Here is a 243,793-nt window from a genome sequence, read left to right on the forward strand (position 1 = left end):
CCCTAAAAAGCCAGTCTAGGAGGGCTGCCTGGAGGAGATGTGAGGGCATCACCCAGAGACCTGGGGGTAGTGGCTCCTCAAAGCTGAAAATTTGCATTCCCAGCATCTTATTACTAGAATTTGATCCTGATCGGACACACGCACAAAGGTGAGTGTTACAAGTCAGTTCATCACGCTTTTATTTCCGGGGGAGAAAAAAATCGACAACAGATGAAATTGTTAAATTAATTCTTGCATGTCCAGATGATGGAATATTAAACTGTCATTAAAATTATGTGATATAAACAACAAGGATTAATCATATAGCACAGGGAACTATATTCAGTATCTTGTAATAAACTATAATGGAAGAGAATCAGAAACAATGATATAGATATATACATAGATATGTATTGCAGAGTCACTTCGCTGTACACCTGAAACTATCACAATATTGTACATCAACCATACTTCAATAAAAAATTATGTGATATAAATATATGTACAGACAGGAAAAAATACTCAAAATACTTGTTATTGAGAAAAGCAGTTTATAAAATAGTGTCAATCTCTCTCTATATATACATATCTAGAAAAATAATCTGCCTTATTCCAAAATCTTACTAGTGGTTTTCTCTGAGTGGTAGGATTAAAGAGTGTTTGATTTTGAAAACAAATTTTTGTTTTGTGCTTCTCTGTATTTTCTAATTCTAAAAGATACTGTAAAAAGATGTTTTGTGTAACTAAAGTAGTGTGTGTATGTTTGTGTGTGTGTGTGATAACTGCCTGCTGCTTAGGCTGGGTTCCCCCCACAGGAGAAGTTTCTCCAGTTCTCAAGGGTAGGCAGGGACAGCTGTTCAAGCATCAGAAAACATGAACAGTGAGCATAGACAGGCAATGTGTCTGAGCCCAGTAATAATAGCAGCAACTTGCTTAGCACTTCACACAGTGCTTCCACACGCACGATCTTATTTGAATGCTACCACAGCCCTCTCAGGACACATCCTTCACCTTTTACAGGTGAGGAGCCAGGCTCCAGCCGCTGAGAGCACCTCCTCAAGTGGGGGAGCTAGGATTGAATCCAGGGTCTCAGATCTCCAGTCACCACATCCCACTGCCTCCCCATGCATGTCCACTTCAGCATCTGCATTTGTTCCTCCACCTGTCCGCCTCCTTCTCTGACTGTGAGTTTCTCTGGTGCACTTAAGAGTGTTATTCAAGTCTCTGTTCCCAGGACTTAATACATGGTAGGCATCAGTACATGCTATGGAATGAACAAATGAATGAACAAACAAACATTCAAACCTGGAGCCCTGGTGAAGTAAGTCTTAGTAGTTCCCAAACCAGTTCTTTGTAGCCTGTGTCTCTTTATACTTGCTGTTCCGTATTTATTTCCTTTTTGTTCTTTAATACTTGCAAAGCCTTTTGGAAAATGGCTGACAGGGAGTGTGTGGGAACAGCTCTTCATCTGGATCTGAACCAAAGCTTTAAAAAGGCTCCCACTACCCACTACGCAACAGTAACTGGAGGCAGCCACCCTAGAGGCCAAGGGCACAGAGGAGAAGCCCTGGGTGAGCTCTCCTCCCTGCCTGGGGGGAGGGTTTCTATCCAGGACCAGTGCTTGGAAGGGATGGGGCTCCTCTCTTTGAGTACAGACCCTTCCAGACCCCAGACCCAGAGTGGTGGACGTTCCTTCGTTGGAGAGAGGGCTGTGGTTACAGAGGCTGGGCCAATCAGGGAAGGCATCCTGGAGGAGAGACCTGGGAGGCTGGTTTAGTAAGGGGAGAGGCCAGGGCAGAGGGGAGAAAAGCAGGGAACATGCCTGAGCAGTTGGGCGCTGGATGATTTAAGTACAACCAGATGTGCTGGGAATCTCCTGTCAGGCCCAGCCCCAGTGAGGGCAGTGTGGGGGTGGGGGAGATCTCTGGGCCACTTGGATTTCCAGTTCCCCATTCTGCCCTGGATCTGTAAGCTTTAAGGAAGGGAGAAGCCAGTGGAGTTCCAGAGGAGCTGGCATGTGAGAGAGTGAGCCAGGCAGGCTTGGGTGGAGTCTTATGCCTTTGGATAGGGTATAGGAAGGGAAGGGTTCTTCCAGGAAGCAGGATATTTATTGGGCTCAATCCCTGGAACCTAGAAAAAAGGATTAGGAGAGCCCTGGGGTAGGAGTTACCAACTCTGCTGGGAGTAGGGGATAGCTAGGGAAACTTTACAGAAGAGGACATATATAAGTTGGGGTTCTGCAGGATGAATAGGAGTTGCCCAAGCAGAATAGGTGAAATGATACTCCAAGGAGGAAGACTGTGGTTTTAAAATGGTGTGGGTGCTTAGCGAGAGGTTCTGTGGGGGTATATCTTAGGGGTAACGTGGTGGGATGACAGTTCAGTTTGGGGTGCTGGCCCAAAGGCCAGGATGGGGGTGGGATGGGTACGCTATTGCTCACAGACCAAATGGCAAAGCCAGAGGAGGTATGAGGATTTTGGAAGTGGGTCCCTGGGTCCCGGGCCTCTGGAGGAAAGGAGGGGACTGATAGCCAGCGCCAGCTCCTCCCCCAAGTCTTAAGTGGTCTGGCACAGAGCTGTGTCTGCTCAGAGGAAAGGGTGCTTTTTCTTATTCTCATGGAAGCTCTTAAGAGCCCTTGGCTAGCTGTGAGGTGGGGATTGGACCCAGACACAGACTGTAGCTCACTAGGAAGGCAAAGTTGGTATAAGCACACAAAGAGTAAGTGAGGGCATGAGCAGGGTTGGGGAGGCACTGGGAACTGGGCCTTGAAGTCTGAACAGCCAGAAAGAGAAGGGTTACGGCTCCACTTGTAGGGGAGTAGCCTGAGCCTAGGGTGAGTGGGGGGTGTGGTAGCTAGCGGGTGTGGTATGCTCTGGGCACACACCCTAGTCCCCCAGCCTGGACACATTTCCTTCCTTTCTTGCTTCTTAGTGACTCCTGAGTGGCCGATCCAGAGGACTACAAAGAGAGGTCTCTCCGCCCTGCCCTTTCCTCTTCCTCTCTTCCATTTCTTTCTCCCTTCCTCCCCCTACCCCCATCCTTCCCCAGGCTCTTTTCTTTCCTTCCTTCTCACCCCACCTGCTCCTCCCTCCCTCTCTGGCTTCTGCATCTTCCCTAACTTTCTTCTTTCTCCCTTCAAAACCCTTCATGCTGATTCTCCCTGGGCCAGCAGGGGTTGTTTTCCTTGATGTTTTCAGAAAGGCCTTGCAAGTCTCTGGGCCAGGAAGATCACATAGACACACCTCTGCACACATACCCATGTCCCACACCCACACGCACATGTGCACCCACACGCACACGTGCACAGGCACTCGGCAGCACGCCCAAGCATAGTATCTGCCTCCTCCTTGGATGTCACATGAGCAAAAGAGCTGCGAAAGAATGGAGGGCTCTCTGCAGAGGCCAAGCAGAGCATTACCGTCAACACTACCACTATCATTATCCAATCCATCGCCAGGCACTTGACCTACCCAGGGATGATCACAAGACCAGCCAGAACTCTGTCCTCAGCAGGGGGCTCTTAGGGCACAGATCCCTCGACCTCGACTGGGGACAGTCAGGAGTCCTCAGAGAACAGACCCTCCCCCAAGGCCCCGCCCAGGAGGGCAGACATGATGAAGGGCCATTTGCCAGGATTGAGTATTTGTCAGCCCAGGAGGCTGGATGATGTATTAACAGGACTTTAATGAGCTTGGGGAGGAGGAGCCACACTTCACTGCCTGAGCCTGGTGCGCAGAGGAGTGACCAGATCAACCTCACCCCCATCTACTAACATAAGTCAACCTATGCCTGTTTGCCCGTCAGAAACAATTCAGCGCCTCCAAGTTGCAGCCCTTTCCCCCGTCAAATCTGGTAAAGGCCTCTCGGTATGCTATCTTACTGGGAAGGCCTTCCTGAGGTCTAACCTCATTTTTCATACCAGCTCTGGAGGAATGGGGGAGGGGTGTATGTGAAGGAGAACCCCATCCCTGCTCCAGGGGAGCACCTTATCAACTCCTTCCTCCACCCTCACTCCTGTCATCCACCCCACCCTGGAGCCTGGAGGAGCATGGCCTCCACTGCCCTAGCAATGCCAGGCTTGGCCTCCCGGTACCAGTGCTGCTGGCACAGCTCATGTGGACATTCCCCTTATGTCAGGGAACATTCCTGCCCCTGACCCTTGGGGACCCTGACAGATAGGGTGGAAAGAGTACAGTCGATTCTAGATCCAACTTTGCTGTGTGACCCCAAGCATGTCTCTTCTCTCTGGTCCTCAGATACCCCATCAGTAAAGAAATTCTCAACAAATTCCTTCTCCCTCTGTTGTCTCGGGATTGTCCCTTCAACTTGGGGTTCAGTTTTCCTACAGCAGCTATGGCTCCATTTCTTCTGCCTTTCCGATTTTGAAGCCAGAGTTTTCAAATGCCCCACCATTCTGACCCTGTGCCAAGGTGTGGTCCTAGGGATGTAGAATAGAGAGGAAGAGAGAGTTCTGGGGTCCGAGAAGATCCTGATTTTGATGAATTCCAGAAACTGCCTGGGTTCTAGTCTTGCTTTCTTCTGTGGGTTGGGAAAAATATAGGAGCCTCCTGGTTTCCCTTAAGGGTACTTAACTCTGGGAGATCAAAACCCAGAGCTACCAGAGAGGGCTGGTGAGACCCCAGAGGAACCACCACTAGCAGAAGGGAAGGGGAGAGTTTAGAATTCTACAAAACACTGAGGACAGAGCACTACCGGGCAGCTGACCTTGTCCAGCTAGTGCTCAGTCAGAGAGGGTGAGCAGCGCCGGAAAGAAACAAAAACATCTCAGAAGACACGACCCGCAGCACTGCCCTTGCACAGTGCCTGTGGGAGCACAGGCGATCTTGGGACCCTAGGTGCTCAGCATCTCCTAAAGGAGGAAATGTATCTGGAATTTCCAACCTAAGCTTGGATCTCTCTCCTAGAACCTCCTGGGGCAAAGTGGGTTCTGCGGGCTGCTCGGTCTGCAGGTTTCCTTTCCTGTCTGGATCGCTGCTGAAGCCTGGAGTCACTGTGTCTGCCAGAATTCTATCCTTGGAGCTGCTGCCCCGGGAGAAGGATGTGCCAGTGGGACGCTAGGTGTTGCCGGCACAGAGTGGACGCTCGCAATGTTTGAATGAATGCACTCATCAATGAACGCCTTTGGACAACTCTTAAGCAGATCACAGGTGCGGGATTCATCCTGCTTGGCTCAGTGTGGTTGCCGTCTTCTGGGGAAAGCCCTCCAGTGAAGCTCACAGTTTAGACATCACATCCCACCCTCCATTGCCCACCTCCTGGGCTCTCGGTCTTCCCCCCGAACCCACCCCACTTGGAGTCCGCGCAGAGCAGTGGACTTGCTGAGCTGCGTGTATGCCACCCACTCTGTGCATCCGGGCTGGCAAAGCCAACAGTTCACCTGGGGCAGGTGGGAGGGTGGGAATGAAAGACTGAGTCCACCAGGCTTTGGCCGAGAGGCCGAGGCAGTCCAGGCAGTGGGGGTCGAAGGCAGCTAGCGGACGGGGCGGGCCGGGCCTGCTGTTTTCCCCTTTGCCCTTCGACCCAGGAAGCCGCTCACACCCGGCGGACACGCTCGGCCGCCCTACTGCTCAGTCCCGGCCTCCCCCTTCGGGGACCGCTCCCCACCCGGCCCGGCCTCCACCCCCACCCCAACTTCCCGCTCCAGCGGCCCAGGAGAGGCGGGGGCGGGCCTGAGAGTGGCGCAAGGACACTCCACACCAAGGGTCATTTGCTCTTTTTTCCCCCTCTGTGGCTAATTTATTTTAGAGCTAGGGGAGGAGAGGGGCGGGGCCAGGCCGGCTGGTGGAGGGGAGGGGCCCGGCGAGCTTAGGGGAGATGGGGGCGGGGCGGGGGCGAGGAGGGGAGGGCGGGGAAGTGGCCGGGGGTGGAGAGGGCCGGGGAAGGGGCGGGAGTTGGGGGAAGGGAGGGGCACTAGGGGAGGGGAGGAGCAGGGAAAGGGGAGGGGAGCAAAGGCCTGCGAGGGAGGGCGCTGGGGGCGGGCGAGGGGAGGAGGGGGTGGGGGTGGGGGTCCTGCCTGCGGGGGGAGCCGGGGCGGCCCCTTGTCCGGCCACCCCCACTGCCCAGTCCTGCTCCCGCCCGCGGCGGCCGCAGCAGCCGCAGCAGTAGCGGCTCCAGGATGGTGAGCGCCGCTGCCCCCCAGCCCCGGCCTGTCGCCCCCGGCCCGCGCCCCGGCCCCGGGGCCGGACGCCCCCTCAGGCCGCGCACACTCACCTAGGACCCGGCCGGGATGCCGAGGTACGAGGCCGCGGGCCTGGCGGGGGCAGGCACGGGAGCGCGCGGGCGGGCCGAGGTCAGGGGGTGGTGACCGTTCGGTCGGGGTGTCCGGAGCTTTGTCCGCGGGCGCGGGGCAGTGCGAGGGCCGGAGAGGGCGGGGGCTGCGGGTCGCGGGGTTCGACGAGGCGGGGGTCGAAGGGCAAGGCCAGCGAGAGACCCGGGCGGGTGCGTGGGATCTGAGGGTCACTTCCCGGGGGGAGGGGGCGGGCAGGGAAGGGGCACTCCTCTAAGCCGCCGACGGGCACCCTCTTCGCTGCCCCCTTTGGTGCGGAGGCTGCAGCAGTAGCGAGCGGCAGGCTCTGGGGGGAGCCTGCGGGATTGGGGGGTGGGGACCCAGAATTTGCGGGTTCGGGTCCCAGAAGGATCCAGTGTCCGGAGCCCGAAGGCCGGCCCGAGGCCCCTCCCACTCCGTCAGGTCTTTGTCCAGCGGCCCCTGTGTGTGAGGGAGGGGGGTGGGGACTGGGTTCCAGGCCCGGAGATTCCCCAGCATCGTGACGGGGCAGTGACAGGAGACTGAGGCCACTTGGGGCCCTGCGTCTCTCACGCCCACCCGCTGCCTTTCTTCTCTTCTGGCCCGGGAGAGCAAAGCCCCCATCTCCGAGTCAGGGAAGCCGCACTTACCTTTACCCCTGGGCTACAGGCTGCTAGGGAGACCCTCTAAGCTCCCGGCTCTCTCTCTAGAGCCCTTTAAACTTCCCCACTCCGAGAGCCCTCTCTTGATCTAAACAGAGATTCCCTTACTAAGGACCCCGCTCTGTAGAGGGTCCTCCGCTAGGGTTGGGCACACAGTAGGTGCGCAGGAAATGTAGGCCTCCTCCTCGGGCCCCTCCCGTCCCGGTGGCCTCTTGGGCGGAGAAGGCCTGGGAAGGGGTCTGCGCGGGGGCGAGTGTAAGCGGCCTGGAGCCTGCGCCCAGCGGCAGCCAGGAGCCCGGAGCGGAGGGGTGGGTGGGCTGTTAAAGGGACGGTCACTAAATCAGGATTAGGCCGTGGGGCTGTCAGGCTGCCAGGCCCTGTCTCCATGGATACCTAATTTGGAGGAGAATAGAGGACGGAAGAATGTTTGCGTTGTCGTCCGCCAGGGCTGCAGAGGCTAAGCGGACTCCAGCCCTCGGTTTGGCAGCAAGGAATGGGGAGCCAGTTCGAACCCCACTCTGGGCTGCGGCGGGGCGGGAGAACTTTTCGGTCTGGGGGCCCAGAGCCTTCCCTGAGGAGTTGCTGGAGTGGGCCAGGTGGTGCGGTGGTCCAGTGAACTCTGACCGTGCACAGGGAGCCCCAGACCCTCCCCGAGTCCAACCTGAACCCCGGTGCATCCTCCTGGGAACGGCCGGGCTGGGGTTCCTCAGAGCCCCCCTCCCGGAGCTCCTAGCCGGGCGCAAACACCGTCCTCCGCTGCTCCGTAGGCGGGGAGGACTGACGCGCTGGGCGGCTCGAGGTTGAGCGCGGCGGCACCTAGGCGCGCGCGGGTACCCGGCGGCTGCCCGAGCCGCGGGGCAGGGGGCGGGGCGGACTTCCTGGGGTGGGCGAGAAAGGGGCGGGGCTTGCCTGCCGGCCTCGCTCCGCCGGGTGACAGGCCTCGTAAATCCCCCTCTCCCATGTTTAACGCCATTTCATTTATTTCCACTCGATTCCTTGGGAGTCCGCAGCAACCACGGCTGTAAGGAGCGACCCTTGTGCCCTCCCAGTAATGTCTTCTTGAGGAAAGTTATCTTGGGCCAAAGGGAATTAGCTCTGCGGGGACAGTGGAGTGGCTCCTGGGGGAGGCCCAGTGACCTCCACTTTTCAGGGGGACCCCCATCTCCTCAGGGGATGAGGAGGTCTGAGAGACACATGGATGAGTTTGGTCTCCGAGGGCCTGCGGGGTGTAGGCCCTTTTCTGGCCATGGTGTAAGGGTGGGGTGGGCTGAGAATGAGGTGAGTGGACAAGTCCAGTGCTCCGCCTGGAACGGGGCAGGAGAGGGCCCCGATCCGAGTGTGGTGTTCTCAGAGCCTTGCTCTCGGTCATCCATGGCCGCAGCTTTTTATGGAGCAAAAATCCCCTCCCCTCCCCTGCCTGGGCTGCCGCTTTATTGCAGAGACCTCAGACTCTCCACGCAATTTCACGCCTCTCTGCCTTTGCTCTTGCTGTTCCCTCAGCCAAATGCCTTCCCATTGTCCCTGTCTCTCCACAGCCTCCTCATTCTTCAAGGCCCGACTCGGATGCCACACTTCCCCCATGTAGCCTCCCCCAGAGCCCCCAGCTCTAGGCACTCACTCCTCCCTGAATGTTCTCCTAGCCCTGCACCTGTGCCTCCCTTCAGCCTCGGAGGCTGTGTTGGCACTAGGCTTTGCCTCCAGGAGGCCAGGGGTGGGGCGTATACTTCCCTGCACCCCATCCCCACTGGGCTTGGCACTTTGTAGGTGCTCCATAAATATTTGTTGGTTGAATAAAAGGGTTTTCGCCAGGGCAGCCTGCAAACCATGGCCTTCCAGGCAAATAGCTCTGTGCTCCTGGGTGGGTGGAGGTCCCTGGGTGGGTCTCTTCCTCCTCCTCCTGGCTAACCCTCCCCCACCCCCACCCCCCCCCCCCCAAGTCCGGGAGGACTTTGCCCCTTGCTTTCCCCACAGACCAGCATTCTTTCTCTGCCATTATCATCCTGTTAAACAGAGAGGCCAGTCAGGATCCATATGGATCACATTAACAATTGCTTATTATCTGGGCCAGAACTGCCCCCACTCTCCACCCCCGGCTCCTACTGCTGCAGTTGCTGGACCCTTAGGAACCCAGCTTCCCCCTCCCCCGCCATTGGTCAGCCAGGGATTGCAGGGGACAAGCTGATCTCCCTTACCCTCCCTGTGCATTCTATTTAATTTACTTCTTCTTGACTTGGCTGGCTCCTCTACCCGATTTAATGAAAACTAGTTTCCCCATGGGAGCATGGCTCAGTGAAGTTCCAGGGTTGCTGAGGAGAGGGGTGGACCTGAGTTCAGATACACCTGTGGTCCAGAACACCAAGAGCTTCTGCTTTCCAGTGAACAGAGGCTGTGGGCTGCGGTAGGCCCCACAGGACTGACCATGGGGTATGCTGGTGTGTTCTGCCATCTCGCCCTGGGCTGGCCCTGCTCCCTTTTGGGAGCTGGCAGGCTAGCAAGGAAGATGAAGGCAGGAGAGACCCTGCCAGACTGTGTGGGTCCCCACCTTGTGTTTCAGTCGAAGAATCAAGAAATTCAAGAGTGGCTGCTGAGTTAGCCTTGAAGGAGGAGTGGAGTTTCTGTTTAAATGCATATAGCCCAAGAAGGAATGGAAGGGATCTTCAAGATTACCAGGCCCCACCCCAACCAGGCCTGGGTTCACAACTTTTTTTGATTTACAGACCCCCTCAGAAGGACCAACAAAAGCCATCCCCAGAAAAATCCACTTTTATCAATTGACACCAGACTTTGCATTCTGCTTTAAAGGCTCTTGGACCCCCTGAGCCCCTTGGGGTCTGTGCCTCAAGAACCCCTTGCCCTAGTCCAGACACCCCTGAAGGGCTGAGAGCAGAGTGAGGCCTAGAGCCCAGCATTCTTGCCCTTCACTCTGTGCTTTCTCCATGGCAGGAGGACAGGGTGAGCCAAGAGACCAGGGGTATCGGATAGAACTGTTGGGCCCACCTTTGAGTGGAAAAGGTTCACCCTGCCTGGGTCAGGCTATGGGCCAGTCATCTCATCTCTGAGTGTGTCACCTGGAGTGAGGAGGTCCAGGGGTTATTTTGTTTCAGAACCCACTCATCCCAAGGATGAGTGACAGGAGAGTCTAGCTCTTCTCTGAGCATTCTCTTAAGTGTCTTGATGAATCATAGCTAACACATAGAACTTATGTGTATATCTCTTATTCTATATCTCATCTGTGAATTGCAACTAATTATGGCACCCTCCTCATAAGCATTTTTGTGACAGTTAAATGAGGCAGGAGCTATGGGCCCGTGAGGGTCTGGTCAGAAATGCAGTGCTCAGGGTTATACAGATCTTCCTTGACTTATGATAGGGTTATGTCCTGATAAATGCATCGTAAGTTGAAAATATTTTTAGGTCAAAAACACATTTAATACACCTAACCTACTGAACAGGCTTCCCTGGTAGCTCAGATGGTAAAGAATCCACCTGCAACATGGGAGACCTGGATTCAGTCCCTGGGTTTGGAAGATCCCTTGGAGGAGGGCATGACAACCCTCCTTGCCTGGAGAATCCCATGGACAGAGGAGCTTAGTGGGCTACAGTCCATGATGTCTCGAAGAGTTGGACACGACTGAGCGACAGCACAGCACAGCACAGCACAACCTACTGAACATCATGGCTTAGCCTCGCCTACCTTACAGGTGATCAGGAATACTTACGTTAGCCTAAAGTTGGGCAAAATCATCTAACACAAAACGTATTTTATTATAGTGTTCAGTATCTCATGTTAGTTATTGAAGACTGTACTGAAAGCGAAAAACAGAATGGCTTAATGGGTGCAAAATGGTTGTGAGTGTATCACTTGTTTACACTTGAGATGGCATGAATGACTGGGAGCTGCACCTCATTGCCATTGTCTGGCATCACAGGAGAGGATCCTACTGTGTATTACTAATCTGGGAAAATATCAACATCCACAATTCAAAGTATAGTTTCTACTGGATGAATATCACAGCATTGTAAAGTCAAAAAGTTTTAAGTCAAACCATCATGGGTTGGGACTGTCTTTGATTACTACTGATGTTGACATTTTCCTGCTTGAGCCAGTCAAGAAGGGACTGCAATGGAGCCACCCAGGTGCCTTGCTCTCTTTTCCTTTAGTACTGAGGAGGCATGGGCAGTCAGCCTTTGCAGTTCACCTTGGGGACTGGTGGTGGGGTGGACAGTTCTCAGTGAATGGGCGCATTAGTCAGTGGCTTCAATCCAGCCTCCATAGGCTCCATCCCCAATTTCTGATGATCATTCTTGCCTCCCACCCAAGAACCCAACCCCTGGGCTGCAGTGATCCTGCCAGTCGTGTCCAACTCTTTGCGACCCCATGGGCTGCGGCACGCCAGGCTTCCCCGTCCATCACTGGCTCCCAGAGCTTGCTCAAACTCATGTCCATCAAGTCAGTGATGCCATCCAACTATCTCATCCTCTGTCGTCCCCTTCTCCTCCTGCCTTCAGTCTTTGCCAGCATCAGGGTCTTTCCCAATGAGTCAGTTCTTCGGGTGACCAGAGTATTGAAGTTTGAGCTTCAGCATCAGTCCTTCCAGTGAATATTCAGGACTGATTTCCCTTAGGATTGACTGGTTTGATCTCCTTGCTGTCCAAAGGACTCTCAAGAGTCTTCTCCAACAGCACAGTTCAAAAGCATCAATTCTTCGGTGCTCAGCCTTCTTTATGGCCCAAGTCTCACATTCATACGTGGCTATTGGCAAAACTATAGCTTTGACCAAACCCTGCCACTAAACAGGTCTAATTGCCTGGACAAGTCACATACTCTGTGTCTCAACATCTTCATTTGCAGAAGGGGAATAAGAACACTGGTGAGTGAGTTTGTAGGTAATAGAGGCCTTGGTTTCACATAGTGTGCTCTTTGCCTCTGAAGTACATGCTTACCTCTGGTGACCTTTTCAGTGACTCGGAACCCATGCAGGGAACCTCCTCCCAGCGTAGGAGGAAGGAGAAAGAGAGGACATGTATGTGAAAGTTCTGGCCCAGGGCAGGGCTTGCCCTGGCCATCTTTGAAGTTCTCTCCAAAGCTGAGTCCAGGCAGTAGGGGGCTCAGGAGTGGGTGAGAGGAGAAGCAGCTTGGCTGCTACCTCTGGAGTCCCTTCAGCTCCCCTCGCTGTCTGGGAGACCCAGGCCACCTGACCCCAGCCCGGTGCTGGGATTAATCAATCGCAGATGGAGGGGAAGATATGACAAAGAGACTACATTTTACTCTAACAAACCTGTGTCAAACACCTGCTGGGTCCTGGCACTGTGCCAGGTCCTGGGTGTGTATCAGCCAGGCTCCCAAGGGTGCCCAGCCAGGGCCAGGATTCCTGGGCCCCTGAGACTCCACACACACTCGCAGTGCACCTGAGTGGGGCTATCATGCCTCAAATCTCCCAGAGCTCTCCTCCGCTTCCTGTGTGGCCTGGGAGGAGCAGAGCACGTCTGCAGGCAGCCCTGACCCTGTTCGCTTTGCTGCAGGCCTCTGCATGAAGCCCGGCCACACTCACCATACACTCTGCAGGGCCCTGAGCCAGGCCTGAATACTTTATCCGGGTAGCCATTCATCCAAGACTTCTCTGGTGGCTCAGACGGTAAAGAATCTGCCTGCAATGTGGGAGACTCATGTTTGATCCCTGGGTCAGGAAGATCCCCTGGAGAAGGGAATGCTAACCCACTCCAGTATTCTTGCCTGGAGAATTCCACGGACAGAGGAGCCTGGTGGGCTACGGTCGGTCTATGGGGTTGCAAAGAGTTGGACACGACTGAGTGACTGTCACTCACTCACTCAGTCTTTCATCCAGTGAGCTCTATTTTTAACGTGATCCCACTTTCAAGGAGGTTACAAGACAGTCAGGGACCAGTGGACAGGCCAAAGGACAGGCTGAGCTTTGAGAGCCATGCTCCTGGTTTTCCCCGCATAGAAGGGAGCGTGGTTGAGCTGGGAGCGGCGGATGGGCTGAGGGGAGACTTGGGCAAGAGACCAGTTCCTTCACGGCAGGGCCTTGCATCATCAGCAGACTCCCAGAGAGACTTCTTTTCTCCAGGGGGGCCTTTCATAGGTGACAGAGGTACTAATTTAGTGAGAATTAAAATGGCAACCCATTCCAGTGTTCTTGCCTGGAGAATCCCAGGGATGGTGGAGGCTGGTGGGCTGCCGTCTATGGGGTTGCACAGACTCGGATACAACTGAAGTGACTTAGCAGCAGCAGCAGCAAGAAACTGGGAGAGTCCACCTGCTGCTGGCTGGCCTACTGGGCTCTTGGATGCTTGAGAGTCTGAGGTGTTTGTTGTTCTTTCAGGCCAGCAGGGGAAAGAAACTAGTGAGATTTGGGTTATACTGAAAAATGACACCTCCCCACCTCATCATGTTCTTCCACACCAACCCGGTCTGCCCAAAGGTTTCTGTCAGGGCAGAGGGGCTCCAGGGAACTCTGGCCATCAGGGGTATCACCCCTCCCATCCATCTCCTCAGAGGGACAATAGCCACTGGTGGCCAATGACACTCATCCCTCTAGGAAGGGGCTCCTTCTCGAAGTGGACTTTGTCTTATATGTGATGGCCGTCCTCCCATCTCTGTCTTCCACACTGTAGCCTTCTTCAGGCCAGAGTCTCGGGGCCTGAACCCCTTGTTGGGAGAGTAGAAACTGTCTTATAGGGGTAGGGTGGCCAGGAGTTCAGTTTTTGGACTTCCTAGGTTTGCAGTGTCTATTAGACATGTAAGTGGGGATGACCCAGAAAAACTGCAAAGGAGCCCATCAACCTGCCCGGAAGTGCCCCTCCCAATAGACAATCTCTCATGTTGAATGCCTCTACTGATGGTGAGCTCATCACTTTTAGAGAATCCACATGTTATCAGACAGCTAACATTAAGCCCCAAATCTTTCATGGCAAATTCAACTCATTTGAGGATGGTGGGAAGGGGGACAGGAGGGGAGGGGCTGCACAGAGCTGCCACCCAGAGGTGGCTTAGGTATTCAGAAATATTTGATCCCCAGAAGTCTCTCTCCCTCCAAGTAAACACTCCCCATTCCCTAGTCATGGTCTGCTGCAGCTCGCTGCCTACTTCTCTGATCCCTCTCCTTAGGGCTGTAACCAGGGTCTGGGGTTTCAGACCTGCAGGGACTTATTGGTGCCAAAGTAAAGTATGGATAAAGTGTGGGTTTGTGGCTGAATCTGGGGGGGCGATCAAGGGAAGAGGGGCTAAAGAGGGGCAGGGGAGGCTGATGAGGGTGGTGGGAATCAACATACTGTTTCCATAGCTGTTAGATGAGAATAACATCGGCTGCTCAAGTGAGAGGCAGAGCAGCCTCTGCAGATAGACTGCCCTGGAGAGTGGCACCAAGTCCTAGCTTGGTGACCTCGACAAATTAACTGTGCCTCAGTTTCCTCCTCTGGGAATTGTTGTGAGGATTACAGCAGCTAATGTGCTTCCAGCAGTGCTTGGCTCTTGTCTTGGGATCTCAAACGCACAGACAGGAGTTGCCGTGGTTGTCTGGTCTTTGCCTAGCACCATTCCCCCCACCCCAACTCTTCTTTCTCTCTCTGTTCCTGTGGCCCTGCAGGTGTCGGGGCCACCCCCTTGAGGACAGCCCTGCCCACTCACACCCAGGTAGACCGGCCAGGCTGCATAGCTGGAGTTACTCAGCTTGGCTCCCCCAGGGCTGGGAAGGGAGAAGGAGCAGGCAGAGGCAGCCACTGGGGAATCCAGGGTGGGCTGCCTGGGCCTGCCCCCTTACCACTGCTGGCCAGGCGGTGGGGGCATCTGCTCTCACCGACCCCTATGCAGGAGTGGGGAGGCTATATATGGGGCCCCCAAAGGTGGGGTCACCCAGACTTTAAACTTAAGCTTTTTGGAGGTCACGTGCCACCCAAACTGACTCAAGTCAACTTTGGATCCTAAACCAGGCTGTGGGGAGGAGGTGGGGTTTGACAGGGGGGCCTTTGTCTGCTGGGCTGAGACCCGTGGTCCACGATCCTTGAGAAGTTCATAAATGGAGCTGTATTCTAATGTTATTAGTTCCCTTTGTAGTTCCATGTTTTTAAAATTTCTACCCCCTACAGCTTTATTATGGTATAGTAGACAAAGTAGTCCCATGTATCATTTTTTAAAAATTGAGGTGTAATCGACATAGATCACTGTATTAGTTTCAAGTATACAGCATAATGATATGATGTGTGTGTATATGAAGAAATGGTCACCACAGTAAGTCTAGCTAACATATGTCACCATACGTAGTTAAACCTTTTTTTCTCTGTGTATTTTTATCTTATGCATTGACAAGTAATTTTGAGAATAGGCCATGGGTTTACTAGGCTGCACAAGGGGCCTATGACTGAAAACGTCAAGAGGCCTGCCTAGGGACAAGAAAAGTATGGCTCAGGATGAAGTTGGGTCTGGCACGGAGGGCTCTCAAGAGGGACCTAAAGGGGCATGTGGCTTATCTAGGCAGTTTCTAAGTAGCACAAAGGGCAGAAGAGACAGCAGGGCCTTTGGGCTCCCCTCTTTATTGGCAGAGGAGGAGCAGGTGAGAGGTGCCCCAGGACACAGGGCAGCAGGGCCAGGGGTGAGGCTAGGACATCCAGGGAAGCTCTGGTCTGGGACTCAGTCCCCCGCCCCCACAGTCACACCGAGAGTGGGGAGCCAAGGGGCCTCACACCGCAGGGCTGTAGCCGCGCCCCCGGGGAGGGGCCCAGCTGGGAGGCTGCACTTCTCTCCAAGGGGTCCCTTGTTCCACTCCTTTTGCTGCCAGAGGTCCTCCCCAACCCCGCCTTTTCCAGGTGGAAGTACTTGGCCAGCCCCCTTGGGATCCAAGTCCGAGGAGCGCCTGCTGTGTCGCCCCCATCCCTGGCCCTCTTCCAGGTGGTCTTGGAAGCACAACTCTTCTTCCATTGCCTTCACACCGGCCTGGGTCATGCTGGGACATGCTGGGTCCTCTGTTTCACAGTGGAGGAAACAGAGGTTTAGACCCCTACCCTCCATCTCAGAGGCTGACCCACTCCCCCCATCATCTGAGCCCTGAAGGAGGTGAGACTGTGACTTACAGATGGACTCCTGGGCTCAGAGACCTCCCCTAGTCCCAGGTCAGTCCAGATACCTGAATAACTCAAGTCACTAGTGAGACCAGGATGCATTTGAGGGTCCCTGGAAGCAGCCAGTGACGGTGAGAAAAGGAGAAGGAAGGGAAGGAGTGTGTTCTGCTGTCCAGGGGGCTTGTACCATAATCCCCTCCTAGCAGTCTGTTGGGGGTACTCAATGACATCATGAAGACCAAGACCATGGCCCAGGATGCAATGACCTCTGGAAGAGAACAGCCTGACCCTCCAGCCCTGGAAAACACATACATAGGGTGGGCCCTCCTTCCCTTTCTGTCCTGCCCCAGGGCCCAGGAGTTGAAGTCCACCTTAACCTGCTCCGGAGCATCTCAAGTAGTGAGAAGGGCATGTGGTGGGGTGGACTGTGCTGTCCTTAAAGCAGTTAACAGCCCCAAAGATTCGCTTTCTTTGGCCTCCATGAAAACTCTATTTGCTCAATACGGTGCCTCACACAGACCTGGGAAGAAGCCCATCGGCTTTGCTGACCTTCACTGAGGGGCGAGCAACTGATACCCTGGAACCTCCCAGAGCTGTAGGTGGTTTAAAAGAGGGTGCCTATTAACCAGAACGATTTTCTGTTGCTGAAGTTTCAGGCAGCCTAAGTGAAGCAAACAAAATTGAGGCAGGTAGAGACACTCTGGGTTTTCTTTAGAGGAAGGGTCAAGGGTGATAACTGGGCCAGTTCTCCCTACCTGGTGTCTCCAGGGAGATGAACTGGGGACAGGAAACCAGTGTCCCCTGCCCCATGTTTCTGGATATCTCCCAGCCCGGGGAAGGGGTGAGATTATGTGGCTGGAAGGAAAGGGCTCTGAGCATCTCCCGGCAGCTCCAGCCGTCAGGAGGGTAAGAGAAAACATGATGGAGGCACTGTCGCAAAGAAAGGGGCGGGCAGCAGAGTAGAGCTGGAAAAGTGATCAGCAGCTCTGTGATGAGGCTGAAATCAGCCCCAGTGGCCCCGGGGCTGCTCAGGAGAGAAAAAGAGCTGTCATTCATGGAGGGCAGACCTGAGGAGCTCCCCCAAAGGCAGCCAGATCCCAGGGAGTACAGGGTGGTCCCCAAGCCCTGGGGACAGATGCCCTTCATTGGAGCTGGGAGTAGGACTCAGTCTGCTACTCAGATAAAGCACTGGCTGCCCCCGTGTCTCTGGTCCTGCACCCCAGGACCTTCTGCAGGAGTGAGGCAAGCCTGGGAGCCATGCCCAACCTTCTAGGGGAGTAGATGGGCTGTTTGATCAGTGAGTGTGTAAATTGGGATTTTATGGATCGCTTATTCACTGCTGGAGCTGGGGCCCCCAAATTCCTCTGTGCCCCAGAATGCTTAATTTAGTCCTGAGCTTTCCCCTGGGAGAGGACGGAGGACAGCTCCCCACAGGCCCCATCCCCTCCTGCTGTGTCTCCTCCCAAGGCCCCAGGCTTTGTCATTGCAGGTTGAGCGGTTCAAATGTGCTAATACACTCCCTGGGGGTCACTGGACAGTGGGACTTACCCTTCAGTGCCGTGATTGGCCAGAGAGACCATGGGAGGGAGGTTCATGGCAGCAGCTGGGAATGTGTGTATGTGTGTGTGTGTGTGTGTGTGTGTGCACTCACACATGCTTGCTGTGCGCCTGTTTGAGGGGAGGGGTTTGAGGGGTGTCCATCCTGCTCAGACCACTGGGCAAAGACAAAGGATCTTCATCTAACCTGCAACAAGGATTAAGTCCAGAACAAGCCACATGCCTACCTGGTCAAGCTGGTTAGGGAGCCCACCTGTCTGTCTTTACATCCTCTTATTACATCTTGACGTGGTGGGACTTACTCAGTGTGCACTGAGTGGGTGGATGGATGAGTGACCACAAGATGGACTGCGTTTTTAACGGGTTGTGTGTGCTCAAATAATTAGCATCTACAGATTCCTAAATCTCCCCCTAGGATTCCTAAGTATCCCCCCTTCCCCTCACTGCTGACACAAGCCGGGCCTGAAGGACTGACCAGGCCTTGGGGGACACAGCTGTGACCCCCCGACTCTGTTGCCACTGGAGAGTGCTTTCCCTGTGGTCAGGTTTTCCCCTGCCGGCCCCCATCTGTCCATGGCATTTGATGAGGATGAGGATGGTGGGGGAGGGGGATGGGTGTCTAGCCGCTGATGGGGGAGGGAAGGAGGCACAGCCCGAAGGGCCAGATGACAGACTGCCCTGTCCTTCCGTCCTCTCCTCCTCCTCAGCCCGCCCCTCCTCTCCCGGTGGCAGGCGGGACAGGCTGGGCTGGCAAGGAGTGCTTGGTCTGGTCAGTTGTCTGCCCTTCCTCCCTGGCTCCTGGGGAGGCTGGAGTCCTGAGCAACAGAGTCCCAAGTCCTAGGGATGTCTTACCTGGAGACCCTAAGAAATGAGACTCCATTCAAGTTCAAGAGAAGCCCGCGGAGGCTCCAGCTATCGCGGGAAGCACCCCAGCTGCAGAACCGATCCTGGCTGGGATGAAAGCAGTGCTGTCCCGAGGAACTTTCTGGACGCTCGTGGGTACCACCACCCCATGTGACTAGTGAGTGCTTGGGGTGTGGTGAGCACTATTGAAGAACTGAATTTTTAATTGCATTTCATTTTAATAATATATTTTGATTTTTAAATAATAGCAAGAATAAATGATTTCATTTAATTAATATATTTTAATGAATTTACATTTAAATAGTTCCCCATGGCTAACGGCTGTGATGTGGACTGCACAGGATTAGAGGCTGTGTTCAGAGATGGAAGCCAGGCTCCTGGGTGCAGAGCCCTTCCTGCCTGTGTGGACCTTAGGCAGGGTTCTTCCCAGTGTGCAGTGCCCTCTCCCCAGTCTGTCAGAGATCTCAACCCCAGGGCGGATCATGTGCTCCTGTGGGTAGCTGAATGACCCTTAGGAGGTCCTGGCCAATGAGAGGGCCCAGTACCCAGGGACAGACCAACAGCCCAGAAATAGAAAGGAGTGGCTTCTAGAGCTCTAGACTTTGAGGCATCTTAGAACTTCCTTGGGGGTGTCAGTCCTAGAAGGCTTCCTGGAAGAGGGAGTGGGGAGCAGGCTGGGGGTTGTGCCTCAGAGCCTAGCCATGTGTTTGGTGCCCAGACACCTTGGCCAAGGCTGGGAGAGGAGGGGGCTGGCAGCATGGACTGAGAGTCCCAGCTTCCCTGCTTACTAGTTGTTGTGACCTTGGAGAATCACTCCCCCTTCTCTGAGCCTTCATTTTGTCTTCTGTAAAATGGGGAGAATGCGCCTATCTAGCAGGGAAGCTGTGAGGATAAAACTGAATGGCAGTTATTAAAAATTCTTTGCAAACACTAAAAGGCTGGTAGAGAGGGAAGGTTTACCCTCAAGGGTGCTGGGCCCCTGGCCTGGCCTCTCAAGATCACAACAGATGGTCATAGCTTGTCTGTGGCCCTGACCGCGGACACAGGCAGGGATTTCTGCACTCTCCCCTCCCCCCAGCGCATGTGCACACACACAACCCAGATGGGGGCCACTTGGCTGGCCTCCTGCTGTTTGGCATTTGACATATGAGGAGTCCAGGGCCAGAGCACACCCCCCCCACCCCAGCCAGCCCCATCCCAGAGAGGAGCCAGACTGGCGGGGAGGCCTTACTACCTCAAGGAAGCAGGATCCCAAGGGCCCTGATCTCTTTACCATGTGTCCGGTGGCCTTTGATGGGAATTCCATTGCCCCTTTTGTCCCCTCTCAGAGGCCTGGCTGGGGAAAGAGAGAAGGAGGATTTTTTTGGGGGGGGAAAAAGCCAGGTGGGGTCCCTGGGGGCTGGGCTGAGTGCCCTTCAGCTCCAGTCAGATCAGGGCTGGGTATTTTCTCTGGTTTTCACAGACACAAATTCCCGTCTGCTCCTGAATAAGTTCCCTGGCTTTGCCTCTTGCCACTCTGAATAGCTGGTGTGAGCTCAAATTTAGTCACCTGGATTTTTTTTCTTTATTTGGACACAGAGGTACTTTTAAGCCTCTTTGGTCATTTATCCATCCATCCATTCATTTATCCATCCATCCATCCATCTACCCATCCATCCATCTATTTATCCAGGCATCCATTCATTCATTTATCTAGGCATTTATCCATCCAGGCATCCGTTCATCCACTATACAGAGTCTATTAAGAACTTACTGTGTGCTTGGCACTGACCTAGGTTCTTGGGAAATGAAGTGAACAAAGCCAAGTACCTGCTTTCATGCAACTTTCCAGTGGGTAAAAGACGATAAAGCAACAAGTAGGTCAGATTATGATGAGTACTACAGAGAACATCAAGTTGGGGGGTCTGGGTCTGCTGTGATGACAGCTAAGCAGAGCCCTGGAGTGAGGGAGGGTGAGTCGTGTGGAGATCTGGGGAAATAGTATCGGAGAGCACCAAGCGCAGCAAGGCCAGGGCCTCTGAGTGGGAGCAAAGCCAGTGTGGAGGGAGCAGTGAGGAAGCCACTGTTTGGAGGGGAGGCCCCAGGGACAGTGGCAGGAGGGGAGGACTGGAGGTGAAGAGAAGAGGTTGGGAAGGATGAGGTTGGCCACTGGAAGGACTCTGACTTTTATTCTCTGTGACGTAGGAGACTCTGGAAGTTTCCAGGTGGAAGAATGACATGCTCAGACATGTTTTCAAAGGTCCTGTGGCTGCGTGTTGAGACTGGAGAGTGGGGGACAAGGGTGGGCGTGGGAGGGGAGATGGCAGACTGCTGCCATCCTCTGGGTGAGAGGTAGTTGTGGTTTGGAGAGATTTGGAAGCCAGGGCCAGTCTGATCTGCTGGTCTGAGGTGTGAAAGAGAGGGGTTAGAGACAGCCCCACAGTTTCTGACCTGAGCACTTAGAAACGATGAGGCTGCCATTTCCTGAGATGGGGAAGACTTGGGGTGAGGGAGTGAGAAACTCAGAAGTTTGATTGGGACATATCAGTTGTGCCCATTTAAGTGGGAGGGTCAGAGAGAAGTTTGACTATGCCAGTAGGGTGTGTGTGAGGGAAAACTAGGCTGGAGCCAGTGGTCAAGGCCATGAGCCTGGATGGGGTCTCCAAGAAATTAATGTGGAGAGAAGGATCCAAGACAACCCTGGGCTCAGCAAGGCTCAAAAGGGAGGGGGTGAAAGGAGGGCATGAAAGAAATAAAGGAGGAGAGGGGGTGGGGCACCCAGTGAAGAAGCTTCAGGAAGGAAGGGTGATCAGCTAAGTCCAGTGCCGCTGAGCTGAGGACTGGCCGTCAGACTGTCAGATTTAACAACACGCACGCAGGAAGCTGGAGTGCTGGGTATGAAAACTGGTTGGAAGGGGTTCAAGTAAGAATGGGAAGGGAGGAATCAGAAATTGTAGTATAGGTATCTTTTAAATTGTTTTTTATTTTGGTAGAAAGCAAGCAGAGAGCAATAGGATGTAGTTGGAAGAGGATCAAGAGATTCTTTTGAGCTCCCTTGACCCCGAGATGGGAGAAGGAGCGGCCTGTTTGTGGGCTGAAGAGGGTGAGCGGTAGAGGGGGAGATTGATCACGCAGAAGAGGGGAGACTGGAGGGAACCCAGTCCAAGCTTTGAAAAGGGATGGGATCCAGGAGCAAGAGGAAGAACAATCTCTGTTCTTGTTGCCAGGAGGGACTTTCTCTGGCTCCCCCAAAAGGCAAGGGGTCAGTTAGGACTGGAGTGGCCAAGGAGGATGCATGAAAGAGGAAGGGACTGCCGTAGGCCCTGAAAGATGGAAAAGTGATGGTTGGCAGAGGGAGGCTTTCCAGTGGGTGGCCTTGGGTAAGCAAGGCAATGTAGGCCAGAATGAGCAAGCAGGGCTGTTTTCCAGGTTTCTTTTGGCTCCAACCATTGCGACCTCCTGGCATGCATCCCCTTCCTCATCTCCCTAGGCCGTCCTGTCTCCCTTTCCCAGCTTCAAGTTCTCCACCATTCTCCAGCCAAGAAGCAAATTTAGGGACTGGGAAGAGAGTGTTCAAATCTGCTGACTGGACTCCCGCTCCCCTGGGATCTGCTCCTCAACTGATATCCTTGCCTTCCCACAGCCTGTGGGGGTAGAAACCAATGGCCAGAAGGAGGAGGCCCTCTTTCTGAGCTTGGGCAAGTGGGACCAAACCCTGGGACTCAGTTTTATATTTTCTTGGGTGGGGTGTTGGGCTTCCCTGGTGGCTCGGCCTACAGTGTGGGAGACCTGGGTTTGATGCCTGGGTTGGGAAGATCCCCTGGAGGACGGCATGGCTACCCACTCCAGTGTTCTTGGCCTGGAGAATCCCATGGACAAAGGACCCTGGGGGGCTACAGTCCATGCGGTTACAAAGAGTTGGACACGACTGAGCGACAGCACAGTGGGTGGGGTGTTTGCGGCAAGCGATGACAGGGACGTGCTGGCACTCCCTGCTCAGCCCAGCGGCCGAGGACACACCCCAGTGCTCTCTGCCTGCAGAGACCCATTTTAGGTGCTGCTGATCCCCCGCCACCACCAAAAATAGGCTCCACTGCTTCCAGAATTGATTCTTTTCTTTCTTGCTCTTTAGACTTTTCCCTCTCTTTCTTTTTAAGGTTTTTTTTTTGTTTTTTGTTTTTTTTTTTTGGTATGTGAACTGCTTTTAAAGTCTTTACTGAATTTGTTACAGTATTGTTTCTGTTTTATGTTTTGGTTTTTTGACCCTGGGGCATGTGGGATCTTAGTTCCCCAAAAGGGATGGAACGCACACCCGCTGCATTGAAAGCGGAGTCTTAACTACTGGGAAATCCCTCCCCTTCTTTCTTTCTCTTCCTTCCCTTCTTTCCTTCTTCCTTTTCCTTTCTCTTCATCCATCTTTCTTTCCTTCTTCCTTTTCTTTTCTCTTCCTTTCTATGGACATGATCATGCTCACCTTATCTTCCCTGTTAGATGATAGAATCACGAGGAAGGGTCACAGTCCGATCCATTTTGCCCCTCTGACAGCTGCTGCTCAGTGGCCAGCACTCTGAGGGTATTAATATGTGGAGGTGTTTTCTGGCTGGATGCGAGCAAGACAGTGAACCTGCAGAAAACGGGCTCCAGCCCCTGGGCCGCAGAGTTCTGTAGCTGCCTTTCAGGCCTCCTTTGGTTCATCCCCTAAGCACTTCTTAAGCCCTACCTTGTGTCCAAGGCAGGGTGCTGGGGGCCCAGCTGTGCTGAGGCTGCACTCTGACCAGACTTGGGGAACAGCTTCCTGAGGTGGGCACAAGAGCCAAGGCAGGCAACCTGTCCTGTCCTCCAGAGTCCCCTGTGTGTCCTCCCTGTCCTCTCCTCTTGCAGTAACGGGGTTGGCACAAGGTGGGTCAGGGCCCAGTGGATGGGGAAACAGTCCCTTTCAAGCTCTGCCGGCAGCTAGAGAACCATTGCACCCCCCCACCCCCCCAACCACCACCTCCCAGGGCACCAGTTGTGAGCAGGAGACAAAAAGCCAGGACAAAAGGCCTGTGGGAGCCGTGGCGAGTAGATTAATGAGATTTCCATACGAGGCCCAACAATAGGATTCTCCACTCCAGCCCCTTTGTCCCAGGCTGAGGTAATGGAGCCCGAGGAGCTGGCCCAGGAAGGCGACATCCACACAGGCCCTTGTCCTCACACGCCTGGAGCCCCAGCACAGCTGCCCCTCCTTCCGGCCCTGCCCCCAGCCCCGTGGCTGAGGGAACTCTGAACCGAAGAGAAGGGGTGTTACAGGTCTTCTGAGGGAGCTGGAGGGGTGTATTGGCGTCCCTTCCATCTCAGCCTGTATAAAAGTTCCTGGCGAGAGAAAGTTTGCTGTCTACCATCTATACGGTCTCACTTGACAGCTGAAGAAAAGTGAGGCTTGGCGAGGTTAGGTGTCTTGCCAGTGGTCACACAGGGGCCGCTCAGGGTATCTGCTGCCTCTTGAGGCCACAGTGGGGGCGGAGGAGCGTTTGAGGCCTGTGTGAGGGAGAAACACACTCCTCCTGCAGGTGCCCCTTTCTCTTACACACCTCTACCTTGGTGCTCCCCTTCTGACACCAGATGTGAGGGTTTTCCACACACCAGCCCGTTCTGGGACAGCAGCAGGGTGTCCCACACATTTAACTCAGTCCTGACACAACTGGCCTTGTGGTAGCGGCAGATCCCAAGGGGTAAGGGGGGCCCCACAAAACTGCCCCCTTCAGGCGCCAGTCACACATCCAGACTGTTACCTGTGCTTCTGACTGATGGGCATAAATCAGAGGTTCCTATGACCCTCTTCTCGGATTGATGAATTTGCTAGAATGGCTCACAGATCTCATGAAACCAGTTTACTTACTAGATTATCAGCTTAAGTCAGAAGCAGCCAGATGGAAGAGATGTACAGGGCAGGCATGTGGGAAGATGCCCAGAGCCTCTATGCCCTCTCCCAGCGGCCACCCAACCACTCCTCCCCAGAAGTTCTCCCAACCCCATCTAGTGACTAAACCATTGGCCACTGGTGATTGAGCTCAACCTCCAGCCCCTCTCCTTTTCCCAGGAGGTGGGGGGTAGTGTGTCTGTATTGGGGGCTGAAGGGTCCAACCCTCTAATCATGGCTAGTTCCTCTTGCCATCAGCCTTCATCCTTAGGTTTCCTAGGAGCTTTCCAAAAACCCTCATTAATATAAACTCAAGTGTGGTTGAAGGGGGCTTTTATAAATAACAAGACACTCATTTCATTTTTATTGCTCTGAAGCTATTTCAGGAACTGAGGACAAGAGACCAAATATTATTATGAAGGATGCTCCTGTCACGCTTATGCTTAGGAAATTCCAAGGGTTTGGAGAGCTGTGAGCCAGGAGGAGTGGATGAAGACTAAATATATATTTCTTTTCAAAAAGTATTTATTTTTGGCTCTGCTGGGTCTTTACTGTTGCATGGGCTGTTCTCTAGTCCAGTGAGCAGGGGCCGCCTTCCAGCTGCAATGCACAGGCCTCTCACTGTGGAGGCTTCTCTTGTTGCAGAGCACAGGCCCTAGAGCTTGCAGGCTTCAGTTGCTGCAGCACGCAAGCTCAGTAGTTGTGGCTCGAGGGTTCCAGAGCACAGGCCCAATAGTTGCGACAAGCAGGCCTTGGTGCTCTGCGGCATGTGGGACCCCCCGGATCAGGGACTGAACCCGTGTCAATCCCTGACTGGCAGGTGGATTCTTTACCACTGAGCCACCAGGGAAACCCTAAATATGTATTTCTTATTGTAAATCACACTACCACAACCTGTGTCAGGCCTGATGCAGTGTCCTTGGCCTGGTCCACAGGGATGGGAGAGGCCCATGAGGGCTGAGATCAGTGCACTGAGTGCCTTGGCCATTTGTAAAGGCCCAGACACTCCCTCTTTGATCCTGGAAGACTTCTTGCAAATGAGGGGAGGGTTTATAGAATTCTTTCCTCCTCTTTCATCCAGCAATCGTTTCTGTTACTATTTATTGGTCACCTATGTCTGGGGAGGCCTTACAAATAGCTGTGAAAAGAAGAGAAGCGAAAAGCAAAGGAGAAAAGGAAAGATATAAGCATCTGAATGCAGAGTTCCAAAGAATAGCAAGAAGAGATAAGAAAGCCTTCCTCAGTGATCAATGGAAAGAAGTAGAGGAAAATAACAGAATGGGAAAGACTAGAGATCTCTTCAAGAAAATTAGAGATACCAAGGAAACATTTCATGCAAAGATGGGCTCGATAAAGGACAGAAACGGTATGGACCTAACAGAAGCAGAAGATATTAAGAAGAGGTGGCAAGAATACACAGAAGAATGTACAAAAAAGATCTTCATGACGCAGATAATCACGATGGTGTGATCACTCACCTAGAGCCAGACATTCTAGAATGTGAAGTGGGCCTTAGAAAGCATCACTATGAGCAAAGCTAGTGGAGGTGATGGAATTCTAGTTGAGCTATTTCAAATCCTGAAAGATGATGCTGTGAAAGTGCTGCACTCAATATGCCAGCAAATCTGGAAAACTCAGCAGTGGCCACAGGACTGGAAAAGGTCAGTTTTCATTCTAATCCCAAAGAAAGGCAATGCCAAAGAAGGCTCAAACTACCGCACAAGTGCACTCATCTCACACACTAGTAAAGTAATGCTCAAAATTCTCCAAGCCAGGCTTCAGCAATACGTGAACCGTGAACTTCCAGATGTTCAAACTGGTTTTAGAAAAGGCAGAGGAACCAGAGTTCAAATTGCCAACATCCACTGGATCATGGAAAAAGCAAGAGAGTTCCAGAAAAACATCTATTTCTGCTTTATTGATATGCCAAAGCCTTTGACTGTGTAGATCACAATAAACTGTGGAAAATTCTGAAAGAGATGGGAATACCAGACCACCTGACCTGCCTTTTGAGAAACCTGTATGCAGGTCAGGAAGCAACAGTTAGAACTGGACATGGAACAACAGACTGGTTCCAAATAGGAAAAGGAGTACGTCAAGGCTGTATATTGTCACCCTGCTTATTTAACTTATATGCAGAGTACATGAGAAACGCTGAGCTGGAAGGAGCACAAGCTGGAATCAAGATTGCCGGGAGAAATATCAATAACCTCAGATATGCAGATGACACCACCCTTATGGCAGAAAGTGAAGAGGAACTAAAAAGCCTCTTGATGAAAGTGAAAGAGGAGAGTGAAAAAGTTGGCTTAAAGCTCAACATTCAGAAAAGGAAGATCATGGCATTCGGTCCCATCACTTCATGGGAAATAGATGGGTAAAGAGTGGAAACAGTGTCAGACTTTATTTTTTTGGGCCCCAAAATCACTGCAGATGGTGACTGCAGCCATGAAATTAAAAGACGCTTACTCCTTGGACCAGCCTAGATAGCATATTGAAAAGCAGAGACATTACTTTGCCAACAAAGGTCTGTCTAGTCAAGGCTATGGTTTTTCCTGTGGTCATGTATGGATGTGAGAGTTAGACTGTGAAGAAGGCTGAGCACCGAAGAATTGATGCTTTTGAACTGTGGTGTTGGAGAAGACTCTTGAGAGTCCCTTGGACTGCAAGGAGATCCAACCAGTCCATTCTGAAGGAGATCAGCCCTGGGATTTCTTTGGAGGCAATGATGCTGAAGCTGAAACTCCAGTACTTTGGCCACCTCATGCGACGAGTTGACTCCTTGGAAAAGACTCTGATGCTGGGAGGGACTGGGGGCAGGAGAAGGGGACGACAGACAATGAGATGGCTGGATGGCATCACTGACTTGATGGACGTGAGTTTGAGTGAACTCTGGGAGTTTGTGATGGACAGGGAGGCCTGGCGTGCTGCGATTCATGGGGTTGCAAAGTTAGACACGACTGAGTGACTGAACTGAACTGATGAGTTAGGACTGGACTCTGTGTGGAGTCGCGCAGAGTTTCAGCCTTCAAGGGTCCACAGACAAAAAGTTGAAGTGACATTTTCTCCACAGAGCCCCAGCCACCCCCAGTGAAGGCAGAAGACTCAAATAAGGAACTGTCTGCACAGCCTAGGGGTGTGGATGCTCATCAGATGACGAGTGTGCTGGCAAAGGACAGCTCTCCTTGGGCTGCTTTGCAGTGAGAGGATGCACATTCTCCTGCCTGTGGGGGCACTGGTGACTGGGGCTCCCCCAGGAGAAGATTACAGGTTTGAAGTGTAAACATGCAGCTGTTTGAGGTGTAGCCACATTTCCGGGCAAACACAGAAATGTTTCCATAGGGCCAAGGTAATGGGCCTTGGAGGCTGGGCCGTGTCACGGCCTCAGGCTCTTCTTTGGCTGTGAGTACCAAGGACTGGACCAGGGAGCCAGTGCAACCAAGAAGTATGGGCCTGGGGTCTGTACTTACACTGCTGGGGTCTGAATCCTGCTCCCCTTGGTACAAGCCGGGTGACCTTAGGATGTATCAATCTCTCTGTACCTCAGTCGCTTCACCTGCCAAATGGGGATTGAGACAATAGTATTTCTCATGAGGCTCTTATGAGGGCTATGCCAGATAGTGCATAAAGCAGAGTGGGGGCTGGCTCTCCCCCAGTGGGGAAGCAGCATAAGGACCAGTCTGTATATTAGAGCTGGAAGGAACCTCCATCACAGAGCATTCTCCACATTCCCCCAACCTCAAGGGTAAGTGACTTGTTCAGATTCACTCAGCAAGGTTGGGCCACTGCTCAGGTTTCTAACTGTAATATTTATCATACTACTTTGTACCTGACTCAGGATTCTGTATTTATTTGGCCACGTCAGATCTGGGCTCTCCAGCTGTGGTGGTTGGGCTCAGTAGTTGCACTGTGTGGGCTTAGTTGCCCCAAGGGATGTGGGATCTTAGTTCCCTGACCAGGGATCGAACCCTTGTCCCCTGCATTGCTAGGCAGATTCTTTAATCACTGGCCCATCAGAGAAATCCATATTTATCTTTTTAAATCCTCATAGTCACTGTGCAGGGCAAATGTTATGCTGTTTTTTAACAGATGGAGAAATTGAGCTTCAGTGACATCCGGCAGTCGGCCCAGCCTAACACTGTAAGGGTCAGAGCCTCATTTCAAATCCAGTTCTCTGATTTGAAACCCACATTTTCCCTCAAGTCCCTGGGGCGTGTCTTAATGTCTAGCTCAGCTGATACAGGGACTGGAGTATGCCCTATGAACCTGGGGAGGAGGTTGGGTGCCTCTTCAGGGAAGATCCCTCCTGCTCCCGTGGGAAGCAGACAACAGAAAGGCCCCCGCATCTCTGTGAGGAGAGGGCTGTAATTGGCCTGAGGGCTGGGACAGGGAGACAGCATGCTCTGGCTGCTCTCACTGCAGATAGTATCATGCAGGTAGATGGTGATGCTTCAGGGAAGAATGGAGGAGGAGGACAAGAGAGATGGGCTGGTAGTCAGTGGAGGGCTTAGGGTCAAGGAAGTTTTTTTGAAGCTGGGAAAAAATTAAGCTTGCTGTGGGGGCAGAGCCAGGGCATGGTAGTGGGCAAGGACAGTTAATTAATGGAGCAAGGTCCCAGCCTAGGCTGGAGAGGTTGAGCTGAGCTTGAGAGACCTCTCAGGCCTCCTAGTCTCTAAAATGGATGCAGATATAGATAAATGTGAAAACAGAAGGCCCGAGGTGATGGAGACGTGCCCCCAGCTACAATGGAAGGGAACTGCCTGGGAGCAGGCCTGTGTCTGAGCAGATTGAGGGTAGAGATCAAGTGGGTAGGATGAGCTGCAGGGGCTGGGAAACCTCAGAACGGGCTGAGTGCAGAGCAGATGAGATAGACCGGTGTGGAACTGGCAGGACAGGTTTAGAGGGCCAGAGGTAGTGGGTTTCTGGAGTCCACAAGGGCTGAGGTGGGAGAGATTCAGTGTAGACCACGGTCTGGAGAGTGCAGACCTGAGTGAAGACCACTGCCAGCCAGGGCAGGAGCTGGTGAGAGGGGCTGGGAAGATACCCCATGATGCCAGTGAGGAGGAGCAGCAGATCTGGCAGGTGGTGAAGGAAATGCATGTGAACAAGCCCAGACCCAGAATCTTCTTTGCTGTGTCTGTGTCTGTCCTGGGAGGGACCACCTTTCCTTCCAGCATGCCCAGTTAACAAGTTCAGGGAGAGTGCTCTCTCTTTTCTCTATGTTAAGGAGCCAAAGCATACATAATAATGAACAAAACAACAACAACATAAAACAGGTTTTGGGCCCATGTCGTAGCACAATCTGTACAATTCTGATGTCACCACATATGACCCTGCAACAGGAACCACTTGAAATTTCTGATGTCCCAGGAAATTATCTCCTTTGACATCAGGTAAAGCCTCCATTCTTTGGAGGCCCCTCAGCAGGAGCTGCGCACATGCCTTCCTAACACCTCCCCCTCAGTTCTGCTGTCTCTGCTCGCTCTCTTGCCACTGGTGGCCAGGAGCACCTCTCAGATGGAGGTGAAACAACTCTTAAGAATTCCCCTTTTGGGACATCCCTGGTGGTCCAGTGGTTAAGACTGGGCGCTTCCAATGCAAGGGATGTGGGCTGGATCCCTGATTGGGGAACTAAGATCCCACATGCTGTGCAGTGCAGCCAAAACAAAAAACCTCTTTTAAAGCTCTACTATCTATGGCTCACGCCTTCCCTAGGGCGTGGGGATGAGGGTAAACGGTTTTATTTTCAAAGATTGACGTCAGGTCAGTCGTAAGAGGTGGTGCAGTCAAGCTACTACAAGTAAGGGCAATTGCCTGAGAAGCAATCTGATAATTTTCAAACTCTTCTTGTACCACCGCCCCCACATATACCCACTGCCAGGGTTCTGGTGACCCAGCAGTTCTTGGTACTCCCCCGAGGCTTGCAGTGTATGGTTATATAGGTTATGCCCTGCACATAAGTCCTACTTCTCAAGGGGCACAGGTATCATCATAGACACAGATTTGTTTTGACTATCACAGTTTCTCAGAAGGTGGCAGTAAGGCATCTTGAGGTGGGGAAGAGGACATATGAGCTATTCTAGCCCTAGCTTCCTCAATGCACTGTGCTCCGAGTCTTTGAATTGCTGGAATCCTCTAGCCTGTCAGGTCAACTTGGCCTCTCACCCTTTAAGTTCCAGTAAAGACACCTCTCCCTGGCGAGGCCATCTCGACTAGGCACAATACGTCCCCCCGAGCCCTAGAACTCTGGACACACACCTCTGGTTTTCCACCTCATAAAGGATGTCATCTCTTCTGGCTGAAACATCATATTCACTTTTCAATCTGCTCTCATGCCTAGCACAGCTTTTAGTATGTGCTCAGTAAAATTCTGTTGAAGCAAGAATATTGACCTGTAAGCTTATCAAAATCTTAGGACTGAGAAATAATCGTTAGCAAAAACTGTCTGGAATGTCATGTGCCCATTTAGTCTTTGAGCTGTTATTCTCAGATCAAGCAAACGAATTGGAGCCATACAGCTGGAGAGTGCCATTCCCCAAGCCTTGAATACCTTTTACCAGTTTGGCCCATGCCTGGACTGGTGCTGAGGGACAGTGTATGAAATAAATACTTCTGCAGTATTTATATCATGACCACCTAAGAGGCCATTTCCTGAGGTCCATGAAAAAAAGTTCTATGATCTCTATGCCAGGAATATTTTGCTTGTTTTGAGTATGATAGTGTGTTTTACTTTGCAGAATTATTTGGTTCCTGGGAAGTGCAGATAAACTTGTGACCAACTTTGTTTTGTAATATTCACTTTTATTTATTTGGCTGTGCTGGGTCTTAGTTGTGACACACAGGATCTTCATTGCCACAAATGGGATCTTTTGTTGAAGCATGCGATCTCTTAGGTGGGATATGTGAGACTTAGTTCCCTGACCAGGGACTGAACTCGGACCCCCTGCATTGCGAGTCTTAGCCACTGTACCAGTAGGGAAATCCCATTTCTACAATGGGCACTAACTTTGTCCCATCTTCTCCAGAAGACATTTATGTTTATTCGAAACAACCTTTTTGTATTGTGCTGAAACATTCTGGGAACGAGGCAGGTGGCAGCACCTGCTCTGGGTATGCAACCATCACGAGCAGAGTTGGGTCTGGAACCCAGGTGCTCTGACTCCATCAGGTAGATACAAGAAACCACGTGGAAAGGAAGTGATGCTTCTGGGTCAGCCTCTGGGGTTTCCCAGGGACAGTGAGACTCTGCCACAGACACCATCCTTCACTACAGTAGGTCTGAGAGGACCGTGTGTCCTCGAGTGCATGGCTGGAGGCACCTGGACAAAACAATAGTCATTGCCTAGGTGAGGTTGCTGCTGCTAAGTCGCTTCAGTCGAGTCGGACTCTGTGCGACCCCATAGACGGCAGCCCACCGGCTCCCCCATCCCTGGGATTCTCCAGGCAAGTACACTGGAATGGGTTGCCATTTCCTTCTCCACTAGGTGAGGTTAGGACCCAAAAAACCATCATTTTCAGATGCATCTTGGTTCTGAGGAAAGTATTTTCAGACAACTTTAATTGTGGGACAAGACAAATACGGTGATTTTGGTGCCTGAAGATGGCCCGGGTAGGGTGGAAAGCTGTGGGTGGATGCGGGAAAACCAGCCTGTCCCAAGCTATGGTTTAAGAAGGTCCGCCTGCGGCTGGCAGTCGGTGGGTCCTTAGAGGCTCTTCAGGATCTCACTAGCCGCTTCTCTTGCCTGCAGCTCTGTCGAAGATGCACTGGACACCGGAACACGCCCAGCCCCTCAACCAGTGGCCAGAGCAGCACCTGGACGTCTCCTCCACCACCCCGTCGCCGGCCCACAAGTTGGAGTTGCCCCCTGGGGGTCGCCAGCGCTGCCACTATGCTTGGGCACACGACGACATCTCTGCCCTCACTGCCTCCAACCTCCTCAAGCGCTACGCCGAGAAGTACTCGGGGGTCCTGGACTCGCCCTACGAGCGCCCCACCCTGGGCGGCTACGGCGACGCCGCCTTCCTCAACGGCGCCAAGGGGGACCCCGAACCCTGGCCGGGACCAGAGACTCCTTACCCCTTGGCCTCGCTCCACGAGGGCCTCCCGGGAACCAAGTCGGGCGGTGGGGGCGGCTCCGGGGGTCTCGGCGGTTCCCCGGTTTTAGCCGGAAACCTGCCTGAACCCCTCTACGCCGGCAACGCGTGCGGGGGCCCGTCGGCGGCGCCGGAGTACGCGGCGGGCTACGGAGCAGGGTACCTGGCGCCGGGTTACTGCGCGCAGACAGGCGCCGCGCTGCCCCCGCCGCCCCCGGCCGCGCTCCTGCAGCCCCCGCCCCCGCCGGGCTACGGCCCCTCTGGGTCTCTGTACAACTACCCCGCAGGGGGCTACGCCGCGCAGCCGGGTTACGGGGCCCTCCCGCCGCCGCCCGCTCCGCCCCCGGCCCCCTACCTGACCTCCGGTCTGGCGGCGCCCACGCCTCTGCCCACGCCCGCCCCACCCCGGCCGTCACCCGCCTCCTACGGTTTCCAGGGGGTAGCGGAGGCCGGGGTGTCGCTGAAGCGCAAGGCTACAGACGAGGGAGCCGAAGGCCGCTACCGCAAGTACGCCTTCGAGCCCGCCAAAGCCCCGGCGGCCGACGGCACCTCCTACCCCGCCGCGGACAACGGCGAGTGTCGGGGCAATGGGTTCCGGGTGAAGCCGCCAGGAGCGGCGGAGGAGGCGTCAGGCAAGTACGCTGGCGGCGTCCCTCTCAAAGTCCTGGGCTCCCCCGTCTACGGCCCGCAGCTTGAGCCCTTTGAGAAGTTTTCAGAGCGGGCCCCGGCGCCGGCTCCCCGCGGGGGCTTCGCGGTGCCGTCAGGAGAGCCTCCTAAAGGTGTGGACCAGGGAGCTCTGGAGCTGGCGACCAGCAAGATGGTGGACTGCGGACCGCCGGTGCAGTGGGCGGACGTGGCGGGCCAGGGCGCGCTCAAGGCGGCGCTGGAGGAGGAGCTGGTGTGGCCATTGCTGAGGCCTCCCACCTACCCCGGCAGCCCGCGTCCGCCGCGGACCGTGCTGCTCTTCGGACCGCGGGGCGCTGGCAAAGCGCTGCTGGGCCGCTGCCTAGCGACGCAACTGGGCGCCACACTACTGCGCCTGCGCGGAGGTACGCTGGTCGCGCCGGGCGCTGCCGAAGGCGCGCGCCTCCTTCAGGCCGCCTTCGCGGCTGCGCGCTGCCGCCCGCCCGCGGTACTCCTTATCAGCGAGCTGGACGCGCTGCTGTCAGTCCGGGACGACGGCACGGCCGCCGCAGGCGCGCTGCAGGCGCCGCTCCTAGCCTGTCTGGACGGCGGCTGCGGTGCGGGAGCCGACGGCGTGCTGGTCGTGGGCACCACTTCGCGGCCCGCGGCTCTGGACGAGGCAACCCGCCGGCGCTTCGCTCTCCGCTTCTACGTGACGCTGCCCGACGGCCCGGCCCGCGGGCAGATCCTGCAGCGGGCGCTGGCCCAGCAGGGCTGCGCGCTGAGCGAGCGGGAGCTGGCCGCCTTGGTGCAGGGCACCCAGGGCTTCTCTGGGGGCGAGCTGGGGCAGCTGTGCCAGCAGGCGGCGGCCGGGGCAGGCCTGCCGGGTTTGCAGCGCCCCATCTCCTATAAGGACATGGAGGCAGCGCTGGCCAAGGTGGGCCCTAGGGCCTCACCCAAGGACCTGGACTCGTTCGTGGAGTGGGACAAAATGTACGGTTTCGGACACTGATGGCGCACCAGGAGGCCCAGGGAGCTGCCGCCCACTCCCGGCCCCTCTGTTTGTGAAGGGTCTTCTTTAACCCCACCGGGCTGGGGCGTGCCGGAGTGAGGGGTGTGGGGTGGGGGAGTGGAGGGGGCTGCCGGTGGTTTTTTTTTTTTTTCCCGTGGGAAGGAAAATGCTTGTGCTAGGCAGAGAGATGCCATATGCGCTGTGTACTCAGGTTTTTTCCTATTTATTGTGGACGGGAAGCTCGCCATCTCTGCCCCGCGGAAGACTGGCCCCGGGGCCTAAGGAACTCCTGCTCTCTCGCCACAATCCTTTTGTCTCCTCGCTGTCTGAATGGCTCCCTCTCCTTTCCCCTCGTCTCCCTTTCTCTGCTTCTGGTAGTTTTCTTTCTCCGTCGCTTTGTCACTAACCATACACCCTTCTCGCTCCCCGCCCTGTCTCTCCATCACCTTCAGTGCTTCCGTTTCTATCCCTTGCTCTCTAGCCTCTCTGTGTCTTGGTCCCTCTCCCTGCCTTCTGTATCTCACATTCAAAGACTGCAGTGTCCCTTTGCGGAAGATCCGGAGGTTAAGGGGCTGAGGAGGAGGGGGTTCCCTTCACCCCTTATCCCTCATCCAGCTGAAACCTTCGGTCTGTGGGAGTCAAGCAAAAAAGAAAAACACCCAAAGAAGGGGGTTTTGTTGTTGTTTTTGAGGAGGAAAATTCCAGAAATGTAGCTTGTTTAATATTTTAGGCCTCTTATTTTTGTAAGATGTGTAGAATTTGCTGTTTTTCTTTTGACGACTCAGGAAGAAACTGACCTCAGAAAGAATGTTAGATTTTGGCTGCTTTCCTGTGTGTGTTCCCCCCACCCCCAGCCCTTCAACCCCTTCAGCCCTAGGGAAGCAGATTCTCAGAAGACTCAGAAAGTGAGACCTGAGGGGAAGGGGAGAGGAAGACCGAGAGGCCACACTCCAACCCCTGCGCTTCTTGGGACAGAAGCAGAATGTATTGCAGGGGCCTCCTCCTCAGGGCCAAGGTTGTAGGCAGAGGTGATGAGGACTGAGTTGTGGCATTTGGAAGGAGGCAGGTCTTGCTCCCTTCCTGCTGCTCTTCTTGTAGGCCCCACCCCTCAGCTGAGTGGGGTGTTTTGTGTGCGGGGTTGGTTACCCAGAGTTGGGATGCCCTTGCCCACCGCCTGCCCCAGACCTAGCAGGTAGGCTGAGAGGGCCCAAATGGGAAGGTGAGCCGGGTGGAAATTCCCCAGAGAGGTCATCCCACCTGGTCCCTGTCTAGGCAGAGGTCTCCTGTAACTTATGCTAAGAAGATTTCCTCCAGAGGGAAGGTAGTCTGGCCATAGGTCTGATTGGGCACAGAGTTCACTGCAGACTCAGCCTCCATGGTCTGCTGGGAGGCTCTGAGGAGGGGTGAGTGAGTGTGTGTCCATTGCAGGAGAAGGTTCTTAGGGGACTCTTACCTCTCCTGTTCTCTTAGGGTCCTAGGTCTAGAACTCCAGGGGCTATGAGAGGGTGAAGGAGATGGGCAGCTGTGTTCCCCTGAATAAACATTGGACTTTTATTCTCAGTCCCACCCAAACTCTCCACCAGAGGCCCAGGCTTAGGCACCCTTCCTTGTGAGAACTTTATTCTTTTCCCACCAGCTTTCCTGTGATGGGGCTTTGGGGTATTTTGCCCCCCCCCAACTCTGTTGAGCCCATTTAACAACTCTGACCTTTGGTCCAGAGGTGGGGGAACAAGCCACCACCCCACTTCTCTCTCCCACTACCCTAGCCTCCCTTGTTTCTCACCACCTTGACAGCTCCTCCAGTGTCTCCCACCTCCCACTCCCAGCTGGAAGGAAGTCCAAGGGGATGTTTCAGGTGCCAAGGTGCTGAGGGTCTGTGCTGGCCTAGGAGTGCTAACAGGAAAGTGGCTCTGTTTTCTCTTCTCCCTCCCCGCCTTGGTCCCTGACCTTCCTTCTGCTCCTTGGAGCTGGCTGGCTGAAGGGCTACGGTGCCTCAAAAGCAGTGGGTGCAGGGTCTTGGCTGTGAAAAGCCCATGGGGGGAGCAGCGAGTGAGCAGGTTCTCTCAGGTGTGTGTATGTATAAGGGGGGTGGGTGGGTGGAGGGCACTGGGGAGGGGGTTTGGGATCTCAGCCATCCCTTCAAGAGGTAGACAGCTCTTGGGGTTGGGGGGGGAGCTCACTGACTGAGGCCCACGGCCCCCACTGCCTCCTCTACTGGCCTTGGGGAGCTTTGCACAGGGAGACAGCCCCCAGTCTACTAGCACTACCTCATGGCACTGGGGCGAGTGGGAGAAGGGCAGGTCCAGCTCTGGCAATGTGGGGGGGGCATACCAAAGAATCCAGGGGCAGGGATGGGGGGAGGGCAGGCTGGCTCTCTTCTTCCTTTACCCACGTTGGGGTTGGGGTCCTCCCCTCCAGCTGTAACCATTTCTACCTCATGTTGATGCGTGTTGTACATGGATGTATTTATCTCCTGTTTGATGACGCTCTGCAGTTCGGTCTGTCTACCTCAGAAGAGACTGTATTTTAAAAGAAAGTATGACACAGTATTAAAGCGATGACACGTGGTTTCCAGAGGATTTCTTGGGGGCAGCAGGATGTGGGGAGCCCTCTGGGAAATGCTTGAGCTTCCAGGTCTGCTGGTGCCACAGATGTGGCTCTGTGGGTGTGTTGGTTTCTTCAGCAAAACATGACCATTCCTGTTACTGTGAGTGCCTACCACACAAGTGAGGCCACCGGGGGAAAAACCTCTTGATCGGGAAGGTCTGCCTGCAATTCTGAGCTCCTAGAGGCTCAGTGTTGGGGCTGACTTAACAGCCTCTGAAGCATGAGTGATGAAGAAGGGCTTATGTGTTTGCTAAGTGAGTGAGTGAGTGGGTGAATGAATAGATGAGTGCTGAAGAGGAAGTTTCACTTAGAAGCTGGCCAGCAGCCCTTGGCCAGAGCTAGGATCATATTCGTACTCCATCCTTGGATGGAGGGAAAGGGGACAGAGGGCAGCTTGGGGACACAGTGTGATCTAGTCTTTCAGGTCACGGGATCCTTCGTCCACCACCATCTGCCAATCCCCAGACTCTGACAAGTCACAAAAAACTGGCGAGGAACATCTTGTTAAAAAGGCTGTATGGAAATGCCCATGTGAGGTTTGGACCCACAACTTCTGAGGACTTGAATGTGCTCAGCAAAATGATCAAAAATGCAGAAGGGACAGGGAAGCAGGCCCCCTGGCTTCCACTGGCCCAGGCTTAGAGCCTATCCAGGGCTTTCAGGAGCCAAAGCCTGCCCATGGCCAGATTGTATGAAGCAGTTTCCGCTTGGAGAGAAACAACTGGTGTTCCTGTGTGTGAGGGCTCCAGCGCAATGAACTACGGGTCAGCGAACCCAACCCTCTCGGCCCTTGGAGGTCCAGACCCCCCTCGCCCTCTAGGTGGTTTATTGCACACCTACTCTGTGTAGACAGCACTCAGGATACAGAAGTGGTTAAGTACAGCCTCAGTTCTGGAGAGCCCACATTACCGGATGGGAAAAGCTCAACAATGGATCATTTGAAAATACAGCTGGATAAAGCTGCTCGAGGAGGGACCTTATCAAAATTTTTATATTCTCACATCTGGCACAGTGTTTGGTGCACATAGAAGACACTGAATAAATGTTGACTAAATCCTCGAATTCATTTCCAGGAAGTGTCCTGATGGAGGATGCACAGGTTATTTCGAGAATGCCCAGAAAAGACCCTAACTCGTGGTGGTGGTGGTACTGGCGCTGGGTCAGAACAACTTCCTGGACGGGTTTGGGTGGGTTCAGCTTGACAAAGCTATGGAAGCTGGCAACTGTACCATACCTGTGACTATAGTTACAAGAGCATAAAGTGAGGGCAAGAGTGAGGGGAAGGGAGGGGAACAATGGGACCACAAGGCTGCACCAGGAGGCTCTTCCATGCCCCTGAAGAGCTGAGGCTCCTCCATGAAGCCTGTGGGGGGTGGGTGGGGAGGGGGGTTAGTCCCTGGTGGACAAGGACTGATTTGCAAGTGAAGAGTTCACACACCAACAAATCTTTACCTGAGCACCTGTTATGCACTAGTTGCTACAGGGACAACAGGTAGCCCTTACAGTCAGATGGGGCCGCTTCCCAGGCACAGCGGTAAAGAGTCCACCTGCCAATGCAGGGGACGCAAGACAGGTGGGTTCGATTTGTGGGTCAGGACAATCCTGTGGAGGAGGAAATGTCAAGCCACTCCAGTATTTCCTGGAGGATCCCATGGACAGAGAAGTCTGGTGGGCTACAGTCCACGGGGTCACAAGGAGTTGGACATGACTCAGCACACACACAGTCAAATGGGGGAGACAGTATGAAGGCAGAGCTGTAGGGTGCTGTGGGAGCAGATGGGGGTGCCTAGAGAAGACACAGGGCCAAGGGTGTGGGTGGGAGGCAGGGAGGGCATCCCAGAGAGGACTTGTCAGCTGAGCAGTGACTAAGGCAGAGCGGAGAGTGCAGTCCAAGATCTAAAGAAGCACCTGAGCTGAGCTTGCTTGGGGAAAGGAAGCGAGTTCAGTCCCTGTGTGTGGAAGCGGAGTGGGGACTTGAGGATCACTTACTGTATCCAAACAGAGCATGAGGGTTTGGATGCACTGCGGGAGGACAGGAAAGGGCAGAGTCTCTACATACTTAGTAGGTAATAAGGCTTCCCATGTTGGCTAGCGGTAAAGAACCCGCCGGTCAAAGTAGATGTAAGAGACTTGGGTTCGACCCCTGGGTTTTGAAGATGTCCTGGAGGAGGGCAGGACAACCACTCCAGTACTTTTGCTTGGAGAATCCCATGGACAGAGAAGCCTGGTGGGTAACAGTCCATGGAGTTGCAAAGAGTCAGACACCACTGAAGCAACAGCATGCAGGTAATGAGAAAATTTGGGAATTGATTGGATATAGGAAATAAGAGTAAGGGGTCTAAGGCTTCTGGTGGAGGGTGAGGGGCGGTAAATGGGATACAAGAGATGTTGGAGACCTACTAAGTTTGACAGAAATGGGCCAGCCAGGAGGCCTCCAGCGGGCATTTCAATATAAGGGGCCGGGATCCTAGCCTCCAGTCCCCCTACCGATCCCTGGGTATTGAAAACTCACTTCAGCCCCCGGGGTTTTGTGAGATCTTCCCCTCGAAACTCCTGTTTCTGGGTGTTAGGAGATCTTCCTTCTACAAGTTGTGTTGGAGGACCCCTTTCTCATCCCTGGATGTTCCCCCCGCCCCTAGTCCCTGGATGTGGGAACCTCGTTCCTCCCACCCATCCGTGGATGTTGGCGCCCCCCCCCCCCCCCCCCCCGCGGGCATTCGGAGCTCCTCCCCCCACAGTCGCTGGATCGCAGTCACCGCCCGACGATGGCGGTACGGGCTCCGGCGGGGGCCCTGGCGCTGGCGCTCTGGGTCTGGGCTTTGGCTCCGGCGGGGGCAGTGGACGCCATGGGCCCTAACGCGGCCGTCCGCCTGGCCCAGCTGCTAACCCCGGAGGAGTGCGGCCACTTCCAATCGCTGCTGAAGGCGCCGGAGCCGGACGTCGAGGCTGAGCTGGCCAGGCTTTCGGAGGACCAGCTGGCGCAGCCCGAGCCTGTGCCCACGTCGGCGATGCCAGGCCGACGGCGGCGGAGGCGCGAGGCAGCGGGGAAGCCGGCGGCCGAGCCTGCCGACATGTCCGACGGCTGCCGGGAGGGGCTGGCGGCCTGGCTGGCTGCCGAGGCCCCGTCCTTGTCGTGGGACCGCGTGGCCCGGGCCTTGCGGCGCAGCGGCCGCCCAGACGTGGCCCGGGAGCTGGGCAAGAACCTCCACCAGCAGGCAACACTACAACTGCGCAAGTTCGGGCAGCGCTACATACCCACCGCCGACGCCCCCGCTGCCCCCGTCCCGGCCCCGGCCCTGCGTTCCCGCCGCTCCTCGGTCCCCGAGCCCAACTGGGACGAGCTGGAGCTGATCGTGGAGAGACTGCCCCAGGGGCCGTATCAGCGGAGCCCCGCGGGCTGGGCCGGGCCGCTGGCTCTGGGCTTCCTCACCGGCTTCGGGGGGGCGCTGGGCGCCGGGGCGCTGCTCATCCTACTCATTCCGTGGATCACCGGCGGCGATGGCGACTGGGTGCGGCTGGGCAGCCCCCGGCCGCCCAGCCCGCCCCTGCTTCGGTCCGCCAGGGCTCCTGGCTGTGGGGAAGCGGAGCCACTCTTGACTGCAGAGCCGCTGGCGTCCCCGGCGGCCTGGGCTGCAGGCGGGCCCCATACTTCCTTGCCTCTGTGACTCCAGCTGTGAAATGGGAGCACAGACCTGGTGGCGTGCCGCTTTTGACATATAAAAGTTACAAAACACGTAAAGGTGGGAACGATCAGTTTATCTGTTGGTTGGAAATGACTGCATAGCCAGTGGGGCTGCCAGTGGAAGAGGAGGGGCTCAGGTGCCAGTCTGCCGGCTAGGGTAGGGGAGGCAGGCCCTCCCAATTCGCGTCAGCTTTAGTTCCTTCATCTTGCACTTACTCTTCCGCTAAGAGCTACCATTTATTGAGCACTGTGTGCCAGGCCCTAGGCTAAGCAGTTACATAATTTGTTACCCTCTTTAGAAACCCAAGAAGGAAGGTGTTATCTACATTACACATAAGGAAACTGGTCACAACTATTAAGTGGCATAGTCAGGTGTTTGAATGCAGAGCTGCTTTGAACCAAAAGTTTGAGCTCAGAGGGAAGGATCTGTGAGCAGCAATGGAGCTGGGGCAAAAGGACACAACGAGATGCAGAGCTTGTTTACTCTGAGGCCCTGCTGGAGCTGCGCCCACTTCCAGGGGTTGCTGTGCCCACTTCCAGGGGTTGCTGTCTCCAAGCTGCTTTCTCCACTCAGGCAAGGCCTCCTGAACCTTCCCTGGAGTCCCAAACTCTCCCTACCCACCTGAGTGGGTGGGGCACTGCCAGCCCCACTGAGGGAGCTGAGCCTGGGTGAGCCCCCACACCAACTTCACTCAGACTGTGGTCCCACCACGGAGAAGGACAGCAGATGCCTTGGGGTCCTGCTGGGTGGGCACCCCTGGGCCAAGGGGCTCCGGTGTGCGAGTAATGACAGAATGACAGGCCAGTCCAAGAGGAGAGTTGAAAACAAGATTGACGTAACCCTTTATTGCAAATTCTAAAGTAAAAAGATGTACAGTACAAAGTAAAATTGAAATTTCAGACTATAAACTTCCAATCCACTTATACATTCTCATTTCTCAAGCACTTCTGCCATTTCCGCATAAACGGAACAGGGAACAAGTCGAGTGGGTGAGGGAAGGAGATACAGCAAGGGTAAAAGAATTGTGTCTAGAACAATCACAAACCCCAGAAGCAAGTGAAAGGAAAGACATTTTCTCGACCTGCTGTCCTGGTGATGAGAAGCGGGGGTGGTTGGAGCAGTGCAGTTTAAAATGGCTCTCAGAATAGCAGCATTTATGGTACCATTTCATCTTCTGGAAGTCCAAATAAATACTTTGCCCTTCCCTAGTGCCTTTGCCTCTGTATCTCAAAAAACACTTTACAAAACATTTAGTTAAAGCCTCACAACACCCCTGTGAGGTAGGTCAGTATTATTATCCCCATTTTACAGACGGGGAAACTGAGGCACAGAGAGGTTAAGTGACTTGCCCAAGGCCACACAGCGAGTCAGTGGTTGAGCTAGGGATGGAACACAGGAGTTCTGTCCCTTCTCTGGAACCACTGGACCGCGCTCCCCTTTACCTATATACATTCTTCACACACACACACACCACACGTGCACACCCGCCCACCCCACCCCACTTAGCCTCTATGTACAGCAAACAGCAGTGGGGGGCAGGGGCAGGGGGTGCCTCAGGAGCGTTTTGACAGGAAATCTCGGTGCTCTTGGAAGGGGAATCCAAGAAAGCACAATGCTGAGCCACAGCCCAGATGGCAAAACTTGGGCCCCTCCCCACCCAGACTCCCTCTTCTCTCCTGATGTCCCCCCTGGCTGGCTAGCTGCAGCCAATTCTTTAGGGGGTGGGGGTACCTGAAAATGAACGAAGCTTTTTGCAAAACTTTGGGCAACATCTGAGAAAAGAAAGAGGCATCATTACAGAAGATGCCCAGGACTCAGTCACTAAGTCACAACCGTGGCCATCTAACCTCCACAGCAGGCCTGGAGGCTGGGGGCCAAGAGGGGAGGATGGGGACTGACCTACCAGCCATCTCTCTCCAGAGCGGAGCTCCTGGAGCAGACTAGAGTGGGCACTTCAAAATCCTCCTGAGTGTTCCTGGACTGGGAGACGTGGCCTAGAGAGGGGTGTCCCCAAAGCGGGGCGGGGTGGTGCCAATGAGACCAGCCGAGTCTGCTGGTTTGTGGGTGGGGGAGATGGAGGGCAGGGCCCAGCAGTAGCTAGCAGAGTGGAGGCTGTTGGGCATTGTGCTCGCCCGAGCTATGGGGCGTTGGAATGGTCTTCTTAAAATACTGGTGAAAAAGGCAGGAGTAAGGCCAGTCCAGCTGGGTTGGCTGGCATCATCTCTGGGGGCTCTGCCGGGGGTGAGGAACAGGTATCAATGGGCCTGGAAGCAGCGGCCCAGCAGGGGGAGGAAAGCCACACGCAGTGGGTGAGTGGGGACCTGGGGAGATCAGGACTTTGCTTTTCTCTCCAATCTTGGCTTTTTAGCCAGAACTTTGCAAGAAATCCCCATTTCTCTCCCTTTCGTTCCCCTCCTTTCCCCAAATGTGCTAAAGTCCCACTTCCCAGGTATAAAAAATATTGGGAGAGTCAAGCAACAAACGCACACCAAGACAGGCTTCCCTTGTACAGTAAAAAGGGTCATTTTTATTTTGTTTCCTTTTGGCTTATAGAAGTGATGTACTTTTCATCACGTCTTGGTTAGAGCAGTGCTGGCCTCCATGCATTCACTTACACTAGTCTTTACTATTGGTCTTTTACAAGCTTACGTTGGTTGCAGCAAAAAATGAGAGAACTCTGGGCATCGCTGTTCCAGGGGCTTTGACTGGGAGTTTCTGTTAATCTCTCCTCAGTCAACTTCTGATGCCAAGAGTGGCTCATTCAGAGGGGTGGGTCCAAGGCAGCTGACTTGGGAAGTGTCTCCTGCTCTCGCCCTCGGCTTTAAATGACGGAGTCTCCTCATCCTAAGCAACGAGGAGGTTAAAGAAAAGAAGAGGGGAAAGTGTTTTTCACACACAAACCAGCAACCATGTCAGCTGCTGCTCGGTGGCTTTGGCTCTGCGTTTTAAATTAACAGCATCACACATGTCTTTTTGCTTTTTGTCCTTTTTTTAAAGGTGGATTCTGGAGTATAAATACTGCACCAAGGACCTGGCTACAAAAAATAAATATTTATATCATATTTATATATCTATATATATATATGTGCAGTGATACTGTGGCTGCTGCTGCTTTTTGATTGGCTTTGTTAATATTTGGCAAAGCGTTGCCACTTATCCACTGGGTGAAGACGTGCGAGAACGCCTTCATGACTCTTTCAGTTCAATGCCTGTTAACTGCGGGTGTAAACTGCTGGTGATGGTGTCACTTACTACCAAAGAAGTGTGGAGCAGGGCGGGTGAGTGCGAGAGTGCGTGAACGAGTGGGTGGGTGGAGGGCCATCAGGTGGGGAGAAAGAAGGTGGGAAAAGTTTTTAGAAACCAACAACAAAAAAAGTGAAACTTCAAATACAGTGGAGGTGGCTTCTTCCCTATGAAGCTGGCTGATGGGTGTCAGATACCAAGGCCTGTGTGTGTCACTGAGGAGACAGCCTGCTGGGTGGGGAGAGCAGGGCCTGGGGGAGGAAAAAAGGTCAGAGCTCAAAAAATCTCATTAATATGCTCTAGTAGCTTAATGACATCACTAGCACGAGCACTTGGAGGACGGAGCGGGATCTTATAGCTCTGTGGCCCATCTCAAGACCTAAGAACAAGAACAATTATGAAGTTTAGCCAAATCTTGCATAGAAGTGGTTAGAATTTATTGCACATTGGAACAAAAATATATATATTTTTTTGTTGTTTTGGAAAAGACCATTAGCAATAAAAAATTTTTTGTCTGTCTGTCTGGTTTGGGGATGTACATTGGCTGACAGCATCTAAATTCTAAGAAGAAAGAAAAGTATAAAAAATAAAAATAAACATGACAATGGCATAAGCCAGAAGCCATTTCCTATTTAATAAGTTAATACTTTGTATTTACAAAAAGGCATGCCAATAAAATAAAATGATATATTACAGTATTTATAATTCTCTTAAAAAGAATAACCACACGTCAGCTTCTGTTTTGTGCTGTTTACAATGTAGCCTGTACATGTTACTATACATTCATCCTAGCAGTTAGCAGGGTCACTGAAGAGAATGCCTTCCCAACCTGGAATCGGGTGTAGTACAAAAAGTTCTACGGATGACGTCGCAGAAGCAGGCTTCTGAGAACTGGACAGAGTTTCTAACGGTCCAGCAAGATAGGAAGCTCTGCTTACTGACTGGCTGTGGTTTGTTCTATGCAAAACTAGTCAGGTGGACTGTGAAATTACATCCAAAGTGCTCCTACTGCAAGGCCGATTGGTGTGTCTGACTATGGGTTGTTTTTTCCCCTCTACCGTATGGTTCAGGAAGAATTCATTTTGATTTGGTTTGCATGCTGAAGTCTCTCCTCATTCTTTGAATCGACTTCCTGACACATTCACCTGCAGCATCTTAGCTCTGAAATCTAGTCATCGGATGAGAAACCCCTGGACTAAGAACTCTCTTCCTGGAAGTGGGAGATAGAACAGAAGCTATGACGCTCCCCGCCAAAGCCACCCTCCAATGACAATGTGCAGGTCGCTAAGCAGATGGCGAAACTGGCTGAAAGGGAATGTGCTGGGGAAGCTGGAAGTTCTTAAGGATTCATATTAAATCGCTTTCTCATGAGAACCAGTGCAATAAAGAAATCAAGTGGGCTGGGTTCAGAGGCGGCTCCATCTCTCCTGAGGTCCCACCAGTGATCATCGATTCTAATAAGAAATGAAAGACACCACAGCCATAGCTCAGCGCTGCTGCCCTCACTCACCTCTGTGGGTAAAGGAAGCCCTGCATGGTGCAAGAATGTGATGCGGGCAAGAGGAACTGTGCAGCAACTGAGCTTGTGACAACCACTCCATAGAAGAGAGAGGCCCGTTCGGAATATCTAAACCCCCTCCATGTGGACCCCAGCCCGGAGAAAGCCACAATGCAGAGGACATGATATGGATGAAGTGAGCACCCCTTTACCCCCAACGAAAGGTTGTTTTAAGTTCCCCAAATGACCTTCTAGAGATAACATGCTACTCTGAATAGCACTTTTATCTCTACCCCCCAAAAGTGTCAGTTCTCCAGTATGAAGGCTAAACAATCATAAATATTGCAAGATATAAATGAAAAAAATTTTTTTGATTTTTGTTTTTAGCCCTAAGATTTGGTTTTACAGTGACATTAATACAAGCCATTCGAGATCAAAGTTTCCCCACGTATGGGACACAGAGCAGCATTAAAGAGTTCATCTTTCAAAATGTGCAACAATGGCTGTATGTTAGAGATGTCTGTTAAACATATACACACAACGGATCCATCTGCTTGTTGGACTGGGTTTGTTTTTTTTTGTTGTTGTTGGTGGTGGTGGTCAATTGGTTGGTTATGTTTCCCTACCCAGAAGGTGTATGAAAGACTTCTAAGAATTCAGAAAGAATTACAGCGGGCATGGAATGCTTACCATTTTTTCTCCAAATACAGTGAACGGTGCAGGGCTGGGTCCTGTCCAAAGGCTGACCCAGTGCAGGGGACAGGGTTAGTAGTGTCCTGTGGTGTATGGTTCTCATGCATGACTCCTGATCACGGCATGCCATCATGCAAATCATTTCTACGCATTGAACAAACACAATGTTTGGAATCGGCCTGAGCAAGTCCTCCTCAGCCTGAAGAAACCTGATTGTTTTCCCCCACCCATCTCCAAACCACGTGAAGCCCATGTGGAGAAGATGCGGCATTATGTCAAAGAAACTGACAAGTAAATGACATGGGCTAAATGTGAGTGTGTGTGTTTTTCCTTTTTGCTGCTTAGCTTAACTAATGTAAGAATGCAAATAGAGTTTGCATGAACAAACAAACTTTTAAAGTGATGCTTTCTGCTTCTGAGAATCAACAAAATAAAAAACAAACAAAAAAAATCCATCTGGCTGCAACGGAAATACACTGGTCCCGGCAGCCTGACCTCTGTTTTATGTATCCTGTTAGTTTTGTCCTAAGTTGCATTGACTGATGTGGAACATGCAGTAACCACCTGCCCAAGCATTAGAAAATCTGTGAGTCCAGGGAGCAGGGTCCTTTGCCCTTGGCAGGTCACTGCTCAAGATGCAACCGTGGTACGTGGTAAGCAGACTACGTTTGGTATAGATCTTCGGGATAAAGTGTCTCCACAGCTGTTCTGCATTGATAATATTCAGAAGTTTGTAAACAATCTTTCACTTGCAAGTTTTAAGTCTGTACAATGTTGAATTTTTGCTTTCCTCTAACACTTGGATTCTCTGACCTCTTTTTGTCTTTTGGCTCTTTCCCTTCGTCCTTCCTCCGCCCGTTGCTGTTTCTCCTTCTCGGGTTTAGTCACACTGTCATAGGAGGGGAGGGAGGCTGTGGATGGGGTGCTCTCTTTTTTCTCCCGGTGTGTGCCTCCATTCTCCAGCTTATTGGAAGTTGTCTTTTTGCAGATGAAGCCCCGCCTGGCTAAATGTCCCCGGTAGGCACGCTGCAGGACCACTGCTGATACCTCTTCCTGCTTGCGCCGCAGTGTGGTCGTGATTGGCTCATAAGACACTTTGGAAGGATTGGACGCCACGAACCTCTCCTCCATCTGTTGCCGAAGGATGTCCAACTCCCCACTATCTCCCAGGACCCGCTTGGTGAAGGCAAAAAGGATGTCCAAGCAGTGGATGCGATCCCCGCTGACCATTGGCAGATCCATGGCGATGAGCTCAATGGTGTTGGGCTTGGGCACGCGGAGGGGATGCTCCAGGGCATCTGCAAAGTCTGCCAGCTTACAGTACTCGATGAACTGGGTAGCATCGGGGTCGAACTTCTCCCAGATCTCATAGAAGGTCTCAAAGTCGTCCTCGCTCAGAGGGTCTGCGCTTTCCTCTGTGGCTACGCTGAAGTTTTCCAAGATGATGGCAATGTACATGTTCACCACAATCAGGAAGGAGATGATGATGTAGCTCACAAAGAAGAAGATGCCCACTGAAGGGTTCCCGCAGTCTCCTTTAAAGCCACTCCCTGGGTGTTCCTTATCCAAATTGCAGTCAGGGGGGCGGTTTAGGATGGGCAGCAGGAGGCCGTCCCAACCAGCCGACGTGGTGATCTGAAAGAGGCAGATCATGCTGTTGCCGAAGGTCTCAAAGTTGAACATGTCATCAATGCCAGCCTCGTGCTTCACGTATGCAAAATTAGACATCCCAAAGATGGAGAAGATGAACATGACCAAGAAGAGCAGAAGGCCGATGTTGAACAGAGCAGGCAAGGACATCATTAAGGCAAAGAGCAGGGTACGAATTCCCTTTGCGCCTTTGATCAGACGCAGGATGCGCCCAATACGGGCCAATCGGATGACTCGGAACAGGGTTGGGGAGACAAAGTATTTCTCAATGATATCAGCCAGGAACATTCCTAAGAAGTGGAACGGGAGATATGTTACTGAGATTGGAAATGCCCTTTCTCTTTACTTATGTCATCTGGCACTATGGAACCCTTAACTTCAAAGGACTTTATAGAGTGAGTGCCTTACTAGTCAATCTGAACTCTCATAATAAAAAAAATTTTCTCAAAAGAAAATCACATGTTTCAAACATATAGAAAAGCAGAGAAAACAACAGCACCCAGAGACCACATCTGCTTCCACTCATCACCTCCAGAAGCACCCACTATCCTGTAGATGGCATGCATCATCTCAGTGTCTTCATAATTTTGCTATGTATGAAAAATATAGGTAGCAGCCTACAAGGTTTAAGGAATTATACTGTATCTATCTTTCTAGATCTCTAATTTCCCTTAAATTTTTTTTTCTTCTAGATCTCTAATTTGCTTTTGAAACCTAATATTATGTTTCTGAGATTGATCTTTGGTATTAAATTTGGGTTTTGTTTTTTTTTTTTCAGATTTGTCTGTGCATAACTTCCTGAGATGTTATGGATTCTTCTCCAAAATGCTGTCAAATTGCCACATTCACAAACAGTGAATGAGAAGTCCTGGCTCCACCCTGTGGTTGCAAAATCTTAGTCTGCTAAGGTCACCAATTCTCAGGGCATTTTCTTCCTGGCTCTAGAAAGACATTTTTGGTTTCTCATGGCCCCATGTCCCTATCCCACCAAACTAGCCTGCAAACTAAAGGGACTTCTCAGGAGTGGTTTTTAACACACAGCTTCTAGATTTTGTGTTTAAAGTCATAAATCAGAAACCAGTATCAGCAGATAAAAATGTCAAGGCATTAATAGGATATGAAAGTAGGGGGCAAAACACACATATCAAAGGGCCTGTTTCTGTTCGCATTCCTCCAGGGGCCCACCTCCACCAGACCACTTGCCTTTAAAACTACAGAGCGAAAATGGGAGGGTCACGGAAGGAAGAGGCAATGAAACGGCTGGGAAGTGACAAAGAAGGGCGGCAGTGACACCACGTGCTCTTCCTCCAGTGTCCTCTCCTGTTTTAGAGCCCCCCATGGGATAGTGTGAGCTTCATTTAAAGAAAGAAATATCCCCCAATCCTGGGGACTCATAAACATGGGGGCAGGGAACTGCAGAAGACTTAGTTGAAGGTTTTATGCTAGGAAAGAGTCTTAACTCTCAGAAGGGACAAGGCGCTGGAAGTGCACACTAGGCAGACAACATGCTGGGGTCTTGTCTGGAGCTAGAATCTCGGGAGGCATTTGAACTTTCAAGAAAATCTACTTCAGCTGGGACCCAAGAGGACTTTCTCAGCTCTCCTCTGTTTACCTCTCAATTAAGTCATAACCAGCGTAATGCAGGTGATGTCTGTGTTCCATATATGATGGAGAGGAGGCTTCAGAGAGAAGACGATGCCTGAGTAAGGTTTTGTAGGACCAATGTTTTATTGTGCCAGAGAAAAGTGGGGAGAGATAGGCAGGCAGCTATCGAGGCAGTGGAGTCAACTTTTAAGAGGTTCTCTAGGAGGTGCCTACAAGACCCAGTGCTGGGCTTCCCTGGTGGATCAGACGGTAAAGAGTCTGCCTGCAACACAGGAGACCTGGTTCAATCCCTGGGTCGGGAAGATCCCCTGGAGAACGGGATGGCTACCCACTCCAGTATTCCTGCCTGGAGAATCCCATGGACAGAGGAGCCTGGTAGGCTACAATGGGTCGCAAAGGGTCGGACACAATTGAGTGACTAAAACTTTCATTTTTCACTTTCTAGGAGGTGCCAGGGTAAGTTTTACCCCAACGCCTCTTAATTTAAAAAGATTTTTTCCTACACTTTTGTTTCTGAACAAATTAATGATATTAAAAAAAAATCCCAAGCATCAAGAGAAATACTTCTTCCTACTTCTTTTCAAGTACCATCTGAAAATAGGGGGCATGGTTTGATCTGTGGGTTTTCCATCCCACTCAGTGATGGGCGGGCAGAAAAAGTTCAAGAACAGTGGTCAAGGGCAGCATCATCCAAAGTGTGTTTGGTGGGAGGTTTCGGGTGTGGAGCTGAGGCCAGGGCCGGGCTTGCTTGCTCATCAGCTGCGTGTCTCAGTAACTGCTCTGTGCCTTGGCTCCTTAGGATATTTACAGGGCTGTTTGATGACTGCATGAATTAAAACATGTAAAGCGCTTAGAATGATGACTGGCACAGAGTATATTCCATTGAAGTCTGAGAAACATTATTATTACTTGAAAACAGGGTGTTGTGATTGGATAAAGGTGGGATGGCATTTTAAACAGAATTATTTACCCCAAGACTTCCAAGCGCCTCCTGTGGGCTAATGTGCCCTGTGACCCTCTGAAGGGAAATGCAAAGTACAGTGTTGCCCAAAGTAGTTTCATTATGGGATTCTTTCCTTGAGGAGAAATATGTGAGATTACGCAACACATTTTTGGACATGGTGGTCTGGAGGACAGGACTAGACAGCGGGAGGACAGTTGCCTTCTGGTGGCCAAAGTCACCACCTCAGCTCTGGGACCGGTTCCCTGTCTCGGGCACTCTGGCTTGAGTCAAACCCACCTGGGACCAAGGCAGTGTGGCATCATTCGAGAAGCCTGTGAGGAAGGCAGGGAAATTTTGAGGAGGGTGGTCAATAGGACAGCATTTCCACTGCCTGCCAGGACACCAGCCCTTCCAGGCCCTTTGTTGGTTAAAACAAATGCCACAAAGTCACTGCTAAAAACCAACTTGAATTCTGTCTCTGCCACCTCTGAGTTGAGTGACTCTGGACATCTTCACAGCGAAGATAATAAAATACCTTGATTCCTGGGCTGTCATAATGAGATAACACAAGTGAAGAAACTCTCCAACTACTCAGCACCATAAAATTATAGTAAATGAGTGTTGGCAACAGCCGAAGTGTTGACACAGCCACCATCACCAGAATTCTCATTAACATCCAATGTAACAATCTCTTACCAGGGCTTTTTTCACGTTACACTGCTACTGATAGATTTTAAAATACAATTTTTTTTTCCCTGTTAGAATGTAAACTCTTTGAAAGCAAGAACCAAATCCAATCTTTTCCCCCTCTTCAACCACAGAATTTGGAATCCAAGACTACCGTGAACACTCACAGACACTCGCTGACCCATGTCAGCGATGTGGGCAGCCCCACAAGATGACTGAGGGCACCATGGGGGTAACCCTGCGGGCCCCTCGGCCGCATGTCATCCGCTGCACTCCCAGGAATCCCATCCTCAGGGTCCGCCGGGTCCCCTCCCCTGCCCCTCCTGCCCCACTCACCCACAATGGAGAGGATGACCACCACGAAGTCGAAGATGTTCCAGCCAATGGTGAAGTAGTAGTGCCGCAAGGCAAACATTTTGAGCACACACTCACAGGTGAAGAAGATGACGAAGACCAGGTTGATCCAGTAGAGGATGTTCTCCATCTGCTTGCTCTGAGTATCTGTCTCCACCATCATCGTCACCATGTTAAGGCAAATGAGCATCATGATAACAATGTCGAAGGCTTGTTGAGTGACAAAATCAAAGACGATCCCTTGGATTTTGTTCTGGGTGGGGAGGGAGGAAAGACAGAAAAGGCTTCTTGAAAACCTTCCCCAGCAGACTGTGGGAGCTGCCTCCCTGTGAATCCAAGTTCTCTCTGCAACCGAGAAAGGTTGCAGTGCTGGCCGGCAGCAGGAAGTGGACAAAGACTACCGTCAACGTCCCCTCATCAAGAGCTCTTTGAAATCACCACTCTTTTCTTTATGCCATCACATGCTTCCGTGTGCCTTCCTGCGTCTCCAGCTGTCCCTTTTTGGTCTCATTGCCGGCCATTTCTGCTCTCCCTTCACCTCTTCTTCCTTCCCTGGAGAGCTCACGTGCCATCTTTTCCTACTGCTCACACATTACCTCTACATTTAGTTTCCCAAGCGTTTTCTCGTCCAGCTTGTAGCTTTCCTCCGAACTCCTGGGCTGTTTGCTTGGCACTGCATAAGCATCTTGAGCTCAACAAGTCCTTTCTCCCACCATCCCCCAACCTGCTCCTTTCTCACTGCGATTATTCATCCAGTATCTAAGCCAGAAATCTAAGGGTCATTCTTGCTCTTCCCTTTCCCTCATCCCTCATTCAACGCACTGCAGGCCCTGTTGGTTCTTCCTTGAATTCATCCACTTCATTCCACTCCTGTCGCCCTGCTCTAGCCTAAGCCACCAGTCTTCCCTCTGGACCTCCAGAAGGGCCTCCTGATTGGTCTTCCCGCTTATTCTCTTGCCCTTATCCAACACAGTCTCCACGCAGTGGCAAGTGTCGATTACTTAAAAACAGAAATGGATCACATCACTCTCCTACTTAAAACCTCTCACCGCTTTCCCATCAGGCTTGCAACAAAATTCCTCTGGTTAACCTGGTTTAAAAGCGCCTACCACAGTCTGGTCTTGCTCACCTCACACCCCCCACCTCTAGTTCATCACCACCTGGCCACACTAATATTTCCCACTTTTAAGGCCTCATTTGCTTTTCCAGGATCTCGTTCCCTGGCATTCTGACTCCTTTTCATCTGCTCAAATAGACCCAACTCTGTTGGAAGAGATCCTCCACGCCAGGCTTCCATTATTTTCTATCATGGTCCTTCAGTGCATTTTTTTTTTTCTCACAACATTCCACATTTTATAATTACTGTTGGTTACTTATTTATTATCTGTAGCCCCACTATACTGTAAGCTCCATGATGGTGGTGCCTAAATTTTATCACTTTTTGCATAGTGCTTGGTACACAGTAGGAGATCTGTAACTCTTTGTGGAATAACTATTAACACTTCCTACCACACTGAGCATTTCCGTTAGTGGGGGAGAAAACACACGCAGGCTCCCATGTACAAAGTACTGAACAGAGCTTTAGAAATGTCAGCCCTCTTCCATTCCCTTTGGCCACACTTCTATCACACTGTGGAAACTAACATCAAAGAAATAATAGAAAACGTTCTCTTTCTTAAGAGCTCCCTGATTTTTTGGGGTACCTAGGCACTTAAGCATATGCTTCTTCTTAGGATTACTTAACTTGGTGGTTTTCAAACTGTTCTGCAGTGAGGAAGGGCTTTCCTCGCCCTCAGAAATTGGGGAGAGGAGGTCGCCAGGAATAGGGTATGTGGGGCTAAGTCAGGAAAAGGCTCTCAGACACCCATTCTTGTTTTTTGCTCTTCTCAGAAGACTGGCCCAAAACTGGGACTCCCCTTCTTGACTCAAACAAAATAGCCCCACTTTTATTTTTACAAATTAGGTTGTCAGGTACGCTTTTAAGAGTTCTGCTGTAGGTTTTTAAATTTTTATTTTAAATAAAAAGTTACTTTAAATAAAAGTTACAGAAGATGGAACTTTGAGCCTGGCTTTTGGGGGTCACATCCCACCTAGCAGGGTGTACGGCTTCAGGAACATAGCATCTCCTACTTTGAAGCAAGAGGACAATCCCCAACACAAGGGCCATGCAGAATCCCTGTCCCCAAGTCTGTTTTACAAAAGGCTCCATTCAAGGGAGGAAATCAGGCCATCTGACTTCCCTAGTTTCACCTTCTCCTGCTCTCACAAATTATTTTCACTTTCAGGCACATCCCTGCAAAGACTTACTTGTTAAGGAGAGCATGGAGAAAATAATGACCAAATCCTATCTTGTACTTATAGGAAAGAGATCAGCTTTCACTGCACATTCTGCTGTTAATTTTTAGGTGGTCTCTTAAAACAAACATCTCTCTACCAAGGCAAGAGCCAATGTGGTCAACATGTCGATTCTCTGTTGCCACCCAAGGAAGGCTCCGAGAAAAGGCTGGGTGCAAATGCAAAGATCACCCCATACCATAACCCATCCTCCCTTCTTCCTCAGATCTTTTCGTTTTTGGCCACTCCACATGACAGGGTCTTAGTTTCCTGACCAGGGACTGAACCCGTGCCCTTGAAGGTGAAAGCACAGAGTCCTAACTACTGGACCGCCAGGAAATTCCCTTCCTTAGATCTTGTGGATGGACAGCGAGGGGCGGACTGGAGGGCACAGGCCGCCCCTCATTTGCCCCCTCCTTTCTCTGCAGTAACTCCGCTGTGTCTTTCTTCATATGGAGTCTCACCTGCCCTGGGCCGGTACAGTGAACTCACCAGAGGGCGGGGGATGGGCTTCTGTGGTTTCTTTGAGCCCAGCTTTTTCATGGCATTGTAGTACTTCTTCTGTTCTTCGGTCATGAAGATGTCCTGACCTCCAAAGTAAAGGAGGGAAAAAGAGGATGCGCAATTACAACTGGCTCTTACATGCTGTAGGTGCAGCCCTGGGAACCCGGAAGGCCTTACGCCCTTCACTGTAAACCAGGGGTCACCCTCTTAAGCCAGAGGTCAGTTTAGCTAACGGCTGTCCCAGAGTGAGGAAGACCTGACAACTATTCTAACTCAAAAATATACCTGTCTTTGTTTTCAGGTTGGGATTTCTGAGACCTGCTAGGAGATGGGAAGGAAGGAAGGAAGAGAATAGACTGACAGACCCTCAGGGAAGGGTAAATTTGAGAGCTATGATTCTAAACGCATCTTCATAAATTTTGGGGGGCCTGCTTCCTAATACAATTCTTAAAAAAGACATTTTAAAATGAAAGGAAAAAAAATAAATAAATAAAATGAAAGGATTTTCAAGTTCTAGCTAGTGGCCCATTTCTGACAATATTAAAAATTTAGAAATCTTGGTGGGAGCAATTTGAGAAGTTCCTTGGAGTCTGTTGGGACAGACTTGATTTAGAAAATGAATGACAAGAGTAATCTTTTCAATTTGCTTTAGAAAAAGTAACCATCTGGGACAAGTGAGGAAGGAGCTTTCCAAGGTTGATCTCTCAAATCCCAAAGTGCTGGTGGTCCAGGGAGGAACAAAGATAATGCCAAAACGAGACAGTTTCTACTTCTAACTTAAGCTGTTCATCTGCTGCTTTCCTTCTCAGCTGTTGCTAGACCCTCTGGGACCCAACCTCCCTCTGGTGGGAGGTCAAACCCAGTAAAGAGCCTCAAGAACTGCTAGTAAATTTGGTACCAGTAAATTGCTGGTTTGGTCTAATAAGTGTGGAAAACCTCACACTGCAAAATCCAGCAGAAGACAACGAGCTGGCTGGGCCTACGGTACTGTGAGGCTGTGCCACAGTGATGTCGTGATGTGGATTCTAAAGAAAGAGAGGCCTTTTTCTCCAGACAGAGGGACAGAAGTGCCTCTCGTCTGGGTTGACCTCTGGCCACTGGCAATGCGGGGAGGAGACCTATCTTTTTCTTTTGTTGATTGAAGTTATCAATGATGACACCAATGAACAGGTTCAGGGTGAAGAAGGAGCCGAAGATGATGAAGATGACAAAGTAGATGTACATGTAGATGTTGTCCTCATACTTAGGCTGCTCATCAGGCTGTCAAAGGACAGGAGAGAAAAGAGAGTCAGCTCCTAGCTTGGGGGATTAGATAGATTTTGACACGCCAAGGCCATCAGCTACATCAACCACTTGAGCCGCTGAGCAAGCTGGGTGGCAGCCCTAGATTCTGTCTGCTTTTCCACACTGGCAGGTCCTGCCCTGAGAAGGTGTTATTCCTGCCAGGACATAGGTGGAAAATATGCAAACTGGGAGGGGAAGGAGAAGGGAGGGCTGTCTGCTCGGAGCCACACTTAGTTCAAATCAGCACTGAAGAGGAGACAGCTCCATGAGGGTCAGGTGAAAGCCAACAGCCTAACCATCTGGAGCCACTGGAAGACAGTGATTGATAACTCACTGAGAGGGGGAAAGTGATCTATAATCAATAAGACAAGCAGTAACTGTTCTAACCCTTTCTCTCTCTCTTGACTGAGCTTCACCATGCCATGAGCTTTCTAATCATTTAAGAAGGCTGTGATCTCACCAGGTATATCCTTACCTTTCGGGAATCTACGGCTGCATACATGATGTCCATCCAGCCTTTGAAGGTTGCCTGGCAAACAGAGTCAGTCATTAGACTGTGCCTGTTAGCGGGTGGGTGGGTGGGAGTCTAGGTAGGGTCGAAAAGGCAGGCTTAGGTTCTGTGAGAACACAAGTTGGGGAGTTTGGGTGCAGCCTCAAGTGGACGCAGAAATTTTCTGTTTGTTAATACAGATCCCATGGGAGCTTTGTCTAAGTCCCTGAGTATAACATCAAAGTCTGGCAAAGGAACATGTTGACAATGGTAGTTGAGTCAACACTTTTACAAAAGGTCTTCAGAATGAGTCTAAGAAGGCTGCCTAAAGCAAGGGCAAACTCCTATTTATGACTGGCAGGGATCTACTGATGTTACTTAGAACTTACCCCTCTTTTATGAAGGGGTCATTTTTAAAAACCGTGTTAAACAAGTAATGGGGGTTTGAAAAATTCATAGTTTCACTAAGAAAAAACCTCAATTAGAACTTTTCCCTCTTCAGTAACACACATTTACCCTACTCTAGTGGCAATACCGGCTTTATCCTAGGCAGCCCCTACTCAATTCTCCCATTGTGCCTAACCTGATTTTGGAAACTAATATGGGTAACCAATTTAACAGCCTCCATGTTTACCATTTAAGTAACTCAACCAGATTCTAAGTTTTCTCAGGGCCTGGGCAGTTCTTTATTCATCTGATGGCCCTGGTAATGCCCAAGCACAGTGCCTAGCATATGGTGGGGACTCAATACAACATTTGGCCAGCTAATGGGCACTGGTTTCTTGAAGCTGCTCCAATTCTGGTTCAATCTGTGGGTCCAATTTTTTGAACCGGGACAGAACAACTAAAGAGCTGTGGAATGGGATAAACCCCTGCTCATCCCATTAACTCCGCCTCCTTCTAGCTAATAGTTAAGAGTTTACTACACTCAAGGCTGAGTTGAGTGCTTCACCTGCACTATCACATTTAATCCTCCCAGAAACTATATGATGTAAAAATAGTTGTAATAGTAACAAAGAAACGTAAGAGCAAACACTATTAATTAAGCACATGCCTGCTGTGTGCCAGGCATTGTTAGGGAATGTTAATAAATCACCATGAATCCTCTTAACTACCATGCAAGGTATTACTATTCAAATTTAAGAGATGAAGAAAAAGACTCAGGGAGGTTGAGTAATTTGTCCAAGGTTACATATCCAATAAATGTCAGAGTGTGGCTCAAACCTACATCTGATTTCAAAGCCCAGGAGTTTTCATTGCATCATACTATCCTGTCAAACACTCCAGAAAATTGGCCAGAGAGAGAAAACTAGACATGATGAAATGCTTCATTTCTTGCTGTGATACATGGAGACCCTTCTCTGCAGTTGAGATGACATAGTGGCAGCATCATAGCACCACCATATTGTCATATTCTTCAGTTAACTCTGGCATAGCAGTTAATGTGGGATTGTTCTGCTCCATCAAAATTGCCCTTTTTTTCTTTTTGGTCTGTGACTTACCTATTTCAACTACATACTTCTGTCCTGGAGAAAGAAGGTGATCTCTCTGCAACCTTACTGTGTTGCAGAAATCCTTATTTGCTAAGCGGAACTCAACTTCTGAGCACAATGACAGATTCCCTTGACTGAGGTCTTAGAGACCTCACAGTACTCAGGAGAGGTGTCTCCCTGGATCTGCTTTGGGAAATGACAGTGACCCCTTACTTAAGAGCAACCCTGATTCTGGACACAGGGTTGAAAAAGAACGAAAGGAGATTTCTGCTAGCTGTCCAATTCTCACAGGACTGAAAACAATCTTACCACTTGAAGAAGCGCCAGATATCCTGCCCCAACATTGTCAAAGTTGATCTTCACGTTCTTCCATCTGATTTCTGTGTTGTTCCCCTCCATGAGCTTTTCGCACTCTGTTTTATTGTTGACATCTTCAATTTCAAATCGGATCTCAGAAGACTCATTAAAGCAATAGTGGTACTTTCCCGCAAACAGGTTAACTCCCATGATGCTGAAAATCAGCCAGAAGATGAGACACACCAGCAGCACATTCATGATGGAGGGGATGGCGCCCACCAAGGCATTCACCACCACCTGCGTTGGAAGGGGGAGGTCGCTGAGTGTCGGCAAGAAGTACAGGCACGCGCACTCTTTTGATTTCCAGGGGGGGAATGACACTGTATGGCTTGTTATGACTATCGAAACATTATGTTCCCTTTGGAATTAGGGTAATCAGACAGATCCATAAACAGGACCAAAATTTTGTATTTCTCTGAAATATACTTTGGGGAATTCTAAAAATTACTTCTTTAGGGAACACAAATTCCACTGCCCAAGTTGACCTAGGTCTTTCTCCTAGGCACCAATCTGGGACTGAAAAAATCATTTCATTGTCTAGTCTTCCTTCTTACCAACTCATGAAATATGGCCCTCACAGGACAATCTGAGTGATTTCAAGCTCGCCAGCTGCCTTTCCACAGACATTCCCCCTCTGCAAATCAAGGTGAGATTGCTCAAAACCACAGAGAACTACCCTGAAGGGTTAGCAGTGAATCACTTGACAGTACATAAAGTCTCTTTTATGACTATGCAAGGCCAGTTATCTTACTTCAGGCAAGAGCTGAGCATGCATCATTTTGCAGGCTCAAGAAAAAAAAAAAAAAAAAGCTATATTCCCTCTACCAAACAGTATAAAACAAAATCTGAACAGTTGTGTTTTTCACGCAAGGTTCATTATTCTTCTTCAGTCTTTTTATCTTTCTGACTTTGCAGGCTTCTCAGTCTGAGTCAGCCCCTGCTTGGCTAATGCTGATATCTCTCTGGTCAATCCCGGGTTTGACTTGACTCTTCACAATGTACTACTGGAAAAAGGGTTTTTTGGAGAGTTTTGGGTTAGATCATCGCTCTTGAAACCCTCCAAACTGGCTTATTGTTAAAAACCACTGACTACAGTAGACTCAGGAATGAAAAAAAAAGGAAAAGAAGTCCCATTAGGAATCTAAGTTTCTGGGTTGTTTTTAACTTTGCGTCATAACTTAGATGAGAAGAGCTAGGCAGTACTTCTACTGTTGTAGCAGTTTTCACTAGAGGAGTTCAAAGTGCTTACAAAAATAGCATTTCAGGTAGCGGGACAGAAAACAATGCTGGCGATCATTCCTGCCCTGATTCTTACTTGCTGTTGTCTTAAGCAGGACTGCTAAGGCCCAGAAAGGTGACCCTGAAATGGGAAGCATGTTTTTCTTTTCTAGCATCCTTGGAGGATAAGTGGAGTTAAAATAGAGATCCTGTATATAAACAAACTCTTCTCATGTTTTGTTAGAAGAAGGTGACAAGTATCACCACACTCCTGCACCCGTTTTTCGGTGTAGGGAAGAAGATAGGGTCCGCTGCCAACCAGCACAGGACCAAAGGGCTTAAAGGGCTGTGCTGTACAAGGAACACCAGGGGGCAGCTCTGGGCTCTAGTTTGAGCCTGAGCGGGATCCGATTTTCCTCATCTCTGTTGCGCCTTAGATTGTAATGCCACTCATTGGCACATGTGGCTGAGAAGAGCTGTCTCTTCTGTCCTCTATCAGAAAGGCAATGATACTCTGCTAAGGAGTCACTCTCCCTTAAATTAAAATATTAGTTTTGTGCTTCTCCAATTCATGTTAAGAAGGCCTTTAGACTGAGAGGCAGTTATTTCTTAATTCTTAGACCAAGAAATCTCTTTTAGATCTAACAGTTTTGTCCTTAGAATAAAATAATTATACTTGCATTCTTCATCACTTTGAACAAGGAGAGCCAGGATATCTGAAGTCTGGAAACTCCCCAAGGTTATTTTTGAGAATGATACTCATATTTGCTTATGTTACCAAATTTGTCAGGTGATCAGACTTGAATTTAACCTCTTTCTATAGCTGTTCACCCTTTGATGGGAGCACTATGAGGCAATGAAATGTGCAAAAGAACAGGCAAAAGGAGGATGACCTACAAATGAAATAATTATTTCTCAAAAGTAAGAGAGTAGGTTATGTAAAGTTTCAAAAGCTCCAGTCTGTGTGACAGCATTTTGCAGCAGAGCTTGGATGAGAGATAATGACCTTCTATTAGACCATCACAGGTCTGCAATATGGAAGTTGGTCCCCAAAGATCTGAAACCTAGAAATCTTGCTTTTTATATCAAGTCAGAATATACCTCCTCCAGGAACTCTTCTGGCTACCTTAACCCAGTCTAACCTGTCCTGCATGGTGTCTGTGTCTTACAGTCAAGTATGGGGTAATATTTACAGCAGGGAAGAATAATCAGCTACTTTCACTGTTATACTCACAGATCTGCACATAGGAATCAATACACAAAAGTATTTACTGGGTGTTCTGTGATACACAGGACATAGAAATCCCATAAAGTCCAATGTGTACTTAAAGATGTAAATGTGCTTTCACTTATAATGAAATGTACTTTCATTATAATCAAAGAAGAACTTAGCTTCATTTCATGAACAGAACAGTAGAGAGTTGATGACATTTCTAATAATTCTTCCTTGTGAACATTAGCTTAATATTCTCAGCAACCAAAGAACAAGAAAATATGCTTTCTTATTTTAACTCTTATACTACAGGTATCTATGTATAAAAGTGACAACTTAAGTTTCCAAGGATAGTTACATAATTGGATCTCCTCTTCTGCCTTCTAATAGCTCAAATTACTCTATATTGTTTTTAATTATGATGAAATTATTTTTAAAGATCAGGTATACAAATATTACTTAAAGCTAGGATCTAGCAATCTATAAAGCTACTTTTTTCAATAGAAGTTTATATTTAGCAATTGATACAAATCTCATTGATGAAAAATTCCCACGTGTACTAATTCTTTCAGCACTTTTGTCTTCTCTATAATGCCTGGAACATTAAATACTATAAATACTCATTAAATACCATAAAATCTGTCAAACAGCTTTTCACACATGGCAGAGGGAACATGGCTTTAATGGACAACTAGGTACTGACAATCAACAGAAATGCATGCATGTTTCATAGCGTTACTATTGTGTGCCCTCAAAAGTCTAATAGCACAGCACAGTCCTTAAATGAAGATTACTATGGAGGAGAGAAAAGCAAAGAACTACATTAAGTATTCCTTTGCCAACAGCATGAGCATTTCAGTGTTCTGGTCTTTGGTTTGAGGAAGAGTCTGAAGTCAGGGTCCCAGGACAAGCTAGGGCCTTATGTTCCCTCGCAAGTGAAGGTCTGAGCCTCTCACTGGAGCAGCACAGTGACAGTTGAGTCCATCTGCGTTGATGGTATTTAGTTCTTGTTTAACATTTTCTAAGGGTAGTCTCTCAAGTGGTGGCACACCCAAGGACCCAAACCAAGAAGTAGAAAACACATCCCTGTGGAAGGGCAACGTTCAAACGCAACGTCAATCCCTGACCCTGTTTATTACTGGGGGACTTACAATAAGCTCAGGCAAATTCACTCTTCCCTTCTTGCAGGTCTTGCACAAAAGGGCTGGGGGACTGCTGCCCAGGAACGGGTCATAAGCCCTCACCTCCGGCCCAACCAGAAATGGCCATGCTGTCGATGACTGGAGTCAACCAAAGGTGGGGTCATCCGTTACCAGAACTTTACTTACTGAATGTCTACTCTTTCAAAGCCTGATTTTGGGTTCAAACTTGCGCCTGCCCTAATTATCTCATCTCAAAAAAACCTTTGTTAATGCTTTTCAAATAAAACTTTCTATTCAAAGGTCACCCATTCCAGATCCCTGCGTTCCTAAACAACTTGAAAGTTGACAAGTTTTGAAGGAATGAAACTGGGAGTCCAGGAAAGGAGAGGAAAGGGGGAGGAGCTAAAGGGAAGAGGTGTGGCCACCAGAAGGGCCCTGGTGTTCAGACTATTCACACAAGGTCCTTGTGAGTCAACTGGCCACAGCTGGTCAATGAGGGCTACCTCTGCCACTGGGTGGGACTGGCAGTAATGGGCTCCCAGACGGAGAAAGATTGTAGCAAGTGTAAACTGGGCATCTCTTTTTCAGGCTTTCTTTGGGTATCACTGGTTTCACTTTAGGAGATCTGGGACCCATCCTGGGGCATGGTGGAGGATCACAGGCTACTGAGTTGAGGCACAATGTTGCAATTATTGCCTTCAGTCAACAAAATGGATGATCAGCTCTATAACAAAACTATTGCTATTGCTAAGTCACTTCAGTCGTGTCCGACTCTGTGTGACCCCATAGACGGCAGCCCACCAGGCTCCCCTGTCCCTGGGATTCTCCAGGCAAGAACACTAGAGTGGGTTGCCATTTCCTTCTCCAATGCATGAAAGTGAAAAGTGAAAGTGAAGTCGCTCAGTCGTGTCTGACCCTCAGCGACCCCATGGACTGCAGCCTTCCAGGCTCTTCCATCCATGGGATTTTCCAGGCAAAAGGACTGGAGTGGGGTGCCATTGCCTTCTCCTAACAAAACTAGTACAACTTATTTAAAATATTTAACTAACCTCTTCTGAAAATAGTAGGAAGGTTGGGGAGGAGGGAAGAGCATTTAACCCTATCTTCAATGACACCAGAGCCCCCTAAAATGCTAAGCCCTCTTCAATAGACTCTCTCCCTACTTACATTTAGCCTAAGCATAACAATGACCTAATTGCACACATTCTAAAATCTTTTATCTGTGGGAGAAAGACTTAGAATCCCAACTTTTTTTCCTTAATTCAAATGAATGTATGCTGCTGTGGAACGGACCTTCCTGCAGATGGTTTCAGGTGGGCTGCAGAAAGGCTCTATTGAGTAAAGCAAACTGTGACTGTGCTACAGCAGAAATGCAAACGTCTTACAGAAAGCATTTGTCTGCATAAACTGAAATCATAAAACCCCCAAGGCCAAGGGAGATGTTCATCCTCCTGGGCAGATGCGGATGGCTCATGGAACAGTGGCCAGGAACCCACAGATGAGAACGGAGTGACGCAGTACTGCTCTGGTACCTAGTTTCCCTGAGCAGTCTTGCTCTGTGTGGGTCATTCCAACAGTTTAATGTTTGATCTCTGCATATTTAAAAAATATCCTCTGGTTTGCTCTCCTGCATGTATTCAACATCTGAATTAAAGTGAGTTTTCTTGGTCTCGTTAAGTATAACAGACCTCTCTGATTACCACCGGACAACTATTACCATCAACAGCCAGTTGTCCATTTGATTTTAGGAAACTGACTATGTGTGTGCTCATGCACACACATGTGCCCACACACAAAAATTTTTTAAACCAAGAGAGACAGCAAAAAGGCACCAAAAGAGGAAGGCTTATTTCTCAGTTGGCAGGGTGACAGCACCTTGCACTGTTTGGATTTGGGTGGAGTATTGCCCAAGCAGGTAACAGCTGGGGTTGAGAAATTTCAGATGAATTAGCTGATAGCCATCTATCATTGTACCTGGTTGTTGTTTTAGCAGTGTTACAACAGGGGACCAGAGAGCATGGGCAGAGGGGTAGGGGATGAGGAGGAAAGCTTTGCTATCAGACAGAGGCTGCCAGTCCTTATGGGACTGGGCTGAGAACAACAAGGTGCAATAAGAGGAATCAGAATAGAAAGAAAAGCATTTCTTTTCCCAGGGTCATGCCAAATTCTGTTCCGTCCCCATTTCCAGGCCTACCGTCCCAGCTTCCAGCCCCTTCTCAGCTGCTTTCTCAGCGACTCCAAGGCCACGGTCCCCACCTGGCCCACACCCCTATCCAGCACTCTCCCTGTCTGTGGCCTCTGCTTTTCAGTGAGTCTGTGGGTGACAATTCCCCTTCTTTGCACCTGGTGATTCTCCCTATTAAATCAACAGCCCAGAAAGCCGCCCCAAGTGCTACAGGTAAGCCAGGCCAAATGAGAATAGCCAATGTTAACATGGTCTGCGATGGCATGTTGTTGGGGGTGGGGCCAGTATTAATATGATGAGGCAGCTTAATGTGAGTCCCCTTCGCACAGGGCAGGTGCGGGGGAGAGAGAGTGGAGGATCAAGACAGCAGCTGCATCACAGAATTCGTGTTTGAATGATCTTCCCACCATGTGATCAGTTCTAGCATGCTTCAACAGTTTCCACTGGCATGCAGAAGGATCAGCTGCTCTTAGTATCTTACCCTCATCCCTTCAAATCGTGATAAGGCTCTTAAGGGTCTCAAAGCTCTTAGGGTCCTAAGGGACTTTATGGCACCTAGTTCCGAGTAGCCCAGGGCATTAGCTATAAGGCTGACTAAAGAGACCTACACGGAAACAGAAGAGAAAAACAAAAACAAAACAAAGGAAACAAAAGATAAAACAGCAACAACAACAAAAAAGAAACAGAGGATCCAGAGTGTTAGAATAAAACCCCTAGCCCTGATTACACAGACTGGGCCCCGCCCCCCCGGAAGAGGAAGTGCGTTACACCAGCTGCCTACTTCAACTTGGACTCAAACGACCTGGAAGGAAAGGTGGTTGAGGCAGAAGAAAAAAACACAAAGGGAAGAGAACGTCGAGAGAGGGCAGAAGAACAAACATACAAACTGGCAAAGGGAAGAGGCTGACGGGATAGGGGGAATGAGGAAGTTCCATTGGAAGGAGAGGAGCCTGAACAGATGACAAAAACCTTACCCTCGCCCTTTACAGTCTCTGCAGGTCCCAGAAGTTCCCATTAAATTAAGCCAGACAAATTTAATGGTACCTATGGAAAAGAATACAGATAAATACACACACTCCACACAGGCTGCCCCCGCCTCAGTTCATTCACCACGGACTTCCAACAAGGACAAGCTCTCTGACTCCTGGTTGACAAGAAACCATTTGTTTGAGAATTGGATCAGTTACTACATCAACAAGGAAACGGATTCAATGAGTACCATAGTAGGCTTTGCAGTTCCCAACAAGAAAAGGACCAAATGAAGAAACTTCTTGACAGAACTTTGGCTCCATGGGAACTCAAGTGACTCTCTCACTTTTAACTGCAACAATCCTTCCATCTTTTTAACTAGAATCACAGCTCTTTCATGGTCATGAGAACTTGGGTAGGTCTGGACAACTGAATCCATATTTTCCCTTATAATTCCCATACTTTCTCTCCACAAAGCCCCAAAAGAACTGGCCTCAGGTCTAACCTTTCTAGGAAAATCTTCTCTTATTCTTATCACCAGGATAACGGCTGGAAGCCTTCTTGGATGAATTTTTTATTTACAGATAAGGAAACTGAGACCCACACACAAGAATTTGCCCAGTATCAACACTGGCAGTTCTGCAGCCAGGATTAAAGGCCCAAACTCCTGATTCCCAGGCAGAACTCTTTCTTCCACAGACAGGCCAACACCCGCACTGGCTGGGTGACAAAAACCCCAAGAAAGGATTATGGTATCTGCACAATTTGGAGCTGCATATATTGCCACACTGGGGAGAAGTAGTCTGGTGTCTAGGCCTGGAGTCACAGTCAAATGCTTTCCTGCTTTTACAGAGGCAAACCCACCTTATTCTACCACAGCTCGCAGAGTGGCTATCCCACAGATCCCTTAACTACACGGAGGGCTGCCTGGGCCTAACCTGAGAGACACAGAGCTCTTCAGGGGGAAGACGACTGGAAATATCTTTAGTTAGACTGTTTGGGCTCTGGGTTTCTTAGAGAAGTATTTTCCTTATACTGCACCACAAGTCTGGGATAGGTTAAGATGCTCTCATCAACAATTCTTAAATTCCCTGTACTGGGAAGTAATGATTATAGGTTGGCTTAGCCTAAACTGATGGTATTTTAAAGCAAATTTAGAGGCAAAAAAAGAGAAACAATCCACAATTTGGTTCTTGGTTACATTTGATGCTTTTAAACTCTAGCTGAGGGAATTACTTCTCAAGATTCTGTATCTCTGAACTGTACAAAAAGTTTTTTCTTTTTAAAAACAAAGATATTTATAATTAAGCAGCAGGCTGGCAGGGGTAGAAGTAGCATGTCAATGGCCTAGTGAGGGTCAGGGATGAGTAGGCTCAGAGGTTTCAGAGTTTAAAGCAGTGTGAACCTTTGGCTATGCCTGTCCTAATAATCCATGAATGGAGACCTCTTCCCTGGAGGCCCAGGCAGTAGCCAAAGCAAGTCTGGAATGAACTGCTGCCCTATTCGGCTACTCAGGTTCTTTGAAGGGTAGATGGCTCAGAGTGTAATTTCTGTGCAAAACAACAGCCTCAAAAGCTTTATCTAGAACACAGCAGTACCAGCCAATCATTTTCCCTCCATCCATCATTGACAGTAAGAATCCACATGGAGTTGTCTTTTGTCTACGACTGCCAGGCGCGTCCAACTCTCAACCCTGAAGCATCTAACACTGTCTCATATTCTTAAGTGAGACCTGAATGGGTACATCTGAAGGTAAGCTACTTTAACCAAATACTCGAGGTCAAAATACCCAAATCAATTCTGCATAACTATGCCAGGTAAAGATTACAGAAAACTAAGCTTCATATAAGGCTTTTTTCTGATGATAAATAGGCCCAAAGTGGGGAAAAGGGTGGAGGAGGTATAGATGCCAATTCAGAGGCTGGCTGTAAATGCTGCTGAGATGGTCTGCTATTCAACTGACCAATCTAACCAAGATCTCCTCCCAAAACAGCATCAGCAAGCGTCCTATCTGAGTCGTTAGTGGTAATTTTATAATCTGCTGAGTCTCCATGTTAAACACTCACTGGACATAATCAGAACATTGCTTAAAAGAATTAAGGAAAGAATAAAACCTGAAAAAGAAAAGGAACTGAGGGCAAGTAAAAATCCAGGCTATCTGTGGCTGCAGGCATAGAAGAAAAGGGAGACACTGCGTGACTTTTTTAAAATGACATGAACATTTCCAAATGCAGAGTGTTTTCAGTAGTGAATTCAGGATGAGGTGAATCGTCTCTGCAAGTTCCCATCCCTGGAACAGATATGCTGGCTAATCTCTGGATCTGCTGGGGGTAAATTTCCCTGGGAAAAGATGATGAAATTCTCTTCCAGGACACAATCTCCAGGGCAGCCAAGGACCTGGGCAGAAGAAAATGTTGTCTCCGGGAACTCATGTGGCTTATAAACAAAGAAAGTTAATCTTGGAAGTTGTCTAGATCATCTCCATGATTCTAAAAAGTACTCTTAGAGGCTCCAAGAGGCAATGAGGAAGACTGAAAATCCATTAGAGGAACAAACAAGGTGATGGATAACAGGTTCCGGCATCGAGTCACTGGTGGATGAGACGGGAGGGAAGAGAGTCTCTCAGGGAGGCTGCTAAATGAGGGCCGAAAATTCACACCTGCTGGATGTTCTAAACGCCAAAGGGCCCAGACTTTTTATGTAAAAGGACAGCAAAGCCTCTGATGGTTCCAGCTGTCCAGGTGTCAGTCTAAGCCTTATTCTCCATCCATAACTCGCACAGTGCAGCCAGGGCACAGACTGGAGCTACCACCCCTGCCCCGACTCTGGCATACTCTGCTTCCCCACACCTGGCAGGAGGTTTTGTGCTGTGGGTGTTGAATAAACATTTGATCCATGAAGAATAAAGGCACTGCTCTGTCTGAGAGAAAACTGAGCGAGACCTGTTCCCAGAATGCTGGATTTCCACAAGCCTGGAATGAGACAAGAGTGGCCTGGACAGCTAAGGTGAGCTTCCCAAGGGCCAGGGCCATCCCTCCCTGTCCCCTGTGACTCCCTATGGCTCCTGGGACAATTCTACATGGAGAATGGTATTTTGTTGATTTCTGTTTATTAGTTACTGGTCCAGAAGTGTTTCAGGAGCCAGAGTCAGGTCTCATGGCAATGGAAGAATCCAGCAACTCCCCAAAGTTAGGGGGATTTAAGGATTATTGTCAGCGGGCTCCATGTCTTTCTCATGTCTTTCGCTTCCCTGTCACTTAGTATAAAGAGTGCTGAAAGTATTTGCTAAATACATAGAGACCTGCAGAACGGTTACTTCTTCTATAATAGCAGCGGAATGTGGGGTACTTGATTGCCCACCCAGAGGGAAGAGGAGGGGAGTGGCACAGGTTAGGGTGAACAGGAGGCAGGTCAAGGTGGGGAAGGTCTGTGCTGAATCACAGCTTCCCTAGGGCTGCTGGAAGTGTGGGAGTGGATGTAACCATCTTGAGTTTCTGGAACATCTAGAAGACAAGGGGCCCCTAGGTCTCCCGCGAGGGTCCACCTGACTCTAAGCGGTCCTGAGGAGTCACAGTGAAATAAGGCCCCAGGGAACTTCCACTGTCCTGTAGGAAGAAAACTGGCCTGTGTCACCTCAGGTCTCTGGGTTTAATCCCAAACCCATTCCTCACCTCCTAGAACTCATGCTTCCCATCTGTGGGAGGAGGCAGAGGCTCTTCCGTCACAAGGGGCTGCCACCTCTGGCTAGAGGCGCTCATGCCGGCCACCCTGGGGCAAGACCTCCCTCTTCACTCTAAGGGCAGTGACCTCCTCACCCCACTGGAGCACAGTGACAGCTCTCGGAAGGAGTAGAGGATGCTGGGTTGGGAAAGGAGTGCATTAACCCAGCAGAGATCACCCTGGTGCGGAGTGCCTGGTGCCTCTGACTTCTGTGCTGCTTTGTGCCAGCCCAGAGGGGCTCCGTAGGCAGTTCACCAATGAAACCTATTTTAAAAGGACCAACCCAGCCGCCAAACACTCCCCTTCTCCACCCTCAGAAGGAAGTGAAGCCACCTTTGTCCCTGCTCCTGAAATTCCCATTCATTCTCATTCAAATGCTGATTTGACTAGAAGAAAAAAGCTTCAGTGATCAGATAGAATAAGAAGCACTCATCATAGTTAGAAAGCCCAATAAGGAACAGTTCCTGGTGGAGTGAGAAATAGTTATAGGTGACGTGGCTTCAGCCTGAAAAATAACACAGCAGGTAAAGACCACTGAGCCATGGAGATGGTCTTGAAACCTGGAGAAAAAAAGGATTTTTTAAGTTTGATCACCACTGTGGAAATAGCCATGTGTGGGAAGGAGTGGGAGTCGGGGGAGGGTTTCTTTTGGGTTCTTTCCTCTCCTTGGCAGATTTGTTCGGATGAGTCTGGTATGAAGACTTGAGATGGATGGGAGTGTACCTGGGCATGGTCAGCAGGAGAGTCTACTTAGATCCCACCCAGCCCGCCCCGTCCTCTCAGCCCTCTCCTGGCAGCAGCAGGACAACACTGCTGGTCTGGGGCCAGAACCTTCCTGTTCCCAGTCTAATAACAAAGCTTGGACACCAGTGATTCCTCTTCCCATTCCTAATCTCAGAAACTTCTAGGTGAAACCACTAATGAACTGGTGACTTAGGCCCTGGAGCAAATGCGGGGACTTCAGCGTCGCTTCCCAAGTCACCACCTGAGTGCTCCGAAGGGAACTTTACCCAAACCTCCTATCGGCCTACCCACTGGGCCCCAGGCAACACTAGCCAGTAGAGGAAGGACAGTCCCTGTCTTTGTTTTCCTGCTGGCAGCGGAGGGAAGGAGAAAGCAGGACACGTACAGCCACGATGAGGAAGTCCAGCCAGCACCAGGCATTGGTGAAGAACTTGACGAAGCCGTAGGCTGTCCACTTGAGCAACATCTCCAGGATGAAGATGTAGGTGAAGACTTTATCAGCATACTCCAGGATGGTACGGATGGTCTTCCTCTGCTCGATGTAGATGTCCTCGAAGGCCTGGAAGAGAGGCAGCAGCTGCCTATAGCGCCTACAGGGAAATGAGCAACACGGAAGTACCACCCCCACCCCCGCAACCCCCGGCAGCCTTCCCACCTCTGCTGGCGGGTCATCAGCTCCCCGTCTCCCTTCACTCTGTCCCTTGCTACACATGGCTTTTCTTTGTAAAAAACTTTTCTTGAGATGTAATTTTCATACCTCACAATTCAGCTACTTAAAAGTTTACAGCGCAATAGCTCTTAATGCATTCAGAGTCATTTATTCATCACCTCAGTCGAACTTAGAATATTTTCATTACCCTCCAAAGAAACCCCACACCCTCCAGCTGTCACCCTCTAGTCTCCCGATCTCCTCCTAGTCCTGGCAACCACCAATCTGCTTTCTGTCTCCAGAGACCAGCTCCTTCTGGACATTTTGTATAAACTGAATCATATAACATGTGGTCCTTTGTGAATCAGGGGTTTAGGGAAGTAAGGGAAGTTGCTTTGAATGAGGCAAGCTAAGCAGTGAAGATACTTGGTCATTCGTATTCTTATCCTGATGAAAAGGGGGCCTTGGGCTCAAGAGGGATCATGCTGAGGTCTAGGATGAAGATACAGACAAGTGTGAATTCTAATCCCCAGGACTCAAAACACCAGCCCGGAGTAGATCGTTACTCTTGGTCTACAGCCAGGCTATGTTGTTTGAGAAACTGGGCTCAGGCCACCCAGTCTTTCCTGCTGGCCCCTATACCCCTGCCCAGTCAATCCCCCAGCAGATTCTCCCCAGACCTCACCAGGGCACCACTGCTGAGTAGAATCATGAAGATGATGAAGGTCTCGAACCAATTGTGCTCCACGATAAGGAAGCAGGTTTTCCGCAGGATCCACCAAGACTTGCCCAGTCCCTCCTCAATGTTGACCTGGCAGCACTTAAATCTCTGGACACAACCTGGCACCGGCGGGAGAGGCAGATCAGACTGTGGGACGTGCCCCGCCCAGAGCGCCCGGGCCCCCCAGGTGCTGCCCCACCACACAGCACAACGGGAGTTCAGCGGCTGACTCAGAATCTTTGACTCAGAAGTGGAGAGGGTGGTGGGGCTGAAGCTATGCTGCCAGGCAGCCAGGGCAAGGCCCTCTGGTGATGGGAAGATATCCTATAAAGAAGCAGTGAGCGGGAGGAGAAGAGGGTAGTCAGGAGGCAGACACGGTGGAAGTCTTAGGGCTGATGTTGAGAAAAATGGACAAAGAAAAGTTTGAGAATAAAAACTTGTTACAGCTGAGCATCCAATGGGGAAAATGGTATCAGCCTCCCTGAAACTGATGAGGCAGGGAACAAAGTTCCTGCAGATACCCACAGAGCCCCCTTCTCCCCGGCCAACCATGGACCCTAGCATAAACGTTGTCTGCAAGCCATGCAAGTGCTACATGCCATCCGCTCTCCTGGCCCCCTTTCACCTTCCGTGAAGCAGGCATCTGGATCCAAGTACTCCTCAGGCTGCTCCACAGGGACTTCTTCTACTTCTGGTTTGATGTCAATGGTGCTTCCTTCAGAGGAGCTGGTGTCGTCCAGTTTCTAGATACATAAGGAGAAAGGAGAGAAGCATTGCTATAGCAGCACGTCTGCTCTATGCTGACTACACTGCCTTTGGTACTGATGACGCAGCAGCTACAATTCAGGCTAGAAACTCATCATCATGCAATTCACCATGGGCTGACAATTATCACAGGGCCTGCAGAACCTGTCAGGAGGGCGTACAACATCATAGCCTGCTCGCGGATGACGGGGGTCCATCCTAAGTAGAAGGTGCCTATAGCTGGTCTCAGTGGTACAGCTCAGACAGATTGATGGCAGGGAAGTACTCGAGGGTTTCCTCCAGCCCCTGATCCAGATGACTCAGAAGCAAGAGGGACCATCTCAGGAATCTAGCTCGTCTGGGGTGGGTAGAATTGGTTCTCAAAGTTGAAAGTAAAGTGAAAGTCCCTCAGTTTTGTCCAACTCTTTGTGTCCCCATGGACTGTAGCCTGCCAGGCTCCTCTGTCCACAGAATTCTCCAGGCCAGAATACTGGAGTGGGTGGCCATTCCCTTCTCCAGGGGATCTTCCTAACCCAGGGATTGAATCCAGTTCTCCTGCACTGCAGGCGGATTCTTTACTGAGTCGTCAGGGAAGCCCAAAAGTTCAAAGTTGAGAGTTGGCTATTCCAAAATCTCTCTGCCAGGCCCATGGCTGGACCAGTCCCAAGGCTGATCATTTGTTCCTACACAGGATCAAGACAGGTTTCTCAGCTGGGACCTTACATCTTTGCTGCCTTCAGGATCCGACTCGCTGCTGACGTCCTCGGTGTTTAGGTTCTCAAAATCGGACTCGCCGACGGCGATGGGCACTCGCACAGTCAGGTTGGGATTGTTGATGAAGGACATGTGGTCCTCGTCGATGATGTACTTCTCCACGCTGCTGCCGATGCCGCTGGTGGTGCCATTGCCATTCTTCTGGAAGTCACCGTTCCGGTGGATGTCGGCGCCGGTGTGGTTGGCGATGCAGTTGGCTTTCTTCTCGTACAGCTCGTCTAGAGGTTTCACTTCGTCGGCCTCTCGCTGCTTGAAATGGGCCTGCATGAAGGCATGCACTTTCAGTTTGATCCACGCCACGCCCTTCTTGATCCGGATCACGGAGATTTGCAGGTTGTTCATTTCTCCATCATCGTCTGTGGCTGCCAGGTTGTCAGCACTGAAGGAGCTCAGAAGCAAGGCCAGAAACAGGTTCAGTACCTGCACCAGGAGCATTAGGAAAATGGCGAGTGAATGGAGAATGGTGTTGGGTACAGTTATCCACTCAATTAGGGCTGTAAACTGCAAGCTCACAGGCTTACGTAAAAGACTCCAGAGTTTCTACTGTGTTCTGTTTGACTCACGTAGTGTTTTAAGTGCTCGTGTCACTATGTGGACATTTTGTTTGGTTTTGGTTGTAATACAAGGAGTTTAGTACTCCTTTTTTTGGTTCTTTTATAGTGCTATTCACATATATATGTACTTCAAAACATATTGCTTTTCTTATAATCAGAACAAGCAAAGGTTGTACCCATTTTGGGAGAAAATTCTCCAAAAATACAAACAAATACAAAAATACAAAAAATACAAAAAGGTGGGCATGGATTATTGAGAAGGATCAAAGAATGCCTAGACGCCACGTGTTCTTCAGCAGCAGGTGTCCTGGAGGACCCAGGTTAGAAAAAAACTAGGCTTGGAGAACCAGACTTTCATGTAACAAATCTCGAAGGTGGAACTGAAATATATTCCATGTTATCCTATTTTAAGAATTGATTTTCTTTGTTTTCCTAACATTTATCAAAATTAAGTAGCTCTAGCAAGAGGGTGATGGTGACTTTGGGGTTCTATATCTAAGTGTCAGGCCATTAGAAACAAGTTCATTTATTTTTCTTTTCTTAACCACACTGGGCATTAAGATTAATTTATTTTTATTAAGACTTACTTTTGAAAAGTGGGAGAGATGTTCACTTCTTGATTTACACTTGGCCCTTACTTTGTCATACTTCTGAAGAAGAGTAAGGCTTACATTTTAGGTGGAAATAATCATATGTACAAGGTGGGGGAAACAGAAACAATATATGAACTCTACGTATCTGGGTTACCTTGGCCATTTGCAGCATTACAGAGGAATACAGTCAGTTAAGTGGGGGTCAGCTGATGAGGGCTTTGAAGGCCAGGCTGAAATATTTGAATTTTAATTGGATCCACTATTGGTCCTTGAGTAAAGGAGTCACAGATGATGACAGAGATTTGAGAAAGTCATTCCTTCTAGGTACACATGTGGTAGGCTGGGAGGAGGGGTTGGGAGTTAGGAAGCTGTTCCTTGCATGAGTTGATAAGGGTCCGGATCAGGCTATAGGAACCTCAAACCTTAGCAAGCAGAAGAATCTCCTGGAGTGGGATGCTTGTTAAAAACGAGCATCTCCTTGGTCTCACCAGAAAGATTCTGATTCAGTAGATCTAGTGTAGGTCCTGGGACTTGGCCTTTTTTAATGAGTGAAACTCAAGGTGACTGTAACGAAGATGGTCTTCCTTGGACTTTTAGAAATACCAGATGGGTTGTAGAAATGGAAAGGAAGGGGCAGATCTCAGAAATACTACAAAGAAAGATGCATATATAGAAATGCTAAGAAGAAAGATATGAGAGACATCAGATATTTACCTGGAATGGAGAGAAAAGTCAGAAGAGACTGACAGATTCCTAAAGATGACATGGGCAGAAGGACTGAGCCAAGGGGGAACTGGGAAAAGTGTCATCACAGGCAGAAATAATAGTGGATTTTGTCATGTGCTCAGGTGTCTGTAGCCAGTCATGGGAAGATGTCCCTGAGACTACCAAGGACAGGAGACTAGAGCAATGGGAGGTCAGGGCTGGTGATGTTGACTCTACAATGGATAGGAGCTGCAGGCAGCAGCTGTCTTCACTGAAGGAGTGGGAAGACTGGAGGGATCAGGACTGAGGGGAGATGGCTGGGAATGGAGAATGGGAGTGACTAAGAAACATTACATTGCCTGTTTTTATAGGTCCAATGAGAAACTAGGGTGGGCAAGGCTGGTTCAGAGGTTGATGAGTAGGAATGCCCTACTGGCATCTGCTTCTCTATGGCAGAAAAAGGAAGAAAACCACTCTCAGTGAGCTTATAAGGGGTCATCTGAGTGTGTCTTCTTCCAACCCTCCTTCTTGTACACTTGCAGGCGGGCTCTGGCCTGATTTGAAAGATGAGTGCTTCTCAAACTATAATGTGTATGTGGATCACCTGGGAATCATGTTAAAAATGCAGATACTAAAAAAAAAAAAAATTGCAGGTACTGATTGTGGGGAGTGGCCTAGGATTCTGACTCTCTAGTACACCCTTGAACGTTCTCACTGCTGCTAGTTCTCGGATGACACTTTGAGAAACAAGGTGTAATTTCTGTTGGTGAACATTCTATTTCCAGAGGCAAGTGACAGCAGGTGGACAGAGTGAAGTAAGGAAGTGATTTGAAATTTATAAACATCAGATAAAATCCTAGGATGGCTTAGATCCATGGTTCTCAAAGAAGGGCAGTTTTGCCCCCTGAGGACAGTCGGTAATGTCTGGAGACATCTTTGGTTTTTACAACTTGGGCTGGGGGTCACTACTGGCCAGTAAAGAGCAGATGCCAGGGATACTGCAAACACCTTACAATACACAGGACAGTTCCACAACAAACAATTATCCAGCCCAAAAGATCAGGCTGAGAAGTTCTGAGGTTTTTTTAATAGTAGAAAGACCACAGACTTTGAAGTCAAGGATCTAATACAAGCCCTGACGTTTATTAGCTGCGGAACTTTGGAAAAGTGCCTTAACTGCTGAATTTTGTTTCCACAGTTATGAAAAGGTTGACAGGTTGTGAGGCTCATGACCCACTAGGCCTCTGAAAACAGCAGTCTCTTTTCCTTTGTACCTTAGGGTTCTTGGGCCAAGAAAGAATAAAGACCAACAGAGACATGGAAGGACTAAGTAGACTGGGCTTCTGGGTCAAGGGTCAAATGCTCAGAGCAAAGAACAAAAAGATGTACAAGTTAGTACTAACCACCAAGTTGCCAATAACCATGACCATCATGAAGACAATGAGGCACATGGCCTGGCCAGCCACCTCCATGCAGTCCCACATGGTCTCGATCCATTCCCCGCACAACACTCGAAAGACAATGAGGAAAGAATGGAAAAAGTCATGCATGTGCCAGCGAGGGAGTTCACAGTCCTGGTTGATCTTGCAGACACATTCTTTGTAGCTCTTTCCAAAGAGCTGCATCCCCACCACAGCAAAGATGAAGACAATAATGGCCAGCACAAGGGTCAGGTTGCCCAGGGCACCCACTGAATTTCCAATAATCTTGATCAGCATGTTCAGGGTGGGCCAGGATTTGGCCAATTTGAAGACTCGGAGCTACGGAAAAGAAACCCAAACAAAACCCAAATGAAATTCAATTAATTTATTCTTATCACATGGCTACAATAAAAACATACAAAATTAGTAAGATCATTACATTTACTGAGCACCCTTGGGAAATTCTCAGGGTTTTCTAACAGTATCTTAAAACTGAGAGAAACTGAGGAACAGATAACGGAAAACTAATTAACTGCAAAATAAGTGAAAGACTTAGAACTAAGAACCAAGAATACTGCTTCTAGTCCCTAAATTAGTCTCTAGGTCAATCCACCTTTTAAAAATCCATACATGAACATATCCTTTTCCTACTGATTTTCCCTTGACTTCTCAGCAGTCATATTAAGGAAAATGTGATTTGTAGTGAACCGAAAGATCAGCTTGGTAAGGACAGTGAGAATAAATCATCTGTCTCTTTAAAAAAGCAAGCATTTAAAAATTCTACATATCTCTCTTTTTGCCTGCCAATAAATAGGTAATGGTTGATATGAAACTTTGTGACATGCTTAGACTAACTGGGAGGAAAAGCAGTTTCGAAGGGGCAGTTCTAATACAGCAAAGGCCTTATGAAAAGGGACTACACTGATATTAATTCAGAGGGCAGAACTTTTGGTATCTGTTAATCAGAAAATTTCTGTATTCTGTGATGAATGATTATAAGGTCTTGGCTAGCCAGCTGAGAATTATAATAAAGCCCATGAACAGAGATCACCATCGTATGTCTTAAGTTAATAACTACACATGTAGTAGTATGTGTAACAGGATGTTAACAGGAATTCTCGTAGAAGGCAACCATGCTGATTTGGACATTTTTTTTCCCCTACTGAAAATCTGAGTTTTGTCTGAGAGTTCAAGATTTACCAGTGATGCTCTGTACGTAATCTGGGTCTCTCACAGTTTTCCACCATTCTGACTGGCTGTTAATTTATTCAGAGTATTAGTGATAATGCTTCTATCACTTAATTCTTCATATCTTCTAAATAACAAGAACTACTTTCAAAAAGTCTACTGTTGGCTGGATCCTAACCAAAGACCAGTAAGCAGAAGTTCCAGAAATGTGACAGATGTTATTTGTGACTTGGATTGAATGAGATTTCTGTTTTATAAACAGTTTCATTCTAATCCAATTCTCTTTCTTAGATAAGCTGAATATCCTTAAATCCTTTCAGTTATCAGTGCTTAGGTATTTTCCCAATAAGAGAAACAAATCTAAGCCATTTCTGATGCTCTGTCTGACTGGGATACCCTCAAGGTAACTCAGCTTCTCAAGGGACTCAATCAGGACATCACTCATGCCTATGCTTCATAGGAAGCTATTCTGAGGATATTGTTAACTATTAATACATTCAGAGGCATTTTAGTAATTTGAACACTAATTTCTTCAAATACATTAAAAAAATCCTTCTTAGCTAAAGATCTGTGTTCAACAACTAATTTCAATATAACTTAAAAAAACATTATTTTATTCTCATTTTCTGGAAGGGGTCACCATGATAGAAGAAATGAGCCATCTTTGGAAAAGGGAGAAATATTTGCCATTTCAGGGAGATGTTCAGATAAAGAAATGGGCTCACGAGCAAATTCAAATCAGACCTCAGAATAGCTCTTGTGAATCCTTCTTCATCTTTTAGATTAACCATTATTTTCTGAGGAACTTCATAAAATTGATTTATGTTTGTTGACTGATTAAAAAAAACCTACTTTCTAGATTAGGTAACCAGCAGAAAAGTTTTTCAATATTTTAGTTGATAAACCAATAAACAGTCAACTGAAACTGGGAGCAGGATACAGCTAAGAATTTTGTAAAATCATCAGATTAACTTATACAAAATTCTTCCTACTAGCTACAAGACAGGAAATGTAAAAAAGAAATTGGAGAAATATGGAATACCAATCGGAAAGATCGCAGCACCGAAAGCCCCTCCACGTCTGCTAGACTCAGTTCCATTAAACTGAGGGAGACAATAAATCCATCAAAAATGTTCCAACCTTCTTGGAAATAATAGTAGGGATCCATGGCTATGAGCTTCAGGAACATTTCCGCTGTGAAAATTCCAGTGAAAACCTAAAGAGGGGGAAGGCAGGGGTAAGAAAAAGAAATAATAGAAAGAAAACACCTCTATCATTATCTTTGAATATGGCAAGTCCAAGAAGCCACAAGCATCAGCCTTCACTAAATTCTGCTTCTGAGGACATCAATACCTGGATGTCCCCTAACAACTCTACCTGATGCAGGAAAGTCTTATTTTCCTCTTGAATGAAGATGAAACGTTCCCATCTGTGTTGCTGGAACTACCCAATTCATATTGTTCAAGAGGACAGTTAAAAAATTATTCTAAGCAATCAGGAATATCACACAAGTGATTCGTAAAGGGTCAGCAGTCACTTGAATGTGTATGCCACATTTAGGTACTGACCAAAAAAAAAAATCACTCACTGTGTTCTAATTATATTAGAAAAATACAGCATTCTTCCTGATTTAACATTATGTGTCTCCTTGACTGTAGACATATACTACAGAGCTTCTTTTAAATGGTAAAAGCAACAGAAGAACATTGCTTAAAGTGTGCAAAATATTAGAGAAATAGTCTCACTGCCTTGCATACAATTATTATTTTAATGTACTCCTTTTTTTTCAAATGCATAAAAATATTTTGTCACAGTTTAAAACCACAGACTACATAATATCTTGGCTTTTCACTTATCTTGATTTAACATGACTCATTTCACTTGACACACTTTTTTCACTATCATGACCCATTCATGTTGCAACACAGTCTTCCTAGCTCCCACTTTCATTGCTTGTATAATATTCTATTGGTTAAATACATCCTCAAAGAATTTTCTCATTGTTGGAGACTCTGTTGGTGCTTCCTTTGGCTTTTTTCAATATGATATTCAAGGATGTAATCATTGTTCTAGATTTGGAGCTTACTGGGTACGAGAATGATTTCTTCTCTCTGCTGCCTGACTCACTCCCACCTTTCTGCCTTTCAGAGCACCGTGTTTCCCCAGTGCCTTCTGTATCCTGAGGGCCTTAGTAGCATAACATGTAGGCAGAAAGCAAAATCCCATGACCACCAGTTTTGACAAGATCAATACTCTCATTCTAGGCTAACCACGTAATATCTATTACTGAATATCCTGTTTTTAGAGGAGAGGACTTTATATGCATCAGATTTAAAATTCATAATAAGTTAATAATTGTAACCACGTGGCTACCAAGTTTACATATGAAGGGGCTTGAGAAAATCTTCAGAGATATGGTCTGAGGTCAGAATTTAAAATAGTGAAAAATACTTAGATTATACTTGTGGTTTGGAAATACACTGAATTAATGTACACCAAAAACAAAACAGAATGACTTGATGAAAATAAAACAAAATGGATAAGTGGTTTGGAAATTTTTGGTTTCCATATACATTTCTAAGCTTTCCCTATCCTGGGTCGGAAAGATCCGCTAGAGAAGGGACAGGCTAGCCACTCCAGTATTCTTGGGCTCCCCTTATGGCTCAGCTGGTAAAAAATCCACCTGCAATGCGGGAGACTTGGGTTCGATCCCTGGGTTGGGAAGATCTCCTGCAGAAGGGAAAGGCTATACACTCCAGTATTTTGGCCTAGAGAATTCCATGGACTGTACAGTCCATGGGGTGGCAAAGAGTCAGACATGACTGAGTGACTTTCACTTCCCAGGTGGCTCAGTGGTAAAGAACCTGCCCGTCAATGCAAGAGACGCAGGTTTGATCCCTGGGTTGCGAAAATCCCCTGGAGAAGAAAATGGCAACCCATTCTAGTACTCTTGCCTGGAGAATCCCATGGACAGAGGAGCCTGGTGGGCTACAGTCCACAGGGTTGCAAAGAGTTGAACACAGTTGAACGACTGAGCACACTCGCATGCACTTTTTTAAACTGGCTTGCATCGGCTCTGACAGCCACACCAAGCTGCCCTCCTGCACAGATGCCCTGCTTGGGCCCTGGCACCTGACACCAAACCCCCCTCCATGTGGATGGGGCTTTCGAACCGGATCTTTTGAGGGGAAGGAGTATGGAAGGAAGTGCAAAAGGTTCACCTGACACCTAAGTTTAATTTCTGAGATTCTGACCAAAAAAGGAAAAACAAGTTGTTTTTTCCTCCTTCACCAAATACACGTGAATGTTATGGTTTCTTAACTACAGCTTAAACTTAAGTTTTCAGCTGAAAGGAATCCTTTTCATATTGTCATTTTTCTTTCTCTGTGTCCCTGTAGTCTCTTATGTATACCTCTTTTTAAAGGGAGAGAGGACTCCATGCCCCTTGAAAGGGTCTTAGGGACCCCAGGGATCCCTGGCTATATCGATAGCAGCTACACTAGAACATAAATTCTGAGGTGAATATTGGATGACATTCACAAAAGTGACATTTATATACAGTTGTTGATGGCATCAAAGGGATAACCTTGAATTTGCTTTTCTCCATTTTTCAAAACAGCTAACAGCTACAAATTTATATTTACCCAAACTCCAAACAAGGGCAGCCCACTGTGTAGGCTGAAGGCATGAAGCAACATGCCTCTGTCACAGGCATTTCTTTTTTTTCCTTTTTTAATGTTTATTTATTTATTTATTTGGCTGTGCCAGGTCTTAGTTGCAGCATCAGGGTATCTTTTTTTCTTTTTTTTAGTTGTGGCATGCAGTATCTAGTTCACTGCCTGACTAAAGGATTGTACCAGGACTCCCTGCATTGGGAGTGTGAAGTCTTTGCCACAGAACCACCAGGGAAGTCCCTATCACAGGTGTTTCTACCAGGCCTCTGGAGGCCCAGCCTCCCGTTAAAAGGCAGCACCACAGAACTGCATCTTCTCTCAGGAACCAGCATTCCCACAGGATAGCTGTTCTGAGGTTCATCACCCTGTGCTGTTACTGAGCACTTTCTGTGCATTCACCAAGAACCAAGGGGACAGCAGATTCAGTTTCCACTTAGTGCGCGTTAAGTGGGTTAATGTTTCTATGTAGAGAAACCTCTGATGGGCTGACGCTAAGGGCAGCACAGACCAGACAGTCAGCACCTGAGCAGGGTCAGGAATGGTGCCCCAGCATGGGGTGTCCAAGCCCAAGCAGGATGTAGACAGCTTCTGGGTGGGGAAGCCTGGGATGGGGTGAGGAGGAGTCCTTGCAGGGGAAGGCCCACTCTGAGGTGTCTGAGTTCAAGTGGCAGGAGAAATAAGGCTGTGTGGAGGCCACCTGGCCAGGGAGGATGGGGCCTGAGAAGTGTGAGGAGGGGTCCAAGCAGAGGACATGGGGACTCAGGGTCTGACCAGGGGGAGGGGACCCCCATGTTGCAAGAGGTAACAGTGGCTTTTTCTTTTTTTTAATGAAATAATATACTAAGGATAGTGGTAACCAGGTTTCTTTTTGTTGGAGAAGGAATTATAAACATAGAAAGAAGAAAAACAGAATGAGTCCTGTAATGCTAGGTTAAAGTAAGTGGTGAGCCCTGTACAGAGAGGGCCCAGCTGTGCATATTGCTCCAACAGATGCTGACTTGTAAATGTCAATTTCCAATAAAACAATCAAGAGTTGCTTGAAAAATGGCAGACTCCAGGCCTGAGACAGGAAAAAAAATATAAAAGTTAGCCTGGAATATTTCTGAAAAAACAAGGAGGCAATGAGGACATGTTGAGAGGACATGTTGAAAGGACATGAACGCTACCTTGCAGGGACTCCCACTGCCAAATCAGGAATGGTTTGCACATCTACGCACAGGATAATAATGGGTTAAAACCCATTGAATAAAATGGAAAACCGGGAGTCCACACAGATATAATAAAGGAACAAATCAAAAGTTTAATGAAAAGCAGGAAATTTAGATAGTTTCAAAGTGTCTTTCTCATAAACACTTATTAATTATAAACAGAATAAGAGTAACTGTACACGGCAGAACCTCAATCAAGTGACCAAGGGACCAAGGGCAGAAATGGGACACGTGGAAATCACGTGCCACCTGGTAGACGCAATGAGAAAACAACAGCCTCACCTGGGCGACAGTCTTGCCAAATGCATGGCCTGAGTCTAATCAGGAGGAGGCATCAGACAAAGCCAGATCGAGGGAATTCTACAAAATAACTGGACAGCCATCTTCACAGGTATCAAGATCATAGAAGTTAAAGAAAGACTGAGGAGCTCTCTCAGGATGAAGAAGGTTAAAGAGATATGATAGCTAAACTCAAGAGTAACTCTGGAATGTCATTTGTTTGGGTATAAAGACATTATTGGGCTTATAAGCAAAATTTGAATGGGCCTGAGAATTTGATGGTAATGTACATGGTGATTTCCTGATGTTGGCAGTTATATCCTGGTTCTGTAGGAGAATGTACTTGTCTATAAAAGTACACTACAGGGACTTCCCCAGTAGGCCAGTGGCTGAGACTCTGTGCTCCCAGTGCAGGGGGCCCAGGTCTGACCCCTGGTCAGGGAACTAGACCCCTCAACTGAAGAAACAAAAAAAAAGATCCTGCATGCTGCAACACAGACTGACGATCTTAGGCGCTGCAACTAAGATCTGGCCCAGCCAAATACACAATAGATAAATAAATAAAAATAAATAAATAATTTTAAAAAACCACACATTACAGTATTCAGGGGTGACAGGCTTCATCAGCAACTTACTCTCAAGATAGTTTTTTACACTGCACTTGAAACTTTTCTGGAAGACTGAGACTGTTTAAAAAACTACATATAAACTCACTATTGTGTTCAAATGGTTACCAAAACAACAACAAAATGGCAGGAAAAGAATGATTACATTTACCTACTAAACAATACAAAAGTCACGTAGCCTCCCTGGGTTCAATTCCCTCTATAAACATGGGGGCTGGATGGAACTATCTTTATGCTTCCTCCTACTACGAAAAGTTTTTCTTAGGGAGAGGCTGGAAGAGACAGGGATTGCTAATTTATAGAATGCTGTTCTTATCTTCCCCCAAAAACATCCAAGGACACACACAACAGTGTACATCTGTGTACAAACACAGCCCAATTCACCGTCCCAGCTGTGGGAAGAGCCTCTCTGTCCAACCACCAGAGAAGGCCCTAGTCTGCCTCACAAGCTAGCTCATCCATCTTTTCTCGTTGTTCTCTTACTCTCAGGTTCAGGCAAAGGCTGTATCCACGTCTCCACATCTTTGAAAACTCTCCTACTGAACTACATGTACACAATTCCTAGGTATGGAGAATACTTTTCACTATTTCCAAAACTTCTGTACGGGTTCTCGTTTTATCCTCTCAAATACTGATGACATGGTATTACTCTCAGTTTATAGATGCAAAACATTTCTGGACAGCAATCAATGGCTTATTCACAGCTAATATGTCCACACTAGTAAAGTAAGGCTCAAAATTCTCCAAGCCAGGCTTCAGCAATACGTGAACCGTGAACTTCCAGATGTTCAAGCTGGTTTTAGAAAAGGCAGAGGAACCAGAGATCAAATTGCCAACATCTGCTGGATCATCAAAAAAGCAAGAGAGTTCCAGAAAAACATCTACTTCTGCTTTATTGACTATGCGAAAGCCTTTGACTGTGGATCACAATAAACTGGAAAATTCTGAAAGATATGGGAATACCAGACCACCTGACCTGCCTCTTGAGAAACCTGTATGCAGGTCAGGAAGCAACAGTTAGAACTGGACATGGAACAACAGACGGGTTCCAAATAGGAAAAGGACTATGTCAAGGCTGTATATTGTCACCCTGTTTATTTAACTTATATGCAGAGTACATCATGAGAAACGCTGGGCTGGAAGAAGTACAAGCTGGAATCAAGACTTTCGGGAGAAATATCAATAACCTCAGATATGCAGATGACACCACCCTTATGGCAGAAAGTGAAGAAGAACTAAAGAGCCTCTTGATGAAAGTGAAAGAGGAGAGTGAAAAAGTTGGCTTAAAGCTTAACAGTCAGAAAACTAAGATCATGGCATCCGGACGGTCCCATCACTTCACGGCAGATAGATGGGGAAACAGTGGAAACAGTGGCTGACCTTATTTTGGGGGGCTCCAAAATCACTGCAGATGGTGACTGCAGCCATGAAATTAAAAGACACTTACTCCTTGGAAGGAAAGTTATGAGCAACCTAGACAGCATATTAAAAAGCAGAGATATTACTTTGTCATCAAAGGTGTGTCTAGTCAAGGCTATGGTTTTTCCAGTAGTCATGTATGGATGTGAGAGATGGACTATAAAGAAAGCTGAGCACCAAAGAATTGATGCTTTTGAACTGTGGTGTTGGAGAAGACTCGAGATCCAACCAGTCCATCCTAAAAGAGATCAGTCCTGGGTGTTCACTGGAAGGACTGATGTTGAAGCTGAAACTCCAGTACTCTGGCCACCTGATGTTGGGAAAGATTGAAGGCAGGAGACGAAGGTACGACAGAGGATGAGATGGTTGGATGGCATCACCGACACAATGGACATGAGTTTGGGTAGACTCCGGGAGTTGGTGATGGACAGGGAGGCCTGGCGTGCTGCAGTTCATAGGGTCCCAAGGAGTTAGACATGACTGAGCGACTGAACTGACTAAATACGTCCAAACCAGAGCTCCTGATTTTAAACTCCACCCTGTTCCTTGTTCAGTCATCCCCATTTCCCCCTTGGTTACCCAATGCCCTCAGTCTAGATACCCTTCCTGATATCTCTCCCTCCCTCTGAGTCCAAAGTATCCTGGACCATTCATTGCTCTCCGCCTCCACTGCTCCTCGTACATCACTTCTCCCTTGAAGACTCTGCCCCTGGAGTGCTCTCCCATTTTAGAGCTTGGACTGGTTGGCTTGGCTCCCTGGACATCAGCTGTTGACCTTCTCCTTTCTCCCTTTCCTTCATTGATGATTCTGAGCAAAGTTGTCTGAATGCTCACAACTCTAATTTCAGTGTGACCCTAAATCTCTAGGTTTTCAAGAAGGAAAAAATGATGTTATTTCCTGGCCCAGTCTGAGGCAATTCTGTTGGTAGTAAGTGAAAAGGCCTCTCAAAATCCCTTGAAAATCAAGGACCGATTCTGCCAAAAGCAAGTAAAAGCAAAGACTTTAGGGAAAAAAAAAAAAAGAAAGAAAAAACTATAGAAAATATCCCACCACTATCAATAACAAAGTTGATCAAGTAATATCTCTCATTACATAACCATTGGGCAATAACATAAAGAGTGTATCTATATGATGCTGTTGATTGGCTCCAAAATGCTGCTTGATGGCCAAGCCCCAGAAGTCAGTCAATCACACAGTGAGCTGACCCTCGGGCACCTTTCAGAGCAGGTTAACAGATGTCCTGGGTAGTCTATAGGGGTGTCCTGCTTCAAGACTACAGGTATTTCACTGAACTGCCCATCACAGTGGTGGGCTGGAAGTGCATCACTGACTCAGTCATGGACATCAGAAAGATTACAGCAGCATCCTGGATATGTACTAGGGAATACAATCAGCTGTGACAACTAACCAGATAAGGGATCCCTTTTGCCATGTATGTATTCTAGAATTAGAAGTCAAAATGATATCACTATTATAATGCACTGATAGAGTATTAAGACTTAAGGTAGAAACTGTGTGTGTGTATGAGAGAAAGAGAGAGAGGGAGAGAGAGAAACAATTACCATGCAGTGATCATGCACAAATTACATGGTAACAACTAGAATGGTATGCCTATGGTGCAATTTCTAAGGAATAGTGAGGCCAGATGACCTAGAGGATTCTTTTCAATTAATTTTTTACTATCAAAATTTAATCAACTCCTGATTTTTATACTAAAGAAGATAATCCCCAAATCACAACTACTTGACTTCTGAATACACTGTATAATCTATTTTTTTAAAAACTGCATACTTATCATCTAAATAATATAAATTAAATTTATTACTTGAGCCAACATTAAAATAAATTTGGCACATATCAACTAATGGTTAGAAACTGGCTGATAGCTCAGAAGTTGGACTGGGTGGGAAGACCAGCGTAGAATTTAAAATTTCCTGTAGATAATCCCCATATGAATAATGAAGATATGACAGTGTGGGAAAATTTATCATTACATGTAACATACTAAAAGACCTCCCCTATTTGGTGGTTGTTACTGAAGGTGAAAGGGGTAGTGATTTGCTGGAGTCATACAGAATTAAAGTGAGAAGCAGAGAGAGAAAGACATCCGCAAGTCCTTGGCTGAGGTTGCTGAAACCAACCCACTGCACCATGCCTCCCATTCTGTCACCAGGGTTGGATGCCTGCCAAGAGCTCCTAAATGACGTCTTCAAAGTTCTGCAGAAAGAGAAAACAGCCAAGGGATCACAACAGCTAGCAGAAGCGGCTGGGGCTGCGGCATATGTGGGAGCATTTGTCTTCCAATTAACTATTACTTTCTTTTTGACTAAACTCCAGTTCTCAGTATCAGAAAAAAAATATTACCCACAGGCAAAACCTGTTCAGATGGTGAAATCCGGAGGCTGTGCTCCATCTTACCAGATTTCCTACAGCCAAGACGTGTTCAAACTGTGGCGTCATAGGATGGTGCTCCATTGCCATAAAGAGGGTGTTCAGGACGATGCAGATGGTGATGGCCAGGTCCACGAAAGGGTCCATAACAATCAAGTTCACGATCTCCTTCAGCTTTATCCAGTAGGGGTGACACTCCCAGATGAGGAAAGTGTTGGCAAATTTATACCAGCATGGCGGGCACTTCCTCTGAGACTCTTCCAGCTCTGTAGTGAGTCAAGAACAAAGGGAGCCCCTCAGTCTTGGGAAGGAAACGAAAGGGTTAGGCTTGGCTGGTCTCACTGTTTTCGACACGAGAAGGAAGGTGGCTGGGGAGTGCTAACTCTCCTGAGAGCTTCCCTCAGTTTTCCTTCTCTTGAAGGCAAAAAGAAGGCTGATCAGCCCCAGGTCACGTCCCTGTACAATGATCTAGTTATAAACAAAACTCAACACACCCGTTTGGGGAGCGTGGCAGCCCTGGTTCAGCTGGCTTTAACATGCACAACTGTACAATCTCAGGCAAGGTAGTGCTGACTTCTCTAAGCCCCTGTTGCGTCATCTGAAAGGGCACTGACTTCTAAGCTACAGGACTAAAGGAGTCCTTAATTCTCCTCCATCACTTACGCACTAAGCGGTTGACAACAGACAGCACACGGCCTGGCATAAGGTAACTCCTCAATAAACGGTGGATACACATTTTATCATTAAACTATTATCAGAGAAGCAGAACACTCTGAAGCCAGACATATGTGGGTGCAATCAGCTCAGACAATTGCTAACTGTGGGCCTTGAGTAAATTACTTCGATTTTCTGTGGGAATTAAATGAGCTAAAATACATATAAAGTGCCTCAGAACACCCTAGTGTGTAGCAAGTGGTGCTATGGAAGTATTTGCTACTGTTACACACTTTCTTTACAGCAGAACCTGCATTAATCAAGCCACCATGTGGGCTCTCTTCTGCTCTTGAGGCTGCGGGAGTTCGCAGTGCTGTCAGGAGCAGAAACCATGTCCGTTCCTCTCTGCTCCTTCCCTCCTCTTTGTCATCTCTCCTCCCTCTCTCCTTCTCTTGCTCTTTTACCCATTTCCACTCTTGCCCTTCCCTTCTCTATCTTCTTCCTCTTCCCTTCCCTTGACCTCTTTCTTTTTTCCTTTTTCTTATTCTCTGGTCTTCTCTTCTCTGTCTCTTTAGTCTGTGACTCTTTTAAAAGCAGAACCCGTTGTTTCCAAACAAGTTCTTATTTGACCTCCAATACATAAAACAGACAAACCAGGAGCTGCTCTAGCTGAGGCAGGAAGAGGAGCTTGGAGTCCAGTGTAATCCAAATCTTCCCCGCTGAGGTGCTGCCTCAGGTTCCTACGACTCTGATAAAACCAGACTGAGAATCACTGGATGCAATGAGCTTGAAGGCAGTTTTACAATGCGAAGATGGGAAAGGATGATCAAACACAGAGAGCCATTCTGCTACAACAATCTAGGTTTGCTGCTGCTGCTGCTGCTAAGTCACTTCAGTCGTGTCCGACTCTGTGCGACCCCATAGACGGCAGCCCACCAGGCTCCCCCGTCCCTGGGATTCTCCAGGCAAGAACACTGGAGTGGGTTGCCATTTCCTTCTCCAATGCATGAAAGTGAAAAGTGAAAGTGAAGTCAGTCAGTCGTGTCTGACTCCTAGCGACCCCATGGACTACAGCCTACCAGGCTCCTCCATCCATGGGATTTTCCAGGCAAGAGTACTGGAGTGGGGTGCCATTGCCTTCTCCAAATCTAGGTGTGAGATCCTTTCAAATTAAACACAAAATATAATAGATAGCATTACTAAAGTTCAAGAACCTTGATCTGGAAGGATGTTCTTTAAGAGGTATAACTCTGAAAACTCGGCAGCATGATAGTCCTTAGAGGCCAGGTCTTGGTTTTGTGGGGTTGGATACAACTGTGTCTCCTACTGCCCTAGACCTACTCAAATCCACTAATGAAATCAAATCATTTGGGGAACAGAAAAAAATTTCCCAACATTTCACCAAGAACAAGATGGCTGCTTTGTATCAGTCTACTTCCCCCATTTCCAACCAGCTGGAAGGTGCCCATGGTGATGGCTTTATTTTAGATGGGGTGCTTTGGTTGGGCTTCTGATTGGCTCCCTGGTTGCTAAGAAAATAGGTTGCCTTGGTTTTTCAGATTTAAGGGCCACAGTAAGCGCCACGTGGGAGTCTGCGTGGGAAAGGAAGTCTGTGAAGAAAATTTGCTTTGGCTTCTTCCTCACAGAACTCCCTCCCTTCCCAAGGTAAATTTAGTTTTATCCCAAAAAAGAAAATTGAAAAGGTTCTCTTATTTCCATAAATTCTTATAGTACATATTTGGAAATTTGGTTCCGTTCCTTTTTTAATCTCCTCCTTTCTCCAAGTGTCTGCTGTTTACCGCAGGTGGAGGTTGAAGCGGTGACTGTTCACGTTTCTAACAGTTGATACAGTTGTAATGTTTTACAATGAACTAGGCTCCAAGTCCTCCCCAGACAGCAAAGGGCGGGGTGGGTTTCCCTAACCTATAGGGCACCAGAAAGGGATACTAGGCATCTCCTCCTCCCATTTACAGAGACCAGAAGATCGCTGGGATAATCTTTTCTGTTTCACAGAGACTAAGTAAAGCTGTGGAGCTCTAGGAGCTAGAAAAGATCGACTAGGGGAATAAGGAGGTTTAGGAAGTGCCTTGCAACTCTGCAAACTGTTATTGGCCCCACATGCCTGGAACAGTGGAAGACTGTGGTCTGGAGAAATGTGTTAACCTATGGAGAGAGATGTCCAAAAGTTTGTGGAGCTTCTTTTAGTTTGTTCCTGAACATTTTCAGAGAGGTGACTGTAATCTTCCCAACCTCGAGGGCACTGGGGACTGTTTGCAGAGAGAGGCCTCAGGATTCCTCCAAAATGGCAGCCTCAGCAGACCAGGAGGTTTCTGGAGGGAAGGGCCTTTCCCAGCTCACTTCAACAATGGGCCAGACACTGGGAATACATCTGGTGAACAAGAGTCGCCACCCTCACAGAGCTGACAGCCACGGTTGGAAAGGAAGATACCTGGTAAGCAATTGCACTGACACTTTTGAAGCTGCTTAACCTGAGAATCAATAATGCTAAGCACCATCACTTCCTCATTTTTACTTCAACTCCCTCCCGCAGCTCTACTGTTTGAGAAGTAAGACTGCATCACTCTCTGCCAATATCCCATGCCTTGTCTGAAATATCCCCCAAAGTTACGGCTCTGCTGACAGTGAATTCCACTGAGTTTACTGGATCCTGGTGAGCACGTTTGCAATAGGATTGGGGGGGGGGGTCAGAGTAGGCAGGATTACCCCATTATTTACAGTATTCTGGAATTCTCCACTGTGGTTTCTAAACCATTATTTAAGAAGTCTGCTTTTTTGGACTAAAATGATGTCAGTTTCCTAACTGAAGGTCTGAAAAGAAGAAACGATTATTCATTCAATGCTGGCTTTCCTTGTTGCAGCAATCATTAAATACAGAGGGAGCAGTGGTTAAATAGGAATAGATCTTTCTTAATGTCCATTAATTCTTTCTCATATCATTCAGCTCCAGCCAACCACTGTTCTTTGCTTACAGCAGCTCTGTCTCATCAGCTTTAGCAAAGAAAATCAAATATTAGGAGAGGGAATCGGAGGGAAAGGCGGCACAGGCGCTAAGGCCCCCAAAAGGACTCCTGCAGCCCCAGTGCTCCTCCCCAGCTTCAAGCACAACAAAATTCAGCTCAGTACACATCTTTTGAGCATCCGCTTTTGCCACGCCCTGTGCCAGGCCCCTGAGGTAATCAATAAGTCACTGTTGTACTCATGGATAGTTCTCCTGCTCTGATGTTTTCACCAGGAATAAAATATGCCTGGTGGAGGTTGTTAGCTTTTCTTTCTCAACTGCCATAGATAGTCAGAGAAACCTTGTCTTGCTCTCCAAATGAAGAACAAAATTAGCCAAGGTTCTTAAGCTATTTAATAATATATCTTATCTTGGAATTCTTATGATTTGCAATTATTTACCTGTTATCTCAAAGTATAAAGTTTAAAGATGTTCTATCAGACGATGACCTCAATGAGAATTAAAGAAATCAGGAGCTGAAAGCAGTTAGTTCAGTGTTCCTTTTACTTGATACACTCTCAAGACCAGCCTAGGTTTAGTCTAACTCCTTGCCTATGTGTGCAGATGTGACCAGTCCAGGGGAGCGTGAGGTTCGTTTCTAGGGATTCTCCTTGCACCACAGATGCCTGCCCAACACACCCACACCCACACACATACCCTCCCCCAAACACGCACAGACCAGAAGTGGTATTTCGCTTAAATGACTCAAAAAAAAAATAAAAAAATTGTTCCAGGAACACCAGAATAATATGAGTCTCTTTATCTCAGGGACTCTAAATATTATGGGGTAGCCTGGGAGTGTGGACTCTAAAGAACTGCAGTCAGGAACAGAACAGTGTGGGTCTATCAAGTGACAAATCAGCTAAAATAACATGAATCAAACGAAGAAGCAGCATTTGGAGTCAACCAGAATCCTGTGAGAAAAAAAATCTAGTCACTGAATCTACCATCAAAGAAATCCAGAAGAGCCTGGCATACAGACCATGACTGGACCGAAAGTGGACCTGTGCTGGGGGACTTCGGGGTAATGGGAAATGCTTAGTTGCCTCTCAGCAAGTCAGGCTGCGGTGTGGAGGAGCCCCTGACATGAAGTCCAGGCTCTGACAGCCACGCTGCTGCAGACACGCTATGGTTCAACAGTGGCCGCTCTTCCCTGGGGCACCAAGTGCCAACGTAAGGGGGGTTTTGGCTTACCTGTTCACATGCCCAGTGTATTTATGGATATGTGGGGGTGTTTAAAGAGAGGAAGAATTAGGTATAATCAAAATGCACAGTGCATTTGTCCTTAAGGGAAAACCAAAAGCTTTGTAAGTAGCTAAAAAGGAAACGGGGAAGGCGCGTCTGGTGGTCGGGGGCACGAGGGGCTTCCGTCATTTCATGTCATGACAGTTCTTCAGTGTACGCTCCTCTCTGTTTCACATCAGCTCATCTGTTCCTCACCTGTGACAATTACAGAGCCTTCCCAACATCCTCTGGCTCACTCTTACGTTGTTCCTTTGTACTTCTTACCTATCTGTGCACAGTGCTGGCAGCAGCTTTGAAGTCCTTACTGGATTCTCTGCATGCAGATTTGGGATGCTGGTTTCTATAACCAACAGACTCTATTCCTAAAGCTCAGAGACAGTTTTTCCAACCAAAACTCAGACCAAGGGACTATATTCATATTACACACACTACATATTTATATCCCAGCAGCTTGGACCAATATCACAGGGCACATACCTTCCACCAGTGTATTTGTAACAACACTCAATATACTGTTGATCCTGTCCTTTCGTCCATAGGAAGCCAGTTGGTCCATAGAAACTAAGAGAGATCCAGGGCCTTTCTTCTTAATTTCCACCTCAGTTGTAGCCTTAAAAAAAAGAAAACAAACAGGAAGTTGGGTGAGTGAAGTCTTGTAAATGTTAAGGATATACCTTACTGGACATAGTCCAGAGGAACAAGAACATACGCTCTTCATTAGAGCTTTTTATTCTAATCCTACAGTCCTATTTACTTCAAGAGGTAGAATGACACAAATTGGCCAGGGGTCATCCTTTGTTCCAGAGAGGACAAGACCGAGTTGTTTAGGTGTGTATAAAATCTACGATGAACGCAAGAGCCTGGCTGGGACCCACATACTTCACCTGCTCAATCTAAGCATGGAGTAGAAAGACCAGATTCCCTGGGGCAATGCCATCAGAAGTAGACCCTGAGGTTTTCCTGTCCTCGTCTCTTCTCTACAGCATTTGGATAGAATTGGACCATATGATGAAAAAAGTCAAATTCACCTGTACTTGAAATTTCATGAAGGGCCAAGTCCCTGAGCACACTGAATATTACAGATACTGTCTCCTCCGTGTATAGGAACACCGTCACTCTACCAGACTGTCACTTTCAAATGTCAAACCTGGGCCTCATTGAACATTAGCAAGTGGAAGGTCTACCCCAGATATCCTCCAAGCCACTAGAAACAAGCATGGTAGGTTTTGCTATCTTAATGAAAGACATTGCCTCATATAGGTGTACCTTGCCTTTTTACATTTTTATTTTATGAGCTAATCTGCAATGTTCAAATTCCCAACCAATAAAAAGGGCAGAAAATACCATCAGATTGTTAAAGTATTTTCCACACACTCCACCCTCGGCAATGCTGGTACGGCAGATTACAGGAAAGGGTTTCTTAACGTCTCTCGATTGTGTTCTTTGTGCCAACCTGAATATTCTACACCATATTAGACTTAATAGGGTGGCTTACTGCTACTGCTAAGTCACTTTAGTCGTGTCCGACTCTGTGTGACCCCATAGACGGCAGCCACCAGACTCCCCCGTCCCTGGGATTCTCCAGGCAAGAACACTGGAGTGGGTTGCCATTTCCTTCTCCAATAGGGTGGCTTAAAACCCAGCTTTCTAGTAACCATGTTGTCCACTGTAACACGTCATCCATAATAAACTTGGGGGCTCCTTCCATGTGAAGGGAAGAGGGCAGAGACAGTCACCGTCCCTCACAGGGAAGACATATGTTTGTACGAAGCTAGAGAATTATTTGTCTAATTAGTGCCAGAGTGTTCTGAAAAGAAAACAAGTGTCTTTGGAGAGCTACATCAGAAAGTCTTTTTATTCTTATATATATTTAGATTTTAAGAACCATACTGAAGAAAGCTCCTGGCAGACTGTATCTTTATCCCATTGTAGTATTTTATCAGACAATTTCAGATTCAGAGATTTGGTTCACCTTAGGGTTTTATTTGTTCTCTTTTGTTTGTTTGGCTGAGCCACAGAAGAAATGGAAAAGAAAAAGAACCGGTTTCCTTGGGAATTCCTATATGCAATACTATACAAACATCTGCATTTTTAAGAATGACTTGTTAACTATTACCTCAGTTCATGATAATGTATATTTCTTTGAGAAATCACTTTTTGCTACAATTCCCAGCCTGATATTCATGACACTTTAAATGAGATTAAACTACTACAGTTTAAGAGTGATAATCATCTAAAAATGAACACAGAAAGTCCCAATACAGTGGACATTCTTATTTCTAACACCTATTGACTCTAGATTTTTACTGAACTGTCCTTGTCCAAATCTACAGTAGCCAGATTTCATAATGCTGACCTCCAAGGCACTGTAAAACCTAGTGGACTGGCTGGTTCATCAAAGATGATGAAACTGCATTTAATATGGCTTTGGTACTAATGCAGCTTACTGTTTTCTGGGCACGCTGGATATAAGAATACATAAATTCTTCAGACTTTAATAACATCAACTCTAAAAAACAAACTTAGTGAAAATGCTATCTAAAAAGACCTGGTCAAATTATCAGGTTATCATTTGTTGATACCTATTCAAAAGAAAACAATTTTTAGCTTGGGTTAAAAATATCCACAAAAATTAAAGAAAAATTAACCTCCAAACTTAATATTAAGATGGGACAGGTATTATTTATATCTTTCTATGTAAAACAAAAGTAAACTACAGCAGGACTATGTGAAGACAACTTTGAAATATTAAAATTTGTCCCATAATCCATAATGTGTTGTAGAACTATAATACACACTGTACATCACTTAAGTTCAAAAAAGAAACAAATGAAAGAAGATGCCAAGAAATGAATATCTCAAAGCCCATATTTAGGGAACTTTAGAGGGTCAAAAGAGAAATTCATTAATTATTTTTTTACAAAGGCAAGAGTATTCAGCATCAGATCAGATCAGATCAGTCGCTCAGTCGTGTCCGACTCTTTGCGACCCCATGAATCGCAGCACGCCAGGCCTCCCTGTCCATCACCAACTCCCGGAGTTCACTCAGACTCATGTCCATTGAGTCAGTATTTAGCATAGATCCAAACAAATGGCTCCACCAAAAATCTTGGTAACAATAAGATATCCAGAAAATTCCAACATATTTGCAAATTAAACAATAGTCTTCTAAAGATCCATGAATCAAAAAGATGATCACAGGGAAACTAAAAAAATATTTTAACTGATGATAATGAAAACATAATACATCAAGATTTATGGGATAAAACTAATGAAACTGTTAAGAGAAAAGTTTTCAGCTTTAAATGTTTATATTAAAAAATAAAAAAGATATAAAATCAATGCTCTAAGCTTCCACCTAAAGAAACTAGTAAAAGAAGATCAAATTAAACCCTAGGTAAGTAGGGTTTCATCTTATTTACCTTTCATCTAGGTTAGTAGATGAAAGGAAATAGCAGTAAGAATGGAAATCTATGAATTAGTAAATGGCCAAACAACATACAATTAAAAAAAAAGGTCAAATACTGGTTCTTTAAAAAGATTAGGGGTGGGGGAAGAAAAAAAAAAAAAGATTAATAAAACTGATAATTCCCCTGGCAAGACTGATCAAGGAAAAAATAGAGAAAATGCAAATTATAATTTTTAGGAATGAAAAAAGCAGATATTACTATAAATCCTATAGTAATTATTAAAATAAAAAGGATACATTATGAACAATTTTATGCTGTTTCATCTTAAATGAAATGGACAAACATATCCAAACACAACTTATGAAAACTGACATAAGAAGAAATAAAAAATCTAAATAGCCCATATTAATTTACAAAATAATAATAAAAAATCTTATCACTAAGAGAACTCTAGATCCAGACAGGCCTCCACAAGTGAATTCCACCAAATGTTACGGATGGAAGAAATAATACCAATTTTACACAAATTCTTTCAGAAAACAAAGGTTAAGAGAAGGCTTGTCACCTTGTTTTATACGGCTAACATAACCCTGATATTAAATCTGACAAGAATATTACAAGAAAATTAGAGACCAAAATCTCCCATAAACAGAAATGTGAAATTCTTAACAAATATGAATAAATAGAATCCAACAATATACACAAAGGATACTATATAATGACCATCAGGGCTTATTCAGGAAAGCAAAGTTAATTTAATACTAGGGAAAAAGTCAGTGTTATTCATCATATTAACAGAATAAAGGAGAAAAACCATATAATCATCTTACTGATGCAGAAAAAAGAACACTTAACAAAATTCAACACTTCTGCATAAAAATAAAATTTCTTAGCAAGCCATGAATAACAATGTAGCAGTTCCAATCTGACAAAGAACACTTATGAAACCTATAGCCAACATTACACTTCTCAGTGAAACATAAAATCCTTTTCCTCTAATACTGGAGACAAGGTAGGATGTATGCTTTTATCAATTCTATCCAATTTTGTATCTAAAGTCTTAGCTAGTGTAATAAAGCAAGAAAAATAAATTAAAAACATAAAGACTGCAGTTGCTGCTATTCACAGAAAATATTGTACATGTAGGAAAAACTATGGAATTTAACAAACAAACAAACCCCAAAATCAAAACCCTAAAACAAAAAACCCTCCAAAGCTAACAGAATCAATACACTAATTTATCAAGGTCATGAGCTATAAGGTCAATATGCAAAAATCAATTGTATTTCTATATTCTGGAAACAAATAATTGAAAATAAAAATTTTAATTATACCTTTTACAATAGTAATTTGAAATTAATTAATTTGAGTTGAATCAAAGACCTAAATGTAAAACTCAGAACGATAAATCTTATACAAGAAAAACATCTTCATGTTCTTGGGGATCAGCAAAGATTTCTTGGATAGGATGCAAAAAAAACATCGTGGAAGAAAACTAACTGATACATTGTACTTCATTAAAATTAAAAATTGACCTACCTAATAAAGGACTTGCATCCCCAACATACAAAAAACTAAAAAAATCCACAAAAGATAAACAGTGCAACTGAAAATGGGCAAAAGATGTGAATAAACAATTAACAAGAAAAGAGTAATGTGAAACCAATAAGCATATGAAGAGATAACTGCATCATTTTCATCAAAGAAATGTAAATTAAAATCATAATAAATAAATAAACACATTTTTAAAAAGGGACTTCCCCGGTGGTCCAGTGATTAAGAATCTGCCTACTAATGCAGGGAACACGGGTTCGATCCCTGGTCCGGGAAGATCCCACGTGCTGCAGAACAGCTAAGCCTATGAGCTGCAACCACTGAGCCCGTGTGACACAATTACCGAGTGGGCGCCCAGAGCCCACGCGCTGCAACGAGAAGCCACCACTCGTCACAACTAGAGAAAGCCTGCGCGCAGCAACAAAGACCTGGCACAGCCAAAAAGAAATAAATAATTTTAAAAATCTTAACAACATTTTATATCCACTAAAATTCTAAAATCAACATTAATTATGGGCTAGGAATACGGAGCAACTGGAACTCTAACACATTGTTGGTGGGAGTACAAAAAATGGTGTAACTATCTTGGAACACTTGTTTGGTAGTTTCTTATATAAATAAAGTTAAACATATATTTACGATATGACCCAGGAATTTCATTCTGAGGTATTTATTCAATATAGACAAAGACACTTATTTACAAAGACAGCTGTACAAAAATGCTCTCAGCAAGCCATACTACCACAGCTGGAAATAATGTGAATGTCCAACAACAGGAACATGGATAAACAAACTGGGGTATATTTATACAATAAAATACCACTCATCAGTAACAAAGAAGGAACTACTGATACACAAAACAACATGTACATCCAAACATTCTGTTGAGTGAAACAAGCCAAATAAAAGCTACACCCAATCCCAAAGAAAGGCAATGCCAAAGAATGCTCAAACTAGTGCACAATTGCACTCATCTCACACGCTAGTAAAGTAATGCTCAAAATTCTCCAAGCCAGGCTTCAGCAATATGTGAACTGTGAACTTCCTGATGTTCAAGCTGGTTTTAGAAAAGGCAGAGGAACCAGAGATCAAATTGCCAACATCCACTGGATCATAGAAAAAGCAAGAGAGTTCCAGAAAAACATCTATTTCTGCTTTATTGACTATGCCAAAGCCTTTGACTGTGTGGATCACAATAAACTGTGGAAAATTCTGAAAGAGATGGGAATACCAGACCACCTGATCTGCCTCTTGAGAAATCTGTATGCAGGTCAGGAAGCAACAGTTAGAACTGGACATGGAACAACAGACTGGTTCCAAATAGGAAAAGGAGTTTGTCAAGGCTGTATATTGTCACCCTGCTTATTTAACTTATATGCAGAGTACATCATGAGAAACGCTGGACTGGGAGAAACACAAGTTGGAATCAAGACTGCCGGGAGAAATATCAATCACCTCAGATATGCAGATGACACCACCCTTATGGCAGAAAGTGAAGAGGAACTCAAAAGCCTCTTGATGAAAGTGAAAGTGGAGAGTGAAAAAGTTGGCTTAAAGCTCAACATTCAGAAAACGAAGATCATGGCATCCAGTCCCACCACTTCATGGGAAATAGATGGGGAAACAGTGGAAACAGTGTCAGACTTTATTTTTCTGGGCTCCAAAATCACTGCAGATGGTGACCGCAGCCATGAAATTAAAAGATGCTTACTCCTTGGAAGGAAAGTTATGACCAACCTAGACAGCATATTCAAAAGCAGACACGTTACTTTGCCAACAAAGGTTCGTCTAGTCAAGGCTATGGTTTTTCCTGTGGTCATGTATGGATGTGAGAGTTGGACTGTGAAGAAAGCTGAGCGCCGAAGAATTGATGCTTTTGAACTGTGGTGTTGGAGAAGACTCTTGAGAGTCCCCTGGACTGCAAGGAGATCCAACCAGTCCATTCTAAAGGAGATCAGCCCTGGGTGTTCTTTGGAAGGAATGATGCTAAAGCTGAAACTCCAGTACTTTGGCCACCTCATGCGAAGAGTTGACTCATTGGAAAAGACCCTGATGCTGGGAGGGATTGGGGGCAGGAGGAGAAGGGGACAACAGAGGATGAGATGGCTGGATGGCATCACTGACTCGATGGACGTGAGTCTGAGTGAACTCCGGGAGTAGGTGATGGACAGGGACGCCTGGCGTACTGCAATTCATGGGGTCGCAAAGAGTCAGACACGACTGAGCGACTGATCTGATCTGATCTGATTTTATTTGCATATGGGCCTGCAAAAATGCAAGAAAACTAACCTACGATGATACAAATCAGAAATGGTGGTTTGGGGGAAGAGAGCTTGCCTAGAATGAGGTATGAGGGTACTTTTTGGGAAGTCTTATAGTAAAGAGGAGTTTCTGGAACAATTCTCAACTGATCAGAGAGTGCCTCCTCCACCTCCCTTTTACCTACATCTTTGGTAATTCTTGGGTGCCAATTACCAAGTGTGCTACAGAAATACTGATCATGCAGTGGAGTTCCTTTGAGAAGGAAGATGGAATGCAGACTGCATAAATTTGTATAAGATGTTATCTGTATTGAGGAAATAAAGATCAACTAAATAAGAAAATCAAAGGTTATTTATTCTGAGTTTGATGTAGTGAGGGAGTTAGGTCACATCATGCATGTTATGGCAGAAATTCAAAGGCAGGCAGAGGAGTAGCAAAGTCTTGAATAGGAGTAGGAAAAAACCAAAAGGCTTTAGGTGTGCCTGATTCAAGGCTGCTGGTGGAAGGCTGCAGGCAAGCTAAGCAGCAGCAGGGCAGCCTACGTGATTGGCTAGGGGTGCCTATTTGGCTTTCTCTGGGCAGTCCTAAATTGGAAACAGGGACAAAAATTATGGAAGTTGTCAGTTATTAATCTAGTAATCAAGCCCTGGCTGCTTTGGGCTGATTGTTACAGAAGTTACTGTTTAGCTCCCTGGACCGTCACTAGAGATAGCAATCTGGCTTTCTGAAAGTTTGGTTTATAGCAGGCTGGTTTCTTCATTATTTATTGTATGTGTTGTGTTATTATTGTGTGTGTCGTGTATGCCTCTTTGAGACTTCGTGGACTGCAGCCCTCCAATTCCTTTGTCCATGGAACTCTCCAGGCAAGAATACTTGAGTGGGTTGCCATTTCCTCCTCCAGGGGATCTTCCCCACCCAGGATCCTACCGGTGTCTCCTGCATCCCCTGCATTGGCAGGCAGATTCTTTACCACTGTGCCACCTGGGAAGCCCTTGTTTATTGCAGACAAATTGATTAATTATTGTAGGTAAATAGACCTTGGGCAGGCTGCAGGTGAAAATTCTATTTTTATATATAGTCTGTTCATTGTCCATTTGTGTATGCATTTCTTAGTACTCAGCAGATCACACTGATTAATGGAGACAGAGCAAACATATTCATCACTGTTAACAGCCCAAAATGATACAATGTAAAAAAGCCTATGAGGAACACTACTTAAGAGTGCTAAGCACCAGTTGGGAGCGAAGATGGTATCCACAGAAAAATGCATCTCTACTACTAAGACAATTTAATCCACTGAGATCAGGGTACATAGGATATACCAAGATGGGCGGGTCCCTGTGGCAGTCCCTGCTCCCCAGGTGAGGGTGTGAAAGCTGGGACTGAAAGTCCAGATACTGGGCCAGTGTTTCTGTTTGTTTTTTTCCAATTAGAAAAAATTAAGATAAAATGTATATAACATAAAACTCACCATTTGAAGCATTATAAAGTAAATGACTCAGTAGCTTTTAGTATATTTACAATGCAGATGGGCTTCCCAGGTGGTGCTAGGGTAAAGAATCCACCTGCCAATGCAGGAGACATAAGAGATATGGGTTTAATCCCTGAGTTGGGAAGATTCCCTGGAGGAGGGCATGGCAACTCACTCCAATATTATTGCCTGGAGAACTTCATGGACAGGGGAGCCTGGTGGGCTACAGTTCACAGGGTCTCAAAGAGTCGAACACTACTGAGGAGACTCAGCACACACGGGTGGACTCACAAGGCTGTCACCACTATTTAATGCCAGGACATTTTCATCATACCAAACACCACCACCTGTCTGCAGTCAATCCCAACCCCTGCCTCTACCCAGCCTCTAGGAACCAACAATCTGCTTTGTTGTATGGATCTGCCTTTTCCAGACATTTCACATAAATGCAATAATATGGTATGTGCCTAGCTCCTCTCACCTAGCATAATTTTTCAAGGTTTATTCATACTGTAGAATGTATCAATTCATGTTGGCTGAATGAGATGCCATTATAGGGATTCCATTGTATCACATTTTGTTTCTCTATTCATCAGCTAGTAGGTACTTGAATTGTTTCTACTTTTTGGCTATTATGAATAAAGATTTTAAGAATACTTATGTATAAATTTTTGTGTGAACACATGTTTGAAATTTTCCTGGGTATATACCTAGGAGTAGAATTCCTGGGTCATGTGGTAACTCTATGTCTACCTTTTGGAGGAGCCGCCAAACTGTCTAAGCATCTGCACCATTTTACTTTCCTAACAGTAATGCTGGCTGTCGCTTCTTGTGTCAGACCACGGCCAACTGAAGGGAAGAAAACCTGGAGCAGACTTTTTCCCAGGTACAGCAGCTTCATCGTCACCTTCCATCTAGAATCTGCTTAGGATTCGGTGAGGTATGTCTCTGCTATTGGCTCAGCTGCCCAATTCTCATCACCTTGGACGTGCAGCGAAGGTGTCTTCCTCCAAGCATGCTGAGACCCAGGGACCAGAGGAAAGATCACATACTCATTTTCTCCTCTGCCTGATTTGTTTTAGGTCATTTTGGGGCGGGAGGGGGGTGGGCAGATGAAGGTGTGTATTTTTGTTTCATTTTGTTGGGGAGAGAGGAGGAAAACTAACAACTTTTAAAAGTCAGGAGCCTCTGCCTTTTAAAAATTCAGCCCCTAAAGAGTAACAGAGGAAGCAATTGAGAACCTTAATTACTTTAAACCCAGTACAAATTTTTTCCGTTTCTCTTAATTCAAATGCAAAGTTTATTAAGCATTTAGCCACTGACTTCCAACCTCCTAAATTGTAGCTGCCCTTCTCAAAGAGATATTCTACCATATCTGCCGATGTCTGGTTTTGACCACATTTCCACAGATCTACCCAAGGAATCTCAACTTGTTATTGATTCTAAACTGATTTCACATGGAAATACGTAACTGGAAATTTATCAGCCAGTCACCTTTCTTGGGACTAAAATTTACAGTATTTTAGAAGGGGCCTTAGAACCTAGTCATTTATCTCCAGTTCAAGCCTTGCTAAAATTTTTGTGGTATGTATTCTGCTTCAAAACAACTGTACAAAAATTTCTCCTTCTCAAAAGATCTTTAGAATCTTAGAAGAAATCTGACTCTCTCCAAGTCAAGCAATTCAGCAGAAATCAAACTGTCTACTTTTCCGGTTAAAAAGACCAAAAATGCACATGTAAAGGAATAGAAATTTAATTTCTGAATACCAAGAATGGGCCAAGTAATATGCTTCAGATTTTATAAATGTTATTTAATGTTCAAATAGCTGTCTAACAAAGGTCCTTTTATCTCACTTTTTTTTTTTTTACAGATAAGGCTTAGAGATGCTAATTTTTCAGGATCATGAAGAACCCAGGCTTCATAGTTAGCATAGTATAATAGTTAGTGGCTAACGCCGTGCAGTTAGATTGTCTGGATGCCAATCCTAACTATACTGCTTACTATGCAACCTTGGACAAGTGACTTGATTTCTCTAAGCCTTGGTTTCCTCCTAGTAAAATGCACACAGTAGTAGGATCTAACTCAGAGGGCAGGTGCTGTGAGCATGAAATGAGATAATACTTCTACATCTGCAGCATGGCTTCTGAGTCATGTGTGTTTTGGACAGTCAGGAGCACCCACTTCTTTACAAGGGAAGAGCAATGATTTTCCAGCTCAGAGCTGAAGACATGGGAAAAGTCCCCTTATCCTGTGTTTCAGCAAAAAGCAAAAGCAAAAATTCTCATAAAACTATCAAGAAATCATCACCACTCAACCACAACTGAATAATGAATGAAGATGTGAAATATTTTTGATGAGATTCTAATGAAGTGACGTCTGGGTGTCTTTTTTCATTAAGAATATTGTATTTCTTCATTTGAGCCTAAATAAAAACTACATATGTGGCATAGCTCAAGCGTTCATGCTGTGTGAGACCAACCGTGGACCATCCACGGCTCCTATACCAGTCCATAAAGCATGAGTACGTAACTGGAAGCATTCTGATGGTTCAGGCGAAGACAAGTTAATCCGTAGCTGCAGACGCATCCAAAATGTTTTGACAGTGAGAATCACTATCTTCTAGCCCAAAGGGGTATAATAATTGCTCATTTGGCCCAGGCTGCGTGTAACATCATGAATATATTAATTCCTTCTAAGATAAATGACTGTTTTCCTACTTCCAAAATAAGCAGTCAGGAAGTTCTCTTGGATCAGAAAGACCTTGGTACCATTTCCACAAGTTTCCCAATCTCTGTTAACTGGATAAAACCATCTACTGAATGAGGAGGCTAAATGAGAACATATGTATAAACTGCTGAGCATAGTGTAGTTAGAACCCAATATATGGTAGCTATAAGGATGAGGTCCACTATAGCAAACTAAAAAGAACAACAAAGTGCAAGAAAGGAAAAAACCCACTAGTAACTTCCCCTCCCAATACTGTTAACTTGTAGTCAGTCACCCTTTTCCCTATGCAGTTTGTCTTTACAGAGATGACATACCACACAAATGATATGCATTCTGCTTTTGTTTTGGTTTGTCTTTTTGGCTTATTCGTGTAACTTAGGTATTTTTCCACACCACTAACTACTAGGAGGTGCTTCCTTACGGCTTCCAACGAAACAGTTTTTCCTAGTTATGAAGCCCTTGAGAATAATATAGTCCTGCCTTCCTCATCTTCCTGCCACTTTGGGATCTGATCTCCTGACCTTGGGAATGCTCAAGTCTGTCAGCATCATCACTCAGGACCACTGCAAAGAAATCTCCTAAGTGCTTACAGGGTGCTGAGTGTGCAGGACCCCCCAAAATCCCAAAAGCAGTGTTCCATCGGCCGCAGGGTAAGGCAATGCAGACAGACGTACTCGCCACAGCCAACTGCTCAACTGCCTCTCACATTTTTCTCCCACACAATATAACAGAAGCTGCTAAAAAAACAAAAACAAAACCTGCAAACCTGCTTATCTGCCTTTAAGCTGAAGTTCAAGCTCCTTCTTCCTGGACACCTTTTCTAATACTTTCTCTTCAAAGAAAAAGCAAGATATATTATTTGACTTAAATATTTTTTAAAACTGGTAGGATATCAGATTTTACTGTGGTTCTCATTATTTGAACTGTCCCAACTGTACTGTCCACGCTGATCTACCTGTCATTCTCCAGTGATTTCGTCTCTTATTTTTTCAGAGAAAATCATTTTCTATCTAATTGTGGAGCCCAAAATTTATATCTAGACATAGAATTAGTGAAAATCAAAAGTTATATTTAAAGTAAAGATAGTCATTCATAACATATATTTTGGCCAACTATCTGGTTTAGCGGGGGACTTTGGAACTACTATTTGTTATTATTATTGTTCTTATTACACCTGATCTGAAACAAACAGTTCTCAAGAAGAGCAATGGTCATGTGCCTAGGTAAAGACGACATTAAAATTAACTGAGAAATCGAAGACTCAGGTTTCTGAAAGGTTTTTCAGTGATGAGTTGTGTAACCCCAAGGAATACACTTTCACTGAGCCTGTTTCCCCATCTCAAAAACAGCTCCACTTTATCAGCCTTATGGAATTTTTACTTAGAACAAATAAGGTATGTAAAAGTAAATTGTAGCTTGTAAAGAACCATCTAAATGTAAGGGGGAAAATATTTTGCTTTTAAATAAAAGAGTAGGAAGAGAAAGGACAACATTAAACATCCTGTCTTTTGAATTTAGGACAGTCAACAGCTGTCCTAGGATAGTCAAACAACTGTCCCAAAGTGCTAAATAACAGGTCATTCTGAATAATTCCATCCTTGATCGCCCAGTTTTCCTCCACACATGCATCATGCTAATTAAAGGGTTGGCTATCTTCATGCTGTGTTAGAGGAAACTGAAGTGTTAGAACAAAACAGACCGACATGCTCTCTTAAGCTCAGACCAGCTAAGGAGGGACTGAAGAAAGCTAAGGAATCAGAGGTAGAAAGGATCAGGATCATTAAGGTTATAAGAATTTAAAGCTAGAAAAAAGGTATAAACAGCTTAGAATCTAAAGAAATGTTAAGACATGGCTTTTCCCAAAGAGGGGTGCCATTATCCTAACCCCTAGCCAAGTGATTTTGTGAAGTGAAGCTATTATATGTCACTTCTCCAGAGCCTGACATTTGATTACATTTAAAATTCATCTTTCAATTCCCTGTTCCTTCCTCCCCCATGTACCATGTGTTCTTGCCCCAACCACCTACCTTCCCCTCTGATTTACCTCAGTCCCCTTAGTAAATGTCCAGCTCCCCACCAGTTTCCTTCACCTCTTTGCCTGGCTCTCCCAGTGCCCACTTCCTACCCTCAGCATCACACATGCACATGCCTCTTTGGAAAAATCACATCTCATTCTTGTAGAGGAGACTAAGAAAACTGTCCAAAGATATATTTGAACTTTTTTTTTTTTTTAATACAAATAAAAGAGCTTTAAATTCCAAGCTGTTTCCCTATGAGGAGGCAGGACGTAGTTGGGGGAGAAGCAATGGTAGTTTCAAACCCGCTTAGACTTGGTCATTGGTGGTGGCAAAGGCCCTTCTCATTCCATCTGGGCAGGATCCGCTGGCCAGAGGCATTCAGTCAAAGCAGGTGGGGGTGGGATGGGAAGAGAGGCAGACAGAGAAGTGCAAAGATGGAGAGAAAGAAACATCGATAAAATAAAGGGCTGATGGGGGAAGGGCAAGAGTCAGAAACAAGAAAGGAAGATGGGGGTGGGGATGGGGAATGGAGCAAGGAATAAAGTACAAGGGAAAAGAGGGTGAGTGAAGGAGGAGAGCTGAAGAAAGAAACAAATCTTGAGGGAGAAAACGGAAGCGGTAGGCGGTAGAGACGCGAGTCCAGACGGGAGCTGGAGAGCAAGTGGGACCGAGTGGGATGGGCGGAGCAAAGGAGAGAAGAGAGGGAGCGGGAGAGACTGCCATGCCTAGCCGCGGTCTACCGGTTTTACTTCCTTACACTGTCATCAGTAGCTGCCTTATCTATTTTCACCTCTGGCAGGAGACGCCCGCTGATGTGGGAGCCGGGGCCGCCGATGAGGGACACCACGCCATTGCAGTCCACTGTGCTGTTGCGCTTGACGCTGCGCCGCAGGCTGGGGAAGATGCGCGAAGAGCGGCTGCCCTGGCTGTAGCCGCTGTAGCCACTGTAGCTGCTGCGGCGCTCGCGCGCCCGGATGGGGATGAAGAGCGAGTCCCGGCGGCCCTCGCTCTCCTCCACCGTGCTGTGCTCGTCGTCTGCAAACTCATTCTCCGAGCCCGGGTCCCGGAACCGCCCGGGCCCCCTGAAGCTGAAGATGCTGCTCTTGCTGTTGTGGCGGGAGAGGAATGGGGAGCCTGGAATGCTGAGCAGTGACTGTAGGGGCAGGAGGAGAGAGAGAGAGAGACAAGAGAGGCAGGCATGAGACAGGAAGGGACCCCATAGAAGCTGAACAAAGGCTGTTAGCTTCCCCAGTCTGGCCCCATCCTTGCATTCCTGTTAATCAGAACACAGGTGTTTCCAGAAAGCACTTTCGGATGTTGAATTTCTACTGCCCTTCAACACCCATCACCACTCACTTCCTGCCCCATAACCTTGAGATACACCTGTCTTTGACCTGTTAACCATTCATAAGTTCCATGCGCTGTTCACCTACGCACTGAAACGATGTTTTATCTCATGCTTTGTGTAGCAAATCCACTGGGAAAGACACTGGGCGTCTATTTTTCATTACTATGACCTCACGTGGAGTGTGCTTTTAATCTACCAGGTTAGCTTCTATGCCACACTTGGCAAAAGGAGACATTTGGAAGTGGCCACTTACTACTCTTTCAATGCAGGTTAAGAACTATGCCAATAGTGGTTTTCCAGTTCTGCTGAAAATGGTATCTGTCCCCTTCTACTCCATTTTTTTTGCAATTCTTTTTTCATCAGAAGTTTAACTATTTGTAAGTTCCCAGAATTGACATTTTCAAGTCAAACTCATATTTATCACTTAGAAAATTTTCATTTTTCTCTTTCAGCTCATACTGCCATTCCATGTTCCCTAGAGAATTTTGTGCTAATGTGTATCTTTATGCTTTAATGCATTGTATTGACCCCCTTTCAATACTTTTCTGCAACAAGAAAGTATAACCTATACTTAAAACCAATTTCCCGTGACCATGAGCCTCTAAGAAATTAAAAAAATTCTCCTGGATTGTGCTTTTATTACAATTCTCATTAATACAACTGATCACAAATATTCTCTGTTTTATAAGTAATTACTAAGTTTAAAATTTTATTAAAATGTATCTCAATGAGATGAATGAGCTATTCTTTCCCCCAACTGGTGTTTTGGTGTTTAAATATTTGTAGATAGTATAATTTATTATTAGAATCATACATGGCTCAACAGAAGCCCCCCTCCCCTTTCTAAGAGTAGATTTTAAGTGCTGAGAAACTTTATTCATATAAATGGTATCTTGGAACAGAAGAACACTGTTACAGTAATGTCACTTAATTCTTTGAACTCCTTCCAAGTTATATGCCAAAATTACATAGTAAGCTATCAGCAAAATTTATTTTAATAATCTATCAGCTGACAATTAAATCAAGTCCTCTTTCAATATTGTTGAAAGCAAAGAACTAAAAAACCACCCAACCTGCCAAAGGACTTGTTACCCACTTGTTAGAATATTCCATTTCCTGATTTCTGATGGTATCAAAAAGGCTTTAATTATTATTTACTAATAATCATATCAATACCTCTTACAGGGGTTATTCTTTTAAAGGAACTTTACTTGACCTAACAGAAAAGGTTGGAGTAATCAAAGCATTGTCAATTTCTATACATCAATGCCAACATTAATCTTTTAATAAAATGATCTTACCACATGCTTTAGAGATGTTTTCATTAAATCTTTAAAGCCACAGATTTAGTTCATTTAATTAAAAAAATGCCCATCATATGATCTAATTAGCAAAGCCAGTCCCCACTATCAAAACAATTGGCCAAATCAGACTTATTTTCATTGGTAAAAGTATGACTTCATTTTTCATTTTAAATAAATGTATGACTATGTATCCCAGTGACATCCATCCTGCTCCTGAACTTAAAACATCTGAATGCCCCTGATTATAATTCTATATTTCATTCTTATTAGAAGTATGTAAGAGAGGTAAATTCAGAAAGCCTTACAATGGATTTAAGTTTCCCAGATTAAAGAAATGCCAAAGAATGTTCAAACTACCATGCAAGTGCGCTTATTTCACATGCTAGCAAGGTTATGCACAAAATCCTTCAAGCTAGACTTCAACAGTATGTGAGCCAAGAACTTCCAGATGTACAAGCTGGGTTTAGAAAAGGCAGAGGAACCAGAGATCAAATTGCCAACATTCGTTGGATCATAGAGAAAGCAAGAGAATTCCAGAAAACATCTACTTCTGCTTTACTAAGAGACTATGCTAAAGCTTTTGACTGTGTGGAGTACAACAAACTGTGGAAAATTCTTAAAGAGATGGGAATCAGACCACCTTACCTGTCTCCTGAAAAATCTGTACGCAGGTCAAGAAGCAACTGTTGGAACCGGACATGGAACAACGGACTACTTCAAAATTGGGAAAGGAGTATATTGTCAAGGCTGTATACTGACATGGATGTATATTGTCACTGCAGAGCAGACACACTGGAACAAGTTTAAAATTGGACAGTTTGAATAATTTCAGACAGGCTTTGGGCTATAGAAATGGTCCTCTAAGTCCTGGCTCTGGAGTGATTTCAGTTCAGTTGCTCAATCATGTCCAACTCCTTGCAACCCCATGGACTGCAGCAAGCCAGGCCTCCCTGTCCATCACCAACTCCCCGAGCTTACTCAAACTCATGTCCATCAAGTTGGTGATGCCATCCAACTATCTCATCCTCTGTAGTCCCCTTCTCCTCCTGCCTTCAATCTTTTCTAGCATTAGGGTCTTTCTCAATGAGTCAGTTCTTCAGGTGGCCAAAGTACAGGAGTTTCAGCTTCAGCATCAGTCCTTCCAATGAATATTCAGAGTTGATTTCCTTTAGGATGGATTGGTTGGATCTCCTTGCAGTCCAAGGGTCTCTCAAGAGTCTTCTCCAATATCCACAGTTCAAAAGCATCAATTCTTCGGTGCTCAGCTTTCTTTATAGTTCAAATCTCACATCCATCCATGACTACTGGAAAAACCATAGCTTTGACTAAACAGACTTTTGGTGGCAAAATAATGTCTCTGCTTTTTAATATGCTGTCTAGGTTGGTCACAGCTTTTCTTCCAAGGAGCAAGTGTCTTTTAATTTCATGGCTGTGGTCACCACCTGCAGTGATTTTGGAGCCCCCAAAAATAAAGTCTCTCACTGTTTCCATTGTTTCCCCATCTATTTGCCATAAAGTGATGGGACCAGATGCCATGATCTTAGTTTTCTGAATGTCTAGTTTTAAGCCAACTTTTTCACTCTGCTTTCACTTTCATCAAGAGGCTCTTTAGTTCTTCTTCACTTTCTACCAAAAGGGTGGTGTCATCTGCATATCTGAGGTTATTGATATTTCTCCCAGCAATCTTGATTCCAGCTTGTGCTTCATCCAGCCTGGCATTTTGCATGATGTACTCTGCATAGAAGTTAAATAAGCAGGGTGACAATATGCAGCCTTGAGGTACTCCTTTTCCTAATTGGAACCAGTCTGTTGTTCCATGTCCAGTTCTACTTGTTGCTTCTTGACTTGCATACAGATTTCTCAGGAGGCAGGTCAGGTGGTCTGGTATTCCCATCTCTTTAAGAATTTTCCATAGTTTGTTGTGATCCACACAGTGGATTTAGGGCTGGGGAAACATTGGCTGGTGTGTAATTAGATGAAAGGAGGCTGGGGATAAAGGTCTTGGATTGGCTGATCTGCACATGAAAGAGCAAGTTGTTCGCTATCTCCAGGAATTAAACTAGTACTGGGAGGGGCAACTCTCTGCAGCCAGCAAGGCTCCTAGCATGTCAAAGCATCATAAAATATAGAAAATAAAATCTGCCTCCCTTCTCACAGCAAGCTTCCGTGGACTGGATCCATGATTTTTATTAGCAAAATATTAGGTGTTGACACTGCCTAGTATATTAGGTCTACATATTAGGAAAGAGGTCTGATTTTTATTTGACAAAAGATCACCAAATACTTGTTGTGTGCTAAGTGATATGGATACAATGGTGAACAAGACATATGACATGGTCCCTGCCTTCTCAAAAGCTACAGCCTAGTAGAAAATACTATGGACTGTATGAGGAAATATTATATACTATATTAGACCTCATATAGTATATAATAATACCTGACTATTCTTAACTGATAGGAAAGTGATAAGAAGTGATGGAAAGATAATGACAAATTCCGTCACCCAGGGACACTCAGGAATCAGGATCCTGAAAAAAATACAAACTAAAAAGTAAACAGTATATCTATTATTCTTTAATTCTTTGTTCCACTCTTGGCAAAAGAGTCCACTGCAATCAACACAGAAGGGAAAAGATGAACCTGTCCCGTTTCGCCTTGTACCTCTGGTATCTAGCCCTGATCTGGCCAATTCCCTAAGGAGACATCCTGAGTGTAGCCACCCTGGCTCTTCCCCAGTCTTAATTTTCCTGGATTGAAGGGTTTCATTGATGCATCAGGACCTGTGGCTCTACTATCTCCAGGGATTCAGCTAGTTTATGAGATGGGTCCTGTTTTCAAAATGTTTCCTATCAACAAACCAGGAAGAAGCTTCTGGTCCTTTTCAGGCAGTCACATCACAGCTAACTAAAAATACTACTTTAGATCTAGGTGTCTGCTTGGGAGAACAGCTCTGGGATGTTTTTGATTTGAGGGCATGGCCTCAGATTACACAGAAAAATTAACTAGGAATTTCAGGGCATACATGTCAGCTGTCTACTGGAATGAAGCTTAACAATGACTAGGATGTTTGGAATGTAAGAAATTGATGATTTAAATGTCTTATTTCCATGCCATAGTTCATCTTTTCTTCACTTCACTTTTTCTTTCCAATACAACAGTGGTTCTTAAAATGTGGTCTGGGAATTCCTGGGTCCTTGTGCCCTTTTTACGGGGGGTGGGTCACAAGATTAAACTACTTCATAATAATATTAAGAAGATGTCTGCCTTTATCACTCTCATTTCTCAGAGGTACAGACTGCAAGCCTGACAGTTTCCCAGAATTTAAAGACTTTTCTTAAGAGCTTGAGCGAGAACGTACGTGATTTTTTAATATTCTGTGTTAGTACTTGGAAGAGCTGCTTAATTCAGTGAAGCAGTATTTCCCAAATGATCAATGTAGGATGCTACAAATCATTCAAGAATTAAATATCTATGGTGTAAAATACAACAAAGGATTTTAATGTAACAGTACCAAGTTACTGATACAGTTTCAGCTTCCACATTGCAACTAACCATTTAAAAACCTACTCTTATCCAATTTTGGAACAGCATCAAAGAAGAATATTCACAATTATCTGAAAAGGTTATTAAAATATTCCTTTTCCAACTATATCTGTATGAAAACAGATTTTCTTTAAATACTTCAACCAAAAGGAATATTGCAACAGACTGAATGAAGGTATGCTATTCCAGCCATCTCCCATTAAACCACAGATTAAAGAGATTTGCAAAGATGTAAACAGGACCATTTTTTTCTATTAAATTTTTTTGATCTGGAAAACAGTTAATTTTTTCAAAAATATGTATGATTTGTGTTAAACACAGTAGGTCTATCATTACCATTTTTTCCAATAAATCAGTAAATGAACATTATAAAGTTTCTTAATTATTATTTCTAATACAATAAATTAAAAAATCTCTTTGGGGTCCCCAATAATTTTTTAAAGATATGAAGACCAAAATGTCTGAGAACTGCTGCAGCAGAATAATTAAAATACTTTGCAAAAGGGACTTTATAAACTCACCTAAAGCCTAAAAACATAGCAATAATTTTATGTTTCAAGAGGATCTCAAACTAACACTGGAAATCAACTGTATTCCAACAAAATCAATTAAAAAAAAAATAGCAGCTCTCAGCGATCTGCAGTACAGGCCACTGATGTTCACTTGAACTGTGTGGTGGGAAAACCAAAGTCACCTTCACTGTTAAGCCAACCTAACAGATGACCACGTATGTGTGGAGGTGAGTGGGGAAGGGATGGCTAGAGACTGCAGTACAAAGCTTATAGTCAGAATGATCTGGTTCAAATCTCGACTCCAACACCTACTAGCTATATAACCTTAGATAAAAGAGTTAATCTCTCTAGGCCTCAACCATTTTTCCAGATAAAATCAGAGAAACTGCAGGAGAGTCCTAGGACAAAGAATATCACTGCCGTGCAGTTTCTAAGGAAGTCTTGGCAGTCAGCCGTGGCCTCAAGGAATCCACAGTTTTTTCCGATGGGGAAATGAGAAGAAGTGACTATTTTCATGCAAAGCAGGACATCTCAGAAGCCCAGCTTTATTTTTTGAGCTAGGGAGCAATCAGTGCAACTCTGTGCTGAAGCCTATAGATTAATCAGAGCCCATTCAATAGCGAAGTGTTAAGGGCACTAAGGTATTTATTAACAAGCTTAGGATGGCTCTCAAGGCAAGGGTTGCATTACAACAAAGCTACAATCACACTTTGCCTCAAAAGAGGCTGAATTAGGGGAAAGGTGAGGTGAAGGTGAGACAGAGATGGTTCCAGGTCATAAAGAAGTTCCAGAAGGGGTTAAATCAGTTTTACAAAAGTACTTCATTCATTTTTCCAACAAATCTCTGAAGGTACACAGAAGTAGGCCTTAATTTTAGGACTTTATGTGAGAGAGGACAGGATATGAAGATGAGTAAATATAAAACCACATAGAGTAAACAGCAACACACAAAGAGGGACATATAAAACACAATGGAAAGATGAAATGGTAATTTCTAACTGGGGGTAGGATGGGGGCAGGTCAGGGATGGTTTTTTGGGAGAAGGATGTGAACAGTAAGTATAATGTGGACATTCACAAATGGAAAAAACAGGGCTTCTTAGAGAGGCTGTTTCTGGAGCAAAACAGAGGGTAGAAAAGAAGCATCATGTATGAGAAACATCTAATAGTTCTCTCTGGTGTGAGTACAGAGTGCTTGACGGGGCACGGGGACTGGAGACCATAAAAGGGAAGCCGAGTCCCGGGAAGCAGAGTGCTGTGAATTCAGTGCTGAAGGGCTGGGGCTTCTTTAGTAAACAGGCTGAACCTGATTAGGGGGAATTCCCTCCCCCAATCTTCTTAATAACTGTTTTAAGCTGTCACTATTTTCTTCACCCTCCTGACTCAACCTCTCATTCCCTTCGATAAGATTTTAAATTTCAATCATTATTGAACATGAGACTGTTAGGGGTCATCTTTCTCCATTTCTTACTCCCCATCCACAAACTTATCCACACACACACATATTGCCGTATGTATTTTTTTGGGGGGGAGGACAAGGTGCCCCTTTCCTGTTCAAGGCTACACCTATTCTCACATCTCCCAAGACTGTTCTATTTTCTTTTCTATTCTACTGTACTCCATTCTACTTCCGTCTCCCCTTCTTCTGGGTCTCCCCCCCATAACAGATTATAAAAATGCTTATTTTCACCCACATTCTTTACAAAAGTTTGAATAGAAAGTCTCTTCCCATTCAGTATGGCATCCACCCTTACCCTGGACTGAAATCTGTCTTTTGAGCTCTCAAGGACTTCTGGTGCCAAATCTAACAGACATTTGCAGTTCTGATCTCATGATGCATCTCTGCTAAGCTTCGATCCACTGGTCGCCCCCCTCCCTCTCTACCCTGTGCTCTCCAGTCCTCACTGCACTCTTGGTTCTCTTAGCAGCCCTCGTGACCCACATCCACTTGTTTTCCTCTGTGAGGTCCATCTCCGAAGCCCGTGAACACCGGTGTCACATTGCATGTCACTGTCCTTCCGCCTGACACAATCTCTCCAAGTCGTCTCAGCCAGTCTCTTGGTTTCAACCACTGTCTCTCAGCTCAGGACATCTTCCCTGAGCTATCATTTGACTACCCATGTGTCCAAATTGGTTTCCCAACAAATAATTAATATTTGGGATGTCCAAACTGGAACATACTTTTCTTCCAAACCTGGAATGTTCTTTCTTCTGTCTTCCTGCTCCCTCACCACCACACACGTTCATTACCTGACTAACCCCTGTTTATCCTTTATTGACTTTCCCCAGAAAATCTTTGCTGAAGCTCCAGGCTGGGATAGATCTGTGCCTTCTAAAACACGTCTGTGTATTTCAACTATGGAACAATACCATCAGTCCTATCATGAGAATAGTTTTTTGGTGTATCTGGCTACCCTACTATACTGTAAGCTCCCTAGGGCAGACATGGTGTTCTAACCACCTTTCAATCTCTAGGACCTAGCACAATCCTTGACACATGGCAGGCACTCTATAAATGCGTGGTAATGAATAACCAGAGATATGTTGTAGAAAATGATTGGCTGACAATATATAAAACATGAAAGAGAGAGAGAGAGAGACAGACCAGAGGGAAAGAAGCTGTACTGGATAACTGCAGTAGAACAAAGTAATATAAAGTCTGAACTAAAGTAGGGTTAATAGGAACAAAAAGAAGAGGGTGGACATGAGAGATTTTGCTGGATAAACGAACTGGACTAGCAAAGGACTGAACCGGGATATGAGGGAGGTAAGGGAGAGGCACCGTGAATCATCTCTGAAAAACAAGAAAAGACTCTGGCTGCACTGCCATAATCGGGAACTGCAATCTCTTCTATACCTTACAAACTTTCTTTAAAATGGGGCATTAAGTAGCTTAAGAATTGGATTTTGGTGGTGTTCTTTGAAGTCCAAAAATATATATCATGAAATGTATAGTAATACAATGCTCAATAATTATCCATAAGTCCTCTCCCTTCTCTCTCTCTTAGCTTCCCAATTTAACAAAGTTGGGTAAAACTAGAGGCTTTTAATCTACCATAGGCTAATTTATCAGCATGACATTATAAATCTAGAATAATTAATTACCAGAACTTGCCACACTCAAATAAGGTGACCTAAAGAGTTTCATGACTTTTTTTTAACCTAAAATTACATACAACTCTTAAACAAAGGTATTTGATCTGAATTCTGAAGTTCAGATGCTAAGAAAAGTTCTTCATGATGTTTTAGAGCAGTGGTCTCCAACCTTTTGGCACCAGGGACCAGTTTCATGCAAGACACTTTCCCACAGATCGGGGTAGGCGTGGGTTTCAGGATGATTCAAGCATTTCACATTTGTTGTGTACTTTATTTCTATTGTTATCACATCAGCTCCACCTCAGATCGTCAGGCATTAGGTCCCAGAGGTTGGGGACCTGTGCTTTGGAATACAAGGCCTGCTGGAGTGACACAGACTTTCCTGATGCAGTAAGTTTGCCAAAGGTGACCAGGTTGTCCTGGGTGAGATTTAGAGCAGAGAAGGCAGCCTTTATACCCAAGTAGCACTTCTTCCTAGAGGAAAACAAAGTGGGGTGTGGAAGTGGCCTGAGGATGCAGGGATGGGACTGGAAAATGTAAACCCAGTGGGGAATATGAGAATCAAGTAAAATTAGGAAACCTAGAATTTCTTAGGCTTCTGTGACCCAGCACCAACAGTTTACCTGATTCATGATGGAAAACTTCCTCCCTATTCTGTTGTCTGGGAGCCGAAAGCCCTTCCTCCTCATACCATCTTCTGATTCTGACTTGAACACCTTCTCAGGATCCCCTTTCTCCTCTCCTTCAGAGAGCTCCTTTTGCTTCCTCTTTTTTCTCCGGTTCCGTCTCTCCTTGGCACTCTTGGAACTCAGTTTAGAGATTTCAGATGAGCTCCGGGGAGAGCCTGCCCCGTCTTCACCTTCTTCCTCTATGGCATCTTCTGAGACAGTTCCTGCTGAAGTGGCCATCGCCGCCGCCTAGGAAAGTAAAATTTCACAGCAACAGACCAGATCGGAAGCAGTTAACTAGAGCCACACAAAGCTAAGCAAGTGGTGGAGATCACTTCCTTCCTTTCCCAAAGACAGGGAAAAAAGGAGGAAGGAAAACAAGTCTGTCAGAGGACACTGTGGTGGGGGCCTGGTATCTCCATTTCCTAGCTAAATTTGTATGGTGGCACACAGCCCTGCATAATCAGAGCGGAACTTCATGGTGAGAGCTTTGGGACTTACTCTGTTTAGTATATAAGACAAGAACTTGGCTGCCACCTTGATACCAAATCATCTTTTTTTGGGCAACTCTGAAAATCAATACTATATATTATGGCCCCAACAATGTAAAAAATACATGTATAATTGGATAAAAATTAAAAAGTAAAGTGTTATCAGTGATAAGAAAACAGACTCTGTATGATTTCAATACCTTTATACCACGAAATTTTTGCACTTTGTTTTATGACCCAGGATACAGTCCCATGTCTCCCAGTTTATAGTCCATGGGAACGTGAATAGAATTTGCATCCTGTTGTTGAGTGAAAATTATATAAACCTTAATTATGTTGAATTAGTTCATAGTGCTTTCCAGGTCTACTGTATCTTTCTACTTTCCTATCTGTTTGTTCTATTAATTTTTGAAAGTTTGATATTGAAACTCTAACTAAAAATCTTAATTTATCTATTTAAAAATAATTGTAATGTACAGTGAACTATATGTAATTTTGTTCGGTATTTTCCAAGTCTCCTGTAAATATCACCATACTTTCATAATTTTTTCTAAAAAAAGTAAGATGTTAGGGTATTAGTAGAATCACAAGTTTCTTTTTTAAATTTTACTTCAATATTTTACTTGTATCTTCTTTTCAGGACTCATTATGAACACAGACAATCTCTGAAGGAGATCCTAATGTTTCCCCCAACAAAAACACCTATGCTTACATGATATATTATATAAACTGCTCTGGTCATTTTTTTTTTCTCTCTCCAGCTATCACAGGAGTTGTGCACTGAACGGTCGAGAGATTCAACAGAAGATCACATTCACAAACAATTTGGCCATTAAGACAAATGTAACAATTGGACTGACCATCTGCAGTTGTTATTTGGGTTATTTCAATCAGATCAGTGACTTCTGTTAGACAGTGTGCCTAAAAAGATCAACTGGAGTGGCAATCAGATGGGGCCTTAGTCATGATCTGGCAGGAAGGACTACGGCAAAGAGTTGATCACCAACCTGTGCTTCTTCCTGTTGCTTCTTAAGTTGCTCTAACATTGCTTTGAATTCAGCCTCTTTCTGCTCTGCTTCCTCCAGTGTTGCCTGATTCTGCTCTTCATAAGCCATGGCCACCACAGCCAGGATCAAGTTCACCAGATAGAAAGAACCCACAAAGATGACCAAGACGAAGAAGATCATGTACGTTTTCCCAGCTGCTCGTAAGGTCTGTAAAGACAAAAACCACTTCTTAAGTTGCTTGCATCAAACGAATCAGGCTGAAAACAACTCATGGGCTGATGTTCCTCTGCAGAGGCAGTACTGCACGTTGAACAGGACCAGACTTTCTTGTGTGGAACTTCTTCACACTGCAGACACTCAGCATCCCCAGCTGCCAAATGGCCTCCCCTACCCCAGACTCACAGGAAATGTCAGTAGTACCTCCTATTCACTGTGGCAAAAAAAAAAAAAAAAATCCTCTTCCATTCCAAATACTCCTAATACACTCCTTCCATAGAAAAATGCTTACTTTTTTAAAAGGAAAAATTGCTCTGAGCTAAGAATTACATTTGACTTTGTCAGCTGGTTTTAAAACAAGTGTGAGGAAATGAAAACAAAGACCTCAGGTCATTTATATACTGGTCTTCAAAGAGCATTTACAGAAATCTCATCTTTGGAATCAGGTCCAACTCATAAAAAGTCCCTATCTTAAGTGACATCCTTCCTTAGCCTTTTGCAATAGGATGAGTTTTTAAAGAGGGATATAATGTAAAGGATGTGGGGGTGGGGTAGGGGAGAAAAAGGAAAGAGGATCCTAAGATTATTCCTTTCACTAGCACCAAACAGACATCAAAGAACAACTGGGTTTTAGGTTATATGCATATACACAGGACCCATTATCACTTAGTTTTCATTTTTATTCTTCTCAACCACAAATATTTCATGGAACTTAGCATCAGTTACAGATATTTCATGGGAATACTAGGCTGTACAACAGAAAGGAAGGATTTCAGGAACTCCTAATAAGAAACTTTCATTGGAAAAAAAAAAGTTGGTTCACTTAAAGGGTTTCCTTCATGCCTGAGGGGTTCACAATTCTTATTATCAAACTAACTAGCATTATCAAAGGCTTAGAGTCAAATGTAAAACAATGCGTTATCGGAGAATTTCTAAGTTGAAAGACCCTCAGCAGTCATCTAGACTAACTTCTCCATCACACCCAGCAAAATTAAATGACTTGTCCAGAGTCACCAAAGCAGGCCAACAGAATGGCAGTGACCGTTAAAAAAAAAAAAAATTGTCACAGTGTTCTTGAACAAATACAACTGTGTTATAAATCTCAAAATGTTGACATATTTAGGCTCCAAGATCCTTGTGGATAAAATCTCTTCTTTATAATGTCTACCAAAGTGCCTTACACAACATGTTTAAAGAAGCCCTAAGCCCAAACATCCAAAAGGAGAAATACTGAAGATGGTCTGCTGAAATAGGAAGGACAGAGACAGCAGATTCCCAGGCCAGGCAAGAGGCTCCCAAGTCTGTGAGCGTCTACAGCTATACATGATGAGCATTAAAGAAACTGGGCCAAGAGCTGGGAGAATTCATGTAATTTTGTAAACCAGCTGACTCTGAGAAATACCACCCAAAGATTCTGTATGTCTTCACCAAAGGTCTCTTACACAGAATGTCCCCAAACCCCACATATTGTTATGTAAATTCCATCACCAAAAAACATGGTATTACTTACTAATTGATACAAGTTTTCCCAGTAGTCCTGGGTCATAAGGCGAAATAATGCCAAGAAGGCCCAGCTGAAAGTGTCAAAGCTCGTGTAACCATAGTTGGGGTTCCTTCCTGCCTTCATACACTGGTATCCCTCTGGACATTGCCTGAGGAAAGAAAAGGAAGCACCGGGCTTTTCAGCGTAATCCTACCCGGTCATCAGCTGGAAGTCATCTCTATGACCTTGCAGATGATAAACAGCCATCCATAGAGACTATGCCAACAAACAGGAATTTTTTAAAAAGAAGAGGAAAGAAACAAAGTAGCCAGGTGAATTTTTCAAAAATGATGTCCTGGGGACAGTCTAGGATCAGAATCACCTTAAAAATGCGGATACCTATGTCCTAGACAAGACTTAGGAATAAAAACTCTGCATATGGGATCCATGAATTGGCATTTTTAAGGGGCATGTCAGATGATTCTTACGCATGCCAAAATTTGAGAATCGCTGTCCTAGACTCATATCAATGTGCAATTCAACCAAATTTAACTTAGCTACTAACCTAAATGACAAAAGCCTAGACCTTCCTCTTAATCATCTCTATTCTCTTAACACTCACTGTGACAAACTGTATCACACTAGGATTTCAGTGATCTCGGTTATAATAGTTCTTCTGCTTTAAGACTCACCTGATGTTTATTCCAATGTAATTTCTAGTATCTATCAATACTTTAGTATAGAAAGTAAATGGACTTCTAGTTAATATCACTGAACTGTATATGTAAAAATGGTTAAGAGACCAAATTTTATGTTATGTGTATTTTGCCACAATGAAAAAAAGGCGAGGTGGGGGGATAATACATTGCAACTCTTTCCCTCCCACATGCTGTCAGGCCTGGCAGATTTGGGGTCAACCTTGGGCGCTAATCTATCATGAAAACAGTGCCCTTACTTGATAACTTTTTGCATTAAGACAGAATGAGGGGAGTCTACAAGAGACAGGCAAGATACCTGGTGTTACAGATCCTACCCTTAGCCTTTTATAACTTTGATCTTGGCTTAAGTCTAATAGCCACCTTCACCTACTAGTGAAATGTCAACTTTGGATAGACAAATATAAAACAGAAAGAAAATCTGAGTCAACCAATTTATTGGACCCACTACATGAGCACAAAGAAAGTGAAAATATTGTTCATTTTTGTGTGACACATTATTTCATGGGAGGAGAATAAAATTAAGTGAGCTACTTACCCAGCATCAGAACTGTTCCCACAGAGCAAAGGTTCCAGCATACCAGGAACTATGTAGAAATTTGCTAGAAAAGTTTGAAGAGGCAGGAAATGAATAAGGCAGATTTAAGTGAATGAGAGAATAAGGTTACACTGTTCCTAACTACCCCAGCAGAAACAGTTATTGATTTTAGCTCATATAAATCTTTTCTGACAGCAGTGAAACCTGATAAGAATTCCTTCCCATTAACTATTTTCCTATATGTATTTAACAATGAAAAGTGCTGCCACGTGGGCTTTAATGCAATGTTCTTTTCAGACACCCGATTTCTACTTGTATTAATACTTCAGATCTATATGCCACATTCCAGTACTTGAAACAAAGGGTCTAAAAGAGAGGTTTCTGAGTTCTTTACCCCTTTATACAACTCTACCCTTCTATCCTTATAACTTCTCTTTACCAAAGATAAACTGATCACTAGTAACCATGTCCTATTTTAAATTAGAAGACATGTTTCCCCTTCCTGTTTGTGTCCCTGAAATCCCCTTTGAACACTTTCTTGTGGATACTTACCCGCCTTTATTTCCTCAAGAGTGACTAAGAGTGGTCCTGCTAACTTTCCTCCCTAGTTTCATACAAGTACAGGCGGCGCTAGTGGTAAAGAACCCCCTGCCAATGCGTCTTTAGAGACGCGGGTTCTATCCCTGGGTCAGAAAGACCCCCTGGAGGAGGGTGTGGCAATCCGCTCCATTACTCTTGCCTTGAGAATCCCATGGACAGAGGAGCCTGGTGGGCTATGGCCTATAGCGTCACAAAGAGTCAGACGTCACTGAAGCGACTTTGCACACATGTACACTACTACACCAAATATTCCTAAGAGTAACACCCAAATGCTCTGGTTCCTGAAATGAACTTGTTAAAACTCCTAAACTGTGATAGGATCAAACAGTTATTTGGAGATTACTCGACTCCCTAGACCAGACTGATTGCTAAGGTCTTAGTAATTTTAAGAAACCTAAGTGAACAGTGAAAGTGAAAGTCGCTCTGTCGTGTCCTACTCTTTGTGACCCTATGGACTGTACCCCATTAGGCTCCTCTGTCCATGGAATTCTCCAGGAAGAATACTGGAGTGGGAGCCTTTCCCTTCTCCAGGGGATCTTCCCAACCCTGGGATCAATCCCAGGTCTCCACTGTAGGTGGATTCTTTGCCATCTGAGCTACCAGGGAAGCCCAGGTATACTCTAAATGTTTAAATATCTCAGGAGAAAAAAAGGATTTTTCATCAAGTTTCTAAGCTCGATTTTCCAAAGCAAAAGTTCAGGGGTACGTGTGAGCAAAATATAAAGTTTCACTTATCCTTTTAAAGGGAGAGAAAAGAGAGAAGGGGTGAGAGGGCTGATATTTGCCAGCTTCTGAAGATAATCTGACCTCAAGGAACGGGAGAAAGTTCACAAAGCTCCTCCCAGCAGTCCTGGCCTTTCTTTCTGGCCCAGGCACTTTTGTACAGCCCAGGGGTAGCTCTGTCATTCGTACTGGAGACAGACTTTCTCCCCACTCTTGCAGAGAAAGGGCTACCTACTTTTATTGTTGATGTATTCTTCCCAATCAAAGCCCTTGGTGCCGTTTTCAAGATAGCTCTCGTTGAAGTTGATGGGCCACACCACACACTTGTTTCGCAGGTTTCCCATGAAGAGCTGCAGTCCGATCAAGGCAAAGACACTCAGGCAGAACACTGTCAGGATCATCACGTCTGACAGCTTCTTCACGGACTGAATCAGGGCGCCCACGATGGTCTTCAGGCCTGAGGGGAGAGAACCCCCAGAGTGAGAGTCGCCCCACAGCCCTCCCCACCTCCCCCAACCTGCCCCTCAGCCATGGCTCCTACTCCTCCCCCCAGCACCACCCCTGAAACATGACCACTTCATCTTTTATACCATGGGAATAACAATGGGTCAGCAATATTATCAATTTTCCCAGGAGCATCAATTTTTAAGTCAATACTTCTGGAAAAGAAAGTCCCTTCTCCAGTATGTGGCTCTTTTATTCCTGGAAGTGCTTTCTTGTCTCTGACTGCTTCTCAGTGACTCAAATGAGTCAAGCTCTTACTTGCCCGGGTGTCTCCACAATTGCTGTTCCCTTTGCCTGGAATGCTTCCTCCATTCTCTTGTCCCTCCTGCCTGCATCCTATTCATCCTCCACTCTCAGCTAAATAGCAATTCCCCCAGAAAGCCTTCTCTGTCTTCACAACTCTTCTCCCTCCTCTACTATTACTATTTTAATAGCACCTATTAGTTTCCTCTGTAGCATTTATCATGGTCATAATTAATTATATCTGTCTTGTTCACAGCTGTATTTGTATGGCTTAGCCCACAGCAGGTACTCAGTAAATATTAGCTGAACAAACAAATGGAAAATCAGGAATAGAGGAGGCATCCAGGTTGGAAAGAGAACTACGGGGAAGTTGCAAAGCCAACAATAAGTGAGAAGGTCCAATAATATTTTCCCAAGAGCTCTGGAAATGCCAATGTATTGAAAAGGTTAATTATTATCAATTCAGTATTTGTGGTTTGTCTTTTCACTAAAAATTACACGTTTTCTGCATCACATATATGTCCTGTTCTCTATAACTGACCTTTTTTCTGTCCTAGATTTTTAAAAAACATATAACCCACTTGAATTGGTGGCTTAAAGGCAAGCCACTGTTTCAAATGTAAATCTGCAGGCAGATTTCTTAACTGCACAGGGAGAGATCAGTGACAGGAGACAAAGTAAAGTATGGTTGAGGGTTCACGACGTTTGGATCAAGACTGAGTCTACACGCGGTTCTCCTGGGCATGCCCACACATCAGCGACCTGTAAGACATGGCCAAGGGAGCACTGAGGACTCCCGGGGGGCCGAAACACCAGGACGGACAGAGGCAGACACAGAGCCTTGACACACAGGTCTCAAGAGGGGGCTTATCCCTAAGTTACTTCTGAAAGCAAGAATATCCAATGAAATTCTACAGAAATCCTAATCCTGGCTCTAAAGTATGAGTCTGGGTAGATAATTACTAATCTTAATCAAACTATACCACTTACTTGTGTGGCCTGAGCAATATACCTAACCTCTTGGGATGTGTATTTTCATCCCTAAAATGGGATGTGAAAGTGAAAGTGAAGTCACCCAGTCGTGTCCGACTCTTAGCGACCCCATGGACTGCAGCCCACCAGGCTCCTCCGTCCATGGGGTTTTCCAGGCAAGGGTACTGGAGTGGGGTGCCATTGCCTTCTCTGAAAATGGGGATACTTATAGTTAAATATCATAGGCTGTTGTGAGGGTTAATTAAGCATAACTAATATAAACCCTTAGCACACAGTAAATAACTCAAATGTTAACCACTTTTGTCTGAACCTCAGTTTACTTATCTGTAAAAAGATATTGACAATACCAATCTCGTTGGCTTGTTATGAGGTTTAAATAAGGTAATGAATATTAAATACCAAGTACACTGCCAGGTACTTATATCTTGTTAGCTATCACTGTTATCCACATGTTGCCCTCCTCCAAGAGATATGACTGGGATAATATCACTGAGAGGCTAACCTTGTACGATGGTGATCTAATGGGAGATGTGGACATGACTCTTCTTTTGCTGTATTTTGCAAGTAACCACCTAGAATTTTCAAAGCTAAGCCTGAGAGTGGTAATGGATGAGGTGCTTAGCACAAGACCTGGCACAAAGCAGGCACTTACTATGCGTGTGTGTGTGTGTGTGTGTGTGTGTGCATTTAATTGGAGGATAATCACTTTACAATGTTGTGGTGGTCTTGGCCATACAACTAATATATTTTACAGTTCTTTACTGAAAGAGTAAATGAATATGAAATTTTCTTTTCTCTTACACAGATATCCTGAAAGACGTGGAAGAGAAATTAAAAAGAGCCAAGAGTTAGACTGTGGAGACCTGACAGTGTGCAAAGGCCTGTGCTTTCTCACAGAGTGGGCCTTTCCTGGGGGCTGTGGCCACCAAAGGGATTAGGAAGAGCTTGCCTGGGCTCCAGCACATAAGGCATTTCAAGCCTGATTCCTTCTGCTCACAGGACTGAGCAGAAAGAGCACAAGGCAGGAATCAGAAAGCGGGAATTCTGGTCCTGGCTCAGCCTCTGTTTAAGATGCACTGTGTTTCGGAACAAACTTAAGGTCACTTCCCAGTCTCATTTTCTCACACACCAGACATGGGTAAGCCTAAGAACACCTGGCAGTGGGCAGAGGAGAAGCTAAAAGCCTTTAAAAGTAGGGTAGAGATATTTGTTAGCGATTAAGTGGTTGGAGTTTCAATCTTTTATTTCTAAAGTTCTGGGAAACTGTGTATCATTATCATGCAGTTAGGTAAGAAGGTATTGGTGGTATAAAATAAAAGGCAGCTATAGAGAAGGAAAAATTGTCCCAGTGTTATGGAACTTATTTCAGTAAGTTGCTAAGGTACAGAGAAGTCCTTTGCTACATTTGGTTGGGTTGAAGCAGGTGTATATTTGGTCAATAACTCAATTCTAGGTCCCTAAAATGACACAGTTACGTTTTCAAAAAGAGTAATTGTTTTTAAAAGAGTAGTTGATAAATCAGAATGGAAAAGAATATAAAAAGAATGTATATATATGTATACCTGAGTCACTTATGCTTTACATCAGTAATTAACACAATGTTGTAATTCAACTCTACATCAATAAAAAATAAATTAAAAAAAAAAGAGTAGTTGATAGGTCACTGAAGAATGGCTGTAAAGTTTCTTTTCTTGGACTTCTTTATGAAGAACTCATACAGCAATCTCTCTTGAATGGCTCAGACAATCACCTATCTGAACACTTGATGACAGTTTCAAGCCACTTTTTACTTCTATTTTCATGAACTGAGTTGTTAGCTGTTATCTGTATCAGTAACAAGAGGATAAAACTTTAAAACAGTCAAACCAATGCATTTGTGACATTAATTCATTTTTAAAAACATATAATTTGAGCATAAGTCGAATCTGATTTTCCTTGGCTGGGAACTTTTTGGATAGTTCCAAGCCCCATACAACAGGAAATTCTAGGCAATGAGCTCAAACCATCTTCTATTCCATAAGGCCAGGCTCCCAGCAGCCTTGTTTGTCAGAAGCGACCTTCCCTTAGTAATTAGATGTCAGGGTGGACATCTGACCTAAATCTAGATCCTGAATTCCAGGAATTTGGAATGGGGCAAGAGAGAGAAATGGTATGGACCTAACAGAAGCAGAAGATATTAAGAAGAGGCGGCAAGAATACACAGAAGAACTGTACAAAAAATATCTTCATGACCCAGATAATCATGATGGTATGATCACTCACCTAGAGCCTGACATCCTGGAATGTGAAGTCAAGTGGACCTTAGGAAGCATCACTACGAACAAAGCTAGTGGAGGTGATGGAATTCCAGTGGAGCTATTCCAAATCCTGAAAGATGATGCTGTGAAAGTGCTGCACTCAATATGCCAGCAAAATTGGAAAACTCAGCAGTGCCCACAGGACTGGAAAAGGTCAGTTTTCATTCCAATCCCAAAGAAAGGCAATGCCAAAGAATGTTCAAACTACCTCACAATTGCACTCATCTCACACGCTAGTAAAGTAATGCTCAAAATTCTCCAAGCCAGGCTTCAGCAATACGTGAACCATGATCTTCCAGATGTTCAAGCTGGTTTTAGAAAAAGCAGAGGAACCAGAGATCAAATTGCCAACATCCGATGGATCATCAAAAAAAGCAAGAAAGTTCCAGAAAAACATCTATTTCTGTTTTATTAACTATGCCAAAGCCTTTGACTATGTGGATCACAATAAAATGTGGAAAATTCTGAAAGAGATGGAATACCAGACCACCTGACCTGCCTCTTGAGAAACCTGTATGCAGGTCAGGAAGCAACAGTTAGAACTGGACATGGAACAACAGACTGGTTCCAAATAGGAAAAGGAGTACGTCAAGGCTGTATATTGTCACTCTGCTTATTTAACTTCTATGCAGAGTACATCATGAGAAACGCTGGGCTGGAAGAAGCACAAGCTGGAATCAAGATTGCTGGGAGAAACATCAATAACCTCAGATATGCATCAGATGACATCACCCTTATGGCAGAAAGTGAAGAGGAACTAAAAAGCCTCTTGATGAAAGTGAAAGAGGAGAGTGAAAAAGTTGGCCTAAAGCTCAACATTCAGAAAACGAAGATCATGGCATCTGGTCCCATCACTTCATGGGAAATAGATGGGCAAACAGTGGAAACAGTGTCAGACTTTATTTTTCTGGGCTCCAAAATCAGTACAGATGGTGACTGCAGCCATGAAATTAAAAGATGCTTACTCCTTGGAAGATAAGTTATGACCAACCTAGATAGCATATTGAAAAGCAGAGACATTACTTTGCCAACAAAGGTTCGTCTAGTCAAGGCTATGGTTTTTCCAGTGGTCATGTATGGATGTGAGAGTTGGACTGTGAAGAAGGCTGAGTGCCGAAGAACTGATTGTTTTGAACTGTGGTGTTGGAGAAGACTCTTGAGAGTCCCTTGGACTGCAAGGAGATCCAAGCAGTCCATCCTAAAGGAGATCAGTCCTGGGTGTTCATTGGAAGGACTGATGCTAAAGCTAAAACTCCAATACTGTGGCCAAGAGCTGACTCATTGGAAAAGACCCTGATGGTGGGAAAGACTGAGGGCAGGAGAAGAAGGGGACGACAGAGGATGAGATGGCTGGATGGCATCACCGACTCGACGGACGTGAGTTTGAGTGAACTCCGGGAGTTGGTGATGGACAGGGAGGCCTGGCATGCTGCGATTCATGGGGTTGCAAAGTGTCAGACACGACTGAGAGACTGAACTGAACGGAACTGAAAGAGAGAGTCCAGTAGCCTTTCAAGTGGTGGGAATGATAATAAATAAATGTGGGAGCTAGGTCGTAGCCATAGTCTATCATTATATTAGGATATGTCTGAGAAGGAAAGGCAGTATGCCTAGACACAGAAAAAGGAAACAGATGCAAGGAGAAGAGAAATATGAAGACAAAGTAGCCCTTGGTGTCTGGGGCTTGCTGGCTCTGTGTTCTGGTTTCACTGGCTTCCAGAAGCCCCAAAACATTCCAGCCTTCAATGTCCTTGAAGGATGTTTGTATCTTTCTACTTGCAACCAGAGATGTTCAACTAAGACACCAACCCTGCATGGAACTCCTCGTTTTTCTGGGGATGGACCTGAACACTCACAATCAGCTGGTTCAACATCTGTTCTCCATAAACCAGAGGCCACTGCTGACAAAATCCATAAACATGAGTCCAGAGGGGTAAAAAATATTTTTCATGTTCTGCTTTGAGGTCTGATCAACAACTTGGTGAAGTTCTTTCAGCTTTCAAGAAGTTTAAAATAGAAGCTTAAGTTGGAAATGGTATTCATAGGGCTACAAAGGAACAAATCTTAATTAAACAAAACTGATCACTAAATAACAGAATGGCCATCCAAAAAGTTTACTCTCTAAGATTCTCATCCAGATTGTTAGGAGAAAATCAGAGGGAGGCAGAGGAAGAAGAAAGGTGATTAGCTTGATGTCTGTGGTAAAGGTAAGCACACAGTGACTTAGCAACATTCAATGCAAACAGTCACTGCATTCACTCAGGCATCAGCCAAGACTCTTCTTCCTTCCATAGGAGTTGATAATTGCAAACGACCATATCTGCAGACATCAATGCCAATTTAAGGAGATGACGCCCTCAGTGCTTTTCTTAAGCTTAACCTTCATAGTCTGGCTAGCAGTGGCTGCCACATACTAGTTAATGCAGCCAAGCAAAAGTGCTCCCCCTGCAACCAGCAACACAGGCCAAAAAAAGTAAGAAATTGCTGGCAGAATTCTTGACAGATGCATGCAGGACTGGAGAATACCACTGCTCTGGCTGTAAGGATAAGCTGTCTACTTCCTCTGCTGGTTCACAATACCACATACCAGAACAAGGAAGAAAACTAACTATCCAAAACAGAGCAGAATGCTCCTTCATATGACTCCTACACAACAGAGTGTGCAACAGAAGCCACGTGGGGGCAAGTTGGACAGTGAGAACTCTTGGAAAAGGCTAACATTAACTAGCACTGGGATGTGTCTGAGCAGAAGCAGTTAATATATTTACTACAGAACAAGGAAAGGCAGCTGGACCTAATGTACAGAAAGGTCAGCTACCAGACAGGAAGTGGGACACTTAAAGAACTCTGAGAAGCAAGTGAAGCTGCTCCCACAGAATTTTATGTCCAAAGGCACCTCTGAACCTCCTGTCTCATTTCCTGATGCCCAGCGATCCTTTGAATAAATGAACAAAGCCCGCTTACGTGCTGAATCCAGAGAAATCAGCTGTGCATACTGGGAACAAGATTTTCCACCAGGCTGATGCCAGATTATAAATAGTCAATTTATCTTTCCTGGTTTGTGACTCAGGTTGAGAAACGGGTTTGAAGCCACACGAGCTATTCCTGCTACAAAATGAACATCGGAACAGGCCTCAACAGCCGTTAACACGCAGCCCTCACAATAGTGAAGGAATGGCTCCTCAGTCCCACAGTCTGGCTCGTCCAGGCAAGTCCTGGGGTACAGTGGCACCCAGTCACCTTCTCTGCTGCAGATTCAGTCCTCGCAATGATAGCTATTAGAGGTTCATAAGATCAAGAGTAACGTGCGAGAGACTTGGGGGCCCTTGATTTCTTTACTCAAGACCAGATAGATTCGTATCACAAAGTCTGACCACAATGAAACTAGCTCCCAGTGGTGGGGCAGGGAGATCCCACGAGCCCTCGGTGTTCCACTCAGGACCATGGTGGTACACTTCAGCTGTCTACCTGGAGGAACAATGTGGAAAAAGGAGAAATAAAAAAGCTACTGGATTAATAACCAGAGTATTTTAAAAGAAACGATGAGTCTGAATACAGTCTTAAAATGCATTCTATCCCCCTTTACTATGCAGTAGAAATTGCTACATTCATAATGGGGACATTTTAAAAAAATGCTTTCTTTGTAAATACTGGGCTGAGAGGGAGAAGGACCTCTCATTTTCCCTGCTTTGTATCTGATGCCACAGGTAAAGAGACAGAGAAGATAACAGAAATGAAAGAAGAGAAATATCAAACCCAAGAGAAAAATAATCAAGAAATTACAGCTCTAAAGAGAGCCAAATGGCGAACGGAGTGCTTTCAGAGGCTGTTTCAATGATGATGGAAATGAAAATGGACCAACAGCAAGGCCCTCCCAATCAGTTTTATTTATACCAGTAAGTGCTACTCTCTAAGGAAACTCTGAGACACTTGCTTTAAGATGTCTACCCTATCTTGGGGGCATGTCAGTCCTGTGGCACGTGGCCAAAGCACACAGAGGATGAAACTTCTGACAGTCACTCCGAAGTTCCTTTTTGTACCCAGATACATACAAAGTAAAAACAAAGTTTTAAGACATACAACTTTCTATACAGAGTACTTCAATGTCAAGTTGAATCTGGCAAGTTCCAGACTGAAAGACATTTTTTACAGGGTCTTTTCCTGTAATTGATCCCTTTAGCACAGTTCGTGCGGCACTGTTTTTCAAGTCGAGTCAAAGCAAAGGGACATCGTGAATGATAGGTATCCAAGTCTTGAGTTAGCAAATAAAGAGGATCAGAATATGAGTTCACTCTTTTCTAAGCCACAAAAGTGAATGAAAGTGAAGTCGCTCAGTCTTGTCTGATTCTCTGCAACCCTGTGGACTGTAGCCCACCAGGCTCCTCCGTCCATGGGATTCTCCAGGCAAGAATACTAGAGTGGGTTGCCATTTCCTTCTCCAGGGGATCTTCCCAACCCAGGGATCGAACTTAGGTCTCCTGCATTGCAGGCAGACGCTTTAACCTCTGAGCCACCAGGGAAGCCCACAAGAATGGTCTAAATTGAAGCATCCTGTATAAAAGGCTGGAGCTAACTTATACACTGTACTCTCCAATCTTCAGGAAGTCCTGGCTGCCCTGACACATCCAGACTGTCTACCAAAGATGCTAAAAGGGAGGACAACATCAGCCCAGGTGAGCAGGACAAGTGCTCTAGGAAAGGAAAAACTCTCAAAAAGGGAGTTGAGAACTCCATGAGATCTTATAGGTCCCTTGTCAGTTCTGTGGTAGGTCTCCCTTCTGTTTTTGGCAGCTTTGGCAAAAGCTTACAGTCAAAGTGGGCGCAGCAGAAGGCAAAGAAAGTAACAATTCCACTGAAGTGGCCTATGAGAAAACCTGGTACGCAAAGCAATGGCTTTTATTCAGAGGGGGCTATGGCCCCGCTCTGTGACAGCGGAGTCAAAATGACTCAGATTTCCAATCAAGACGTGGCTCAGGTCCACTGACTCAGACTGGTATTCCCACCACGGAAGGAGACCTGGGTAACAGGCAGGTAGGCACAGGGTAACAGCTCTCCGCAAGTAGAATCAAGAGCAAAAGAACTTGGGATAAAAAGTCACACTTTAAGAACTGACCGTATCTTTGACTTTATTATCCCTTAAAGTTATTGTCAAAAATCTCCCAAAGCCAGCTCAACTAGGAGGTGCTTCTAGAAATAGGAATCCAATAATTTATTCTAAACTGTGAAGTTGGTGTCTAAATCTTCACACAAACTTTCCTTGGGTTTAGGTTTCTTCTTTATAATTGCTACTGCTAAAATCATTTATAGAGGGCTCTTACAGGCCAGGCACTGTGTTTATAGATATATATTTATAATACAGAATGTAAAACTAGACATTAACATATACCTATAAAACTAGAACATTAAGGATAAACAACGTGACATCAGTCAGAGCTATCTTGCAGAAATGCTGTGGTCAGAAGTTAATCATACAGCAGAGACAGAGACAGAGGCTAAGAGCTGGAGCAGAGATAGCATCTGCTGCCCTAGTTAGTGAGGAGAGCACAGCTTTCCAATTTAGTTCTGGAAGAGAAGTTTTGAGATCACAAGAACATAAAGGGACAGATGCCTTGCGGAGTACACTGGGGGAAGTGAGCAGAAAACACGGCATCATATTTAAAAGAGGCCAGAGGAGGAAAGAGACCAAAGGAAAAATGACAGTAAAGACTTGGTGGTATCGATGTCTTACAAAAAGAAAAAAAAAAGACAAGGCCTGCTTAAGGGGTAGGCTGCCATCAACAAGCTTCAGAAAGGTACCTAGAGAATGAGCTGGATTTTCTGTCAAATGGATTTATTAATAAAATGGCTAAGAACTAAACTTTGATAAGTCACAGTTATAGTTTTTTGCCAATAAGAAATATACTCTAGGGGACTTCCCTGATGATCCAGTGGTTGGGACTTTGCCTTCCCGTATGTGGGGTGTGAGTTCGATCCCTGGTCGAGGAGCTAAGATGCTACATGCCTGGCTGCCAAAAAAAAATCAACCCATAAAACAGAGGCAATATGGTAACAAACACAATAAAGACCTTGAAGATGGCTCATATGAAAAAAAAAATCTTAAAAAAAAAAGAATATACTCCACTGACATCTAGCCTCTGGTTGACAAGAAGTAAGCTACCACTGCTAAAAATAAAGTAATTCATTCTCAATAGGGTCATAATTTATGGGCCCACTTCATGGCCCAAGTTTGTAAATGCAGAAACTGAGGTTTACCACCCTGAGGTTCTCAAGTCAGCAGAATTCTACCTCTGTACTTCCCTCTCTCTGCATGTGATATCTAGATAACATTGAAAAGGAGAAAAGAGGAGTATTTTTGGTGCAGCCACAAGAAGAGCCATGCGATGCCTGGAATAGGATGCCTCTGTCCTTCATGTTCCTGTTTCCACAAAACTGCAGTGGAAAGCCTGGCCTCTTGGGAGTCTTCCTTCCCTAAAAACTCCTGAATGCAACCAAAGTCCAACCAGCGACAACACAGTCTAGACTTCTGCCATGTTTCTGCCATGTTAGTTAGTCTACTAACTAAAATATCTTTCCTTCCAGATTTCAAGACTGGTCTTCCGAAAAATAGTTATTACCGGGCAGCAAGGATTTGAATTAAATTAATAGATCTCAACCTCGGGGGGCCATCGATGGGCTTTGCTGGGAAGGTGGTGCCTGTGAAATTTCACCTGGTTCTCAAAAGGATACAAAACCTTCAAAAGGTTAAGAACCATTCTCAATCAGAATCAAGAAAAAGTGGCAAAAAATGTAAAGACTGTCAATCAACTACCTCTCAACTAGCCCCTGATTACGTTTTTTTTCCTTGTAAAGTTTCTGTACTTTTCTCTTTGCCCATGAGCTTAGATGTATCTTATCTTACCTTTAACTTTTTTTTTTTAATGGCACCCACATAAGCTTTCATTGGGATTTATGTCTGAGAATGGTCTCTGAATATATATGTCATAGATATCTACTGGTTCTTATTCTAGTGAATTAGACAGCAACAGTATGTGATATACAGTGATTATTAAAGTTCAGGTCACTAACACCAAGGCTCTTAAATTTGTCTGGAACACTGGACTAGTCAATGGGGTAAGGGCTCTTCTGTGATTAAATAATTCCATTAACACAGTAACAGTAGAAGTGCAATTCTTCGAATAACATCCCATCAGCAAACCATGCGACAGGAAGCCTAGAAATCACAAGCAATGGAATGATGGCGAATGTTAAAATTACTGTAATTCCACGAGGCTAGGAAGCAAATGATTCATATTCAAACAGACAGCTAGCTCCGTGACAATTTTTTCAGGTATCTTAAGATCCAAGTGACTCTTAAGCACGTGCTTTTTCAGAGCATGGATGGAATGGGGGTTGCATGCCTTGCAAGCACTGTCAGAGCAACTTTGGCTTAAGGACCAAAGAGCCATTCCAGAGAACATCTCCTGGGAAAAACATGCGAAATGCAAGGCCATCTCAGCTGTGCTGACGCTGCTTCAGGATGTGGTGGACAGAGCAAATGGAGGACATAAGAGGAGATGAGGCAAAGTCAGTCTGGTGTTTAAATTTTCTCACCTGGAATTACAGAGATAGTTTTCAAAGCTCGGAGAACCCTGAATGTTCTCAGCGCTGAGACATTGCCCAGGTCCACAAACTCTGTCACATATCTGTAGTAAGGGAGGTCACGCACAGACACAAATGACAAACACGGACACAAACACCAAAGGAAAAAAACGAAACCACAACAAAACAAAAAGTACAATACGTCACGTCAGGGCCCTAACCCAACACCTAACACCAACCCCGGGCCATCTTACCTGGGATTACCGAAATAGTTTTCAAAGCCCTCAGAACCCTGAAAGTGCGTAGAGCTGAAACATTGCCTAGGTTTACAAACTCTGTTATATACCTGCAGAATCAAACCAAAGTTAACTTGTAATGGTACCACTGGGCGAGGGTTTGAGAATAGGGGTAAGAAAGGGTCTTATAAGTAAGATATGATTTCATTTTTTTCCTTGAAAAAGAAAAGTTTCAAATACAAGCATTTAAGGAACACATTTTATTTTTTTCAGTTGGGCAAGGAGAAATCCAAAGTGTATTTGAAAGAAGCGATACCACCAGAAGGCTCCTGGGGCTTTCTCACGCAGCATCATGATGTGCAGATCCCAATCAGAATGACTACTCTTAGTCCATTCTCTTTTTCCAGTTAAAAAGAAGGCCAGGAGGTATTCAAAGGCTTATGTCTCCAAGTTTTGTGAACAATTTCTTAGGAAAAGGAGACAGATTTCTGCAGCAGGAGCCCCATGTAAACAAATCTACATTAAAATAACTTCCTCGCTGACAATGGAAAAAATGCCTACATGTCTGCATATATGACTTATCCAAGAGTTATCTGCGTATCACTGCAGTCATGCCTACATATGAAGTTTTAGCTTGTGACATACAGGAAAAACCAGATCATGGGATCAGAGCCAATATTCTGTTAAGTATTCATTTAATCACCAGCTCCGTGCCTAGCGAGGACACTTACATTTTAAATGAACACCAGTGTGTATTCATAACTCTGGAAAGCTAGAAATTTTCTTAATATAACAGAAAGTCAAAGTTCCAGTTTCAAATGTTCAGTGTATATCATTCATTCAGACTTTATAGTTGAAATACATCTTTGTATCAGATGCTCAGACCCAAACATACACAAATGCACTCAATCTCTTACATATCTGCTGTGTGCACACACACAAACACACACACAATCTACACTACACCTTTACCCCCTACCAACCCACGAAACACTTTCCCCAACATGAAAATACAAATAAAGTCTGCTACACCTTTTCTATCACCATCTAAGTTTCCTGAAGAGATACATTTTCGTTGTTAAAACAACACTAATTACATAGAGTGGCTAGCATGCCAGTGTGGGGTTACACTGCTCCCAAGTAATAATAGTTTGAAGCTCTGGTCAGCAATTCTTTAGGAAGTAAGCAGATTGGATACTTGGCTTATGTTTTGACTCCAAAACGTGCTCTGAATTCTGCAACATCTGGACAGCCTCAAGAAATTACATGTAACATAATATACCTAGGAAACTGAGTTCCAGCCTAAGGTTTACACCTAAAAAATAGGAAGTCTTCACCAAGGCCTCCTAGTGGTAACTGTGTGTACCCTGGTCAATGTTATAGGGGGAAACAAAATATAAAGGAGTTGCAATAGAAAATCACTTCCTACTTTTGCTCCCATCTGCTCATCCTCTCCCATATGCACACACTGCCACTGCCTGAACCCCCAGAGGCCTTCATAAGAAAGAATCAGACACATGTCCATACCACTTTACATGGTTATCCTTTAATTCCTCACACAACTAAGCCCATAAACTCAGACTTACACTGTCAAACAGACACACCCAAGAGTACAACCACACACACCCCGAACACCAATAAAGTAAGCAGAGAACTTACGCCATCATGATGACACTGAAATCCAACCAGTTCCATGGATCCCGTAAAAAGGTAAAGCCATCTATGCAGAAACCTCTTGCAATGATTTTCACTAGTGATTCAAATGTATAAATCCCTGTGAACGTGTACCTGTTGAAGAAATGGATAGCTTGAGGCAATTTCTTAACAGAAAGGAACTTTAAATGAACCTTCTAAGAGAACACTTGCAGACATGCAGCCTCACTTACAGAGACAAAACAGGAAGGACACAACTGCTGCAGCAGAAAGGCAGTGAGGAAGAGAAAGGGATGCATCTTATGAAAATGACTGAAATGCACAAACCAAGAAAGTTGGAATGTGGCACTGGGTCCTGAAGGGCATCACAAAGGAATAGCTCTGTACGGCCACCCAGCAGGAGGCCCCAGAGCTCATTTTCACTTGAAACAAGTCAACAAGAAAAGGAAAGCTAAAGCTGGAGAAAAAGGCAGTATCATCAGGAATTGAGAATAGAAGATGGTGATGGGCCGGTCAAAGCTTTGGCTAACACAGGCTACCACAGCAAAGGGCAGAGGTGGTGAGTCGTCACTTCCACGGCAGCCTTTCTCTTTCTAGAGTTGATTTCTAAGGATATTTCTTCAATTTCACATGTATCCTCACCCATGAAATAAAACGTGGGCAATACTCCGGAAACAATAATTTCCAGAGTTGATTTCTAAGGATACTTATTTCCTAAATTGCAGATGTATTCTCACCCACTCAGTGAAATAAAAAATGGGTAATAACCTAGAAATAATAATTTCCAGAGTTGATGTCTAAGGATATTTCCTAAATTCCACATGTATCCTCATCCATCTCTGTCACATGAAAAGTGGGCAAATGATTTTCTTCCTTGGTGGATAAGCTGTGCAGTGCAAGATGCAGTAACTAGAAATATTTAAAACAAGTGAGCAGAAAAATAAATACATGAGCTACTTACTCCACATTCTTCGACCAGTCAGGAGGGTTACTAAAAGTCATGAATACACAGTTGGTCAAAATAGTGCACATAATGATCATGCTAAATACTGTAGAAAAGAGTCAAGGGAGAATACACAAACTCTGGCCTGCTTTTATCCTCAGGAAGCAAATACATTTCACATTAAGTATCATGAGAATTAAAATCAGTAACCTGAAAGGAGACAAAGCACAGAGGAGGAAAAGGCAAGGTGATAATGAAAACTGTGGCCACCACCATGAACCATATGAGCGCCACCATATGTATCCACACCCGGCCAGAGAATGTGAGTGGACATGGCAGGGTGGCCACTCTTTTTTTCAAAAGGGTTGTCACTGTTCTCCTTTTGGATAAACATTTTTCCTTCTTACCATTTATGCCTCTAAATACCTTTCTGCCCAATAACCAGAAATCTTGCAGTCTGCCAGATGCCAAAGTCATCAGATGAGAAAAACAAATTAAATCTTATCTATGTTATTGAGAAGTCATTTATTGTTAATTATCTTGTATTACCAATTATTGGAAATGTTCATGTATTTAACACTTTACTTTTTTTCCATAGCCCTTCAAAGGGCTGTGTCCTTGCAGGGCAAGGCAACAGTTAATGTCTGCTGAATCTGTCAAATTTGAGAAACCAGTTGTGGTAAGGACTGAGTAAGGATTTTAAGGACATCTGTACCACCGTACTCCTAAGAATCAGGTAACAAGGCAAATCCATCTGATCTTTCTGAGAGTGTCCAGGAATGTTTATGCGTAGCAAATCATTTTGCTGCCATTTCAATTCCATCCAAGATCTCGCTCAGCCCTTCTTGTTCTTGTCTGGCTTAGTCATTAAGTTGTGTCTGACTCTTGCGACCCCATGGACTGTAGCCCGCCAGGCTCCTCTGTCCATGGGATTTTCCAGGCAACCCACTGGAGTGGGTTGCCATTTCCTTCTCCATGTTCTTGTCTACTGAGAAGAATTAAACTGCTTTAGATCAATACGAGTTACTTAAAACTGCACAGAAGTCACATCTCATTTGTTACGAATTCACTCTCTCTTGCTAGTGACATTCACTACCTTCATTCTATTAGTGGGGTTTTAAAAAGGAAGAACACTTCTTACAGCTGGGTTTTTTTCTTCCTACAGCTGGATTTTTCTTCAGGGAATAATCACATGTTCTGGTTAGAATAGAAAAAAACATCATCCTCTGATCCAACAAGAAAGGAAAGAGTCCATTGTGAATTATTTATTTTCTTATAAACCTTTAGGTTTCAGAACTATGTTGCTTGCAAAACTCACAAATTCCAGATCAGGCTGCTAAAGTCTTAACAAAAATAAAAGGTGCAAAAGCTTAACAAACCTGTTTATGAAGCAGCAACTGCTGGTTTCTTCATCCTACTTGGAGGATACAAAACTCTGAAGCATGGGACTAAGTCCTGTCCAATTAAATACCAACCATGAAGGTTTAAAGTTACTAAGTGAAGTTGCTAAACCCATCACGTAATTTTTCATCTGTCATATGCTCTCCTATATTAATGAGATACAAAGTCAAGCCGCAGGAGTAAATTGGCATTTTCTTTTAAGGGGAGAAAAAATATATATAAAAAATTCGTATCAATCCTGCAATCTAGATCTAAACCTGTGCACCAAAGAGGCCATTTAATCTGAGAGATTATCTTACTTTCTAAACTTGTGGTTAAGAAATCAAAGAAGATCTCTAAAACACTCGCTCAATTATTTATAGTAGCATTTCAAAAATTCTAATTGGGCTTTAATATGTAAAAAAGCTGAATAATATAACTTGTTATGAAATTACTAAAGTCTGAGTGCTCTAAAAATTAAGACGTCAGTAAAGCTACCATCTTGGCGGATGGCACCCCACTCCAGTACTCTTGCCTGGAAAATCCCATGGACGGAGGAGCCTGTTGGACTGCAGTCCATGGGGTCGCGAAGAGTCGGACATGACTGAGCAACTTCACTTTCACGAATTGGAGAAGGAAATGGCAACCCACTCCAGTGTTCTTGCCTGGAGAATCCCAGGGACGGGGGAGCCTGGTGGGCTGCTGTCTATGGGGTTGCACAGAGTCGGACACGACTAAAGTGACTTAGCAGCAGCAGCAAAGCTACCATCTTAACTTGTCCCTCTTAATGATACCCACAAAATTCCAGATTCCCGTGATATCATCCTAAGAAAAAAGAATCTGCTGAAGCTCAGCTAAGGCTTTAGCAGAAGTTCTGACTGGAGGAATAGTCAGCTACACCACTGATAAAATAGTTAATATACAATTAGGTGGTGGACATTCAGAAACTACCAGGGACCACAGGACGGCTGCACTCACTCCACATTTGCAGAAAAGGATATGAATGTATCAAAATTTTAATAGCTATTCTTCTTATCAGGTTAAAAGGACTTAAAATGTACAAGGCAGGCGTGGCACTAAATCTGAAGAGAGTTTTCCCTCTGTTTAATACTACAAAGGTCTGTGGAGAAAGAAAGAGAGAAATTATTAAAGCACAGGAATTAATCACCACATGAAATAACATTTTTCTAGGCAAGAAATTAACTCAAAAGGATCCATGTTTTACTTCCCAATTTGGTGTCTAAGGCAAGAAACCTTTAGGCAATATACTAAGGAAAGAGAAACCACTTTCCCTCACCTCCCTACTGCTCCAGATTACATTACAAACAGACGACACTATCTTGGCAGTTTTAAAGATCAGACTTTTCTTTCAGAAATAAGCCATGTTACCTATACCTAAGCTATCTGTGCCTGCTCTGGACAAGATTCTGAAGTTTATTAATTTAGGATTCATTCACTCAACAAATAATCACTGAGTGCCAACGATGTGCCAGGCAATGTTCCAGGTGCTTGGGAAGGATTGGTGAACAAGGCCACCCTAGTGAGAGGAGCTTATGTTGTAAGATGGGAGACAGACAATAAATAAAAAACCTAATGAGTAAGTAAATTATATCAAATGTGATAAGTGCTGTGGGAAAAGGAGGAAGATTAGCGAAAGGCAACTCAGAGAGTGCAGGGGTCAGAGGATGGGTGAATGTTTCGTTTTTTAATTGAAGTGTTATGCCAATCTCTGCTGTACCAGCAAGGTGACTCAATCATATACATATATACATTCTTTTCCATTACGGTTTATCCCAGGAGATGCAGTGCTGTCCCCTGTGCTACACATTAGGACCTTGTTGTTCATCCATTCTAAATTTAATAGTTTGCATCTACCAACCCAACCTCTCGATCCTTCCCTCTCAGGTGATCAGGGTAAGCCTACTGAGGAGAGAGATTTGAGCAAAGACTCAAGGAGGTGAGAGGAGTTATTCACCTTGTCGATATTTACCTACAGAGTCTAGTCTATTTACCTTTTAAGAACCTCCATTATCAGCCTTGCCAAATTAATTCAACTACATTCCTAGCATGAATCCTCCTGTCGTGCAAAACCAGAACAGGTTATAGTAATTCAAACTTTGGCCTTGGCTCTCATTGCCCATCCTACTCAGATGCCTCTTCCTGTTGCATGAATTTAATTCAAATATTTTGGAGCATCTGCTTTGTGCCAAGCATTGTGCTAAGCTTCTTGGATACGAGATTGAATAAAGTTGTACTTTTAGGGAAGACATATACATGAACTAGTAATAATAAACATAAAATTCAATAACAAAAACATATGTAATGTATGAGAGGCAGCAGAAGAGAGAGATTTTTACTTTCCCATTGGATGGGCAATTCAAGGGAGGGGAGTGAGCTGGGAGGTGTTCACAAAGGCAGGTTACTAAACATTTGGAAGGGGTTTTAAAGGATAAGTGCCAATTAGGAGAGATTAATTGGGCAGATAAAGGGGGAAGGGTTAGCAAGGAAAGGGAACAGCATAGGATTACAAAGGCACAGTAGCACAGAACTGGGGGTGTTTCCAGGGAATTGATATGTAATTCAGTGTTGCTGGAGGTTTAGAGAGAGGGCGAGCAGCAAACTGTGGAGCTGGAGATGCAAGGTCTGCTAGACTGAGGTCCTGCGGACACAGGCCAGCGGCCAGCACACAGGCCTAGCATCCAACCGTGCAGGTGAAAAGGCACATGGTCAAATGCCGGCCCTTTTAAGTAGGCTTTTGTTTTCACTTTGTTTTTTAATTTAAAGTAGTACACGTTCATAATCATAAAAAAAGGAACAGAAGACAAGTTCCATCTCATTACTCAATGATAATCTTTGCTTGTGTATCATCTTTTCTTATGTATCTTTTCAAAAATTTTCTGTATTAATATAAGCTCACAGATAGAGCCTTAAAAAAGACTCTTCTCTCCCTCCCTTACCCTCCCCTCAACTATACTATAAATACTCTTCTGCACCCTGCATTAAAAAAAATGAACCCCCACAAAGAAAAACCCAGGGCCAGATGGCTTCTCTGATGAGTTCCACCAAACGTTTAAAGAATTAATATCAGTCCTTCATAAATTCTTCCAAAAAATAGGAGAAAAGGGCACACTTCCCAACTCATTCTGTAAGGCCAGTATTGCCTTGATACAAAACCAGACAGAGACATTTAAAGAAAAGAAACCTATGGACTAATATCCCTTGTGAATATAGACACAAAAACCTCAACAAAATACCAGCAAACAGTATCTGGCAGCATATAGAAAAAGGATTACATACCACCAAATGGGATTTATCCCAGAAATACAAAGATAATTTAACATATGAAAGCCAATCAATGTAATACAAAATATTAATAAAATAAAGGACAATTACTGCATGATCATCACAAAAGATGCATAAAAAGCACTTGACAAAATCCAAAATTCTTTCATAATAAAATACACAGCAAACTAGTAATAGAACAGAATGTCCTTAACCTGATAAAGGGCATCTATGAAAAATCCACAGCTAACGTCATATTTAATGTTAAAAGACTAAAAACTTTCTCCTTAAGACCAGGAATAAGACAAGGATTCCACTCTCATCACTTTCATTCAACATTGTACTAGATGTTCTAGACAAGGCAATTAAGCAAGTAAAACTATTTCTAATTGCAGATGAAATAAGTTCTTATATGGAAAACCCTAAGGAAGATATAAACAATAAACAGAACTCATTAACAAGTTCAGCAAGGTTCTAAGACATAAAAGCAACATATAAATATCAGTTACATTTCTATACACCAGCAGAAAACAATCTGAAAATGAAATTAATACAATGCCATTTATAAGAGCATCCAAAAAATAAAACACATAGGAATAAATTTAACAGAAGTATAAGAGTTATACACTGAAAACTATAAAACATCAGTAAAAGAAACAGGGAAAAAAGTAAACAAATGGAAAGACATCTGATGCTCATGGACTGCAAGGCTTAATATTGCTATGGTTCAGTGCAATCTCTCAAAATTTCAACTGCCTTTTTTGGCAGAAATTAGCAAGGTGATCCTAAGATCTGTATAGAAATTTAAGGGAACCAAATTACAATCTTGAAAAATAGGAACAAAGTTGAGGACTCACACTTCTGCATTTTAAATCTTACAACAAAGCTATAATAATCAAACCTGGAACTAACATAAGACTAGCAAACACAACAATAGGATAGACTTGAGAGTCCAGAAATAAACCCACACATCTACAGTCAACTGATTTTTGACAAGCATGCCAAGACAATCCAAAGGGGAAAGAACAGTCTTCAATTCATGGTGGTGGGACAAACAGACGCAAAAGAACGAATCTGAACCTCTATCTCACACCTGATGTGAAAATTAACTCAAAATGGATAAAAAACCTAAATGTAAAGGTTAAAACTATAAAACTCAGTGAAGAAAACAGGTGCAAATCTTTTAACCTTTGGATTAGGCAACAGTGTCATAGACAGGACACCGAAAGCACAAGCAACCAAGGAAAATACAGATTAAATTGAACTTCATCAAAATTGAAAACTTCTGTGCAAAAAATGACACTATTAAGAAAGTGAAAAGACAACCCAAAGAATGGGTGAAAATATTTGCAAATCGTGTATCTAATAAGGGTTTTGCAGCCAGACTACATTACAAAAACACCTACAACTCAGTAAAGAGACAAACAATCCAAGTTAAAAATGGGCAAGGATCTGAATAGACATTTCTACAACGGAGATATGCAAACAGCTAATAACCACATGAAAAGACACTCAATATTATTAGTCATTAGAGAAATGCAAATAAAACCACAATGAGATACCACTTTACACCCATTAGAATGGTAATAATTTTTAAAAAGAACACGGAAAATAACAAATGTTGGCAAGAATATAAAGAAACTGGAACTCTCGTATATTATTGGTAGGAATGGAAAATGGTTCAGCCACTTTGGAAAACAGCTGACAGCTCCTCAAAAGTTAAACACTGAGATACCATACGACCTAGCAATTCCACTCCTAGCTATGCACCCAGGAGAACTGAAAACAGGTTCAAACAAAAATGTATACATGGATGTTCACAAAAGCATCAAAATACTGCAAAAGTGGAAACAACCCATCAACTGACAAAAAATGTAAACAAAATGTGGTATATATCCATATGATGGGGTAGTATCCAGTCTTTAAAGGGCTGAAATTCTGACATATGCTAAACATGGACGAACCTAGAAGGCATCAGGCTAAGTGAAATAAGCCAGACACAAAAGGACAACTATTATATGATTCCACTTATATGAGGTATCTAGAATTAGCAAATACATAGAGACAGAAAGTAGAAGAGAGTTTATAGGGGCTTTGCTATGCTATGCTAAGTCGCTTCAGTCGTGTCCGACTCTGTGCGACCCTAGAGACGGCAGCCCACCGGGCTCCCCGTCCCTGGGATTCTCCAGGCAAGAACCCTGGAGTGGGTTGCCATTTCCTTCTCCAATGCATGAAAGTGAAAAGGGAAAGTGAAGTCGCTCAGTCGTGTCCAACTCCTAATGACCCCATGGACTGCAGCCTACCAGCCTCCTCCATCCATGGGATTTTCCAGGCAAGAGTACTGGAGTGGGGTGCCATTGCCTTCTCCGATAAGGGGCTTTAGGCAGGACGAATGGAGAGTTATTTTTTAATGGGTGTAAGTTTCTGTTTGAGATGAAAAAGTGGAAATGGATGGTGGTGAAGGTTATACAACATGGTGGATATATTTAATACCATTGAATTGTGCCCTTAAGAAAGGTTAACACGGCAAATTTTGTGTTATATATAGTTTACCACAATAAAAAATATATACAGTTGACCCTTGAACAACATGGGTTTGAATGGCACAGGTCCACCTGCACATGGATTTTTTTTCAACAGGAAATCCTGCAGTACTACATGATCCAGTCAGTGGAATCTGCCGCTTCAGAAGCGCAGATACAAATGACTCACAAGCTCTATGGGACCGAGGCGTGAGGGCACCACGCATGCAGAGGGCTGCCTATAGTTACAGGTGGATCTTCGACTGGGCCCTTCATGCCTGTGTCGTTCAAGGGTCAAATGTATATTATTACCTGAAAAGTGACCAGTAATGTGTTATGGATAAATTTTTAAAAATCAATTTTATTCCAAACCAAATAATAGAATTAAGAATAGCAGTAGCTAAAAGTGTTTCCTAACCTGTTTGGAACTTCAGAAAGATTTAAGGACCTTTTTGAAAAAATAAAGACATCTGGGCCAAGAAAAAAAGAAAGGAAGAGAAGGTAAGTATTTATACATGCTACAACATGAGTGAAACTTGAAAAACCTTGAGAAGAGTTCAAACACCAAAGGCCACATACTGTAGGGTTCCATTTACATGGAATGTCTAGAATAGGCAAATCCTGATAGAAAGCTGGTCAGCCTAGGATTGGATGGAGAGGGGATTAGGAACTCCTTGCCAATGGGTCTCTTTGTTGTGGCTGTTTAGTAGACAAGTCATGTCCAACTTGTTGTGACCCTATGGACTGTATAGCCCACCAGCTCCTCTTGTCCATGGGATTCTCCAGGCAAGAATACTGGAGTGGGTTGCCATTTCCTTCTCCAGGGGATCTTGTGACTCAGGATCAAACTCATGTCACCTGCACTGGCAGGTGGGTTCTTTACCACTGAGCCACCAGGGAAGCCAGTGGATCTCTTTAGGGTGATGAAAATGTTCTGAAATTAGAAAGTGATGATGGCTTCATAAACTAGTGAATAAAAAGCCAAAGAATTGTACACGTTAAAATGGTGGATTTTCTAGCATGTGAACGTATCTCAATGAAAACACCACAAAAATGAACCATATGAGAGGCATAAGACATATTAAAAAGTCTACAGAATGGTACCACAAATATCTCTATATCCATCAGTTAGCCTTGGAAATAACACTTTATTAATACGGTTTCTTTCCGCAGCCCTTTCCAACTCCATCCCCTTCCTTCCCACAGAGGTCAGTGTTAACTTTGAATTTGGTACCAAGGTCCCACTTAAAAAAAAAAAAAAGACTTGTTTGTTTATTTTTGGCTGCGCTGGGTCTTCTTTGCTGCACACAGGTGCTCTCCAGTCGTGGCGAGTAGGGGCTACTTTTCATTGTGGTGCGCAGGCTTCTCACTGCTCATTGCAGAGCATGGACTCTACAGCACGCAGGCTTCAGTAACTGCCGCTCACAGGCTCAGTGCTTGTGGCACACGGGCTTAACGGGCTTAACTGCTCTGCTGCATGTGGGATCTTCCCAGACCAGGGATCGAGCCATATCCCTTGCACTGGCAGGCAGATACTTAATCACTAGACCACCAGGGAAGCCCAAGGTCCCACATTTTTATGATAAATTTGCAATCACTCTGACCTCCCCCTTTCCTGAACTCTTATTACACTCATAGTTTGTGTCTTTCCTTATTCTCCAAGTTCTTTTTGTACCCTCCCCTCCACTCTCCACCCCTACTAGGTTTCAAGCTCTTGGAGAGCAGGAAACAACTTCACACTTCCTCCCACAGTTTCAATATAATGCTCAACCCAAGTACTCCCAATACACAGTGGCTGGCAGATTTCTTTAAAGTTCCTGTCCTCTCCTCTTCTCTTCTTTCCGTTCCTGGCAGTCACGCCATGTTCTCCACAATAGAAAAGCAGTGCTGGTGTCGAGCCATATGCATTCTGGAAATACTCGATGAAGTGGCCCCAGTGGAGAGACTGCACTGAGATCATATCCTTCCTGTACTAGAAGGCACTGCCCCAGGCAGTGGTGGGGGGCGGGGCGGGGGGCGGGGGGGTTGATAACTGCAGGGAAAACAATCCTAAAAGCAAGAGGCTTGGGGTTAGGCTGAAAGAGGCCAAGGGCCGAGCTCTGGCTCTCCCATATTGTGGCCTCTCAAAGGAACAAAGAGCCCTGCTTGAAACTTCTAATCCAATTCTGAGAATATAAATAAATACTATGTTGTAAAACACACATACACACACAAAATTAACAAGTGATACAGCATTATTAACAATAGTACAAATTTTGTTCTAATTTCACAAAATTTTATGCTAATGTCTGTTATTTGTTTTCATACCTATTGAAGACTCCACGTGTTTAATTGCATTAAGCAGCTTCAGCAGCATACAACAAATTCTGGTAAATTCTCTTTTCATTTTTATTCTATTACAATTTTTCCCCTAATTTTCCTTATTATGGCTTCTTAGATACACCATCATTTAAAAATGGACATTTAATTTCCAAATACATGGGATTTTGTTTAAAGTATCTTTAATATTAATTTCTCATTTGGATACTAATTTCTCATTTAAATGAGAAATTTAAATTTGCTTCCTTCTCTGCAATCACTCTGTGTTTTTTTCAGTTAACTTTATTGAGACTTTTGATGGCTAAGTCGAAGCTCTCTCTTGGTAAATGTCACACTGCACTTGAAAATATGTGGGTTATTTTCAAATTTCTTTTGATATTGATTTCTAACATAATCTACAATGATAAGAGAACAGTCTCTGTATGATTTCAATACCTTTAGACCATGAAGTTTTTGCACCTTATTTTATGTCCCTGAATATATTCCAGTGTCTCCTAGTTTACAGTCTATGGGAGCTTGAATAGAATTTGTATCTTCCTGTTAAGTGAAAACTGTATAAATCTTAATTATGTTGAATTGGTTCACAGTGCTTTTCAAGTCTACTATATCTTTCTACTTCTCTGTATATTCATTCTGTTAATTTTTGAGTGTTTGATATTGAAACTCCAACTTAAAATCTTAATTTACCTACTTAAAAAATAATCGTAATATATAGTGGAATTATATGTAACTTTGTTCTGTATTTTCCAAGTCTCCTGTAAATGTGTTATCATACTTCATAATTCAAAAAAAATAAAAACTAAAGAGCCCTGAACTTTCCTGAAATCTCTTCTCTGAAGTACTTGTATTCCTCTGCGTTTCTATAGCAACCCCCTCCAAGAAAATGTCAAACCTTTTAAATAACCTCCTCATTCAACCTCATAATATTTCCATGAAGTATGTGTGAAGGAGGGATTATTATCCTCTGTGCATTTCACAAAAGCTCAGGAGAGGGACACCACCTATCAAAGGTTAGGCTGCAAGGAGCAACATATGATGCCAGGTTTAGAGTCTCTCTGCAGCTTCTATTTGCCAGATGGAGAAGTAGTTCAGTGACAGTAACACAGGGAATGAACCTGGTGAGGGGACGGAGTCTCTGGTGGATGAGAAACCTGAGCCCCTGAGGTACACCGCATGAAAGCCTCAGCAACGACGAAAGAAGTGCTGGTCCGTGTCCCAGGATCCAAAACCACCAGGCCGGGCCTGGATAAAACCTCTTACCTGCCTTAGAAGGAGATAAGCATCAGAGTTTTTTAAAGTAACAAACTCTGCACCTCCCCAGTTTCTCATCTTTTAGCCTGGCCACGATGGAAAGACAGGTCTAGAGGAACCGCGGAAGGTATCTTCCTATCTCAGGATCAGAGCCTGCACGGCAGCACAGAACAGGTGCTCAATAAATGCTACTCGAGGACTGAACAAATGCTTGCATGGCTGAGGTGAGGGAAAAGAAAAGCAAGGCATTAGGAAAGTCGCGTTGTCAGGCCTTGGTTGAAGAAAAACCAGGAGGGAGCTCGGATTCTAAATGAGTACAGTGATGCGTTGGCAAGGGTGATGCTGATGTTCCTGAGGAAAACTGGATTTCTACAGTGAATTTTTAAAAGATGGTTTTACAGGAATAAAGGTTTCCTTAAGGACATTTTATGTGTGAAGTAGAAATTTCATAATTAATTTGGATACTGAATACTGCATATAGAATAGTTTAACCATCGCTCCTTTCTAAGTATTTATATCCTCTATCAAGTATAAAAACAGATCTTTTTTTGGCTCAAAGAGAAATAACCTCTAGTTTACACTAAATGTCCAGAAATGAAGGTGAATCCTCCATACTTCAAAGTAGCAAGCTGTATTACAATGAAGCATACTTTATTGTTAAATAATTAGATTTACACATGCTTAACTTATATGCAGTTTTTCAAATATCATCTTTTGCAAAAGGCAAGATGGTGTTTGGGCCAACACACGGTCTCAAAGCTTAAGAATCTCCTCTTACACTGGGACTTGGAGTGCTTATCTGAGAGAATAATATATATCAGGGGTCAGCAAACCTTTTTTGTAAAGGGTCAGAGACCAAATACTACAGGCTCTATGGACCACACAGTCCCTGGTACAGCAACTCAACGCTGCCACTGCAGTTGCAAAAGTAACCACAGACAATATGTAAACAAGTAAGAGGGACTATGCTCAATAAAACTTTATTTACAGGCAAGGGAATTTTAATTTCTTAGAATTTTCATACGTCACAGAATATTGTTATTTTTTTTTTTTTTTACTTTTCCCCAATTACTTAAAGGGCTTCCCTGGTGGCTCAGATGGTAAAGAATCTGCCTGCAATGTGGGAGACCTAGGTTCGATCTCTGGGTTAGGAAGATCCCCTGGAGAAGGGAATGGCAACCCACTCCATTATTCATGCCTGGAGAGTCCCCGTGGACAGAGGAGCCTGACAGGCTATAGTCCCTGGGGTCACAAAGAGTAGGACACCACTGAGAGACTAAGCACAGACTAAGCACAATCACTTAAAAATGTGAAAAGCCTTCTCTGTTATTTTTTGGCTGTGCCATGCTTCTTGCGGGATCTTAGTTCCCCAACCAGGGATTGAACCTGCGCCTCCTGCAGTGGAAATGCAGAGTCCTAACCTCCTAACCACTGGACCACTCTGCAAGTCCTGTGAAAACCCATCTTAACTCATGGGCCATACAAAAGCAAATGGCAGAGCTGATCTGGGCCAGGGGTCAAAGCTGGTAAATCCCTGTTTTGTAAGAATACCAGTTCTGACTTAAGACAGACTGGTTGCTTAAGAATAATCTGATCATCTTAAACAAACAAACAAACCCACAGGTTCACAAGTCCCACCTCAGAGATTCTGATAAACAAGCTGCAGAGGAACCTGTGCTCACCAGGACTTGAGAAGAGCCACATCACCTCTCAGGTATTAAAACACACAGGTTGTCCTTCACCTGTCTCTACCTGGCAGTACGACCTGGGGAAGCCCCTACAGCTCTCTGGATCTCATTTTCCTCAGCTCTAACTTAAGAGAGGGCGCTGCCTGATAGGTGTGCCCAGGTCCTTTCCAGCTCTGACATCTATATGCCTATGATTTAGAAAATATAGAGAACATCCAATATTGTAAAAGGGCTTCCCTAGTAGCTCAGTTGGTAAATAATCCACCTGTAATGCAGGAGACCCTGGTTCCATTCCTGGGTCGGGAAGATCCCCCAGAGAAGGGATAGGCTACCCACTCCAGTATTCCTGGGCTTCCCTTGTGGCTTAGCTGATAAAGAATCCGCCTGCAATGCGGGAGATCCCTGGGTTCTATCCCTGGGTTGGGAAGATCCCCTGCAGAAGGGAAAGGCTACCCACTCCACTATTCTGGCCTGGAGAATTCCAGGGACTATATATAGTCCATGAGGTCACAAAGAGTCAGACATGACTGAGTGATTTTCACTTCCCAAAACAAAGGGCAAACCATAGTTTTGAGGAGAAAGCCTACTATTCTATTCATTCCTTCACATTCCATCTTGGTGGACTCTCCTGAGTTAGTTACTTTGCTCTTTTGAGTGAAACTGTCAAGGCCGGGGTCAACAGTGCTTAATACTATCCTGACAATTGTACTTATGTGAGAAGTGGGCAGCATGGGGCAGTCCCATGGCAGTATCGTACCACGGGATGCTTTTTCCCACTCTAGATCCTCTACTTTTATTACCTTTTCTGGGCAGAACAGTGACTATGTAAAAGAGAATGAATGAGGAGGATTGGTGATGGGCTGAATTTAAAATATATATATACACAAAAGCATTTTAAAGTCATATGCATGGTTGATTTAAATCTCAGTAGGGGATGACAGAGGATGAGCTGGTTGGATGGCATCACCGACTCAATGGACATGAGTTTGAGTGAACTCCAGGAGTTGATAGACAGGGAGGCCTGGTGTGCTGCAGTACATGGGGTCCCAAAGAGTCGGACATGACTGAGCGACTGAACTGAACTGAACTGAATCATTGTTAAACTGCCGGTAAGAACCCAGAAAAGGGGAGTCACCCTTTGTTAAATCCTGTGCTCCAACACCAGATCCTTTAAAGCCCCAGGAGGAGAGCGAAGGACAGCTAGCTTTGGATTCTTACGAGAATATTTCTTAAGCAACGGTCACTTGGTACCCATGAAGTCCAATATTTTACCTAATCTGCCTTAAATTAGATCTTTGTGAAGTAAATGAGTTAAAAGGGAAATTGATATTGAATTGTGGTTTATGGCCCAGGGGAAAATATCAGTTTATAACAACAGCCACTGAATGAGTGTGAGTACAAGGCCCATTAGCAGCGGTAGAACAGCTCTTAACGAGTTATGGCATGGAGTATTAATAAATGTGTCATGCCGGCATAAGATGAGCCTTCTGAAAAGCAGAGGCTTTTCATTTCTAATTAGCCATGTGGGGCTTGAAGCACACGTTGGAGGAGCCTTGCCACTGCTAACGCCAGGTAAGAGGCATTCCCTTCAGGGTCTACATAAGGAACAGCGACATTGTGCAAGGCCAAGTACGAGCTCATTCATATTCATGCCAGACAAATCCTAGCACACGGCAAACACAATGCAATAAACGCACACAGTTACCAAAGCACTGCATGCAGCCAACTCGTGAGCAGTCCCCCACCCTCACTCTGGGACTGGGTTCACTTTTTTAGCCATTCATTAAAATAATAAAGGGTGCATAAATTGGAAAGGACATTACAGAGAACTCAGTGTATGGGTGCAGTACATCACAAACAGAAAGCTTCTTAGAAGTTTATTACCCAGTCCCGGGTTTGCTGTGGGTCACAAGACCCAGGAGAGCAGTTCCCCACCCAACCAGATTCTTCCTCCCCTGAGAGGTCATCATTTCCACCGGGCAAAGGGGACCTGCAGGCACCTGAGGGCCTTCTGAGTCTAATGAACACCTAGGGGCTCAGTGATTGAGCTAATCTATAGAGGGGGAGGTGGGAATCAATACCCTTTGGCTCCATCTGCTATAACTGTTATCCACACTGCTTTATGACAGTCTGCCAGAGTTTGGACCCTCGATCCTAACTGTTTTGACTTCTGGAGCTGCCTAATCCTCTCATCTTTAAATGACTTCTCTAGGCTTAAATTCTTGCCTGCTAACCTAATATATATATATACACCTTATTCTCCCAGATTTTTGTACCTCTTCTGAACCAGGTAACTAGCTGATTAGACTTTTAGTAGTTGTTAGTTCTTTCCTGCCTAAGTATACATTTTTTATTCTGGTAACTTCTAATGGCAAATCCTCTCTGCCTAATGGTTTCAGAGTGTGCACTCACAGAGAGGTACTCTTCCACCAATAATACAAATACAGCTGATTGGAAAAACAGCTGTAACAGTGGTAAGAGCAGTAGTGAGCAGTAGTAGCCAACTGTCCACTGCCACTGCTGCTGCTGCTAAGTCGCTTCAGTCGTGTCCGACTCTGTGCGACCCCACTGATGGCAGCCCACCAAGCTCCCCTGTCCCTGGAATTCTCTAGGCAAGAACACTGGAGTGGGTTGCCATTTCCTTCTCCAATGCATGAAAGTGAAAAGTGAAAGTGAAGTCGCTCAGTCGTGTCTGACTCCTAGTGACCCCATGGACTTGCAGCCCACCAGGCTCCTCCGTCCATGGGATTTTCCAGGCAAGAGTAATGGAGCGGGTTGCCATTGCCTTCTCCAATTGTCCACTAATCAACAGCTATTTGGCATTCGCTTCTGAGTAATTACACAGCCAATATAGCAGGCAACAAATAAATGTCCTTTCAAAATTTCCCTGTTTTAATAAAGAAAAGCATGATGCTAAATCTAAACAGATTCTACCTCAGACTAGGAAGCTGTTCAGACATAAATGACCTGTACTGTCACAATGACTACACCATGTTACAGGGAGTCCTGATGTCTTTTATTTACTTATATATTTATTATATTTTGGAAATTTTTTTTGGCCACACCACATGGCCTATGTGATCTAGTTCCCTGACCAGGAATCGAACCCATGCCCCCTGCAGTGGAAGCATGGAGTTATAACCACTGGACTGCCAGGAAGTCCCAAATTACACACTGTACTGTTTTGGGGGTGGGGGTGGGCTGCACCACATGGCTTGCAGAATCTAAGTTGCTCAACCACTGACTGAACCAAGGCTTCCACAGTTAAAGCACCCAGTCCTAACCACTAGGCCACCAGAGAACTCCCCTGATGCCTTTCTTAATGCTAATCTGCTCAGTGGGTCCCTCAAGTAAAATGACGATTATAGTCCCAACATGTCCTAGGAAAGGCTCCAGCAAAGGCGCAAGTGGCCTGAATTTACAGAGCGCCTGAGCCCTGGCACCCAGCTTAGAAACACTGAACCGAAAAGCAGGACATTAGGACACAGGCATTTTTTTTCCTTTAGGCTTATACTTCAGTTTGAACTACATGAATATTTGTAGCCCTCCTCTTCCAAGGCTCTATTTCACTATCTTGAGAACAGAGTGAGAGGCCTTTAAATCCCATGTTGATATTTTAACTTCCCTTACTTATTAATAACTGCACCTGTGTGTCTATTTGAAGAAATAACATTTAGCATGTATTAAGCATTTACTATGCAGAAGGAACCCTACTGAGATGCCTTTTACAATACCTGTCTCATAGCAACCACTTGATAAAGAAGGTATATTTTACTAATAATGAAATTGCAACAAAAAGGTCAACTTGCCCAAGACCACAAAACTTAGAACTGAACCAAGGCAATCTAACGCCACAGCCTATTCTCTTTAATTATCACGTCATACTGCAATTTTTTAAAAACTTCAAAACTGCTTATCAGCTCTGACTCCTCACTTTATAGACAAGAAGCCAAGCACAAGGATTTTCCTGGTGGTCCAGTGGCTAAGAACCCACCTCCCAATGGGGGAGACACCAGTTCTACCCCGGTCTGGGAAGGTCCCACAGGCTGCGGAGCAACCAAGCCCGTGAGCTACAACCACTGAGCTCATGTGTCTAGAAGCCATGCTCCGAGACAAGAGGAGCCACCGCAATGAGAAGCCCTTGCACTTGAGAGAGCCTGAGTGCAGCAACGAAGACCCAGCATAGCCAAAAATAAATTTTAAAAAAATTAAAAATTAAAAAAAAAGAAGAAATCAAACACAGTGTGCTCTGCTCAAGCTGAGTCATCTGATCCAACCCTCAGACCAATGAAGAAATCATTTTTACTAAATACTTTTTAACTCTGACAAAAAAGAAAGCCCCCTGCGTATGCCAGAGACATCACAGCAGCTGTGTATGGTATTTTCCCAAGTTAAGCTCAATGAAGATGATGCCAGCATCCCGTCTCTCTGTGGCTTTGCTGGTTCCCAGTGCTTCTGCACGTACTTTCTCATTTGCTTTGACCTTGTGACCCCCATGTCCTCCAGCCCACATCTGGAGCAGGTGACACCGATTCCTGCCTACATCCTGATCACAGGAAGACACACTGGCAGAACAGCAGCTGCTTCAGCACTGAGCCAGCATGTTCCTGCTCCCCAAGGCAGGGTGGCTCGGAACCTCCTACCTGGCCTCCCTTCCTCACCATCCTTCAGTCAAATTTGCCGTTGATCTCCTTCTCCCTTATGCTCTTGGGGTCCCCAGCCTGCAGCTGCTCTAGGCTAAAGAGGAAGGTGGATTTAGTATGTAAAGCATACTAACTCCTCTCTTCATTGCACTGTGCTCGTACCCTAGAACTTCTTCTCACTCTCCTCTCTCTTAGAAAGCTGCAGAGTAGAATGGTGAGGAGGCTTTGAGGCCACCTGGATTCAAGATCCAGCTCTGTTACTTATTAGTTGTTACGATTTTAGGCAACTAACTCAGTTGCCAAGGCTCCATTTTCTTATGGATGAAATACGGATAATGACTGACAGTAACCTATTTTATCAGATTATGAGGGTTAAATGAAAATTCACAAAAAGTCCTGACTACAGTGCCTGGCCCAGAATAAGGACTCAGAACAAATGGAATTACGATGATGCTTTTGCGGTCATACAGACCATTGCTGCTCCCTCTGTTCCTTGGCAGGGTGGCAGGAGGAGACTCTCGGAGCTAATATTCAACATATTTAGCATTCACACACGTGGCACAGGCCAGTAGGACCCTTGTGCATAAGCCAGACCAAGAGTCTGCAGTCACTAGGGCCAAAGTCACAGGACACCGCACTGGTTCCAAATGGGCCCCAGGTTATCTCACACTGAGAACTCCGGAAGCAGAAGAAAATAAAAACTGCTGAGTATGTACACAGTGGGGCCCAATCTGCCTCTCTCCATTATCTCCTGCTCACCAGACCACACCCATGCTCCAGTCACGGTGAACTCATGGTTCTAAACACTTTAATGTTGTTCACGCCTCTCTGTCTTTTCATGCACTGTTCTTTAGACCCAAACTACTCTTTCTTCTCTTCTCCAACAAGTGAAATGTTTATTAAACATACTTTAATACTTCAAGGTACAGTTCAAATATCACCTTTTCAACATTTAACTTTCTCACACAGAATTACCCTTCCTGCTGGTGTGTTCCCACTACACTTTGTACTTCTGTTATAGCACTTAATATAGTATTGTCATTTTGTTTACACACTGATCTCCCTCATTGGACCCCGAGATCCTTACAGGCTGTTAAAGTGCTGTACTCAGTATGCCAGCAAATATGGAAAACTCAGCAGTGGTCACAGGATTGGAAAAGGTCAGTTTTTATTCCAATCCCAAAGAAAGGCAATGCCAAAGAATGTTCAAACTATGCAAAACTATACTCATTTCACATGCCAGCATAGTAATGCTCAAAATTCTCCAAGCGAGGCTTCAACAGTACGTGAACCGAGAACTTCCAGATGTTCAAGCTGGACTTAAAAAAGGTAGACAAAAAAAAAAAAAAAAGGTAGACAAACCAGAGATCAAATTGCCAACATCCGCTGGATCACAGAAAAAGCAAGGGAATTCCAGAAAAACATCTACTTCTGTTTCATTGACTGCACTAAAGCCTTTGACTGTATGGATCACAACAAACTGGAAAATTCTTAAAGAGATGGGAATACCAGACCACCTTACCTGCCTCCTGAGAAATCTGCATGCAGGTCAAGAAGCAATAGTTAGAACCAAACATGGAACAACAGACTGGTTCCAAACTGGGAAAGGAGTACATCAAGGCTATAGATTGTCACCCTGCTTATTTAACTTCTATGCAGATTACATCATGTGAAATGCCAGGCTGAACCACAAACTGGAATCAAGATTGCTGGGAGAAATATCAACAATCTCAGATATGCAGATGATACCACCCTTATGGCAGAAAGCGAAGAACAACATAAAATGCCTCTTGATGAAGGTCAAAGGGGAGACTGAAAAAGCTGGCTTAAAACTCAACATTCAAAAAAATGAAGATCATGGCATCCGGTTGCATCACTTCATGGCAAACAGATGGGAAAACAATGGAAACAGTGAGAGACTTTATTTTCTTGGGCTCCAAAATCACTGCAGATGGTGGCTGCAGCCACAAAATTAAAAGACGCCTGCTCCTTGGAAGAAAAGCTATAACAAACCTAGACAGCATATTAAAAAGCAGAAACATTACTTAGCTGACAAAGGTCTGTCTAGTCAAAGCTATGGTTTTGCCAGTAGTCATGTATGCATGTGATAGTTGGACCATAAAGAAGGCTGAGTGCCAAAGAATTGATGCTTTTTAGCTGTGGTGTCGAAGACTCTTGAGAGTCCCTTGGACTGCAAGGAGATCAAACCAGTCAATCCTAAAGGAAATCAATCCTGAATATTCATTAGAAGGACTGATGCTAAAGCTGAAGCTCCAATAGTTTGGCCACCTGATGAGAAGAGCCAACTCGTTAGAAAAGACTGATGCTGGGAAAGACTGAAGGCGGGAGAACAAGGGGACGACAGAGGACGAGATGGTTGGAGGGCATCACTGACTCAACGGACATGAGTTTGAGCAAGCTCCAGGAGATGGTGAAGGACAGGGAAGCCTGGCATACTGCATTCCATGAGGTCACAAAGAGTCGGACACGACTAAGCAACTGAGCAACAACTGTGACTTTCTTGGCTTAGCAAGCAGATGTCATATAATACCTGTCTGGGACAAGGTAGACAGTTCATACATATTTGCTGACTGAATGAATGAACCTCTTAGTCATGAGGAGATGATGTAGCTAAAATCAACTAACTTATTACTATATCCAACTTTATGCAAGGTGTCTAATTGACGTTTTCCACGCTATAGCTCATCCACTCATAAAAATTCATTAATTTTAGTTTGAAAAGTTTTCTTATGTTTTCTATATCTTAGATTGAGGCAGAGCAAGGCCTCATAGGCAGGGCCTCATACTGAGGCAATGCAAAATTATCTAAAAATGACAGAAATTATCTAAAAATGACAACAGAAAACAAAACCTGCAATACACTCTCTAGAGACAGCATGGCATGGTAGAAAGACGAGTACTAAATTCACAGATCCCAGGAACTGAAACCTGGGTGATTCCACATACTAGGTGAGGGAATTTCAGCCGTAAATTAACGTTTCTGAGCCAAAATTTTTTCTCACTTGTAAAAATGTGCAACATTCTACTGACAGTTCCCTAATATTGGTGATCCTCAGGAATACAGAAAACTAGAGAGGCATTAATAATACCTAGAATTTGGGTGGTATCATCAACTAAAACAGCAGATGAAATAAGTAGGTTTGAGGGAAGAAAATTAGTTCAATTTTGAATACACTGAGTTGCCTACGGGAAGTCCAGATAGAGCTGCCTGGCAAGACACTGAATATTTAAGGAGTGTTCCAGGCTGGAGATATAGACTCAAGAGTAGTGAGAGAATGGATGAGATCAGTCAGGAAGTGTGCCAAGTGAGAGGAACACAGGCCAAGGACTGAACCCACGGGAATGTCAACACTTAAGGGAAAGGTGGAAGAAATGAAGGAGAAAGAAGAGAAAGAATAGTCCAAGGTGTAAGATGAATTAGGCCAAGGAAGTAAAGAGCTGCAAGAATCAGGGAGTCATGAATAGTGCTAAATACAGCAAAGAGGTTCAGTGAGATAAGAACTGAAAAAAATATCGATTAGATTTGGCAATTTGAGATCACGGAGGATCTTATACTGAGAATGCAGTCAAGAGGGGAGGATGAGAGTCAGGCTGCAAGGATGGAGGGGTGGGTGGGAGATGCGTGGGTGGTGAGGGCAAGTCAAAGGCGACTCTTTAAAAGCTTCAGTGGCGTGGAAAGACAGATTACGCCTCCTGGGGGCATGGGGTCAAGCGTGGATTGATGAAGATGGGAAGGCTTTGAGTACGTTTATAGGCTGAGGGGAAGAACCACTCTGAAAGGGGAAGACTGAAAGTACAGAAAAGAGAGGGGATGACTGAGAGTCAAGTGCCAGAGAAGGTTGACAGGCAGGGTCAAAGGCACAAGGAGCAGGACTGACCTTGAGAAGCAGATGGGTTGGGCACCTTATCCTCTGAAATTGGGGGACTCTTTTTATTCAAACTTAATTCCACAGGCCAAAGTGTATAGATTCACAGTGTCTGGAATATGACTGCGTCTTCAGAGCAGATATCAAACATATTGCTAGAGTCAGAGTTGACTCTAGAAATTTCATTTCATGGGGAAATCTTAATCTTGAATTCTGTCAAACAGAGTTATACACAAAGAATTTACAGCTCATGTAAATTTGGAATCGATCAGTAAGAGAAGCATCCCTCTGTACAATGATGTCACAGTCTTACTCTCCTTGACTTAGAAGGGATTTAAACTCTGGTAAATTATAAATCTAATAAATTAGAGAAGATGATCAATATCACTGTAATCTTGAGACATCCTTCAGCATTTAAATGGTCATTATTAAATACCCCATTCAACAGGTTAATTCTTATTAGAATAAAATTATTTCATGACCTATGCTCTGTAGGAACTATCAGAGACCAATTCCTAAAATTACCAGTCAGTGGGATTTTACGGTTCAGGAGATTTGCTAATAAAAATAATACACATCCAAGAATTCAGGTAAAAGCTGTTACACCACAATGTGGCTCAGAACTTTGGAGCTGCAACTCAGAACTTGTACAAGGTCCAGAGAAGACCTGAGGTTCTTTTCTGGGGAAAATGCTAGGTTTATCTATATGTGCCCCTATAGCTCACATGAATGCTGAAACCTACTGAACTCCCACCTATGTAAAAATCTGAGATTGACAAACTCAACGGGGTGACAATACTGGCTTTTACACAACTCAGAATATCTGCAGTATGGGTCCTTTCAAAGGTTATAATTTGACTTCCCTGGTGGCTCAGATGGTATAGGTCCTTTCAAAGATTAAAGTTTAGTACTTGCTAAAAGTCTATTTAAGACAGCACTGTAGCCCTTGATTCTTCTGGATTCTCCAAGTTTAGGTCTCTGTACCAAGGTTAGAGTACCACAATCTTTAAAGTACCTGGACTCTATTAACTTTATTAATGTACCTATCACTACCTGCAATAACTTTTATTTCTTTAACAGTTTATTATCTGTCTCCCCAACAAAAACTACCTTCCAAGCATAGTATATAGAACTTGCCTGCTTTGTTCCCAAGGGCATGGAACAGAACCTAGGTATGTAGAAATTGCTCAGTTACAATTTATCAAGTTGTCAGATAAAGGACTGAATGTCCTTAAGCCTCTACAATCAATCACAAAGTCCTTTCAGTTTATACTCACTTTTGATGTCACCGAGTCCCCTCACTTTTCACTTCCACCCCGATCGTTTGTTTAGACCCTCACCATCACTACTTCATAGCCGGCCGCTCTGTCCAAGCTCTCTTTCCCTCTGGTCCATACCACACATCACTGTCACACTCACCTCCTGAAGGCACAACTTGAATCACATATCCTTACTCCCATTCAAAACTCTTCAGCAGTTCTCTATTACTTAACAAGTGAAGACCAGACTTCTCAGTCTAACATTACAAGCTCTCCATGACTTGGCTCCAGCACTCCCTTCCCAGAGTCACTGCCCACTCTCCAAATTCCAATCAAATGAGACGAGTCCACTTTCTCTTACACTGTCCTATGCCCTGGTTTCTGAGTCTTTGTTCATATTCTTCTCTCTGCCTATAATGTTACAGTCTATCTCTCATTTCTAAAATCCAAACCCTAATCCAAACATTACTCCTACTATGAAGTAAATAAGGCCTGTTCTGAGGCCCCCTATCAAAAGTGATATCACACTACACACTATTATGTTATAAGCTACAGAAGGGTAAAAACTGACTTTATTAATCTTTGTTTCCCACAAGCGAACCCAATACCCCCAAGGCCTCACACAGAGGAAGTACTCAAGAAGTAATGACTGAATAAACAGATCATATTTTATATGAGACAACCCAAACTAATATATATTCCACGTCAGTTTCTCTCATTTCCGTTAGAGTCAGTTAATACTGGGAGGGTAGCACAACTCCCACGGCCAAGAAAGCAGCCAAACAATAAAAGAAGACGGGACAGAACAACTTAGAATATTCAGGAAATTACATCCTTTGTATAATAAAGACTTGAGACCAATAAATCAAGAAGAGCACTAGGTGGAGGCCATCACCTAGTGGTCTCTTGATGACATCGCTCCTCATTCTAAGGCTCTACAAGAGGAGAGGTCAGACTGGTGGCATGTAACAGTAGTTCAGCCCTCCAAAATCTCTAAAATATCAGGAAACCTATTTCCTGATCTACTTGTTCAGCCCCTAAAGGAAACTAATTCTTCAGGAAAGGAAAAGATACGCTGGTAATCGGTCTTTTCCCCCGGAGAGTTCCATTTAGTTTGGTAGATGGGAAAACTTTTCATTTGGGGAAAAAAAAAACCCATGATGTACCCTTTCATGGTCAAAGCACTTAGAAAAGTACATTGTGTTTTCATATGCATTACCTCATAAGACTAACTCATTCATTTAACAGATACGGGTTGAACACTTACTACAGGGCATGAACACACTGCTCTGGCTAATGAGCTTACAAGAGGATGAACAAACAAACAAATATATCGTATGCTAGGTGTATAATGGAGAAAAATGAAGCAGGGCTGGTACAATAGGCTGTTTTGTTTTGTACTGGGTAGGCAAGAAATATTCTTCACAACAGCACTGTAGGATACCTGGGAGCTTAGTTATTAGCATAATTTTAATCTTCCAGATTAGGGAAACTGAGATGCTGAATGGTTAAGTGACATGCCGGAGATTCTCCAGAATCAAGTGGAAATGGGATTAGAAACAAGGTTTCCCAACTTCTGGTCTATTACTAAAGCTATAAAAGAGGAATGTGATTTAAGAATGCTTAAGTTCCTTTCCATCTAGATAATCATACTCATAGAATAGAAAAGAACTCTGTATATGAATGTCATTAACCCATCACCCTTATAATGGCCTTCCAGCCACTGGCTCACAAGCATTTGCCTCAATTTGATTTGGTGAATAAAATAATGGAAACATTTTGTTTTTTTTATATTGTTGCAAAACAATTTTTTAAAACAAAGTTTTAAAACATCTAATTTTTATTTAAAACGGAAAGCAGCATCTAGGCTTATTATTGGAGTAGACAATGGCACCCCACTCCAGTAGTCTTGCCTGGAAAATCCCACGGACGGAGGAGCCTGGTAGGCTGCAGTCCATGGGGTCGCTGGGAGTCGGACACGACTGAGCGACTTCACTTTCACTTTTCACTTTCATGCATTGGAGAAGGAAATGGCAACCCACTCCAGTGTTCTTGCCTGGAGAATCCCAGGGATGGGGGAGCCTGTTGGGCTGCCGTTTATGGGATCACACAGAGTCGGACACGACTGAAGCGACTTAGCAGCAGCAGCAGCAGCAGGCTTATTATGCAAAAACAGGCAATGTTAATATCATATTAGCAATATTTCAAATCACACGTAATGAACATACTCTCCTTTAACTGTCTCTGCTCTGCACACCTGTTGAAAGTGTGTGAAACTAGATTCAGCAAGGATTTTCTGCCAGGAGCTCATGGGTCTGTGTGTGTGAGAGCCTTAACAGTTCTTCATTTGAGGAAGCTGATGGCACTAATACTAGTGAGGTAAGGAGAAAACTGTCAACATTGCTGGGAACGGAGGCCCTGCCATACCTAACCTGTTGTTCAGTCGCTCAGTCATGTCTGACTCTTTGAGACCCCATGGACTACAGCACACCAGGCTTCCCTTCACTATCTCCCAGAGTTTGCTCAAACTCATGTCCATTGAGTCAGTGATACCATCCAACCATCTCATCCTCTGTTGTCCCCTTTGCCCCCTGCCCTCAATCTTTCCCAGCATCAGGGTCTTTTTCAGTGAGTTGGCTCTTCGCATCAGGTGGCCAAAGTACTGGAAGTTAAACCTAAAAACCACTTCTTATCAAACACAGGGCTGAGATCTTAATGTGTCAGGAGGAGAAATCAGTTTCAATGTAAAGAATCAAGTTAGGCTATTAGGAAGAAGAGGCTTCAGGGCTAGGCCTGGATGAATCGGGAGAGTGTCACGAGGTGAAGTTAAAGGACAGAGTATATTCCAAGAGGAGGGAATGAAGACCAGAAGGCAGGGAGGACACTAGGGAAACACAATAGCTTGCTACAGTAAACATATATGATAGGCATACATGTAAAATGTATGTCTAGTTGCCCACTCTTACCTTGCAGATATTACAGACAAGGAAACTGAAGCCCAGAGAATTTAAGTGATTTGGCCAAGGGCAGACAAGGGGCAAAGGCAGAACTAAAATGAAGGTTTTTATATTCCCAGTAGGTACTCTTTTCACTGCACCATTCTGCTGGTGAGCTCGGGGATTGATAATTGAAAGGAAAGATAATTTTCCTTTGAAAGTAAAAAAAAATGTGAAGACGTAGGTTAAGTAAAAGTGTCGTGTGTTAGTCGCTCAGTCTTGTCTGACTCTACGGACTGTAGCCTGCCAGGCTCCTCTGTCCAGGGAGTTCTCCAGGCATGAATATAGGAGTGGGTAGCCATTCCCTTCTCCAGGGGATCTTCCTGACCCAGGGATTGAACCTGAGTCTCCTGCATTGCAGGCAGATTCTTTATGGTCTGAGCCACCAGGGAAGCTCTGGTTAAATAAATTCCCTCCAAATTACAGGTATAGCTGAACAGTGGTAGCAATACTGATACTGAGCCCAAGTCTCCTGAACAAATTGTCCAGGGCTACCAGACTACTTAGAGCTCCTTCACTTGAGAAGGTAAAACAATGGAGCTAACACACAGACCTCCTTTCCCTGAGAAGCATGGCCTTCTTAGGGCCCATGCTAAGAAGGGCTATTACACCACAGGAATCATCAGGGATGTGAGTGAAAAAGCAGGTCCCCCAGCCCATCTCCATATGTGCACGTCCAGTTTCAGAAGAACCGAACCAACTGAGACAGAAGGTCAATTAATGAAAAATTAGAAAAGTGGAAAACTAGAAACACGTTGTAACAAACTGACAGGAGGCACTGGCTTTTGACAAAGTTATTTTACATCATTAAACTTATAAAATGAGGAGGCTGAACTAGATGATGTCTAAGGCCACCATATTCTAATTTTCTATGATTCTAGGTTGACTCCAATTTGCAAGAAAAGACAGACATGAAAACTTGAAGGTAAACTGAACTTTAGGAGACCATATGTACTTTTTTAATGCAATAGGTATATACCCTATTTAAAAGCACATAATCAATCCTATAATTTGGATTTTTGTTTATAGGACTTTCTTACAAGAGAGCATATCCACTGAACAAAAAGGATACACATAACAGTCACTGGTTTTCAGGAACAGGAGAAAGAGTAGAAGCTAACTCTGAAGGCCTTCTTTCAACTTAATCCATAGATTTTCTTGCTGCCAACTTAAGACAGCTCTTAGAAATATACAAGGCCGTTTAAAATTCAACAAATTGCTATAAGCAAACATGGCCCATTCTTTTTAACTTTGCATAATATTTCATAAAACAAAAAAATCAAGAGTCATTTAACCACTCACTATACAGAAAATAAATAATTTTTAAAAATTCAGCAAGTTATTATTAAGAATTGGAGAGTATAGTTTGTAGTGAAGACAGAAAGACTAGGAGCAACAGAGAAAAAGTCCTTGGTTTGATTCACTAAAGAAAGTGTGGAAGGGGAGAAATGAACTGAAAATTTACCCTGTTAAAACTTAAGATTCTACAGTATGAAAGAAGGGAAAACAAATGACAAAATTAAGACTTTAATTGACTTTAAAAAATAACAGAAAGAAAACCAAGAACAAAGGCATTCATGTCAGTTCAAGTTCCTAAAAATAACTTGTTTGTTTTTGCTTGTACATATACTGTTATAAATAGCTTCCCTCATAGCTCAGTCAGTAAAGAATCTGCCTGCAATGCAGGAGACCTGGGTTCAATTCCTGGGTCAGTAAGATCCCCTGGAGAAGGAAATGGCTACCCATTCCAGGATTCTTGCCTGGAGAATTCCATGGACAGAGGAGCCTAGCAGGCTACATACAGTCCATGGGGTCACAAGAGTTGGACACGATTTAGTGACTAAACCACCACCACCATACTGTGTAAAGAAACTCTGGAAGATACTACTAACAGTGCTTACCTGTTCAGGGAGGCAGGACGTGCACAGATGAGAGATGGGTATAAACGGGAGACTTTTTACTGAGGTCTTCTTTACTGAATAGCTTTTACTGAACTTTTAACCATGGAAACATATTACCTATTTTATTTTTATTTTTTGGCTACAGCACACGGCTTATGGGATCTCAGTTTCCCAGCCAAGAATCAAACCCGCACCCCCTGCAGTGGGAGCATGAAGTCTTAACCACTGGATCACCAGGAAAGTCCTTATATTACCTATTTTTAATATTAAATACATTTAAAAGTTTAAATGTCCTTTAAATTCAATTATTTGCAGGTAACACTTGAAAAACAAGAAAGTCAAAGAACGGAGACATCCAAACAAAGTACCAAGAAGCGAAGAACATGTTGTAGCACCGGGAGGTCTGAGACAATTCAAGGAAAGGGTGATCTGGATTGTGGAGGACCATCTGGGGAAGTCAGGTGAAAAGTTCCATGAATACCACTGTTCAGGGCCCCATGTAACTCACGACAGCTCACACCAGTGCCAGCTTGTACAACAGTACCTTGAAAATGGGAAACACATATCTCATGGCCCTGTGTCCCTGGACACTGTAAAGTCTACAATGGATGAAACCAGAACTTTACTAATAGGGAACTAGTTTTCTTTCATCCTCTAAAATAAAGAGAGAAGGAAATGAGAAACCAGTTTCCATGAGTCCCAAAAATGATCAATGAGGTAGAAAACGAGAACCAAAAAGAAAAAATTTAAGAAATCCATTTGTAGCATTAAGCAAAGAAAAGAGATTTTACTTTGCAAGAATTACTTAAGGCAGCCCTTGAGAAACAAACAGAAAGAATGTCCTTACTTAAGGTCATTTCTCCTCTCAGGATGTTTTGGTTTGTGGGTTGATTCCCAGTGTGCTTCCTCATAAGTGAGACCTTGCTAATCCAGCCCAGTGAAAGGCCTATTTAGTAAGAAGTATTAGTAATGCTGGTGAAGATATGCAAGTGAATTTAAACAAGCCTATTTCTTTAATCAACTGAAAAAGTCCTTATTTAAAAATAAAATTAATACCTCTGAAGTGCTACTAATGCTCTCTCTTGTCATGGGTGTTTATTTGCTTTATAATAATCATTAAACTAAGCATTTATATTTTATATATATATAAAAGCATTTATATTTTAAGAATTTTTCTGCATGGTGGTGTATTTCAGTTTTGTTTTTTTTTTTTAAAGAATTTTAAAAACACAATTAAAGTTATCCTTTCCATAAACTATTTACCCTGTGGTGAGGCCAAAGGCCAAAATCAGATTTCCTATCATGAAGAGTCAGTCCCCTACTGGACTGCCATTAACATCTGGCCTACCCAAAAAGGGGTAGCCATTAGGGCCAGAGACCCACTGTCTTTGGGTCCTCACTTCCAAGTTAGCACCACTGAAGTCTAAGGCATTGGGAATGAAAAGAGGCTGTCTACAGGGCAGGAACCAGGGGAAAAGGCATGCCAAGGAAAACTAGGTTCTGACAATGAACCTAGCTCTCTAGTTTTAAGAAGACGAAATTTAATTTGTATCTGAGTTGGAAAAACAAATAGTTCAAATAAAAGCAAAGAGGTTTTAGCCACCTGAAAGGCCAGGGTCCAAAGGGCCTTACCTATCAGTTTATTGCCATAAGGCTTCTCTGGTGGCTCAGAGGGTAAAGTGTCTGCCTGCAATGCGGGAGACCCAGGTTCAATCCCTGGGTCGGCAAGATCCCCTGGAGAAGGAAATGGCAACCCACTCCAGTACTCTTGCCCGGAAAATCCTGGTCAGGGGAGTCTGGGAGTCTACAGTCCATGGGGTTGCAAAGAGTTGGACTTTCACTTTATTGCCATAGGAGTATTTTCTGAAAAAGTTCTACTAAGACTATGGATGCAAGAGCAGGAAAGAGGAGGGAAATATATCTTAAAATATTTCAAAATTTTACAATCAACAAAATATTCTTCTGAAAACAGCCTAAGATTCCATGTTTCCTTATTCACTAACCCAGATATTTAAACCTTGTCTCCTTCCTCACCCACCTACCCCTATTCAGCAAAGGCCAGATTAAAACTTTAGATTTTAAAAGAGGGAGAAGTAAACAAGGAAATCAAAGACACTTTATGAAAACTTAGCCCCAGAATTTGACACTTGACCAAGTCCTTAGAGGTCTTATTCAACCTCTCAGTTTCTACCACGTCTATGAGACATTTAGGCAGAGTGGTGAAGTGACTTGCTAAAGGACATGAACTAGTTTTGAGAAGATTTTTTCTTTATTTACTACTTCCCCCCACCATGAACTATTTGTGGCAGCTTAAAAAACACACATACTAAAAAGATAACTATAAATAATAAACATGGTGAATTATGATAGAGCAAGGATTTCTTCTAATCTAGTACTTTTTTATATCATATGATGTTTTGTTCCTTAAACTTTCTAAATTTCCCAGTAGAAGTTATAGGCTACCAATTCTGCTTTGTTCCCAGTAGATAGCTGTTCTGAGCTGCAAGAGAAGTGAGCAGGTGAAGGGTCATTTTGTGTAGACAATTACTCAACTGTTTTTGCCACTCGGAACTAAGATGCCTCCACAACTACAGCTTAATCAAGAGATCTGTTCACCTCGAGTCTTACTTCTGGCCAGTTGTTAAGACAAAGAAACAGAAATTTCTTCCCAAACTGAGACTGAAAGGCAATTTTAGTTAAGGTCAGTTTAGAAGGCAGTTTGGTTAAAAAAGGCAGTTAAGCTTTATATTTGTAAATATATAATTACACAAAGTCCTTTTCCCCTTCATCTGGAAACACCTATGGATTTAATTCTTTCAATGACACCTGTCAAATGAGGGATCTCTAACATGCTATCTGATGTCAGCCTTTAGCATTTATGGCTAACTACTTGGCTTTTGGATTAACTGGGGGCTTTGCTTCTTCACTTGTTGCTTAGTTTCAAAAGATAATCATGAGAAAGAAACCCCCCCCCCCAAAAAAAAAAGAAACCCAAAGTTTGGTCAAATATGTTAGGGAAATTTGTAACTCTTGGCCAAATGAAGATCAGTATTTCTTTCACTCACATTCCCTGCTAGCAGGAATAACAGAACTGATTCTCATGTTAAGAATCAGTGCTGGTGGAACTCAGACAACGTGTAACAAGGCCAAAGACCTGGCCTTCTCACTGGCCCAGTTTGGTTTACTCTATTCTATTCCTGTCCCCGGTGGTTATGATCTAATGTCACAAAGGAGGCGAGGTTAGAGTACAAATTCATCTCTATTACATTAACAATAGGCTCTGTCGATACTGCAATATCATTTTTATATTTAAAGATAGGATTCTGAATGTGTGTGTGAGCAAGATTCTACAGGGCTGTACCATCTCTCAGTATGCCAATTTTTCTTGCACTATATCAAACAGTCCCCATTTCATTTATGTAACCCCCCCTTTTTTTTTAAATAAATCTTTTTCTGATTTGACATGGAGCCAAAAACAGAAGTCTTATTAACAGACTGAGAAGTGCCAAGACCCACAAATGACTCTTGGTAGCAATTAAAACAAAAAAGAACTCCCATAAACCGGAACTGAAACAAAAGTTTAACTACTTATCCAAACTCTGGCAAAGAGACACAACTCTTTCTCCCCATCTCCCCTAAGCCTGTTAGGAAAAGGGGATCTGAAGCTGCTGCTCCTTCTCCTCCAACTCACTTTCTGCGTCAAATAGTATGGGTCAAAGTCCTCCAGGGGAACCGCGACCAAGCCTTGTGGGATGTCCCCATAGATGAAAGGCAAACTCTTCCCTGCCTCCAGGTCACTGTTTGGCTTGGGCTTGCTGTCCTCATCGTCCTCCCGATGACTGCCATCGGCCTTGGGTGGCTTCTTGAGCTTGCTCTCGGCGATGCGCCTCTCGATGTTTGCCAGTGACTCAGGGGTGAAAGGCTTGAAACTATCAGGGCCTGGTGGTGCGAGCAGCCGCGCTGCCATCTTCTCATCCTGCAGCAGCTTCGTTAGTTATGCTGCGTCCAGGACAGGTCAGCTCTGGAAGAAACAGCAACACAGACCGCATTAATCAATCACTACTCTAAAAGGAGGCCAGACCAAACCACCTCACGCTCAACCTCTATTCACAGTCTTCGCAACATGTAGTTTCTTCTATGACACTGTTATTTTTCTCTTCAGAAAATCTGTGGCACGAACGGACAAGGCAATGTTCATAACCACCCCCCAGGGGAATGAGCAGCCAAGGAGATCAAAACATGGGGGTCTTCTGGATTGCTAGTTTTTATCACTGACTTAGATACTACTCCCCTGGTGGCTCAGACGGTAAAGAGTCTGTCTACAATCGGGAGACCTGGGTTCGATCCCTGGGTCAGAAAGTTCCCTGGAGAAGGAAAAGACAACCCACTCCAGTACTCTTGCCTAGAAAATCCCATGGACGGAGGAGCCTGGGGTCCATGGGGTCGCAAAGAGTCTGAGCAACTTCACTTTCACTTTCGACACAACTCACCATCAGGGACCAACTCCAAAGATACATTCCATACCCTCTATGTTTAAGTGAAGAAAGTCAGGCAAATACAAATACTATATGCTATCACTGTACGTGGGATCTAAAAATGACAACAGACTAGAGAATATAACAAAAAAGAAGCAGACTCACAGATATAGACAAGAAATCACTGGTTCGTTGTTTAGTTGCTAATTCGTGTCCAACTCTTTTGCGACCTCACGGAATGTAGCCTGCCAGGCACCTCTGTCCATGGGATTTCCCAGGCAAGAATATTCGAGTGGGTTGTCATTTCCTTCTCCAGGGAACCTTCCCGACCCATGGATTGAACCCATGCCTCCTGTATTGGCAAGTGGATTCTTCACCACTGAGCCACCAGGGAAGCCCAAACTAGTGGTTACCAGTGAGGAAAGGGGAGGAAAGGGGGGTAATATAGGGATGGAGAGGTACAAACTATTAGGTATAAAGTAAGCTACAAGGATATAAAGGACAACACAGGGAATGTAGCCAATATTTTATAATAACTATAAATGGAATATAACCTTTAAAAATTGTGAATCACAAAATTATATACCTGTAACTTATATAATATTGCACAGCAACTATACTTTAATAAAAAACATAAAAGATTTTCTTATAGACAACATTTTTAAAAAAGGTATATTCCATACTCTCAAGGAACGTCTATTCTAAGTAAATGAGGATATTTAACATGACCCAGAGGTGCACATCTATGCTCAAGTCGTCTTCTTCCAAGGACTGCACAAGGGCAAACTGTCACTCTTTTCACATTTCAGCTTCTGAAAACACTAAACCCTTCAAAACTTTGGAGGCACAACAAATAGCATAAAAGCACTTCCATGGGCTTCGGCTCTTTTGTTTCAAGTTCTTTTTCAATTCACAAAGTTTTGTAAAAATCGGCCTGGGATAAAAGTCCAGACCAAGCTGATGACCAAGCTCATGCCAGAGAAAATCACAAAGCAATTTTCTTCAAGGAGAGGGCAGACATTGTTCCATGTACCTCCCACTCAGCAACAGGAAAGCAAGTGGAGGCGGAATCTTAGACACTTTCCTCTGAGGCAATATAGCCTTGCAGGGTGAACGACAGCAGAAAGGCCCCTGAGCTGGGCTCACGCCAGAAGGGCAGGAAGTGAGAACTGAATCACAGTTCAAATTCCCTTCTCAACAGAGAACCTGAAGGAGTGCCATACCAGAGCCAATGATTTCTGAGCAAGGTATCTGAAAAACCCATTTTCATGTATGTTTATACAGAGCCCTAGGTTACTGAAATACACATCTGGGAACAAGGGGCTCCCTAATGTCAAAGCCACAGTGTTATAAAGGCCACAGCAGGTGGGTCTCCCTGTGAAAGCTCTAGTAGTGCGGTGTTGCTGCTTCTCCCCTTCATTGTGTGAGCTCTACAGACTATCCAGGAAATTGTCTTAAAAGGCCAAAGACTGTTCCTTTCCTCCCACTTAGCCCTTAGGGTCCTCTTCAAGGCAAGTATCCATAAAACTTGAGGCTCCTCAAGAGAACAGTAGTAGAGTTATCTCTAAATAATTTGGCAGTGAAATACCCAAGGGCTCTTTCCATATTACAAATACACCTGCAGAGAGCCCCAATTCTCCAATGGTGGCAAGGTGGTGGTGGCATTTTCCAAAGGCAGTGCATGGTATCCACGCGGGCTGATCGCTCACTGGGCTACAGACTGGCACCAAGGAGGCCAGAACCACAAGCTCGCTCCCACTGCACGCACACAAGACGCCGTCCCACAGATGGCAGGATCAAAGAAATCATTTCACATATGAGGCATGGGATTTTACAGCTGCGAGGGATTTTATATATCCAGACCATTTCAAGAATTAGGAAACTTGCAGTCAAAAGAGATGAAACTTGCCCAAAGTCACAGGCCAAGGGAAAAAAAAACCACAAAGAACTCTGACTCCTCCTGCTCATACTTCTTTTATTATGACAAGTATCAGTTGCCCATCTTCTGATCCTACTCCGACTCCCACTACTCCTCAAAAGGAAAAATCTGGTTTGAGCAAATCACAGGCTAATGCCAATGGTTCTACTGATCTAAGACTTTACTCATACTGTTTTCCCCAAACCTAAAATTCCTTTCCTCTTATCAGTCTCTGAATTGCCTCCAATAAAACCTTACTCCTCCAGAGAACCTTCCCATCAGCTCTAGCCTTTACTAATTTTTTTCCATGCGTGAACTCCTACAGCTTTGTCATGATCACAGTTAACATTCATCACATGTTTGCTATGTTCAGGTATTGTTCCAAGCACCTTGCTTGTATTAAGTCATTTAATCTCCAGAAAAAAATCAAAAGCAGATATTATTATTGTCCCCATTTAACAGATGAGGAAAAAGAGGCAGAGACTAATTAACATAGCTTGTCCAAAGCTACACAGATGAAAAACAACAAAGTCAGGATTCAAGACATCCTATTCACATTTGTTTTGGCTCTCTGTTATTAATTACTTGCACTGTGTAAATCCTGAGGGCTTGAGGGGTATCTTAAACTTCTTTTGTATCCTTTTCAGAGAGAATAAGATTATGCCTGGAACCCATAATTGGTCCAAAACCTGGGACTCCTTGGCTTCCGTAGCCGCACTCATTCTCAACCCTGGGTCACCCTCAGTTTCTCTTAGAGGGCAAGGAATACTGCAAAAGGAAGTCACTGCAGATGCTGACAAATTCCTGTGACCTGAGTCCACACACCTGGGCTCTTCACAGGCAATGCCATCCTACAAGAAGTCCTCTGCCTTTGCCTTTGTTTACCCCTGCCTTCTCCAAGACCAGGTTCCCTCAATGATCCCTGCTCTCCATCACATTCTCAATCTTTACTTTTCCTCTCCTACTTCTGTACGTTCTCCCTTTATATCGTCACACCCCCCACCCCCCGCCCCACCAACCACCTTCATTTGGCTTACATGATCCTGGTTCTCTTCTGATACCCTGGTTCTATCCATAATTGCAGTCTCTTCTTCCTCTACCACATTTTGCTTCTCTAAGGGCTGGCTGGCTTTCTACAATCTCTCTGCATCTCTCCTTCTTTTAGGGATCTCATCTACTCAAAATAATCTCTTTTCAGATTTCTGAGTGAAATCTGCTTTTCAGATTTCTGTCACCAGCCCTGACGGCTCTTCTGGGCCCCACAACTGCCTGTCACCACTTCACAATTAAAGCATTTGAAACCACTCATCCTTTTACTTCCAAAACAGATTCCTGCACCTGGCTTTCTTAATTCTGTTTCTGGACCATCGTTTCTCCAGCCGTCTCGTGTAGAGCCTCAGTCCTCTTTGCCCCATCATCCTTATTGTCCTTGACCAATCAGTCATCAGCCTCACTAAGTCTTCCTCCTTCAGAGTTTCCATTTTCAACCTAATTCAGGTCCTACTGCAATACCTTCCCACCTGTGGACCGGTCCTCAGTCCACTAGGCACATCTCCAAAGACCTGTTTCTCTAAAACTCAGCTTCCGTTATGTCATTGCCCTCCCTTGAATCTAGTGGAGTTACAGAACGGAATCCAAACTCCTGCCATTTCACTGCCATTCCAGGTTTCTACAAACTTACACTTCTCAAATATTCACCTACAACGTTATACCTCTCAAACATCCTTTTATACTGCTTCCCTACTCTGGTGACTCATTTTTGTTTTAATTTTCTAGCTTTTTTTTTTAAGGCAGGACAATAAAGTGTACAAATCTTAAGTTCACAGATTGGGTATTTTGTAACATGTATATTATGTATTAATATGTATACACCACATAATAATATAATATCTGTGTAACTACCACTCAGATCAAGATACAGAAGATTTATTCCCAGCTCCCTAAATGGCTCTCTTGTGCTCCCCTATCAATAACCACTGTGACCATCCCTGCCCAGCAGAAGCTATTCTGACATCTATCATCATAGATTAGTTTGACTTCAGTAGAATATAATATACTCTTCAAACTCAGGTTTCTTTCATTCAACACTGTTTCTGTGAAATTTACCTTTATTGTGGTGTAGCAGTGTTCATTCTTTTTATTGCTCTGTAGTATTCCACCTAAGAATACAGCACAATTTATTCATCTATTCTACTCTGGTAGACATTTAGGTTGCTTACAGTTTTAGTCTATCATAAGTAAAAACCGCTCAGAACCTTTCTGGGCATGCCTCTTGGTGGCCACATGTGCTCCTCTCTTTCCAGCATATAGGCTGGAGTGGAATACTGGGCTGAGAAGAGGGCATGTGTTTATTTAGCTTTAGTGACACTTCAATCAGCAAGATAAGAGGGTTCCAGCTACTTCAACCAGCAAGACAAGAGGGTTCCAGTTGCTCCACATCCTCACCAACACTAAGAAATGATAGTCCCCTTAATTTTATCCAGTTCTAGTGAACATATATATAATGATACCTCACAGTTTAAAAACAAAACTTAACGAGGTGAAATTAACTGTTTTAAAGGGAACAACTCAGTGGCAATTACTTCATGCACAATATAGCGCAACCACCACCTCTGCGTGCGTGCTAAGCCACTTTGGTCGTGTCCGACTCTTTGTGACCTTACGGACTGTAGCCCACCAGGCTTCTCTGTCCATGGGATTCTCCAGGCAAGAGTACTGGAGTGGGTTGCCATGCCCTTCTCCAAGGGATCTTCCTGACCCAGGGATCAAACCTACGTCTCTTATGTCTCCTGCATTAGCAGGCGGGTTCTCTTTTTTCCAATTATTTTAATTGAAGGATAATTACTTTACAACATTGTTATGGTTTTTGCCATACATCGACATGAACCAGCTACAGGTGCACATATGTCCCCCCATCCTGAACCCTCCACCCACCTCCCTCCCCACCCCATCCCTCTGGGTTGTCCCAAAGCACCAGCTTTGAGTGCCCTGCTTCATGCACTGAATTTGCACTGGTCATCTATTTACATAGAGTAATACACGTTTCAATGCTATTCTCTCAAATCATCCCACCCTTGCTTTCTCCCACGTGGTCCAAAAGTCTGTTCTTTACATCTGTGTCTCTCTCTTTTTTTAAAAAATTTTTATTGAAGGATAACTGCTTTACAGAATTTTGTTGTTTTCTGTCAAACCTCAACATGAATCAGCCATAGGTATACACATATCCCCTCCCGTTTGAACCTCCTTCCCATCTCCCTCCCCATCCACCCCTCTAGGTTGATACAGAGCCCCTGTTTGAGTTTCCTGAGTCATACAGCAAATTCCCATTGCTGATCTACTTTACACATGGTAATGTAAGTTCCCATGTTACTCTTTCCATACATCTCACCCTCTCCTCCCCTCTCCCCATGTCCATGAGTCTATTCTGTATGTCTATTGCTGCCTTGTAAATAAATTCTTCAGTACCATTTTTATAGATTCCATACATGTGCATTAGAACACAGTATTTATCTTTCTCGTTCTGACTCACTTCACTCTGTATAATAGGTTCTAGGTTCATCCACCTCATTAGAACTGACTCAAATGTGTTCCTTTTTATGGCTGAGTAACATTCCATTGTATACATGTACCACAACTTCCTTATCCATTCATCTGTCGATGGACATCTAGGTTGCTTCCATGTTCTAGCTGTTGTAAATACTGCTGCAGTGAACAATGGGATACATGTGTCTTTTTCAATTTTGGTTTCCTCAGGGTATATGCCTAGGAGTGGGATTGCTGGGTCATATGGTGGTTTTATTCCTAGTTTTATAAGGAATCTCCATACCATCTTCCATAGTGGCTGTATCAATTTACATTCCCACCAACAGTGCAAGAGCGTTCCCTTTTCTCCACACCCTCTCCACCATTTACTGTTTGTAGACTTTTTGATGATGGACATTCTGATCAGTGTGAGGTGATATCTCATGGTGGTTTTGATTTGCATTTCTCTAATAATGAGCGATGTTGTGCATCTTTTCATTGTTTGTTAGCTATATGTATGTTTTCTTTGGAGAAATGTCTGTTTAGGTCTTTCCCCCACTTTTTGATTAGGTTGTTTGTTTTTCTGGCATTGAGTTGTATGAGCTGCTTGTATATTTTGGAAATGAATCCTTTGTCAGTTGTTTCATTTGCTATTATTTTCTCCCATTCTGAGGGTTGTCTCACCTTGCTTATAGTTCCCTTTGCTGTGCAAAAGCTTTTAAGCTTAATCAGGTCCCACTTGTTTCCTTTTGCTTTTATTTCTGTTACTCTAGGAGGTGGGTCACAGGGGATCTTGCTTTGATTTATGTCATCCAGTGTTCTGCCTATGTTTTCCTCTAAGAGTTTTATAGTTTCTGGTCTTACATTTAGGGCTTTAATTCATTTTGAGTTTATCTTTGTGTATGGTGTGAGGAAGTGTTCTAACTTCATGCTTTCACACATAGCTGTCATGTTTTCCCAGCACCATTTATTCAAGAGGCTGTCTTTGCCCCATTGTATATTCTTGCCTCCTTTGTCAAAAATAAGGTACCCCTAGGTACATGGCTTTATTTCTGGGCTTTCTATCTTGTTCCATTGGTCTATATTTCTGTTTTTGTGCCAGTACCATACTGTCCTATGACTGTAGCTTTGTAGTATAATCTGAAGTCAGGAAGGTTGATTCCTCCAGCTCCATTCTTCTTTCTCAAGACATCTGTGTCTCTTTTGCTGCCTTGTATATAGGGTCATCATTACCGTCCTTCTAAATGCCATATATATGCATTAATATACAGTGTTGGTGTTTCTCTGACTTACTTCACTCTGTACAATAGGCTCCAGTTTCATCCACCTCATTAGAACTGACTCAAATGCGTTCCTTTTAATAGCTGAGTAATATTCCATTGTGTATATGTGTCACCACTTCCTTATCTATTGGTCTGCTGATGGACATTTAGGTTGCTTCCATGTCCTAGCTATCGCAAACAGGCTGCCAACAAACATTGGGGTACACGTGTCTCTTTTAATTCTGGTTTCCTCGGTGTGTATGCCCAGCAGTAGGATTGCTGGGTTGTATGGCAGTTCTATTTTCAGTTTTTTTAGGAATCTCCACACTGTTCTCCATAGTGGCTGTACCAGTTTGCATTCCCACCAACAGTGTAAGAGGGTTCCCTTTTCTCCACACTCTCTCCAGCATTTATTGTTTGTAGACTTTTTGATGGTGGCCATTCAGACTAGCGTTGAGTTAATACCTCATTGTGGTTCTGATTTGCATTTCTCTAATAATGAGTGATGTTGAGCGTCTTTTCGTTTATTAGCCATCTGCATGTCTTCTTTGGAGAAATGTCTGTTTAGTTCTTTTGCCCACTTTTTGATTGGGTTGTTCGTTTTTCTAGTATTGAGCTATATGAAGTGCTTATATATTTTGAAGATTAATTCTTTGTCAGTTGTTTCATTTGTTATTATTTTCTCCCATTCTGAAGGCTGCCTGTTCACCTTGCTTATAGTTTCCTTCATTGTGCAAAAGCTTTTAAGTTTAATTAGGTCCTATTTGTTTATTTTTGTTTTAATTTTCATTACTCTGGGACATGGGTCATAGAGGATCTTGCTATGACTTATGTCAGAGAGTGTTCTCCCTATGTTTTCCTCTAAGAGTTTTATAGTCTCTGGTCTTACATTTAGATCTTTAATCCATTTTGAATTTATTTTTGTGTATGGTGTTAGAAAGTGTTCTAGTTTCATTCTTTCATACGTGGTTGACCAGTTTTCCCAGCACCACTGGCAGGTGGGTTCTTTACCACTAGCACCACCTGGGAACCCCCAAGTACCACCTCTATGTAGTTCTAAAACATTCCCATCACTTCAAAGTAAAACCCTTTATCCGTTAATCAATTTTCCTCCATCCCTCTTCCCTATACCCACCCAACCCCACCCTCCTCAGCTTCTGGCAACCATGGTGTTTGGTCTCTATAATCTACTGATTGATCTATTCTGGAAATTCATATAAATGGAATCATACAATATGTAACCTTTCGTGTCTGGCTTCTTTCATTCACACTTAGCATGTATCAGTACTTCACTCCTTTCTATGGATGAATAATGTTTCATTACATGTATGTATCATAATTTATTTATTCATCCATCCACTGAGGAACAACCGGGCGGGGTTCTTTCCACTTCTTGATTATTGTGAATAGTACATGCACATGTACTTATTTTAGGCCCTGTTTTTAGTTCTTTTAAGTATATACTTAGGAGTAGAAGTGCAGGGTCATATGGTAACTCTGTATTTTACTTTTTGAGGAAATACCAAACCGTTTTTCCACAGAGGTGAAACCATTCTGCTTCTAACCCAGCAAGGGTCCAATTTCTTTACATCTTAGCCAACACATATTTTCCTTTTCTTTTTTTTTAACAGCCATCTTAGTGGATATGAAGTGGTAGCTCATTGTGGTTTTGATTTGCATTTTCCTAATGACTAATGATGTTGAGCAGTTTTTCATGTGTTTGTTAGCTCACTGGAGTTTTAACTTGCTTTTCTATGATGATACTGAACACCTTTTCACATGTTTATTAACCATTTAGATATCCTCCTTTGTGGAATAACAGTTTAAGTCTTTGCCCATTTTCTTCTACTGAGTCATCTGCATTTTTCTATTTATTTCATTTTTCTATTTATTTGTGGGAGTTCTCTGTACATCCTGCATACAGGTCTCTTGTCAGATATATTTCAAATATTTTTCTTGTTTTTACTTTCTTAATGGTGTCTTTTGATAAAAAGTAGTTCTTAGTTTTACTGAAATTCAATCTATCAATCTTCCCTTTCATGTGTGTGTGTTTTTGATGCTATTGTTGTTATAAGAAAGCTTTTTTTTAATCCCAAGGTCATGCAGCAACAAGCTTAAAACTTCTTCTAGAAGCTTTATTGTTTTACCTTCTTATTCAGACTTCATATAATTTGGAATTGATTTTTGTATATTGTGTGAGATAAAGGTCAAGGTTCATTTTTTTTTTCCTACATGAATCTCCAATTGACTCAGCATCACTTAATTGCCTGATTACTGTTGTTTTCATTGACTCCTAAACACACTTTCATTTTCTTATTTTAAATCTCCTGAAATCTTTCTTTCCTTCTCATCTAAATTCTGTTCATCTATAAAACCAGCTTAAATTCCTCCTCCTTCTGAGGAATAAAAATAAAAATGAACTTTTTAGATTTAGAAGGAAATTGGAGACCATTTAGCCCAAATTTCCTTAACTTCACAGATAAAAAAAATTATGCAACTGCTAATCAATTGGTGACAGGTGCAGAGCTACGGCACAGGTCTGGCCTCCAGTATAAGGCTCTTTTCACTATGCCACACTGTCTCTGAGGCAATGCACCTCACTCATCATAAAAATAAGTGCAATTTTTAGCCCCGAGAGCTCTGAAAGAGACTGAACCAGACTCAAAGTTGGTAGAGATCGATGATTAGGGCTCCCTTCTGTTGGTCATCCAGGAGAATGAAGACCTTAAAACATCAGTTGTAGCCTGAACACACACAAATAAAGATGACTCTGAAGAAAAGGGGATAGAAAAGGGAAAAAAAAACTGGCACTGGAGTTAGGCTATGACATAGATGAAGGAAGAGAAGTCACCGAGGAGGAGTTGCTAAGGGAAAAACTACAGGCATGGGTACACAACAAGGATCAAATAGCAAGTAGTATGAAAACTTGTCTCAGGGCTTCCTGGTGGTGTAGCAGTCAAGAATCTGCCTGCCAACCCAGGGGACGTGGGTTCGATCCCTGGTCAGGGAAGATCCCACATGCAGCGGGGCAACTAAGCCCATTTGCCGCAACTGCTGAAGCCCACGTGCCTAGAGCCTGTGCTCCCCACCAAGAGAAGCCAACGCAGTGAGAAGCCTGCCCACCCCCTCACCCTGCAGCAACTAGAGAGAGCCCAGGTGGAGCAACGAAGACAGAACAGCCAAAAAAAAAAAAAATCTTAAAAAACTTTCTCAGACTTAAAAAAGAACAAATCGGAGGGCTTGTACTTTATGGTATCAAAAATTATTACAAAGTTACAGAACGAAAGCAGTGTGGTGCTGGCATAAAGATAGACAGATAAACCAGTGTAATACATTAGAGAGCCTAGAAGCATATCCTCACACATATGGTCAAACGATGTTCAAAAAGAGTGTCAAGACCATTCAGTGGGGGAAAGGACAGTCAACAAATGGTGCTGGGAAAATCCAATACCCAATGCAAAAGAATAAAGTTGGACTCTCACCTTATTACACCATATACAAAAATTAACTCAAAATGGATCAAATATCAAAATGTAAGAGCTAAAAATATAAAACTCTTTAGAAGAAAACACAGGGGGAAAGCTTCATAAAGTTGAATTTGTCAATGATTTCTTGCATATGACACCAAAAGCAGAGCAACAAAAGAAAAAATGAATTTATTGTGTATCATCAAAATTAAAAACCCTTCTGCATCAAAGGACACAATTAAGAGTGAAAAGGCAACACACAGAATGAGAGAAAATATCTGCAAATCATGTATTTCATAAAGGATTAATACTCAGGATATGTAAAGAGTTCCTATAACTCAAAAACAATGAAAAACCAAACTAATTAAAAAATGGGGACAGATGACTCGAATAAACATTTCTCCAAAAAAGATATACAAATGGACAAAACCACATGCAAAGATGCTCAACATCACTAACCATTAGGGAAATGCAAATCAAAACCCCAATGAGATACCACTTCAAACTCATTAAGATGGATATTACAAAAGGCAACAAAACAGCAAATAACAAGCATTGGAAAATGTGGAGAAACTGTAACCCTTGTGCTGTTATGGAAACAGTATGGTGCATCCTCAAAAAACTAAACACAGAATTGCCATAAGAGTCAGCAATCCCACTTTTAGGTACATATCCAAAAGAACTGGAAGCAGGGATTCAAACAAATATTTACAGGTTCACTTAACAGCAGCAGTATTCACAATAGCCAAAAGGTGGAATCAACACAAATATCAACAGGCAGATGAATGGATAAACAAAATGGGCTATAGACATACAATGGCATGTTATTTAGCCTTAAAAAGGAAGGAAATTCTGACATATGCCACAGCAAGAATGAACCTTGATGTCAGTATGCTAAGTAAAATAAACTAGACACGAAAGGACAAATATTGTATGATTCTACTTAATATTCAGTACCTATAATCAAACGCATAGAGACAAAAAGCAGAACAGTGGTTACGAGGAGCTAGTGGGAGGAAGCAAGGGGGTTATTGTTTAATGAGTAGAGAGTTTCAGGTTGGGATGACAAAAAAGTTCTGAAAATGGATAGAAGTGATAGTTGCACAACAAAGTGAATAAACTCAAGTCTACTGAATTGTACGCTTAAATGGTTAAAAAGGAAAGTTTCATATTTTGTATATTTTACCATTTTTAAAGAGAAAAAACCTGAAACATTTACTATACCCCTATTATATGCCAGAAACTATACTGCCGATCAACATAGCTCCTTGTCTTCAGGGACCTTTAAAGTCTTCAGAGGCAGAAGACAAGTAAACAGCAAAGTAGAATAAGATAAATCCAACAGGCTTCCATAGACATACACAAGCAAGACAGCTAATCTAGTTCAGAGAGATCAGGGAAGGTTTCCTGCAATGAGTGACATCTTAGCTAAAGCCCAAAGCTGGTCAAGTAGAAGATGGCAGGAAAATGGTTACAGCTTTGTAGGAAGAAAAATAGCATATACAGACCACAGACAAGGGAGATCAGGTCCCTTAGGTACTGCCTAAGAGTTCAGTGTAACTGGACTTTAGAAAACTAACAACAGGTAAATGGGTGTCTATCGGGGAGGCAAAATCATGATCATGTGAAATGGTTTTGATTTTATCCCAAACGCAATATGAAGATTCTGAAGGTTAAATGACTTGATCAAAGTTACACTTTAGGAAGATTATTCCAGCTACAGTGCAAAGAATGAGGCAGGCAGCGGGAAGAAGAGGTGGAGGCGGGGTAAGATCAGAGTGAAGATGATCAGGTAGAAGACTGCTGAAGCAGCTCAGCTGAGAGAAAACGAAGGCCTGAACCAGGCAGCAGCAATAGGGGTTATGCACAGAATGGAAGGTCACCTAATCGAAGTGGGAGGTAAGGCAGAAGGAAAATTAAGAAAGAGGCCCAGGTTTTTGCCAAGGGCAATGGATGCAAGGTAGTAAAATTCAGAGACAGGGAATAAGACGTGATGCATAGCTCTGGGCTTAAGATTATGACTTCACTTTTCAACATGGGGAGTTTCAGTTGCTTTGGTACATCCACATGGAGGCTCTGAAGAGCCAGTAGATATGTGGTTCTGAAGTTCAAGGGAAAGACTTAGGGACGAGAGCTGAAAGGAGAGAAGCAGCTTGGGACAGAACTATAGCTAGACTCTGAGGACTGCCAGCCAGTCTTTGCAAGTTGATATATAGCTCACTTGGAATGAGCCAGAGGAGCAGCTCTGCACTGGGAGGAAGGTGGGCGACTCTTATCACAGGAGAAGAGAGAAAAGCGCCAGATGGACAGAGTTTACACTGTCCCCACTCCCTGGACCCCCCCTTCCTCCAATGGCAACTAGATGCTACGCGGCCAATTTTCTCCTTTGTCACTTACAGATTTCATTTTGGAAAATCCTATAACAATTCTAGACATTGAAATAAAAGCAATTTTGTCAAATCTTTATTTTACTCATTTGAAACAGAAAACATTACAGTCCTAAGCCTTTCTTGATAACATAATAATCTGGCTTTCCCTCCTAAAATGTCTTCTGACCCATCCCCACCCCCGGTGAACGTCGGCACCCATGCTAACTGACAGCTGCCCTGTGCATTCTTCTGTCTCACAGGTTTTCTACCTTGTGAAGCCACTTCAAAGTTTGTTCTTCTTAAGCCTCACACCCACCCAACTTTCCCAAAGCTGAGCTATTTGACTATGATTCTCAATAAGTGGTCTCTCCTAATCCTCGTAGGAGAGTCACTCTTGGCTGATTTACATCTGTCTTCCCTTAGACACCCAAGATCTTGTTTATAGAATATTTTGAAAGAGGCCTAATATGGATATAAACTTAAGATTAACCGCCATAAGTAAGTAACTCTATCAGGAGGTACATGTGAAACACTTAGACTTTGAGTACTTGAATATTTTGATCTAAAAATGCTTTTAAATGAAGTCAAAACCCATGATTATAACGATTTTAAACGGAACCAAAAGTTCCTCTGAGCATGTCCCATCAGCCCAAAATGAAGTCAGACTTCCTCCTTGTCTATGTAGCCATACAACTGTCAAGCCTAGCCTTCCATCTGCTTCTCAATAAATAGCCCAAGCAAGAGGTCATTAGACTTCCATCTCCCTGGCTCTGTTGACACTGCAGGTCACATTTTCCCTCAATTTTATCACCTGGTCCCCAACACCAGCTTTCTTTTTCTCAAATTTAACTGTCCTTCCCTGTTCCTCTAGTTCATTCCACAAGGTACCGGAGCCGTCGCCTTCCCATCCCTTTGTAGACTGCGGTTGTCGCCCTCTCGTCTATTGCCATCCTCTTCACAAGTCTCCTGATGCAAGTTATTTGAGGCAAACAATTTTTCTTGCCTATTGCTTTGTAACCAAAAAAGCATTTGGTGATCTGTGCTTCTCTACTTCTTTTTGCCTCAATTCCAACATGCACTAGATTTTGCCCTCAGTATCCTATGAATTTTTTTCGCACTAATATTGAGACTCCCCTCTCAACTAGTGGTCCCTATCTCCCATCACCACGCCGTTGTGTAAAGAGAGCAGATGTTGTCTTATTTTCCACTAGATTGTCTCCACGTATTCCAGAGAACTAAACTACTGACATATGCTTAACAATGAGGAAAGAAATCTCAGTTAACAGGCGTTCCTACTCCAAGGGAAGACCAAAGTGTTTAAGCAGCCATATTTTATCTCAAGTATCTAAGGCAGGCTTCTCAGTACAACTCCAGAGCTTGGATGAGAAATGTTCACTTTATACCATCTCCCATAAAGATCTACCGGGCGTGGTGGGAACAGGAAAACCCCTCCATATGAAGGAACCTGGTTGGAGCAGGTTGGAGTGGAGCAAGGAAGTAGCCGTACACACACAAACATTATAAAATTCCTAATGATAACTGAGGAAATCAACAAATCTCACGTGTGCACTCAGTCACTCAGTCGTGTCCAACTCTTTGTGACCCTATGGACTGTAGCCTGCCAGGCTCCTCTGTCCACGAGATTCTCCAGGCAAGAACACTGGAGTGGGATGCCATGCCCTTCTCTAGGGGATCCTCCCAACCCAGGGATTGAACCTGCATCTCTTACACCTCCTGCATTGGCGGGCAGGTTCTTTACCACTAGCACCACCTGGGAAGCCCACAAATCTCATACTTAATGTTGCTTTTTCCCTTTACTATTATTAATAGATACAGTTAATCAGCTTAAGTCCACTGAATACATGATTTGGGGTAGAGATTCACTGCTTCTGACCGAAAATCCAACAGTTTTAAACTCTGCCTCTACTACATAATGACTATGAGACCTACTACTGTGACAAAGAAAACACAGGGGTTAATACAGTGTCTAACACGTAGAATGGGTAAAGTAAATATTAGCTCTCGATATGATCTGTATCATCAGTTTAATTTTTTCCATTCCACACAAGCTTCATAAAATAAGTAAAAATTCAAAACAGTTTTAGCAAATCATTGCATAAATCCTGCTGAACCAAGATGCCATCATTGTAGATATTCATTTTTGGTGGGTAATCTGTGATATGAAACCTAACCTAAAAATGTTCACTTTTCAGTTGATACAAAAAAATCCAAATGTGCCGTGCACAATTTAGGCAAGCTGTACATACTCTCTACTACATCACAGACCACAAACAGCCAGGGACAGGTTTGCCAAGTTTAAGTGAGGAATGAAGATGGTTTCACTCTTACCAGAGGACGAGATGGTGGAAACGCTTACTGGACTTACCTTTCACAAATGAGGATTAAGATATGGACTATGATAACAAAACATCACAGGGTTACATTACTTTCATCGGCATATACCTTTTTTCATTGCATTCAGAATTCAGAAATTAAGTCATGATATTTTATAGCTAGCTTTGACTTTTCCATCTTCAAAATACAGCATTTGACTATAATGATTATTATGAGGTTTCTGTTTTCTACTGGTAAGACCTTCACCCATACGCTTCTGTAAAACCTGATGATTTGCAGTCAAAACCATAGTTGTGGGCATGGTTATGTCAGCTAGACAGCTGACATCAACACTGCCATAAAGTTTTTTTTTTAATTAAGACATCAGATCAAGATCTTTACTACACCGCAACGGAGATACAATTTGAGGCCAAGCTTAAGAAACTGATATTATAATTCAGACATTGTCACTGACCAGCCGTATGGCCTTTAATAAATCAATCCAAGCTTTGGTCTTATTTATAAAAGAACGGAAATGTGTGAAATGATTTCTAGAGCTGGCTCTGCAATTTGCCAGCTAATTGACCTTGGGAAAATTACACAATATTATGGAGCCTTCATTTCCTCATTTGAGGGTTAAATGAGATGATAAATGTGAAGTAGGTCTCAATAAATAAATGATAATCATAATATTAACAATAATAATAGTTAATATGGAGTATTTACTACATGCTCTAGGCACAGCTCTAAGAGCTTTTATAATAATTCTTTTGATTATTCCTATAATCCTGTGAGGTAGTATTATTACTATCCCATATTACTGAAGCACAGAAATTAAGTAATTTGCCCAAGATCACAGAATGGTTTTCAAACCCAAGCTGTCTGGCGTCAGGGTCTGTGTTCTTAATCATTTCACTATACTACTTCTTGTTACCAGCACTTTGTCCCCTTCTCTGCACCTCTTCTGAGATCCCTTTCAGCTCCGCTTTCATAAAAATAGACTAATTAGCTACCCTGGACTCTGACAGGCTAAGCAAAGTTGGCTTCTCTGAGAGAATTACGAAAATTCTAAATGTACAGAGGCTTAAATCAGAAAGAACTGTGTCCTGATTCAATATCTATCATCAAATAATTATGTGTTGAATAAAGGAATGAACACAGAGGCTAAAAAGAGGTCAAGAACTATTTGGCTGATCCTTACCATAACCATTCATTCATTCAATAAGCACTTCTTGGGTATCTACTATATGGCAAGCACTGGAAAGCTTACAGCTTAGAAAACTGACATCAGAACACATTCTCCTAAGTCATTATCTGGCAGCCATATTGCAAAGTAAATTTCCATACTGGATGGGAGAAAGTTGGATGAAAACTTTAAAGCATGTTTGTTTTCAGGCAGTAGAGGTCTTTCTCAAGTGAAATCTTAGATGAAATGTCAATATATAATACAGACAAAAGCATCTCTGTTCTGATTGAAGAATGCAGTGAGCCTGGAGCCCACCCTCACTCCACCCACGTCACCTTAAAGACATTTCTGCAGAGTGTCAAGATGGCTCTAAAGCTATTAACCAAAACAATGATTGAGTCTCTATCAACTCCAGAATTCAATGGACATCTCTAACAGCAATGGACAGTGATTGTTTACTAATAAAGTTCACTTGATATGGACACGCAGAAATATACGAATGTGGTTATATGCCTGTATGCAAGGTTGGTGCAATGTCTATAGAGATTACTACAACATTGTCAGGCATTTTATAAACATTACGTGTAATTCTCACAACACCAAATTAAGCAGGTATTGACAGTTTCATTTCACAAGTGAAGAAAGTAAGACTTATATAAAAAATATGAATTCCCAAGGTCATATGGGAAGAGCCCCCTTCCAAAGCCCACAGGGTTTCCCCTGTAGACTAAGGTCAAGTACTTGCCTACTCCAAAGAAGTTCTACAAACAGGAGGAAGACTTCTAATGGCAACACAAGAACAGACAGCTACGCAGGCAACTCACATGTTGCTTCACTGGTCAAAAAAAGGTTAACACCTCAACTGGGTCAGACCTAGGGCATCCAAGTAATACTGAACACCAAAGCCTTGCTCAGAGGTTGGAACATGGGCACCACCCATGGTTTTTGCTCTTCACTTGCAGAATCAATCACTAACATACACATTACCACATGTGAACTAGAAAGCCAGTGGGAGCTTGCTGCACGACGTAGGGAACCCAAAGCCGGTCCTCTTGACAACCTAGAGGGGTGGGAGGAGGAGGAGGTGGGAGAGAGGTTCAAGAGGGAGGGGACATTTGTATGCTGATGGCCAATTCATGTTAATATATGGAAAAAAACCATCACAATATTGTAATTATCCTAGACTTAAAAATAAAACATAAATTTAAAAAAAAATCAATAATACCCAGGCAGACCCATTACACGGTTACTAGATCACCTACTTACCAAACCCAGAAGCAAGGCTCACACTTCCGTGAGGTTCTACGGGGGAAGGGAAGACAGGTCACCCAAGTAGCTGCTGTGGCTCTCAGACACGGTGACTACAAGCAGGGAGACACACACACAACAGAAGGGTCTGAGACACAGCTTCAACCATGGGGTAACGAAACCCACCTCACAGGGTTACCATGAAGAGAAGATGGGAGGGTATCTGCCCAGAGCTCCAGAAGTCCTGTTATACAAATGTCAATACCCCAAAACACAGTCGCCTGCCTGTGAACTGCTAAATCATTGTAGCTAACAATCCAGAGTGGTCAGCCACAATTAAAACCAGGATAGACTTTCCTGAACAAGATTTTAGACTTGTCAAGAATCCTAGGAGACTGAGCTGACAGAGGGACAATCTCTGCAAACAGTTGTGGAGGCTACAAATTAATGCAACCTCATATTTGTATGGGCTATAACATTTACAGAGCATTTTCTTTCCTTTACCTCATCTCAGTCTCACTAGTGAGGTTAAAGGAGCAAATATTGCTAGATCAAATTTCACAGAAAAGGTATTTGAGGTTAGAAAGACCAACTGACTTGACTGGATTCAAACTGCCAGTGTCACAGGAAGAAGGTATTAAAGAATCTGCTTGCCAATGCAGGAGATGGAAGAGATGCAGATTCGATCCCTGGGATGAGAAGGTCCTCTGGAGTAGGAAATGGCAACCCACTCCGTATTCTTGCTTGGAAAATTCCATGAACAGAGAAGACTGTTGGGCTATAGTCCATGGGGGTCACAAAAGAGGCAGACACGACAGCACACACACGTGCACATACACACACTTATCCATTTCAAAAGAGGGAGAATTCCTTATCTGTTAAAACTAGCTATCTTCTGTATGCCAAAGAGAACAATGGGTAAGAAGGGAAAGGGGAAAACTCTTTAAATAATAATGATGATGATGGTGATGATAAAGAGGTCACGAAGGAAAACCCTGAGAACGTGGCTGCTACTGGAGAGAAAGCAACAGTTAGAACTGGACATGGAACAACAGACTGGTTCCAAATAGGTAAAGGAGTACGTCAAGGCTGTATATTGTCACCCTGCTTATTTAACTTCTATGCAGAGTACATCATGAGAAACACTGGGCTGGAGGAAGCACAAGTTGGAATCAAGATTGCCAAGAGAACTATCAATAACCTCAGATATGCAGATGACACCACCCTTATGGAAGACAGTGAAGAAGAACTAAAGAGCCTCTTGATGAAAGTGAAAGAGGAGTGAAAAAGTTGGCTTAAAGCTCAACATTCAGAAAACTAAGATCATGGCATCCAGTCCCATCACTTCATGGCAGATAGATGGTGAAACAGTGGAAACATGGCTGACTTTATTTTTCTGGGCTCCAAAATCACTGCAGATGGTGACTGCAGCCATGAAATTAAAAGACGCTTGCTTCTTGGAAGGAAAGTTATGACCAACCTAGATAGCATATTGAAAAGCGGAGACATCACTTTGTTAACAAAGGTCTGTCTAGTCAAGGCTATGGTTTTTCCAGTAGTCATGTATGGATGTGAGAGTTGGACTATAAAGAAAGCTGAGCACAGAAGAATTGATGCTTTTGAACTGTGGTGCTGGTGAAGACTCTTGAGAGTCCCTTGGACTGCAAGGAGATTCAACCAGTCCATCCTAAAGGAGATCAGTCCTGGGTGTTCATTGGAAGGACTGATGTTGAAGCTGAAACTCCAATACTTTGGCCACCTGATGTGAAGAGTGGACTCATTGGAAAAGACCCTGATGCTGGGAAAGATTGAGGGCAGGAGGATAAGGGGATGACAGAGGATAAGATGGTCAGATGGCATCAGCGACTCAATGGGCATGGGTTTGGGTGGACTCCAGGAGTTGGTGATGGACAGGGAGGCCTGGCGTGCTGCGGTTCATGGGGTCACAAAGAGTCGGACACGACTGAGCGACTGAACTGAACTGGAGACAGCTGTCAGTGCAGACGGGAAGTTTGGGGACAGAAAAAAAAGAGGAGATAGGACTTACTATATTGAGTGGCTAAAGAATACTCTTTAGGAAGTCTAGCAGTTTAATGGCCAACACGCACTTTGATAACCTCTTTAAGAAGCATGCAGTGAAGACGTACATTACTCATTTAAGTCTTTTGGAGTTAAGTGTGTTTTGTTCTCGCAGGCTTTGCTGCTGTTCTGTTTTGTTTTGATGGTGCCTTAAGACAAAAGCAGGGTAGCTTACAAAAGCAGTTACACCTGAATTACAAGTGGCAGGGTGTGGGCTGGGACTCCACGCTTCTGCTTTCTACCCCAGCGCTTCTCTATGACAACACACTGCTTTAAGCACTGTGGACTTGATGTGGACAGTCTTTTCAGAAGTATTTGTAAATATCATCACCAAATATATAGCACAGGAACATGCATCTCAATACTGTTAGTAATGCTTTCGTAATGCTATTTTTTCAAATGAAATCCTACAACTACACCCCAAGATGGGCTCATAGAAGTTAAATGATGCCTTCAGGGTCACAAAGAGAGCAGGGAGCAGAGCCAGGACTTAACTCTACATTCAGTGTGCTTTTCTGTAGGTTGATGCTTCTCGTTCAGGAAAAGAACATTATAATGGGACAAGTACAGTGATAACAAGATAAGAACTGTTATTTCTAATCTCATTTGTAATGCACTAACAAAAATTAATTTTATGCTTTTCCCCAAGATGTTCAAAGTTCTCTCTCTTATCTACGCAGAGATGATGAGATTAGCAAAAATCCTGTAGGAAAATTAAAGTAGAAAATTGTTCATGGCTGTTACAGTGCCTTAAGTCTTGTTAACCACCTCACTGAGGATAAATGAATCTGACTAACCCTTAAAGCACGACCCATACAACCTCTGGACAGTATGGTAATTCTAAACTGGTAGATATACTCTCAAACTGGTATGACGTTTAGGTTTGATGGTCTTCTGCTCAGAAACCTTCAGATTCTCATTCTCCACTGCTTTTCAGACTCTCCACTGATTTTGATTAAAATTTCAAATCCTTAAATGAGCACTCAGGGCCCTTTATAGCCTATTAATAGACATTCTCTGCTTGCATCCCATGCTTCATAAACCACTCCTGACTCCTGTGTTTTTCCATTCCCATACCTGTGGCTCTGCCACTCCTTTTGCTGGGCATATTCCCTCTAGTCAAAAACAGTCCCACTCTCCCCTCAGCATATCACTCCTAAAGTACAATTTTAAGTTTTATGTTTCTGTTTCTTTTCCCCTACCTAATCATAAGCGCCTCAAGCGCAAAGATCACACTTACTAATCATTGCATCCTCCAAACACTTTGCCTTGTGCTTGGCCCGTGAAGAGGAATACAATAGGACATCAGATAATTATGGCATTTATAAGAGAATAACCTCCAGGTTTTTGTCTTAAGACAACAGCCATACTGAGAAGCAAATTGATTCTAATACCTTTAAAATAATGCATCCATATGTCTTGAGATTGTCAATATTCAAGAGAACTAGGGCTCAAACCAACTATATAACTAATTTTTCATTAACTATCTTCCCACATACCCATAGTCCAAGAGTTCTGTGATAAAAGGAAGTGACGGTTTGGGAATGTGGCACTTGTTGTTAATGAAATGAAGCATCGCCTTTGGGCTGAAGTGGCCTTCATTCAGACTACAAGGTGGGCGATGGTAACAGCTTTGAATCATTGGGCCCGACAGGCTGACTGACTCCTGACAGTAATGGAAATATGATAGGCTGAGGCAGTCTATAGAAACTGTATTAGTAAAGAGATGAATACTCAGGACAGCAGCTGCACCGTGGAAAGGTGGAGGCGGGCGGAGACTTCAGTTTCACAGGCATGTTCGCTGAAAACTTATCAAGTATGTAGTCATGGTTTCTGCCGTTTTCTATACACATGCTATATTGCAATAAGAAGTTTTTATAAAACGAATGATGACTAAAGAACTAAAGCATACTGCTTATAGCGAGGTCTGAAAATAACATTTAAAATCAGATAAGATGAAGGAGGAATGAATTAAAACTTTAAAAACTCATTTATTTATTTCAATCCCAGGTATACGTTCTTCATTTCAGTACTTCCTCATTCATTAATTCAAGTAAGGCACCAGCATTTGAAACTCTAGCTTTTCACTTCTCCACTTAAAAGTTCCAGAGAAAATTCTGGAATTCTTATTACTCAATCTAATGACTTCTCTTGTACCTATGAGCAGAAAATATAGTTTATCAAATGGTTCAGTTTCCAGAATGTTCCCTTCAGCTGTGACCTTTGCATTAATTGGTTCATTCAGTTTACTCTTTAATTCAAGCATTACCAGTGCTTTCTATGAGCTGGACATTGTGCTAGATACCAGGGATTAATTGAACAATGAACAAAATATCTGTATCCTATCCTTATGGAGTTTAAATTTCAGTAGAGACAGATTATCAGCCAATTACAGTGCAGTGACAACAGTCTTAAGGATAAGGTACTAGGGATCCACCTAACCCAGAATGAGGGGCAGATGGGTGTGGGTGGGGTAGACGCAGATTTCCTATAAAAGTAATATCTAAGTTGAGAAGAAAAGGAAGTTTGTTCTATGAATGTGAAATATGAAGTCCTAGGGGCAAGACAAAGACAAAAGAAGAATAAAAAATTAAAATTAAGTTTATTTCTCTGTAGTCTGATCCAGACCATCTTCAATCCCATGAGAATTTCTTCTAACTAGGAAGTAATCAATTTGTTAATTATGCTGTCAGTCTTTGAAAATCATTATTTGCCTTAACATGATTTTACATAATATTAAATAGCATCCTTTGTCTTTAAAAATCCGTTTTTTCCCTGTAAACTTAATTTTTATTTTAAAGAAAAACATAAAGCAAAGAGGACAGTAAAGCACTCATCAAATTAAAGTGTTTGAAAATTACAGCTAGTTAAGGTAACTGAAAAATACTCTCAGTCGACTGGAGAAAAGACTGTGAGTGGCTGTCAATACTACCTTACTGTCTTATTTTGATATTCTGTGATCTCATAAATAAATATTAAATAAATAGTATTTATTACCACTTTTCCCGCTGGAAAACTTGAAAAGTACAGAAAAATATTAAAAATGAAAATCATCTAGATATGAATGACTGTTAAATCCTTAAATGTTCTTTCCTTTGTCCATAATTTTACAAAGTTGGGGGTCATATTCTATATACATTTCTATAGAATATTTGTGTCCTCCAAAAATTTGTATGTTGAATTACAAAAGGTAAGAGTCCCTTATAAAAGAAACCCCAGAGAGCTCCCTTGCCCTTCCTGCCATGTGAAGTCACAGTGAAAAAGACAACCTTCTATGAACCAGGAAGCAAGGTCAGACTTGAATCTGCGAGCAACTTGACCTTGTACTTCCTAGACTCCAGAGCTGAGAAGTAAGTATTGGTTGTTTACAAATCACCTAGACAATGATATTTTTGTTACAGCAACCTAAACAAACTAAGACGTACATTTTGAATTCTTATTACAGTTGACTCATTTCAGGTATTAAAAAAAAAACAGATATGGACTTCCCTGATGTACAGCGGTTAAGAACTCTTGAGACACAGGTTCGGTCCCTGGTCCAGGAAGATTCCACATGCCGCAGGGCAGCTAAGCCCATGTGCCGCAACCACTGAGCCCACACTCTATAGAGTTCATGCTCTGCAACAAGAAGTCACCACCAGGAAGGAGCAGGCCGCACACCACAACTAGAGAGAAGCCCCTGGTCACTGCAACTAAAGCAAACCCTCATGCAGCAACAAAGACACAGCACAGCCATAAAAAATAAGTAAATATTTTTTTAAAAACCACACAGATAGTAACAGAACTTTACAGATAAAACAGAAGCACCATGTGTGATTTTTCCAATATAATTCCTCTCTTTCCTTCTCAAAGGCAACCACTATCTTGAATTAGGTGTTTCTCAAATTCTTGCACTTTATTTTATATTATTACCACATAAACAATGTACCCATTACAAAGGACTGTTCTGCACTGTTCTAAAATTTATTATTTTATATTATTTTTGTACTATTACCATAAAGTATCCAATGTAACATATATCCAATATAACATAAAGGATTATTGTGTATGTTCTAAAACTTTGTATAAATCCAAAATATTGACCATAACCTGAAACTTGCATTATCCCATTTCCTATTAAGGCTGACATTTATTCCTTCTGACATTGTTGCTTACTTGCTAAGTCATGTCTGAGTCTTTTGCAACCCCATGGACTATAGTCAGCCAGGCTCCTCTGTCCATGGGATTTTCCAGGCAAGAATACTGGAATGGGTTGCCATTTCCTTCCTCAGGGGATCTTCCCGACCAAAGGAAAGAACCTGCTTCTCCTACATTGCAGGTGGATTCTTTACCACTGAGCCACTAGGAAAGCCCTACCTTTGACATATTTTCCTCTAATTCATGCATATTCTCAGTTTCATAGTAGTGGTCCATTGTTGACTATACCACAATTTATCTACTCTTCTATTGATGAAACTTTGTTTCCAAAAATGTCATACTATTATCAACAACCATAAACATTCTTGTCCTGGCTGCCATGCATTCATATGAAAAAGTCTCTTGGGTATATATACTTAGGAGTTCAAATACTAGGTTCTAGAGTATAAGCATTTTTAATTTCTACACTTGAACATTAAATATTTTAAATAATAAAACTGAATAGTTCTTCAAAGCAATTATAAGGAATATCTTCATCCAAATACCCCTTCTCTAGTTTGGGTCAGGGTTCAGTTCAGTTCAGTTGCTCAGTCGTGTCCGACTCTTTTCGACCCCATGAATCGCAGCACACGAGGCCTCCCTGTCCATCACCATCTCCCGGAGTTCACTCAAACTCACGTCCATCGAGTCGGTGATGCCATCCAGCCATCTCATCGTCTGTCGTCCCCTTCTCCTCCTGCCCCCAATCCCTCCCAGCATCAGAGTCTTTTCCAATGAGTCAACTCTTTGCATGAGGTGGCCAAAGTACTGGAGTTTCAGCTTTAGCATTAGTCCTTCCAAAGAACACCCAGGACTGATCTCCTTTAGGATGGACTGGTTGGATCTCCTGGTCAAGGTACCATAATTAAAATCAAATGAGTAAACATGGAAGGCTAAGAGACAATGAGCACCAACCAGGATCTACACAGAGAAATCTACACAGTGTTACAGAAATGATTAAACAGTAATTACACCTGACTATCTTCAGATAATGTGCTATCAAGGAACTGCTGCTGTTGCTGCTGCTGCTGCTGTTGCTGCTAGGTCTCTTCAGTCGTGTCCAACTCTGTGCGACCCCACAGACAGCAGCCCACCAAGCTCCCCCGTCTCTGGGATTCTCCAGGCAAAAACACTGGAGTGGGTTGCCATTTCCTTCTCCAATAAGGAACTGCTGAGGCATCCTTAACTTTTACCAGAACTCTCTTCAGACTACATTCAGCAGGAGATAGAAAAAAACAAAGGAGAGAAGAATGTATTCTGGGGTCATAAAGAATCAGTAACAGAAATTTTCCAAAGCATATTGGTAAAAGCAAACCTCCTTAGCCAAACAGTTGATGAAGATTCTTATTGAAAATATGATTTTTAAGCAAAGAGAGACTAAGAAATTGATTTTCTTAAACAGACATTCCATGGCAAAGCAACAGGTTAGAAAATAGCTGAGAACCTTGAAAATGATAGGGAATATAGAGATGATTTCCCCTTGGCCTGTACCTTCAATGTATTTCTAACTATTATCTATGTACATGTATATATGTATGTAAACACATCCAAGGGTAAGGTAGATAGGTTACAGTTTGAAAAAGCCCCTGGGGATTCTGATCCACCATTCTCCCTTCCCACAGCTCCCTCACGCACAGCCTTGGAAAACACTGCTGGGGGTTCTCTATAATGATGACTGGTGCAACACGTAACACGGAGCTGTACAAACTACTTCCACATATATTACTGCATTTGATTCTCAAAATAACTTGGCAAAGGTAGGTGCTGCTGTTATTCTCATTTTACCGAAGAGAAAGATAAAGCTCAGAGAGGTAAAGCAATTTGCCCAAGGTCACAGCAAGGGATGGGGAGCGAGCTGTGAAAGCACTTGAGGAAACAGAATAATGAATACAGGTCGTGGAAGGCAAGCCCGCAGGGAGGACGCACTCTGCAAAGCCTGTTCAAAAGAGTTGGGGGCTGCACACAGTGCTTCTGGGCTTCAAATGAACCCACGATTTCTTACATTCAAAAAAAGACGTAAAGCAAATATTAAATTATTTTCTATGTTTTTCTGTATTCTTAAACAATTTCATATTAAAAACACAAGAATTCTGTGGGCAAAGTTTAGAGATACTATTATATCGAGGTTAGGATGACAAGGAGTACATAGTACCTAAGGCCGAGGTAGAAAAGGTTTTACTTTTCCAGGGATCAGAAGAGGCGAAAGGTATAAGTCGAGGATTGAGACTGACATAAGAGGACACAAGCTAGAGAGAATCGTTATGCAAACAGTAGACCTAGAGGGGAACGAGGGGTCTCCAAAGAAGCCAGTTCAAGGTGATTTCAGTAGCCTGACCCCACACACCTAGGACGAACTTACTCCGGAAACGCTTCTGAATTTCCCCCACTTAACAGAAACAATTGTTTGTGCCTTTTAAAACAGCTGAATGCACCGAAGCACAATCCAGTGAGTCCTGTGGGAAAGAAGCATGACCGGTGGAAAAAGAACAGAGACTAAGAATGCTAGGGTTTATCTTGGAGGAGAAATTCCTCCTTATCTTAAAAGTGGAGGCTATGGTAAATAACTTGAGCAAAGCCTGGTGAACCAGGAGTCACGGGGCAGGGGGCCATACGGCCTCATCATCTTGCTGGGAAAACCATTTTATATTAAAAAAAAGGCTTCCACTTTATCCGTCTTGCTGGTTTTACCTATTTCTCTGATCTTCCCACATTGACACAGTGGGGTGGGGGTGGGGACAGGGCTGTCTCTTGCTGAAGGTGCACAGCTGAGCCAAGAATAGAACCCTAGCATCCTGTCTCTCGGTTCACTTCTGGACCATGCTACCTCAGGAAGGAACATTTGAAAATAGTAGTTCTCTCCCACCTTGCAACCAAGCTGTGCATAAGCACATGATCAATGAATGAAGTTGGCTAAGTGACTCAGCACTGGGCCGGCTCTCCCGTGAGTCAGGCCCAGAATCCTGAGTGGTTGGAAGCACACACTCTTTAAATAAGACTTTAAAATTAAGGTCTTTACCAACCCAGGAGCACTGGAAGATTTCAGGGGTATTTTATTTTGGTTGAACACGGATCAGGATGTCACCTCTTACATTTAAGGTGTGAAATCAGTTTAATTATACTGTCCACAATTTTCATGGATGTACTTTCTCTGTACTCTGTAGGTTGACTCAGGAAGCAGTCTTAGAACTCAGGACCAGTTGAGTGGAGAGAGGCAGGAGCATAAAAGAGGACAGTGGATAAGCAGCTGGACTATAGAAATTAACTAACAATTTAGGATCATATTTGCCTTTCTTACTCTTTAAGGCAAAAAACACCCCAAAGTAAGGCCTTCTCGTATTCCTCTGATGATAACAACTATACACACAGCTTTGAGGGCACACCAGTAAGCTGCTCCAACCCGACCCTGTCAATAGCCGTTGGTTTTGACCACCTGCTCCCAGCAAGGAAGAAGCGAGCCTCTGAGCAATGACCCTTGTGACAGATGGCATAGTACAGACAGAAAAGGGCCAGCCAAAAATATTTCTTCCCACACAGGGAGGGAGCCTGGGTGTTTAAAGAAAGGAGTCAAAGAACAAAGCAATGAAATTCACCAAGTGTATCTGACACTCACCCTCAGGCTATCAGTAGTCTTTTGAATGACAAATGAATCAAAACCTTTGATGAAGGGACCTCAGGACTGGGTACAACAAGCTGCCACTAGCAAGGTTTTAGAACAAATTATCTTGGGGAAAAAATGTGACAATGAGCTTAGTGAAGGACTCTCAGAGCCATTTAAGAGAACCTGAGCACTTAAGGCAACCTCAAAATCAACTTCAATTTTCAGAGACTGACTAGTTTTGAAATAACACAAAGAGTTCAGAGGACAGTGATTGCAGATGTCAGTCTTGCAAGGGACTTTAACTTGCAGGAAAAAAAAAATCCATTAGCCCCTGCTTCGGCTGGATTACCAGTATTAGGAGGGAGACCTAAAAGAAGCAAAAGTAGAGAAGCTGGCATAGAAATAGGTGAAAAAAAGCAAGTGTCACTTATCATGTGCCAATGCCCAGCACTCCACAAGGAGCCTTTACACACAGTACGAAAGAAGCATTATTTGTTGCCATTTTTAAATGGAAAAAAAAAAAAAGGCATCATTATTCACAGCAGCAGAAAAGTGGAAGCAACCTAAACCTCTACTGACAGATGAATGGATAAAGAAAACGTGGCATACACATACAATGGAATATTGTTAAGCCTTAAAATGGAAAATCTGACACAAGCTACAGCATGGAGGAAGCTTGAAAATATGCCGAGTGAAATAAGCTCAGCACAAAAGGACAAATACTATGCGATTTCCCTTATACAAGGTACCAAGAGTAGTCAAGCTCACAGACAGAAACCAGAATGGGGGTTACCAGGGGATAAGGGGGAGGGGAAAAGAGGAGTTATTTTTTAATGGATAGAGTTTCAGTCCTGCCAGATGAAAAAGTTCTGGAGGTGAATGGTGGTGATGGCTGTACAACAATGTGAATGCACTTAATGCCACCGAACTGTACACTTAAAAACAGCTAAAATGGCAACTTAAGTGTTCAACAATAGATGAATGAATAATACGAATGAATGAAGATGCGGCACATATATACAATGGAATATCATTCAGTCATTAAAAAGAATGAACTCTTGCCATTTGCAATAAGACAGATGCACCTAGGGCTGTTGCCCCAAATGAAATAAACCAGACAGAGAACGACAAATTTGTATGACTTCACTTAAATGTGGAATCTAAAAAACACAAAAAAGAATGAACATAATAAAAAAAAAAAAAGACAGTCACAGAGCACAAACAGTTTATTGCCAGAGGGGTGGAGGTCGAGGAGGAGAGACATCAGTGAGGGAGATTAAGAAGTACAAATTTCCAGTTGCAAAATATAGGGGTCATGGATATGAAACGTACAATGTGGGGAATAGAGTCGGTAACCGTGTGATATCTTTGTATGGTGAATGACTGATATCTTTGTATGGTGACATATCACAACCAGACTTCTCACAGTGATCATTTTGAAATGTATAGAGATACTGAATCACTGTGTTGTGTAACAAGAACTAACCTAGAGTTGCAGGTCAATTATACTTCAAAAACAGACAAACTCATAGAAAGAGATCAGATCTGCGGTTATCACAGGCCAAAGGGTGGGAGGAGGGGGAAGCTGGATGAAGGCCGTCAGAAGGTTCAAACTCCCAGCTATGAGATAAATAAGTAGCAGGGGGAAAATTGGTTAAAGTGGTAAACCTTATGTTATACATATTTTACCATAATTTTTAAAAAATGAAATAAACATGTAATAGGAAACAAAGTTAAGAAACATGTCAGATCAAAACTAGTAAATGGGGGAACCAAGATTCAAGCTTGTTAAGTTGCATGGGCATGCCTTCCTCCTCCACCACAAAACAGTCCAGGCTCTCAGAGGGAAGGAAAAGGGTCAGGAAGAGAACCTTGCTTGACCACAGCTGACCAAGCTGTAATGGCTAATCGACATCCGCTCCCTTCCCACTCGCTGGTCTCTCATTCAGGTGTCTTTACTACAACCTTGTCTAATCTTCTCCTTTCATCTCATAGCCTTCTCCCAGGAGTATACCCTGGTTAGGGAACATCCTGTATATTCCAAGCTCACCATCACCACCCAGCAGATTCTGACAACCTTCCAACCCAAAAAGACTCCCTGAATTGGAAAGTAACTGAATATCACAACTCCAGGTATGTAGGTCCTCTAACCAGTTCTTACTTGTTGAAAAAATTATGCTGCAGAATTCACTTGCAAAGCAAAAGAAAGTTTAAACTGCTAGAGTTCTGAAGCACCTTAACTTGTTTACCTGACCCAGAGGTTCTACACTGGGGAGGTTTTGCCTTTCACAGAAATTTTGGCATTGTCTAGAGACATTTTGGGAGGCTTCCCTGTGGCTCAGTGGTAAAGAATCTGCCTGCAATGCAATAGACCCGGGTTGCATCCCTGAGTCGGGATGATTCCCCTGGAGAAGGGAATGGCTACACACTCTAGTCCTCTTGCCTGGAAAATCCCACGGACAGTTGGGCTACAGTCTGTGGGGTTGCAAAGAGTCGGACACGACTGAGCAACTAAGCGTGCACACACACACACACACACATTCTTGAGTGCCACAACTGGGGGCAAAGTGGGTGCTACTGGCATCTAGTGGTAGGCTGGGGTTGCAGCTAACCATCCTACAGTACACAGAATAGCCCACCACTACAACAGAGAATTCTCCCAATTTTCCCAATGAAAGTGCCAAGGTGGAGATGCGCCGATGGCCCGGCCAGTCCATGCCACATGCACTGCCTTTACAAACTGCCAAGAGACAAAAAACAGCTCTGCTGTTCAGAGGAACAGAGTTTTGACCTGAGGCAGTCCATCTGTGAACAAATAAGCACGTTCCACACATTCCATCAGAATTCGCCCCTGCCAGCTTTTACCTATCAACCTTAACGCTAATTCTTGAGTAGTCAGGTCTCTGATTTACACAACAGTCCTTCAAAGTCAGAAGACAGTTACCACATCTTATAAACACAGTCGATGGACATTTATATAATTGTCAATGGTACCCCACTCCAGTACTCTTGCCTGGAAAATCCCACGGATGGAGAAGCCTGGTGGGCTGCAGTCCATGGGGTCACTAAGAGTCGGACACAACTGAGCGACTTCCCTTTCACTTTTCACTTTCATGCATTGGAGAGGGAAATGGCAACCCACTCCAGCGTTCTTGCCTGGAGAATCCCAGGGAAGGGGGGAGCCTGGTGGGCTTCCGTCTATGGGGTCGCACAGAGTCGGACACTACTGAAGCAACTTAGCAGCAGCAGCAGCAGACCCCCTTTTATGCTTAGTTAGGTATAAGAGTCCTGCACTGAAATTCTCCAGAGCAGGTAACATACCTGCATTGTGTTGCCCAGCTTGCCAGTAAGAATATCCAGACCAGTACTTAATAGTATATAACTAGTACTCACTAACTAAACATGAAGGTTTAGTAAACATGGTAAACAGGAAGGAAACATGCCAGCCAGATATAATTCCTGGATCGGACATGCTGCGTGCTAAATTACTTCAGTCGTGTCTGACTCTTTGCGACCCTATGGACTGTAGCTCACCAGGCTCCTCTGTCCATGGGATTCTCCAGGCAAGATTACTGGAGTAGGTTGCCATTTCCTTCTCCAGGAGATCTTTCCAACCCAGGGATCGAACCTGAGTCTATGGCATCTCCTGCATTGGCAGGTTGGTTCTTTACCACTAGCGCCACCTGGGAAGCCCTCTGGATCAGACAGGTACCCTATTTTAGGGGAGACATGCCATTACTAGAACAGGCCTATTGATACCAATACCTGACTCCTCTTTCCACTTTAAACAGTCTCTACCATTCAGGCCAGCAAGACACACACACACACGCATCCCCCAGCCCGTGAGAATCCCTACACAGCAGGAATCCTCTTCATCCTCCAGAAGGAAAGTAAACCAAACATCTCCATAAAAAGCTGCTAATTCCTGGCCTATCTGTTTAGCTGAGCTACAAAACTGCTAAAAACCTCTGACACTCTACATGGATTATATTATTAATGACATCAGCAGTCTAAGAGATTGGCTCTGCAGAAGCAAGAGGCTTCGTAAGCATTAAGTCTCAACCTTGAAGAGCTACTCTATACAATGACAAGGACTCACCTCTGAACAAAGTTTGAAGGTTGCTTGTTTGACTGAGACAGAGGTATAGCTACACTGAATAACTGCAATTTTAAAATGACTCTTAAAATCTCAACAACTTGGCCTTTATGACTGTCCTACCAGGGCATGCACCGACTAGTACACCATTCTCATTCTGACCTCTAACCTCCATCAGGTAAGCCCTTCTTTTGTTTCCCAAATTAAACCTACAATGTCTTTAAGTTCATCAGGATCTCCCTCAGACCTTGTACCAAGTTTGTTTCTTTAGATTGTTTCTATGATGATGCCTCCAAGGCTGTACACCAACTTGTCCCTCATGTGCATATATTCTGCTTTAGAATTAGTCCCCAAAGGGTTTATTTATAATAGATACCCTAAACACTGAACCAGTATCAATGAATCAACAAATATTTATTAAGTACCTATAATGTACTTTTCACTCTAGGTTCCATAGGAGATAGGAAATATATACAAATACTCTTTATGTACTCTCATTAAAGTGCCAAAACTCACTCAAAACAATCACTAAATATAAGAAAGAACATAATTACTAAATTACAGCTATAGATGATAAATACTACTGAAGTTCAGAAAATAAGATCAAGGTCGCTCAGTTCTCATTCCTTGGAGTTGACGTCAGAAACAAAAGGAAAAAGAAATATGTTCATTCATTCCCTCAATATTTTCTGAGGCTTTTTATGTATACTGCTGCTAAGTCGCTTTAGTCATGTCTGACTCTATGCGACCCCATAGACGGAAGCCCACCAGGCTCCCCTGTCCCTGGGATTCTCCAGGCAAGAACGCTGGAGTGGGTTGCCATTGCCTTCTCCAATGCATGAAAGAGAAAAGTGAAAGGGAAGTCACTCAGTCGTGTCCGACTCTTAGTGACCCCATGGACTGCAGCCCACCAGGCTCCTCCGTCCATGGGATTTTCCAGGCAAGAGTACTGGAGTGGGGTGCCATTGCCTTTCCGTTTTATGTATAAGACATTATAATATACCTAACATTTATACTGTACTTCAAGTCTTATACTTATTATCTCATGTCATCCTTAACGAGAACATAAAATAGGTAGACAAAGTGGTGATCATCAACCCCACTCTGTAAATGAGGAAATGAGGCTTAGAAAGAGGAAGACGCCTGCCCCCAGTGCTCAGGTTAACAACAAAACCAACAGCGGAACAAGTCTCCCAAACCCTAGTCCTCACAGTCCCAACAGCACCCCACAGCCCCTCCTCCCCTGATCCAGTCACACACATATGACCGTACTCCTTCCCCCACCACTGCTTTTTAGATGCAATGGTAAAAAGACAACTACCTAAACATAGCTTTGAGTTTTTTAAATATCTGCTCCAGATCCTTAAAAGAAAATCTGTCAGTCATATGCCTTTCCTTTTAGTTGTCAAGAAAGTGAAAACTCAAATCCATAAAATAAGCTCCTCTAAAGGATATTCAGAAAACAAGTGGAGTATGGGGGGTAGTGAAAGGGGTTTGGAGACATAGAGCAAAATGAGAGGATGTATTTTTGTATGAGATATTAATGTTGATAAGGAGAGAAATGCACTCCTTTTGGTTATGAGTTTTCCATCTCTTAGGTTAAGCCCTGTGTCTTCAGAGACCAGCAAGTGCCTGGCACATGGCAGTGTGACTGAATGCATCTGTTTTTCTTGACGTATCATGAGCTCCTTGTGGGCAAAGACTTCATCTCATACACTGCTGTATTCCTGTTTCAAAGTCATCAGTCAGCAACGCACTGAATTAGATTATTCGACTGGTGGGCAGAGAGAGCACCATGTAGGAAGGCTGTGTTAGTACTGTGATCTCTTAGAGCTTGTATTTGTCTATTTGGCATTCATTACTCACAGGGCCAGACTAACAGCCAGCACTGTTTACGCCTCCCCTGCCAGCAAGACCCGTGTTCTAGACTGTCTCCTTTAATTCTCACACACAAGGCTAGTATTTCCCAGGCACTAAATTGACAGATGACAGACGTCTGTACCAGACCACAAGGAACAGTCCCTGCACCCTAAGACTCAAGCAGTTATTCAAACTAGCCAATCCTAAGCCGCTTCCCCTGCCCTGCCTTGCCTTTCCCAGAGTAGAGCAAAGGAAAACCATAAAGGCTCTGGGCCATGCTTCCTCCCTGTTCTACTCTCCTGACCAAACCTGGTGCTTCTCCCTGGGGCCCCATGTGATGAGGGCATGTCCCCTTCTCTTGGGAAATGTAAATGATAAATTCTTTTAATGGCATTGACCTCTCCATGCCTTTATAAAGACTTTACTAAGACTTAGGCACTAATCAGTTGAATACTATTATTACCATCCCACCAGACACAACAAACCAGAACCTAACCCAGATTATACCTATAGGCCGGCTCACAAAAATCTTACCTTCTCTGCTGCTGCTGCTGCTAAGTCGCTTCAGTCGTGTCTGACTCTGTGCGACCCCATAGATGGCAGCCCACCAGGCTCCCCGTCCCTGGGATTCTCCAGGCAAGAACACTGGAGTGGGTTGCCATTTCCTTCTCCAATGCATGAAAGTGAAAACTGAAAGTGAAGTCGCTCGGTCGTGTCTAACTCTTAGTGACCACATGGACTGCAGCCCACCAGGCTGCTCCGTCCATGGGAGTTTCCAGGCAAGAGTACTGGAGTGGGGTGCATTACCTTCTCTAGTAGACGGCAAACTCCTTTTAAACCAGATTGTCTCTTATATCACATACTCACCAAATTTAACACTATAGACACAGCAGCCACATTGTAAGGTGAAACAAAGATAAGTCAATAATTAGTTGACTTTTTGCAGCCCGAATCTTTATCAATTATTAATGATCCCCTCTGATCTCAAATGCGTGACCATTCTCTAATGCTGCACAGCATGGCAATTTCCTTAAGTGTTTACAGCAGCTTTATCTATAAAGGTCCAGGGACTTGAAATTGGAAGCAACCAAGATATCTTTCAACAGGTGAATGGATAAACCAATTCTGATGTACCTACAGAATGGAGTATTATTCAGTGACAAAAAGGAACAAGCTACTGATCATGAAACAATATGGATGAACCTTAAATGCATTTTGGCTAAGTGAACAACTACAAATTTTAAGATTCCATTCATGTGACATTCTGGAAAAGGCAAAACTCCAGGTGTAGAAAACAGATAAGTGGCATTAAACAGGTTAACCAACGTGACGGGAGGTGACTGACTAGAAGGGAAGGCGCATGGAAATTTTTAGGGAGATGGAACTGTTCTACATGGTACAAGGGTGGTAAATATATGACTTCTGTATTTGACAAAACCCAAAAAACTGTATCTTGTGTGTGTTAGTTGCTCAGTTGTGCCCGACTCTTTGTGACCCCATGGACTGTAGCCCACCAGGCTCCTCTATCCATAGAATTCTCCAGGCAAGAATACTGGAGTGGGTTGCCATTCCCTTCTCCAGGGGATCCTCCTGACCCAGGAATTGAACCCAGGTCTCCTGAATTGCAGGCAGATTCTTTACCATCTGAACATACCTTACAAAGAGTGAACCTTAATATACATAATTTTTTCAAAAATCAAAAAGGATGTCAAGGGATCCCAAGATAGAGTACAGACTGTCACAAATGAACTTAATATAAATGTTTGACATAAACTCACTGAAGGAAGTGAGGTGAAACCAAAGTAACCTTGGAAAATGTTGCTAAAGACAAAAGGAACTATACATAAACACTGCACCCTGGTTAGTAAATCTGTTGCTCAGAGAAATATGGGTTAACAATTCTGAACCTGTTTCACATGTATACAGAATTAAATAAATAAGGAAACTCACCATCTATTATGGTGGATGGTGACAGGCAGGTTTCTTGCTGTCAGAGAAGGAACTGCAGATAAGTAAGGGGGGAAAGCTAGAATAAACTCTGTGGTACTGCATTAGAGTCAGAGACAAGAGCGTGGATCCATGTTTACTTCAATGTGTATGCAGATGGATATACAGGAATAATTTTACATATGTACATACACGTGGGTTAGTCCACATATGTGTGTATTTCCTAGCTCTCTCTGCTGAGGGCTTACTAGCAATGTATACACCCAATGCTCAGATCTTGGTTTCTCCAAGGAAAAAAACCAAGGCCCCTGAAGAAAATGCTGATTCAAGAGCAAGGGCAGGGAAAATACAAGACGAGCTTGGAACATCTCCTAGTTTCAGAAAGTAAGGAAGTGCTCAAGTGGCAGAATGACGATGTCAAAGGGATAGAGAACCCAACCTGGAATAGTTCCCAGTAGCTAAAACTGGAACAATTTGAGCAATAAATAAATAGCATGGTACTGAATGATACCCTAAAGTATACGAGTTCATATTGATATAAATTAATGACAATTAATAAACATTCAGGTAAAAAGAGTAAGTCTTCCTTTACAGAAAAATTTCAAATAATATATGCAGATACTACCTCCTCTAGGAGGTGGAGCTTAATCTTCACTCCTCCTCCCCCAGGAGTGGGCTGGACTTAACTGACTCATTTCCAAAGAATACGGTAAGGAAACAGGAAAACAGTCACTTTACGGTGGAGAAACCTGGCAAATACCACCTTAACCAAGCGATCAAGGTTAACACCACCAGCGATAGGTCTTGTTAGTGTCATATCCCCAGACAGGATATGCTGAAGAGGGCATTTCATCTCTAAAGCATTCTTCCTCAAAAACCACAACCCGAGTCTAATCCTGAGAAAGACTTCAGACAAACCCCAATTGAGAGGCAGTCTACAAAATTACTCACCAGTGCTCCTCAAAATCGCCAATCATAAAAAATGTGGAAAGTCTGAGAACCTGTCACAGACCAGAGGAGCCTAAGGACAGAGACACGATGACTAAATGCAATGAGGTACACTGAACTGAGCCTTGGACTAGAAGAAGAACATTAGTGAAAAATCGGGTAAAATCCAAACAAAGTGTTGAATTTAACAGTAAATGCACCGATTTTGGTTTCTTAGTTTTGACAAATACATGACAGTAATGTTAGACGTGAACACTGGGGGAAACGTGAGTGACGCATTCAAGAACTCTCTGAATTATCTTTGCAGCTTTTCTGTAAATCCAAAGTTATTCCAAAATTAAAAGTAGATTTCTAAAAATAATCTAATAGGGCTTCCCTAGTAGCTTAGTGGTAAAGAATCTGCTGCCAATGCAGAAGACTTGGGTTCAATCCTTGGGTTGGGAAGATCTCCTTGAGAAAGAAATGCCGACCCATTTCAGTATTCTTGCCTGGGAAATCCCAAAAACAGAGAAGCCTGGCAGCTACAGCCCATGGGGTCGCAAAGAGTCAGGCGTGACTGAGCGACTAAACAACAGCAGCAGTGCTAATGTAGGGTCAAGTTAGTGAGGAAAACTTCCTAATTAAATTTTTATTTGCAAGGTCTCTACATAACAGAAATACAGGGTCACATTATTGGGCGTATCTTTTTACAGAGGGGAAATGAAGTGCCCCTGACATGTTATCTTATAAACTGCATCTACCGTAATGATACTCCTGTTAATGAAGAAAATGCATTCCCATAGCACATTCACGGTTTGGTGCTTCTCTACCAGAGGTAGAAATAATCCTCCTGGTATAGGACTACATGAGCTTCCCTGGTGGCTCAGTCGGTAAAGAATCCGCCAGCAAAGCAGGAGACCTGGGTTCAATCCCTGGGTTGGGGAGATCCTTTGGAAGAGGGCATGGCAACTCCCTCCAGTATTCTTTGCCGGAGAATCCCTATAGACAGAGGAGTCTGGCAGGATACAGTGCATGGGGTCACAAAGAGTCGGGCATGACTGAGCAACTAAGCACAGCACACCCAGGACTACGAGTTCGAGCTCTGATTAAGAACGCCTTCCTTCTCTCCCATACCTCCGATGAGAGTAAGTAGGTTTCCCTGGCCATTTCTGCCCATGTAGCAGAACTCTGGCCTCTTTGGGGACTCTTACTTTTCTGGTCTGGACCCCGGCCTGCTATAAAAGGCCTAGAGTTGTGACTAAGACTCTGCCCCTTCCTTCTTATTCACTATTGCCTCTGACACAGAACTAAAGAAAGCTGAACTATCCCAGTTTCTCTGTGTCCAGATTAAATTATTCCCAGAAGCATCACTGTACATAACATGACAGTAGCAATGTCCTAGTCTGCAGTCAAATAACTGCATAGGTTCTGCATAAAGTATCTGAACTGATGAGCAACACCTGACATCCATCCTTACTATCACAATTTTGAGAGCTCACTATCTACCCGGTCATCATTACAATGCATCTTGCATTCCTAAGTGAACAAGACCGGGAGCTGAGTATGGCTCGGATCATGAACTTCTTATTGCCAAATTCAGACTGAAATTGAAGAAAGTGGGGAAAACCACTAGACCATTCAGGTATGACCTAAATCAAATCCCTCATGACTATACAGTGGAAGTGAGAAATAGATTTAAGGGACTAGATCTGATAGACAGAGTGCCTGATGAACTATGGATGGAGGTTCGTGACACTGTACAGGAGACAGGAATCAAGACCATCCCTAAGAAAAAGAAATGCAAAACAGCAAAATGGCTGTCTGAGGAGGCCTTACAAACAGCTGTGAAAAGAAGGGAAGTGAAAAGCAAAGGAGAAAAGTAAGGATGTACCCATTTGAATGCAGAGTTCCAAAGAATATCAAGGATAAAAAAGCCTTCCTCAGCGATCAATGCAAAGAAATAGAGGAAAACAACAGAATGGGAAAGACTAGAGCTCTCTTCAAGAAAATTAGAGACACCAAGGGAACATTTCATGCAAAGATGGGCTCAATAAAGGACAGAAACGGTACGGACCTAACAGAAGCAGAAGATATTAAGAGGTGGCAAGAATACACATTAGACTGTACAAAAAAGATCTTCAAGACCCAGATAATCACAATGGTGTGATCACTCACCTAGAGCCAGACATCCTGGAATGTGAAGTCAAGTGGGCATTAGGAAGCATCACTATGAACAAAGCTAGTGGAGGTGATGGCATTCCGGCTGAGCTATTTCAAATCCTGAAAGATGATGCTGTGAAAGTGCTGCACTCAATATGCCAGCAAATTTGGAAAACTCAGCAGTGGCCACAGGACTGGTAAAGGTCAATTTTCACTCCAATCCTAAAGAAAATCAATGCCAAAGAATGCTCAAACTACCGCACAATTGCACTCATCTCACACGCTAGTAAAGTAATGCTTAAAATTCTCCAAGCCAGGCTTCAGCAATATGTGAACTGTGAACTTCCAGATGTTCAAGCTGGTTTTAGAAAAGGCAGAGGAACCAGAGATCAAATTGCCAACATCCACTGGATCATTGAAAAAGCAAGAGAGTTCCAGAAAAACATCTATTTCTGCTTTATTGACTATGCCAAAGCCTTTGACTGTGTGGATCACAATAAACTGTGGAAAATTCTGAAAGATATGGGGGCATACCAGACCACCTGACTTGCCTCTTGAGAAACCTATATGCAGGTCAGGAAGCAACAGTTAGAACTGGACATGGAACAACAGACTGGTTCCAAATAGGAAAAGGAGTATGTCAAGGCTGTATATTGTCACCCTGCTTATTTAACTTCTTTGCAGAGTACATCATGAGAAATGCTGGGCTGGAAGAAGCACAAGCTGGAATCAAGATTGCTGGGAGAAATATTAATAACCTCAGATATGCAGATGACACCACCCTTATGGCAGAAAGTGAAGAAGAACTAAAGAGCCTCTTAATGAAAGTGAAAGAGGAGAGTGAAAAAGTGGGCTTAAAGCTCAACATTCAGAAAACTAAGATCATGGCATCCAGTCTCATCACTTCATGGCAGATAGATGGGGAAACAGTGGCTGACTTTATTTTTCTGGGCTCCAAAATCACTGCAGATGGTGATTGCAGCCATGAAATTAAAAGACGCTTACTCCTTGGAAGGAAAGTTATGACCAACCTAGATAGCAGATATTCAAAAGCAGAGACATTACTTTGCCAACAAAGGTCCGTCTAGTCAAGGCTATGGTTTTTCCAGTAGTCATGTATGGATGTGAGAGTTGGACTATAAGGAAGGCTGAGCGCGGAAGAATTGATGCTTTTGAACTGTGGTGTTGAAGAAGACTCTTGAGAGTCCCTTGGACTGCAAGGAGATCCAACCAGTCCATCCTAAAGGAGATCAGTCCTGGGTGTTCATTGGAAGGACTGATGCTGAAGCTGAAACTCCAATACTTTGGCCACCTGATGCGAAGAGCTGACCCACTGGAAAAGACCCCGATGCTGGGAAAGATTGAGGGCAGGAGGATAAGGGGATGACAGAGGATGAGATGGTCAGATGGCATCATCGACTTGATGGTCATGGGTTTGGGTGGACTCCAGGAGTTGGTGATGGACAGGGAGGCCTGGTGTGCTGCATTTCACGGGGTTGCAAAGAGTCAGACATGACTGAGTGACAATGGCACCCCACTCCAGTACTCTTGCTTGGAAAATCCCATGGATGGAGGAGCCTGGTAGGCTGCAGTCCATGGGGTCACTGAGGGTCAGACACGGCTGAGGGACTTCACTTTCACTTTTCACTTTCATGCATTGGAGAAGGAAATGGCAACCCATTCCAGTGTTCTTGCCTGGAGAATCCCAGGGACGGGGGAGCTTGGTGGGCTGTCATCTATGGGGTCGCACAGAGTTGGACACGACTGAAGTGACTTAGCAGCAGCAGCAGGGTAATGATTTAAATTCAGAGAATGCATAGGCTGCCTTCTCAGAAAGATGCATACTGACTCTGATCTCTAAATCCAAATTTGTTAATGTTCAAAACAGAATTTCTAGACCCAAACAGACATGGTAAGTTTGTGATAAGCACTCTTGATAAACTTGCTTCATATGATAAGCAGAGAAGGTCACAAAACTTTATGATGATAAAAAGTAAAAGATAAAGCATTTAAACAATCAAAAGTTTCTTGAGTCTTTCCTCTACTGCATTTTCTAAAAAGCCACAATCTGAGGAAAGACCAAGGATATGCCACGAGCCATCCTCAGCACCTTCCAGTAAGCCTGCTCTACTCGAGTCATTGTAAGAACTGTCACACTTTACTTTCCCAGTTTGCCGCACAGTGGTATCTGATTCGACAGCCAACCCCTCCTTTTTTTTTTTTTTTGGACTGATGTAGAATAGGTTTGAAGGGCATTTCAAACAAGAAATGCCAATAATGTTTTCTGTAACAACTGTTTCACTGTATTAAACACACAGCCTTCCAAGATAGCTGTTTTCCTTTGTTTTCTACTATATTACATTTCTTTTAAAAAGTTTTATATGCCCATCCAAAAATTTCAAACAATATAGGGTTAAAGGTATAAAAATTAAAAACAAGATGTCTATCTGAAGAGCCACCCAAACCAGTTTTATCACTTGATAATCTACCCAATTAGAATTCTCACTTGGAAAGCCACACATCATTCACTTTAAAAATAGTCTTTTCATGTCCCTATCCAGATGCCAAAACAAAAAAAAAACCCAAAAAGATTTTTTAAAAGTCTTTTTCTTTCCAAATCAATTTTATAGGTAATTTTATTTTATTTATTAAAATTAATTGAAGCAGATAATGACACAGTCAAAGCCAAGTAATTATGAAGATTTTTGAGCACCTCACTGATCTGATTTCTAGTCTCAGGTGTCATGTTAAAAGGATCAAAAGGAAGGTTACTAGCAAAACGCTCCATCATAGTGGAAAGTTTGACATACAGATTTTCCAATAAAGCCTTGCTTTCAAATAAACACCATAAACCATCAAAAAAACTTGAAGTGACAACTCTTTGGTATCTACATTAAATATGTCTCCAAGACTTCCACACATTCAAATTTTTCACATCAAATGTGGTGATCCAGGGGTCAGAAAAAAATCATTATATTTGTAAGGCCTCTGTTTCACCATCAGTACAGTGAATAACAGCTTTCTCCTGAACTCTCTTCCTACCTATACAGGCATGGTTATATACGTAAGCACACGTGATGGACAAAATGTTCCTCAGAAGAAAGGCTTTAACGCAAACCAACATCTGAGGATTTGGAACTGACTGTCCCATCAGTTGGTCATTCACATCCTCTTGATTGTCACAGCCTTCCTTTTGGATATTTCCTATTTAGTAATTTTACAATATATTTTTTTCCCACATCTTGTTGGCATGTCTCTTACTAGAGTAACAAGGGACAAGAAAGAAGAAAAATGCCAATTCGCACATTTTCCTTTTCTTCCACATCATGTTGGTAAAAAACCAGGCACAATCAGAGTTAGATATCAGCCAGAGATAGACAAAGACTTCAGATCATATGAAGGTTTCTATTACGTCATCTAATAGTCCTCTCCTTACCAAGGTTTAAAAAACTGACAGATTATCTGCAGTTGTATGAAATAAGATATCAATATGCTATTAACAACTTGGTAACTCTCAGTGAACACACATCCTTTCCTGCCCAGCAATGTCACTCCCAGGTATTTATTCTATAGATTCTGCCCCACATATGTCAGATAGGTACACAAGGATACTCAATGCAACTTTCCTGTTATAACAAAAGACGGAATAAACATTTATTGGTGGAATAAAGTCTATCAATAAAGGACTCATTAAATGAATCATAACATATTCTTTAAATGGCATTCTTCACAGCTGCTAAGAAGAATGAGGCCTTCTGTGGACACTGCTATGAAAGTCTCCAGGACATATTAAGTGAGAAAGCAAAGCATAGAGCAGTGTGCATAGCACACGACTGTTTTGGTTACTATATGCACACTTATTCCCATTTTATATATGGTATTGTGTGGAATGTCTCTGTAAGGACACACAAGAAACTGGTACAGGGGTGCCTGCAGGGGGAGGAACTGGGTGGCCAGTGGGTAAGTAAGTAGAGTACCCCTCTAACTTTGTTCCCTTTATAACTTCCAGATTATGTACTGAGTACAAATACCATCTCTTTTTAAATTTTAATTTAAATTCAAAAATTAAAAAGAAGGAAGAAAGAGCACCCTGAACCAAAAACACTGGAGTCCTTCCTTGGGGTGTCTTCTCCATTAGGGACCCTAAGGCCTGTTAGTCCAGTCACAGATCTTTCAGGACTGATAACCTGCCTTGAAGCCATGGCCTTTTTTGCCCCTGTCTATCTTGGTTCTCTCTTAAAATGTGTCTAATAAATAGCCAAAGTTTCTGGTTCCAATTAAGATGGAGTAAGTACATTCCACAGTGTTTCTCCTAGGGAATTCAGCTAAACTCCAGGAATAGAGCTGCTCCACGCATTATCTAAAGACTAAAAAGTAACTGATAACTGGTGGACAGAGAAAACAAACCATGGCTCAAAATATCATGACATCTACGGAGTTTCCCTTTTTGCTTCTTCTAGTATCTCCTGGGCTCCAAAATCACTGCGGATGGTGATTGCAGCCATGAAATTAAAAGATGCTTGCTCCTTGGAAGGAAAGTTATGACCAACCTAGACAGCATATTCAAAAGCAGAGACATTACTTTGCCAACAAAGGTCCGTCTAGTCAAGGCTATGGTTTTTCCAGTAGTCATGTATAGATGTCAGAGTTGGACTATAAAGAAGGCTGAGTGCAGGAGAACTGATGCTTTTGAACTGTGGTGCTGGAGAAGACTCTTGAGAGTCCCTTGGACTGCAAGGAGATCTAACCAGTCCATCCTAAGGGAGATCAGTCCTAGCTGCTCATTGGAGGGACTGATGTTGAAGCTGAAACTCCAGTACTTTGGCCACCTGATTCGGAGAGCTGACTCATTGGAAAAGACCCTGATGCTGGGAAAGATTGAGGGCAGGAGGGGAAGGGGACAACCGAGGATGAAATGGTTGGATGGCATCACTGACTCAATAGACATGGGTTTGGGTGGACTCCGGGAGTTGGTGATGGACAGGGAGGCCTGGAGTGCTGTGGTTCATGGGGTCGCAAAGAGTCGGACGTGACTAAACTGAACTGAACTGAACTGAGTATCTCCTGGCCTGGACTCAAAGGCAGCCCAAACTCAGAACTGTGCACCAGGTACAGAAAGAAAAAGTTCCAAGAAGACCTCCATTTTTGGCCCAAGAAACAGTAAAGGGATTCCTTAAAGGTCAAAGGGAGTAGAGGCAACCCCCCGATTTTGTCTGTTTCCCTTCTGTTGACAACAGCAGTCAGAAAGGAAAACCTTTTCTCTGACCAGAGGAACTGTGATCCCAGGAGCCTTGAAGGAAACTCCGTTGCTTTGTTTTCTTTCCTGAGCCTCCTGTCACTTGGTTCTCAAGGGAAAGGTAATCACAGATGTGCAAGGAGAGGAGAGAAATTCAAGTCTCAGCTTTCTAGCAAGTGAAGCAAGAAGGAGAATCCGTTGGACTGGAAAGGCTGGGTTAACAACAGAAAGAAGAGGGAGCTCAATGACACTGTATGTGAACTCCAGGAATCACCCCCAGGCTGCACATCAAAGTATCTGACCCTCAACAACACTCTGAAGATTCTGACAATTGATCTATGAGGTACACCACTGCCCAAGTCAGAGACTAGCCACTGGCTGGTATGTACATGGAACAGATACAAATAACACAGCAAATAGCAGTTTGAAAACTAAACTGATACTGAACTCCAGCCCAAAGAAGGCAGATAGGTATTTGAAGCCTGAACCCAACTAGACTGACTGCCTGATCACATAAACAAACAAATCTATAGGATTTGAACAAGATCCAAAGTCTCATATAATTTTTTAAATGTCAGAATATAAATCCAAACTGATATACAGATGACTCTTTAACATGCTTCCCTTGTGGCTCAGATGGTAAAAATCTGCCTGCAATGCAGGAGATCCAGGTTCCATCCCTGGGTTAGAAAGACCCCTGGAGAAGGGAATGGCAGCCCACTCCACTATTCTTGCTTGGACAAGTCCATGGCCAGGGGAGCCTGGCAGGCTACAGTCCATGGGGTCACAAAGAGTCAGACATGACCAAGAGACTTTCACTTCTTCACTTAAACAACATGGGTTTGAACTGCGTGGATCCACTTATACACAAATTGTTTTCAATAATACTACACAATCTCCAGCTAGCTGAACCCACAGATATGGAACTGCTGATATGGAGGGCCAATGACAAAGTTAAATGTGGATTTTTGACTGCATGGGGGTTGGTTTCCATAACCTCCACACTGTTCAAGAGTCAACCTGTACAAAAAGACTTGAAAATTTCAACATCTCACAAGGGAAAAGATAATCAACAAATACCAACTTCAAGATGTTAGAATTATATAACCTCAGATGACAGCACTCTTATGGCAGAAAGCGAAGAGGAACTGAACAGCCTCTTGATGAACGTGAAAGAAGAGAGTGGAAAAAAGCTGGCTTAAAACTCAACATTCAAAAAACTAAGGTCATGGCATATGCTCCCATCACTTCATGACAAATAGATGGGGAAACAATGGAAACAATTATTTTGGGGGGCTCCAAAATCACTGCAGATGGTGACTGCAGCCATGAAATTAAAAGATGCTTGCTCCTTGGAAGAAAAGCTATGACAAACCTAGACAGCATATTAAAACACAGAGACATGATGTTGCCAACGAAGGTCCGTCTAGTCAAAGCTATGGTTTTTCCAGCAGTCATGTATGGATGTGACAGTTGGAGTATAAAGAAAGCTGAGCGCCAAAGAATTGATGTTTCTGAACTGTGATGTTGGAGAAGACTCTTGAGAGTTCCCTGCACAGCAAGGAGATCCAACCAGTCCATAGGACTGACACTGAAGCTGAAACTCTAATCCTTTGGCCAACTGATGCAAAGAACTGACTCATTTGAAAAGACCCTGATGCTGGGAAAGACTGAAAGCTGGAGGAGAAGGGGACGACAGAGGATGAGATGGGTGGATGGCATCACCGACTCAATGGACATGAGTTTAAATAAACTCTGGGAGTTGGTGATGGACAGGGAGGCCTGGCGTGCCGCAGTCCATGGGGTCACAAAGCGTCAGACACAACTGAGAGACTGAACTGAACTGAACCAAAGTGGATTGCAAGGAGATCAAACCAGTCAATCCTAACAGAAATCAGTCCTGAATATTCATTGGAAAAAGTGCTATTAAAGCTGAAGCTCCAATACTTTGGCCGCCTGATGTGAAGAACTGACTCACTAGAAAAGGCCCTGATGCTGGGAAAGATTGAAGGCAGGAGAAGAAGGGGACAAAAGAGGATGAGACGGTTGGATGGCATCACTGACTCAATAGACATGAATTTGAGCAAGCTCCGGGAGTTGGTGATGGATAGGGAACTCTGGCGTGCTGTAGTCCATGGGATCTCAAAGAATAGGACACGACTCAGCAACTGAACTGACCTAAAAGCACATATTATAATCATGCTCAAAGAAATAAAGACAAATGATCTTGAAGTAAAAGGATAAGTAGACAGTCTTGACAAAGAATAGATGAAGAAGAAGGAGAAGAAGAACCAAATGAAAAAATCTAAACTAGAAATATGACAGAAATTTTTAAATTCACTAGATGGGCTCTACGGTGTAACTGAATGACAGGTCAGTGAACTTGAAAATGGATCAACAGAATTATCTAGCTGAACAACTAAGAAAAAAGACTGGAAAACAAAAATGAACAGAGCCTTGAGGACCCATTGGACAATATCAAAAGGCCTAACATTTGTATCATCAAAGGCCAATTATAAAGGAGAAAGAGTGGTACAGAAATAATATTTGAGGGAATTCCCTGGTAGTTCAGTGGTCAGGACTTGACACTTTCACTGCCATGAGCCCAGGTTCAATCCCTGGTCGGGGAACTAAGATCCCAAAAGATGTGTGCTGTGGTCAAAAAGAAAAATATTTCAAGAAATAATAACTCAATACTTCCCAACTGTAGTAAAAGACATAAACGTATAGATTCAAGAAACTCAGTGAATATCAATCAGGATAATCTCAAAGAAATTCCTGCCCAGTAAAATCTAAAGCAAAGGAAAAAAAAAATCTTGAAAGCAGTCAGAGACAAATAATGCATTACATATAGGGGAAAAAATAATTCAAATGACTGTGAACGTCTTATCAGAAACCATAGAGAACAGATGACAGTGGAAAAAGAATTTCAAGAGCTGGAAAACAATGGCCAAACCCAGAATTCTACATAGCCAGTGAAACAGCTTTCAAAAATGATGAAATAAATTCTCAAAGAAAACCAAGAGAGGTCATCACTAGCAGACTTGCCAAAGATGCTAAAGAAAATTCTTCGGATGGAAGGAAATGAACATGGAAACAGAATTTCAGGAAAGAAGGAACACTAGAAATGGTAAATATCTGAGTAAATGAAACACCCTATTTTACTTCTAAGTTCTTTAAAACATTAAAGATGATTGAAAGCAAAAATTATAACAATGTCTGATGGGGTTTTCAATGAATATAGATGCATACGACCACTACAAGATAAAAAGGAAGAGGGCAAACCAATCTTTATGGTACTAAAGTTTCTATATTCTACTTGAAGTGATACATATTAATTTTAAGTAGAATACTTGAATATGTGTACTGTAATTCCTAGTCAACACTAAAATAACTATACAAATGAAAAAGCAGTAAAAATTCAGTGTGTGTGTGTGTGTGTGTGTGTGTGTCAGCCGCTCAGTTATGTCTGATTCTTTGTGATCCCGTGAACTGTAGCCCATCAGGCTCCTCTGTCCATGGAATTCTCCAGGCAAGAATACTGGATTGCCATTCCCTTCTCCAGGGGATCTTCCCGACCCAGGAATCAAATCCAGGTATCCCACATTGCAGGCAGATTCTTTACAATCTGAGCCACCAGGGAAACTCCAAAAACTCAATAGAGAAATCTAAGTAGAATACTAAAATAGTTCAAATAATCCAAAAGAAGGATGTAAAGGGAAACAAAGAAAACACAAAATAGAAAGAACAGAAAAATACAATAAAATGACAGACCTAAATCTAAAATATCAATAATTAGATTAAATGTAAATGGTCTAAACACATCACTTAAAAGAGACATTATCAGGATGGATTTACAAAAAAAGATACATTGTATGTAGTCTACCAGAAACCTGCTAAGCACAATGATATACATAGGTTAAAAAATGAAAGGGTACTAAATGTTATTATGGTTGCCTGGACTGAATTATAGAAAAGGAATAAAAAAAACATTAGTAGACAAACTGGTGAAATCTATGAAATTCTGTAGCTTACTTAATAGAGTAATATACCAATGTTAATTTCTTAGTTTTGATAAATGTACTATGGTTTTATGTAATAGGTTAACATTAGGGAAAGCTAAGTAAAGGGCATATAGGAACTCTATGTACTATTTTTGCAACTCATTTATAAATATGAAATTATTATAAAAAATGTAAGTAAAAGAAGGAGGTAAGAATATACTATGAAAATGAGAGTTATCACAACTATAGTAACTGTATGTTAATAGGCTATATTAATATCAGATAAAGCAGACTTCAAAACAAGGAAAATTATCAGGGGTAAAAAGGATAGTAAGTAACAATTAAAGGGTCAATTCACTAAAATAAAAAACAATCTTAAATGTGTATGCACCTAAGAAAAGAGCTTCAAAATATATGAAGCAACAATTGATGGAACTAAGGGAAGAAATGGACAAATCTACAATTTTAGAGACTTCAGTCCTCCTTTCTCAGTCCTCAATAGAACAAGTGAACGGAAAATTATCAAGGATATAAAAACATGTACATGTTAAATATATATAATTCCTATTTGTCAATAATATCTCACTAAGTCTGAAAAAATAAAGAAGAGGTAGGATGTAATGTTGCAATTGAATAATAAATAAATCACATTTTAATTTTTTTAAGAAGGAGAAAGAAAAAAATCAAGGCTATAGGAGAGTGAGGGGAGGAAAGGAAGAAGTAAAAGAGATTAAGAAGTACAAACTTTCAGTTGCTATATAAATGAGTTATGGGTATGAAATGTATATGTGGGGAATACAGTCAATAACTATGTAATATCTTTGTATGGTGACATATTGTAACTAGACTTCCATGACGATCCTTTTGAAACGTACAGAAGTATATCACTATGTTGTGTAACAGAAACATAGTGTTGTAGGTCAATTATTCTTCAAAAACAAACACACACAGAGAAAGATACAATTTGTGGTTATCAGAGGCAGTAAGTAGAAGGAGGGGAAACTAGATGAAGGCAATCAAAAGGAAGAAACTTCCAGTTATAAAAGAACTAAGTATTTGAGATAGAATGTACAACATGATAAATATAATGAACACTGCTATATATTATATATGAAAGTGTTACGAAAGTAAATCCTAAGAGTTCTCATTACAACAAAAACATTTTTTTCTATTTCTTTAATCTTATACCTACATAAGATGATAGATGCTCACTAAAGTTTTTGCAATAATCATTTCATGATGTATATAAGTCAAATTATTATGCTATACACCTTAAACTTAGGCAGTGTTCCACATCAATTATATCTGAGTAAAACTGGGAGGAAAAAAAAAATCAAGGATACCAAGGAACCAATAGCCTATCATGGACATTTACAGAACATCCCACCTAACTGTAGAATATGCATTCCTCTCAAGTGCCCCTAGGACACTCAGCAAGAGAGACTACATCCTGGGTTATAACACCCACCTCAACACATTTAAACATGTTGAAATGTTTATGTTCTTCAACCATAATGGAATTAAACTAGAAATCAATAAAATAAAAGACTTTGGAAAATCTCCCAATACTCCAAACACTCAAAGCAACACCCTTCTAAAGAATTCATTGGTCAAAGAAGAAATTTCAACATAGCAAAATTTGTACAAATGCAACCACAGCAGTGCTTATAGGGAAATTTATAGTATTAAAAGCTTGTATTTAAAAAGAGGAAAGGCTTCAAATTAATGATCTAAAAAAACATAGTTTTTCACCTTAAAAAAAGAGTAAATTAATTCAAAGTAAGCAGAAGGGAAAAAATAAAAAGAGTAGAAATCAATTATATTGAAAACAGAAAAAAATAGAGGAAAAATCAATAAAATCAGAAATAGGTTCTTTGAAAAGATGAATAAAATTGATAAACTTCTAGCCAAACAAAAAAAAAAGAATGAATATACAAATTATCTATATTAAGAATGAAAGGATATTAATATAGACCCAGACACTAAAAGGCGGAGAAGGCAATGGCACCCCGCTCCAGTACTCTTGCCTGGAAAATCCCATGGACGGAGGAGCCTGGTAGGCTGGAGTCCATGGGGTCGCTGAGGGTCGGACACAACTGAGCGACTTCACTTTCACTTTTCACTTTCATGCATTGGAGAAGGAAATGGCAACCCACTCCAGTGTTCTTGCCTGGAGAATCCCAAGGACGGGGGAGCCTGGTGGGCTGCCGTCTATGGGGTCGCACAGAGTTGGACATGACTGAAGTGACTTAGCAGCAGCAGAGCAGCAGCAGACACTAAAAGGATACTAAGAAAATACCTGAATGAATCTTTGTACATAAAGTTGAAAACTTAGATGAATGCACCAACTCCTTAAAAGCCACAAAGTACCAGAACTTACCCAAAAAGTATTAGACAACTTGTATTGTTCTGTATCTATTAAAGAAGTTTAATTTGTAGTTAAAAACTCCCACACAAAGAAAACTCTAGGCACAGTTCATTGAAGAATTCTACCAAATATTTTTAAAAGGAATTCTACATTTTCTCTTCCCCAAAATGAACACTTATAAACTTATTTTATAAGACCAGCATTATCCTGATACCAAAACTTGATGACAAGAAAAAAATAACAGAACTACAGACTAATATCTTCATGAACACAGATGCAAAACTCAACAAATATTAGCAAGTCATATCCAACAAAATAGAAGAACACATCACAACCAGTTGGTGTTTACCCCAAGAATGTAAGGGTAGGTCAATATTTGAAAATCAATCGGTATAATTCATTATATTAACAGATTAAATAATTTGAAAAAAATCACATAATTATATCAACTAATACATAAAAGCATCTGACAAAATTCAACATCCATTCCTGAAAAAACTCTCAATAAATTGGGAACAGAAGGGAATTTATTCAACCTGAGAAAGAGTATCTACAAAAACTAACAGCTACCATCATACATAATGGTGAGAAACTAAATGCTTTTTCCCTAAGAATGTCCACTTTCACCACTTTCATGTCTTACTAGAAGGCTATACTAACAGTAGAGGAGGTAAAGAAATAAAAAGGACAAAGACTAGAAAGAAAGATATAAAACTCATTTTTTACAGATGACATAACTATCCATATAGAAAACCCAGGGACTTCCCTGGCGGTCCTGTGGTTAAGACTCCATGCTTCCACTACAGGGGGCACAGGATTAACCCTGGTTGGGGAGTTTGAAATCCCACATACCAAACATCACAGTAAAAAAACAAAAAAAAACCAAACCAACCCCCAAAACTATAATAAAGCTCCTAGAATTAAACAGTTTAATAAGGCTGTAAGACACAACTTCAACACGAAAAAATCCATCCAATGAAGTAGAAACTGAAACTTAATTTTAAAAATTTACAATAGCTTAAAAATAGGTATGAATCTAACAATATATGAAAATCTATATGCTGAAAACTATAAAATGATTGTTGTTGTTCTGTCACTGCTGCTGCTGCTGCTAAGTCACTTCAGTCGTGTCCGACTCTGTGTGACCCCATAGATGGCAGCTCACTAAGCTCCCCCATCCCTGGGATTCTCCAGGCAAGAACACTGGAGTGGGCTGCCATTTCCTTCTCCAATGCATGAAAGTGAAAAGTGAAAATGAAGTTGCTCAGTTGTGTCCAACTCTTAGCGACGCCACGGACTGCAGCCCGCCAGGTTCCTCCGTGCATGGGATTTTCCAGGCAAGAGTACTGGAGTGGGGTGTCATCACCTTCTGTTCTGTCGCTAAGTCACGTCCAATCATCAGTTCTTCAGCATTCAGCCTTCTTTATGGTCCAACTCTCACATCTGTACACGACTAATGGAAAAACTATATAAGGTGATAAAAGAAATAAAATACTACCTAAATAAATGATGAAGACATTTATCATATTTATTGACTGGAAGACACAATTATCAATTCTCAAACTGATCTCCAGATTTAATGCAGTCCCAAGCAAAACAGGGCTTTACAGGAGGCTTAGTGGTAAAGAATCTGCCTGCCAATGCAGGAGACAAAAGAGACATACTTTCGATCCCTGAGTCAGGAAGATCCCCTGGAATAGGAAATGGCATCCCACTCAAGTAGTCTTGTCTGGGAAATTCCATGGACAGAGGAACCTGGTGGGCTACAGTCCATGGGGCTGCAGAGAGTCAGACACGACTGAGAGACAAAGCACACACACAAGCAAAACGCTAGTGGGAGTTCTGCAGACATAGGCAAGCTATGAAATTCAGTGGAAAGACAGAAGAACTATAAAGCTGTTCCACTGCTAAGTCGTATCTGACTCTTTGCAACCCCATGGACTACAGCACACCAGGCTACCGTGTCCTTCACTATCTCCCAGGGTTTGCTCAAATTCATATCCATTGAGTCGGTGATGCTATCTCATCCTCTACCACCTTCTTCTTTTACCTTCAATCTTTCCCAGCATCAGAGTTTTTTCCAATGAGTCGGCCCTTCACATCAGGAGGCCAAAGTACTGGAGCTTCAGCTTCAGCATCAGTCCTTCCAATGAATATTCAGGGTTGATTTTCTCTAGGATGGACTGGTTTGATCTCATTGCAGTACAAGGGACTCTCAAGAGTCTTCTCCTCACCACAGTTCAAAAGCATCAATTCTTTGGCACTCAGCCTTCTTTATGGTCCAACTCTCACATCTGTCTGTACATGACTACTGGAAAACCCATAACTTTGACTATACAGACCTTTGTCAGCAAGGTGATGTCTTTGCTTTTTAATACACTGTCTAGGTTTGTTATAGCTTTCCTTCCAAGGAGTATGCATCTTTTAATTTCATGGCTGCAGCCACCATCCACAGTGATTTTGGAGCCCAGGAAAATAAAATCTGTCACTGATTCCATTTTTTCCCCTTCTAATTGCCATGAAGTGATGGGACTGGATGCCATGATCTTAGATTTTTTCAATACTGAGTTTTAAGCAGTTTTTTCACTCTCCTCTTTCACTTTCATCAAGAGGCTCTTTAGTTCCTCTTCACTGTGTCATTAGAGTGGTATTATCTGCATATCTGAAGTTGATATTTCTCCCTGCAACCTTGATTCCAGCTTGTGATTCATCCAGCCCAGCATTTCACATACTGTACCCTACACAGAACTTAAATAAACAGGGTGACAATATACAGCCTTGTTGTACTCCTTTCCCAACTGGGAACCAGTCAGTTGTTCCATGTAAGGTTCTGTTGCTTCTAGACCCCAACACAGGTCTCTCAGGAGACACATAAGGTGATCTGGTATCTCTTTAAGAATTTTCCAGTTTGTTGTGATCCACACAAAGGATTTCGCATAGTTAATGAAGGAAAAGAAGAGGTTTTTCTGGGATTCCCTTCTTTCTCTAAGTTCCAATGAATGTTGGCAATTTGATCTCTGGTTCCTTTACCTTTTCTAAACCCAGCTTGTACATATGCAAGTCTTCAGTTCATGTACTGATGAAGCCTAACTTGAAGGATTTTGAGTATAACCTTACTAACATACGAACATGCTAAATGAGCACAATTGTATAGTAGTTTGAACATTCTATGGCACTGCCCTTCTTTGAGATTGGAATGAAAACTGATCTTTTCCAGTCCTGTGGTCACAGCTGGGTTTTCCAAATTTGCTGCTCACATTGGGTGCCATGCTTTAACAGCACCATTTTTTAGGATTTGAAATAGCTCAGCTGGAATTCCATCACCTCTACTAGTTTTATTTGTAGTAATGCTTCCTAAGGCCCATTTGACTTCACACTCCAGGATGTCTGGCTCTAGGTGAGTGACCACACCATCGTGGTTATACTGGTCATTAAGACCTTTTCTGTGTAGTTCTTCTGTGTATTCTCACCACGTCTTCTTAATTTCTTCTGCCTCTGTTAGGTCCTTATTGTTTCTGTCCTCTATCATACTCATCCTTGCATGAAATGTTCCCTTGGTATCTCTAGTCTTTCCCATTCTGTTGTTTCCCTCTACTTCTCTGCAATGTTCCTTGAAGAAGGCCTTCTTATCTCTCCTTGCTATTCTCTGGAACTCTGCATTCAGTTGGGTATATTGTTCCCTTTCTCCCTTGCTTTTCATTTCTCTTCTTTCTCAGCTATTTGTAAAGCCTACTCAGACAACTATTTTGCCTTCTTGTATTTATTTTTCTTGGGATAGTTTTGGTCACTGCCTCCTGTACAATGTTACGAACTTCCATCCATAGTTCCTCAGGCACTCACTCTATCAGATCTAATCCCTTGAATTTAATCATCACCTCCACTGTGATAATCATACAGAATTTGATTTAGGTCATACCTGAATGGCCTAGTAGTTTTCCCTACTTTATTCAATTTAAGCCTGAATTTTTTAATAAGGAGCTGATGATCTGAGCCACAGTCAGCTCCAGGTCTTGTTTTTGCTGACTGTATAGTTTCTCCATCTTTGGTCACAAACAACAGAATCAATCTGATTTCTGTATTGACCGTTTGGTGATGTCCATGTGTAGAGTCATCCCTTGTGTTGTTGGAAAAGGGTATTTGGTAGGACCAATGTGTTCTCTTGACAAAACTCTGTTAGCCTTTGCCCTGCTTCATCCTGTACTCCAAGGCCAAACTTGTTTGTTACTCCAGGTGTCTCTTGACTTCCTCCTTTTGCATTCCAATCCCCTATGATGAAAAGGACATCTTTTTTTAGTGTTAGTTCTAGAAGGTCTTGTAGGTCTTCATAGAACTATTCAACTTCAGCTTCTTCAGCATCAGTGGTAGGGGTATAACTTGAATTACTGTGATGTTGAATGATTTGCCTTGGAAATGAACCAAGATTATTCTGTCTTTTTTGAGACTGTACCCAAGTACTGCATTTTGGACTCTTCAGTTGACTACGAGGGCTACTCCATTTCTTCCAAGGGATTCCTGCCCACAGTAGTAGATATAATGGTCATCTGAGTTAAATTTGCCCGTTCTGGTCCATTTTAGTTCACTGATTCCTAAGATGCAATGTTCACTTTTGCCATCTCCTGCAGGACCACATCCAATTTACCTTGATTCATGAACCTAAGATTCAAGATTCCTGTGCAATACTGTTCTTTACAGAGTCAGACTTTATTTTCACCACCAGACACATTCACAACTGAGTTTCATTTCTGCTTTGGCCTAACCACTTCATTCTTTCTGAAGCTATTAGTAACTGTCCTCTGCTCTTCAGCAGGAGCATACTGGACACCTTGTAACCTGGACAGCTCATCTTGTGGTGTCATAGCTTTTATACTGTTTATGGAGTTCTTGCAGCAAGAACACAAGAGTGGTTTACCACTACTTCCTCCAGTGTTTTTTGCAGACATAGACAAGCTGACTATGAAATTCAATGGAGAAGCAAAAGAACTATTAATAGCCAAACAATTTTGAAATAAGAAAATAAAGTTGGAAGACTCACACTACATAATTTTAAGCCTTACTGTAAAGTTACATATCTATAATCAGATCAGTGTGGTACTGGTGACAGGACAGATATATATGACAATGAAATAGAATAATCTAGAAAAAGGCCAAAACAAATATTGCCAATTGAGTTTTGACAAGAGTGCAAAGTCAATTCAAGGGGAAAAGGATAGTCTTTTTAATAGTAATGGTGCTAGAACAATCACACATCTATCTGCAAAATAAACATATAAAAATGAACTTTTACCTAAATTTCATATCCAATGAATTATATACATCTACATGTAAAATGCAAAACCATAAAACTCTTAGAGGAGAGCAAAGAACATATTTGCAAGCTTGGATTATATAAAGAATTCCTATTTACATCAAAAACATGACCCATCAAAGAAAGAAACTGACAAATTAAACTTACTTAAAATTTAAGCATTAGCTCGATAAAGGACACTATAAAGAGAAGAAAAAGAAAAGCTACACACCAAGGCAAAACATGTTCATGTAATTTATTTCATGACTGATATCCAGGATACATGTTTTTTTAAAAAGGCTCTCAAAACTCACAGTAATAAAACAAATAACTCAGTTTAAAACATGGGCAAAAGACCTGAATAAAAGATTCGGTTAAGACATTTAACCAAAGACATATGGATGACGATATATATGTGAAAAATGCTCAAGATCATTAGTTCTTGGGGAAAAGCAAATTGAAACCACAATGAGATACCACTACATGCCTGTAAAAATTGCCAAAATAAAAAATCTGAGTGCTCAATACCACTAACCATCAAGAGAATGTGACATCAAAACTGCGTAAGAACACACAGCTGGTACGAAGCTGCTGTATAGCACAGGGAACACAGCTTGCTGCTCTGTGATGACCCAGGGGGGGGAGGGGACGGGAGGGAGGGAGGTGCGAGAGGAAGGGCTATGTGTATGCTTTTAGCTGACTCACACTGCTGCACAGCAGAAACTAAGACAGGGCTGTAAAGCAATTACCTTCCAACGGAATATTAAATTAAAAAAAAAAAAACCACAGTTAGCAATCACCTCACAGCCGTCAGACAGTGTTATCAAAAAAATAAATAAATAAATAAAAGGTAACACGCGTTAGAAAGGATGCAGAGAAACTGGAGCCCCTGGCACACTGTTGGTAGGAATGCAAAACAGTGCAGCTGCTACGGAAGACAGTATGGAAATTCTTCAAAAAATGAAAACTAGACCTACCATACAATCCAGCAATCTCACTTCTGGGTAGTTCTCCAAAAGAATTAAAATCAGGATCTTGAAGAAATATTAGCTATACCATGTTCATTGCAGCACCGTTCAATAGTTACCAAGATAGGGAGGCAACCTAAATGTCCATCTATAGATGAACACACAAAGAAGATGCGGTACACACAGACACAGGAATACTGTTCAGCTTGTTTTAAAAAGAAAGAAATTCTGACATATTCTATAACATGGATGAACCTTGAGGACAACATACTAAGTGTAATAAGCCAGTCATGGAAAGAGAAATACTGCATAATTACACTTACACGAGATATACAAAATCGCCACATTCATAGAATCCAAGTAGAATGATGTTTGCCAGGGCTGGGGGAAGAGGGAAATAGGAAGTTTCTTATCGCTGGACAGAAAGTTTCAATTAAGCAAGATGAATAAGCTCTAGAAATCCACTGTAAAACATTGGACCTATAGTCAATAACAATGTACACTTAAAATTTTGTTAAGAGGAAAGATCTCTGTGGTGTTCTTACCACAATAAAACTAAAAACAAACAAAAATTTTGACAATATCAAGTGCAAATGAAGATATTAATGACAACTCTCATACACTATTGATGGAAAAGCAAAATGGTATAATCACTCTGAAAAAAATGGTTTAGTAGTTTCTCACAAAGGTAAACATATACTTAATTACTCAACAATTCACCCTTACAGATATCTTTGAATAATGTAAATTCAGATTCATACCAAAACCTATACATTTATAGCAGCAGTATTCATAATCACTTGAAACTGGACATATCTCAAATATCCTTCAACAAATGAATGGATAAACAAACTGATATGTAACCACACAATGGGATACTACTACGCAAAAAAAAGAACAAACTATTGATAAAGATAACAACATAGATAAATCTCCAAGGTACCATGCTGAGTGAAAGAAGGCAATTTCAAAAGATTCTATTCTATAGCATGATTCTATTTAAATGACATTATAAAAAAACAAAACCACAGAACAGAGAGCCATTTGGGAGTTGGCAGAGATCACACATTAGAGTTTGACTACAAATGGGCAGCAGAGGGCTTTCTGAGGGGATGGATCTGTTTCGTATCCTGACTGTAGTCCTGGTTACATAAATATATACATGTATTAAAACTCATAGAACTCTAGTCCAAAATTTTTTTCAACTGTCCTCTTGTAAATTTTTAAAACAACAATAAAAAATAACCAAAGCTGTTAAAAGTGTTAAAAAGGAAAAAATATATATCTGCCAAACATAAGCTAGAACTTCAAAAGCGTTTCAAATATTAGTAATATTGAACTTATTCTTGTGAAGGAAGTGGTCCTCTGTTTGGGTACAGTACCCGAATAGGAGTAAATTTCCAAATAGGAAAAGGACCCCGTGTGTCCCAGGGGCACTGCGTCTTGGCCCAAGGCTACAAGCAGATTGCAGGAGTTACGATGCCTCAGTTTCCACCAAAAGAACATCTAATGCTCTCCTGCTTAAAATACAGGCTAGCATCCATACTTCGAACTCTACAGACTAGATTTTTATAACATCTGCAAAAGTCAGCATTCAGTTCTCACAACTCTCACAGGAGTTCTCAACTAGGTTCTGAGATTAAACCATGGAAGGAAAAAACAACTGGTAAACCCTTAACAACTTAACATCTATAAGCAGTGTCTATAAGGAGCTAATGGTTCTGGAAACCTGGCTAGAAAAGTGGCATTGCTTCCTTGGAGGATTTTTTTCTCCTTCAGATTTTGCAATAGATTGCACCAAGTGATAAATGCGTTGCTCTTTAAAAAACCTTTCCCTGAGCACTAGCCTGGGCCTTTAAAGGCAGGTCTGCAGAGCAGAGCCCAAGCAGGACACAGGAGTCACACACCCCTGGGTGATGGTGGCTTACCTCAGCCCTGGGAACCTGGGCTGCCTGCTGAGGAGAGGGAAGTGGAAAATGCCCACCTCCTACAAGCTGCAAGGGACAATACAGACCAGAGACTTCCTAATGGTCAGGAAGGAGCGTGTGGCTAGGAACATAGCACACTAGCCCCAAGGGTCGAGCTGCATATAAGCTTATCAAAATGAAAGATAGAAAACATCTGGATCTAATTAACAACAAGTCTTTGATATCCACTCATGACACAAACGGACTACTTTCTTTGACCCATAAAGCTTTGGAGCAATTTTTAATGCAAAGAATCTACATTAAGATCCCAAAATAAAAAAACTTTTACCCCTTCGGCACTTATGGCTTAAGTTTTCCTGTGTGAGTCAGAGAAAAAAAAATAAAAGCCTTGTGAGGTGAGTGAAGTACTCATCAGATCAGATCAGATCAGTGGCTCAGTCGTGTCCGACTCTTTGCGACCCCATGAATCGCAGCACGCCAGGCCTCCCTGTCCATCACCAGTACTCATAGGCTCATTCTATTTTGTTTCTCCACTCCACTTAATCACTCAATTCATCACTCAATTTGTGCCTTGCACCACTCCCTTTTCTAGAGACAAGGAAGAAGAATATTACAAAAAGGAAAGTGAAAAAATAAAAACCTACCAAAAAAGATGTCCCTTTCATCATAGGAGATTGGAATGCAAAAGTAGGAAGTCAAGACATACCTGGAGTACCAGGCAAGTTTGGCCTTGGGAGTACAAAACTGAAGCGGGGCAAAGGCTAACAGAATTTTGCAAAGAAAACGCACTGGTCACAGTACACACCCTCTTCCAACAACACAAGAGACAACTCTACACATGGACATCGCCAGATGGTCAACACCAAAATCAGACTGGTTATATTCTTTGCAACCAAAGATGGAGAAGCTCTATACAGTCAGCAAAAACAAGACCTGGAGCTGACTGTGGCTCAGGTCATGAACTCCTTATTGCAAAATTCAGACTTAAATTGAAGAAAGTAGGGAAAACCACTAGGCCATTCAGGTAGGACCTAAATCAAATCCTTTACAGTTATACACTAGAAATGACAAATAGATTCAAGGGATTAGATCTGATAGAGTGCCTGAAGAACTATGAACAGAGGTTCATAACATTGTACAGGAGGCAGTGATCAAGACCATCCCCAAGAAAAAGAAATGCAAAAAGGCAAGATGGTTGGCTGAGAAAAGAGAAGCAAAAGGCAAAGGAGAAAAGGAAAGATATACCTGTCCGAAGGCAGTTCCAAAGAATAGCATGGAGAAATAAAAAAGCCTTCCTAAGTGAACAATGCAAAGAAATAGAGGAAAACAATAGAATGGGAAATAGAGATCTCTTCAAGAAAATTAGAGATACCAAGGGAACATTTCATGCAAAGATGGAAAAAATAAAGGACAGAAATGGTATGGAATTAACAGAAGCAGAAGATATTAAGAAGAGGTGGCAACAATACACTGAAGAACTATACAGAAATATATTAATGACCAAGATAACCATAATGGTGTGATCACTCACCTAGAGCCAGACATCCTAGAATGCAAAGTCAACTGGGCCTTAGGAAGCATCACTACGAACAAAGCTAATGGAGGTGATGGAACTACAGCTGAGCTACTTCAAATCCTAAAAGATGATGCTGTGAAAGTGCTGCACTCAATATGCCAGCAAATTTGGAAAGCTCAGCAGTGGCCACAAGACTGGAAAAGGTCAGTTTTCATTCCAATCCCAAAGAAAGGCAATGCCAAAGAATGCTCAAACTACTGCACAACTGCACTCATCTCACACGCTAGCAAAGTAATGCTCAAAATTCTCCAAGCTAGGCTTCAGCAGTACCCGAACTGAGAACTTTCAGATGTTCAAGCTGGATTTAGAAAAGGCAAAGGAATCAGAGATCAAATAGCCAACATTCACTGGATCATATAGAAAGCAAGAGAATTCCAGAAAAACACCTACTTCTGATTCATTGACTATGCAAAAGCCTGTGACTATGTGGATCACAACAAACTGTGGAAAATTCTTCAAGAGCTAGGAATACCAGACTACCTTACCTGCCTCCTGAGAAACCTGTATGCAGGTCAAGAAGCAACAATTAGAACTGGACATGGAACAATGGACTGGTTCCAAATTGGGAAAAGAGTACATCAAGGCTGTATATTGTCAACCTACTTATTTAACTTTTATGCAGAGTACATTATGTGAAATGCTGGACTCGATGAAGCACTAGCTGGAATCAAGATTACAGGGAGAAATATCAACAACCTCAGATATGTAGATGACACCACCCTTATGGCAGAAAGCGAAGAGGAACTAAACAGCCTCTTGATGAAGATGAAAGAGGAGAGTGAAAAAGTGGCTTACAACTCAACATTCAAAAAACAAAGATCATCGCATCCGATCCCATTACTTCATGGCAAATAGATGGGGAAACAATGGAAACAGTGACAGACTTTATTTTCTTGGGCTCCAAAATCACTGCAGATGGTGACTGTAGTCATGAAATTAAAAGACACCTGCTCCTTGGAAGAAGAGCTATGACAAACCTAGACAGCATATTAAAAAGCAGAGACATTACTTTGCCAACAAAGGTCCATACAGTCAAAGCTATGGTTTTTCCATTAGTCATGTATGGATATGAGAGTTGGACCATAAAGAAAGCTGAGCACCAAAGAATTGATGCTTTTGAACTGTGGTGTTGGAGAAGACTCTTGAGAGTCCCTGGGATAGCAAGGAGATCCAACCAGTCCATCCTAAAGGAAATAAGTCCTGAATATTCACTGGAAGGACTGATGCTGAAGCTGAAATTCCAATACTTTGGCCACCCGATGCAAAGAACTGACTCACTGGAAAAGACTCTGATGCTGGGAAAGATTGAAGGCAGGAGGAAAGGAGATGACAGAGGATGGGATGGTTGGATGGCATCACCGACTCAATGGACATGAGTTTGAGCAAGGTCCAGGAGACGGGGAAGGACAGGGAAGCCTGGCGTGCTGCAGTCCATGGGGTCACAAAGAGCCAGAAGCAACTGAGCGACTGAACAACAACAACATACACCTACTAAAATATTACTTGTATTAGGACATCAAGATTAATAAAACAGATTGCCATCATTTAGCTAAGTGGTCTTTACGGACTTTCCTCAACCCAAACTATTTTAAGAATGGCTTCCCAAGAGGTTGCTGTTTAACTGCTCTTAACCACTATTACTTTAAGCATTCAAACTAGGAAACAGGTACAAACTTACAATATCATTGCACAGAGAACCTCCTGATGGGATTACTGTAAAGATGCTTTATAGTCGACACACTTTAAACGAAACATGCTCAGTACCACTGTGCTGCGTGGGAAGTCCTTTATGTCCCTAAACAGAGTGCTAAATTCACCAACGTCTTGGACATGAACTTTGCCCGGTCCACTGGTTCCACACAAACCATGGAGATGTCTTGCCAACAGTCTGAGTGCAAACTGCACCAAAAGTTAATTGAATTTGCAAGAACTCAGTAACTTTGGAGGGGAGAAGGAAAATTAAATGAAAAAATTCAACCAATTAAATTGCTTTTCTCTGCTGTCTGTTATTTTGCATGTGTGTGTTCTGATGTTCTGATCATCCTTTATTTTTTCTTATTCAAAGATCTTTACCTACTGCAAAATGCTAGAAGCCCACATCCTTGAGCTCACCCTTCACTCTGAACTGTCACTGTGTACTGAAGTGACACAGCAGGGCCCACTCACCACTGTCTGTGCCCTAGCTACACCAGGGAGGTTTACGCAAGTCAAGTCTGACATTTTGTATGGACAGTCCAAGATCAATACCAGAAATGACAAGCAACATTACTGGCTCATAAAGCCTAACATTTTCCCCCTGCTTTCACCTATTTAAATCCTCTCAGTTGCTACCTTTAATTCAGCCTGCAATTTCACTTACTACTATGGCTTCCAAAAAGCACAGAGAATATAAGCAAATGATCAAAGAGAGAAAGTCACTGAGTTTCAGTAAGGACAAAACAGTCCTTATGAAAACAAAACCGTCCTATGAAAAGGCACATCATTCTTGTTTCTTTATACACTAAACCAAAGGTTAGTTGAGAGTGTCAAGGAAAAAGTTGTGAGAATCAAGGGAGCTAAGTGTCTATATACGGACAGAATGAAAGACCACAAAATAAGTAAAGGATAGAAACCCACAAAGATTAAGTAATCTTTATCAGTGAGAGAACACACAGAATAAAAAAGTTGCAAGACTTAGATTTTCCTTAAAGAAAGCATGAGAAGCTCAGGGGAAAAACCCTCTGCAGAGAAAAGATCAAAAATTAGCAATCAGTAGCCTGCTAACCAAGATGCTCTGGACTAGACTGCCAACGTATATTACAGAACTTATTTCCTCAGATTTTCTAAAGAGAAGATTCTCTGTCTCTCAACTTTAGAAGAGCAAAATAATCTTTTAACTCCTCCTCCTTCCTTCCCCTCAAGTAAAGTTATTTACCAAGTTCTACTGGGCCTTCTTAGAGACTACTTCTTACATTAAAAAATGTTGCTTAAACACACACATCCATGTGACACACATGTAAAAATTATATTCATGTTCTTTCCTTGCCGTCTTCACCACTACTATCCAGGTCCAAGGCTTTGTCACCACACAACTCGGCCAAATCAAACAGCCTATTAACTGGAAGTCCATTCCTGTTCTAGTTCACCCTACTATACATTCGCTGCTGCCCAATCCTCCTAAAATATTATAAACTTTGATGACGTATCATTCTGTATGCCTTAAAACAACAACAACCTTCTATGTTCTCCATTGTCTCCAAGGATAACTGCGACGTCGACAAATTCATAATGTTTAGCGAACTCTCCCCCATCTTTGCAGGCTTATCTGCCACTGGGGTATCCTACCCTAGTCCTACTGATTTGTTCTTGGTGAAATTTCTATTCTAATTTGAATATACTTCTAATTATACTCTAATTATATTCAAATCCCCAAATTTATAACCCAGAATGGAAGAGATACCTTCAACAGTGCCTTTTGAGAAAATGTGTTTATATTAAATGACTTAATATCCTTTAAAAAAAAAAAAAGGAAATTAAAAAAAAGTACATTTAAGAATGTCACTAAATTTTTTTGCTAAGGGGGGATTAATTGATCTAAAATGACCTAGACTGAGAATTCAAATCCTCAAACTATTTTAACAGTCTTCCTCAAAAGACAATGGATATAATTGTGTGGGGGACAAGGAAGAGAAAGTGTTTACAAGCATATCATGTAGAAAGGATACAAAGAAACTGGTAACAGTAGTTATCTTTACAGAATGCACACGGAGTGAAGGTGACAGGATAAGAAGACTTAACTTTGAAGCTTCTGACTTTTTAAACCCTTTGCCTCTGTTAACTATTCAAACAAATAAATGTTAAAGATGAATTTTATGTATAGAATGGAGAGATACCTGCAACAGTGCCTTTTGAGAAAACGTTTTTATAGTAAGTGACTTAAAATCCTTTTTTTTAAAAAAAAAAAAAGTTAATTAAAAACACATTTAAGAATATTACCATTTTTTGTTTGTTTGTTTTATTACAAAGCAAGAAAGTATCCTCCATCTTTTCCAAAGCAGAGATCAGGAAAAGTAAGCAATCTGCAGCAAAGTTCTAGCAGAGGAAGGGGTAAAATAACATTTAAAACACAAAACATCCTCCTAAAGGTCTGTGCTAGATCCAGAAGTTCAGGATCACTCTAGCTCAGGGAATAGAACAGAGACATGTATCCAAAGGAGTCTGCAGAGGAGAGAGAACTCTCCCCAAGTTCATATCCAAATTCCCTTGTCCCTTTTCACTACAGTCATTCTTTTTTTTTTAATTGAAGGATACTTGCTTTACAGAATTTTGTTGCTTTCTGTCAAACATCAACATGAATCAGCCATAGATGTACATATACTGCAGTCATTCTTTTCACTTTCTCTCACTCTCCACTTTGACAATTTCTCACACTCCCAATGATTTCTTCCTTATCACAGTATAAATCTATTTTAAATGCTTTATTTTCTTCAAGGTATCATTCCTAGAAACAAGACATTTCTCCTTTTAATTTTCACCAAAATCTCTGGCTATCCAATTGGGAATTCTGTGGCAAATGAGATTTTTGGGTATTCTGACCTCCAAGAAAGCGCTATCAGTCTTTTTTGAAACCCGCTCAATCCTTCTCTGCAATTTAATAATAATGCATCAATTTGCTTTCAGTTAAAAGCATTTTTATTCAGCTGCTTGCTAAAACAAAAAGATACTAGTGAATGTGAAGCAAAAGCCTGCTGCAATTTATCCTTAGTTGAAGAAAAATTCCTTGTGAAATAAGAAACTAACCATGTAATAAATTAAAACCTATTTATTTACAGGGCTGTCACTCAGTAAAATGAAGGAAAAATGCCATTTCATACTGGCTTCTGGTGAACATTAAACTTTTGGAGGCTCAGCTTTCAACTGTCTGTACTTTAAAATAAGGAGAGAGTAAGAATAGATGAAAAATGAGCTACTTTTTTTATTGATTTCTTTATCAATCACTATCTAAAAATTTACAGTAACATTTTAATTTTGACCTTTTCTCCTTTTCCAAGTTCACTCTGACGGAAATGCTAATAATCAGTTAAATACTCAAAATGTAGAAAAAGGGAGGAAAATAAATGGCATGTATAATTTATAGCCTAGATAACCCATCCCTGGATAAATAAGCATTCACTGTATTTCTCTGATGTTCTTACTCCCAGGAACTCAAAAGATTTTACAGCATAAAAAATCACACTAATCAACTGAACATGAAAGGAGCAGGATAATGAAGGAACTTCAGTGCTTTCCATTTCCAGATCCTGGAACAAGCCCGGTGAACACAGGAAGCCTCTCACCACCACCAACAGTGAATATAAAACCTCTCCAGACAACATTTTAGTTATCCTAACCCAATCAACTCCTTCCAGGATCAAGAGCGCTTCAGTTCCAAACTAAGAGCACATCTGAGACCCTCAGAGTCGCAGCTTTTCTTCTGTTCTGCTCTGCTCAGTACGACACATCTCCATATACCTAAGGGATCAGAAGTGTTATCTACTTTCACCTTTGTTCTTTTAGACTAAGAGCCTCCCAGAACTTTTTCTACTTCAACTAGGTTACCCTCACCCACCAGGAGCAATTTTTCTCTGACTCCTACACCAATTTCAGCCTTGCATAAGCAAAAAAAAGTCCAGGTGATGGTGGCCGTAATTCCCCTATGGTCCTGGTTATAACTTATGTTGGCAATGTGGGAGCATTTGTGAGGAGCCAAGCATGTGTTTATGTGCAAGAGAAATTAAGAAAGACAAGCAAACCCCAAGACATGACGACGTCTTAAAAAAAGTAGCTAGGATAGCTGCAGAAACAAAACAAGCATGTTACTTCCACGCCTCCTCTTTTTATCTATACTCTATTTATTGATAAGATACATCTTCTGCTCATTTTCCCTCATCCTTCCTGCTTCCAGAATGCTCTCCTTCAAAGGTACTCTGGCCTTCCCTCTGCCTATCCCAGAATCTTTCATTACGCCCACTCACTAAGATATGTTTAGCTACCTAGGGTAATGATAATTTCCTAAAATAAAGCCAAAATTGTTCACATCACTTGGTTATATGAATATCAGAATATAACACCATTTAATACAAAAAAAAAAAATCTTTTAAGCATGAATTAACCAACCTGGGTCCCTGTCTCCACTCCATCATTTAACGGTCCCTTAGCCCTGGACAACTCAAGCTAGGATACTCAATTTCCTCAGATTGAAAATGGGTAGAATAATATCTGTCTTCCCTAACTCAATCAACTCATCAAAAGATTTTTAAAGTTTTTATAAACATAAGAGTAATAATTAGGTAGATGGTCAGCCATGAGACCTAAATGTAAGACACTCATTCAAAGAAAGCCGTTAGAAGACTATATAATTGAGGACTTCCCTGGTGGTCCAGTGGTTAAGACTCCACACTCCCAATGCAGGGCCATGGGTTTGATCCCTGGCCGGGGAATTAAGATCCCACACGCTGCACTCCCCACCCACGCCCTCCCCACAAAAAAGACTATACAATGGGAAAACCTAAAAGACTGCTAAAGACAAAAGCAGCCTCAAACCTGCATAATCACTTAGCACAGTTAAGACATCCAACTGGAGAATAAAGGGGAACCTCAGCCTTTGAGTCCATTCCACCTTCAGATTTCAAGCCATGGCTAAAACCAGCTCAGCTGCCTGCCAACTGGTGAGTGCCAGAGCATTCCTGTTTGGTAAAAAGTCCTATTCTAGAATAGTTTGGGAATGAACGCAGAAAGAATTGCTTTAGTAACTGCGGTTGCATGGCGGAGGGGTTGGGCGGGGTGGAGTGGCGGTCAGCACTGCAACTGTACAGTAAAACTTTTCTCCTTTTACATTAGCAATGTCCATCCAAAGTCAGGATACCTCTCGACTCTATCCTCTGCCAGACTGAAGATAAAGCAACTGTCTGCTTTTCAGACTAATGAAATTTAATATAGTACACATATACTATATCAAATACACATATAAATACACACTAAGCTGCTAAATCCCGAGAGGAAAAGGAGCTAATATACACTGAGCTCTATGTGTCAGAAACCATAAGGAAACAGAGATTTCATTTAATCCCCACAAACACCATGCCACGTAGGTATTATTATTCCTATTTTTACAGATGAGAACACCAAAGCTCAGATAGATTAAATAACCTATCCAAGGTGACAAAGCTAGTAAGTAGAAGAGCGGAGACTTGAACTTTAGTGTTGCCTATCCCCAAAGCCCACACTGCTTCTGACTTTTTCCTCTCGGTGGTGTAACCAGGACAACCTTCTTGGGTCTTCATTTCACCCTAATTCCTGATACGTCCTTAACTGCAAGTCCTGGTTGTGTATCCATAACTTCACAAAGGGACAAAGAAAATTTTTTCAAATTTCTTCTTTGCCTTTTCTTTACACACATTTACTTCATGTTTCTGCACAAAATTATTCTTTTTAGGTTGAATCACCGGGCTAGATCTAATATGCTACCATTCAATATTTCAGCAATTAATATACATGAAGGGTGAAAGTTCTGTTCCCTTCTTTTAACACTTTAATAGTCACAGTTTTTGAGCATGTTATCATTTTCTAAGCTGGTTCTTGCCATTTAAAGAGTGTTAGTGCTTAGTACAAGGCTTCACACACAGTAGGTGCAGAGGGAGAATATTTATTGAGTCCCTGATTGAGAGAAGTTTTTTTATTCTTCTAGTTAACTGGCTACATTTGAGCCCAATTCTAAGAATGAATTCTTTTACATTAAAGATAATTTCTTGAAATTTAAAAAAAATGATTCCAAAAAAAAGGAAACTGAAATCTAACAGTATAGCAGTTACATCTCTAAATGACTAGTAGACTGTTTACTTAAGAGTTTAAAAGGCTTGGTTTTAAAATACTTATTTTTATTATTCTGAATAACTTTTGCAAATGCTTCTTTCCCTCTTTACAGAAAAACAAAACAAAACTGAAATAACCATAAAACAACTGTTTCACTAACGATGACTTTTTCCCCCATTTTGCACATTGTAATAAGTATACTTTATTTTTATAATTACGGAAACTCATCTCTGAATAAACTGGCTTTATTTTTTTTTTTTGCCAATTGCAGGAACCACCTACAGCCCAGAGCACTCTATTCAGACATTACTGTTTATGCAGTTAGACATTGCTTGAGCTATCCAAGTTTCCCTGTGCCTGGTCCCAGGTCACTCTATGTAGAGTTGTCCCCAGGCTGCCAGGAGCTGGGACACTGCTAGGAGAAGGCAAGACCCAGAGTGGAAAGAATGGTACCCCTGAGGAGCTGCAGAGGAGGCAGTGGGCTTTAAGAGAGCCCTTAAGGTGAGCAGAGAGGTCAGGAGTGTAGGCTTAAGCCAGGGCCCAGGGGCAACATTCCCTGAGACAAGTCAAGCCCCAGTCCTGAGGTTTCCAGAACAAAGGCTAGGTGTGGAGAGAGCAGGTGGTGTTACCTCCAGGCGCTGCTGAAGCTAGGGGAGCATGGCAGAGAGGCTTGCATGATGGGCACATAATCTGTGGCAACTGGGCCTTCCCACGACACTGGGCGATGAGTATCTGTTATCGGGGAACCTTGCACCATGGCTGGGCTGGAGCACCCAGCACTCGGCCTGGGGGCCATGGGTCTGCTGGGGTGAGCCAGCTGCTGCCCACACCCTACTTTAAGCAACTGCTGAATAAACTGCATTTTTAACACTTTCTAAACAGTGTGGTTTTATTTTCCTTCGCAGATATAATCTATAGGAATTAAGTATTCATTAGTTCATGCATGTGGCTCTAGAACAACTTGTTATATACTATCAGCACATTAAAGATAATTATTTTTGCTTCCATTCAAGAATGTTTTCCTTTCTTTGGGTGGATATGTCTCTATCTCTGTATTCTTTTCAAGCAGGTGCAGGTTTCTTGTATAATCCCTATAGAACACTGAATGTCAGTCTTTTCTTAGTAAGAAGCACAAGAATGACATCTGCCCCTGATCATACCCAATTTATATGTCTTTTAACTTTATGTTACTTTTTCAATGACACAGAAGTGCTTCAGTCACAGTGGAACCCCAGTGGAATGAGCTGCTTTATGAGAAGTCTCATATAAGGGGATCCCTGTGCTAGGTGGGAGATCCATACAGCCTGAATTTTATGGCCGTCTTCACTATTTTAGGATTTTAAAATATTTTTTTGACAAATTACTTTGGTGAAACAATGAACTACATACCAGCCTCTGCTGTGTCAAGTCCTTTTCCCAGCTCACTGTTCAAACCAACCCAAATAAGATGCCCTTCTGATCCAGCTTAACTTAGCAAGCCAGGTGATTAGTTTGGGAGACCAAAATCTCATAACATTAATAGTTTCTTGCTATTTGAAATTATCAAAATGTGCTGAAATAATGCAGTCAGCAAAATGTCACTGTGTGACTTACATATGGATCTGTTGCAGCCTGCAAAAACACTGTCTCCATGAGGGACAGCCAAAATGAAGAGTTATGTGGGAGTAATAAAATATGATAACTAGGTCTGCAACTTCAAGTATAAACCAAGCTGCGCATGCACACATCTACAGGAGAGCCTGCTGATCTAAAAGCAAGAAAAACCCAAACCCTGTCCAGCATGTATGCACTCCACTAGCAGGCCTGCCAGGGAACTGTCCTTTCAGCACCACAGCAAGAAACCCTGGCGTAAACCTCCATACAGGCAACCAAAGCTGGGCAAGCTGGGCCCTGAGAAACGTTTGTTAGAGACCCTGCAAAGAAAGCAACAACCAATTGTATCATTGTTTATTTTTAAGTATACTATCTGCCATTTCATAATCCTTTATTAATTTAAAATAAAATCCTTCCATATTTTGATAAAACTTGACAAAACCCCAAAAGAAAACTGAAGATGTATTAAGTCAGCCTTTCAGACTGAACCCAGAAGACCAGTAACTGGCCTGCACTCTCAAGAACTGCGCTGCAGTACCCACCAGCAGCACTAATAAGAACCACAACACATTTACACATATCCTGTATCAGATGTCCACAGAACACATAACATGCTTAGAGCCCTCTCCAGGGACAGCCTCAATTTCTAGGACAGACAATGTTCGCTGAGTGCCAAGCCATCACTACCACCCCCCTTCCAAGCAATCAAATTCTCTTTCAGGGAGAACTGAAGGCCTTGTGTGTCATGAGCTCCAAAGAAAAAATGCTGCAGTATTTCAAGAACCAGGTTAAAGGCAATGTATTACAAAGCTTTCAGCATTTTAAGTCTGATTCCCCCAAGATTTCTACCAGGATGGTACTGGATGGTAATGTCACCCAGCCATTTGCATTACACATCAAAAATAAAAATTTTTTTCTTAAGAAAAAAAAAAAGTCCCCCAACCACCATTATCTTCTAATGCACGTGGAGAAAAGAGAAGTACAGACTGTGAAACAGGGAAAACCTACCACACCCGAACTCTCCCTTGGAAAACTAAAACACCCCCAGCCTTAGCACACCCCTACCTCTCTGAAGGCTCTCCAGGTTCAAACTTGAGAAACAGTTACAAAAAGTGCCTTCCCCGTTGGCCCCCAGAGCCCTCACCTACACTTCCTGCCTCCATCCCGACTTCTCTGGAGCCCACTGTGCATGCATTAAAAGCAATTTTCCCTGTTTGGTAGCTCTTGCTCCATGTTAATTATTTCTCCCTCCCCCTGAATTAGCCAGATGCAATGCAAAGTTTCTTCTCCAACTCTCCCCCCCCACCCCAAACAGACGACATCCTTTTATTATGGATACTGATACTGAACCTTGGAGTCTCCGGATGTAAAATGTATTCCCCCATGTTTCAAAAACTGCAGTGTAAGTGAGGAAGAGGGCACAGGGTGGGGTACCTGGAAGGAATGCCTGGTTTGAAAAATCATATTTATCAGACTGAAAAATGATTCCTACTCCATACCACTTCGAAACTGGGACCCTTGAAGGGGTCTGAAAGCCCTGGCTAAGCCCCCCGAAAGTTAACTGCCAAGTCTCCACTGGTGGTTGCTGCTGGCACGGAGAGGATGGAGCTGAGCTCTCAGGAAAAATGCAGAGGCTTTGCAGTCCCCCGAGTACCAAGAGAGAACTACAGAGCTGGGGTCCAAGCCCGTGCAGCTGGGCAGGCCTGTAAGCCGAAAGCTAGCAGAAGCCCAGGGTGCTCGCTGCCGGTGGCACGGTGGGGGAGGGCAAGAGAGAGGAGGAGAGGAGCAGGCTCTGCATCGGGTGGCGTAGGGGTGGGGGTGGGGGAAGGGGATATTCTCAAAGTGATGTACTCCCTAATGCAGGAATCCTAGCCTGCCGAGGAAGGTCCCGGGGGCCCCCAACACAGCCCCAGAGCACCCTGTCGGAAGGGGGACGGACGCATCCGAGTAAAGGACAGGGGAGTCCCGGCTACCCTAAGAACCCACGAGCCCCTGGCTTCTGCAGTTGGTAACAATCTGGAGCTGGATGGGGGAGAAGGATGCAGTAAGACATGGGGGAGGGGGTAGAGCTAAGGAGCTGCTCTGGAAGATCCGGACAGCGCTGCCCTTCCAGTGCAACCGGGCAAGGGGCCCCGACTCTGCCCTGGCTCTGGGATACAGGAAGGAGGGGGTGCTGCACCACGGAAGGGGCGCCGAGGGCAGCCAGAGTCCCCCTGTGCAGCCAAGAGCGGAGGAGAGAGAGGGTGTATGGGGGTGGGGGGCAATGGTCCTCAGTTCTCCTCAGGGATCCCCAATAAAGACATTAGAAGGAAGCAAGACTTCCAAGCACCTGTACAAAACCGGGAGGGCAGAAACCCCGCTCCATGGCCCCTAGAGCCCCGCCGCGCACTCTGCGGCAAAGCCCCTGGCTGGAGATGGGCGAGCCCCGCTCCAGGGTCCCGAGGCGAGAAAGGGAACCCGGTAGACGAGGAGCGGCGCCGGGGCAGGGGCTCTGGGGCGACTTACGGCAGCGGCGGCGAGGGAGGCAGCGGCGGCCCTAGCGCGGGGCCCGGGAGGCGCGGCCGGACTGCAGAGGCGCCGAGGATGCGGCGGGCGGGACTGCGGTGGGCGCCATCTTGGAGCGCTCCCCGCGCCCGCCCCCCGCGCCGCCCGAGTCCTTGCATAATTGATGACTCGCGCCCGCCGCGCGCCGCCGCGCGCGCCCCCGCCGCCGGGCCCCCCGCCCACCCCGCCCCCTCGTCGACCCCCGGCGCGCGCCCCCCGCCCGTCCCCGGCCCCCGCCCGCGCACGCCTCCCCCGCCCGCCCTCCTGCCTGCGTCCCGAGGCCCACCTACCCCTGCAGGGCGCGCCCGTTCGCTCGCGGCGCTCCGCGCCGTTCGCCGGTCCGCTCGCTGGCTGTCAGGCCGGCGTCCCCGCGCCGCCCGGACCGGATCCGGGGCGAGGGAGCAGGGCGCCGGTAGGGGGCGCCGCGCCGGAGCGCCTCGCAAGCGTCCCCGGGCCCGCCTCCCCGACGCCCCCACCAAGCCGCGCGGGAGGGGCAGCCGGGCAGAGCGCCGGGACGCGGCCGCCTAACACGCTGGCGGGCTGTCAGCCAGCACGCGGGCGTTGAAACCCGAAAGGTGCTATGTGGACTCGAGGGCCCCGTGATCCTTGTAAATGCCAAGTCTTACCTTTTTCCTGAACGGCAGTCGCAGAAGAAATGTCCAGCAATATTGCAGTGCTCAGTTTTTGGAATTTCTGACATCTGTAAACACGAGGAACTCAATTTATCCGATCTTTGGCCATCGGAGGAAAAAAAAAAAATCGCAGAAGTCTATCAACAGCAGTTGGAGCCTTGTGGTTCAGTGGACAGGGAGCCCTGGTAGGAGGAGGGAGACATCCCTTCCCCCAGACCTGAAACTAAGTCACCTTAATCTTTTTGAACCTCAGTTTGTCCATCTGTAAAGTAGGCACAATCATTTGAATTGCTTACTCCACACTCTGTTCAGTTCAGTTCAGTTCAGTTGCTCAGTCGTGTCCGACTCTTTGCGACCCCATGAATTGCAGCACGCCAGGCCTCCCTGTCCATCACCAACTCCTGGAGTTCACTCAAACTCACGTCCGTCGAGTCAGTGAGGTCATTCAGCCATCTCATACTCTGTCGTCCCTTTCTCCTCCTGCCCCCAATCCCTCCCGGCATCAGAGTCTTTTCCAATGAGTAGTTATTAACCAATTAGTTCCCAAGATACCTGGGACTTCCCTGGTGACTCAGATGGTACAGCGTCTGCCTGCAATGCTGGAGACCCAGGTTCGATCTCTGGGTCAGGAAAAGCCCCTGGAGAAGGAAATGGCAAACCACCCCAGTACTCCCGCCTGGGAAATCCCATGGACAGAGGAGCCTGGTAGGCCACAGTTCATGGGGTTGCAAAGAGTCAGACACGACTGAGCGACTACTTTACTTTAAGCACCTTATAAACAACATAAATTTATTTCTCACAGTTCTGGAAGCTGGACTCTGAGTTAAGGGTGCCAATATTATAAGGTGAGAGCCTTCTTCCAGGTTGCAGACTTCTCACTGTATATTCAGATGGTGGAAGGGGCTAGAGAGCTCTATGGAATCTCTTTTGTAAAAGCATTAATCCCAGTCATGAGGGCTCCACTCTCATGACCTAATCACCTCTCAAAGGTCCCACCTTATAACAATATTACATTGGGCAATAAGTTTTGGCTGTGAATTTTGAAAAGACACAAACATTCAGAACATAGCAACTGCTATTTAGATCAAGGTTCTAATACTTAAAGGTGCTGATACCTCAATTCAGCAATACATTCAAGGAACTATAAACAAGCAAGATTTTTTTAAAGAATGTGTCCCCCTTTTGGAGAAGGCAATAGCACCCCACTCCAGTACTCTTGCCTAGAAAATCCCATGGACAGAGGAGCCTGGTAGGCTGCAGTCCGTGGGGTCGCTAAGAGTCGGACACGACTTAGCGAATTCACTTTCACTTTTCACTTTCATGCATTGGAGAAGGAAATGGCAACCCACTCCAGTGTTCTTGCCTGGAGAATCCCGGGGACGGCGGAGCCTGATGGGCTGCCGTCTATGGGGTCGCACAGAGTCGGACACTACTGAAGCGACTTAGCATCCCCCTTTTGCCTCACTCTGTGCTAAGTTGCTTCCGTCATGTCTGGCTTTTTGCAACCCCATGGACTGTAGACCACCGGGCTCCTCTGCCCATGGGATTCCCCAGGCAAGAACATTGGGTGGGTTGCCATGCCCTCCTCCAGGGGATGTTCACAATCCAGAGATCAAACCTGGGTTTGATCAAACCACCCAGGGTGGTGTGGTTTCTAAGTCATCTCTGACTCTTGAATCAGAGGTGATCAAATAGTCTCTCAAGACTGGATGTGAAAAAATGATGTAGTTTGAAGGCCAAATATCTTGTTAAAGAAAATTATGGTGATGACCTTTACGATAATCTATTCAATAATATATAATCACAGCTATAGTACAGATCCTTCTCTAATGTGACAACACACTCTCTTAGGAGGATCTAGATAATGAATGTGTGGACTCTTAGCACTTTATTGTGCCTCTCATAGATATTTCTTTCTACTGCAAGTTCACAGTTAAGAGTGAGAGTGTGGTCAGGCTGCCACTTACTAACTGGGTAGCCTTGGACGTGAACAACTCTGAGCTTCAGTGTCATCTGTAAAAGGGTACAATCATAGCACCAGCCTGTAGGTTTGTTGTGATAATTAAAGAGGAGATCGCATTTTACACACTTAAAACACTTACCTGGCACACATAGTGTGCCCACTGTATACATTTTAAATACATTTTAAAATAGCTTTTAAAATAGCTTTATGGAAGCATATTTGATATAGAATAAACTATGCATGTCTAGAGTGAACAGTTTTGATATATGTATACATGGAACTATCAACAATCATCAAGGTAATGAACATACCCATCCCCTCCAAAAGTTTCCCCAGGCCTCTGTGTAATCCCTCCATACATCACTCTCCTACACTCACTCCCTCTCCAGGCAACCACAATCTTCTATTACTGTATATTAGTTTGCATTCTCCAGAATTTTAAACAAATGGGATCATATGTACCTTCTTTGTATGGTTTCTTCTACTCAGCATAATAATTTTGAAATTACTCTGTTGTTGATTATTCAGTCGTCTACAATAGTTCTTTTTTCCCTTTTATTGCTGAGTAGTATTCATTATAGAGATATGCCACAATTTGTCTATCTAATCATGTGGTGATGACATATAGGTTATTTCCAGTTTTGTCCCATTATAAATAAAGCTGTCATGAGTATCTGTGTGCACATCTTTCTATGAACATGTGCTTTTATTTCTCTTGGGTATAAATTTCTAAGAATGGGACAACTGAATCCTATTGAACATGTATATTAAGCATATTAAGAAAGGGCCAAACTACTTTTCAAAGGTGTGTCATTTTCCATTCTTACTAGTGGTAAATGAGAATTTCAGTTGCTCCCCATCCTTGACAATATTAGGTATGGTCAGTCTTTTTCATTTTAGCCATTCTGACAGGTGAGAAGTGTTACCTTATTGCAGTTTTGACTGGCATTTCCTTAATGACTAAAGATACTGAGCATCTTTTCATGGGCTTACTTGTCATCAGTAAGTGCTCTTGGGTGAAGTTTCGATTCAAGTCTCTTGCCTATTTTTTTCAGTTGGAGTGTTTGTTTCTCATTAATGAGTTTTGAGAGGTGTTTATATATTCTGGATACAAGCCTTTTATGAGATATGGGATTTGTACATATTGTCTCCCAATCTAGGCATACCTTTTAATTCTAAAGTTTTTCCAAGTGCAAAAATTCTTGATTTTTATGAAGTCTAACTTATTTTCTCCTCATTTATGGATCCTGCTTTTGGAGTCATATATAAGTTTTTTTTTTTTCTTTGACATGGATATCTAGTTTTTCCTGCACTGATTACCCATACACATTTGTCAAAAATCAGTTAATCAAGTATGTTAAGGGTCTAATTCTGGCCTCTCTATTTTATTTCACTGATCTTTTTGTCTATCTTGATTCTAAGACCACATTGCCTTGATTGCTTTAGCTTTTTAATAAATCTTGAAGTCAGATAATATAATCTCTGACTTTGCTTTTCTTTTTTAATATTGATTTTGCTATTCTAGTTCCTTTGCATTTCTATATGGATTTTAGAATCAGCTTGTCAAATTCTGCAAAACAGGCCCTTGGGATTTTGATCAAGATTGCATTGAATCTACAGATCTATTTGGGGAGAATTGACATTATTACAACAGCATGATGTATCATTCCATGTATTTCAGTTCTCTTTAATTTCTTTCAACAATGGTCTATAGTTTTCAGGATACAGGTCTTGTTCACCTTTCTGGGATTTATTCCTAAATACTTCATATTTTTGATGCTATTAAATAGTGTTTTTGTTTTTTAGCCACTCCACATAGCATGGGGGATCCTAGTTCCCCAACCAGGGATCGAACCTGTGCCCCCTGCAGTGGAAGCTCAAAATCCCAACTACTGGCCCATCAGGGAAGTCCCAGTGTTTTTATATTTTAACTTCTGATTATTCATTGGTAGTATATAAAGTACAATTAACTTTTATATATTGATCTTATGTCCTGCAACTTTGCTAAATTCACTTACTAGCTCTACTGGATTTTTTGTAGATTCTATCAGATTTTCTACAGAGATGATTGTGTCACTGGCAAATAAACACAGTTTTGTTTCTTCCTTTCCAACCTGAATGCCTTTTATTCCTTTTTCTTACCTTATTGCACTAGCTAGAACCTCTAGTACGATATTGAATAGAAGTGGTAAGAGCAAAAAGTCTTCCTCATCTTGGGGGGAATACATTTAGTCTTTTACCACTAAATATAATGTTAATTGTAGGCTTTTCCTAGATACTCTATCATGTTGAGAGGCATGTCTCCTCTTTTTCTGCTTTCCTGAGAGTTTTAAAATCAGGAATGAATATTGAACCTTCTCAATCCTTTTTCTGCGTATGGTTTTTCTTTTTAGTTTGTTAATACGGTGAATTACACTGACTGATTTTCAAATGTTAAACCAACCTAGGGTAGTGAACTGGTCATGGTGTATTATCCTTTTCATATGTTGTTGGATTTGATTTACTAACATTTTGTTAAAAATTGTTGCATCTGTGTTCATGAGGTGTTTTGGTCTACAATTTTCTTATATTGCCGTGTTTCTGGTATTAGAGTAATCCTGACCTCATAGAATAGGTTAGGAGGTAGTCCTTCCAGTTTTCTGGAAGACTTTGTGTAGAATTTATATTATTTCTTCCTTAAATGGTTGATAGAATTGCCCAGATGAAATCATTTGGCCCAGAGTTTTCTTTGAAGGAAAGTTTTCACTACAAATTAAATGTCTTTAATAGATTAGGGCCATTCAGGTTTTTTATTTCTTCTTGAGTGAACTTTGATAGTTGTGTCTTTCAAGGAACTTCCATTTTATCTAAGTCGTTGGATTTATAGCCATAGTGTTGTTCATAATAATACCATATTTTTCATTTACTACCTATAGAATCAGTAGTGATGCCAACTCTCTCATTCCTGAGATTGGTAATTTATGACTTTTCTCTCTCTCTTTTTTTTCTGATTAATTTGGCTAAAAGTTTATAATTTTTACTGACTTCCCCAAAGAACCACTTTTTGGTTTCATTGGTTTTTCTCTACCGATTTTCTTTGTTTTCTGTTATTGATTTCCACTCTGATCATTATTATTTCATTTATTCTGCTTACTTTGTTTCATTTGTTCTTTTTCCTCCTAGATTCTTAAAGTAGAAACTGAGGTCATTGATTTGAGACCTTCTCCTTTTCCAAAACAGGCATTTATTGTTATACATTTCTCTCTAAGTACTGCTTTAACAGCAAACCGCAAACCGATATGTTAGGTTTTCATTTTAATTAAGTTAAAAAAACTTTCTAATCTCCCTTTTGATTTTTTCATTGCTTCATGGATTATTTAAAAGTATATTATCTAATTTTCAAATATTTAAGGATTTTCCAGCTATTTTTCTGTTATCAATTTCTAATTTTATCGCACTTTGGTCAGAGAACATGAATTGTATGACTTGACCCCTTTAAAAATTTTTGAGACTT

General features: G+C 43.8%; 3 protein-coding genes and 1 non-coding gene across 8 annotated transcripts; 3 read left to right on the forward strand and 1 right to left on the reverse strand.

Moving 5' to 3' along the window:
* The first annotated feature begins 5,841 nt into the window (after positions 1 to 5,841).
* FIGNL2 (fidgetin like 2) lies at positions 5,842 to 34,114 on the forward strand. Of its 3 annotated transcripts, none has more exons than XM_061416022.1 (2): positions 5,842 to 6,234; positions 32,026 to 34,114. In XM_061416022.1, the coding sequence occupies exon 2, from the start codon at positions 32,037 to 32,039 to the stop codon at positions 34,005 to 34,007; it is 1,971 nt and encodes a 656-aa protein (XP_061272006.1). In that variant the 5' UTR covers positions 5,842 to 6,234; positions 32,026 to 32,036; the 3' UTR covers positions 34,008 to 34,114. The 3 variants fall into 3 exon arrangements, with proteins under 3 accessions (XP_061272006.1, XP_061272007.1, XP_061272008.1); XM_061416023.1 differs by lacking the exon at positions 5,842 to 6,234 and adding an exon at positions 6,257 to 10,607; XM_061416024.1 differs by lacking the exon at positions 5,842 to 6,234 and adding an exon at positions 10,617 to 18,559.
* A 5,248-nt stretch (positions 34,115 to 39,362) lies between these two features.
* TMDD1 (transmembrane and death domain 1) lies at positions 39,363 to 41,126 on the forward strand. Its single transcript, XM_061416028.1, has one exon. It carries the CDS (start codon positions 39,380 to 39,382, stop codon positions 40,277 to 40,279), a length of 900 nt encoding a protein of 299 aa, XP_061272012.1. The 5' UTR covers positions 39,363 to 39,379; the 3' UTR covers positions 40,280 to 41,126.
* On the reverse strand, positions 41,111 to 237,885 carry SCN8A (sodium voltage-gated channel alpha subunit 8). Of its 3 annotated transcripts, XM_061416027.1 has the most exons (27): positions 237,667 to 237,885; positions 165,442 to 165,771; positions 137,004 to 137,122; positions 134,641 to 134,730; positions 133,686 to 133,814; positions 131,803 to 131,894; positions 120,411 to 120,632; positions 118,853 to 118,916; positions 117,626 to 117,767; positions 115,900 to 116,106; positions 114,357 to 114,650; positions 104,689 to 105,084; positions 90,966 to 91,098; positions 85,598 to 85,836; positions 77,015 to 77,188; positions 74,767 to 75,123; positions 71,461 to 71,931; positions 70,619 to 70,736; positions 69,958 to 70,112; positions 69,009 to 69,182; positions 63,672 to 63,794; positions 57,385 to 57,669; positions 55,568 to 55,621; positions 54,931 to 55,068; positions 53,797 to 53,901; positions 50,953 to 51,223; positions 41,111 to 47,671 (listed from the first exon to the last, which is right to left on the reverse strand). In XM_061416027.1, the coding sequence occupies exons 2-27, from the start codon at positions 165,715 to 165,717 to the stop codon at positions 46,524 to 46,526; spliced, it is 5,976 nt and encodes a 1,991-aa protein (XP_061272011.1). In that variant the 5' UTR covers positions 165,718 to 165,771; positions 237,667 to 237,885; the 3' UTR covers positions 41,111 to 46,523. The 3 variants fall into 3 exon arrangements, with proteins under 3 accessions (XP_061272011.1, XP_061272009.1, XP_061272010.1); XM_061416025.1 differs by lacking the exons at positions 137,004 to 137,122; positions 165,442 to 165,771; positions 237,667 to 237,885 and having other exon boundaries at positions 104,722 to 105,084; positions 134,641 to 134,823; XM_061416026.1 differs by lacking the exons at positions 131,803 to 131,894; positions 137,004 to 137,122; positions 165,442 to 165,771; positions 237,667 to 237,885 and adding an exon at positions 132,045 to 132,136 and having other exon boundaries at positions 104,722 to 105,084; positions 134,641 to 134,823.
* On the forward strand, positions 212,168 to 212,240 carry TRNAE-UUC (transfer RNA glutamic acid (anticodon UUC)). Its single transcript has one exon. It is a non-coding gene; the product is annotated as a tRNA-Glu (tRNA).
* Positions 237,886 to 243,793: the final 5,908 nt, after the last annotated feature.

Source organism: Bos javanicus, chromosome 5 (assembly GCF_032452875.1).
Source record: "Bos javanicus breed banteng chromosome 5, ARS-OSU_banteng_1.0, whole genome shotgun sequence".
Taxonomy (NCBI): domain Eukaryota; kingdom Metazoa; phylum Chordata; class Mammalia; order Artiodactyla; family Bovidae; genus Bos; species Bos javanicus.

What these genes read in the sequence shown, in the direction of transcription:
- FIGNL2 (XM_061416022.1), top strand. Translation starts at nt 32,037, where the DNA reads ATGCACTGGACACCGGAACACGCCCAGCCCCTCAACCAGTGGCCAGAG.
- TMDD1 (XM_061416028.1), top strand. Translation starts at nt 39,380, where the DNA reads ATGGCGGTACGGGCTCCGGCGGGGGCCCTGGCGCTGGCGCTCTGGGTC.
- SCN8A (XM_061416027.1), bottom strand. Translation starts at nt 165,717, where the DNA reads ATGGCAGCGCGGCTGCTCGCACCACCAGGCCCTGATAGTTTCAAGCCT. An exon ending in AGGCAGCTACTGATGACAGT is followed by an intron (nt 91,099 to 104,688) that starts GTAAGGAAGTAA and finishes CTTTTTTTTAAG; the next exon opens with GCTACAACTGAGGTGGAAAT. An exon ending in TGCTGCGATCTTTCCGATTG is followed by an intron (nt 75,124 to 77,014) that starts GTATTCCATATT and finishes TCTTTTCCGTAG; the next exon opens with CTCCGAGTCTTCAAATTGGC.